The 288358-nt window shown below is 37.6% G+C and overlaps 4 protein-coding genes and 1 long non-coding RNA gene across 7 annotated transcripts; 2 read left to right on the top strand and 3 right to left on the bottom strand.

The window, feature by feature from the left end:
* Positions 1-52439: 52439 nt before the first annotated feature.
* Positions 52440-61041, bottom strand: LOC128782193 (uncharacterized). The gene is made up of 2 exons (XR_008428696.1): positions 60581-61041; positions 52440-53298 (listed from the first exon to the last, which is right to left on the bottom strand). It is a non-coding gene; the product is annotated as an uncharacterized LOC128782193 (long non-coding RNA).
* A 53299-nt stretch (positions 61042-114340) lies between these two features.
* ITGA1 (integrin subunit alpha 1) lies at positions 114341-181036 on the top strand. Of its 2 annotated transcripts, XM_053968830.1 has the most exons (31): positions 114341-115238; positions 116360-116450; positions 136606-136726; positions 138405-138517; positions 139422-139510; positions 139601-139715; positions 140383-140510; positions 146332-146480; positions 148166-148316; positions 149960-150125; positions 153600-153673; positions 154635-154779; positions 155898-156040; positions 157586-157729; positions 159121-159375; positions 159803-159933; positions 161855-162018; positions 162209-162345; positions 163272-163382; positions 163930-164015; positions 164195-164330; positions 165291-165371; positions 167092-167168; positions 167848-167937; positions 169028-169130; positions 170880-170993; positions 172582-172686; positions 173765-173869; positions 174522-174614; positions 176088-176204; positions 176927-181036. In XM_053968830.1, exons 1-31 carry the CDS (start codon positions 114513-114515, stop codon positions 176969-176971), a joined length of 4305 nt encoding a protein of 1434 aa, XP_053824805.1. In that variant the 5' UTR covers positions 114341-114512; the 3' UTR covers positions 176972-181036. The 2 variants fall into 2 exon arrangements, with proteins under 2 accessions (XP_053824805.1, XP_053824806.1); XM_053968831.1 differs by lacking the exon at positions 165291-165371.
* Positions 181037-190251: 9215 nt separating this feature from the next.
* ITGA2 (integrin subunit alpha 2) lies at positions 190252-257558 on the top strand. Its single transcript, XM_053931839.1, has 30 exons — positions 190252-190317; positions 209093-209216; positions 217086-217195; positions 218099-218190; positions 221624-221738; positions 222127-222254; positions 223459-223607; positions 224485-224635; positions 225056-225221; positions 226504-226577; positions 227880-228018; positions 230571-230716; positions 231405-231548; positions 233429-233632; positions 234464-234600; positions 236101-236240; positions 237216-237367; positions 238421-238531; positions 239113-239195; positions 239988-240129; positions 241723-241815; positions 242842-242918; positions 243018-243101; positions 246191-246293; positions 247089-247199; positions 247655-247759; positions 248074-248187; positions 250345-250434; positions 253751-253867; positions 254617-257558. The coding sequence occupies exons 1-30, from the start codon at positions 190272-190274 to the stop codon at positions 254704-254706; spliced, it is 3537 nt and encodes a 1178-aa protein (XP_053787814.1). The 5' UTR covers positions 190252-190271; the 3' UTR covers positions 254707-257558.
* A 5964-nt stretch (positions 257559-263522) lies between these two features.
* On the bottom strand, positions 263523-267365 carry MOCS2 (molybdenum cofactor synthesis 2). Its single transcript, XM_053932083.1, has 4 exons — positions 267245-267365; positions 266257-266410; positions 264741-264864; positions 263523-263631 (listed from the first exon to the last, which is right to left on the bottom strand). Exons 1-4 carry the CDS (start codon positions 267363-267365, stop codon positions 263563-263565), a joined length of 468 nt encoding a protein of 155 aa, XP_053788058.1. The 3' UTR covers positions 263523-263562.
* LOC128782017 (molybdopterin synthase sulfur carrier subunit-like) lies at positions 267244-273437 on the bottom strand. Of its 2 annotated transcripts, none has more exons than XM_053932081.1 (5): positions 273383-273437; positions 272995-273186; positions 271150-271271; positions 268476-268622; positions 267244-267380 (listed from the first exon to the last, which is right to left on the bottom strand). In XM_053932081.1, exons 2-4 carry the CDS (start codon positions 273124-273126, stop codon positions 268496-268498), a joined length of 381 nt encoding a protein of 126 aa, XP_053788056.1. In that variant the 5' UTR covers positions 273127-273186; positions 273383-273437; the 3' UTR covers positions 267244-267380; positions 268476-268495. The 2 variants fall into 2 exon arrangements, with proteins under 2 accessions (XP_053788056.1, XP_053788055.1); XM_053932080.1 differs by lacking the exons at positions 272995-273186; positions 273383-273437 and adding exons at positions 271618-271936; positions 272028-272161.
* Between the last annotated feature and the right edge of the window lie 14921 nt (positions 273438-288358).

Below are 288358 nucleotides of genomic sequence, written 5' to 3'. Positions count from 1 at the left end.
TCCTAATCCCAGTTCAAAGTGGGTTTTTTTCCATGATAAAATGGCAAAGAAGGCATGAATCCTAGCAATTTTCCCTAAGTCTTTGGAAAGGGCAGTTAACAGTGGATTCACACAATCAGACTAATATGGGTTTAATAATGAGGAACAACAACTAAATTGAAAAACATATAAACTCAGCAGACATAAACAGCTGTTGGGTTTTTCTCTTAGTGACAATTTGTAGCTGTATCTGCTACTTCCTTTTCTAGACAAGTCTTTCATTGTCTACTTTCCAAAATAACCTTCTTTGCCTGTATTAGCTGAGCTGTTATTTATAATTACATGTTTTTATTGTCCTCCTGTCTTTTTTGCACATACATTATATTTATAGATGTAGTTATATGTGTATATACATATTCTGCTGAATTTTCTTTACCCAATACCACTATGATCTGTTGATATGTAACATTCTCTGAGACAGATCCCATTCTTGGGACTTAAGTGTGTTAAATTAAAATACAATAAATCAAAAATATATTTATCACTTTTAAAAAATCTTATAAATGAGAACAGTGAAAAATGAATCTTATATTTTGTCCTGTGACTCATTCTTTGACAATAATTCTTTGATGAAAAGAACTAATGTACTGGAGAATCAATAAGCTTTCAGACATACCACATCAGTGTGCTTCTGTTGTTGATCCATATTTTCATTATTAACAGTTAATGTCAAGAGTGACTTCTGTGTAGCTGGGGTGTTTTAGGTTTATTTCATCACTGCGGAATTCTTCACTCTTTGAGGGATCTCAGGTAGGACAACAGAGTCAGAAACCAAAATTAAGACTAATGTAATACAATTAAGATTTCCCAACTAAATCACTTGGGTGCTGAATTTCACTGTTCTTTTTGTTTGCAAAGAATTTTTTGTTTGCTTTTTCTGTGCTAATAAACTTGATTGAATTTCTGATTCCCATTTCATTCTAGTGAATCAACTATTCACAGGTTGTTTATGTTTTGTCAAGTGACTGTCATTGATTTGTCATAGGTTATAAAGCCAGAGGGAGTTTTGTTTGCTAGAGGAACTCCTCAAAATCATTGTTTTTTAATAATTACAACGGAATCACAATTACCATGAAATTATGGGGTTTTGTAATTTAACAATATTGTGCTTACAGAGCAAAGAAGCATGCACTTTGAGCAAAGCTTATACAACAAAGTTTACAGATAATTAGAACCTGATTTAATTGTGTGGATCAACCTTCTCATTTCTATATATCCTGGGAATATATGCACAATATCACATTGTTCATATCATTTTGCATTTTACAAAAGCAAACCACAGCACAAGACCTTTCTGTTTCACACCACTAGTCCCTAGTCTGGCTGTACAATGCACATCTTGCAGCTGAAGAAGGTGTTTTAGAATGACAGAATTCTAGAATAATTTTGAGTTGGAGCAGACCTTTAAATGGCTATCTAGTCCAAATCCCTGCAATGACCAGGGAGCTCTTTGACTAGATGTTCACATGCCACACACAACTACTAAGAGAGGACTGCCTTTTACCCTAACCATGGAATTGCAGCCCCCTCTTGCTGCTGCTGATTGATGTCTTGTCTTCTGCTGCAGTACAGCTGAAATGCACCCTGATGGGCTGGGCCAGGCAGGCTGCACCTGCCTGTTTATTGTCACTTGATGTGTAGGTTTTGCTAAGATGAAATATAGTGGTAACGTCTCATTCAAGGGAACAAATTTTTTCATTCATAAGGAAGAATAGGCAGTGGGTGACTTGCACTTTACTACAAAATGAGGTGTTTTCAACTCAGTAGTATAAAAATAGCTTTTACTGGTCAGTGTCAGGCTCATATCTAGTGCAAGAAATTATCATCATCCTGCATGCTAACTTTTACTCAATACAGTCAATAAGGACTAAACCCTGTGTAGTACTCCTTCACCAAGTCTTTGGTGATGGCCCAACCTCGTCTACAGCCATCAAGTGCATAGAAAGCTCTCTTTCACTGAAGAAGTGAAGCAAAGATGCTCTGAGCTGTTCTCCCAAAAAGGGATAGAGTAACTGTCACAACTGTATAAGAAAGGCTGAATTTTTGTCTAGAAACAATTTAGTTCCTGGTGTGTTGTTGCAGTAGTTCAGATATTTACTGCTCCCAATAAAAATACATTTGCAAGATGATAATCTCTTACTATTCAAGAGATGGATCCTAAAATGCTTCTGGTTGCAGGGTCTGAGATTAAATGTCTATGCCCTGTACAAAAGTTCTGACAGATATTCTTTTTGTACAATTTTTCAATTGTTTTCTCTGCTACATCAGAATTTTGATAATTGGTGCTGTGTATTGCTTGCTTGCTGGGAATTTTATTATTTTTGTGTCTTTGAGCTTATTCTTCCAAATTTCCCAGAAGTCAGAAATCAGTGAAGCTGATTTTTAGTGCATGCATTTATTCATGAAATAATAACCTAAAAGATCAGTGGATTGAAGCAACAGTAGTGTAAGCCTGTGTTTGCGTTTTGCAAAGATTTAGACAGAAAGAAATAAAATCCTTTCTTAACTCAAGGTGAGCTATTTCATTTCTTCTGTTAATTTCAATCAGATACGTGTGTTGTAAACAACTCAATCAGGTCTAGTCTGTCTATACATAAGGCATGGTTCTAACTGCTAGAGTAATAATGTTATTTTCAGAATGCCATAAGCAAGACCCCTGGCCTTTATTTTCCACTCACAGAAATTTAAATTAAGCATAAACAGGCTGGACAGAAAAAGGAAGGATAAAGGTAGATGTGAAGGTGGAAGGAAGTGACAGAAAAATTGGGGAAAGAAAGAGTGGCAAGAAAATAGTAGTTCACATTCCAGTGATATTTTTGAGACAAGGGAATAGATTCTAATATATACACAGTCCTTTGATGTCAGCACTTCTTCCTTAGGGAAAGTCACATTGTGATGCTTAGAAATATATTTAAGATTTTATTTTACAAAGCTTGTAATCTATCATTTCTTCTCCCTGCATCCTTTCTCCTTTCATTAGCCCCTGTTAACGAAACCATCTTTAAATAACTGAATAGCACTCTAATTAGACAGCATAAATTTAAAATCTCCTAAAAGTAAATAAAGTCTGGAGGTGAAGGAGTTTTGAGTGCAGACCTACAATTTCAGCACTTACTCTTTGGAAGGTTTCAGCCTTGCTAGAATGATAAGCCTCTTTGATTAGCAAAATTAAATACCTCAAGTCCCAGTAGGATACTAAGATGAACAATCCTTTGTGCTTTTGCAGGCCCTCATCTGAGAGCTGTGTTCAGAATACAGAGTAGAGTGTAAAAATTCACTTCAGCCATTGCCACAGCAGTGCCTACCATGAGTCAGAGGTTTAAATGCTCACCTCAGGTAGCAGCACGTTCAATTTCTTTTTCTACATGAGAGTTCAAATACTGGCTACAGAAAATACTGTAAGTAAATACAGTAAATACTGACCAGCAGGAAATTTTGATTCAAATATTGATGTGTGTCTCAATAGCATGGTAAAAAATTACAAGGATAGACAAGTAGAACTAACCAGGTGCTCTGGATGGCCTAATTAGAAGGACCATAATCCTTAAAATGAATTTTCTACCACTTTACATGCACTGTTATTTAGGTATATGAACAGCATTTTGAGTAGAAAAATTATTAAGATTATGCAGGAAATAAGATTTAAATAAGATCAAATCAATAACTGGTTTATTAAAAAATGCCAGAAAATAATTCCTTAAATCTGTGTCCCTTCTTCATTAGTTTTCTGATTAAATTTTTAATGTCTTTATTATTATTAAATTTTTAATGTCTTTATCTTTTTTTTTCAAAGCATTTACTACAGACACCTATATCATGTAAATGCAATATACAATTTCATCATACTAGATTAGTAAAATGATTATTTTAAAAACTTTTTTGTAACTCCAACAGGGTTTAACATTTTATGTAAAGAGTGATATACTGCAATACAATTTTTGTAAATTTCCAAACATTCTTCAATAAATCTGTAAAAAGAACAGATTGCAGAGTCATCACTACCAGTCCTAGTGAGCTTAGCTGAAATACATTGACATAATGGAAAAGTTTCTTTCCCATCAAAATTGTCAGTTTTATACTGACTCCAGAATGGTTGAGGAAGAGACTATGTGACACTTGTTTTTCTTGTCTCTGTACAAAAATATTTCCCATTCAAAATATTTTACAGGTCACTCAGCTTCCTGTTAGGTCCTTTTCATCTGCTACACTGATGATACTTGAAGTTTTGCTAAAATAGAAAAAATGAGAAAACACTATACTGAACCTTGCAAAATAAACTGTAATGGCAGGCATGCAAGGATATAACGCAGAAATCTTACAGTTTTCTAAACAAATCTAAATTAATGGAAAGTCAGACACTTAGAAAATACCTCTAAGCAATGATGTCTTCCTAATGCAATGTACTGGAAGACCTTAAAAGCAAGGGGTTTTGTTCAGTCCTAAATTCTCCATACCACTAAAACATCTATAGATTTTAGAAAAATATATATGAAGTAAAGAAATTTTTTTCATCATGTTCTTTATATTTGCACATATCATGAAAGAAATAAAATTTATTTAATTATCTAAGATTTATCAAAATAATATGCTTTCTCCTGATTACCAAAGAAAGAAAAAAACATGGTTTTTAACCTTAGGCATAAACAAGAAGAGTTAGACACATGCATGTGCCTGCAGGGCTGTGATCTTCTTGTCTCAATGGAGGTGTGGTGGGATGGTTCCTGTGGTTGGAGTGCTGGAATGGAAGGATAAAGGTTCTTTAGGAAGGGCAGGCAGGCAGATGAGGAGATGGTGTCACCTTCTATGTCAGTGACCAGCTGGAGAGCACAGCGCTCTGCCTGGGGTGGGTGAGGAGCTGACAGACAGCGGATGTGTCAGGGTTAAAGGGAGGGAAGGGACAGAGGACAGGGGACATTACAGTAGAGGTCTGCTACAGGCCACCTGACCAGGAGGGCTGAGCAGATGAGACTCTCTACAGACAGATATGAGCAGCCTTGCTCATAAACCCTGGTGTTCTTGGTGGTCTTCAACCTCCACAATAGCTGTTGGAGGGACAACAATTCAGCAGGTTTCTGGAATTCATTGATGATTACTTCCTTCTTCAATGAGGGGTTGAGGAGAAAAAGTGCTCTGCTGGATCTTGTTCACATCAAAAAGGAGGGGCTAGTGGAGAATGTGAAGCTCAGGGCAGCCTAGTCTGCAATGACCATGAAATAGTGAAGGAAACCAAATACCTAGAGCAGCAAAGAGAGTACATAGCAAGTTCACTGACCAGCACTTCAGGATAGCAGACTTAGCCTCCTCAGGGATCTGCTTGGTGGAGTACCATGGGATAAAGCCCTGGAAGGAAGGGGAGCCCAAGAAAGCTGGTTGGTATTCAAGGATCGTTTCCTCCAAGCTCAGGAGAAACGCGTCCCTACAAAGAGCAAGTCTGACAAAAAAATCCAGGAGATCTATGTGAATGAAAAATCAAAATCTAAGAGGAAGCCTGTAGAGAATGGAAGCAGAAAAAAAATAGCATGCAAGAAATACAAAGAAATTGTACAAGCAACCAAGAACCAAGTTAGGAAACATGGTTGATAGAATTAAATCCAGGAGAGATGTCAGGGGCAACAAAGAAAGCTTCTCTAGGTAGGTAGGTGATAAAAGGAAGACAAGGGGAAGTGTGGGCATTCTCCAGAAGGAGACAGAAGACCTGCCTTGCCAGTACACGGTACTAGCTTTTTTTGCCTGTTTTCACCAACAAGTGCTTCAGCCACACAATCCAAGTCACAGAAGGAAAAAGCACGGACTGGGAGAATGAAGAATGACCTGCTGAAAGGGATGCCATCCAGAGGGACCTGGACAGGCTTGAGGTGTAAACCTCATGAAGTTCAACAAAACCAAGTGTTGTGAAAGGTCCTGTACCTAAACTGGGGCAATCCGAAGCACAAGTACAGGCTGGGCAGAAAATGGATCAAGAGCATCTCTGATAAGAACCTGGGGACATTGCTGGATGGTAACAACCATCTGAAGCCCAGAAAGCCAGTTTTATCCTGGGCTGCATTCCAAGCAGTGTCACCAACAGACTGAGGGAAGAGATTCTGCTCCTCTAACCCATTCTGGTGAGACCCCACCTAGAACACTGCATCTAGCTCTGGGATACTCAACACAAGCAGGACACAGACCTCTTAGAGTGGATGCAGAGGAAAGCAATAATTATGACCAGAGGATTGGATCATTTCTCCTATGGAACAAGCTGAGAGAGTTAAGGTGCTCAGCCTTAAGAAGTCTCCAGATAGGCCTAGAAGATGCCAACAGAAAATCTGAAGGGCTTTTGGCCGGAGCAGGTAGTGACAGGAAACAGGGTTCAGACAGGAAGAGAGTAGGTTTATGTTAGATATTAGGGAGAAATTCTTTACTGTGAGGGTGGTGAGGCACTGGCACAGGTTGCCCAGAGAAGCTGTGGATGCCCCATCCCTGGCAGTGTTCAAGGCCAAGCTGGGTAGGGCTTTGAGCCACTTGGTCTAGTGGAAGGTTCCCTGCCCATAGCAGGGGGGTTAGAACCAGGTGATTATTAATATGCCTTCCAATCCAAATCATTCTATGATTTTATGGATCTGTGATTCTAATATTGAACACTGATTGCCAAATGAAGAAATTCCTTTGCCCTGGCTTGTAAGATAAGCATATATTCTATTTGCCGTCTGTCGGAGGTGAGGCAGGTATCTTCTGTTAAGTCAGGCAGTTTTTTTATCTCTTCCAAGAACAATGTCTCCCTCCGGGGAGATATCTTCTGTTAATGGGCCATTGAATGGATCACTACATGACTGAGAAAGTTACATCATCCCATTGTGAGATGCTCCAACCAGAGGGAGGAGCCAAGCATCCCTACCTGCATAAAATCAGCATTTCTTGAGACAGCAACTCAGCCTATTCACTGGATTCCCAGAGGAAGACCAGGCCCATCTACTCTATCACCAGACCTTCAGAGAAGACTACACCCTTCTACGGGATCACCGCTTCAGCAGCATTTCTTCTGCCACTCCAGGAGCAGGAGGAGCAGCCACCATTTTAACTGGACTATCACCAACACCCTGACTCCTCAGGGTGTCAGGTTTCTGACTCTATCAGTAGTTTTGTTTGTACTAATTACATTTTTTAATATAGTTTTTTTTTTTTTTCCTAGTAAAGAACTGTTATTCCCATTCCCATATCTTTGCCTGAGAGCCTTTTTATTTTGAAATTGTGGTAATTTGGAGGGAGGCAGTTTAACTTTTCCATTTCACGGGAGGCCCTTGCCTTCTTTCACAGACTCCTGTCTTTTCAAACGAAGACACCTTTTTTGATTTTTTTTCTTTAAATGTAATAAAAGCAGAGAAGACTGCATAGTTGTTTAGGAGTTCCTGTGTGTCCTTCTGTCATGTGAAACAGGCACATGAACTGCATGTATCATCTTGGAGTTACAACATCTGTACACACTGCCTGCGTACATTGAGTGATCACATTTTTCAGAGGTGTATATACCAAACATTTGGAAATCTCAGACATTTGCATGGAACTCAGCAGTATCAAGGGCAGTTGTTGAGTCCTTTAGGCCTTGACTTCACAGTGGAGTTATTAATGTGAGGCAGTGTTCTTGTTTCACATGTAGCCAAATTAAACATGATCATTCAGATAAAAATTCACAGATGAAGTTAGAATCACGGGCTTATGAAATGTTTTGGTTTGAAAGAGATCTTAAAGATTGCCTAGTTCCATTGCCTACCATGAGTGGGGATGGAGTTGGTTATTAATATTCTGTTGATGTGAAAGTTCATGTGACACTGAGGACCTGACATCAAACATGAGTAGTGGAAGCTGGACAGCTGGACATGTCATACAGAGCCATCTGCTACCACTCTCTCATCCAGCGGTTTGAAAGGAAAATGCTCAAAGTGGTTTGCTTATATATATATATATATATATATATATATATATATATATATATAACAATTGGAATAATAATTCATTCTTATTTCTTTGGGCTATGTTAATTTGTTGCATCTGTTTATTTTAAGTCACTCTTTCTCTTGGTTGAATACAGTGTAAAGTACAATACATTGTCTTTGACTGCATCTTGCAACTGGACTGGTATAAGCATAACATATTTAATCAGTATTAGAAAATACATTTCTGCTCAATTCCAATCTACTCACTAGGACTTAACAACCTTAATTGCAAGTTCTAATTTTCACTTAATCAATGATACAGGAGTTGTTTGGGGTTTGTCTTTAAAAAAGAAAAAAAAAAATCCAATTCTAGTGAAAATTTACAGGACTGCAGAGACTAAATATATGACTTTCTGTTTTACAGTGATTTTTAAAATCTGTGCAGTATACTACTACAAATAATTCAGATAGGAACTTCAAGAAGGGATTTGTTTATACATAAAAAAAGTTGTGTGACAGTTGTCTCCTTAAAATTAATACTTGGGAACAGCAACATTTTATTTCAGGTTGCCATTTGCACATTTGGAAAGCAATAATACTATTGTGTGCATTTCATGGGAATAAAATTACTGATGCTTCATCTCTGAAAGTATTATCCAAAACAAAGGAAATTTTTTCATAAAGTGTTTTAACTTCTTGTTTCCTGTAACTGTAAAAAAAAAAAAAAAAAAAAAAAAAAAAAGAGGGAGAAAAAAATATGGCCAGATATATTCATTAAATATAATTTTAAGTATTGATGGGAAAAATAGAAATTCCATGTAGATTTCATTCCAGACTTACAGAAAATAAATTGTGAAGGAGTGTTGGAATATATTTTCCTTTTCATAAAGTCTGGGAAAACCTATATACCTATAAACCTATGTATTCCTCATCTTTTTGTCATCACTTTTCTTTTTATATGCCATAAATAACTCTGCAAATGTGGCCCTATGGGGAGGAGCACACTGAGGTACAGGATGCTGCTGCATTTTTGTGCAAACAGCTGAGGAATTACAGGTAGATCACTATATCTCTGCTCCAGTTCCCTTTCTGTAAAGCACTGACTGCTTCTACATTTCTGTCTTTTCCCCCCCCCAGAGATTGTTTATTCCTAAATGATCACCTACTGCATCTTCATGAAAAAGAAGTGAAACTCTGACTTTAACTGGACAGTTTGGATTCACTGACTAAAGATCAAATAGCTGTCCAGATTTGCCAATTTTAATTCAGTAACTTAGAGTTTTATCAATAATAAAGATTTAAAAAAAAAGAAATAGAAATTAATCTCAGATTATTTGTCAATGATTTTAAAATAAGTAATGTGGATTTCTGAGTGTTAAATCTTAATCTAGTAAATTGCCAACAACTGAATATGAGCCATTTATAACAGTGTTATGAAACAAATAGATTTATGTTTTCTACTACTCAAAGGTTATTAACCTTTCTTTAGTCAGTCCTCATTTATGAAGAGAAACCATCAATACTTTCCACAGTGATAACAATCTTTGAAATGTGTATGCTCTCATTTTTCACCTAGATGACAGAAAAATGAAATTTGGAAGATTCAGAAAAGAAAGGTCAATTTTCTCCCATCTTCTTTGGACAACATTATTTTTGAAAAAATTAAAATGGAATAAAATATCTCAGTTTCAAAAAACAAATAAACAGCCTGTTTGTCATGCACTAATCAGTTGTACAAGACCACTATCAGTGTTAGTTCTGTGAAAGAGGGAAAAAGGCAGACGAAAAGAAGAAAAGATAACTCAGCAAAAACTCCGCACACGTAGGTTGCCAGTTTTCCAGGACTCTTACCTTTCAAGTGCATGCTACACTCTTTCACCATCCTTCTAGCTTTTAAACTCTAGCTCTTTATGATGATAATGAAGGAAGTAGGCAGCAGATGCTTCATCTTAAGCATGAAAGAGAGGGTAAAGTGTGACTCTGGGTAGTCTTCAGAAAATAAAGATCGCGATCAACAGACACTTGGGAGACTAGCTGTGTTCAAAGCACATTCAAAAACATGGAGAAACTCATTAATGTTATATCACATGGCTACCCTCCAGGGTTAAAGAAACAAGACAAAGTTTATCTTAGTGTGGATACAAGTGGATTACTAAATAAATAATTTAATCAGTTCAATATTTCTCTCTCTCTTGTATTGTAAAGAGCCTTTCCTTTTTTCATGATACATGTTTTTTTCTGGTTTTTTTCTATTTTTTTTTTTTCTGTGGAAAAACAAATATCTGAGCTTGCTGACCAGGTTTGTTTGTTGCCAGCAGCTGTTATCTGCAAGCTATGATACAGGCTCTGTGAAGCCAAAGAACATTAAAAGTAGGCAAGCTCTTCAACTCTCATGATAATTAGAAATAAGATAGAAGAAGTGCAAGGGGAAAATAGAGAATGGCAGGATATATTTTGAAAGATGAAAGGAACCTAGAAGAACAGCAGTCTAATTAAACCAGAAGTGGATATGCTACAACCAGAGCGCTCTTCTGTAAATGATGCATCGTTAAAAGACATTAAAGCTTCGTTTCTGAAGAAAATTTGTTGCTACTAAAATAAGAGGAGAAAAACATGAGAGAGATTTTAAATTGATGTTATAAACTCCAACAGTCTAAGAATAAAGATAAAGGGCTGAAAGAAAAATACCATTTAAATAAGCTAATTCTGGAAGACATCAGAGAAAACAAGATACAGACTATTAAAATAAAAAAATAGCTAGTCATAAGAGCTAGAATGTTGATAAAAATTATTTTCATATATTTTATTATCCTATTCATATGATTAAAACATTCTTCATTAACTTGACCAAGGTGTCAGAGCATCCACAGTTTATTACTACTAAGTATAGTGATAATTTATTAATGCATGGGGGCAAGAGAGGTTAACTTTCCAAAAGCAATCATTGTATTTGGTACTGTAACTTTTAGTTATCCAACATTTGACTTATAAGAGGCCTCCTTAACAGAAGAGCTAAGTAGTCCTTATTCCACCTGAATTCTGAAATATTTCCTGGTTCCTGGGCATTTTTTAAGTCCATAACATTACTCTCTGGTCAGAAAAAAAGCAGATGCATCCACCAGCAGCAGCTAGTTCTTCAGCAGGGTCTTTAAGCTATGATTCATTCAAGCCTGTAAGCAAAGGTCTGAATATGTGATTACTGCTGTGGCAGGTGGTGTTTGAAGGAAGTCCAGACCTAAGCTGAGTTTAGACCTCTTTGGAAGGGCAATATTCTTGCTGTGAGCCAAGTGTCCGGAGAGGTGGACATGAAACAGCTATTTCAGAAATCCTGTGTAAAATCATGCGTGTATAGTTAGTCTGTAATCTGAAATAACATTTGTTAGATAGTATGATGACCTACTCCATATTCAGATCTTCTTTGCAGGAAACAAACCCAGTAAGTTTGTCATATTACAGGGTAAAGTGCATAAAAGAAGAGAAGTAGGAACAAGGAGGAAAAAAGGGATCATTATCACATATGTGCCTTTGCTGTGCAGACACTACGGGAAATTTAACTTTTTGTTAACTAATACATAAATTCACTGTTCTGACAGTTTCCAGTTAAACTTACTTTCAAAAGTTATTTCATATTCAGTTTTAGCAATTCTTATAAAAGTACCAAAACTTGGCAAAATTCGAGATTGGTCAGCTGTCAAATATTATTCATTATTTTAGGATTAGTTTCAATATATTTATTTGGTAATTCACCCTGTGTTAAACATTAAAAAACTCTAATACTCTTCCAACTATGAATGGATACAGTTTTTAAGAGTTTGGGTTGTGATGCACTCCTTTGAGAAGCTTCATTTTTTCTTCCTTTTCCTAATAGTTGTTATCTGTATAACTTTCACAAGAGGCTTTATTGTTAAACAATAAATGTTAAACAAGGAATGGGTAAAAAACTGGGTCATGGTTGATACAGATTTGAAAAGCACAGAATCATTCTCCAGCCCTTTTGAATGGCGAAGTGGCAGCAGAACACACACATGATTTTCAGGCCTCTGAAAATTGACTCTACCAGACCTCAGACAAGGAGTACTTGCCCACATACAGGAAGCTCAACATAACAAATGTAGGAGACCAGAAACTGCCAGAGCCTTGGAGAGGAAAGGGTGCAATGGAAAGAGGAAAATTTTAACAAAAACACAGGTAGACAAGAAAGAATAAATTTTAGACAGCACTTCCATCACTAAACAATACAGGGAGAAAGAAAGAAACCTTTCTTCAAGACCAAATGGACTCATGAGAAACTCTGATTAAAAGAATGGAGACAGAAAATCCAATATTAATGAAGAAATGCAGCTGGGGTCAGTTTATATTGTGCAACAAAGGTGAAACAGGCCATGGTACAGACTGAAATTGCAGTCAATTGTGGACAAATCAATTCTTTCAGTGCTGCACTTATTGATATTAGTTCATAAAAGTAAAAGGAATTTGTTATCAGATAATCCATGCCCTTGTTTTGTTAATATAAATACTAAGTTGCAAATGTTACTATTTTATACCTTAAACTGGATGTAGAACCTTTTCTCATAGCCTCTTCCTTGCACTATGGTGTAAGGAATCAAGCAGTTTTCAGTGAAGCAGTTATGTGTACACAGAGGTATAAGTGAAAATACCATTTGACGCACTGAGTGCCTTTTCCTGGGCATTCATAAGAATTTTCAAAAATTATGATTCTTTTTCCCCAGGTCAGTAGTTTTAGTACAGAAGAACACTCTACTTTACTCTTGTGTAAAACAAATGCTTAGTGAGTATTAAAAAGTATTATTAAATGTCAAAAAAGGTTCCAAATATTTCACTTTCAGAAATTATTTCAGAGAACTTGAATTAAAAATAGATGGCATGATTAGCTTTTAAACTATTTTTAAAACTTTTTTTCTCCAAAGGAAAAATATTATCCTGCAAGATTCATTTATAACCTAGTAGAATCTATGAAAAATGAAATAAAATTTAATAAAAAAAAAAAAAAAACACCCAGACAGGAAGTTAAGTCAAATTTATGTGGTTCTGGATCTCCAGCAGCATTTTATTATATAGAAGATTATATTCTAAATTATAATTCTCAAAAATGGTATCAATCAAATTCTATCCCTTTTTCTTGTCCTGGATGCAGTGGGAGGGGTTGATAGGAAAGGTGAGCAGGATTACATTTCATGGAAGTATATCACAGTCTAAAGGACATTACTAACTAGAGGAAATCTAAAGGATGTGCAGCTTTACATGACGCCTAGTAAGTTTTTCAATCTACAGATCTTCATTAAGTTAACATTTCTGGTATTAAAATCTAAAGCTTTTCCTGGTGTCCTGTTTCTCTCCAATATAAAACAGCTGTGGAGTGACAAAGGTAGTTAATGTTGTAAGTGACCCTTTTGCACTGTAGTTGCAGGGCAATCACTACATACTGTAACTTATCTCACAATCATTGATTGGCCTGGTTGGAAAGGATCTTAAAGATCACATAGTTCCACCCCTCTGCCATGGTCAGGGATGCCTTCCACTAGACAAAGCTGACCAGCTCCATCCAAGCTGGCATTGAACACTTCCAGGAATGGGGCATCAACAACTTCCCTGTGCAACCTGTGCCAGTGCATTCTGTCATGCATTGTCATGGCATGTTGTTGTAAACAGCCTCTCTTTCCATCTTTCTTGTAGGCTCCCTTCATGAAGGCTACAATCAGATCACCCTAAAACCTTCTTCTTTTCAGGCTGAACACTCCCACATCTCTCAGCCTTTTCTTATAGAAAAGGTGCTCCATCCCTCTGATCATCTTTGTGGCCTCCTCTGGACTGTCTCCAACAGATCCCTGTCCTCCCTCTGTTGGGAGCCCATCTCTGGATGCAGTTCTCCAGGTGGGTCTCAGCAGAGCAGAGCAGAGGGGCAGAATCCCCTCCCTGCCCTGCTGCCCACACTGCTCTGGATGCAGCCCAGGACATGTTTGGCTCTCTGGGCTGTGAGTGCCATGGCTGGGCCATGTGCAGCCTCTCACCCACAGCACCCCCAAGTCCTTCTGGGCAGGGCTGCTCTGGGTCTGCTCATGCCCAGCCTGTGCTGACACCAAGGATTGCCCCAAGCCAGGTGCAGCACATTATACTTGTGCAGCTTGTGGTCTTGTTAAACCACAAGCGATTTCCATGGGCCCCCTTCCTGAGCTTGTCCAGGTCCCTCTGGATGGCATTCTCTAAGCACTTTATGAAACTGTTCTTTAGAATTGATTTTTATAATCAAGCAAAAAATAAACATAGCCATCAACAAAATCAATTGTTCAAAGTAATTAATGTTACCACAAGGAATGCAATGCTACAGATCTGTGTACATTGATTCTGGTTCCTTTTTTCTTTGTGTATTTGAATTTGGCCACTGCTGGTATAAATTTGGGGGATGCTGACAATTACTATTCACTTTCAGCTGTTGGCTGCTTTTTCAGTCATCACAATTAACTCCTGGTTTAATATAACTTCTAGAGTGGCATAGTCTCACATATATATTATAAAATAGTTAGATGATAGATAGATAGATAGATAGATAGATAGATAGATAGATTGATAGATAGATAGATAGATAGATAGATAGATAGATAAACTTCCCTAATAATGGTATTTCTTATTAACATTGTGTAGGTTATGCTTCTATGCCTTGTCAACAGTCAATTACTATGGGGTGTAATGCTGGAGACTGTGGCACCTGCCTTACTCTTCTTGACATGTTCTGTAAAGGAATAAACATCAATGGACCTTCAATTGTGTTTGCATTCTTTAGGGATGCAGCTTTCAAGGAAGCAACGAAAAGATCACACTCAGCTGGTGAGACTTTCCACTTTGCTGGATGAAAACAGCAGACTTGTCAGTAATCAAACAAAAAAGTAACTAAGGTCATTAAATGGGCCCAGCCAAGTTCTTTCATTAACTATGATCCTAAAAAGGACACAGAGCATGAGCAACTTACTGTTGTCCCAATGGATAGGTGAAAGATTGCAATCTACACTAAGAGAGAAGAAATTAAATTGAGAGGAGAGGTTCTTACAATGCCTTATTACCCTGCATTGTTTCAATAAATTATATTGTTTCTTTGCACAGCTAGTAAATGTTATCATATCTACATTTCTTAATTATGAATCCACTGCTGATGATCATAGCATGTCTCCTGTAAACTTAAGGCTGGACAATTTGTCATAGCATTAAATCTTTTGGACACACATGCCTCAGGGGGCTCAGTCAATCAACAGCAGTAGAAAAGAGATGCATTTCAAATTATTTATAGAACTTGAATAAGCAATGAAAGTGAGCACAAAACACTTTAGAACTAAATGTACTATTATCATCATAACTTGCAATCTGAACATATGACATCAAAGTTGAGAAAATTGCTTATTTTTCAGAAGACTCAACAGAGTTAATCAGCAATCAGAGATCTCTCAGCTGATATGCAAAACAGGAATGAGGAAGAAGGGCAGCAAAATGCCTAGGAAAATGGTGGAGAAGAACAACAGAAAGAGGTTGTTCAATCAGTAATATCAGCAGCAAAAGGTGCATTAATGCACTTATCATCAATTTTCTCATGTATATCAGCAGGGGAATGCCCACAGAGAGCAGGGCTGGGGCATGGTTATGCCTTATCCCAATAGGTATCCAAGGACTGCATATAATGTTCTGTGTTGAAAAAGGCATGACAAAGCACACAGTGCTTTAAATTTCTAACATCCTTGTGTGATACTGGGGTGACCACCAGAAATCTAAAGAACAGCAGTGTGTGGGATAATTGACCTGATAATTCTGAGATTGAGATCTCAGCTTCTACTGACAGATTTAACTATGCCCATCTGAGTTTCATAGCCAGAGTTTTAGAAAGACAGTCAGACCCTTGCTCCTGCAAGACCATTTTAGTCTGTATTTTCAATGCCATGGCTGTGTGTGTATGAAAACAGGGTAAATATTATAAGATGCAAAATTTGGTTTTCTGTACCACTTGACTCCCCTATGCTTGGCAAACATGTAGCCAGAGTAAATATATTACACCGAGCATAACACACTGTGAAAAGGACAGTGAGCAAATGTAAAGACCTTGGCTGCTGTTGACACTTCAGTGCTGCCAAGCGCTTCCATCCCTTTTTCATAGATCAGGTTTTTTTTTGTATGATTGGGACCACGTAAAAATGGGCTGGTTCATTTTTATTCATTCACTGTTCTACTGTACGTGGTTTACACTGTTGAGGTGCTGAAGTCTGGAAGCTGTGGGTTATTATATTCTTGAACAATATACACCAATATAGCTCTAGGAAATCATTATGCAAAGCCTTTTGTACCAGATGGAGAGCAGCAGTACTTATCCTAAACCTGTAACATGTGGATTGTGATTTCTAAATTGACAACAATAACTTTTCTACTCAGGTTTTTTCTTTAAAACTTAGCCCATCTAAGTAAAACTTAAACCATCTTAAATCACATATGTATGTGAGTCCTCACAATTTTAAACACTGACATCTGCCATTTCTGCTATTGATTTTATTCTTCTTTTATACTGCCTCAGTAAATTATTCTTGTGGAAATTATGTTTTATGACATATCTGTAGAGCACATAGGACAGTCTGAGGATACTAGTGTAGTTTCTCCTAATTTGCAGAAATCAGACACACATCAAAGTGATTAAATGCTCAAAGCCCAAAACAAGTTGTTTTTCTCCTCCAATTAGATTGAGGTTAAGGTTTCAGTGTCAGAAATTATGTCTGAATTACATCTGTAAATATTAATTCATATTTAGTAATATGCCTGCAGACCCCTTCAGTATAAAATCTTGAAATCCCACAATTCATCAGATTTTCTGTAAATCAAAATTTCAATCCTTTAAATGAGAAATTCAGTATGAAGTACTACTGACAGCACTGTAATACATATGTTCAAATTAAATAATTTAAGATTAATTAGTTTGGGAGGGAGGGAGGGAAAACCTTTCCTCATTGGTAAATATTTTCTTCCAGTCTTGAAAACAAAAATGAGCTCCACAAAAAACATTCTGATCAAAGCAGTTAATACTAAAAATATTACTCAGCTGCCATAGAGGTACTTGGAATACTCCCACTAATTTCAGTTTTTTAAAGCGTCTTTAGGAAAGATTTAGAAATAAGTTTAGTGGAGTAACAGATACATAAAGTCTCACACTCCTCTGACTTTCTGGAGCTAATAACAAGTCTAAAGTTAATGTTTTAGAGGAGTCATGTAAGTATTAAACAGTCGTAATAAAACAATCAGCCTATTAGTTAAAATAGTTGGATTTAAACAATTAAGGTTAAATACATTGAATTGAAATTCATTAAATTGCCTGTTCTCAGATTGGAATTTAACCAATTGTGAAAAAACTTGTCAAAATATATTAAAAAGTCAGCATCTAATCACAATTTTAATGTGCATTAAATTAATTTTCACAGTTATTTACAGATGCACTACTGCAAGGATATATGGTGGTATTTCAGGTATTAGTAGATAAAAATTATTATCTTTGAGAAGATAGCCTATGTACTACTGCAGGACAATTCTTAGTTTAGAAATAAATTGCATTGAATAATTTAGAAAATAGTCTGGAAAATTACATTTGAGCAGTAGTGAACATGTCTTATATTTTTTTATCTCCATAGAACCTACCAAGGACATATGTCATCTACTGATGTCAGTTATAGTGCATAAACATTCAGCTCAAGTTTTTTTTCCCAAATGTGTATTTTGTTCTTCTTTCAATACTTGTATCAACTGCTATGATAACAATCAACTAAATAAACACTATCACCCTTTTATTTCTGATGGAAAAAATTATTTTCCTTGGATAAAACACTGAAGCAAGGGAAGCCGGGGGCAAAAACACCTTACAGGATTTATTCCTATAGATTATACCAAAACAAACACAGAAGACTATTCCCTGATATCTGCACTCTTCTACAGGCTGACTTCTGTCTATCAATTTGTTTCAGCTTACAAACTACACTCAAATATCTGATAGCAATTGACAGGTGTTTACAGGTGTCTCATATTTTTTTCCTTTTATTATTTCAACTTGCATACAGAAATCAGTAGCTACCATTTTTTTTTGCAGTTTTCAAAAGTTAAAAAGTTTCATAGTTCCTATATGTATATCACATGGAGGAAGTCATGAACACTGAACACCAGGCATATTCTTTAGCCCCAACTCTCCCAGCTACACAAACATGCACAAAGTCCACAACTTGTTGTGTTTGAAAGAGCAGACCTAAATGAATTCCCAACAATTCTGTGTGCCAGTAAGTAATGCTTAATATTTTTTAAAACATCAGTAATACGTTCACTGCAGCACTAAAAATTGTAGACAAAGCCAAAATCTGAAATCCTAAGGCATCAGCAACGTACCCCAATTAATGTAACATACCATAAAATCTCTTGAAATATCATTTCAGTCCCAGACATTGAATGATAAATTGTCTAATGGTCTGACTGTCAGAAAAGGAATCCAAATTTCTTGTCTAGATATTTGAGGTAACACCATAGCATAAAATACAGCCTTCCATTTATTTTTCTCCTTTGCTTGCACTGAACATCTTTGCATTCATATTTAGTAAGGAGGTATTCCCCAGGCGTTTAAACCTCATAGCCTAATTCCAGTTTGAGATTTGATTATCCACCTTAATCCCATTAGACAGTGATCTTTTAAACAGCAGGAAAATTGCTGACAAAATGCCACCAAGAACATTAAAATTCCAATCACAGGGGGAATTTAATATTACAATTAGTTGCATTAGCAACATAAGCATTGTAATTGTTTACATTTATTTAGTTACTGAGTGAGAATTTAAAAATGCTGAACTAAATGAGCAATTGCTCCATAAGTAAAAAAAAAAAAAATTAAGAGGGAAAGCAAGACAACTTCCAATTCTAACGAATTGGACTAACTTCTATTTGCTTCAAACTTTGATAATTTTAGTCTAGTATTAGAAAATGGATATTTTATTTTCTGAATAAATGAAATACAGGTATTTCTGTTAGAGTTATATTTATAAGAAAGAAACATTTCCTTATGGAAATGTGTGGTATAAGGAAATCTGAAGCTTTTTATCATCTGGGGAATCAACCGGAAGCAAAAGCCTAAAAAAAAAAAAAAGTCCATTTAAAAAACCAGCTGTACTGGAGGGGATCTGATTTATGTTTCCATTTACTGGTCTTCTAAGTGACCAGTTTCAGTGTTTCACATTCTTTAGTACTTGATTTGTTTGTACAGCAGACAAATAGCATCCTAGGACTGTATAGCAATCTAGGACTCTCTTGCTGCAATGTAGGCCATGACCTCTTTTTCTGTCCATCACAGTTATGGACAGTACATTTCTCCTTCCTCTGTGCATATCTGAAGGTCATTATGCTCAAATGATGGAATGGGCAGACAATAACCTCATGAGATTAACAAAGGCAAGTGCAGTGTCCTGGCCCTGAGGGAGAGTACCTTCCTATATCTGTGCAGTCTGCTGCCCAGCTGGCTTGGTAGCAACTATACAGAGCAGGACCCAGTGGATACCGTCTTAAAAATGAGTTCATCTGTTGTTTTTCTGGTCAAGTCTTCCCATAGATGTATTTTGTGCTTGAAAAGGAGCTACTGAGAAGACACAGATCACTCTTCTGGTGGGTGCAGAGTGGAATGTAAAAGTTCAACAGATATGAACTTACAGGAAATTCCAGCTGGACGTACCACCAATTCTTCCTCTAAAAGTGGTTAAATACTGGAACAGGTCACTAAGAGAGGCTGTGAAACCTCCATTATTACTGCAAGTCTTGAAACATCAGCTAGACAAGGTCCCAGGGAAGCTGATTTATGTCTAAATTTAGCCCTGCTCTGAGCATTTCTGCAAAGTATACAAAGTCTTAATCATAACCTTCAGCAACTAGTAGCAAGTGAATTAAGAGACAGAAAATCCAAATGCTATTAAAGGAGAGATAAACAATATTAATACACTGGAAAACAGACTAAAAATGGACAGGGTGAGAGCCTTCTCACATACTGAAAAAATGCATAGAATTGAAATAGTACAACACTACAAAAATTTACCAACAAGGTATTTTATTCTTAATGCGCCATGTGTCTTTTGATATCAGCTTATAGTTATGTCTTCTATCCTTGCTAGCCCTTCCTACACACTTTTCTACAAAATGTATTCCAAATCTGTAAAAGCCAGCATATTGTGTCATTATATTTAAGATTCTATTTTTTAAAAAAAAATTCATCACTCTAGAGTTCAAAAAAATTGGAGATATACCAGAGTTATTAAAAATTCCAATTTTAATCTCCTTATTAAAAAGAGAGATATTACTCTTATTTTCTAGGTAGTATGGTATTATTTTCTGTCCTTATCTATTCTACTTTGTTTTAAATTTTAATCTCCTTATTAAAAAGATATTACTTTTATTTTCTTGGTAGTGTATGGTAGTATTTTTTTTTCCTCTTTTATTCTACTTTGTTTAAAGACTAGCTACTTGCTAATAAGCATCCATGCAAACAGTGGAAAATGTAGTTGTTGAAAGGAAATTCACAAAAGCATGCATAGGTGTGTGCAGTTGGGAACATAACAATACACATTCACAGCCATGAGAGTTAGTAAGCCATCTCTATGTGAACAGTTAAATATTCAATAAGTTGTATATATGTCCATTATTTTTCAGATTTTTTTTCTGAGAAAAATCTTTGGACCCAAAGTATTAAATTAGAATAAGAAATTTTTAATTTCCTCCTTGATTTTTTTAGTCATCCTTTCTGAAAATGCACATTGGTTCTACAAGCCCCTTACTGTACAGTAAATCCAATTCCATACTGCAAAGAATTTTTTTGTTTGGTTTCTGCATGCATCTTTGGATTAGGAAAGGCTGCCTATTTATAGTTAAACAATGTTTTCGTATCAGAGGAGAGAAAAAAAGGGGAAATTGCATATCGGTGTAAAAGAAACCATGAGAGTTTTTATTCTGAACTGCACAGATTATTTTGTTGTGTCTGCTCTGAATCGCATTTTACCAGACCTGGAATAAAATAAAGGAAACATCTAATATGCAGTGACTTCCTTCTGTTAACATCTTGAAGGATTGCTCAGATGAGCCAATAGAGCTTTCATTCCTTCCCTGAAAAATCCTTCCTGTTCATAACAGGTGCTTTAAGATGTGAATATAGGAAAGGTCTGCATCAGGCTGCCATCAGTGACCACTGCTGACCAGAACTGGAAAGCACTGGATAGGTAGACATTTGCTGCCCTCTTTTGGAATATGTAAGTGAAGATTCAGAGGATGATTCAATGTGGTTTTGTTTTTATCAGATGTTTCCCAGATTCCTCACAATCAATGGATTAATAGTCAACTTCTTGGCTTACTGAATTATAAATTCATTGGTAAAATGAATAAAATATTTAAAAATCCACTAAAACAAAAAAGGATTTTTGAGATGGATTTTTTAGGTACACATTTGGATATGCAGAACACATTCTTTACTAACTGAGTAATTGAGCATTTATTTTAATGGATAACTCTCATATTTTTTTCTATTTTAATAAAATGATTTTATGCAAATGTGTGAAGTGTGTGAAGTGTCCTTGAAAAAATAATAGAGTTGGTCTTTCTGTTGTAACAGAAAAAATAATTCAGAAAGAGTGGTAATGTCTCTTTATGCATAATAACTCTTTATTCATTATTTATTCTTTATTGATTCTGCCTTCATTTTGACCTGACTGATGTTCCACTAAATATTAGAACTAATAAACTAAGAATCAAATAAGATACTGCATAAAATTTTAATCTGAAATACTACAGAAGTCAAAGTACCTTATCAAAATTGTCACCACCTACAAACACAGCAAGGAAATTATCAGCAGCCTATCAGAGACTTAAAGTGGAGCATTAGGACAATAGAAAGAGGATATAATACCTATCAAGGTCATCACAACTGTACCAGGAAAAAAAAAAAAAAAAAGGCTATTTGAAAAGAAAGCAATGAGGAGTGTTTTGAAGCAGTTATTGTAGTAAATTAAGGAGCTTCTACTAAGCAACGTAGTAGATAACTAAAGATAACATCATTGTATGCACAAAGGGAAGTCCATTTACACTACAATCACTGTACACACAGGTTAATCTGTATCAATATTTTCCCTGGCCTTTTTCTTTTTTTCATCTTTTCTGTATATAATACAAAATAATTTTGCTCTCATTCAAATTTTTGGGTAGGAAAACCATAATCAAATTAAATGAACCTTTCTGTTTCTTAAAAAAATACTATCCGATACATAATTGTTTCATTGTTGTGCTTTAATGAACGTGCTATGTTATAAACACAGAATAGGACAATTCCTTTTGTTACCAAAATCTCTATAAAAGCACTTTATAATAGACTACTCTAAAACATTTAAAGTCTCTATGTTATATGACAGGTCTCAATCTCAGAGCAAGATTCTGAGACTACGATTTCCTGTGTTTAGGTAGTAGCTCTTGGACTTTCACACAACATCTATTTTATGTCTAGACCAGGCTCTATCAAGCTCCAAATTCTAATTCTGCTGGGGTTTTAAATTTTTAAGACATTTGTGAACTGGCTGGTTCTTACTTACTCAGTTACTCAGCTGTGTGACTCTAGACTTAATTTCATTGTGTGGTGTGATTTCTGTCATTGAAACTAGTAAAGTTTAATGTTGACAGTGATTTATCAACATCATCAAATATGAGGAACAGGATGATAGGGAACGGTGAATTTTTTAGAAGTTAACTACGTACTAAAAAAATTGGCACATTCAATGTAATGGCTCTACAGCTCCTATTCAGTGAAATATCAATAAGCAAAGCTCTTACATAGTACCTTTTCAAAACAGGGCATACTTTCTAGAGAGGAAGTTAAAAAGATGCACAGAACTCTAAAGATTTCTTGGATTATATATAGTGCTGAAATCTTTCTTTTCTATTACTTACTAGTTTATTAGGCTTTCAACCTTAGAAACATTTGGCATTAAAATACAATATTACAGTTATACATTATATGTTTTTTTTGCAGTTTAAATATTTTTCTGATTGCTCAGAGGGACCCAGGAGCCAGATCAATTCTTACAATAACCCTGTTATTTTCCTTGTTGATTCTGGACCTAGTAGGAAAAACAGTGTTCCTTTCTGTCCACCTTTAAAATTTTGAATCATTTAATCTCTTCCATAATTTGTTTTTTGCCACAATTTTTTTTGTAGTTCTCAGCTAGCAGGCTAAATTAAACTAGAACAATCAAATCCAGATTGAGGATATTGCTAAAATATTGCTTTGGAAAATATATTTTTATTGCCCACTATATACCCATTAACTGTGTTTATATATTATTTACCTGTTTGCTACTATATTATGCATACCCTCTGTGCATATATACTACAGCAGGAGCAATTCTGACCAAACATTGTAAGTCCATTAACAGTACAGGTCTTTAAAAAATCAGTGTGGATTTTTATATCTTTCACAGAAACTCAGCTAATAATGTTAGTCTAAGCCTGCCAAGTGAAAGAAAGCATTTCATCTACCACAAACACAGTTCACTCTGACTTTGCTCTAATTCTTGAAATCAAGAGAAAATTTCCCTACAGAAAATTATTTTTATTTATTTTTTACTCCATTTCACCTGCAGTCAGGAAGTTGAAAACTTTCTCAGCAATAGTTAGAGCATAATTTCTGTCAGTGACACTTCCAAATATACAATCAGTCATTCTCATCAATAAACTATGATGACTTTAGAAAGTGGTATATGGAGAAAAGAGTACAGAAGCTACAGCACTGACAATCTCAGACAATAGATCATTACAATGTCCTCCAAGGCCATCAGTGGAATGGCTCATCTACTGTCTTTACAATTCCCCATGTAGCTATTCAGCAGAACTGATTGTGATAAAGAATTTATATAGGTGGCATTAAAGTTTCCATAAAAGATCTTAATAGCTTATAGCTTGTAGTAGGTGTTATAACCCTGTTTTGAACATATCTTTCCAAATATACCTACAAAAATCACAGTTACATGGCTGCATTGGTAAAAAGCAGATATTTGTGTTTGCACATAAAATCTGAGTGTATATATATCTACACTTAGAGATTTTGGCTTTTTCCTAGAGTGATGATGAATGTCATAATTAAAGGAACAACATCTATAGCCAGAATAGACTTACTATTTACCTCACATGTTCAGATTTTATCTGCTTTCATTCGCCAACTGTAATATGAAACTTTCTAAACATGTAATAACTATTGTATCATAAAATTATATTTTTATTTATGTGGTCTATAAGCCTTCCCTGTTCCTATCAAGAGCTTTTTTTTTCCCCTACAAAGTAGTTAATTGGCTTCACAGTTCAATTTACTTATACCATAAATTGCACGCTGCCTGAATGCTATAAGATAGCAACAAGATGTCAATATTCATGAAGACATAAGGACACCACATACACTATAAACTTGAACCACCTTAGCTCTTTCAGTAATGTGTTCGTATCTTTAGGGTCATACCTTTTAGTCATCTCAATAACCTGAGAGAAGTAAAAAAGACATATATAGTGCACTTCCAGAAGACACATGATGAGTGCTGTTTCATATGTGCAGTATGAGCTGTGTCTCTCTCCAAAGATCTTCAAGGGTTTAGGATAATAGGAAGGCAAAGAGAGACAGAGAGAGGTGAACCACAGCTGTCAGCTTTTTTATTCCTAGTTCTGGCTTGCTTAAGGGTTATAAAACTGCCACTAAGATCAAAAGCTTAGCACTCAAGACAGCCCTCAGGCAGTCAAAGAACAACACTTTCATGTTTAGTGCCTCCCACCAGAATTCATAATATACAGGCTGCCTATCCTTTCTACAGTTGCAGCATTTCCTAATTGAGTATAATGATACTAGCAAATGTGTATGCCATCAGATTTCCTGCAAATCTTCTGTATCTGCCCATTAAAAATACGTGAAAATATATGCCAGTATACTGAGGAATGCAATATACATGTACTTAACTTCCAAATGTCTAGTTCTGTCCAGCTACCCTCTACAAAGGAAACTTCACAGGACTGCAGGTTCCTCTAATTTGGGAAGAAGTCATGCCTACGGCATTCTTTGCTATTCCTGTCCTTCTCTGTTGGCAACCTGTCTTAAAAATTAGCTGCTGACCATCCTGCTTTGAAGCATAACTATCAATCTCCATACGAAGATGCATCTGGATATGAACCACAGATACCATCCAGACATGTTACTGGATAAAATCTCTGAGATGTCCACTAATTCTATTTGTAAGAACTCTTCCTATCTGTTGTTGATTTTCTATTTTTTTTTATTGAGTGCTACTCACTCTGACATGTTTCGAGACAAAACTCACATTTAAACAGTGGTAAATCATATATGTGTTCTCTTAATGTAACCAAACATAAAATAAGATGCATAAGTAGAGAAGATTCATTATTTCTTATAGGCTTTTCTTGGCCTCTATTTCTGACCCATTATCAGAAAAAAAAAATTGGTTTAGAACAATGTTCCCAGAAAGAAGATATTTTAATTTGCCTCTGAAGTAAACGCTTTCAAAAAGAAAAAATGAGCAAATTACTAATGTCAAGAACTTTATCAGCAAAAAAAGTCTTCAAAAAAGGATTATTTCAATAGCTAAAATTCTTAGACGTGTATAATATTTTAGCACTATCATAATTTTTTTTGGAGACCCTTTCTTGAAAAAAAAAAGAAGAGGAAAATGACAGGCAGCCAGTTTTAATGTGGCATTTGAGTATATGTTGATTATGTTGTAATTCCTAGGAAAGTGTCTTCATCAGAAATCATAGAAAGTGCACCCCATGGAGCAGACAGAGTAGTATTTACTGAGATTTATGATTACTAACCATGGTCTAGCCTTGGCCACTCATCTCCTGGGTCATTCTGAAAAAATTGATCCATTTTTGTCCTTATCTATAAAATAGAGACAATGACATTGCTTTCTTTGGGAAGCTCTCCAGCACCCCCTGATAGAAAAGGTTGTTAGGTTGTAACTTATAGCCTCATCAGAATGAAAATAATTTTTTTAATTGATTGTCATTCAAAGTAACTTTTTCAGGACTTCCAGCTTTCTTCCTAACACTTTCAAACTTCAAGTCATTTATGCTGACTCATATTATGTGTCTTCCTGTATATCTGTATAACACCCACTGCTGAGATATTTGCAACCTGATGGAGTGCAACAGGGATCATAATAACAGTAAAGTGTAAGTTTAGAGAGGTTTTTGAAGTTCGATATTAGGGAGAAAACTTTTTTTCAGATGTTTGACATTCAGAGTAACTGTTTCTCAAGCAGAGCAGGTTTTCCCGTTTCAGAGAGATGCTTCACCTCTTCCTGGACCCACAGTTCAGATCATGACAGCCTTTTGTCAGTGTAAAATTCTAGAGTCATTGTATGAAAACTATTGGTGAAAAGAAACCTATGGTAATTGAGATACATAATCTATTTCAGTGCCATTTCATTTTCAGTTTTGTATGCATTTGCCAGAGCCAAGTGTTGTAGTACCTTGTATCCTTACTGACTTATTTCTGTCATGACATGTTAGTTGCAATGAGGTACAACAAGCTGTGGCACAGTAACCCAGTACAATCCAGTGTAACATGGTACATAGGAAACTCCACTGAAGTGCTCTTCCTTCCTTCTAAACAGATCTGACCATCTGACACCTACAGTCATCTCAATTTGAATGAGTAGGTGACACTGCAAGGCAAATGGAACTATGATGTTATTACAGGACTTGAAATGTTTGAAGTACATTCTTCTAATTCAACACAAAGACAAAGAGATAGCAATAAACTATTCCAGTAATATGTGAAACAGCCAAACTGTAAATATTTAATAGAAGTTATGTAAGAGAATTTTCTTGTCATTTGTTGTGTTAGATTGCTTTTATAAAACCTTCAAACTAACCAAAAGCATGAGAGAAAAGCTCTGAGCCTGTCTTTTCTGTGCTCCATCATACTAAAGCACAAATCATTATTCCTGTAAAAAAAAATCTCTTTAAAAATCAATCAAATTATATAGTTACCTATTAAGAACACCCCAGACATACATAGTTTTAAGATAACTGCGTGAGAAAATGTTTCACATAACTGTCATAACCTTTGAATCAAAATTCTTATAAGAGTTTATCATACTCCTAGTAAATTTAATAAAGTACCAAGAGTCTTATGCATTTTCACTTAATTCAAAATAAATCCATGGCTTGGTAGATCTGGGTATAGTTTCCTGCCCTGCTCTAAATTCCAGATATGTAGGCTCTTAGTGCTTCCATTCTCCATTGCTAAAATGGAAGAAAAAGTCTATATTGTTGCTGTCAGAATAAGTGGGGTCTAAGGGACTATAATTTCTCATCCCTCCTATTCAGTGCAGCCTCAGCTTCTCTGAAGAATGTGCCCTCTCAGTCAGATGACAAGGAACAGACTACAGCACATCAGTGCTCAGCCTCACCCTTGCAGAATCTTTCTACCACACTGCACGACTGAGGGAGTTACATAAAGCCAGAGCATGGCCTAGTTAAGAACCAAAGCCAAGGAGATGCCCTTATTAAGGTCTAGAATTTGCAAGCCAGCTGGCATGTAAGTCTGACAAAACATGCTGTCTCTCACCTCTGAAAACACCATGAAGCTGTTCTCTACCTTTTCCAAGTCCTGAGTGACTGATCCTAGCAAAACTAGTCTCTCTATTGCAACTCCTTTTCCCACTTATGCTAAGTAGTTTTGATATTAATTAATTTGAGTTTGATGTTTACATTTAGTGAGGAGAAAAACATCCCTTTCTTAATGAAGGGTGTCAACTATTTATTCTTCAAATATTCATCATGTCATTTCCTAAATTTTCAGGACATTTGGATCTCACAATTGAGTGCACCCTCAATTATCGGCAATTATTTTATTTGTGCATATACAAAAACAAGTCATATAAAGAAGGAATTTGCTTTTAAACTATTTGAAGTACTCATTAAAAACACCTTTTGTAAAAGTCTGAGAAAGAATTACTTTTTTCAATTCTCAGAGCCTGAAAACATTCTGGACACATGAAGTGAGTGAAGAAGTGCCCATCTTAGCTTTCTAGACAAGAAGTCTATACACATTTTTTTACATGTAAGTTGAAAGCAATGGCAGATGCATTAGACTATAAACTCTAATAAAATTGTGACATTTAAAGCTATTATATCTGGAAAATACCCAGTCTACCTATTGATGCCTTTTATCTATATTCATTAATATTATTGCAGCAGTCTGTGGTCTAAAAGTTCTGCTTGATGGTTCAAATTCTTGTCATGGAAGGCATTGTACATGCAGTGCTGTAAAAGCTTCCAGTGAAGACATGTGAGAGGCTACTGGCAGTGCTAAAGACTACAAAAAAAGACAAGATCAGAGAACTGGAATAGGAGCTCTAAAGAAAGAACACTGTGTCATGTGGCTCAACTGTAAAATAGAAAAATTGCATGCAATTATTTTTCCAAGCTGAGTGTGATGATGTGAAAGGGAAGAACTAATGATGATGCACTCTGCTTGTTAGAGGTATTTCCTTCCTGCAGCTCAAGGTTACAAGTGCTCTTTGCTTGGCTTTTTTTTCTTCCTTCCACTAGAAATGTGATGGTTACAAATAAATTCTGTAAACAGGGAGTTAATAATACTCCAAAGACATTATGAAATAATTGTAGTTCCCAATGCCAGACATTCAGTCTTGGCAATATTTTTTCCCTGACTTCAAGCATCCTGTATTGATTGATTAATTATTCTACCAATGAACTAACAAATATTGACCTTACAGAGTTGAGCAGCATTTAGCCAAAAGTCAGTAATCCACATCGATCACTTAATGGAACATCAAAGCTCAGCATCTCTGATAGTTTTATGTCATTCAGCAAAAATCTGTCTATGCTTTGATGATACCTTTCTTATTAGGCATCCTTGGAAGAAAACTAAGAGCAATAATAAAATTAAACCTGTAGATAATACTTTGCTATCTATTGTGAAACAGTCACTGCAACAGAAATGCTTCCTGCAGATTTACCTACAGGGGCAGCCTGTCTTTTAAAGACTAAAAATACCATTTTCTAGTTCTACTATAAAGCATCATGATATATAAGTGTGATTTTATGATATCAGAGTATTAGGAAAAAAATAAGGGGAAGGTTCTGGTGTATATATTAAAAAAAAAAAAAAAAAAAAAAGAAAAAGAAAACCCACAATTTCAGAATAGGACTGTGAAGCCCTCTTAATAGCTTGGGATCTGTCTATGCAGCTGTCATGGCAGCAATTCAATTCACCCTGCCTGCGCACAAGAGCTATTGCTAGCATCCCTGATCAGGTACACAGAATAGGGTTACTGCTACAAGCCCTGAGCAGATACAGAGAGCACCCTTGGTAAGCTTATTTACTCTGCTTCTGGGGTATGTTTTCAACCTAGGTTTAAACCTAGCTAATGTGCATTTTCACACACAGCAAACATCGCAATCCTGTATGACTGAAAGCATAGATGTACCCTGAGGGGATTAGCAAGAGGCAGTAGCAGCTGATGAGGATGATTTCTGGCGCAGCTTCCCTCTGCAGAGAAACAAAGTGTCCAGAGTGTTTGCATTAGTGGCTAGCACCTCAAGCTGGCTCTCCTCACTTCTTCAAGCTAATGTAAGTCATTAGGATACTAAAATACCCCAATATATAGCTACCCCAATATTTTTTTAGTCAGAAGTAAACTTCAGTTTGCACAAAGTAAATCCCAGATCCCTAGGAGCAGAGGAACAATGACAAAGGAAGCATCAAAGTTAAACTGGGATAGAAGGAGGAGGTAGAGAATTACCACTTCAGTTCCTTAACCGCAATAGATGAAGTAGTTCCTCCTCTTGCAAGAAACAAGTCTAGGAAATCCCCTTCTTCTAGTTTTATAGAAGGCTCATTCTAATCTTCTTGTCTTTATTATTCGGGTGTCACTTGCCTAGAACAACATGCTGTAGAAAGTGTTGGCATTCTACTGGTATTTACTTACTTAAGTAGCTCATGAGGCTCAGGCAAGAGGTGCTTTCCTGGCTCTGAATCCCTTGCTTTATTAGGCTGGTTTACAGACAAAACTAGTCCATGAACCCCTTTCCCTAACTTTCAAAGATATTCCTTTGATCCCAGCTTAAAATTGATAAATATACACGGTTGTGATGTCTCCTACTCAATACTGTTGTATAAAGAAATACATGAGTAGTGTGAATTCTGAGAAATTACAGAGGTCTACTGAAATCCAAAAGAGACAATGCAAAGAATTGCAGAATCACAACACGCTCAGTATAAGAGGGTTCTGATTCAGCCCTCTGAAAATGTTGCTACTGTAAGTCAAGATTGTTACCATAGAAGTGTCTTAATGGTCATTATTTCTTATTCACTGACACAATAATTCATCATTTCAATTCTTCTAGTCATTTCACTTCTAGTCAATTCTGGCTCTCATGAGAAAGTCCCTGGGATTGGTGAAATATTTCTTTCTTGCTAATGTCAAGTTGCATCCGGCTTGTTTTTTTGCTTTGAGTGGCTGATTTTTACTGAAATGAAAATTTTTCAAGCTGTATTGGTAAGCATTTCAAGTATTTTGCCAAGAGAACATTTTAAACTGGTTGCCAACTAAATTGCATGCGTGAGTTACCAAGAGAAAATGGTGCAGTTCAATAGTAAATTAGATTATGCTTGTGGCTCAATAGAACTCTGAGCATTTAACTTTTATATCTGCTAATGATGTAGCCCAATTTTGGGAACCCAAGCAAGAAACCAGATTTTGAAAATTGCCTAGTAACCAGCAAGTTTTAAAAAATTAACCTTAAGGGGACCTGAGATTTTTGAAAATGATGGCATTTAGTGTCTCAGTTCCATCACACATCTACTTCAATTTCCTTAGTGAAAGTCACTGTATATAATATTTCTTTGTAGCCTGTAAGTGTTGCAAGGTAATTAACGGTTTATGAAAAACTACAGTGCTGTAGAAATGCACCTTCTACTAACAGAGTATTAAACAATCTCACAATTTTCTACATTCCACCTTAGGGTGTAATTGTCTCTTATAAAACCTTTTCTAGTGGAAGAAAATCATGGATAAATGTGCTGTAAGTTCATCGCACCTGTCCATCTCCTAACCTTAAAGCACAATCAACTCTAACTTGTATTACTAAGCATAAATTCTAGAGGCTAAACACACTGTTGTTTTTTAAAAAAAATCAGATATATTCTCTGTTCTAGTTGCTCAAAGTCGTAAGTCTATTTCTTATGATATTCAAATTCATTGTGTGTGAAGACGTACAACTTCCCATTTGTTTGTTTCTATTATACTAAGTAACACTCCCTATTTAAGAGTTTCATCTGAAATTATGGCATGGAGCAGGACTCTGGAAACAGAAAATCTGACTTCCTAAATTGTCTATAATCTGGAATGATAACTAAGCATTTTACCACACACAGTATAGATAGAATTATATGCTATTATCAGTATCTAGAATAAAGGACACTATTTGTCTACTATCCTACAACAGATATTCATGTCTGCACATTCACACAGACACACACACATGCACTTCCATCTACAGAACTGAAGAGATATTATTTAAAACCACTTCCAATGATGGAGAGTTTTTTTTCATCACCCTGCCACATTTAATATATGCTTTGTGCACAAAACTGTATCAAGTAGGGAACTCAGCTGAAAATAAATTATTCTGTTGTTCTTTTCTTGAGTGTTAATTTGCTTCTAAATTTTCTATATGTACCCTCTTTAAAATGGTACATTCTGTTACTATTTTAGTGTATTCAGCAATCAGTGTCAATTACTCTGGGTAACCATGGCAACAAGGCAACTAACTGTTCTTAAATCTTCATTTGTCCACTAGTTTTACAAAATACTATACAGTTAAGAATGTTTTCTTAATAAATACATAGGGACAAGCTGAAAGGCAGAAATGCATAATCTCTTTTAACAAGTAATATATTGACAATACATTCTGCAATATAAATGTATTTTCTCTTCCAGATTTAAATATTCTTTAGGAATGAACCTTATAGGCATAGCAATTTCACAGTCTTCAAGATCTTCAATACTATACTCAACAACTTTTCATTTCTCATCTGTGTTTAATACCTTCCTAGAAGTCTTGTGGAATCTTTTCTGATATTACGAGTTTACCTTCTGTAATAGACTGCTTCTGGATGACTACTAATATAAGAAAATAGCTAAAGACCCTAGCACAAGCATAGTCCTCCAACTTCTTTTGGCAGCCTCAAAGGTTTATAAAGTATACAATGGTAAGAATAATTTCAGCTGCTTCTGTGATTCTCATGAGCTCCAGTCCAGACATAAAAAAAGACTGTGATATTTGTGTAAAGAATCAGTCATTTGTGTAAAGAATCAGATATGGGCAGATCAACATGCAGCAAAACTAAAATTATCATGCTATGAAGTAAGAAGACTGGAGAAAATGTTTTGTATTCTGGTGATCATGGAAATCTGTACTGAGCTATCAATAGAGCAAACTATGTAGAAGGAAAAAAGAAATTAATGATTGTGTGCATCTATTCTGTTTGGAGACAAGAGAAAGTTCATTTCTTTTTCAAATAAACAGCACTGAAAAATGGGAGGTATTAAAAGGATTTCATTACCAGTTTTTGTGGGATGAACTCCTTAGGAATAAATTGGTTTTTATCACTAATGATACAATACAGTAAGCAAGTCTTGTTGTGATGTGTGCAAAAATATTTCCTTATCCCAATATTTTATGAAAATACAGTTTATGCATTTATCCTGTTTAATACAGGACACTATGCATTTAATGTTGCAAAGTGTGCAGTTTAGTTTTACTTTTCTCTTCTTCACACAGCAGCTTCTAGAGTGTCTCCTTCTCCTACCTATGTACTTCATACCACTGTGAACGTCTCTAAAAATGTTTGGTTTCTTTTCATATAGTGAGAACTATACACACATACACACACACACACACACACACACACACACACACATCCATCCCACCTGCCTCACTTGAAGCAAAATTTGTACTTTCTGTACATGAATCTAGAAAATATTGTTTTGTGAGATAAAGGACTGACAAAAAACTGCAGGGAATTGAAACTGGTCTTTCAGAATGGAACTTTTTTTTAGCTCTAAGCAGATATTTCTATACTCTGTCCCTAGTAAATCTCACAAGGATTTGAATTTGGTTAGTAGAAAATGTGTTTGTAGCACTCTCTCATGAAAACTTCAAGTACATCTCCATAGACAGCGCTGTAGCTGCCCAGTAGTCCTATCTACAGTCTCATTTTATCCATACAAGAAAAGCAAATGGAGAACCCTGAACGAAAATGGGGCATTCTGGGTATAGATGGTGATAGATATGAAGATTTGGTCCCAATTATTCTCTCTGCTCTTTCAGACTTGTGTAATTTTTTTGTGTGTGTGTGATTATTGAAAGCAGTTGTTAAGCCAATGAATAGTTGCTTTGTACAGCAAATTCCCAACTTACATATTTTTTTACATAAATTTGGGCATGAAATATGTTGTAAGTTTCACAATTGCCTTTGGTAAATATGCAGTCTAAGTACAATCCAACAATGAGCATCCAATTCTTGCAAAACAGACACTGCCTTCCTACTTCTAAATCTGACTAGGTGCGTTGCACTAATTCTTCCAAATCTAGATGTAACCACATCTTTCATTCATTCCTCATCAAAAATTTTCTCTCTGACGTAAGGGTTAAAAAAATGTATTCTGACAATTTAAAATTTCTACTTTAGGAAGATAGGGTTTGTTTCCCTTCCCATGCCCTCCCTTCCCCCTCCTTTTTTCCCAAAGGGAGGCAAATATCTATGATGTTGTCAGGCTGGTTACCAAGATTACTATTCTACATTTGGTGAACTGAAAGCAATATCAGTATTTTCCATCTATCAAGTGTTCCCTTATGTAACGTTTCAAGGAAAATTTTACAACTCCTGGGGTATAGCTGAATCTCTTTCTATCACTGCATATGAGCTGAAGGGATGAAATTTAATGGTAAAATGTACATTGGAACCAAGAAAAAGACCACTATAATACTGTCATTGTCATACTATTACAGGGATTTTATAATGTACAGCTACTGCTTTTCTCAATTGACATCATGTAGGGCTCAGCTAATGAAATGAGACATGGAACATAATGTACCAACTAGATGCTGGACAGGAAACAGTAAATGGATCATGAATCCAACCCCCATAGCTAAAGCAGTCTGAATAGCAAAGAGACTAATGCTTTTAGCCATCTTCCCTTACAGATATAAGCCATAAAAATCCAGCTCTGAAGTGTTTCCATTATCTGGCTGCCCACTCTATTGTGAAAGCCAAAAGACAGCCATGCTCAAAAGTATTTGCTTTTAAATGAATCATGGCAATACAATAGAGATGCAACATGTAGATTAAGTTCAAATCCATTGCAGAAGCTGTGGCTCACATCAGTGTATTCCAAAGTACAAGAATTCGTCACAGTCAGAGAAAGTTCATCCTTTCAAAAGAGAAAAGACAGACATGGGGAACTACAGGTCAGTATCAGCCCAGATCTAAGGAAGATCATGGAGGACATACTCCTGAAAACTATGCTAAGCCATATGGAATATAAGGAGAAGATTGGTGACAGACAGCATGACTTCACTAAAAAGTAAACCTTGCCTAATAAATTTGGTGGCCTTCTGTGATGAGGTTGTGGCATTAATAGTCAAGGGAAAAGACATCATCTAGTTGCAGTTGTGTATTTGACACTGTCTCCCCTCCCATGGCAGTGGGTTTGGAACTAGATGATCTTTAAGAGACCTTCCAGTATAAACCATTCTATGATTCATACGCCACAATAGGTGAACAGACAGCCATACTTGGAGCTAATTGTGGTGGCCTTGTTGCTACTGTTGCTCTTTTGAACAAATTTTGGAATTTGATAAACATACCAGCATTGATAACATTTTCAGTCCTCCCTAGTGGCTGTTTTTAAAGTAGCAAACCTCCTGATACATCTCTAGCTCTTCAGCTAAGTTGCATACTGTAATCATCACTACTCCACTACAGAACTAAACCATGTTTTACAATACTGCTGGTTTTAGGAAAAAAGGATTTTATATAGAAAGATATAGTAATTTCATAGCTCTTAACAGGCTGAAACTTTTGAAGTTTAAGAGAACTTTGAGGTTTATCTAGAGTTTTTCCACAGGAATTGACAGTTTTCCTGGAGTATTGAAAGTACATTATTTTCCTCTCAACATGCATGTATAGTTGAGCACATGAAATAGCAATCTCTCTTTAGGCCTCTCCTTAATACAACTACTGAAGTTGGCAAAAGACAGTGCTGGGAATGAACCAAAGCCAGAGCTCCATAGTCAAGAGTTTCCAGTTATCTTGTTTTTGGTTGACTAAAAACTATCAAGATTTAAATACTCTTCCAGGGGGTCCCAGACACCATAAATACAATCCCAGTTTCCTCAAACTTAAAATCAGACATTTCTCATGCTAAAGACCTGTCATGGTTTAAGCCCAGTTGGAGATGAAACACCACACGGCCCCTCACCATGGTGAAATGAGGAGAACCTGAAAAAAAACTTGGATGTTCAAATAAGAACAGTTTAATAATTGGTACTAAAGTAAAATGCAATAATAATGGTAAATAATAATAATGATAATAAAAAGGAAACAAACAGGTGATGCAGTTGTACAATGCAACTGGTCACCACCCACTGACTGATGCCAGACCCCCCTTCCGAACCCAGATCTCCCGTGCTTCTGGGTAACTCCTTCCAGTTTATATCCTGGGCATGGCTTCTGCGGTGTGGAATGTTCCTTTGGTCAGTTCCAATCATCTGCCTTTGCTATGCTCCTTCACAGTTAGTTTTTGGATTTTGGGAGGGTTTTTGCATATATCCTCACTGGCAGAGCATGAGACAAAGGAAGAAAGTCCTTGACTTAGGCTAAACAAGCCTTATCAAAAACCCAAACATCAGTGTGTTATCAACACCATTCTCATTCTGAATCCAAGCCACAGCATTTTAACACCTACTGAGAAGAAACTGGCTCTACACTAGCTGAAACCAGGACAAGACCTCATTAAACTGCTTGATTTTTGTGGTGGTAAGAATATAAAAACTCTAAAAAAATTATTTGTATAACACCCAATTCTAACCAAAATGTTTTCAAAATTTGAATCTAAACTAGAAAGTGGTAATGATCTATGTAGAAATAGTAATGGCACCACTGGATCATTCTGGCTTACATACACATTGCACTTTCCTGAAGGCTATAAACTTTAATTTGTCCCTAGAGCTAATTAGGGGTGAGAAAATGCAATTCCTCTGTTAATAAATCTCTCTCTGAATAGTGTTTTTTATATTAAGATAAATCAAAGACAAATAACACTATCATACCTCTTCAGAATACATGCTTTATTTTGCAGCAGAAAAATGTGTCTTCCAAAACAAGGGAAGGATTTCTTTCAGAGAACTGCCATATTTTCCTATGCTTTTGAGTTATTTGCTCTGAATTTAAGCATTTATATTAGCTTTTTCCTTTCCAAAATGTGTTAACACAGGCAACTGTTTGTTTTCCATAGTATAGTTAGGACTATTCAATGCTTGTGTTAGTAAATTTTACTTCTGCTGAAAATTAAAATAACTGGATTTTGCAGTTGGCATTTACATTGTCTAAATTATATTTATGACATTATTATGATATATTTGCAGTTGGTGCTTCTCTGCAGTCTAAAAAGAAAAAATATTCCCAGTGTTTGTAGGGTTTTTACATTTACCTATATTTTAAAAATTGTCACAATGTATAATTTCATGCTGCTTTGAAGAATGCAGGATAATCGTATTTCCCTAATAGTGTATTTTTCACTTTCTTTCTACTCCTTTATATATTGTTACTAGGCCAAAATAAAGTGCTATTTTGTAGTTATTGATATAAAGAGTAAACCCAAATTGTGTTTCAAAGCATCGAGTTCCAATACTTCTTTTAAAATTAAATTGTAACATGCATACAAACATCATATAAAACACACTGGAAGAACACTGGCTGTGATAAGGGCAAGTCAAATCAGAATAGTGATTCTCTTTTTCATAGAATAGTGGTTCTCTTTTTCATAGATAGGCTGCTAAAAGGCACCAGTATCTGATCACTGATCTGTGTAACATTAAAACTTGGTATAAAATCTCTCTTTGTCTCCAATGTCAATACATTTGTACATTATCATTGTACAATGATAATGTACATTGTACATTATCATTTCATAGATATAAAGCAAATATGAAATGATAAGATACTCAGAATATTTCATTCTTCAAATTTAGATAATAAGAAATAATGGATGGCTTACAGTGCCTGAACAGTTTATATCATATTGCTTATGATTATGTTCTGTGAGATTTGGAAAACTCTAATCTAAAAATAAAAGTAATTTTTTAAAAAAATGAAGAAAATCTTTATAAAATGTTTATAAAAGGAGGAATGCAAGTAAATTACATGGGACAACAATTCTCTGTTTTCCAAATTATATTTCAGAATATACCAATTTGTTTCATAGTTTTTTCCATGCATAAAAATAAACTTATCAAGGCTGGTAAAAAGGATCAGTTTGCAGAATTCTCTGTTTATGGCATGATTTTTTTTAATCTTCTCACATTAATGAGAGTACCTAATATCTTGATCCTATTAGCTCTCAGAAAACTGTAACCGTTTCATGAAGACTTACTTTATTTTCTCAAAATTTCATGTATTGTGTAGGTGTCCTTTTGGGATTTAATGATCATTATGAAGTCAGGACATATGGCACTTAATTTTTTCTGCGAGTACTGACCTAATTTCCTCTTATTAGGAACTCCTTATCAGATTGAGATGGAGCCTAACACCACAACTGAAAAACACCTGTAAGATGATTTGGAGTCATATTACTAATAAAACAGCAGACAAAGATTTCCTCCCTAGAAAATTAGCATTTCCATCCATCTCTGAATGAAATGACAGGAGGCAACTCCTCTCAATATCAGAGATGTCAAATAGAAAAATCCTGTTGCAGTAAAACTAGGGAGTCACCACTGGGCTAATTGAATCAGGGTTGATATGATCGTAAGAGATAAAAACACATTAAACAAATTAGGATATTTTACAATACAGTATATGATTTAAAATTCACATTTTCCCAACAGAAGGTGATCCATGATGCCTAAATATGGATGCTATGTTACTAACAAAGTTTTATATTTCAAAATGTAATTAAACTAAGAGGAAACTGCTTTTGAACAAGTTATGAAAAAAATAGCTTTGAAACTTTATGCATCTTTCATGTTCCTTTTCTTTCCACTCTTTAAAATTTTTATTATCAAATCAATCTAAAGGATAAAAAAAAAAAAACAAAACAAAACAAAAAAACTTTAGACTACACTTCCAGAAAATTAAATTTTTTCTGATCATTGAAGGCTGAAATTTCCATCCCATTTTCCCTTATTCTTGTACTAACTAGTTTCAAATTTTTTTGTTTTGTTTTTGTTGTTGTTGGCTTTTTTTGTCACATTTGCATCAGAATGCATCTTTATCTCTCTTCTTTTTCTTCCAGGGCTATCATATTGTTTGGCTTTTGGTGTTGTGGTCCAGACTGGCCTTTAATAAACTCATACCATGCAGTTTAAGGTCCCAGCCATCTGCTGCGCTGAATGTTCTGAGTAAACTCAAGATACATTGAAAATGCAAGCACAGAGAAGATGGCTTTTTATGGTAATAGAGAGAGTCATCTGAGAAAATAAAAAAAAAATAAAGATTCCTTTCCCATCAATCAAGAAGCCCAATGGTCCTTTGGATCATCATAGATTTGACCGTTTCATTTCAAAGTGAGAATCATCACTGGAAGACAGACAATGTATCAGCAGCAGCCTAATTATAGGGAATTGTAGGAAATAACTTGAAACATCTACAGTATTCACACAAACTGTCCTCAGTTTCATTGTCTCAGCACAATAGTATTTCCTTTTGGTATTTAGCCCTGCACAGATTATAAGAGTGAGGACAAATGCAGCATTGCGTTGTCTTTCGCCCAGCCCTGGGCAGCTCCGGAGCTCGACAAGGGCTTTGCTTCTCGATGGGACCGGGTTTGCCGCTTGTCCCCGAACGCGGCTTCGTTCCACGCACCAGGAAGGTGGGCTGGTTGAGCTTTGCTGCCATGCGTGAGGGGCGGGGCAAAAAGAGAAGGAACTGTCCACTTCGTCCGTGAAGGAGGCTGAAGAGGTTTTATTGTGGCTGCGGGGCTGTGACAGAGAAGCACGACCCGCTCTCATTGCCCACGTGGACGAAAAATGGCCCTGAACAAAGGAACGCATTGGGTCTTATAGGGGGTGGGCCGAGGGAGGCGGAAGCCCCCCTCGCCCAATGGGGACAGGCGCCGTGGCGGTGACATGGGGACGCAACAGGGGTGGGCCCCGAGCTTCGGGGTGAGTGGGGTTGCGGGATCGGGATAACAGACAGGGAAGTTTCAGGAAGGAATGGGGGGTGGTTACTGGAGTGACGTGGGGAAGCTCCAATGGCAGGCAGCCTGGAGCAAACCATCGCGGGGGTGGGGGGGAACACGGGGGGGTGCATGGGGGTACACAGAACTGGCTAACTAACACAGATCAGAACCCCTAACCTGAACCCAAACCTGGGATGCAACAGACAAAATGGGAGATTATTTGGCTTATAATTGTGTTACTCTGGAAGCATCTGACTAGAGATATCTGGTTCCTTTTTAGAGGTTAAGTTTTAGGTGCTCCTTCTCCTCTGCTTGGGGAGGGTTTGGCTGTGTGTGATAGGATGAGGTTTTTTTTTTTTTTTAAGCAAAGATATTTTCTATTACATATACACTTATTGCTGAAGAATTAGGATGCAAAAACTACTGCAAATTAGACTTATTTATAGTTCCATGTAGTTGATGCATCCTAGTTTTTTATGCTTCCATGGTAAAGCCAGGAAGAGGCCACAGATTCACAAATATCTTCACATTTCATTCTGTGCTTAAGAGTCAGCAAAGACTAAGGCAGAATTCTGACTTCCTCATTTCTTATTTTGTAAGTTGCTTATACATGTTAGCTGGCTGAGGTAGCTACAGAACAAATATAATTTCTATATATTCCTAAAAGTTAAACTCAAGGACAAAAATATATGATAAAATAACAATAAAATGTCATGTTTATTGGACATAAAAAGCATAATAGAATTTATTTTGAGATAAGAACAGCAGTAGAGGAAATAATAAAGGAATACCATCACCAAACTGAATGATTGCCTTCCCTTGTGGTTCTTTCTATCAGGAATAGTAAAATCAGAAAAATCAGGAAAAAATAGGAATAATATTTTGATGATAAAGTACCATAATGTTAGGTGGCAAGAGTAATTGCAGTTAGCATTTGTTTTGTGCTTATCTTTATGTGAATTAAGAACAATGAAAAAATACAAAAATAATAAAAGAACCATTCTGAAATGGGTGATTACATGCTAATGGGCATCAATGGAAAATACTCATCCTTCTGGGTCTTATTCCCAAGTCCTCTTCTCATGGTATGACAGTTTCCAGTTCTGTGCCTGCTGGTGCAATTTTAGGCACAGTTCATATACATTTTATTTGCTCTGTGTTTGTTCAAAAACATAAAGGAGTTGAGCAATGATCCAGGAAAGAAAGTAATCAAGAGAAGGCTCTCCAGTATGGCCTAGATCAGAGCTCAAAACTTCTAAGGAAACAAATTTTTGGAAGTTAATGATCACAAGTTCTCTTGGCAAGCTGCCTGAAGCACTCAGTTTGTAAGCTGAGAAGCCCCGTTTCAAAGACCAGTTCACTTCCTAAAAAACGTAGAGCCTAAAGCTTTGCATCATCTCCAACTTGATGACTCTCAGCTGTCATATCTGCAGACACACACAAACAGTGGAATTTATCCACACTTACAATTTTTATGCTAGAGAAGTTTAGGTGTCAAGACTATGTCAGGACCATGCGTCTAATTTTGCTCATGTTTGAATAAAGTTCAGACTGTCCTGGTGCATGTGACAAATAGGTATGTAACAGCAGAGAAAAAGGAAGATGTTAATTAGAAGAATGAGAACTAATGATGCAGCAGATTAAATTCTACTATTTTCCTTAAGTTAGATGGTGTAGTTTTTCTATTGGCCATCCAAGAAGAAGAAAAATTTTAAAAAAATGTAACGCATATGTATTTCCTTTTTCTCTTTTGCACTCTGTTATGGCATTAGCATCTCAGTTCATGTAGTCAGAACTTACATTCCCTGATGTAAATATCCAAAAACACACTTACAGAGAATACAAGCACTTGAGAAATAGGAAGGAAACTGTAAGTGAAAGGGAAAACAATCAGTTGAGGTTTACTTTCCAGGCAAAACAACACATAGAGGGATAAAACCTGACCAAAAAAAAAACAAAAAAAACAAAAAAAAAAAAAAAAAAAAAAAAAAGAAAACCAGCTAAGATAGATGACAAGCAAAACAGATTTTCCACATCCTCTCCTCACCCAATTCTTTCTAAGGATCTTATGTACACAAGTACAAACAGAAGCAATTACATGCAAATTGGCTGAATATCACTGATCTGATCCACCTGAAGCCAAGAACATGGCCTTTTCACTCTTCATTCATATTCTAGCATTGCAATGAAGACTAAACTGCATTATAACTAAAAATAGACTAACATAGATTTAGAAACATAGAAAAGAAAATAATTTTGGAGCCCACTGCCTCCTCCATCACCAAATAAACCAGCTGTGCCCTAGCTGTCTCGATGGTCCTAAAGGTGATGCAGAAAAAACATTCACAGAAATAGTAATTAGTCATTTCCAATTAGTCTAAGCTATAATATTCCATAATTTTCTTCACCAATTTAAAATAAAATGTTTAAACTTTGGAATATAATGGTATACAAACTTCCAGATAAAAATACAGACCTGTGCTCTTAAAACCTTTACTGACTCTCCTTTCTCATGTACTCAGGTGAAATTATCATTCTTTCCAGTAGAATAAGGAAAGGACTAAAATATTCTTCTGTCTTAGTGACTTCCACTTTCTTTCTGTGCCAAGTAAGGCTTCAGGACTGGTCTACTAATGCACAGGAATGTGTTAGGAGATCAGCACAAGAATTACTGTGTGAAATTATAAGGCTTATGTTATACAAGAGGTCAGACTAAATTATCATAATGGTCCCTTCTGGGTCTTAAAACCTATGAATAATCGGTGTCTCCATCCTAACGTAGACTGCTACTTTATCTAATCTAGTCATCATCATATTTCCTACAGAGGCTAGCCCCTGAGATTTCAGTGAAAATCAAACCCCCTTTCACCCTTTTAATGTAACTAGATAATTACATAAGGGAAGAAAAATTTCTTCCCAACACTTGTAGGCTATCATAGTATAAATGGAAGTAAGGTACTTGTTTCCTTTCTGCTATAAGAATGTTTTATCCCATTAAAAATGTAACATTCTTGAACTTAATATATAGTTAGCACATACAGCTGCATCCAGCAACCATTTAGTTGACACTACGGGGCATTTATGAACCAAAACTTAATTGGGAGTTTTGTGATGAAGGAAAATTTTCAGCAGCAAAGTAGCCAAGAGAAGTTCAGCCACAGTTCACGTAATCTTTTCAAAAATTCATATTAGAATATAGCTGCAAAGAAATGGCAGCCTGAATCTGAAGGAGGGTGGCTTCCCTGGTGCGTCACAGGGTCAAGAAATCTTGTACCAAATAAGAATGCAGAGCTTTTGCTGTAAATATTTGTGGTTTTCTTTTTCATACAATCTTTTTACTCAGTGCTGGAATGCTGCCATATCACACCCTCAAGATGAAGTATATAAAAGCCATGTGTTGAAGTGAATTTTAGCATTTACAAAAATGTGAAGATAGGAGATACTATGAGACCCATGTCCATACAAGAAGCTAGGAAGAGGTATAAGAGGCTAGGAAGAGTTATAAGATGAATTACCAAATTAGTCAATGAAACAGGGAGAGAATTACTCAGCCAAATGAAGCAAAATCCCAGATGCATGCTTCTACATTTTTCTCAAGACAAATTCAGGATGGTGGTGATTAGCTCTGTGAAGTCCTAAATTCATTCTCTCAGGTCTTAATCCTAGGGATTAAAAAATGTAATGAACCTAGCAAGATTGTTCAAAGTGCACAACCCCAAACATCAGAGCTGTAATGCAGCATTATCATTTTCTCCAGGAGCCTTCTTGCAACAGCCTGATCTGCTCAAACTGCTGCTGCTGCGTGACGGAGGGTCCCCCTCTCTATGGCACAGAAATAACACATGCCATATGTTCACTATTAGAAACTCTGTTTTCATTATTCTTTGCTTTCCTACTTCTCATAAGCAAGTACTATTCAAAGCAACAGTATTTTCCTTACATCTAGAATGCAAACTTTTAGTATAAATGAAGTTGCTGCTGGCACTTCCCTACCATTTTCACTGTAGCCACTGAAAAATCTGCGATCTGGAAACCACAGCTAAACACAGCTATCAGGTGTCAGGAAATGTAATTGGACTGACACCTGCACACAAAAGGGACTGGAAGGTAGAGATGAGATAGGAGCAGCCATCTGGACAGGGAGAGCCATTTCAATCTTTGTATGAAAGCCTGTGACAGTAAGTCATAATAACAATTCCTCAATTCATGAAGTCTGGTGACTTCTCCTTCCTAAAACACATGTTTATAATTACCACAAAGAAAGCATTTCAGTTCTATAGAATCTGCAGAACTGTACCAGGAAACAACTCTGAGAATTCACAGGGCGACAGGTTCCGGTAACACATTTCTATTGCTCTCTGAGCACCTCCAAATGCAGAGTAAGCACTTGTTTCTTTTGCAGGAACATGTTGATTATGAAAAAAAAATAAAGAGCCTATCACAGGAAAACATAAATCTAAAACTATTTTCATTAACCTTCAATAATATAAACATTTTTTCCTAACTCACACATGGCCTTATATTGTCCAACTATTTTTTTTTTCAAAAATGCTTCTGAAGTTAAACACTTATATTTGTAAAATATTTTATTTTCTTAAAAAGTCTACTTAGATGTGTGGAATTGCTGCAATGTAAAAGGACAGATTTAACACCTCTCTTTTTTTCCCTTACAATACAAATAAAATTTGGATTACTTATTTTTAAAAAATGTATTTTGTGTGTGTGTGTGTGTGTGTGTGTGTGTGTGTGTATTATTTGTCTGACACATATTCTAATAGTAATTTAAGTTTTTTCTTGGAATTTATACTGCAACCATTGACTGTGAGTTATCTTCATTACATATCTTGAAAGAAATATAAGTTCAAGTGTGTTTTCTCTGTATACAAATACATGGAAATATATAGATTCACACATATATACAGTCACAGAGATGAAATATATATTTCCATAATCTCCTTAACAGAACCCTGAAGGAAGTGAACATATTTAAAGGTATTTAATGGGGATTAATACAGTTTGGATATTGATAAATTAGTGTATTTTAGCATGAAAAGCTGCCTACCAATATGCAAGGAGGCATAAGATAAAAGCACCTATACTTTCCAATGTCAAGACAAGCAATTCTGTATTGCAATACACCCAAACTGAACCAGACCACTTCACTGCAAAACACCTTCAAAATGATCCCATTTAACAAGTGTGTACAATGAGTCATTGACCTGATCATCTTAGGAAACCATATGTGCTAATGGAGGAAAAAACAAGACTGGGATTTTACTGGGGAAGTGAGAGATATGGCCAAGAAAGCACAGCTGTGTGAAATATGTAAGGAGCCTTGGTCCCTTCTAGAAAACACAGAATCAGTGTGGTTTCTTTCTGCCTTCAGCCCAGAGTTCTGGGAGAGCTGCCAAAAGCAAAAAGAACTGTAGGATGCTAGTGAGACTGACTGGAAAGGAGGAAGATATTTTATTAAAATAAAATGTTTAGCTTTTTTACTCTGAGAGGGAAAGCTGCAGAACACAACCTGCTGGTAGGGTCATCAAATGGCGAAGGAAATTTCTCAGGACTAAAGCACCTCTCCTCCCAGGTGGATACTGGGGAAAAGATCCCATTTCCTCCCAAGTAAACAATGGTCAGAACTGCTGATTTTCTGTGCTCTGTCCCGGAACCAGGATTTGGCAAAAAACAACTTCGGAGAGGAAAAGTTTTGGATAAGGGTCTGGAACAAAGACAGTCAGTTAGTGGAAGGAATACTTTCAGAAAATGAACAGGAACAAGCTGAATTTGGGGTGAACAGCTACATCAAAACTGACCATGAGGACTCAGACGTGGGTGTGATGTCTTGAGTGCTGAGTGAGGGGTGCACTGCTCAGAATATACCACCCACGTTGGAGGTAGCAAACATCTGCATGGAAAAAGATTTATGAGCAATGGATTTGATGATTAAAAGCTCAGGGAGGCTGAGGCTCCAAAAATAAGCAGAACAAAATCTGCATAACTAAATTAATCGCCAGAAGACAGGTGATTATTTCAAGTGGAGGAAAGCAAGGCATGGTTTCATTCAGCAAGAGGAAGGGCAGAGTGCTTGAAACAAATAGAGCAAGATGAAGACCATAAGACTACTGCAGCTTCTACTTCACTTGTCTTCTCAAATAGCAAACTATGGGAATAAACCACACTTCCACTCTCAGCAGTGATATTTGTGCACTCCTGGAAAGAGATTTGGCAAAAAGTATGACACTAAAGCAACGGCAGAAAATAAAAGCTATTAAGCAGTCATGCTGTTATGTCTATTAAAGATGTTATTAGATTCCAGAAGATGATTTAGAGAACACAGTAATGTTAATTTACTTTATATCTTTTGTGTATGGGGGGGAGAAGGGTCTCTTTTTTTTATTATTTCATTCCTTACTCCTAAGCCAGTGGCTGAATCACATCTCTTTAAGAAATTGTGCAACACTGTAAGATTGAATCTGCAAACTCTATTCTAGAAGCACTTAGTACATGCATAAATCAATTTTTTCTCTTAAAAATAACCTTCCATGCTTCACCCGCAAGAGTTACATTTAAATATATTCTTCAGAGAGGAATCTGAAGAAGAATTCAGCTGCTAATAAACACAAGAAGTATTTTTAAATAAACAGTAATGAAAAGTATGTTCTATTGACTAATACTGTTTAAACCATAGGTACTCTTAAAAAAAATTTATTTTTAAATAATAATTTTTAAATAAACATACCTAAAATAAGTACCAGAATGCAGATTTTTAAAGTGTAGATGTGTGTAATAGGCAAAAAACTTCACTTAAATGTAAAGAAATAACTCAGATTTGAAATAATAGGAAAGGAAAGCAATAGCTGTACAATTATACTTGATATCAAAAATTCCCATAGGAAGTTTTCTTCATTCATAGTTTCTAGGAGTTGTACCACTTTGAGCAGAAGTGCAGCTAGGTAGAAGAAGGAGGAAGATGGAACTGCGGGTGACCTTGGAGGTGGAGGCTTTTGTCAGCCATGTACTGCCACAATACTTTTTCAATATGAAACACTTCTAAAAGCAGTGTTCTTTTTTGCTATGTGTTTGTCAGAGAAAATTCTGAACATATGTTTTTTAGTAGTTAGATTGGCTACATTAATAATTCTAAACTATTCCTTTAAAAAATTAAAAACTTTCTTAGCTTCAACAATCCAATATTCCACTACTTTCTGCCACTAATCTCAATTATTTATTTCCAATTGTATAACAAGTGGAGGTGCTCTTATCTTTACTTAATTAGCTTCTATTTCTAATGTTAAATTCCAGTTTAAGATTAAAAAGAGCATGGATAGCCACATATTATCTGTAAATAAGATGACTCTGTTGTGAAAAGTTCATATGCAAATGCCTATTGTTGATGACTACAACAACCATGAGTACTCAAGGCTGTAAATCTGTCATTATGACATACAAGAAATGCTTAGCTCCACACTTAGTACAAGGGCAAATATGAAAGTGGAAAACTTGTAGATCAGTATTGTGAAGAAAACAAGCAAATAATTTCAAACACTATTTAGAGAGCTCTCTTTAGTTTAGAGCAGTTAAACCCTGTGTCTAAAATTATCAACAGCAATCCACTGAAGATACACAAAAATTCTGTGATAAATTGTCTGTTGAGAATCACTGTCAAAATTGATACTATTACATAATTATCGCTTCAGAAAAAGCAAGGATTTAAGTTGCACAGATTGTACAGATACTGAAAGTTATTTTGTATCTGAAAATTTTTGCAAATGAAAGGAATGAATTTGATATGATAACATTCCTAAAATCTTTTTATATGTGATATATGGACACCTGGGCTGGGAGAATTTTGCTGTGTGGTCCACTTTTGTGCTTGAGATAACTGCTATCTACTTCTGCCAATCTTACTGGACTCTTACAACTTTTATTAGAGTTTCTGCAATATAGATAAGGCTGAGTAGCAGTAACAGGAAAGGCCAGCTTAGGCCTTGTACATGTCACATAGCCGCATCTATACACTTACATGAAGTCATTTTCAGTGGCTGGATGAACCACACAGTGTATCCTCTGCTAAAGGAAGTAGAGAAAGTTGGGATTTCTGCAGACTGAAAATTTGTTGCTCTCTGCTATATCTTACTACACATCTCAAAAAAAAAAAACAAAAAAGCTTATCATTTTGTTTATCATGATAGCAGTAAAAAAAATCCTAGCAGTAATAGCCACTGAATCAGAGAGTTAAAGCTGAAGTTTTATGACACCAAAAGAATTACCTATAGTAAGATAAGTCACCAAGAAAGGCAAGATTACTGAGCTCTAACAAAATTCTTTAATGTCCACCTACCTCTGGTCACCATGTACTTTGAGGATATTCTTCAGTCTTCCTTTATTTCCAAGCATCTTTCAGTTTCTTTTCAAGTTCACATGCGACTTTTTGCTTCCCATCCAGAGGCAATACAATACAAACACCAACATAATAACAAATGAGCAGAAGTATTTATTTAAAAAATCCATTCTCCTATTTGTTGCTTATGGCCTACACATGTACAAGAAGAAACAACTACAGAGTCAATACTGAAATTTACATGAAGTTTCATACCTCAAATAATTGTACTGATCACAATTGTGACCAAAGGTCACAGTCCCAAACCACTTTTTGCTACTGCTATCTCACAGTCAGTTTTACCAAAAAACTTGGATGATAGAGTGCTTATGTTATTCTTTGTTCCAAATTATTGAATCTCTTCATAATTCTGCAAACAAAATTTATGAAGAATCTATTACTTATTTTGCATTTGCAGTTTTGTTGAGGCAAGGGAGAAGTGACCATCAAGCATTCACAAGCATTCCAGCTTTTGATTTATATGAGAGGAGAAATTGATATATCTGACCTTTCAATTAAAACTACAACCTGATTTGAATACCACAGGTCACTTATACTGATGTCTAAAATTTCAGGATTTGATATTCACATTGAGAAGAGTACACAGAAAGACTTGCCATTGAAATGTAGTGAATAAATTCTTCTGCAGTGACCCAGTTCTGACTGTCTCTGATGATTCAGTACATTCGTGGATATGTAGAGAAAAAGAAATAGGTCAAAGTCAGAGGAGATTTGTTCCCAGGAAAGACTCCTGCATGGACAAGGGAGCATGAATTTCTTCAGACCAGGCAGGCATATGAGATTTCCTGACCACCCAAACTAATCAAAAGATAATTTTTCTGCCTATTTCTAAAAGCAGTGGCATTGTAGGGCTGATCTCCTAGGAAAATCATACCAAATTATCTCAGATCTAACAGTTCAAGAATCACGTCTTTCTGCCTCTGCACATCTGTTTGAGAAAGGTACTTCATTCTCACCAAATGTTATCTCAGCCCATCCTGAGACTCTGAGTGTACTTAACTGATACCAGTGTTTACAGGGTACTTGCATCCCTAAGACAGCTGCAAAAGAGTGATATGACAGATCAAAGCTTTGTGGAAGTTTTCAGGTAATTCGAATCACAGCCTATTATAAGAAACACAATCCTGCCTGACACAGGGAGCAAATGACCTGTAAATGAAGCTGCCTCACAAACTATAAAGACACTTCTCTGTTTTCCACACAACTTTTGCTTCAGAAAATTTAGGTCAAATAGCATTTCTTTTTTTTTTTTTCCTAGCAGATTAAATTGGGTCATGTTCCTAGAAAAGTGGGTCATTTTTCCTTGTAAATAAGCAGTTTCATGCCAGCATATCCTTAATTCAAAGGCTCTATTGTTTGTACTCAAAATTGCACAATTATTTTGCTTAGACAAGAGGCAGTGATTTTTTATTTTAATATTTTTTTCCAAAGGGCAGTCTTTAGCTTAACCCAGTAAGACACATGATTTTTCTCAGTATATGACAGTGAAGAGTCTCTTTTCTGCTTTCCCATCAAAACACTGACTGGGGACAAAATTTTTAGCCAGTATTGATTGATTTGCTCCAGTGACTTCAGCAGAGCTGTTCTGGTTTACGTCATATGGGAATCCATGCTAAAAAAGATCCAGTGCAAAAATAAAGAAAAGTTATTGCCAATTTTCTAACACACCTCAAAAGATTATTGTCACATCTGTTCAGGTGAGAATAAGGACCTTTATGAAAAGAAAATGGTGCAATTCCCTAGCTTGAACCTGTAAAGTTCAAGCCAGATGATCCAGTAGCTTAGTGAATTTACACAAGATGATGGTTCAGTTAAATGTTAAAGCAAGGGGAAAAAATAAGTCAACAATGATATAATCTTCCCTCCCTTCTTTTTTTTTTTTTAATTTAGGCTTATCAATGTTGTTATCATTTATGTCATCATGAATGAAAACGTGCAGAACTGTCATACTGCTTAAATGAATTTTCAAAGGATTACAAACTGATCTAATTTCCATAAATACAGACATATATTTCAAGTTCACATAAGTGAATATGATGTAAGGTCATTCTTATGCCAGCCACTCCCCACTCCTTTGTGTTCTGTTTCACAATTTTTTTCTGATGTTTAATGTCTACAGCAATTTCTTCTTCACTGTTGTTAATCTTTCATTGCATGTCTTACAGAAATTCAACGATTTAAACATTTTTCCTTTTTAAATTCCCAACTCTCTTGTTCTCAAATTGACATTGCATACATATGCCTAACAAACTCTAGAATACCTACTGTCTTTGTAAGTTTAATTCCTCTTCACTATTACTTCTTCACTATCAAAAGAGGAATGGTTATATTGCTGTGTCAAATTTCAGCAAGCATAGGTATAATAAGAATTTTAATAGAGCAAAAATTATTGAACAAGTAAGGGGTTTTTTATTATTGGAGTGATATTTGCTAATGTTTCTGGGAAATCTAGTCCCTTTTTATTGATATTGTTTACTTTTCTATATTCTGTACTATTCTACGTGCTTCAGGAAAGACTATATTTAAGGTGTATTGGCAACAGACATAAAAGTTATTCTTACTCTTTAGTCACAAATTTAGTCGAGTTATAGTATATGATATAATTTCTGTACATGTAACACAGAGCTCCAGTCTGGTTTTCTATGGGTTTTGGAATCAAACATTTCAATAGAGACATACCAACACTTGTTGTTTTGAAAAATCCTCCCAATATGACCTATATTTTCCCAGGCTCGGAAGTACTCCAGAGATAACCCATCACATTTTCAAGAGATTTGAAAGGTACACACAGATTTGACAGTGTTTCTTGACATGCTAAGATTTTGCCATATTAATCTTGATATCAGTGGTTGTATGAATAATAAAGAAACTTCTATTGGCAGCAACATTTTCTAAATTAATTTGGAAAAAAACTTCCAGCAGATGCACTGTGTCTTTTCATCAAATTCAAATGTCTTAAGACATTTATTCAGTTATATAATGAAGACAATAACTAACACCAGTGACCATCGCTTTATTCACATCAGTGAGTGAGCTTCTGAAATGCTTCTGAAAAAACCCTAAAATTATTGCCAAAAGAAGATTGTAGAATAGCAAAATACCAAGTCTAATATTAAAAGAGTAAATGAATAATTTTCATGTTGGTTTTATGATACTGACAATTTTATTCTAGTGATTTTATTTATAGATGAAAAGGTGACGTAATCATAAATAGCTTGTGAAGATAAATTGAAGGGGAATTGCTGTTCAAGAGAAGCACAATATAGCCTGTGCAGATCTGCATCATGCCTCAGATGATCACCTCTATTTGAGGGCAGCAGCACTAGCACTATCAGGTGAGGTTCTTGAAAAGTGTTTTTCATGACACACATTTGTTGACTTTGAAAAACAGTTCCACAGTATAAAACAGATTTTGCAGTTTTTTCTTAATAAGATTGTACTGTCTCATATCATGATTAGATTGTGATGTGTACATCAAATGTGTGAGAATTAAGCAGACAAAAAACAGAGATCTCATTCCAAAAGGATACAAACCAGTATTTTTATCTGAAAAATGTCAACCAGCACCCAAATGAGAAAAATAAAAAAACTAAATTCTGCACATTAAAAAGACAGAGAGGGAAGCTGAACAGCCATAATGGATAGCACTGAATTGTTTTCCAAACTTTGGGGTTTTTTGCATATATTAACTTAAATAACAACTAGTAAATTGAAAACACATTGGTATGCACATACCAGCTCTTTAACTAGATGCAATGAAACAGACTGCATATAAATTAGAGGAGGGAGATGTAAAAGTAAAATCAAAATGAGAATCAAAAAAACATGGTCAAAATTTTATGCTGTGTTTGTTTGTTTTGGGGTGTGGAAATGTTTGTTTCTTTGTTTGTTTACGGGCGGTGGTGATTTTTCATGAAGAGAATTGTAAATTCTGACACTCTCTTCAGAATGCAAAGAGCTATAAATGGAAATAAAGGCATAGTCAGAGAAAAAAAGTTTAAAAATTACTTAATTAGAGATACTGACAAACATTTAAAAATAAGCTCTTGAAATTATTTTTAAATTGTGGATAATATGTAATAAGAAGTACCAGATATGGGATTACAAATGAAAAAAGAAAAATTATGACATTGTTCTCCCTTGTGCTTTCAAAACTGGAGCAAGCAGACCATAATCAAAGTAATTTCAAAATATGAGAAAAGCAAAAGGAAGTAAAAATAGAACTGTATTAAAAAAAAAAAAAAAGAAAAAAAAAACTTATCAACAAAGCAGGAGAAGTTACTGAAAAAGCAGACTGGGATGAAGCCAGGGTCATGGCACAAAAATTTCAAAAGTTTGCTAGTGTAAGAGACAAGAATACTGCTGGAAATATAAGAAAATAAAGGGCTGGTGTAGGAGAGACTGGTAACTATGCAACTAATTTTCCAATTCTGAAAGCACAGTGTCAATATGGTAATATTTGTGAGGTTTATATGTCTATCAACACAATACTGCCCAGTGTTGATCATGACCACTATTAACCAAAATCAAGTTATTTAAATAATACTAGATCTCTATTTAACATCCTGTCATGAAATTTATTTAAATAGTACTTTTAGTCAACAGTCTTGTGCTTTTACCCAACAGTGTGATCAATATAAGCATTATATCTAGCCTACAATTTCACCCACCACTTCAAAAGCTTCATAAATCATCAACTTTTATAACTTCTTGATTACCTCCTAACGTTCATACAAAACAAGGATAAAAACAAAAATCACCCTCTGATGAAAGCATGCTGAGCACTTGAAAAACTTTTATTAAATGATATCCAGTTAGCAACACCCTGTTGGGCCATCACTGTGTAGTGATGATTATGGAGTGCTCTTTCGCATAAACTGAATAAATCTCATAAATTGTTGATGGAGGTGCTTTAAAATATCATCTATTGACCAACTTTACCCCAGCAACAGAATAGAATTGATTTACTTTGCCTCTCTTCTAAGAAATTTTATCCATAGCCTGGGGCTTGGGGATTGTACAGCAAACAGATCAATTCCATGTACTTTCAAGGGCTGGAGAAAGCTGTTCATGTCTGGGTTTCCTGAAAGGTCTGCATCTTGCTAAACAATTAGTGAGGCTTGCTCACAGTATGACAAAAAAGGTGGATGAGGGTAGCCCATCTTTAACATCAAAGAGAGTTCACACAGGCACAATTAGAGGTAACATTGTCAGGCTAATTTTTACAGTGAGGTTAGGTCTACAGGAGGCATGTAATTGAATTTCAGTTTCACTGGAGCCCCAACCCGCCTTGTCCCTTCCTTGTTCTGCCTTGGCTGTTCCAGGGAGTGTGAAAAGACAACACGCCATGCTGCACATGGCCCACATGATCTCTATCCATCAGACAGGCTTCTTGAGCAGTACAGGTACATCAGATTACAACCTGATAACAGGAAAAAAAATACAGATCAGAAATGCCTTATGTTGCTGTTCCACCTCTACAAGGTTTGTATTATTGATTTCTTCCACAACACTTTCAGAACTTGTACAAAGTATGGGAAATATTTTTGTTTGTCCACAGTCTTCAGTGAATTCAAAATGCCTTCAGCACTTTAATGTACTTGCCTTTACACCTTTAGAGAAAATTCTTTTTTCTACATTTTTTGTCACTACTGGTGATGAAAAGCCAAATTACTCTAAAGTTTTTCACAATATTATGCCTCTCTCTTTCATACTTCTATGATGCTACTTTGCTAACATATTCTTGACCATACTGAAAAAAAAACCATGATCAAACACTACACAAAGTTCATTATGGTAAGATAACAAAACAAGATAAACTCAACTACACTAAAGAGTAGTATATCTCATCAAGATTGTCCTTGCAATAGCATGATATCTTGCTTTTGGGTGACATCTCAGGAATACAGAAGATCCTTTTAGACTCAAAATCTACCAAGGACCATTGGTTTCTTTAGGATTGCCAGTGCCTTTGAAATTACTGAATTAGTATAGGAGGTGTAAGATGGAAGTTATTTAATACCTTACTGAATTGTCTCATAAGCTCTGAGGCAGGCATGGAATTGTTTTGCTTATAACAAAATCCACAAAAGACCACTAGAAAATTCTCTATGTGAAACAGTTAGAAACACCTCATTAAATTCCCCCAAAAATGAGGCGCACATTGAAGCCTCTCATGGCTGTTAACTGCCCCAGAACATGGCATTGCCTATCAACTTGCATCTCCTGTCTCACCAAACTGTGACTCTCCTTTGGATCTGATCTTATCACAAAGTGTGGAAACAGACTTGAATTCAGCCTTCCAGGCCTGGGGACATGATTTTCATTATTGCCTTCAATTTTACTGCATGTATAAACCATTGACCCTACTTGAAGTCGCTACAGAGGTAATACAGCCTGGTACTATAAGGGGGTTCCTTTAATCAAATAACATTTTTAAAGAAAGTCGCATCTCCGGTATTATATTTTCTGATTCACTGTTTCTACATGTACATCCAAAGTGTTCCATTTAAGCAAAAGTATTCATATATGTCCTCCTATCAAGCAGTTTAACAGCCAGGAACTTAAAATCTTAATTAAAATGTACTCATAAAGAAAGGAAAACCAGCTCTATTTTTCCAGAGGTATTCCCAAAATGTAACCAAACTAACAATGAGTTTTAAATTTTCTGTACTTCTTGACCTACATCTGCTTCTCACCTGGGAATTAATCCCTGTCCTCCATAAATATGCACCAGATGGCTGAGGAGGGCCTTGGGAAGGCCTGAAAGGGCATCTACAGAAGAGTTGTAGTGTCACACTCAGAAGGCACTTTTGAGTAGTCTTTTGTGAAACCTACTGACAGCCATTTATCATAGTACTACACATCCAGAGAAAAACAGGCAACGAGAGGAGGGCAGAAAGCATACTGTTCCAAGGTCACTTCTTCTGTCAAACAGACATCATGCTATTTGCCATGAAAATGCTGCATGTCCTTTCTTCCTCTCTTAGTAAAATTTATTTTTTAATTCCTTAAATGCCAGTCTAAGTTCTCAGTGTATCCACAGTACAGGAACAAGAAGATTCAAGTTTTCATCTTGTTAAAATGTAGACCAAAGCTGGCTAATTATTTGTAGCTAGGTACAGATGTCAAACCCTGAAAAGATGGCATTTACCAAGGCAAAGTGTAATGGCTAAACCGTTTTTTACTCACATCATCTATTCTATGAAGAAAATTACCAAACCAAATAAACAAAGTGTCTTCTTTCCTACTATTAATAAACTAGTTTTAACCCAGCATAAATTCGAAGAGTTTTTAATAGAAAAAAAAAAAAAACAACAGAAACTTCAGCACGTTACTTAAAAAAAAAAAAAACAAATGAACAAAACACCAAACCCTACAACCAGATTTAAAATTTCACAATAGCTTCTAAAAAAAAATATTTTTCTTTTAATTATTTCAATAGGAGTCAAGTTCTTTAGAAAATATATTAGAATATTGCTTGTTTATAGCATGCATCTAATTAACAAAACCAGAAATTATATTTTGTCTGATTACATTTGTTTTAATACCTGCACATAGCATGTAATACTTAAGTCATTTTCTCTCTTCTTTGTACCAGGTGGATCAACCATAAGGACATTTTTTCAAGGCTATTCAAAGATTTTTGAACACATATAAAAACAGGTAACAAGGTATCCAAGTACCTCCTACACACTCCTTTATAAAATACTTCACTCTTCAACTGAAGGAGAAGGGGAGGACTGGTGTGACAATGAAAAATTGAAAAACCAATAAAAGTTATCTTGGATGATGCTGTGTTTCAGATGTGAGAGGAACATGGGTCATATTATGTGCAGATAAAGTTTTGAATGTTTTAAGCACAGGCCATGAACATTCATATCTGAATGCTTCCCAATGCTCAGAAACTTTTGAATTGGTCCATTTTCTTTTAGTGCCTTCATAGGCACTATATAGGACCACAATAGGACAGATAGGAGGACATCTCTACATGCTCAAACCTTTCAGAAATAAGCTTAGAGGCAGAACAATTAGTCGTCCATTTAGCCATATACTAACATTTAACGGGGATTTTCTTGACCTTAATGTTTTCTTAACATAAGCTCCATTTCCCAAAATTATTCAGTCACTAATTTTATCACATAAGCTGTGTTCTTTCCAACTTGCAGATGGTGACCTGTAAATGCAGCAAGAAGCATTTTGATCTCTTGCTTATTCTTACAGCCTTGTAAGAGTACTAAAGGGAACCCATTATCTGAAAAAGTGGCAGATCAGTGCAGAACTGACAAATAATCACTCTGAAATTTCTATCAGAGAAATATGATGCTTATTTGCAAGAAATTCTTTTAATGTACAAGTGATCTTTGCTTCCTGGATCAATACTGGGAGTCAAGCTGACTAAAATTCTCTAAACATCCCAGAAATTCTCTCCAGTTTAGTTAATTGCAGAGAATTTGCTCAGGAAAAAAACAAAATATATTCTCTAAGTCTGGCACAGCACAAGAGTAAGGAAGAAAAACCAAAGAACAAAATGAGAGCTTTAAGGGTCAACACTCCCATCTTGTGGCAGCTGAAGAAAATGCATATATCTAAGTAAAAATTGAAAAATAGTTTCATGTAGATAGTTTATAAATATTAATTTACTTGAAAAAACATTTTTCTGGTATGTTGTAATCAAATTTGTATCTTAGTTTACCAGCGTTATACTCAGAGAAGGAAGGATGTGGAAATTTTTTTATTCAGCCACAAGAAGTTAGTAACTGTAGCAAATTCCTAATTGCAGGAAGTCAAAAGCATGAAATCCACTTTTGTGACATCTGGATTCAAAATATCCTGAATGAAGGCAGGGATACGATGGAAGTCCATAGGCTAGTGGGCAGTAGTGCTAGAATTTAAGGATGCATGATGGAGGAGAAACAAGCACATAATTCACAACATCTGGATGCAATGCATACAATTCTTCCGTCTGTAACTCTACAAACTTCAGAAGAAGGCACAAGTCTCACTTTTTCTGGGTCTTCCAAAAGACTTTTCTTTTTGATTTATTAGTTAGCTACATAAAGCTGAAATAAAGAGCATGTGGCTGATACACCTCATTAGAGGTCCTATATGGTTCTTGTGTTAGGTACCTGTTTCCTTAGACAAATCACTGCTGAATAAACTTGTTTCCTCTATCATTTCCCTGCATCCAAACAAATTCTAAGATAGTATGCATTCTGATCCTTGATTAGAATCTCAAAGTAAACTTAATTTATGATGTGTGCTAATGCCAAAAACATGAAAGTACTCCTGTGCTGTTTGGAAGACACTGATGCTGAGACATTTGCTTTAATATTTGGCCATAAGCAATTCCTGGAAAACACCAAACATGCAGTTTCAGAAAATAAAGTTCTCAGTGGAAACTCATCCAGAAATGGGGATGTAAAGTTGAAAAAGATGACAGTTACAGAGATTATGAGTCAGATATTATCACCTTAATAATAATTAAATATGCAAAAAAAAGCTTTCCCAAGAAGCTTGAACACCTCTTAAATATTCTGATTCACATTAAAAAAACCCTAAATATATAGACTGAGAAGATTTAAGGAATGTTAAAGCTCAGACTCATAAAAACTGTGGATTTTTCTCACCTTTTAGATCCATGTCACTGAAATGAGACCAAGGCCCAGCCTACTGAACTAGAAATGGGATTTCAAGGAATTACTTTATCCATGCATGTAGCAAGGGAATATGTCTTACAAAAGTAGAAAGGAAAAAACATAGAGAAGCCTCCTGCAGGTCACTAGTGTTTTACACAGGTGAAATTGACCTTGAGAGCAAGCTGATTGATTAACAGACTTAACATTTCAAAGCAGAAGATGCACAAAGTTCATTTCAAAGACAACCAGTCAGAAGGACTCTGTTCACTAGCAAGCCTGCTGGCAAAATGTCTCAACAGAAGTTCTCACCTGAGGTTCTTAACACAGGAATTGCTACTCCTCAGATGAATGCAGTTCTCTGCAAGTTTTCTCATAAACCAGACCTCCAAAGCACGGTTAAATTATGAGGGAGCACAAGACTAAAGTCAGAGCCTGTCAGCCTCAGGTGAATGAATGCCGTGATTATGGTATAGAGACTGAAAATGGAGATAACACACAAGAAGAGCAGCAACATCTTCCACTCTGCACTACCCTGTAAGTACACAGGTCAAAATACCTGGAAGTGATTCACAGCTTAGGTTAGTGCTTCAATTTGGGGTTTTTGCCTTAATTTGAGGGGAAAAAATAAAGTGGATTCTCTCTTTGAGGAAGAAGTTGTTCAGTGCTAAAATGTGCCTCATAACTAAGCTGTGAATGAGGAATGTTCATCATAGTCACAAGTGAGTGAGGAGTGTACCTTTGCACTATGAAAATGAAACATATTTTGGGCTGTGTTAACAGCAGTGTGACCAAAAAACATGCAAATTATTACACTGCAGTACTAGAAATGTGTAATGCCGTATGTGGAATAGTGGGTTTAGTTTTATACAGCTAACCTTTAATGGCTTCAGACTGAAAGGGAGTTGGTTTATATATTAGGAAAAAATATGTTTACTGTGAGGGTGGTGATGCAGTGGAACAGAGAAATTGTGTCTGCCCCATCCCTGGAAGGTTTTAAGGCCAGGTGGGATGGGGCTTTGAGCAACCAAGCCTATGCCCCAGGCACACAACAGGGAGGTTGGAACTAGATGCTCTTTAAGGCCCCTTCCAACGCAAACCATTCTCTGACTATGGTTTTTAAAAAGTGATAGTGATAAACCTGAGAGAATCTAGAAGAGGACAAGCCACTACCTGCTGTTAAGAGTATCTGAGGGAACTCTGCATGCATGCCTGAATAAGAGGGGACCTGATTGCGGATTCCCCTTCTGGAAGGTGCATTCTAGCTTTCTCATCAGAGAGATGCATAAGGGGAAAACATAAGGGTCAGGAGGCTCAACAGAGCAAATTGTAATTAAATATTTTTAAAAATGGTTCCCCCTGGTAGTGCCGAAGGACTGGAAGAGATTGCTTGCAGACAGTGTGGAATTTCCTTTCTTAGGGATTGGAAAACACAGCTGGACATTGAATCATACACTGAGGTTTGATGTGAGTTGTGCCCCAAGAGGCCGCAGTAGAACACTCACAGAGGTCCCTTTCACCCAAATTTTTCTACAACTGCATATTTTAAGAGCTGAGGCACAGTGTGGTGAGAAATGTTGGAAACAGGATAGAACTTAAAGTCATACCAGGGAAATTTGGCTACAATACAGGTACAGCATCCTCAAATGCAATTTGCACAGCGGCCAGCCTGGTCTGGTCATATGTAAGATCAGCAGAAATAATATCAACTGTATCACAACCCAACATGGTAACATTAGTCCAATGTGATAGACGTAAATGATAAACTGTAGCTAATCTTTTACTCACTGACTACAGGTTAAGAATTAAACCTTTACAATTAAAGTGGTTTTATGGTAAACAGAGTCAGTGAAGCTTTGCTTCAGAATAAGTTGTATTTATTTTTTCAATTGTATAATTCAACACACAAGTTTCCTATCCTCACCAGGAAAAGAATCAACAATGTTGTGGCCAGCTGCCAGATGAAATGTGTAGAAATTGAGTTTGTTGTGGGGACAAAATACTTGGGTTCCACTCCCTCACTCAGTTGTTGTATGTGTAAAATCCATAGAAACATTCTTCTTGTTAAGATTTTCTTCAGCTTCTAAATATGGTTGAAATTGGGTAGTAATTTCAAATCCTAAGGTGTATGGCCTATAGAGTAAGAAGTCTGAAATGAATGCACCCTTTGCATCAAACTATAATTACAATCAAAACCTCTCCATGTGTAAAACTTCTGTTCTAAATTGACTTTAGCTTACACTGATTATTAAAAAAAAATCAAAGAGAATTCTTCAATCGAGTCAGTCAAAAAGATCGTGTAATAAATAAGCACAGTTTTCATGGCAGACTACATGAGTAATTAAAATAATGGGACATAAAAAGAAAATAGCTTTCACTTAGCCATGTAAAGATGATTCTATGTATGAAGAAACAGCTGAATGCAATTGCTGTTCATCTGCTTAAAACATGATACATGAGAAAGTCTGGATGAGAGCATTTGCTAGTCTTTCTTTCATGAGGCAAAATTTTAATCTATTATTTTAGATATGTATCCAAAGAAAAGCCACTCAAGTTTGCTCTTTTGGCATACATAACTTTCATATCTAATTCACACACTTAAACTTCATCATATTTTTATCCAGTGCTATCTGCACAAAAGTAGTATTCTGTCTCCCTGCTAAGGAAGTCTTGCTCTAGGTTGGACAAATTTAAAATGCTGTCAAAAAACAGTGAGACTCATAAACATCTGTACTAACATATCAGTCTGAATGGGATTAACATATATACTTAGCACTTTTAAATCAAAGCCACACAGCAGTCATGCTTTAAGAAAAACATTTGTTTTAAAAGTTTGGAAAAAGCAGTTTGGGATTCGTGGATTCGCGGATTTGCTTTGTTATCATTCCAGATTATTTCTGTGTCCTGGTTCAGGGCAAATTTGGGAGAGAACCCCCAAAGGGGTTCCTCTAGGAAGGAGATTCAATCGGCTCTTCCCTTTAACTGGTTTGGGAAAAATACCTCCTTGGAGAAAAATGGGAAAAACCGTTTATTAAACAGGAAAACCTAAACAATATTATACAAGAAAACCTCTTGCCGCTCCAAAAGAGAGACAAACTCCGACAGTCCCCTGCCCGGGCTGCAGCTCGGCTCACTCAGCCTCTCTTCAGTCCCTCCGGCGCTGGAAACGCCGCGGCCCAGGCCCGGCCCGCTGGGCCTCAGCTGCGAGCTGCCGCTGCTCCTCTGGGGTTCAGCCCAGAGCGGGCTTGAGCAGGTCCAAAGAAAAGGAAAAAAACAGCCCAGGGAACTTCTTCGCCTCAGCTGGCTAAAACTGAAAGCAAAGGAGAGCTCTGTCTCGCTGTCTGTCCGTCCGCAGACAACACAGTCCAGGAGCAGGAATGTGGAGGAATGAGTGCAGTTTCTGAAAACAACGTGAGCGCTTCTTCTCCCCCCCCCGCCCCTGCACTCCTGGAACAAGTCTTAAAGGTGCAAAACTTATTATTCAGCACAAACAGAACAGACGACTGGGGATAAAAGCATCATATAGCCAACCCAGGATATTCTGTTACCCTGACATTATGAGTAAAGTCATACTAAATAATGTACATGTCCCTCATTTCTAAGATTCCTTTTCTACATTACAGAGCTATCTTGCCACCAAAAGTATGCAGTGAGATATATTGTGAATGAGGTTCCACAGTAATGTAAAATCTATACTGTGAGTTTCCTACAATAAGATGAAACTATAATTTGTATGCCAGTCAAATATCTCCTATGTATAAAGACATTTTTAAAATGTTTACAAATATATTATTGTACAAATATGATGTTTAGTGTCTCCCCACAATTGTGTGTCTTCTGTTTTACATGGCGGTGTCCTATACTGAAATGCCTTATTTGTAATATGAATGTAACTTTCTTCCTTTTCTATCAGAAGCTTCCACAGATGAAAATGCTTTCTGAAATGACATCTGCTGCATAATGTTTCTTTATTTTCTTGATATATGATACTGATCTATACTTACGTCTGTTAGATGTTCTTTTGCTGATAGAGAATTAGACTTTGCACTTCAGTTTCAAAAGCAAAAGTTTTTTTAAATGTTTAAAGTACAAAATAGTACTAAAATTAGTATTTAGGGCCTCTAATGGAATTTTGAATCAATAACTCAAAAACTGAGGTTTTTTTCTGCTCTTGTGTTAAACAGCTCTCTCTATCCAGCAGAATGCTAGATATCTCTAAATATAATTAAAATCTCTCGCAGGAGAACAATATTGAGAAGTTTTGCTAATAGATTTCTACATAAAATACAAGATGAAGACCGTTCATCTAGCAAATCTGATTCAATGCAATGTAATTTTAAGATCATGATGGAAAGACTGTTCTGCATATATGTAATATCATAAGCAACAATGATTCATTGCAGTAATTTATTATCATCACCAATATTACCACAAATAAATGATTGCTGTAGAATGTGGCTTGAAAGGTGATGCAATTAGGATGCTATTCAGTCACTACTTTACACTATTTTACAAACTAATGAAATTACTAAAACAGTTCCTGCTATGAATCGCTACAAATACCAGGACAGATCTGAAGCTGGTTTCAATGAGAGTAGATGTTTGGAGGTCATCTGAAGATACAGTACCGCATCGAGTTATATAAAGTATTTTTCAAAATACCTAGAGCAGAATGGGACCCTGGATGTTTGAATAGTCTTACTGTTATTATTATGGTTATGAGGCTCATCTCACTCTCTCTACACTATTTAAGTATTAGGTCAGCAATGCTTCAATGTTAGCACAGCTACAATCAGGCACCACAAATGGGGTATTCTGAACACTTAGGAATTTAAATAAAATTTGCATAATCTTCAGAATTAGGTAATTAGAAATGTCTAGAGATTCAAAATCTTGACATAGCAGTTTTTTTAATACGCAATTTAAACTCATTCCCTATTTACTACCAGAAAAATATTTATCTGGGCATAGGATAGGCATCACACTAAAAAGCCCTCAGAAAAAGGGAGAACAGACCAATGGATGAGTTCAGCTTTCCAAAAATCACGTTTTTCTTATGTCTAAAGTAGCACATAAAGAACTTCCCAGAAGTGCCTTGAAGTTCCCTATGGACCAATTATTCACACAGGCTGGAAAAATGCTTTATACTGTGTATTGTCCTCTACTGATAAAGAAATATGACACACATGATAACTGCAAGTGCCTAGTAGATTATTCTTCTGAAATAAAAGCTTTTTTTTTTATTTCAAGAAGAGTAAAAAATATTTAAAAGTAGGATAGGTATAAAGAGTTTTAAAAGGGTATCTAAGGTGGGATCTCTGCAACACTCAGGTACATAAAGTTCTGATCCTGAAATAATAGAGTTCTTTCTTATTTAAATAATACGGTTGTCACAGATCAAAATTCTCCAGGATTATGTATCACATTTTCTGTTGACCTTGGCCTGCTCTCATCAATTTTGAAATATGTGCAGCCAAAAGAACTGCTGCAGTGCAAATTTCCCCTCCATGCTCTGTTTCTATGCTATGTGAGATTGAAGAAGGGTAAGGAAAAGGAAGAATTTACCATGTCTGACACTCAGTCTTTAGCAGAAGATATAGCTCCTGTTCTGGGGAGATGTCTAAAATCAAGTACAGTATTCCAGATGCAGTTTAGCAAATGATATGAGTATCATTATCATGGAGAATTTTATCAATCAAAATACTGAACACATGTTATTTCAAGGTACAGCCACAAGGTAGCAGAATAACTTTAATTTGAGTCACTTTTATGATGCAATGTTTGTCCAAACAGATAAGAAAAGCATATATTAAAAAAAAGAAACCACCACACATAGCTCTGTCCTCCCACTCTTATAAAACAACCCCCAGACATTCCTTGATGACATTTATGGTAGCATTCAGCTGTGCCTTAAAGTTCAATGAAAGGAAAACTGGGGTAATGTGTAACACAATATCATTAAAGATAAAGACTTAAAATTTATTTCACAACCCAGGAACTACAGTTATTCTCACTTTAAACTCTTAGGAGAGAAACAAAGATTTTGGAGTTGAGTATCACTATCAAACAATTTTGTTGCAGAGTTCTAAGGGTTGACAGCTACCCTACTGTCTGTGCTTGTGCAACATATTGCAGAGTGAAAAAATACTTTCATTTCAATTATTTTTTTCTCCATTTTAGTTTATGGGTTACCTTATGTTGCCACTGCACTTCAAGAGTAGGTTTCCTCAAGGGTTTAAGCTCTGAGGCAATTCAGATCTTCAGTATTTAGAGACAGATTTTAGCCCCCATAGAGAATATTTTAAAATCCTTCACCTTCATGGACAGAAGACAGTTCTTCAACATATTAAAATAATGACATTTGATACAGGATTCCAAACACCTAACTTACAAACTTATTAAACATTTTTTCCATATTTTACTAATTTCTTGGCATTTTCCCCAGTTCCCATGACCTGGAGTGAACAGGCCATTAGTTTCGTTGTGTTATCAATCTCCACAGGGTCTCATGAACCTCTCACCCTACAGGAAGGAAAAATTGCTGAGAATTTTTTACTGATTATTTCTCATGTGCAGTCTTTGGTCATAGTCAAATGGGCCAATCCAACCTAATCCTTGTAGTGATGATGTATTGCATGTATTACACATAGGATAAGAATCCTTCCATATTATTTGGGCATGATGGCAAGCAGAGAGCATTGGGAGTAGATGGGCAACAGGATGTAATTAAAGAACTCATGTGAGATTTAACTCTGAGGAAAGTAACAGGGAATAAAATTTAATTATTTATTAATTGTCAAATACTAATTATTCCTGGAATAATTAGCATCTGGAAATAATTTAAAACTATATATTGTTGTTTCTTTGTGTGATTTCCCATGGATATATGTACCAATTTTGATCCACTGCTTACATGGAGGATGATATTAAGCACTTTTGTCTCAGGTAGGGAGGGGGACATTCAGGGCTGGGAATACCGTAAGACAAATTCAAAAATCTTAATACATGGCAATGTCATTAATATGCCAAAAAAAACATGAAAACGCTGCTCTTTTTCAATTATAATTAGAGTAAACTTAAATTAATACCTGAACTTAAATTTAGGTATTTTTTAAATGTTTGCAGCCTACTCTGTGTTGCTGAGTCACGACTGTGCCATGCTTCACAAAACTTACAGAAAGAGTTGGAAAGTTTTGTTTAGTCAATCACTTTACTTATGTTATCACTTCTTTACGGAAAATCATTTTGGTTTTATCAAAGCTGACCACAAAAATAGAGGAGAAAGGTAGAAAACCTCCTTTTAATGACTGGTTGGCAGAGAAGAGAGATAAAGTGGTGAAGGATTATACTAACCAGTCTAGGAAACAGGGAAATAACTGCTGATTAAATGCAGATGCTGAATAAAAAGTCACAGCTAATCATACCCACTGAATACAGCTTTACAAAAGAAAAGAGTAAAGACATGACCTTCACTCACTCATCATTTACTTTACTGCCACATGATTCCTCATGCATAAGTACGACAGCAAAATTACTTCAGTATTCCACAAATGTTTCTACACATAAACAGGGTATTACAAGGACAAAATAAAATTGCCTATTTATAAGAGGAGAATAAATCACAAATAGAGGAATTAAGGTAATGAAACAGCAGAACTCTGATAGATATTAGACATTAATAATTGAAGATATTAGACATTAATAATTGAAAAGAGAATAAAAGAAATCAATTTAAACATGCAGAATGCAGAATAAGCATTAAAATAAAATTTATAGTAAAAGAGATCAACTTAATACTAAAGTACACAGTTAAATATAAAGTTTGAGGTAATGTGGCCTGATTGTAATAGAGTCTATATTTACTTTATGATTATTAAAAGGCTGATCCAAGGTTGATCCAAGACCAATCAAGATCAAATCAAAGTTCTTATTGATTTCAAGATGTTTGGACCAGGTTTCAGAAAATAATTAAAATCAGCATACATTTTCTTGTAAGTTTCAAATATTAAAACTGAATTTTTCAGTGCTTCAGAAAAAAAAAAAACTGGTAAAAGATGCATGAGCTTTTCTAGAATTTGTTCTTGCATATACCAGATGAACCAAATTAATGGGTCCTTTGAAATGCTCATAAATCAATGAGCTCTCACTCCATAATGCATGGCACTGTTTTTCATACCAAGACAGAAAAGTTGCTAAAGCGTTTATGGGTTGCTATCAGAAAGGCATCCAAAATGATATATCACTGGCCACATGTTTTCTGTTTGGAAAACCTTCCGTGTGTTGTTCATGGAGCTGGCAGGGAATATTTGGAATAAATTTAGAGATAGACAGAAAATGGGTAGATTAATAGATAGATAGATAGATAGATAGATAGATAGATAGATAGATATCTTACTGCCAAATATATTTGGAATGCAGTCCCACAATTTAATCTCTATGGATATATCCTTCTGTCTGCACTGATTTTTACTCTAAAGGAACTTACCCATATGTATTTCTGTTTTGGCTGGAAAAAAGTTTTTCTTTAAAATAAGCTTTCATAATGCCACCAAAATTCTCTAGTGCTTCTATTTTAAATGTCCCAGTAAAGATATCTGGTATTCAGAGGAGTCTGATTGCTCACTCTGGACAATTGAAGCCACTGCAAAGCATAGAGATTGCTATATGAAAATCTTCTAAGCACCTTCAGTTTAAACGTTCCTAGTAGTTCAATTATTGTTCATGTGGAGACACACAGTGATACAATGACATAAGTATTTTTAAATGGAATATTAATTTTTAAAAAATGAGACACTATACATATTTGTGTTGTACATTTATTTTTCAGCTATGGAATATATATATATATATATATATTGTGTATATAAAACATACGGTACATGAAAATTATTTATTGTATTAGTAAATATTAAACTTCAATTCTTAAAATATAGGAACATTATCTGCTGTATAACAGCAAAAGTATGTTGAGCCCACAGTCTGGTGTCCAGGCAAATACCTGAGTATAGGTAAGAGCATGAAAAGGATATATATTGTCCCTCCTTAAAACCTGAGAGTCTTTTCAGCTCTTCATGAGATGGAAGTGGTTTCTATACAGTCTGTAATCTTCAATGACTTTCCATTCCATCAATTTTTCCATTTTCCTCTTGAATCCATGTAGATTTTTTATTATTCACAATATCCTTTGGCAGGGAGTTGCTCTCATCAGATATTGCATGAAGAATTCTCTCATTAACTTGTTTGAAACTGAGTCCAATTGGTTTCCATTTATTTTCTCTCTCTCCTTCCACTGGCCACCCTATATTCTGCAGTTTTATCTACATCATCATCATCATCTACAGTCTACAGCATTATTAAAACTGAAATAACAATACATAAGATCTATGCAGCACAACATCTTATTTTACCTCAGCTCTTAAGGACTAGTTGCTCTCATATTTTGAAGGTAGAAATCAAGATAGCTTAACACTATGCCAGTGTACATATCTGAACATTCTAACTACCCCTAAAACTGGCTGCTTCCTAATCTATTTATATATACCATTTTGTATAATATCTGTTAAAATGAAATGGAATATCCCCTTTGTCAGGAAAACTTCTGATTCCTTTACACTTATTTCAACAGAAATACAAATGAAAATACTATATGAGAAATCATTCCGCAAAAGCATAGCAATTCAGTAAATGATGATCTTACTCCTCCACCTTAATAATTTATAGGAACAGCACTGTATGAAACAGAAGCTTGAGAGAAAATAATTTGTGTGATGAAGTGGGGAGATTTCCAAACCCAGAACTACAGTCTGATAGCCACTGAAGAAGTTGGATCCTGCCAACAGTAAGAAACTAAGCCAAATGCTTTATTCTTCAATCTGATACTTCAGCCAAAAATCTATGATCATTTGGTTTGTTTCCCCCAAACTTAATGTTTCTATTTGCATCAAGATTTTTACATCATTTTTGCATAGGAAATAAATGTTCTGAGGACATTTCAGTCCAAAATATGTTTGTTTAGCATATAATTTTCCTAATGTCTTGAAATATTCTCCATTGTTTTTCAGGCCAACAAAACAGGGAGACATTTTCTATTCCAGAAAATAGCATTAACAGTGTAAGTGGGGAAAGGATAGCATTATACACAAGGAGTGAAGGAAGTGGGGACGGGGAAAGCACAGAAGGAAATAGCTTGCCATACTGTGACAGTAAAATGCTCTTCCCTGTTTGACCATATTAAAATTGCTTACCTCTGCAAACAGAAATCTACTTTGACTAGTACCTGGCTAAGAAATACTTTCAATAACACCAAGACTGGATGTGAGGCTAGTTTTATTTTTGGCTTATTTTACTTTGTATGGTTTTGTTTCCATTTTACAAAATCCATAGATTTTGCCTAGGGTATCTAAACCAAGTTGCCTTCTTCTAGCACATCTAGCTAAAAAATGTGTTGGTCTGATAGCATGGTAAGAAACTGAAACTGCTTGATCTGGCAGTGATGGAAAATTAATTTAAAAAGCAGCAAAGATGTATTAGTCTGCTAGAGAGATCAACAGCTACCTTCTCACACATAGCCTCTTCCAGCTTCTATTTGGAGCCAATGGGAAACTCAAATTGCGTCAGCTGCAGAGAGATAAATTTTTCTGTCAAGCAAATCATCAGCTTTTGAATTTGTGCCTAAATATGGACTTCATGATTAGAAGGTCTCTGATGCTGAAATCTGACCAAATTCTCCCCACAGACAAAAGCAGAAAATTCTCAACAGTCTTGAAAATGTCTAAATTCTAAGACAGGATTACTGTCATTGAAAACCTTTTATATTTCTATTAATTGCTTATGCTATTTTTTCATTAGGTCATAGCTGCCTTTACATGGAGATTTTTGTCTTGATCTATCCCAAACCCACTAAAGCCAATGAAACAAAGAGCTGAGTTATCTCTAAAATTTCCATTTCACGTTTTAACATCCTTTATATTACAAAATATTACTCTATTTTTAATTATTCAGATGTATAAATAGTATTCTCTAATGTCTTGGGGAAGATTTTCAGTTTGTTTATTACATTATTGTATTGTGCAATTTTTAAACCTGTTCCTGTAAAAATAATTAATGTGAAGCCACTGAACCAGTGGCATGCATTTTCACAATGCACCTACTTTTTTATAAATAGAAGTAAACCCTCCATTTGTTAGCAGAAATAATGAGTTCTATCCAGAAACCCTGAATTCCAATATGAATTCTAAGTGCTCTCTGTGACACCACTCATCCTTAAATCTACCAAAGCAATTTTTAATAAACCATCTTGCAATTTATATTTACTATTGTATTTGTTTATAGCCAGCATGCTCTTTTTTATGTCATTCTTTTTCTTTCTTATTGACTGTAGTAGTTCCAGTTTGCTCTTCAGAAAACTAATCATAAGCTACCACGTGGCACCTCAGTATTACTTACTAATAGTAAAATCTTTGTCTTTACAATCTGTCCTTAAATACTTCATCCAGTATTTTCTGGTTATGTTCAATCTTTCATCACACTCAGAGTCTCTAGTTTTATTAGCCTGAAATATAAAAACACAATTAGATTATTAACCTTTGCTTTAAGACAAGCTTACTGCTATCCCTCAAAATACAGGTTATTAAAAAAAAAAAAAAAAAAAAAAGAGTCACCTCAGACTAAGGCCTTGGGCAAGGTTATTTCAGAGAAGAATGTTCTGTCTCCACTCTGAAAGCAGAACATGTCCCTTTGCAAACATACAAATTACTCTGAGATTTATGTATATGTGAGGTTTACACATGCAAGCCTCTGGAAGTTCAACAATGTAAAGTGAAAGATCCTGCACCTGGGTCAGGGCAATCCCAAGCACAAATAGAGGCTGGGTGAAGAATGGATTGTGAGCACTCCTGAGAAGAACTTGGGGGTGTTGGTGGACAAGAAGTTCAACATGACCCAGGAATGTGTACTTGCAGCCCAGAAAGACAAACACATCCTGGGCTGCAGTCAAAGCAGCACTGGCTTGCAGGGTGAGGGAGCCAATTCTGCCCCTCTGCTCTGCCCTGGTGAGATCCCACCTAGAGTGCTGCATCCAACTCTGGGACTGCATGCCAGAAAGAAACAGACCTATTAGCACAAATCCAGAGGAGGCGATGAATATGATCACAGGGCTGCAGCAAACTCCCTGTGAAGGGAGGCTGAGAGAATGGGGGCTGTTCAGCCTGGAGGAGGCTCTGGAGAGACTTCATAGTGCTTTCCAGTACTAAAGGGGGCCTACAAGAGAGATGGAGAGTGACATTTTACAAGGGCCTGTAGTGATACAGGCCAAGGGGCAATGGCTTCAAACAAAAAGAGGGAAGGTTTAGGTGATATTTCAATTGACTTTTTATAGTTGCAAAACTAAATGTAAGGGAGAAAAAAAAATTGAAATATCATCCCCAAATTCCTTTTTAGTCAAGAAAGCAAGGATAGGTACTAAATGGTAGACCACAGGGACAGTCCACAAACTATATGTTCCTTGTCATACTCTCAGCATGGTGATTATTAAGATCTGATTAGAGAGAGCTGCCTCTGCCTAAATTAAGGTGTAAAGGGGACCATATGCCAAATTCAATTTTGTTTAACAATAAAATGAGAGGTAGAGAAATAGAAATAGAAAAGGGACAGGTGGAGAGAGAGTGAGACAGACATAAATCCATACGATTGTGAATTTAGTGGTGTCCTGTCAGTCCTTCTTTACTCAGGGCATATCAGTGGTGGGGAACCCGAGACTGTCCAAAACTTTTCACAATATATTTTAGCAAACAAAGGAATTAATAATCATTGGCTATAGAGTTCTCTTATTCTACCAGTCAAATTATTTCCTCTCCCCTAATCCTAATTAGTCCACATACTTAGTCTTTCACTTCTTTGAGTCTGTGGGTTGTGAGTTGGTGGCCCATAAATTCTGTGTTCTTTTTGTCCATTACCAGTGATATTCTTCTCCCCCAGCTTTGCTAGCCTCCCCATAAGTCTGAGATAACACTCAGACAATAGTACCGTCTTTATCTCATCTCAAGTTCCCACTGTGGGGGCTTATCCTACAGTCTAGGTTCCAAACACATAGAGGCTTATTTGGGGAGACTTCAGTGGTCATTGATGGTCACACAAAGCTTCTGTCCTATAATGTGAGGTGATCTTTTTTTGATGGGTGAGATGCATATGAGCAGTTGCTTCTTTACACAATTTGACAACTTTGAGTCAGCTTTTACTGGTCAGAAAAAAATGACTAGTTTAAATTCTCGGAAAAAAAAGCCTATTCCATGATTGGCTGACACATAAAGTGCTTTTTTTAAAAAAAAAAAAAGAAACAAAAAACAAATAATGAGTCATAAAACAAACAAACACACACAAATGAAAACAAAGTTAGAAAATAAATGGAACATAAATGTATCTTAATGAATAAATTAATACTGTAATCATATACGAAAAGTATTACTCAGTGTTTCCTTTAGTTCTAATATTCTTGACATATATGTGTTAGATGGACTATGGGCCTGATGCAGATTATCTCTCTGTTATTATCATCCTCTTACATACTAAGATCCCTCACAGAAATTCTGAAACACCTATTAAAAAATATATCCAAAGCAGTATATGAGAATATCTACATCTTAATATAAAAGTGTGCCTCCAAATCAGGAAAAAACAGTCATCTGTGTAACAAAGTTAATACCTGAGTAGTGGACTTCAGCTCTCACCAATAGTTTACCATCTTTTCATCTTTTACATTTAGATGTGGAACATAGTTTTCTAGATTACAATGATGTAAAACATTATCTATTTGTTTCCTTTATTTTTGCTATCAAACTACACTAATAATGATTTAAATTTTTGGTTATTTTAATTTTTTCTTTGCAGACTCCTATGTTTTATTTATAAAAAACAAACAACCCTTTATTAAGTTGTTTATTCTGCTTTTAATTGACTGCTGAAGTAGTCCATTCTCAATTTATTCAATTTCCCACATTTTCTTCAGAAAGACAGGCATCTTAAATGTTTTCAAATACTTATGGTCTTAACTGCCCCATACCCATTTCTACATTGTGATTATTCTTCTATCAAAACTCTTCTTTTTATTTTTTCTTATTTCCTGTATCTGTTTCACTACTTAATATAATTTTCTGACAGCAATCTGCTTACTTTAGACAATGCTTCCTTCTGGTGTCCTCTCACTATACACATTACCCCCTTGTATCTTCACTTCCTTTCCCATTCATTAATGACTACCTGCACAGATTCCAGCTATCATTTAATTTCCTTCAAATCCCCATGATTTTCATATAGCTATTTCCCTCAAAATAATTCAAGCAACTTCTAAACCACATGTTGGCCATAAATCCCTTCAGTGCAGCACTTCTAGCTTATTCATGTTGGTAATTCAATATAATTCATTCAATAATAATTCATTAAATAAATTACAAAAAAAAAAAAAAAAAAGTGCACCAAAAAATTAGGAAAAATATTTACTATCTTCTCCATTAAAGACAGAGTCATCAACAAAAATATTTCTACTGCATGCATTATTTTGTTGTTGCTTGGTGCTGTTGCTGTTTGCCAGCTCTTAAGAACCCTGCTGGAATCCCAGCTCTATGTTGTTTACAAACACAGAAGAAAATCAAAATCCTGGTTGAAAATGTCTTGCAGACTACAGGAATCAACAGATGGAAAGAGCCAGATAAATCAGTAGAGGCAACAAAGATATTGTCTTAACATCTTGATACTCTGCACATCAGTAACATAACTATTGCAGAAGATTTTGGGAAGCATCACAGGTGAAAAAAATAAATGCATTTAGCTGGAGACAGAAACATTGCAACTTTGGGGATCTCCTTCCAAATGCAAGAAGCAGTATGGAAAAAGATCTAACAGTGTTTGAAAAGCCAGCAATGGGAAAATGGCAGCCAATGGAGCATGTAAAGGTGGGGAGAAATGCCTGAACTCTAGAAGAGGTAAACTGATGATGGGGGTGCAGGTGTACTAGACTGCCATTCTAGCAACTGAAACTCAAATTCCTGATAAAAAACTTATGTCATTCTGCTTTTCTTCTAGAGGTCGTAAATGATAGTTTTATTAGCAAGGTAATAATTAGATATGCTATTGACACTTCACATGCAGTTGTGGCTTATCAGTTCTTGAAGAATTCATTTGTACATAAATTTAGTATATACATCATAAAGGCAGAAACAACACTAACAGTTAACACTAGGTTCATCACATCCCAGTGCTGCATGTGAGGAAGAGACAAGTCTTCACATTGCAGCCAGTGTTTACTTCCAGAATGCATTTGCTCTAATGTGTTTCACACAATAGTTACATGTTTCTCTTGTCCACCCTTTTCCAGTAAGCATTTTTTTTTTTTTTTTGTTTCCTCTTTCTTCATGATTCCTTGTCACACTGTAGCATTTTTTAATTTCAATTTAAACAAAGACATACCATTTCACCCTGCTTAAAACACCCTGTGGTGGGTTGACCTCGCCTGGACACCAGGTGCTCTCTGCAGCCATTGTATCCTTTCACTCCTCAGCAAGATAGACGGGAGACAATATAATAAAGTCCATCAAGATAAGGACAGGGAGAGATTCAACAATTACCAAAAAAGAGAAAACAGATTCCACTTTGGGGGAAATTAATTTAATTTACTACCAATAAACTCAGAGCAGGATAATGAGAAAACTAAATCTTAAAACACCTTCCCTTCCCTCTTCTAGGGTTCAGCTTTGCTCTGATTTTCTCTAACTCTTCCCTTCACAGCAGTGCAGGGCTATAGGGAGTGGGGGCTGCAGTCAGTTGCAGTCAGATATATCATCTCTGCTGCTCCCTCCTCAGAGGGAGCACTCCTCACATTCTGCTCCAGCTTGGGGTTCCTCCCACAGGAGCTCTCAATTAATTTCTCTAATGTGAATCCTTCTCATTGGCTGCAATGCTTCGTGAACTACCCCAGCATGGGTCCCTTCAACAGTCTTTCAGGAACAGGCATGAGTCCCCCATGGGGACTAATGAGCTAAAAAGCCTGCTTCACAAAATTACTCTCTCCAAGGGTCCGCAGGTTATTCCAGGAGCCTGCCCTAGCATGGCCTTTCCACAGGGCCTTCATGGGCTGCAAGTGGATTTCTGCTCCATTATGAACTTCCCTGGGCTGCAGGGGCACAGTTGCCTCACCATGGGCTGCAGGGGAATCTCTGCTCCCACACCTGCAGCACTTCCTCTCCCTCCTTCTGCACTGACCTTGTCTGCAGAGCTGTTTCACTTATTCCCATTCTTCACTTCTGACTGCTGCTGCTGGTATTGGACCAGGGTCCTTCCCTCCTCTTAAGTATCCCAGAGGTGCTACCACCATCACTGATGGCTAGCCTTGACACATGGCCTGGTTTTGGAGCCAGCTGGCTTTGGCTTTATCAGACACAGGGGAAGCTTCTAGGAGCTTCTCACAGAAGCCACACCTGTAGCCTTCCTGCTATCAAAACCTTGCCACGCAAATCCAATATACACACCAAACCATGACTGCCTGGGATTATCATGACTGCTCTTTGTTGCATCCCGGAGTTTGGGTTTAGATTAGAGTTTTTAATTTATGTTAAATCAAGTTCTGTAATCCCACGTTTCCCCCGTGTTGTTCTCCCCCGCGGTTTCTGGCCCCATGTTGCCTGCTGCCGGCTCTTCCCCCTGTGCCGCTCCTGTAAGCACCCTGCCGTCCGGCCCCGGGAAACCCCGTGCTGGCCACCCCGAGCCACACGGTCCCGCTCAGCCCAAGGCTCGGTGCCCGCCCCTGCGGGGTTCTCTGGTTGGTCGCTGTTGCTGGCGTCACCGCCGCGGCAGCCGCCCCTATTGGCCGGCAGGCCGTGGATCCTCTCGCCACGCCCCTCCATAAAACCCTATCCCGCCGGCAGCCAGGCGCCATTTGCTCCCATGCGAGTGCCGGGAGCGGTCGTGTCTTTCCATCGATCCGCGCCATGTGTGACCAATAAACCGTTCCTGCCAAGCACGGAGTAAATGGACAAATTCCTTACCTCTTTGCCGGGTCCCTAGCGCACAGTAACAGAGGCTGGCCAGCCCATGCGCCCGAGACACGGAGCCGTGTCCGGGAACCCACGGCAGAAAACCCCGGCAGCACGTGGAAGCTACGCCACAGCCGGGCTCCCAAGAGCCGTGTGCAGCCGGGGAGAGCGAAAACAGCGCCGCAGCTCTTCATGCTGAGTAAACTGTGAAGTATTCTCCATACAGAGACTTCACATGTACCTGAAACTCAAAGAAGTTTTAGGAATGCATACCTCTCCTGGTCTGTAATTCAGAAAAGAAATTTTCGTTTCATGAATCACATTTTCATGAGATTTAAGTTCATTTGCTGGACTTTCTGCTTGCAATGCTATTGTCACTCTTTCATAGCAATTTTTTTCTTCCCCTCCTCATGACCCCAGCATTAGCAACTAGATGGCAGCTTGTTGTGTGCACAGGTCATTGTCCAATAAATTGTATCATATGGTTTCTCAGAAAAATCTCCTTTGGAGTGTTTGAACTGGCAACACTTTTCTGATATTCTAACAATCAGAAACGATTTCCCTGATGATATGTTTTGTTTTTATTTTGGGAGGGTCTTGATATTGTTTAACCTTAAAAACCTACAAGGAACTTCTTTCATAATAGGAATGTGTGTGATTATTCCTGAGGCTTCTCCCCAGGGATAATTTTTTGTGCAAGTTTGTTAGATATCTCCATGTCTGAATGGTTCGCTATGCAGCTGATTGTCTGGGATCATTTTGACATCAGTCTGTAGCTGATATGCACAGGAATTTGCTGTGTCCCTGTACAGAAAAGTGAATATTGCCTCCACTTCTCCCCATTTGGAATCAGTAAGAAGAAGTCTCTAACAGACTTTGCAGAGATTTCTTTATTCATTATGCTACTCTGCAGGTTTTCCTGTAGGAGGGGTCCTCAGATTCACTTCTTTCTGGTTTTAGTCAAGCCATCTGTAATAGCAGAAAACTGATGAAATAGCTGAGAGTGGGGAATGACTGCTGTTTGTTTAGTTTTCTGGCCTGTTACAGTATTTCCTGCACAACATTAATCTTATGTTTCCAAGATACGTAACACAGAGCAGCATGGTCATGTAAGCACAAAGATTTTTCCCACAAGATGTTCAGCTGGTATTGATGTCTTCAAAAGGTCCAGTCTGCATGCTTTCAACTTTTGCTGTGTTTGGTTGGAGATGAAAGAATTCTGCACCCTTTAATCCTGCTCACTAAAATCAATACTGCAGTAGAAGAGGTCTTGAACAAAAATAATTTTGAACCACACACCCTTGACTGTCAGAACTTGGAAATGGATACAAGGTGGCCATATAGCAGCTGCAAAATAGAACATATTCATCTCACCAGTAACTGTAAAAGAAAGATATTCCACGCGCCATCCTCAAGAGGTTCCAGTTCATTTAACTCCCAGCACTTTTATCTAAAGTTCACCCATACTATCCCAGGCAAATGTAAATGGATCTTTCAAGCCTCTCTTAACTTCTTGTGAACTATGATCTAAAATATAGCCTACCACCATGCCAATACTGGGAATGTGTTTTCCACTATTTTCCACACTTTGCAATCCATCTACCAATTTAGGTGCTTTACATGGCCATAGAACATTGTTTTCTTGTTGCTACCTAAATACTAAGTCTTCAGTATAATTCAAAGAGGAATTATAAATAATACTTATGTCCTTAATATTTGCCCTCATTTTTCCTTGATGTTTTTATATGACTCAAAAAGTAGAACATTTTGGAGTATGAAGTAATTTCATTTTATTTTGAAGCTGATTTAATTTTTATCATGCTTTTTCCCTTCTTCTGTCTATGATACAGCCTTATTAAACTTGATCCCCGCCCTTAAAATAGTGGCTGTTTTCTCCACTGTTATGGAGAAAACTGGTTTTAGGCAGACATACTCTCATGATAAAAATCAATCTTAGTTTTTAAGACACATTCAGTGTCATATTTCTGAAGTTGAAAGAAAATGGCTAGAACAGATCCTGTTAAAGTCTTGGTCATAAAGTCTATAGCACAGGCCATGAGGAACAGTCTTTCTTGTACTTTCATATTCTGAAGTAATCATTTTATAGTGATTATGGAGTTATCTGAAGAACTGACTTAAGGCATCATTTCTTGATGCACTACTGCAATAAAGCATATGTTTAGTTTATGAAGCAATACTATATGTTAGGTTTAGCAGTGTCACACAATTTAAACATAGGGAACTCACCAGGTGCAGTTTGGAGGGAATCTTCTCATGAAAATGGAAGCTGCTTCCTGATTACTAAGAAGCGCCTAAAGCTTCCTTCAGTAACGTGGAGTATGTGCAGCATACTGACATCTCTACTGAGAAAATATCTGAGCCAGTTGGAGGCATGTCCTCACTCACAAAGGTCAGCCAATGTGAAGTATAACAGCTATTATTTTGGGCTTTCAAAGACTGGGAAGTCTGTACTCTGTTTTTTCCCTTCTCTCCCTAGAGCAAGGATAAATACCAAATGGGCCCAGCTGAGATCTGTAAACTTAACAGCTAGAGATGGGGAATAAACCATCTCAGATCAGTAGTCACCACAGATTTTTGCTTTAAGATTAATATAGGGGCACCTCTTCATGTCAGCCTGGTTTTCTTTCTCTTTTTCCCCTCAGGAATATTCAGCTATGGGATTGTATGTGGCCTCTTGCCCTGTATTTAATATCATCTTTCCATATTTTTCTTTTTTTTTTTTTTTTTTAATCAGAAAAGCAACTTGAAATTCCTTTTATATCTCCATTTCAGCCTTGTTTGTAGAAGCTTTGTGGCCACAACACAGAATGAGCACATCTCATACCACAGCCAAGCCCAGAATCTGCCCTCAGTTTGGGTCTGTGGTTGCTGTGAATGCTCTCAAGATTCTATTCACATCAGAACACAAGATGTGTCTTCTTACATTTGTGCTCCATTTAATTCTATAATTTCTTGAGCCTTTGAGTGCTCCTGGCATTAGGCATATCTTGAAGGGTGGGTGAGTTTCATTACCCTCTTACTATTGAAGAAAAATACTGCAGTAGATGATCCTGAGTCATCATTTTGGCATGCCTTGGTGCTGATACTCTCATAAATCTTGCAGTAGCAATTTGTTATGGAGACATTATTTAACCTGTACACTATTTCCATGTAAACTCAGGTATATGCATCTAATAGAAAACCAGGTTTGCAAGCAAGGCAGAGAATTTTTGTGCTTTTCCAAATGATTACAAATCACACACAGAACTTCTATTTCTGTGTCATTATTTAGACACAGCTTCCAACAAAATTAATCAGAAATTAACATTCAGCTGTGTAAACTACACTTCCAAGACAAAGTAAAGTGCCCCAAAGCAAAAATCAAGCTATTATACAAGGTAAGCAATGCATATGCAGTCAGAAAGAATAAACATATCCATTATTTTAGGCTGTATTCACTAATCCCATTTAGCTGTGTCCACAATACTCCAAATTTGAGACTGACTTGCATCACAGCTTTGTTTTATGCTATATCTTTACAAGTATTGAAATAAAGGATCTTCTTACTGTCTGATATTCAAACTCATCCCTTTGCCACTGATGAGATGAAGCTGAAGAAAATTTGTTTCAAGGAAGATAATTACTGAAGAGAAAGAAAATTTACTATTCAGATGCAATGAAAATATTGTTCTTGATTTAGTAGCTTAAAAATGTTTTTCAGTCAATTTTCCAATATTCTGCCTGTATGGCATTATCTACTTGAGACTTTTAACTGTAAAATTCTTGTATGATGTGAAGACTATTGTTGTCTTAGTAAAATTATGACTATACATCATATTATACCTATGTATCAGTGTTGTGTTGAGTAGGGACCTACCTAAGTACCCTAGCACTCGAAGATAAGCTTTCAAACAGAATTCCATAAGCATACAGGTAAGCAACTGCTATTTGTCTGTGACATGGGATTCTACCCTATGTCACCAATCTGGCATTTTATTCCATTTCTTTAGGTTTTGCCTCATAGATCATTCAGTGACTTTGATGTCGAAGCCATAAAAGCATATAAGAAGCATAAAAGACATTTCTTCTGAGATTTTTATCATGTGAAGAAGCTGAGGTTATTGTTGTTAGCAGAGATAGCTTCCAGTGGAGTAGGCAAGAAAGACGGCTATGGATTTCCAAATCTCTCACAAGCATCCCTGAAACTGTGTGACATTAGGAAAAAGGCATGCACTTTTCAAAGGCATAAAGACTCTCATCCTGCAACAGTGAAAAAATTTCTGCTACTTAGTGCACAGGTAGTCATTATGAAGCTAAATACTCATAATAGCTTCATAAAACAATTACACTGTGTTATTGCTACCAAGTGATTTGAAGGTTTTCAAAGAAGAGAATGAAAAAAAAAACATACTCAAAGATGCAAGCTCAATCACTTTTTATAACAAAAAGCACCATGCAATTTATATTCATATGTATTTTTTACCTGTCATTCCTTCAGCTTGATGGCTGTCAGAATACTACATTTTTAGTAGGCTTGCAATTGCTGGAGAACTTAAATACACACTATGATTATATGCTGCAGGGCCGACAGCTGAAATGTCAAATGGTCAGTACAATGTTCCTGGCAACACTTTTCTCCCTTTGTGGCAGAAATTCAGGTGCTTTTCTTTAGCTGCAATTAGCATTTGATGTTTGAAACAGGCTTTGGATTCTTTTTCCCTCCCTCTCCTCTTTTTTTTCCTCTCTTTTCAGGCCTACTGAGACAGTCAGAAGACTGCATAAATTATCTTTTCAGACAGGCCAGAAAGCAGGTTTCCTACTACATTGTATAATGACACTGTTGATCCTTTTTCTATTGAGAGAGAGTATGGCAAACTTTTCAAACTCGCAATCTTATAAAGATATCTAGGAAGTACAGGCAGTATATAAATATGGAAGGCTGACATTAATATTTGATCACTTATCAGTGCACCATTATAATTACCAATAATAACATGATTAAAAATAAAATGTTGCAGAATCTTATTACCCTGGATTAAACATAATTTATAGCTATGAATTAGAGATATAATGAAAATGATAACTGTTTTTCTACTCACAACTTCTGCAAGTTACTGCACAGAATATCTACAGAGAAAAAAAGATTGCTCTTTATAAGTAAAAGGAGGACCAGTAGATGGCAAAATAAACATCTGTGGTATCAGTATCTTTGTATGTAAAGATATACATGAACCCTTATATCTGAAGAAATAAACTGTCTTCATTTGATTTTCCTCTTAATTCCTTGGAGATAGATGAATTGCCTTCTAGTGTAGCAAGAGCTGGCAGGGTGATCAGAAATGTCATTTGTAGTTTTCCTAAGCAATTTTGTACTGCAGTGGTGTACAGAACCAGGCACACCATGCACAGAGGTGTTAGAGCTGTTCCATTCCCAATTTGGACAGGCACTAATAAACTCTAGAAGTCCCACTCACAATCTTGTGCACATTCTTGGAATTTCTGTGTGCCATATCAACTGACTAAAACCTGAATTATATCAATTACATATCTAGTTCTGTAAGAGTCTAATCAGATTAGACTAACATGTCTAATCAGAAACTCAGCAGTGTTTTACTGTTTACTAGTCTGACAGCAGGTCTAGAATATTTTAGTGCTCTGAGAGCACCTGCATGTGGTAACTAATCATTTCTTAAGTCTAGGAAAAATACAATAAGCTTAATATCATTTTGATTTCTTTGCCACATCCATTCTCAGATTATTTTTAATGGAAAAGCTAAAATAAGAAAACAATGCCACATAGAAAGTGAATGTTTAAATTACAGCTGTCAGCTGTAAAGCACAGATTAACATTAACTATGATTTTAAGATGTGATCAGAGACAAGTAGTCGAGAAGATGTGGACATTAAACAAAATCTTCTAAAGTTTTATGTGTCCCAGTTTCCAGCAGCTGGTTTTAATTAGAGATTGGACAGTGACATGGACTCAGTGGAGCACTGGTCTAATTTAGTGTGATGGTTCCCACATTAATTTTTCTGTCTTATTGAAAGACTGAGAATAAAAATTGTATTACTTCCTGGGGATCTGTATAAAAACAAATAAAATTATGCATAACATGAAAAATCAGGGCCCCATCTAACACTTCAAAACTATTGCTTTAGAGTTTAATTGCTTTAGAATTTTTTCTTACAAAATAGGGTTGTTGTACAGAGTAAAAGAGATAAACTATCTTAAAAAAAAAAAAAAAAAACCTAAAAGCAAAACAAAAAGGAAAAAAAATCAATAGAGTAATAGCAATCGTCTAGCAATGATCTGTCGTGGGCACTGGATTGGCAAGAGTCATTTTTTGTCAAAGATCCCTGCTGAAATTGATGTAAGTTTGAATAAGGAGTAGTGCAGAGTCAGTAATAATACTTCCACTATAATAAGTATTTTAGATATACCGTGCACATATACAGTATGGAACCTAGACATATAACATGGTTGCTCAAAGTATTCCTATTCCAGATGTTCTTTTTTCTAGTCCATATTCAAAACTGCAAGTAACTAGTCAATCAAGCAAAGCTGAAAGAGCAATAGGTATTTGTGTCCTATCTGTCATCTCCTGTATTGACACTTTCATGGAATGATTAACAGAATTCCTGAATATACTCTTTCTGTGAACAAAGCACAAATTAAGATCAAATAAAATATTACCAATGGTTGAAAACAGTACCTAAAAATCTTACAACTATTTGACTTCGGGACATTTCCACAGAAAAGTCTGCTGCTGCCCATGGTTTGCATCAGCAGCTTGGTGCATAACAATAGGTTTAGTAGGGAGCCATATTTTCTCCAAAAGCCAAGACTGTCCCCTCACATAAACTGAGGAAATCCTCATCAATATAAAGATATTTGAAGGCAGAAGATGAATCCATCATACTCTTCCTTTGAGTACTTTCATACCTGTATTTTCTTTGCATTCCCCGGACATGAAACTCAAATTCATATCCAAGTACTTTCCTGCATGATGTGGCTGTGCTTGGTGTACTGCAAGGTTTTAAAAATAAGGGCAGAATATTGACTAAAAAACTGACATACTTTCTGAAACACACATAACTGCAGTTTTAGGTAGACACATCAGTGCCTTCACTGTCATTCCAGGGTAATACAATGGTATTGAAGTGCCATTCTGCCTCTTTGGTTTGGGTTGGGTTTTAAGTCTACAACTCAGAAATTGTCTTGCAACAGGTATAGAGGAAGGACAAAATATTGTAACTGCATGTTCTCTGATGTAAAGCATGGAAGAAAGCCACTTTAAAAGTAGACATACTTCTGAACTCTCTTTTCTGATATAATTTGCAGAGGAATTCAAATGAAAAGTAATAATCGGACTTTGCTGTTTAACATATAGGTCTCCATTTTTATGTTACAATTTAACTAATTTCTGAATGAGACAAATTTTTATGTGTCTGCACTGAGAAAAACGCCAAAAAAATGCCACGAATTACCAGTTATTTTAATACAGGTTTAAAAATGGGTACTGAGAACATGAAAGTGTGAACAGACCATTGCGTAAAACAAATGCACACTATACCAGACAAATACTTCATATGTTCTCTTGCTTAGCGTTGTGAGGCCTCAGCACAGTGAAAATAATTGGCCTTATCACATCACAAGACCATTTGAAAATTAGCTGGGTATTAACTTCTGTTCCTCAGACTGATTCTGGCTACAACTCTTTACATAAGGAGTCTCTTCTGATGCGGACAAATATATATATATATATATGTTCTATTGAACAGTAAAACAAATTCCATTTTCTAGTTTTTTGGTATGGCAATAGCTATTGTAACTCCCACTAGAATTCCCTTGTCTTATGCTTTCCAATTAATAAAAGCCAGGAAGCACTTGTAAAAAACTTAGCATTTCCTGCTATCTTCAAACTGTTATTTGATCCAAGTTTATACATTCCAGTATATTGCTCTTTAAACTCTGATACCTGAACAGAACTACTCTCCTTCTCAGCAGCACAATATTTTTGTACAAGTATCTGGGAGGTGTCCAGGAAGTCCTGGAGGTGGGCGTGAGTCTGGGAAGTGTTGGTGAGAGTTTTAGCAGGTTGGAATAGTTCAGTGGAAGTCAGGGTAAAAGGGAGCCTCTGAGGGCTCAAGATGGGGATAAGAGACAGCACAATATCAGAATGTCTCCCTAGGAGGATGGGGAAGAGCAGAAATGATTGCATTAGAATTTCAGAAAGGAGTGGGCTTTGTTAGGGGTGTCAGAGAACACTACACACATCACTCAGTGTTCAGCATCACTCTTCTGTGCCTAAGCCTGTCTCTAGGTATTGAGTTAAAGTAATTAAGTAATACATAAGTATGAGCAATAATGCAGAAAAATAATGTTGGTGTTTAAGACATCTCCAAATTTGCTTTCCTAACATATTTGTTAGGAAGTGAACATCACCTGGCAAATGAGCATAGAAGCTCCTAGATTTTATAACTGAGGCTGAAGGAAAATGAAGCTGTATGCAAAAATGAAGACAATGACGTAATGAAAAATATCTTTGTTTATAAAAGCCAATTCTCTCGCTAGCAACCAAAACAAGAGTTAGTACAACTCAGCAGGCATTTACAGTTACATTATATTTGTCTCTTAAGTTACAAGCTTGATTCCATAGACAGGTTTTGCCAATGGGAAAGGAATGGAACAGATTCCCTAGATGTTAACAATATTGGTTTCAAGCCTACTATATTGTGGTTTTTTTTCTGGGAATTCACTGCCAGCAGAGAAGGAAGAAGAAATAATGAAAAAAAAAAAGTTTTGTCACTCTGTTGATTTAATTAGGGATGTATTCAGGTTTTCATAGCAAAACTGGAAAGAAACAAATCCATGGAATTCATCAATCAATATAGTTCCCACTAATGTCACTGATTATTAAAGTTGTCTAAGAAACTGGCCTGAGACTACCCAGACATGATAAAAAATTTTGATTTACTAAAGACACTGCTTACATTCTAACACTAATGATAATAATAATTTTCCTCAATTTTTTTAGTGGACTGCTGTTCCATAATCGTCAGCTTTGTTGACATCTATATTTTAAATCCCATTATGTGTTATTGTATCTCAAGTACTATACCTATGTTTTGAAACAGCTAAAAATACTTCCATTTAAAAATGTAAAACCAAAAATCAGCTGACCAGCATTCACTACTAAGTTTTGCAATCCAGCCCACATGACCTGTCATTACTTTTATTAGCAAAAATATTCCTGTTCAGGTTAAGAGATGTTGTCCTTCTGACAGATGAAAGCACTCCTGCTGCACAGTCCTCATCCTGGGCATTTTCTGATTGGTTGGTCTTGTTTGGCTGGTTGGCGTTTCTCTGGTTTACAGGGCATCTGGGCTCTGAAGCTTCCCTCAGTCCAGACAGAAAGTATTGGCATTTCTCCCAGCAGACTTGCACGTCTGCCTTCACAGAATGGGGACATAGGGACTTCACTCCGCTCAGTGACTGCTTCCTCATTGGAACATGTCCTTTTGCATACAGTCCACAATATCAGCAGTTTGCACTTAGAATTTAATAAACAGGGCCATAAGATAGCTATATAGCACACTTCATTTAGACTTCTAAAACAAATTTAACTTGCCGTTAATTTATATTTACATTTTTAAAAACCCTCATGGTAACCTATTTCTCTGCTTTCCTTCTCTACCATGCTAAAAAGAAATACTGGTGCTGGGGCGGGGGGCGGGGGGGGAGAGGTATGCAGGGTGGGAGGGAAGCATAAAAGACCCCAGAGGAGTGATTTGTGGTGGCCAGGAGGGCACAATGCCCATGGCATCTCCCCAGAATTCTGTGTCTTTCCTCTCTCCTGACTCTTCACACACCCCACACACCCCCAGTCTGTTATTCTTTAAGTCTCCATCTGTCAGTGGAGGAACTTCTGCACAGTTACATCATATAACATTCCCATCTTTTTCTGATTATATGGCTTTATGATTCATATTTGTAGGCACAAATAACATCCTGTCAGTTCATAGTAGATTTGGACATTGCAGCACTTCATAATATTTCTGTCATAATATCAATTAGAAACTCCTGACAGAGTTCTTGAACTATAACAGGTTACTTAAAGGAAAAGGATGGAGCCACTATTCATCTCTGAGCTGAGGGAGAGACAAAGAGAGGGCACAGCCTTTTTAACACCTATACCCAGAAATGCAGCAAAAGTTTTGTAACACACTCAATTCAAAGGAATGGAACTGGGCACAACTATTATTGGAAGAATGGATCTGGGCACAATCATTATTGGCACAATGGCTGTCCTCACGCCTGTTACCTGCACAATTTCTCATGGGAGTTAAAACACTCTCCCCTTTTTTCAAAACACTCTCCTTTATTCAGAATGGTACTTTCATGACAAAGATACCTGGCAAAGGACAGAGTGCTTTGTGGTTTTATTTTCTGTTAAATCTAGCTAAACTAGAAACAGCCTGGCTGTCCTTTAGTTTCTGATCTGTTTTCTTGGTAGCTAAACCCTAGATTTATGATTTCTTCTCATTAAAATTGCCCTCTGGTTTTTATTAGCAATATATAGAGCTACGTATCAAGGACTGAAAAGTTTTACAATGTTATGAGAAGGGACTTGTGAAAACAGATACTGCTTCCTTATTTCAAGTTACTCCACAAACTACAGAGGCAAATTTAAATAGTACATCATATATTCCTTCATTAATACTTGTATTCTTCACTAAGATGGTGCTGGCTGCCCTTACAGGTAATTTCAAAAACAAATTTAATTACATCTTTCAACTGATGCTGTGTTATCTCTGTCAGTGTCCTGCCAGAAATAAAATTGAGTGTGAAAACAGTAACAGAAAAAAAACCTAGCAAGTATATTACTCTCAGAAAAAACAAAGAGGAATCAGAATCCTGCATTACAAGGTTATTGCATGCAGAGAACTCCAGCAAGCTTACTTTCTCTGTTCTTCTTCCAGCAACCAATTTTTAAATGCAAATGAGAGATTTGTACTACATTTCTCTCAGTTAGCTCATAGTGAATATTGGTTCAGGAAACACTCAGGGAATTCTTGTATCAGTTCTGTCCCTTACTAGATCTCATATCAAAACAAATTTAGTCAGAATTGAACAGAAAGTGAAATCAATCACTTCTGACCCTTGGATGACTTGCCTTCTCTCCTGGTACTCAGACTGCTTCTTATTGGCAGTGCTTACAGCAAGAAGTGAAGCTGGAAGTTCAGGATTGAAGACATCTCAAATGAAAATTCCACTTCCATTATCTTTTTTCTCACTCTCTACCTTCTCAGTGCACCTGAATCAGGAGTATTATTGCCTTGCTTAAGTATTGTATCTGGCAGGGTCTTAGCAGATTTGGAGCAGTTTATCACAGTGGAATACCCAGTCTTTGTCCACAAGCTCCCCCTCTTCTCCTTGTGTCTGACAAAGTGTTCTCCACATGACAGGCTCTGGTATTTCTTGGTTGTTTTAGGTTGTAGGCTGATGGGAGGAGAAATCACACTTTGAGAACACCGGTACATAAAGTCTCTGGAAAGAAAGTAATTAGTCTTGATTGCTGTCAAGATCCTGTATATATTAGTATGCTATATTTCTGCCCATAGCTATCAACTCTAATCTTAAGACCAAAGCTGAGTGAAGCAATGAGAAGAGCAGAGGCTACAAAAATGCTGAGACTACCAGAGTGGGAAAAACTGAGGGAGAGGAGATGTGTGATTTGAAGATTGTCCCTAAACACTCTCTGCTTGGAGTGGCATCAAACCAGCATGTCAATGGGCATTGAAAAGGTGATTTATCACTCAGGATCTAGCAACCCATATTCATCCCACTTCATTACAAGCTCATGTGGGGTCAAATCATTGACAGTGAGCATCACAGTTAAAAAAAAAAAAAAAAAAACTCTGCTATTTGGATAGTTCATCATTCAGGACAACTGTGGCTGATGGTGCTTCCCTGACAGAGAAATTCTGCCTTTTGTCATCCAAAACCACTTCTGGTTCCACTTGCTCCTTTCAGCTTGCTATTCTGTGACCGTGACATTATAGCAGAGGTGACTAGGGGGCTCCAGGAAGCATTATGCAAACAATGACTGACAAAGTTCAGCTTCCAAGATTTTCCAAGGCTAAAAGCACATGCCCAATTAAAAAACAAACCAAAACAAAATAAAAACAAAACAAACAAACAAACAAAAGCATACCATGAAGAAAAACCTACCCATAAAGGAAAAAAAAAGAAAAAAAAAAAAAAAAAAAAGGAAAAAAAAAGAAGCAGCTAAAACACAAAACACAAAATGGAGAGAGAGGAGATATGTTGTTAGTGTCCTAGACATCTGATATCTGTTTTAAGAGTTCACTTCATGCCTCTTCCCTGGATTTCATTCCTTTTGACTCATCTACTAGAGATACTTCTTACTCTACTCTTATTCTTCTGTTTCCCTCAGTACTTCCAACAGAGGAACACTGATCTCAGAGATCATCCAACAATCTCCCTCACACAAGCACTGGTGGACTCCACTCACAGATGTAGCTGCCTGTTATGGTAGATGGGCTCTCTTTTGACTTCTGACTGTTTATTGTAGCCCTCAATTTTCTTCTCAGCATAAGGCCTGAAATGAATCAGATAATTATTAACTCCAAAGGACACTTTTTCACTCAGACCACAAAATATCACATGTTCCTAAAAATAACTTTCCATCCAGATATTTGTGCCCATATTGAAATATATCTATAATCCCCAGTTGTGGTGGGAAAATGCAGCTTACGATTTTGCAGTGTTAGTCCTCAAATCCTTGAGAAATGCAGTTTATGATTTTGCAAGTGTCAGACTTCAGCTCCAAATAAGCAGCAATCATTTTTGCCAGCATCATTGAATCCAACTGTTCCAGTGTGAAAGACTGGAAGAATTGCTGGCTTGAAATATTTCAGGTGTGAAGGCAGAGGCAGGTCAGGCCTTGCTCTGGTAAGGCAATGAACTGCTCCATACACGCCAGCCCAGAAGTGTATCCCAGCCCTGCCAGCCACTAGCACACTTGAAGACAATGCTCCATATCCCACCTCTGAAACCTCTCATCCAGCTCCTAAGTGGCCACCAGACCAGAAATCCCATCTCAGGAAAGGACCCAGGAAAGCCAAAGGGTATCTAATATGAAACACAAGGCAAGCATGTGTCTTGACCCTGCTTTGTCTTGGAATTTCTGTCAGCTGAACACTGCCGAAACAGGAATGGTTGTTATGTTTTTCCTTTTCTATATCTCGTCTGTCTTTCTCTTTGCTCTAAATATTTTGTTAAAGCTCTTTGATTTTCTAAAGTTGCCAGTATATTTTTGTTGTTGTTTTGACCTCTTCAGGATATCTTATTGGTGTTTCTCCCATGTATCTAAGAGTACGTGAAAAACCATGAGCCCTTTTAAGCAAGGTTTTTGGGGCTTTACATGTTAACAACTGTTAGTTAGTGGGACAGAGAACAGTCAGAATCAAATGAATGGAAGGCTATTCCACATGCATGCCCTAGTGAAGATGTAGGAAAAAGTGCTTGGAACAGAAGTTGGACTTTGTGGTAACATCACAAAAAATCATCATGAAGTAAGGAAAATTCATATATACTCAAAACATGAAACAGGACATTAATCTAAGCCATCTATAAAAGTATGACACCCTAAAAAGAGACTTATTAGCATACTTGGGTACAGCTTTGCTCTGTCATCCTTCATAAACTCCAAGATGGAATTTAGAGACAACAAAATTAATTTTGTGCTTATGCCTAGCCACGACATAAATTTAATTTTCATTGACCAAAAGAGAATTTCATAATGTTTAAAGCCACCTAAAAAAAGATATAAGATGTATCCCATCACCTATAATTTTGCCCTCTGCCTTAAACAGGGATATAATCTTGTTGGATTGAAATTAATAGGAAGCAAGTCACATTGTAAATTGTTTTGTTTCTTTTGAATTAAAACAACAACATATAAAATTCTTTGTAGCAAACACAAAAATCAGGGCAGAAATCTGAGAAAATCTGGTTTAAAATCTAGAAATTTTAAAATGTCAGGTTGCTTCAATTAGCATAAAGTAATAATTTAATTATATCATATATAGATCCAAACTAAGGAAAGCATTTGATATTTAGAGTTCAATCATGCAGTATTTGATTAGTAAAATAGTATTTATTTAAGTGAATAAATTCAACCTGTCTGAAAAGACTACTTGCATAAGCAAGAAGTAATTCTTCAAAATATAAATGCTGTGAAAACAAATATTTATTAATTACACAACAGAAAATACAAGGAAGTATATTGCTGTTGCAAGCTTGAAGGTCAAATGGTCTTTTCCACAGTAGCATTGCAAAATTCGGTTCATCTCTAATGACCTTTCTTGTAAAAGGAAACTAGAGGTCATTACTTGACTCAGCAATTCCCATGCTGCAGTCAGCAATCAGCTAAAATTGTCTTGTCACTTTTAAAGTTCACAAGCTATTTCAAATTATAGTGTTTTTTTAAGAACACCAGTATATTCAACTATGTCAAAGACATTATTGAATTGCCACTACAATTCTCTAGAATAAAAATCCATTTAGGGCTGAAACAAAATCTCTTCTTATTAGCATACCCATGTTTCTAGGGATGTGACTTAACAGGAGGAGTGAAGGCTGGTGGTTCCATGGTTTGATGTTTGAAGTTGTAGAAATTGGCAAAAATAACAGGACTAATCTTGATAGGTTTGGGGAGTTGTACGGGTTTAGGGTTTTTTCAGTCAAAAATTTAAAAATGCACATAAAAAATGGAATCGACACAGTAGAAAACCCTTATAATTTCACACTGCAGTTCTCCTAAAAACCACTAGAATTTTCTATCAAGCATCAGAAGAAATTGTCAGGTTTATTTAGGAATTATCAGCCAAGCTGTAACAGATCCAGTTGACTTTTAAAGAAGTCTAAAACTGTAGCAGCCAATGCAAGTTATGGCAATAAAACTTAATGTACAAATTTGCAGCAGTATTACAACAGAAACTGACACAGCCCTATTGGGTGAGAACTCTCACAGATGGGTATTTCATCTCTGAAATGCACAGTTTTTCTGAATATTCACAGAAATTACTAGCGCTTTTTCACAGACTCTAAAAATACATGACCTGGCAACCATCACTGTACTCCAGCCAGACTGATGCAATACACACATGAACAGGAGATTTTTACTATTAAGTTCTCTATGAAACTATTGACAGAGTAAGTAAGAAAGGATTTACCAATTTAAAAATAATATTATACCAAAGTTATTGACAGTTTTCAAGGAACAGAAAGGACATGGGTGTCTTCAATAAGAGTCCAGCAGATCTGAGTACAATTCCTCTAAAGGGACTAAATTAGTCTGGGGACAATAATAACATGTGAAACAGACTTTTGAAGGCAAGAGGAAGATTCTCTCTGTGAAGTTATTAGCACCTAGAAGTTTTGGGTACAAATAATCTTACCATGTGCAGCCATCTCTATGTCAGGTGACTTCTAAAATCCACTGTTTTAGCTCCTTCTGCATTCACTTCCAAGAGACAACTACTTGACAATGTAGGTTCTCCTAACTACTGCTGTAAGGTGGGAAGAATCACTTCCTAAAGAAACTCTCTCTTTTTTAGTAATAAAGGAAGCCTTAAAAACAGCTTTCACCACATTCTCAGATGTCAAAAATTGGATACAGTCAAGCTCATGTTTGGCAAATATACATAGAAGCATAGAATCACAGAATCATTTCAGCTGAAAAACACTTCTAAGGTCATTGCATGTAACCATTAACCTAACACTGTCAAGTGCACCACTTAAACCATGTCCCTGATAGAACATTGACCCAGTTTGAGGACAAACAAACCTGAGGATTGAAGAATGTAGTGTTTTATCATATCAATGTCAGAAAATATTCTTCATATTTATGCAAGCATTGAAACAGAAAAGCCAATATTGCAAATTCTTCATCTTAAATGAAGAAATTCCTGTAATTTTAGTTCAGATTTCCTGCTTAGCTGCTTGAAAACATCTCAAGCTGTCCTACAGCACATCATTCTAGAACAGTCCAGATTCTAACTACCCACAGATTAAATTATAGTTCCAGGTAAAACCTCAGTAGGTAAACTTTTTATCTCATTTCATCTTCCATATATTTGCCCAGCTAGAAACATAGCATCAGGTAAGATCTGGTTTTATTTAATAAATCATTGCAGGTCCCCTACTGGAGGACAAGAAATGAAATGTATTTTTCTATCCCTGACAGATGAAGCACCTGGGGAAAGGTGCAAATTATTTTTATCCTGAGTGTTCAAATATGAAGTTAATCATACAGAGCTTTTTTAATGGTTAACAGAATATGTTGTATAATTTCAAGAATTTACCACATTGTTTATTTTGGATTGGAATTTCACTCACATTGTGTTAAAATCATGTTGGTTTATTCAAGGTCTGATATTGTTTAGCTACTTTCACTTCCAAGTCAATTAACTTGAACAAAAAGAAACACACCCAAACCATTGAAAAATTTCCAATAAAACTTTGGTAAATTTTGATACTAAAAAATGATTTGATGAGGAAAAAAAGGGTGCTCAAAACCTATGGAACTAGAGATGGAGGAAGCAAGCAATAAAGAAAAATGCCCGTCCATATCAAATTATGATTTAGCTGATACTAAATGATATCTTCTTAACAATAGCAATGGTAATACTTCCACATAGTTCATAAACATAGAAAGATAACAGAAGGTAAACTTCACTGCCCCTATTTTTAACTATTTAAATGTTATAGCTTCAGTTGGCAGTAAGGCTTCCTCTACAGTTGGTGGAAAAAAAAGAAGGTACAAGAGAGCTACTGTAGATGATCTAAGAAAAATAAATTGGCTATGGCTATGGGAGAACTTCATTTCACTGACTGTCCAGGGAGCCTTGACAAATGGCTTTGATTAGACAGACACATTTAAATGCAGAAGACATATTTTAGCAAAAAATGTAATTTCATGACTTATTAAGGAATCCTCTCCACTACCAAATTTGGGGGTCTGGACTGTTTAGAAATGTGAGAGAAATGAAGATTAAAAATGCTGTGTCTAATATGCAATGCATAGGCACTAGATTTCATCCAAGGATTAATCTAATTTATTTTTGTCTGCCTTTCAGATTTTATGCTTCTTTACAGCCTTCAAAATAATATATATCTATTTCACTTGGTTGCATATGAGAAACCTGTTGTCAGATAATTTTATGATGCCAGTTAAAAATTAATTTCAATGAGATTTTATAGCAATCAAATAATGCATATTTTAGACATATTGTTTCTTGAAAGGTAAATAACTACCTAAACTATTTAGTAGATCAAGGGCTTTAAAAAGCTTAACATGTTTTGTTGTATTGGGGAAATAAGAAAAAAAATTATCTGTCTCAATAAAAAACAAAGCCAGGGAAATTTCATTGAACTGATTTTGTCTCTTATGGGAGGTATTCTATTAACTTAATTCAGGAAAACCATTTTTATATTCCAAGAAGTTTGAAAACTTGCACAGTTCAGTATATAAGCAGCATAAGATGCAAACATGAGTGCTCAGTGGTCTGTTTGAGAAAGCAAATTCCACCACTCTTCAAGGCATGCTCTGAGCCAACTCCTACACTTTGAGCTGACTTCTACACATTGTTTTAAATCCAACCATCTTTTAAATAATACTCCTCAGTGACTTTTATTTAAACAAAAAAGACTAAACCTTGACCCTCCATTTGTCTAAGATAACTATAATCCTTGTAAGTGTTAGACCTGGGAAAAAGAACTGTGGTTTCAGAGATATCATACAATTCATTGTCAGGAAAAGGCGTGGATAGCTTGCATACAAAATTTCCTGAGAATTATGTTTACAAGGAATTTGCTTTGTTATAAAGCATTTAAAGCCTTTCCACCTCATACTAAACACTGTTCTCTTGAGAATATACATCCCCCAATATTTTTAATTCCTACAGCAAAATATAGTATATGGTTTTCCCTCAAGTATTTCTGTTCTAGATAGAAGTTAAGCTGGTATGAAAATTTCCTTGGCCTTACATAGGTGGGAAAATACAATCTATTAATTACTATAGCATCTGCTATTATGCTGACCTCTGTAACAGGAAATAGAGCACAAATGACTCAATAAAGCTGGTGATAAAAAATATAAATAACATCTTGCCTTCTTGCTATTGTGCTGGCTATTCTGCATTTCTGGAAGTCCTGTATTACAACATAACTCACAACATCATGCTGCAGAAAGACATTGGAGAAAAACTGTGTGGTTTTAGGCAAGTTGCTGGAAAAAGGGAAAGGGAAGGGGCAGGGGCAGGGGCAAGGGCAAGGGCGGGGGCAGGGGCAGGGGCGGGGTGGGAAAGGAAAGGAAAGGAAAGGAAAGGAAAGGAAAGGAAAGGAAAGGAAAGGAAAGGAAAGGAAAGGAAAGGAAAGGAAAGGAAAGGAAAGGAAAGGAAAGGAAAGGAAAGGAAAGGAAAGGAAAGGAAAGGAAAGGAAAGGAAAGGAAAGGAAAGGAAAGGAAAGGAAAGGAAAGGAAAGGAAAGGAAAGGAAAGGAAAGGAAAGGAAAGGAAAGGAAAGGAAAGGAAAGGAAAGGAAAGGAAAGGAAAGGAAAGGAAAGGAAAGGAAAGGGAAAGGGAAAGGGAAAGGGAAAGGGAAAGGGAAAGGGAAAGGGAAAGGGAAAGGGAAAGGGAAAGGGAAAGGGAAAGGGAAAGGGAAAGGGAAAGGGAAAGGGAAAGGGAAAGGGAAAGGGAAAGGGAAAGGGAAAGGGAAAGGAAAAGGAAAAGGAAAAGGAAAAGGAAAAGGAAAAGGAAAAGGAAAAGGAAAAGGAAAAGGAAAAGGAAAAGGAAAAGGAAAAGGAAAAGGAAAAGGAAAAGGAAAAGCTGCTATTTTTCTGAGAGCACAGGCAGCTCCTCACCTACTATGACTTCTTTCTTCCCTTCACCCACATCTCTTACCAAAAACCTTCCCCCATGCCATGACAACAATGCTGTTTCTATGCTGAACTTCTAAGCACGACAGTTATCTCTCTGGTATTATGTATGCTGCTTAATTGAGACTCTAACATCATCCCACATGGGAACTGGTAGAAAATATGAGAATCTAATTTAACACAATTTGACCACACTTCCCCAGACTTCTGAGACCATTCCCAGTCCTCTGTTTCACCTGCAAATGGAATCATCTGAAACTGACTGCTAGGTTCAAAGATTACTTGGGAAAATGGCATATATGTGATAAAACTGATAAGCTGACAGCATAATTGCATAATCTTCAACTCCAGAAGGGTGATTAAAATCAGCAAATTAGAAGCTGAATAGGGAGTATGTTTGTTATCTTTTGAAAATGCCATTTCCTTGACCAAACGTGATCACCCCAGTTACACAAATTTTTTCTCTTGCATTTTATCAGGGCCTTTACAAGGACAAAAGAAGAAAATGGAAAAATATTTCCTTTAAGGAATATAACAAAAGACTAGGCACTGTGACTGTGAATTCTCCATGTGTCATGTGCTCCAGTCTATTGACAAATAATCATGTAAGAGAATTTGAAAGGAAAATCTGTTTAGTGGATATGCAGTACCTTTTCCATACTATGACATCCTTCATTCCTCTTCATTATTCATTCTTTTCCTTCTTCTCTTTCTGTGATAGGAGATCTCACTTAAAAATAATGTTTGAGCAATATCCATGTAATCCAAACAATGAACTCTGATACTATCAGTCATCACAAAGATATGTGAAAACAGTGGGTTTTTTAGTTTGCCTTAGAGAAAGTGGAGGTTTTTCTCCCTTCCTAATTGTGCTGATAAATCTTCCTTTGTCAACAGATGCAGAAGAGATTGGTGACTACTATAGACACAAACTGAGCACACTTATCTCTCTGAAAATGCCCAGTGACATTCTTTGAATAAATCAGGTCAGAAGTGGTTGTCTCTCTTCATGATTCTCTGAAGGGAATCTCCACTTTTTATTTTTCAATGGGCCACAACGCAATATAAAGATGTCCTCCCTACCAATGGATCCATAATTACCAGTTACATCAATCATATGGGTGGAAAATTGGAAAAACAGTCTTTGCAATCCTAGCTACTTCCTATATAATGTGTACATTCCCTTCAGAATATGTGTTGACATTCTGTCCCTAATGAACCTATGAAAAATCATGGGTTTCTCTCAATTAAGGATTTCATTTCCAATATGGATTCAACTCTTACATTTATACGTTTACAGTTTAGACTACTACCTCTCAGCTATCCACCAGAATGCCTTATAGACAACAGAGAAGAAAAGACTATTTCAGATCATGAGTTAGCTAAACTATTTCAGACCTCTTATGATGTTCTTTAAGACACTGGAAGAGCCTGATTCTCTTATCTGGTTATTAGAAAAGCCTAAACTAACCAGCTCAGGTAAAATTATCACCAATTATTTCAATAAATTTTACTACCAGAACTTAGTACAGCTAGAGGTAAAGAGAGCCAGCACTGAGCTCCTTGTGAATTACAAGTAGCCTCTTTCAATGTAAAGTGTATATTTTGGAGCTCGCTTTCCCTTCTTCAGGAAAAATGGTCAGAGTTTTCTGCTTGAAATTTTAACTGTCATTCCCAAGAAAAATTCATCATTCAAACAAACCAATAAACCAAAAAATAAATAGAATTCTAGTTAACAGGTATTGAGCACAATCGTTTCTCTTGGTTGCTATGACTATGTAAAGGCTCAGATTCCAATTTTTAGGAATTCATTTTGTGAGGTCATGACAGGAAAAAATGTCAAAATTATACACTGTCCTATGTATGTCTGCTACGCTATGGTCTCAACTGCTTTAATAGGACTCATTTACATGTGGAATTTTGACAAACATTAACAGAGCTTAAGTTAATGTTTATAAATGTAGTAGGTGGTTTTGGTTTCTTTTTTTTTTTTAATATACTGGAGAGTGGATAGAAAACAGTTTGTTAACAGAAAACTAGATTGAGTTCATAATAAGCAAAATTACAGCTTAATAGATGGACTTATAGCTGAACACTTTACCTTCTGCTATGCGAGGTTATACTCATTTCTCCTTTTATTCACAATATTACTCATCTTTGGATGATATTGTGAAACTTATCCTCTAGGCCCCTCTCACTTTCCCCCTTGAAATTCCCATGATCTACTCAAACACAATCAATTTTCACTTTTAAACCACAACATAGTGTCAGCATTCTATTTGTATGTGTGTATATAAATATAAATATAGATATATAAATAGAAATATACATATAAATACAAATATATATATTTATACATATATAAAATCTGGATTTGCATCACATTTCCTAAACTTAGTCAAAATACATCCATGACTGAACGCAGTTTTTAATAGCATTGAACATGCTGAGCTAATTTAAGGGCTGGTTGTAATATTTTCATGTAAGAATCTGCATTTCATTAATGACATACTTTTTTTTTTATACTTTTAAGCACTTTTTTATATTCTCTCTCATAAAGTGGCTGATGCTTGTCTAATGAAATCGACTAAAAAGTTGAAAAACAGACCTAAGTTAAGCTTAACTACTGCCTGCTTACACAAAACTTATTGCCAGTGTTCAGAGTAAGGAAAATCTTTGATTTACCGTAAAAGGGTACCAGTTCTAACGCCATTCTTTGTTTTTCTTTTTTTTTTTCTAACTTCTCCCTCAACCTTACTGACTTGAAGACCCATCTGGAGATTCTAAACACTGTTAAAAAAAAACAATAATTAATGGTTTAGATAGATTAACAGAATTGAAATTTGTTTCTAAAACTGGCGGAATGGTACATTTTTAATATTATATAAATGTATACTTTTATCTGACCTAAAGAGATTATTTAAATGAGAACTTCGCATGCTACAGTAGGCTGGACTAAACAACCATAATAGCCATAATAATTCCCTTGACCTTAATGTCTGTTCATTCTAAAACAAATTTATGGCCATTGCACAGAAAATTCCTTCACTATGACAGGCCATCTTCTATATTTTGCAGGCCTAAAGGTTTGGAGAAAGTCAGTAAAATATATCTTCAAACACATGCAGGAACTTACCTTTTCTAATATAAAATGTCAGGACCAAGAACAACATTACATGCAAAGTATTTAATCAAAGTGGTTGATTTAAAAGCTTGGGTTATTTTAAAATTATATTTTTTAAATTTTGAATTGATTGGAGAAAATACAAAACTGAGTAATTATCTGAATTTACAAGTTTCTTTGCCCCTCCAAAATAGTCCAAATGATGCTAAAACAATGTAAAACAATTATTCTAATATAATTTATCAAGAAGAGTTCAATAAAATTATAAGAAGCCAGTTCTATAAGATTTTCATCACAATGCTTGTATCATTATATGTTTCACATCAGTATACTAATTACTCTAATTTTATTTCTATAAAATATATGAATTTACTAGTAATCTGATTCACAAAACAATCCCTTGCAAATTTGTCAATCAAGCTCTCTATGCAGCCAAATTTTGGGAAAGACAATAATTAAAAAAAGATTAAGTTCAGAGTATTCTTGACATACATTCATCGATTTCTTTGTTTACAAAATAGCACAAACCATGCACAAAATTTCAAATAGTAAATTGGGCTTCACTGTCTTGAATGCTCATGCTTTGTAGAAAATCTTACTGTCTACCTGCCGGAGCCTTCCCCCAGATTGGGGTGACTCCAGGTGGTGGTAAAGTCTCTCCTCCAACCCGTGCCTTCAAACAAAGACTCAGTAGTCTTCAGTCGTCTGGTCTCAATCAGTTTATTGCATGTTATCTCAAGGCACACACACTCCCTGACATTGTCCCTGACTCCTTCTCCCTCTGCGTCTCTCTCCATCTCCCTCCGTCTTCGTCTCCCTTCGTCTTTTCCACCCGAGGGGCTGGTGCCATCTTTTATATCACACATTACGTATTAAATGTTCATAGTTTTTCCCCAATGCCTATTACCTATGTTGAACAGTGGCTTTCTACTCTAAACCAATCTGTGAGTGCCAACACCACCAAGAACATGGGGAATAGGAAGAAGAAAGAAGGAGGACAGGGCACGTCCAAATCCCTCCATCTTAGAACCTCTGACCCCCATGTACAAAACTCAGACCCCTCTGTACAAGGCCTAAACCCCCCCTGTACAGCACTCAAAAACCCTTCCTTTTACTTTGTGATTACTTCTATTATAATATCTAAACTTTTGTGATTTCTTGTTCTTCCTGCAAGGTTGGTAAATTGTTCCATGGGTCAAACTCAAGACCACAGGGATTTCTGGCTGCCTGCCAGGGTCTCAGAGGCTTCTGCCCTGGGCCCGGAACATCCAAGAGTGTCTGAGGGACACCTTGGGTTCCGACATCTACCTACACTGCTACATAATTTCCTGCATAAATTCTTTTTGCATTGTACACATGACTAAATACAGTAAAAAATTGGATCTCACAGTTTCTTTCTCTGTTAGCCTGAGTGACTGTTTTGAAAAGCAGAAATCCTGTGACTTTTCAAAGCTCACTTCTCCCCAGTCTTGCTATTTCCCATGCGAAATGCTCAATTCTGATTCAGCATTGTAATCACTACTGGAAATCTTGCTGTCATAGCTGCAGGCAAGATGGCTGCTTATCTTAAATTAGATATTATGACTATAAGACACCTATGAGTGTGGTCTAAACCTCCCTATTTCTGTACCCCTTTCTTTATCTTGCTAGTTACAAAGGTCTTCATGCTGCCCTATATACCACCAGCTGGCTACATGACCCAAACACACAATTAGAACTAGTATAAATGTAAGTATAAAACAAGCTATAAAATAATTCCAAATTTTTCTACATGAGTTATTAGAATGCTTATTTATCAAACACATATAATTTATACATGTTCCTTTTCCAGGTTAAGTACAGATGGCCCATCCACCCTGGTTAACACATGACACATCATGATATGAGTCCATTGGTGTCCCCACATACTATCTAGGCCTGGTGTTAGCTGGATTGTGGCTGCCCTGCACTCACAGCATTCACTGGCAATTTTTTTGAATTAAGATGATACAACAGTACATACTTTACTTGCAAACATAATTAAAACATCTACAGAATCAAGGAGCTTTCTGGAGGCCCAAGCTGTCTTCTCTTGCCTCAATCTGCAGAGACTCAAGGTCCTCAAAAGTTCATAATTTCTATGGTAACTCTTTCCCCATGTTTCAAGGGAAAAGCCCATAAATACAATATCTATCACATTTGTTAGTTTCTGAATGAGTTTGTGAAGATGTTGGTATTTTCTCACTTTTTCCATCATGGCCTCTTCTAAAGATGTGTCAGGATACTCATGTCACACAGTCACAGCCACCACGAATGCTTGGCTCTCCTTCACAAAACCTATGTCCAGTTCCTGTAACTCATTGCTGTCATCTCTTGTATTTGGCTCCTGAAGCATTGTCCAATCTTTCTTTTTATCATCCTTTGATAACATTTCACAGATGTAATCATGCCTTTTAATTCCTGCATCCTGTATGATGGGCAGTTCCCAGTGATACAGAAGCATGTTTCATTCTCATGGCAATGCCTGAAGGATTTGATGTACATTTCTTGTCTACTCCTTGCCAGGAACTCCCTTGTGGGGCAAATGTTAACAGTGGAATCTTCTCAGATGGATGTGAAGTATAATTTCTTCCTGTTCCAGTTCACCACCCAGTTCTTATTCTCTCCAAAGCAAGTGGAATACTTCAGGAAGACCAGCTCATATCATCACACTGCTACAGGCCCTGTTTTCCTGATTGTTACAGAGTACCTAGCAACCTCCATGCATCCACATACACCAGCATTCATTTAATCCAAGTAATTATAAACCTGGAAACTGGGATTGAAATCTTTAGCTCCCTGCCAGACCATTAATCCAGGGGCCTAGGAATCACATTTGATAAGGTGCTGTTAATCTACAAAATACTGTTCCTGGAGGTTTGTGATTACTATCCTCAAATCAGCTTGTAGAATGGGCAACAAATGTCAAATGGTCCAGATGGTGAGATACCAACTTCAGACAATTCCTGAACAAAAGTCATCTGACGAATACTTCAAAATCTCAGGAAAAAACATTCCAAAAATATTTTTGAGGAAAATATTTTTTTCAAGCAGCTTTAAAGCAGTGATAATGATTTACCTGAGTACTGGGGAAAGAGATTACTAGAAGATATTACTACATTTTTGATATCTGAGATATGTGTTCCTCCTTGTCTGAGTAAAATAAAATACTCTTAGAAAAGGCCATAAGAAAAGACTTTTCAGAAAATACTCCAAAATCAGAGGAAATAGGTCTGAGAACAAACATGGTCAGTGATATGACCATTCATTTTATTTTAATAAGAGCACTCAAAGAGCACTCTTGAAAGCAAACAAATCCAGTTCTTTAAACAATCAAAACTCAGTTCTTTTCTGATGATACAGGACCTTCCTTCCATTAGAGCCTGGAAAACATCTAAAGAAGTTAAATTTAGGCAGCTAAATGTATGTTAGGTGCACAGATATTTGATAATGATGCCAGACCAACTTAATTGAGACGCTGCAACCTATGGGTTCTGGACAAGGTCAAAAAAGCTAGTTTGGCTGCAGAGTTTGGGAAAAATATTGTCCTGAATTGCTCCACAGGGAGTTATTTGGATTGCTGAGCTAACTTTAAAGCCTCTGCAAAACATGCTGACCTGAACCAAGATATTGCCTCTGAGCCAGGCCCTATTGTAGAAATAAGATTTCCATAGACAGTAAACACAAATTAATCCAGGCATAACACTCACATCCACTACTTCATCAATAAGCTGACTATTAATAATATTAACTCTGCCTCTGGCTTATATGTTGTTTATTTTAATAACCCCAATGTGGTCACTGGATACTTGGACACTGATATACTGTAATAAAACAACTCTGATGAAGGTAACACAATTTCTTTAGAGAGGAAACATAAAAGTTATATAGACTGCAGAAACACATTAAATTGTTCATGCCTATTACACTGACAAATATCTTGAAGAAAAATTGTTTCTTTAGAGGCTATGAAATAAGACATTTATGGGGTTTTTCGGGTTTTTTGGTTTTTTTTTTTGGTTTTTTTTTTGTTGTTGTTGTTGTTTGGTTTTTGTGTCTTTTTTTGTTTTGTTTTGTTTTGTTTTGATTTTGTTTTTTATTTACTTCTATCTCGGTACAAATCCACCCTCAGGTCACTCTGAATCTGCCCAACTATTAATGAATCACTATGATCTGAATAAATCCTGCTCCACAATAGAACCCACAACACTGCACATCCATCTTTGGGATTCCTGATTTATACAGTGTTAACCATGAATTCTGAAAATTTCTCTGTAACAAACAACTTGCCTCTTAAATTTTGAGTAATGCTGATCTCTAAAATTTCAGAATTTCTTATGAGCTGGAGGAAGCATGTACATCTTTATTTTTTCAGATTATACTTTTACAACACATAGAAAAATCTTTAGATATGCAAATATTTAGGCATATTTAGACATGCAAAATGGGATAGCAATGACAGGTTTATAGTATCATTTCTACTGATTTCTAACCCAGTAGCTGAGCAGCTGAAAAGGAGACTAATACAGCATGAGCAATAGTTTTGTTTTTCACAGAGAATGAATTTTCAAACTAACAAAAAGCTACTAATCATAAATGCCTTATATCAAAACAAAACTTCCCCTTTCATTATGACTATACAATTTAAACAATTTCTACGAATTGCTGAAGTTATATTTGTTACACTCAAGGATCATTTTGCAGAAATGGAAAATGGGATTTTCCTTCTTGAGGTTTTTAATCAGCAAATATTACCACCATTTGATTAAAATACTCTAAGAAATCTCTCTTTTTAAATTAAAAAATAAACCCAAGGCTATGATTGCCCCTTGATCTAGATCTACTGATACTGTAAAGCAATTAATAACTTAAATTCCATATTTAAATTCAAAAATTTGATCTAAAAATTCTGCTTTCACCTCTTCTCTGAACTTAGAGTTAATTACTCTGTTTGGATGCTAGTCTATCCATGAGGCTCTCCGGGTAGCATTTTGTTTTTTGCATGGCTAGAACTGTGCTTCCAAAGCACTTTGGTGTCTGGATCAAACCTCCAGATCAGAAGCGCTTCTTTTCAGTTTCACTAAAAAGCCTGATCATGTAGATGCACTCAGAGTGTGCTCAGCACAAATTGATTCACAGTGATTTGCACTGCAAGAGAAATGGTCTTTTGAGTCCTTTGACAAGAAGACTAAGTTGTCATTCTGGTGATGAGTCCTGGTCTCTGGTTCCTTCTTCTAGGATGACATGCATTCTACATGCTGCTCAGGGTGTTTCCATTTAAGTGAATTAACCTAAAATGACTGGGTGTACCCAGTGAAAATTCAGCCACTTTAAAGGATCTCCTGGCTACCTGAAGGCTTATGGTGATGGTTTAGGCAGAGTGGTCCTGGTATGGATTGTCTCAGGAGCCTTGCATTTTGCCACCCCTTTCCATGAGTTCCTGGCTGCACCTCTTTCCTATACAATCATACTCATGCCTATCACATCTAAAAGGCTGGATATGCAAAAGCAAAATATCTTCATATATCTCCATAGTACTCATCTGACAGGGCTTATACATGTGTATTGGACATGTACATGTGGCACACGTGTTAATATATTGGTCACTTGAGGAGAGCACATCTCATGACATCAAGAGCTACACAACTCAGCCTGCATGGGGAAAAAGGGTCATTGCAGCAATTTCCACAGTTTCCACAGTTCAGCAGATTGCTTCTGGCCTGAAGAAACCTTAGCTCTCCATTACAGATTACTAGTTTCAACAGAACACTATAACTAGTTAGGCAAAAGTCTGCTGGTTTTGATATGACTCTGGGAAATGTCTTTCAATGTGAAGAAGAAGAGCAATTTATAATTATGACTTTGAAGATCTTTTTTAATCTTCTAATAAAATCATGCATATTACCTTCACTGTCAGCTGTCCACTATTTCAATATGATCTACATTCAGAAAGATCCAGACTTTCAGACCACAAAACAAATGACTTATATAGACAGGTAGATGGAGCAGTGGGATGTGAATTACGGGTCTCTGCAGGTAAAAATTATTGTAGCACCCCTGAAACAAAGAGTTATTGCAATCTACAGGAATTCAAACCCCAACAGGAGCCTGGTTTGCGACTTCACTACAAAAAGGTAGCAATGTGTTCCTCACACATTCCTTTCCTGTAGAAAGATTGTTGCAAACTTCTAATTTCTCATAAAATTATATCATTAAAAATAAAGAGGTAATCCTTGCAACAAACTGAAGTTTCTGCACTACAGGGATCTTTTTCTTTCTTGTGTGTGTGCTGTTTTGCTGGGTTGAATTGTTTGTTTCGTTTTAGTGTGGGTTTTGTGTGTGCTGGGTTTTCTTATGAGTTTTTTGTGGGTTTGTTTTGCTTGTTGTTTTTTGGGGCATTTTGGTTGGTTGGTTGATTTTTGTTGTTTTATTTTGCTATTTAAATGTAGGCCATAAAACATAGGCTGTTATCATGACAACATTTGTGTTCCTTCAAAAAAAAGCAAGATTTTTTTTCTTCATGATTAAGAAGATTAAAGGAAAGCTTGGGCAGTGATCTATATTTAAATATCGCTTTTGCATTAAAAGCAATACAATAGACATGGAAGAATGTGTGCATCAAGGAAAAAGGAGAGAGACAATGTTTCTATCTATTAGGAAAGAAAAAAAATTAATATAATTAGTTTTCACTGAGTTATTACAATCAAAGTTACCTTTTTTCTGTAACCAAACAGTAATAAGTAATTATATTATGCAGACCAGCTGTGAAGGTAATGAATACAGTGCAATGTAATACCATGTAAGATTCTGCAGAGTATGTAATTAGTTTGAGAAATTAGTGACATCAATTAGCCTCCCTTCACAGCATGCTCTCAGTAAGTTATTCTTGTATACAGCTTCATAATGAAATCTATCTGAACAATAAATAATATTGGTTATACAACATAGCACGAGCAGCATGTTAAAAAACAAAACAAAACACTTAATTGTTAAGAAGCAGTAAGAAAAAGAAATGTGTGTGCAGAACTGCAGAAAGCCCACGGCATTAATGAAAGTAATTAACCCTCTACACCTAAATTCTGTCCTCATTGCAAATCTTCTTTGTATATTGCAGTAGAATTAATGCACTGATGGATCAACACTGTCTGAGTTATTATACCTACCTTTAATCAAAAGTCCTATAACACATTGCAATTTCTATGTCCTTGATTTTGTATAATAAAATATTAATTTCTGTTTCATCCCCCCGCACTTGAAATTACCAGTTCTATTCCCCTCAGACTCAATGCCATAGCTGCAGTGATTTCTGTGCTGCAGAAACAGTGCTCCAACACAAAAAAAAAAAAAAAATTGACAGGCCAGAGAAGTCAGTACCTCATTCATGTGGAATAGCATGTGTTCAGTACTGTATAGTTTGAAGAACTATATATTCATGTTAAAGTTTGGTAATGTACTATAGAGCTCAAAGATAACTTACAAATAGGTACATAGGTAAGTAAATAAGCAAGCAAAAAATCTCCCTCTTGCAGGAAAAAATGGTTAATCAGGACTAAATTTGTAAGAAATTCAAAGGAAATAGAAATAGCATCAGGAATTATGAAAAACATAGGCATATAATCTGCAACGATTTTAAAATCTGTTTTAATTCTTCATGACTATAAATCAACAATCAAAAATTAGAGATTGGTGGAAGATGTATAGTAAATTATGCTGTATAAACTCATCTTTTTCTGGTCTTCCTGTACTTTTGTGGTATGCCTAATTTTGATCTCTGCAAATTTAGAATTAATATTTAAAAACTTGCACCTAGAGAAAATGCATAAAGAAAAGCAGCACAGCTGAGGATGTGAGACACTTGAAAACTGTTAAGGAGGAAAATCAGAAATTTCAGTAAGAACACAGACTGCATATTAATTTGGTTCACAATTACACTATGATATTTGATACATAATCCAAAAAAGAACAAAAATAAATAAAAGATATTGTAGGGAATAGATTTAACACAGAACACAAAGGGCATTTTCCATAACATTTCCTACCAACATTATTTAAACTATCACAATCTGCAAAATAGAAGTTTTATAAAGATCCTATTGTATAGCAAAAAGAATTTTTGGCACATTTGTACCATTGGTTAATACAGATGGAGCTGAAGCATGGGCATTCTCCAAGAATATCAAGTATCAGTTAAAAGCTGAGCTGTAAAACATGAAAAGATTTATGCATAGAGTACTTCTGGAACCATACCAAATCCTGCAAGGTCTTAGTTCTGGTACTTGAAGAAGAAGCCCTCAAGTATTTCAGACATAATAAAAATCATACTGCAGATCCACAAGTTATGCCAAGTGAATTCTAGTATGGTACTAGAATCAGCTAGGAAAAAAAGGAGACTATGAAAATGAACAACAAAGTCATCAAGGTGAAAGACATGTTGGAGAGTGTGAATAAGCAAGTGTAAGAAAAAAACATAAATGTAGATTACCACTAATCCACAGTGCAATGTAAACTATCCAAGATTATAATACAGGATGTCAATGATAAATATTTACTTAGAAGCTATATGAACACATTCCGTAGTATTTTCCATGCAGTGCATAGTGAAGTGTAATAACAACAGTGAACACTGCAGAAGCATGTAACATCTCTCTAACAATATCAATGCTGTCATATTATTCCTTAATAGAAGAAAATTAGACATGCTCCTGGCTATTTGAAGTCAGTCTTGCGTTATGCATTCCTCTCTTGTGTTACAGATTAGAGATCCTTCTCACCCAATAAGTAAAATAAATTAAAATTGCTCATACCCTCTTTAAGAGAGGAAGAAAAAATTCCATGGAAAAGGAGTTCTATGTAAATTACAGTCACACTGTATAAGACTGCCTGCCTTTGAAACTATTTGAAAAGCTTTCGTTCCTCTTTCTTCAGCCCTGACCTTTGGGACAAAAAGGATTTCCACTGGTTGGGGGCTTTTTTCAGGAATAGCACCTCCTAGAGGGAAGAAGAATTATGTCTTTCTGATATTCTTAATTTTTGTTGCCTTTTCAAAGACTAGTATTTCAAAGTCTTTAAATTAATCTTTAATCACAAATACTTCATCAGATTCTATGGAACTACTGGTGTGCTTATTCTATATCACATATTCTAAAACAAGTTGCTGAAACTGAGTTAGGAGGCACAGTTCAGAGTTACAAATTATGTTTAATTTATAGCACTAATAAAAAAAATCCTTCCTCAGCATTCAGTGACATCTAAGAAAGACATAAATTATGCAAGCCAACTATATTCTTTAAACTAAATTGACCTTTTTCTTTTATCCATAACTATGGGTAATGATTTTGTATACTATTACAATCCACCGAAATTAATACTACTTGTTTTTCTCACATTAAAATAAACTAGTATCTTGTCTACTTCTGGGCCTGAGTGAGCTTCATCTAGAGATTCCTGCTTAAAATAGATTTACTTCTTACTACTAACATATGAAACTTTGAACTCCGAGAATTTAACAACATGTAATTAACATCGCTTGAACGACTGCACATGCAGCAACATGAACTGTGAAAAGGAGGGTTTGCGGTGTTTTCTAGTTTGACACCCCAAAACAGGCAGTTGTCTGTAAGTCTGTAGTGTATTTTACTTTCTTGAATGTGTTCAAATAAATTAGAAATGCTAGCTCAGTCCACCAATGCATCTTCTCTAATGTTTTCCTTTTGACATTGCCTATGTAAGACATATAGGACACCACCAAAAAAACCCAAATTAATGAATCATAATATTAAGAATAATTTGGTAAAAATTAGGAATAACATTTCATCAAAAATGTTCATTTTTATTCTCAAGAAGTGTTATTCTCCAACATGATATACAGTCTCTACATATTTACCAAATGCTTCATAAATTTCAGGGAGGCTTGAATTTATTTTACTTCATGAGAAGCTCCTTAGTTTCCATGCTTCTTCCTTTGACATAATATATATAATCAGAATGAATTAATGAATAAATAAATAAATAAATAATCATTCACTATAATTTGAAGGCAAGCTCAACTCCTTCATGTGCCTTTCACTGGAGTATAGTGACACAGGGAATACAAAGATTTGGTTGTTTGGTCTGGTTGTTTGGTTTTGATTTTTTTAAGAAAATACAGCAGTCCATGTGTATTAGGTAGATGGAATACATTACTAAAAAGGGTATTAAAAAAACCCAGCTTTATAACCCAGAGGGTGCTGACTTTTGTGGATTACCACCCAGCACCCAGACTTGTAACTCTGTAATAAACTACAACATCAACTCTGCATGCGGTTGGCTCTAGCACAGCAAACTCTGGGTTACGAACTCTGTTTTGGAATAACAGTAGTAGTAATACAACTGACTAGCAAAAATGAAATGACAGTTTTTCCATAAACTCAGTCTTCTTTTAGTCTGGATGCCATTTCTATTTCCTTTCATTTTATGCATAAAACCTTTGACTGGAAAAAATGTGTCTTGTCTTTTAAACTGGCACCAACCAAGCTAAAATTCTCATTCAGTAGAAGTTACACATGTACTTAATTTCATCAGCTTTGAGTAGTCCCACTGAGGATCTTTGCTTTTAAAATCAGCTTTTAAAATTGTGCAGTTTTTTAAAATTTCCATAGATCTACAAGGTGCACCCTAAGTGTTCTCATAGGATTAAGACAGAAGTTGGAAGATGCAATAAGCTATTATAGTGCTTATTAAAAGCTGCAGTTTATTAGTCTCAAAGGAACTTGCCAAAATTCCACTAACATCCACTTACTCACCAAATCCTTTGCTCCAAGTCAAGGAAATTATAGAGGATTTTTCTAGAAGAACCAACATTTCCAAATCCTTATATTTTGGTTTTTCTTTTTCTTTCTTGAGGGACTATGGATTCCCTTGATTTATAAACAATAAAATTATTTTTCACCAGGTCCAGTGTGGGAATTCATACACTGCTGAAGGGGTGCCACTCCACTTGAGCATCTGTCTGGTAAACTCAAAAAGTCTTGAAAAACTACTCCTTTCCTGAGTGTGCAACAAACCCTGAAAATCTCCACTCAACGGCCTGAATCTGGCTGATTATTACCTTTGCTATTTATTCAGTTATTTACTAGTGAAGTCGTTTTGGGGGCAGGGAGAGTGGGAAGGCATGCCATGCAAACGTTCGATCGATGAGAGCAATGGCAGCTCTCCGGTATTTACACAGAAAAGCACAGGAAGACTCAAAGACTCGAGAGAATCTCCCACGGTCTGAAGAGTTACTGTGTCTCCAGAGCCGTCGAGAATGGGGAGAGGGTGGCTGGCTTCCTCTTGCGGGCAAATGACCGGCCGTAAGAGTGCGTTTTTAAGGGGTGATGTCAGAGAAATTAAACTCGAGCAGTCAAACACACCCCCCTACCTCAACGACATGTTTCTCCTTTTCTTAAGGCGAGAGAGGTGGCTGTGTAGCACACCCAGCTCACTCCTGCCCTACTGGGACAGGGGCTGGCCGGCAGGAGACACTTATTAATTATGAAGGGAGAGATGTCCCTTTAAGGTCTGCTGCGCTCTCCGGGAGTGTTTAGTGGGGGAGATTTGGCTTTATTTGTACATCCTAACGCCGGGCTAATTCAACGGGGAGGTTTCCAAAACTCAGAGACCTTTAGGGGAGTGGGTGGTGGGGGGAAACTGTGTGTGGTGGCAGGAAGCTAAACTCTTCTTAAACGCGGAGAAGAAACGTAAAGACTGGATAACAAACAGGAAATGCCTAACTCGGCTGCGAGGCGGACGGGCGGTGCAGAGCGCTGAGAGCCACCGGCCGCGCAGCTCAGTCGGGCGCGCCGGCGGCAGGACCTCTCCCGCCACCGCTGCCCTCCTCCGAGGCTCTTGGGCCCCGGCTCGCAGGAGCCCAGGCATGGCTGCCTCCTACTGGATGCTGACAGGTGAGTAAAGCCTTGTCTCTGCCTCGCTCTGCAGCCCTGCTCCCGGCGGGAAGAGGGTGAAGCAGGTAGGGTCTGGCACCCAAGGCACGGCGCCCTCCCGCCCAGATCCCTGCCCCGGGAGTGCCCTTCCCGGAGCTGCCCTCCAGCCGCAGGCGGGTAGGAACTTCCTCGGTTTGCTTCTCCCTGGGAACTTTAATCCCTAAGAGAATTTTAGAATCTGAGGGCAAGAGGTGGTTGCTAGATAAGGATGGATAGCTGAGAAGGCATACTGTAATTGAATGTGGCTTGGAACAAATTAATTTGATTTTGTTGGTTTGGTTTTTGGTTGGCTTTGGAGGGTTTTTTTTTTAATTAGGGTAGATTTTTTGCTTTCCTCTGTTTGGCTTTCAGACTTCTGACTGGTAAAAGGGAAGCGAGGAAGCACTCACTCACGACAGAAAGATGAGTTCATCTGGAGATGGAATATGTAATATTTCCTTTTAGGGGTTCATTGATTGTTAGTGACTTACTTGCTTTCCTAGAAAAAGGAATGCAGCAAGTAATAATGTCCCTAGCTAGTCAGTCTGTAGTCACATTTTGGATCTGAAATTTGGCGAGCCCTAGAAGTGGGAAAGAAGCTAAGGCAATGCTGGGATTCATGTGCTTGGAAACTTGGACATTGAACTCCCCAGCAGCTCTTGCGCAGGCAAGTAGCACACAGCGAACCTGAAGCAGTTCTCCCCTGAAACAGGGGAAGAAATCAATTTCATAAGAATTGTCCAAATGCAGGCAGCAGCAAGTGGGGAAAAGGCAAAACTAGAGTTTTCCGCTCTTCCCTCTGTACTTATTGTGCAAGACAGAACAGATACTGGAAAATGTGAAAATCTGAATATAGTATTTTGGCATGCCATATTTAGTTGTTGTTCTTAACTGTCTTCATTATTATTACAGTGTCATACTCCAAAACATGGTTTTGTTTGTGTTCCTTCAAAGAAGGACACTTTCTGAAACACCAACAATTTAGTGTGCCACAATTTCCCTTCAGAGTTGCAGAATTACCACTGGTAATGCTGACATAATGAATTCATCAGTAATGAAAAAAAAAAGGTTTACTGTCAGATAGGAAAACATTTCAAGTCTCATCTGGATTTGCTAGGTAATTACTTTTTTGGTAGTGGTGTCATGGGTTTTTTTTTTAAAGATTGGTGGGAAAGAGAATAGGTTTAGAAATAAGAGGAGGCATTACAGATACCAGGTAAAGGATTCAAATTGTCTCTGATAAATAAGGGAAGTAGTCCTACATAAACAAGTCAAAATATCATAAAAATATGGAAAATGAGTTTTCTTCACAAAGAGAAATATAGTGACATTAAAAAATAATTTAAAAATAAATAATACTCTGTTCTTCCTTTATAGAAAAAAGCAGCAAATAATCTGACATGTCCTAGCAGACAAAAAAAAAAAATCTAGAGTAAAGGAGGCATATAGAGATGTTGTGTATTTATATAGATTTTTGTTCTTTTTTAATTCGGCTTGTTTTGTTGAGACCTCTGGGAATCTTGACCACAGAAAGTCTGAGATGCAAACAGACTGAAGTGCACAGAGAATTGAGAAGCCTGATAAGAGCTGCGTAAAATTATCTGTGACAAGAGACTGAATTGGTTAGGCTTGTCTATCTAGTTGGAAAAAACTAAGGGCAAAATGTTGAACATTTCAGATACATCTTTTTATCCAAATACTATTGCTGAGAATATTATTCCAGATGTTTCTTTGTTTAGTGAGAGCACTCAGTCATGACTTTCCATGTTGCATATGTTGGTTTCCAAAGATATTGATGAATACTTGGTTCTCCAAATCCAGCAAAGGCCAAAAGAAAATCAATGTAACTGACTATGCATAAATCTTAGGGAATATTCAGAAGAATTTTCTTACTCTTAAGGTAAAGAATTGCTAGGCTACCAAAAAAGCCCATCCCTGCATAATCTCTTTCACCAGGACTTGTGATGAATTGGGTGAACAGCATAAGGGATGGCTGAGTTTACTTCAGCTAGCCTCTATGTAAGTGGTTTGACTAGGGATCTGCTGAAGTTTTCTCCAACTCTACATTTCAACAGCTAAGGAATGAAGATGTCATTTAAAGAGCTTCTTCACTTAACAGTGTTATGAAAAGCCTGTACCCTTCTGGACTTCTGTCTTTATTGATGATGGTCTTGCTGTACTCATCTTTATAACAGAAAGGATAAATGTAAATAGAAAAAGACAGAACTGTATGCAGAAAATGAAGTGGTCTTTGTTCAGTCTGTACAGGCAGGACAGCCACAGGACAAAGGCAAATAATGAAAAGAGATGTTTTCCCAAGTTTCCCTCTCCATCTTCCTCTGCTCTTGCAATAATAGTGCCCAACATTTCTTAGCAGACTTCCCCCTCCATCAGAGATTCTTTCCCATTAGTTTTTCTTATCCAGAATGTAAGCATGTTTGCATGAATTCTAGCTAAAGTGGCTATAATATGGAGGTGATGAGATTTCCTATGAAAATAACCTCTCCTTGTCTAAAATCTGTACATAACCCATCTTCATAAAGTAGTTGACCAAGAATTGAAGATATAGGGAAGTGTGTCTCAAACATTTTCAGTATAATAGCCTTAGATAACCAGCATGACTCTAAAATCCCTAAGAATATATGATATCACCATTTTCATTTTGTCTTGTATTGTACTTAAGAAGGTCCAAAAATGGGTGTCAAATTGCTGCAATTATTAATACTATAAAATTGTATTTACAAAGTGATTTATTGCAAGAACTCTTAGGTCCTATACATAGTCTCAATCTTTTACCAAGACAGGAACAGCCTATGCAATTTTGAACTTTCATGTTAAAACTGTATGAAGAGTTAAAAGTACCCACTTGTTTTGGCTCTACCATGGTCAAATTCATCTCTCTCCCTGTCATTAGCAAAATTAGAATGAACTTAGAAACTTCTATGGTTCTTAATTTTTTGAGATATTTTTCTTGTACTGCTCATACTTTGACATATGATCAAACAAATAATAATATCCTATATTTACTTTTTTGCCAGAGTAGGCAAAGCATCATCTCTAGTAAATATTTTCCTTTCTAAGCTGACAATGGTCCTGCTGATAGTGGGTAAATCCTTTGAAGCTTACATTTGCCACTAAATATTTGTGGATCACTGTTCACAGCTCTATAAATCTTACAACTTGCTGTTTGAGAAAAGGCCCATATCAAAATGTCTCTTTCTACAACGGTCAATTGAATATTTTGAGTGGCAACTTTGTTTCAAAGTTGGTCTTTCTTCTTTGGTTGTGGTTTTGTTTGTTTGTTCTGAGTTTTTGCTTTTGGGGTGTGTGAGGTGGGCTGTGTGTATGCACACATGTGTGTTATTGTGGGATTTTTTAATGCAGCAAGTCACTTATTTTCCTGAATTGAATGTTTATTTTCTACTGGATGATACTGGATGCCAACTTGCAACCTTTATCTAGAATATATTGCATCTCCAGGGATGTGAAGCTGCTTGTAAAAGTTTGACTGGAATGAATAAGCACAGAAAAGTTTGTAAATACACAGCTGTAAAAGAATAAAAAGTAAAATTTTAATGTGGAAGCTAAATATGCACCACAACTATTTTTTCTTGAAAGAATAGCATGAGGTCAACATTTGGAATTTTATAGTTGCAAAGAATGTGAAGAAGAAAATTTGCCATAAATTCACCATTCAGCATTTATATAGGTAAGTGAAAGGAACTCTGAAAGTAAAGTTGAATGCACACTAGTGCAAAATTATTAGTATGTACAAGTTAAACAAACAGTTACTTACACATGTGCTTATGTTATATTCCCTTGGGTGGTCCTGCTTGATTCTGTGAAACAATTCATGCTAACAGAGTTAAGCATGTGTATTCACAGGAAGAGAGTCTGAGGTCTGATAAATAAATCCTATTATGCAATATCTGATAAAGTTGTTTTTACACCAGTATCAAGCTTAGGGAAAAGGAACGCACATTACCGGGCCAGATCTGAGTTCACTGTCCTGTCACAACTGACTAGAGCTAGATACTTCAGAGAAATTTATAGGTACACCATAATGGGAGATATGGGATTATTTTTGCTCACAGTAGCCTTGTATCTCATCAAATTCTTGACTCCAAAGTTAGCAAATTCCATAATCACAGTGAGTTGTTTTTTTATTAAAAAAATAGCTAATAGAAACCAGAAACTTCCTTGTGACCACCTTCTCATCTGTAAGAAGATGCCATCATGCTTTTCTGTTACTAGACCGAGTGTATAATCATTCCAAACTTATCTGCTGCAACTGCCCTGATATATTTAGCATGGCATATTAGTGTGCCGACCTTTTCAACCTATTTTTATTTAATAATTTCTCATGCAAGCATTTTTTTTCTATTCTTCATTCTTGTTCTAAATTTGCAACATTCCTTCTTTAATGGAGTTTTTGGTGTTGTACACTGTTTCAAAAATTAGCTACAGAAATCAGAATCATAGAATTGTAGATTTTTAAGGGGTTGGAATGGACATTAAAGATCTTCTAGTCCCAACCCACCCTAGACAATTCCCAGCCTTCTCAAAGCCTGGTCCAATGAGTACCAGAGTTCGGGAAATCACAGCCTGCCTGGGCAACCAGGTGCTAGGCACTATTCTAGTGTGTAACTACCCTCAAAAGAAAAATTTCTTCCTGTTATGTAACTTAAATTCCCCCTCTTTCAGTTTGTTCCCATTACTTATTGTCCTGCCCCTATACTTTCTGATGACGAATCTCTCTCCAACTTCCCTCTTCCCTGTGAGATACTGGAAGGTTGCTATTAGGTGTCAACCTTCTCTTCTTCTCCAATATTCCTCCCTTCTTGTATAGTGATAGAATTCTTCATTATTTCTGGCTTGCTAAATCCCTTTAGGCTGCAAATTCAGCTGTGTAGTGATGGTTCAGGTCCATTTTCCTTGCAATAACATTGAACTGATATGTGTTTTAGCAAGCATCTTATTTCTCTGTGTGAACATCCAGCTTCGTTTGAAACGTGCTCATCTGCCTCCCTATCATGTCAGAACTGGAAGGAAACCGGTCAAGGTTCAGTACTGGCTGAAGAGTAACTTGCAAATTTAACCAAAACCTTTTAAACCGGAATTCAGTTTAAGAGCAGCGGCCAACTAACAGGTCACGTTCTGATGTTGCCTGCGGCTGGTTTTCATTTCCATGGGTGACGGCCGCCTCGCTCCCCCTCAGTCAGGCGGCGGCGGCCGCTGGGGGTGGCTCTGCGGTCCCCTGGCTCCTTGGCGCTCGCTGAACCACGGGACTGTACCTCTCGCCTCTTTTGCCATCTGTGCCTCTAAGTTTCCACAACTGCTTGGCTTTGGCCGTTTGGTTTTGGTTTGGTTTTCTCCTTTCGTGTTTTGAAACATGTGGCACGGTGTTAGGAGACTTCAGGAGTTTGGACCGCCGCTGTGAAGCGCTGGAGGGGAATGATGAACGCGGGGGCGACCCCCTCACGGCGAGGCAGTAGCCAACTTACAGTGCTCGCAGCACCCGGCAGCGGCGCGGCTGCTTCCCAGTCCCCCGCCCTCACACCGCCCCAGCACTTTTCCTTCCGCAGGATGGAGCCTCGGAACACCCGCGCACGGCTCCTCGCGCATGCGCCGTGCCTACGGTGACCGAACGGGGTGGGGCGGGGCGCGCCCCGGCGGCGCCTCAGGAGGGAGCGGAGTGTGTGCGCGTGCGCCGTGGGCCGGCCGGGGATGCTGCGCGTGCGCGTTTGGGCCGGCGGCGAGCGCGCGCAGGAGCGCGGGGTTGGGGTGTCCGGCAGGGCCGCTGGTGTGTCCGTCAGTCCGTCCGGGAGTGTGCGGTCCCACTGAAGGCTCCAGCCCTCAGCCTTCCCTCCCGGGGTAGACCTGCCGCCCGCTGCCGCCGCGGCAGAGGGGGAGCGACGCGAGGAGCCGCCAGGATGAAGCTGGTGAGGAAGGACCTGGAGAAGGATAATGCGGGGCAGGTGACGCTGATCCCCGAGGAGCCTGAGGACATGTGGCACACCTACAACCTGCTCCAGGTGGGTGACAGCCTGCGCGCCTCCACCATCCGCAAGGTTCAGACCGAGTCGTCCACGGGCAGCGTGGGCAGCAACCGCATCCGCACCACCCTCACCCTCTGCGTGGAGACCATCGACTTCGACTCACAGGCCTGCCAGCTGCGGGTTAAGGGCACGAACATCCAAGAGAACGAGTATGTGAAGATGGGCGCCTACCACACCATCGAGCTGGAGCCCAACCGTCAGTTCACCCTGGCGAAGAAGCAGTGGGACAGCGTGGTGCTGGAACGCATCGAGCAGGCCTGCGACCCGGCCTGGAGCGCCGATGTGGCGGCCGTGGTCATGCAGGAGGGGTTGGCTCACATCTGCCTGGTCACCCCGAGCATGACGCTTACTCGTGCCAAGGTGGAGGTGAATATCCCCCGCAAGCGGAAAGGGAACTGCAGTCAGCACGACCGGGCGCTGGAGAGGTTTTACGAGCAGGTGGTGCAAGCCATCCAGAGGCATATCAACTTTGAGGTGGTGAAGTGTGTACTGGTGGCTAGCCCAGGCTTCGTGCGGGAGCAGTTTTGTGACTACATGTTCCAGCAGGCAGTCAAGACTGACAACAAACTTCTGCTGGAGAACAGGTCCAAGTTCCTACAGGTAAGGATCTAAGCAGTTTCCAGCGTAGGTAAAAAGAGGCTTGAGAGTTGTGTATGACTGTAAAAGGTAGTTACATGGGAAATAAATCACTAAAGAAAAGAAATTTTCTGACTGAGCATCATGAGGAAATTATTCTTATGCCTCCCAAACTATAAACGAGTTGTGCATAGTACAAGGATGGTTCCTACCTAGCATACCTTTATGTGGAGTAGAGAAAGTGTTAGGTATTTCAAACTCCCTGTAAAGGTATTTTTACTCTTCAATTAAGTGTGAAGTACAAGTTGGAAAGTACTTTGCACTGTTACTTTGTCACACTGTATAGCATGCATGTTTAATAACAACTTACTAAAGATGTTTTTTTTAAAGTACCTGGATGTGGTATAGGTTAATTAATTTTGTGTTATCAAAATTAAGTAGAATTTTGTTGTTAGTTTTGTACCACATAGTTAAAGGCTGTGATTATTTCCTTGTTTCTTAGTCATCTCATTGATTGAGTGGATGGGGGTTTAGCCTTATACTGAAATAGTCATATTCAAAGTCTAACATACGTTTTCATAAGGATACTTGTATTATTTTTAGGTTGGAGTAGGCCTGGGGTGATCTGGGGGCAGGGATAGTGAAGTGAGTCCCAGTACTTAGGAGACCCAGTGCACCGAGAACCCTCCTTTTCCATGTGTAACAGAGTGATAACAGAGAGAAGTAGCTTTGCAACCATAATAATTGCACAGTTGATGCTTTTACACTGTATGCCTGCAGTGTTGAGGGTCCTTTCTTTTCTTGAATGCTTTAGAGAAGAGACTTAGGCTTAGATTTTAGTTTCTTGGTAGTTTCAAGTAGCCTTACCTTGGGAACTGTTGAGCTCGCATATTTAATCCAGCCTTTGAATAAGAGAGGCAGTTTTCTTGTTCTGCTTGAAAGGCAGTTTAAGGGATTTGGTATAGGCTTAGTGTTGCAGGAGAGATTAAGAAAAGAATCTTGTGTGTTTCAAGAAGGACATAAGTTCCCCAAATAATTATCAAGATTAATACTACATATCATGGAGGGTGTTTGTGATTGGTTAATAAAGAAAATGGTCCTTTTTCTTCAAAAACACCAAACCTTTGACTTTGTTTTCATTCTAGGTCCACTCTTCCTCAGGACATAAATACGCACTGAAGGAAGCACTCTGTGACCCAGCTGTAACTAGCCGTCTTTCTGACACTAAGGCAGCTGGTGAGGTCAAAGCGTTAGATGACTTCTATAAAATGCTGCAGCATGAGCCTGACCGGGCTTTTTATGGCCTGAAACACGTGGAAAAGGCCAATGAAGCCATGGCTATTGATACTCTACTGATCAGTGATGAGCTTTTTCGGCACCAGGATGTGGCTACACGTGCCCGATATGTTAAATTGGTAGATAGCGTACGGGAGAACATGGGCACAGTACGCATTTTCTCCAGCCTCCATGTGTCTGGAGAGCAGCTGGGCCAGCTGACAGGGGTGGCAGCTATCCTGCGCTTTCCTGTTGCTGAGCTCTCTGACCAGGAAGATGAATCTAGCTCTGAAGAGGATTGATAACAATGACTTCATTCCACAGTTTCTTTTCTATGTCATGTTGAAATGACGTTAAAGGTCCTCCTGACCTGAATACTGTGTGCAGATGTACCATGACATGTAATCAAAAAGTTTTAATAGTAAACATATACCTACATATATATAGCTTTGCTTAGCACACTATTTGATATCTGATGTATGGTAATAATTATTGGTATGCTGTGCTGAGTTGACTGTTTTTGCAGTTCCGGACCCCCAGCAGTACAAGAAACTAATTTGGCTCCCCAGTGCTGCTTGGTCTGCATGTTAAGGCAGACTGCCAACTTAGTGAAATATGTAGAAAAAGTAGTAAACTAACAGGGAAAAATTCACATTAGACTATTTCTGTTCAAATGCTTGAAAAGAGTATTGCAAAACAAATGTAAATTTCTTGGAAGACTTGTCAAAACTGTGCTTGATCTTCATAGGAACTCCCTGTTCTTTGTAAGGTGTGTCAAAGGAATAGGGTCAATATCAATTCTTAGGACTTTGTGTGGTAAGTCTAACCATTTAAATATTTCTGTGAAACACAGAACCTTTCAGCAACGAGACCCTTTAACTTAACCATTACTTAACCGTTTCTTTGCTAACACAGTAGTAGATGCAGGACAAATGGTGACTCTCAGTGCACCCATTTAGTTATCTTTTTGAATAATGTTACCTTGGGAGACTGTCCTGAAGACTAACAAGACTAACATTGACTATATTCTGCTAAATTGGCATTCTTTAGCATCCAGTTTTGAGAAAGTATAGGAAAGAACTTAGAAAATCTTTTGGTAGCAAATAGTTTAGGTAACTTCATAATCTGGTATTCTATTTGCATATCTCTTTAAAAACATACATAAACGGTGATACAGAAATAAAGACGACAAAATTATAAATCAAACTTGAGCTTAAGATAGTGGCAACTGTAAAAGTTTTTTATTTTTTTAATTATCAAATAATTTTCAATTATTTGATCAGCTCAAAGTACTGAGAGCCAGAAAGAGTTTTCTTTCTTCACTGGGCCATAAATCTTATGTTGAGGAGGCAAAAACTGCTTTCAGATTCAGACATAACCTGTGGTTGTATTGTTTCAAACCAATGTTTGGTGATGTGGCTTGTGTGTGTAAATAGACTTTCCTTTTATAAAGGTGATGGAAGGTGAGAACAGGAACCACAGAAGAATTCTGTATTATGGAAAGTGTTGTAAGAGTGGAACATTAAAAAATAAAACCACCAAAACTCCTAGTCTGGGTAGAATAGTTTTAGAAAAATTATTTTTAAGGATAGTCCCCTATGTTCATGGGTGCCAATGCTCTGATTTTAATACTGTCTATTGGTAGCTGAAACATCAATCTAAACGTCTTGATAGAGAAGTACTTTTGAATTAAAGCCATCTCCCCTCTTCCACATCATCCACACAGTCTAAGAAATTATTGAAAAGAACTTGTATTAGAGCTGTAACACCTTGATTCTTCTTTTGTTGAAGACAAGCAAGCCCATTGAGATACTTGTTTACAGTCAGCTTGCACACATAAATTATGTTCTTTGAGCTTTACATTTTGTCTTGAATGGTGTTGGATGTCACAAGTCATAGAATGCTCAGGTAGGCTTTGTTTAGCAGTTAAGACTGCTTAAATTAATTTTTTTTTCTAATTTGCCTAAGTTTATTATACACTTTTTAGCTAGAAAGCACCTTGATTCCTGTTATATCTAGTTTAATGTTAAAAACAGGAAGCAGAAGAAATTGACCTGGAAATATTAATTATAAGCAGCAAATTAGGGCCTTAAATAAACTCATATCTAAACAAGTCATTAATTTCTCCAAGCTTTTGTAACATAGGATAGTATAGCAGTATATTCCCCTTTTCTAAGTAGTGCCAATTTTTTGCAGCAAAACTACACAAATGACATATTTTAATTTGTAGTGCACCACAAATTCTTAGTTTTTCTCAGCAAACTCTCTGAGAGATAAATCAAACTGTTCTTTGGTTGTGGGATGGATTGCTATTTTATCAAACCATATTGATTCCAATTATTCCATTGTAAACCAGAAATTATGATGAGTTTTTGCTGAGTGCTACATGATTACAATTATGGGTTTGTGTTTTGTGCCTGTAGTTGCCATCAAGGGAAAGAAGTGGCCATTTTGTTGCCTTTTTGGTTTTTTTTTTTATCTTCTAAGAAAATTTGATGATAGTGATTCTTTGAATTATTTACACTTAGAATTAAAATTTTGCCTTGACTTTATATTTTGTTTATTTTCTTTTTTTTAGCTATTGCTATCATGTTGTTACATCTCTGAAAGAAATACACATGGAATTGCCCAAAGTATGGAAGGGTGGGATATTTTTTTTTTTTTTTTGGTAAGCATTATACAATCACTATGTATACAACTGCATCCTGTTTCAGGAAACAGCTTAAGGGCTTGGTATTGAAAATGGGCTGTGTTCAGTGCATGACCTGGCCAAGTTCCAGGGTTGCTAGTATCTTCCACATTTCAAGGAATTTTGAATAGTTGAAATGTCCATATTGACAAAGTTGCTTGCTCAATGCAGACTTTCGTTTGTGTGTATAGATAACACTTGCACAGAAGAGGCATGCTATCAGCATATCAAAGGAGTGAGTGCTAGAGCCATGAGAAAATATTTTTTGTGTTTATTGTTTGGAACTAAACTAAAAATTTTTGAAGTGTCTCCATTTAGTTTAGGATTAAATTCTGGCATAATTCTGTGAATTAATAGTGTGGTTTAGCTTTCAGTTTTTCTGTGTTCAAAATGAATGAAGACGCATTGTAGGACTTCCTAAATCTTGTTACATTTGGTAGGAAGAAAGCTTTAAAAAGCATGAAATTAGATTGATCATGGGCCCTGCTGTGCTAGACAGTGATTCAAATAAATTTATTTGTTTATTCATTTGCCTCTCTTGCAAATTCGTATTTTGGAACAGGCCCCAGTCTGTTAGTTTTGTCACCTTTGGCATTTAAATCCACTTATCATATATGTTTTTTGTGGTTGTTAATCAGCTTAAGCTTAGTGCAAAATGCAAGGTCACCACCAGCTAGAGATGAAAGTAATCCTGCTAATTACAAGGCAAAATAAAAGATAATCCTTCAGTAAAATTGTAAAGCATTTGACCAGGGAATTCCTCATCTCCCTCCTCTTGTCTTTACCCTTGTATAAGTAAAATGCTAGTAATAAATCATCTTTCGACCATCATTGTAATAAGAGTCCATAGCTCTTCAGTTTAATTTGTGCTGGGACTAGACATGATGTTTTTAAAGCTGTGTAAATGTCTAAATTTTCATTTGCTACTGTTCTCTTGCAGGTTAAGTAGCCCTGAATTTTAAAACTAACTTACCCTCTGAAAATTTCTTACAACTTCTGAGCTGCTGACCTTGGTTTGCCTTGTTCAGTGAAGGTATATTATAGCTCAGTTCTCATTAAAGACTGATATATCACTTGAGCCTCTCAAATTTCTTTCTAGAAGCAGGATTATAAATCTAGAAAAATGTACTCATATGCATGTGTGTTTTAGATCACCCAGTCCATTCACTTTTCTCTGAGACTTTCATAGCTCTCCTTTGAAAGAAAAGAAGCCTGTTTCAAGAAGGAATAGACACTGAGTTTTGGAGGAAACCCCCCCCCATACTATCAGAATGTGTTACTTGAAGCCATATTTCTACAGTGTGTAGGCTATTGATTCTACGAAAGACCTAAGAAAGCAATTGTTAAAATGTGAAGCAGCAACTGGAAGGTCTGCCATTAAGAATCATTGTTTATAACCTAAAATCAGAATCCCTACAGGAGACATAATAACAAAAAAAAAAAAAAAAAAGAAGGAATTACTTCAGAAAAGTACTTATTTATCTACTTTTTAGACAAGCAAAAGTTAGGACAATGTTTTTTGTTGCACTGATTGCTTTAATCTGGAGATTTCTCAGTTCTGATTTGATTTAGCAGATAGTGGGGAAAGAGTGGTGACAGGACATAGCAGTAGATAATTTTCTGGTTTCTGTCTTTCTCTTGTAATGCCCACAAATTGCTTTTAGGGACTGTTTAATTCAGATTTTGTGTGGGAAAGAAGTATTTTGATGTTTCATTATTCCACAAGTTTAGGGTTAAGAAAATGCTTAACCATTTGGTCTTGTGATAATTATGATTCTTAATTCAGGCTCCGACAGGAGTTGAGCCTGGGCTTTTTCAGCAGTGGAAAGAGTAAACACAGGCTATGAAGCCTCTCGTGTGACAGTTGCCCAAAGGCTTGCTGAGTAAGTGTAATGTTTAGTCCTGCCACATATTTTATGCTTGACTCAAATACGGCATTGACTTGGATTTGAGGGTAACTGCTTGCATGATACAGAATCTAAAGGAAAGACATGTCATCAGTCTAACAACCAAACTGCATATCCCCTGCCAACTTGTGAACTTTACTGTTTTAAAGATGCTCTGTAGCTTTCCTGTGAAAAAAAATTGACTCCTAAGGTGTCTTAGCCTAAAATAAAGTGTGAGGAGAAGGTTTCTGAAATCACAGTTGTTTTTTCTGTTGTCTGAAAATAATTCTTCCTTTTGTCCCAACTTGTGAACTTTACTGTTTTAAAGATGCTCTGTAGCTTTCCTGTGAAAAAAAATTGACTCCTAAGGTGTCTTAGCCTAAAATAAAGTGTGAGGAGAAGGTTTCTGAAATCATAGTTGTTTTTTCTGTTGTCTGAAAATAATTCTTCCTTTTGTCCCACTTGAGAGCTGTATAAGAAACAGAGAGGGGAGTGGTATCAGAGCAGCCCTTCCTTCCAAGTCAGTGTCTTCTGGGAAATGCAACATGAAGCAGCAACTTTCAAGCCCTGCCAGGTTTTGTCAGTTTTTTGCTATATCAGTCTTTGATTTATTGCCCTCTTTTTGGGAAATGCTGCATTCACAGCTAATGTAATTGCTGTCATGCTGCTCTAATGATTACTTAGAAGTCAAATTAGAGCTGATCATGAATCCTCTGGCAAAGCAACTATTCCATTAGAGAATGTTAATTAGTTGAAACCAGTCCTCCTTTTTAGGAATGTACATACCAGACATGATGGGAAGTGTTTTCTCTGGTCCAAAATGGAATTTCTAGTCAAAGCCAAGCCTGGAATAGCAAAGAAAGAGTGTAGGGGTTTAAGAAGTCAAATGGAACAGAAGATACAAAGCTTAAGGCCATTTTCTCTTTCATAGTAAACACTAGGCTAAAGGTGCTCCCTTTTCTGTCAGTGTCATTGGTAAGTACAACTTCCACAGAGAGCAAATATATATTCTTGTGTCTTGTCTGAGATATCTACAACTGGCTCAGGCATGATGTCTGAAGGGATGAGGGAGGCAATTTTCAAATTTCTGGTCTGAAAGTGAAAGGAAAATAATTGAAAACTAGGACTGTTCCTACCAAACACATTTCTATCAGTAGTCTTCAGAAAGAAAGCCCTGAATAGTGCTCCATGTTTCAAAAAGATTTTGGACCTGACAGCTACCAGCAAATCTGCTTTTGAAGATGGTCAGATTCTTTCCCATGCAGTACTTTTTGTTTGATTAGAACAAATACTTTTAGCACACTTTTTGCTGAAAGGATTTGTATGTGAAGATGTGTGTGTGTGTGTTTAGTAAGAGAAAAAGCTAACTTGAGTCTCAGCTTGAAGTTGCTTTGGTAGCTGCAGAATTGGCAGGGTTGATAATTATCTTCGAGATTCAAAGACTTGTTTACTGTAGGAGAAATTGGTAGCACGTGATAAATTCAGGAAGTCTGACAGTTTTTAAATGCTCATGGACATTAATGGTTTCTGAAGCTCTAAAAGCTACAGCAGGTTTTGCTGAAGAAAATTGCCTTTGCTTTGACCTGCAGTGTTCAAGTGTTTTAGATAAATAGTTTCGTTTAGGTGTGAGAGAAGTTAATTAATTGCATTTGTTTATCTTGCCCAAACAGGTACCATAAGACCACTTCCATTTGGTAAAGAGACCTGGTGTATCCCATATAATTTATTCCTCTCCTGAGTGGCAATTTCTGTTCTGAGATAGGGTTGTATAAAGGAAGCTGAAATGGACTTTGCAGAAACAGTGCTGGGTGAATTGGCAGTCTTCCAGGACAGTCAGGTCTCCTGGGGCACTGGCTGCCCTCAATGCAAGGCTGTATGTAGGAGCTACTGGGACAGCAGTGGTGAGAGGCAGAAAAAGAGCAGCTGTCTCCTGAGGGAACTGTTCCAAGTTCCAGAGCTGTGAGGAAAGATGAAAAGCTGTGGTTTAATGGAAAACATGAGATGCTGTCTTGGGTATGTGACTTCTTCCCCAGTGAATGTTTGAAATATCTGAACTCAGTTCTAACAGCTTATGCTTGGCTGAGGGTAAGATGCCAGCTGATTAAGTTCTGTGTGTCTGTCGGGTAGAGGAGCTTTGAGCCTGAGACGGACTCTAGAGATACTGAGACCTTGCTAATCCTCTCACTATGGAGTCATTTCTGGCCACCCTGCTATTGCTGTATCTGAGGCTTGTGAAAGACTCTCTTTATTTTTCTTTCATACCTGTCTGAAAACCACCTTCTTTTTCAAAAATACTGCTTTATGAAACAAACACCTCACAGTGTTGTGTTGGCAGTCTGTGTGATAAGCAAAGGAAAAATTTCTAGTCAGACATTAAATAAAACTCAAACTAACAGAAGCTGTTTGAAATAAACTTTACAGGCTTTTTGAGAGGGTATCTGGTGAGAAGAATAAGAGAAAGACAGATGAACCCATATGTAACAAGGTTTGTTAGTGGCTTTTAAGAGTTTTCAGGTAATTTCAACTGAGATAAAAAGGCTATTAAGTCAAATCAGTCAAATGACAGGCTTTTAAACCTTTTCTCAAGAAAGCCCCAGAAATCAGTTGTTAAAACTCTAGTAGTACACACTCAAACATTGTGGTCTTGATAAATTATGACTGCCTAAACTGTTTCAAGCTGTCTGCATTTGTTTTATCCAAGTGTAGTTTTGCATGGTCCTGTTTATTGTTCTTATGAGACAGAGTATTGTGTTATGAACAAAGGTAAGTGTTCAGAAAAAACAAAATTAATGTTGACAATTAATGTTGACACTGTGAGTCCAGCCTTTCATAATTTTGAAGACTTGCCTTTCTTGTCTAAATAGGTAATACAAATTTATAAATGATGTGGGTTTTTTTGGAAAGAGTGTGGAAATAGTCACTGAAAAAATGCTTAGGGCTTTAGGCAGTAGTAATTTGAATTTGAGCTTTTTTCTTATTTCTAGAACATATTTAAAATTACCTTGTTCCCCACCTTAAGCACTTTTATTTTGACATAAGGACTGGCAAGAAATAAATGTTTGTTAGAGAGCAGAACATTCCGACTACTGAAAAAATGAGAAATTGGAACAGCCTTCCAGTCAGAAAAAATCAGAGCAAAAGGTCACATTTATATGGAATTTGTTTACTGTGAGAAATGTGATGTAGTTACCAGAAGCAGATAGGAATCAATTCAGCAATCCTGTACCCATGCTTGGAACAGAAGCAGAGCACTTGCTGGTTTTATTTCATCAGAGCATTGTGTTGCCCTGTTTATTCAATTCTCAGCACATACGTTCACACTGCATCTCGGCAATCACACCAGATTTCACCACAACACTGACCTCCTGTGCAACAGGCATTAGCTCTCTGAGCTAATGATACAAAAATGCATAGATTAGGTAGCTGATAAGGGTTTCATGAGTACTTTCCTTTCAATCTCTGTCAGTTAGATGTCCTCTAGGAGCTGTGAACGTTATTTAAAAATATTTTTGTGTTTTATTTGTAAACAGGCATTCAACTGAAGTCATTGATCAATGTGTTTCCTTTAGAAAGCATGTTTTCTCCAGTAATTCTTGAGTGAGAAGCTATGAGTTGGTCCTCTGTATCTATCAGCATAGCTTGGAAATGTCTGTTTCTTACAAAGGCAACTGTGATATCCCATAAAAGAGCAACTGTGGTATCCAAAGAGCTGTAGACCAAAAAAGAATAAAAATACCTCAGCATCAGCACTGCTGTGCTGCCTCATAGCTGGGTGGGAAGGAAAAGCTGGAAGTGATCTACTGCTGAAACTATACTTGACGTGCTACTTGCATAAGACTGATATTAAATCTGTGATAAGGTAGCACATATATACAACAGGAGTGTTGTGGGATTTAAGTTGATAGCACAGGGTTCATTTGCACCTTTTTAGGAGGTCCTTTTTTTAAAAACTGCTGGTTCACTTTAGAAATCTGAGTCGCTCTTAAATGACCCCAGAACTGATCTTAGTTTTGCAAACTTCAATTCGGTTTGAACAATTTCCTCACTATTAAACTTCCATGGTAGTTCTGTGAGGGTGATGCAGATGTTTCAAAGAAAGAGTAACAGGTTCTTTATGGAACTCCTGGTATCATGAGGATACATTCAGAATAGGCCTGGTCCAGATAGATATCTTTAAAATCATGGGTGTACTTCAGTGCTGTGGGTGGGAAATGAAAGTTATTAGTGCCAGTAATTGATGTAGAAAACTCTATCTTAAACTGCATCTAAAAAACAGGATGTTTTTCTACCTCTACAATCCAGCTCTAATTTTTTGGGGGGAAACAAACCTTCCTTTTATAATCTCTTCATGGATGGTTTCAAATTTCCCTGCATTGTTTATTGATGAATAAAAATGAACATTTGCAGTAAAAAGACCTAAGATTAATTTTGCAGTGCTTCCAATGTTTTATCCCTACAGCAATGGTACAACAAAAGAGATGTTCATACTCTTACTGATACTTGAGTGCCAGAGTCTTTAAAAATTAGTAGATATTGTTGGTGATGCATATTATGCTAAAGTTTTCAGTACGTTGCCAGTCAGTATTGATAATATACGATGAAGTGGCCTTTGGAGAATTTATTAGCTTTTCACTTAAAGGAAAAGTATCTTGACCATAAAAATATACCACATAAAAGAAGAATATTAAAAGCTCGTAAAATTTTACTGCAGTTTTTAAAATTGCTTTGTTTTCCAACTGCACTGTGAAATGACAATGAAACAGTCACCAATCTTGACCATTTTCTGTTCCAAACATATCCCTCATAATTATTTCAGGGAATAAGTTTCTTGTTAGAGGTGCATCTTCTGTTCTTATTTCAAGAGTGATATTGATGGAAAGTTGGCATTTTGATTTTGTCTTTTTTTTTCTCATGGTCACAGATGAACACTGTATGCCAATTCTGGCTTACTGCTATGGGAATCCATTTACAAAAAGTTCAGTTTTATCTGTTGCCTGTAAATTATGCTCACCTCACAGGTAGACTGAGGGTGAACTACTATCATATGACACGTCAAGATATGAAAGTCCTTGTGATTATCTTGGACCATAAAATGAGCTAAGCTGCAAAATACCTTTTGCAGCAGCTTTATGAATTGATTAGTGCAATACCAGGTGTTCTTTTGGTCTTCTTTGACCAAATGAGGAAACTTTTTTTCTTAGGGTGCAGTGTTTTTCATGATATGTGTGTGGTTTTTTGTAACCTTTACTAGATTAGGCAGCTATTTTTATGGTTAAGTCCAATGAAAATTTGATTTAATGATCACTATGGTAATGTGGTAATTTTCAGTTCCACGTTTTTATTTGCTTGGATTTCTTGATTCTAAGTGTAAACTTTATGTTATCACAGAGTCATGTTCTTTAAATTGTCCAGTACAATAAAAGATTTCTCATCACATTTAATTCATAGGTAGAGATGACTAAGGAAACAAGCTGACTGATTATCTTCTCTTTTAGCAGTGAAAAGTCATAGATTTCAAACAAGGAGAGCTCTGTATGTCCTAGTAGAAAGTCACTACTGTGATCACCCGTGCTGGCACATGGTTGGAACAGGCTCAGGATTTTGCTATGACCAGTCAGACCTGATCTGTGCAAACATGCAGTGCCTGCTCCCTCATGCTTATGCAGGACAGACTGGCTTTCCCTGTGGGCATTTCAGTTCTGTGAGTTGGGAATGAAGAGGCATTTCCATCTGACCTTGTGTGAGAGCACTAGCATCTGGGGACCATTCATGGAGAAATTCCAGCATTTCAACAAATACATGACTTATTTTCCGTTATTGCCTGTAGCAATCTCTTATCAACTATATTCTCACTGTAGCAATTTTTTGGTTACCAATTGGAGAAAAAGTTAAAAAAAAAAACTAGAACAATATTATTGACAGCACATTTGATGCATCACAAAGAATTAACATAGGCAATAGGAAAAAGGAATTATTCAGCTGATGGTTCATATTTTCAGTCCAAGCTCCATGTCAAGCATTTTTAAACTTTAAAATTTGCCTTTAGCAGCAGTAGGTTTTATCCCTTACTCTCCAGTTCTTCTCTCAGAAAGCTGCACATACCATTATTATTTTTTTTAATTGTTTCAACATTACTAGGATTCTTAACATAAGTAAAGGTGTTTTCTGTGCTAGACTGTTTCACTGTGTCTTTTAAATGGAATTCAGTTTAGTGAATATTATTTTGATTTATGTTTTTTTCTGGAACCTGTTAGCTTTATATAACAAGTTTGTTTGAAGAATAAACTAAGTCTTAGTTTAAACTTTAAAGTTGAAGTGTTTTCAGGTCTCTGCTGTATTATGGGAATGCATACAAACAGGGAAACAGAACTCTATGTAGCCATGACATAAGAAGCTACAGAAACATCGTGCTTTCCTCTTACTGTACTAGAACGTGGTTCAACTAAAAATGAACTGTTGTGTTACAATGAAAATTATGATAGCTGTTTTATTATGGGAAATAATATGTGAGTTGGCTCTATACATCTTGACTATACTTTGCAAGTTGATTTTTTCTTTTAACATACATGTCTGAGATTTAATTCTGAAGTGTGTCTCTGCCCTACTTGTCTCTGTCATTTTTGTTTAGTTAAGATTTCTTCTTGCATTTCGGTTTTTTCCCCCCAAATCACTGCATGGCAAAATTGTTTAAGACCAAAGGAAAAACTAGGTATTTATAAGCTTCAATCCTTTCCCTTCCATTGTACTCCAAAAGAAATTAGATCACTGCCAAATTGATATTGATGCATTTTATAGAGACAATCTGTGCTTTTGTTGTACTATGTAAAAACTGGCTTAGATTTGATGCTTTAGCTAGCTGGATGTGAAAGGGTCATATCAGGGTATTTGCACTTCCTTTTGGAGGATTTCTTCTGCTCCTGAAGCTTTGAGTGATTTGGTTGAGAGCAAGCCAATGATTATGCTCAGCGCAAGCCGACGAAAGACAGGAGTTAGTAGTCATTGTGAAGTAAAGGAATGGAAAAAGTTGTACTAGCTTAAGACTTTGAAAAAAATTACCTGAAAATCTCTGAGAACAGCTGGGGGAGGAAATGAATTGGTAAAGGAATCAAGTCAGCTAAGGAAAAAAATTATTTTCCTTCATTCATGTCGCAAATGGAGTGATGTACTTCACTCATAAGAGTGAAATACCAATATATGTTATTGATATAGAACAGTGAGTTGACAAAATTCAGTGTTAAATGTGATGGTGATTTAACAAGATTTGATGGCAAAGTACACTTGACTATTAACAGCATAGAGGGCAGAGACAGATAAATCTGTCGGGGAGACTTTGCTATTGTGTCATGAGGTTCACAAAGGACTCCCTTGCTTTCTAAATTCCTCTCACAGAGAAATCAATCTAGGTCCAGCTAGATCGTCTCCTGGTTCTAGACTTGGTCAATGCTTATGACCAAAGGATTGTACGTGCACAATCAATCCTCTGTAGCACTTAGCTAAGATGTCAGAGTTTAGCATGCTGTTAATCACTTACTGAGAATGTGCTGCTCCAAGGAGTCTTTCAATTCCTCAAGGAGTAATCTTGAGAGGTCCCTTCTCAGGGAGAGAAAGGAGCAGTCCTGGCAGGGAGATAGTTGCATGACTTTTCAGTTAGGCATTATTTTTTTGCATCAGTTCTCAGATTATCACATTTCCCACAAAGTTTAAAAGGAATTTCTGTCCTGGGGCATTTTATAGGTAGTTGGTTTTAAATTTGATGGAGTAGACTGGTGAAGCATAGGCTTATCAGTTAGAGTGACTTGTTTGGGAGCCCTTTCTGTTGCAATGTCTACTTAGATTTTTTAATACATAAATAGCAGCACAGTGGCAATATATCTGCCTTCAGAAGTGCATTGATTTGCCTGCATTGTTTAGTATTTTTTTCTCCATTTTGACAGATTTTTTTTCAAAGATAGCTTGCAAGTTGCTAAGGAAAAAAACAAGTACAAAACATGGATTCAAAAGAAACTTAAAAATATGTAGACAATGTCATTTTCAATTCACATTTGAACACTGACAAGTAGTGATTTCCCCAAATCAAAGGATTCACCAGTGTCGTGAGTATTCAGGACTTTCTTTTTCTTAGTCCCTATATTAGCATACTAAAATTGTGAAAGATGTAGGCCATGTTGCATGATGATGAAAGTCACCAGTCTCCATCTTCTCAAAAAAACCCCCTCAGCTGAATCACAAATTGCTTGTTCTGTTGAACACATATTACACTTTCTGCCTTGAAATTTCTTGAAATAATTCTACAGCCTTGCATGTATTTTTTTCATGAGCTTCAACTCTGAAGTAAATTCTCTTTTGAAAACTCTGTATTATAAAATGCACCTCTGATTCAAAGATACATTTACAATAACCAATTGCTAACCATAATAAAGTGGCACTATGTAAGGATGGTCATATCATTTTTTTAACCAGACAGTGATAAGTTGATCTTCTCAATCATTTGTGCTACCTATTGCACAAGCCAGGTATATCTTTGGATTGAATCATAGACAGAAAGTTAGAGGAACTTTTGTTCAAAGTGGCATGATATATATGATTTGATAAGATAAAAAAGGTATGGCAGCTATTTGCTTAAGAATGAAAAAAAAGATTCGCATTGCTTCCTCCCATTAAGCAAGTGTCACAGAATTTAATTTTGTAGGAAACATGAAATGAAAACTTAGAAATATTCATTACTTATTTCACATGATATGAAAAATAACACTCTTGATACTCAATTACCGTCATACTGTTTAAAAGAAACAGTCAGGTTCATATCGGATCAACTTAGGTGGGTTTTTTTTAGGCTAAGAGCAACAAAATTGACCTGTAATACATAAAGTATGCTTGTGTGGAAAAACAGCCTAACTAGCAGTGTGAAGTCAAATGAAAAATCACTGTGGAAGAAGTGGCTTTGGGGCCTGGTATCTTGTGTTTCCTGCAGCACAAGGTGTACTTGACCTGCCATGCTAGTTTCAAGAAGGCTACATAATCGAAAGTTTACAGAACATTGGCCAGAAAATATGGGATTCATCATAATTGAACAAGTGGTTGTAGAAAGCCAAATTAAATGTCCTATTTGACTCTTACTGATGGGTTTTATTTCAGAAAACAACGTACGTGTTTATTTTAGTATGGTTTCTGCCTGGAATATGGGGCTTACACATAAAGCTATATGGTAGGAGCTGAAAGTTCCAGTGTGGTGTTCATGAGGAAGGGTCTTCAATAGCAAAGGAGGGTGGACATTGAGGGAATATAAAAATTGTAGGGACTTGTGTGGAGCTAAGTGTTTATGGAAGAACTACATCCAAAAGATGGACTAGAAATTATTTGAAACAAGATAAAACATTTTGTAGAACTGTTTGACTTCCATCAAGCTGCTAAATTTGCTAAGACTTTGTACATCTGCACAAGTTGAGAAGCAGACCTCGTAAAGTTCTTTATATGTGACTGCATATTTCTAAGGCTTTTTTCTTTCTTATGTGACTGCATATTTCTAAGGCTTTTTTCTTTCTTTTGTGAGAAACTGCAAAGTGCTAAGGATTGTGATGATGAGAGGGCCACTTTCCAAATTTTGCACAAAATAGTTTTATTGTGATTACTGCTAATTGAGTAGGGGACATATTCTTGGTTTCTGCCATTATATTTCCAAAAGTTTTGCCTGTTGCATTGTGTTATTTATTTGGTACTACATTACAAAGCATTGATTCAGTATATTTTCAGACTTGATACTGCATTTTAAAGCTATTTTCCAGCACAAAATACTTAGGACAAAGCCAGCAAAGAGAGCTTTATTTAATGGGTTGTACAAAGCATTTAATTAGTTTTAAAAAGCGTTTGGCTACTGCCTCTGGAATTACTTTCAAATATATATTTCTTAATCTTCTGTGGCATTTATCTAGTTTTAATAAGAAGTGGTTTATTAATTATTTAGTCTCTTTCCAGAAAGTCTTTTGCTCTTCAAAGGTTAAAGAAAAAATGCCAGAGGCAAAATCATACAAAAGTTCTTTTGTAGCCCTGAAAAATGAAAGGCTCAATTTAAGCACTACTGAAAAAGTTTCTGAAGTTGATTTTTTTTTTTTATATATATATACAGCTTTATTTGAAATATGTTGATATTTAGCCAGGCAGAACTGAATGCAACAAGAACTCCTGCCTCAGCCTCCTTGGCCTTCCACAGTAAGACCAGAGCACTGTGGCCCCTGAGATCACAGACGGCAATTGTACAATGCTGTCATATTTTCTTCCACTTGGCATGCCAGTAGCTAAATCTCTTTTTCACAGGAAAAGGCTGTGTAATTCTGCAGTGACATTATCGCAAGTGAAGTAAAAAATAGTGTGAAGGTTTGCTGGTCCAGCAGATAATCCACTTTTACATGTTTGAGCCATTATTTTAAAAACAGCATTTCTGTGGGTATGATTTTGCAAGTAGAAGCACATTTAATCTTCCTTGCTACCAGCCAGATGCAGCCCAGCCCTGGCCCAAGTGCACAGTGTTGTGTTGGTGCAGCTAAAGGATCCAGCTGTGAGGAGCTTTCATTTCCCAAGGCGCAGTGCTGCGCATACTGGAGGACGCAATTTGTTCTCTGCAAGTGATTGCAGATAGCTGAGAGCTGCAGCTCAGGCTTGCAGGTGCCAACATACAGTGCTGTCAATTTCCTGATAGTGAAAGAGTGAAAGAGTTTTCGAATTGCAGGTTGAAATTTGGTTTCTAAGGTTTTCTAAGATGATGAGACATGTAGTCTTTGCAACATCAATGTAAAATACTTTTAGAGGCAGTCAGTGACTGTCTTACAATTAGGACATCTTTTCTAATAACACTTTCAGCTTTCAGTACATTGTAATCACATGCACAGTTCCCTGTTGCTGTATTGCACACCTGTTCTGTTTGCAGGTTTTTAAAATATCTTTGCATCACTATTGATTGTAGTACATTCTGTACAAACATTAAGGCAATTTTTCTTTTAATTTATTTTTCAACATACGTAAAGATATGAGAACTCCATAAAGCATTTTAATCTTATTTTAGTCTTCATCTTAAATTTCTGCATTCTCTCTTATATTCCAAGATGGGGACAGTCTTAGTTTTTTAACTTCTTTTTTTGTTTAAATTTCCCTGTGTTTTCCAATTGTGTGTACTTATGAAAAACATTACTTGTTTTGGTGTGCTCCTTGGTGCACCTAGAGCTTCTTTGTTTCAGTCTCCTGCAAAATGCAGATGAATTGACTAAAACATCTGAAGTGCTATAGCAGCAAGTGTGAAATTAAACAAAAAATAACTTTTTAACCACATGCTGGCAGGGAGAAGTAGTGTTAGCCAGTGTGTTAGCCTTGTCCAATGCTAAGTGTAAATTCATCCTTTCCTGTTTTTGAAAGAAAACATTTCTTGGGATCATCTCTATTTATAGAGGATGCAGTTGTTATTTGCTACAGACCGTACACAGTTAAAATATTGTAACTCAGTTTATTCTCTTCTCTTGTCTAAGTTGGTCTTCATGATGCCATTTATTGTGGGTGATTTGTGGTGATCTGTTTTTCATCAGTAAAGAACCAAGTGTTAGGCTTTGTTCTACAGTTTGGCTTATGTTTATATAAATCTTTTTAGGAAAATAAGCGTGCCAGTTCTGTGTTTGTAAGGTTAGAGTGGCCAGCCAGGCAATATGCTTGTGAACAAGTCCCAGAAAAGTCTAGTTTTGCGTGGTCTGGAGGCAGAGTAACTATCGAGACAGCACAAAAGCTTAGTTAAAAGAACTCATTAAATAAAACAGAGAAGAATTTATTAGTGGCTACTGGGCAAGTATGAGCTACTACTCCAGGTTTGTAATAGAAATAATATTTGTGTTGTCGTCTTGGTGACTGAGTGTTAACTTTTCACATATAGGTACAAGCTGTGCTAAGTCAAGAATGGTACATGTATCAGGTCATGTTCTGCTCAGTGTAAATCAGTAGTGAGAGGGACATTGTACCAGGTTTTCTGCAGTGCCTTGTTTCTTGTAGAACATGAAGATGAAACTGGAACTTCAGTTTTAACCTTTGAGAAACTTTTATACTCTGCATTTCTGAACTGTGTCCGTCAATTTTGATCTGTTTGCAGTCATTCTGTTAACACAACATGAAATAGTTCAAAATCCTCTTTTACCTATGTTATTTATGATTAAGTCAAATACTATGTACCTAATGAAAAAAATGTTTTTTTTCTCCTTAATTCCCATAATTCTGAGGAGAATCCTCTCCAACTTCCTTGTAGTTCTCCTTTCTCCTTTTTCCAGTGCTTCTGCCAATACTCCTCTTAATTCACAAATTAGCTAGTAGAGCTAAGAGTAGAGAATATGTGCCATCTTAGACAGAAGCTGGAAATTTGAAAGAGCTCAAGATAGGTATTACTAATAACACAATTTTCACAGTCACAATCAGTAGTATTTTTTAATGTTCTGAATCATTAGCACTGTACAGTGTTTACTAAAAAATGAAATAAAGGATGAAAGCCAAGTTGCTGTAAACAATAATCAGGAGATTATTGTTAGTTAGATGTGTAATGTAGTAATGTAATAAACTACATTTTTCCATTTACCATCTGCATATTTGAACATCTCTTTGGCTTGTAAGATTTCCTTTTACAAGATCTGTGGGCAATGTAGCAAGCTACCTTTAAATACAGTAATTATTTGTAAGTTAATTTTACATCGCTTATCATGACCCTTACTTTAACACAAAAAAAATATGTTCATTGTATTTCAAAGCACAAACAACACAGAGAAGGCCATGCAGTACATTTGCATATTAAAATATGCCAAACCGTTTGTGTATGAAGTCAAACTTCAAAGCGTCTGACTTCTGGCTAAGACAGAAGGGGAAGATGAAAGAGTAAGAGAACAGCTATACTGGATCCAGTCAAGATCATGTATTGTCCAGTATCATGTGTGTAGGCAATCATATGCAACACTCCTCTTCCAATTTCCAAGTATCTCCAACTGAAGGGATTTCCTGAACCAGATGTCCATCCTGTGTGGGTTGTAAACTGCAGTGGTTTTGTCTTCCATTGAGTTATTCAGATCCCTATTAAGCTCATTACATTTAGCTTCCAAAACATTCTTTGCCAGCAAGGTCTCTAGGTTTGTTCCGCTGTGTGGAGTCACCATGTCAGTTTCATTTCTGACTAGTCCGGTCCATCTAGCTTCTTTTGGTTCATCTAGCTTTATTTTTTTAGAAGAAAGCATTATTGTTGTTGATTATAATTTGAGTTTATTCTGAAGCATGAGGATTTGGGTGGTTGGTAGTAAATAGCTGGCATTTTTTATTCGTCTGCTTACCAGCTTACCAGCTGTTGTAACTATGAAAATTATAAACACATGCATTAAAATTAAGAGATTTGTGAAAGTTACATAACTAATTCAGGAACTTTCAAGACCATTTCCTGTAATGACTACAGAATAAAAATCCATGGTTGTCAATACTACATCACTGTGATGAAACTTCTCATCTATCAGCGGGTGATAAAATGATGGTGGAGGGTATCATGGTGAAGTGAACAGAGTACAGGTGGCACGTGTAACCTTTGGCTGCTTTAGGAGAAAGCAAATGGGCTGGAATTCGTGGCCTTTGGTATTTCATATCATGATACATGTTGAACATCATCATAAGATGGAGACTAAAGTGAACAGACGTCTGGAGATCATTAAGAGAGAAGCTGACATGTGTATATTTTGCTTCTACATTTCTTCTTGAACTAAATAATGAACTTCGTTACTTTAGCAGATGACTCATTAGTACTGTCTCATTGTCTAGGAGGTAGATTTTGAGTGTAAGTGACACAGTTGCAATCCCTTATATGGTTTGAAAAGTAATAATAGCAAATGTTTTTACTCTTTTAGTAGTAAATTTCTGTTTTTACTGAGATTTAACAAAAGAAGACTTGAACTACTGATAGCTTGACTGAATTCCTAAAAATTGGGTTTGTTCATTTTAATTATACTTGAATGACTGAGAATAGGGGAGGAAAATGCCTACTGCATATGAACAGGCATAGCAGAATTTCTTTAAGCATAAATGTTTAAGGGAGACAAAATTATTTTCTGACTAATTATTTCCCATCAGGCTGTCAATTATTAATTTTTTCTTATCACTTTCAGTGAATATTTTCTGATCAACCAATCTCTGTTTTGGTTTTTTTCACTTCTTTATATTTTCTGATTCTGACTGGAGGAAGAAAAACTAAAATAAAACAAATTAAACTTTTTCTTTTTTTTGCTGTCCATTGAAACTGGAAATACTTACTAAATGACAAATGGTCTTCTGTGATAATTTAACTGCATTAAGCAGGAAATAAGATGCTGAGAAAGATAGATTAGCATTGACCACTTGGGAGCTTAATTATAGTAACAAGCCTTCCATGAGAATTTTGTCAGCTCAGTGGTGAATAACACAGATGTGTTTTAGTAACTGGACATTATTTAGATGTTTTGACATGCAGCAAGTATTGGGTATTTGGGTATTTTTATGTAACTGTTAAATGTCAGCAAATGATCATGAAATGCTTCTTTGAAATTAAATGAAATTTGTGTATATTTGTGCTTTTAAGCAGTCTTAATATTCTACAAATTTCCCTAATTTTTTACTTTTGTGAATTAAATATACAGCTCTGCAGCAGCAGAGTCGGTGGTTACTTTTGAAACTTATTTACAGGACAAAGGTGGAATAGAACACTATAAGAAATAGTAAATAAACAAAAGATAAATAGCCTTATTTTTCAATATAAACAGTGTTTTATACTATTTATATATAAAAATAATCTATAATAATATAATAATTTTTATATATTTTTATATATAAATAGTGTTTTATGCTTCTTAATGAACCTTGCAGTTATAGGTATCATTTCAAGCTGGATTTTTACCCTATATCTCAAGTTTTTCTGAAACTTGATATACAGTCAAATTTCTGCAGTATTTTCCTTGGTGATGATCGCTGAACTTTAGGGTATGGGAAATCAGTCAGAAGAAGCATTTGCTCTTTTCATTGATCTCTTCATAGTCCAAGATCACCATTGTATAGCAACTTTTCCTAAATGCACAATTATCAGAGTTCTGCAATTTAAGTAACCATTAGAACTAATTACTTGAATGAGGGAACATCTATATTAAATTATTGCTTTAGTAGTGAATGGAGCTAAAAGAATAACTAAATTAAACTAAATAAATAACTAAAAAGTTATTTATTCTTAAAAGTTTTACTTAATGTCATTGGAATTGATTTTCAAATGAGTGATGTGAGTTTGAAAAATATGTTTGGAGTATAGAAGTCCAGTTGCTAACAACTCTGAATTTAGTTATGTATCTATGTGTGAGGAAGTATGTTTTAAATCTCTTACAAGCTGTGATTTGTGTGCCCCAAATGCCACTTTCAACATGTCTTGTAACTTTCATTAAGTCATAACTGAATGTTGGTTTCTTAGATGTATTTGGGTTTATTTTACTCTACATACTAATTTTTTTTAAAATACTAATTTTTTTTAAAGCTCTCTTTCACATTGTTTGCACTTCCAATGTTGATGTGAAAAATGCACTGACCTTCAGTGGGCCTCTGGAAGACATGTTCGGGTACACAGTCCAGCAGTATGAAAATGAGGAGGGGAAATGGTAAGCTCTTTTTCTTTTTTTTTTTTTTTTTTAACTGAACACTCCAAATTATCAGGTATTCAGTGACTCAGGTGCTGTACTTCTATTTTCAAGTTAGGGTCAGATTCTGTCAGGCATATTTCTTAAACTTATGCACAGCCCTTAGGAAATCTAGAAAGATTGGGAGAGAAAAATATCCATATGCATACCTCCAATTATGTCCTCAAAGACATAAATGACTTCACAAAATGGTTAAATTCCCTCATTGATGGAGCTGAGAAAGTACTGTGTTTTGAGCTCTGTTTTTTCCATTTACCAAATGAAATCTTTACCTTTTCCTTCTGTTAATGTATTTACAATGAAATTACTTCTGCATTAAGTTTTTTTTTCTAAAGTTTTCTGTCAGGGGTTGTCTAAACTGAATTTTTTAATTCTGTTGGTTGGAAGATTTACCTGTCAAAATATTAATTAGTACAGTACTCCCTCTGCCTTCCCTTTTGGAGGGCTAAGTATGTCTTGCAACTGGTAATACATTTGTACAGGGGACCTGGAGCCTTTATCTTAACCTCTCTTTTCCTTCCTGTTGTTCTAAGTAGAGGCTGTATTTTGGCATGCTCACCCATATCATTGCTTCTTGGTCATTTGATAAACACCTGCCTATGCTTTTCCCTTGTTAAATCCCAGAGGCTGATGACTGGGCTGGAGGACTGAAATAACAATTGTATGGTAAAAGGTTTGGGACAGAGATCTTTATCATTGTTTGCAGCTGGCTCTGGTTTTCCCAGAGCCTTTTTGACGATTCTTGGTAAACTCAGGGACTCCTGCAGCATGCAGGAACAACAGGCAGCAGGAGTCTGTGTGACAGACGGGCCAGACTGTTCTGTGGTCAGCAATCACCACTGCGAGTGCTGGGTCTGCCAGGCTCTGAGTCTGACCACCACTGCAACACAGTGCTCAGAGAAATGAAACCACAGAGACTGCTTTTGAATGTGCTAGTTCTTGACTGCTGCAATTGTAGGATGTTTAAATATACATTTGTATGAGGGTTGTGAGAGAATAAGAATAATGACCTTCTTTGAGCTAATTTAGATGTTCAGGAAATGGAATCCATTCTAGGAGCTGGGATTTTGCAAAGCAAGCTGTATTGTTATAAGCAGTCCTGAGGCCTTTCAAAAGCAAGCAATAATATGAGCTGGAAATGGTGGATCTACCAGTAGCCAAACAGTGATATAAACTAGTGTGCTAGATCTGGACATCTTTGAAATTGAACTTCAGCCCTCCTGTAAGTTGTCAAGCTTTCACTATGTCAGTATTTAAAGCAGAAAATATGTACGTTATAGTTAAAAATATACAAAACAGCCTCGAGAGGATTTTTCTGCTATTATAATGCTACCTGTAGGGCACCAAAAGAGCTTTCCAGCATCAAATGGTCTCTGAACCCACCTATATTGCTTTTATTTTCCTTTGGGTTTTTTTAAGTGTTATTCTATTCTGTAATTTGTTATATAGGCACATTTCCTTTTCATGTCCTTATTATTTCTCTTGCATCTGGACTGGTATAACAGATACTTTTCTTTTTCTCCATCCTATACTGCTAGTGTGGAGCTTGCTGCAGCTGTCCTCTCTCTTTAAGTTTTATTTGCTCACTTTTGTCCCTTGATAGAAAGAAGACATTTCAAGTAATTTATTTAATTTGCAGGGTACTTATTGGTTCACCACTAGTTGGCCAACCTGAGAAAAGAACAGGCGATGTCTACAAATGCCCTGTAGGAAGGGACAGCCCGTCACCCTGCATAAAACTGAACTTACCAGGTAAGAAAGTAAATAAAGCTGTATCACAGCTTTTCTAATGAAAATTTGCTTGGGGCTTCAGAGCTAGGTGTGAAGGAAGTTGTGTTTGTAGCATTAGAAATAATTCTAAGGCCTCTCACTATCCTGTAGAAAACATGCTAATACTTTTAGAATGGGTATGTGGTTGTGTTATCAAAACTTTATTATGACTGACGTTAATTGACTGTGGTTGGCAGTCCTGGCCATTGAGCCAGGAAGGTCTTGGATTGTACTTTCATGGATTGTCCTTTCCAAAGCTCTCTGAAGCCAAGAGCCTCCATAATGCCATCAGTAAGTTTTTGATGAAAATGTAACTAGGCTGGTGCATCTTAATCTGCCAAAGGTAAATATTAATAATTTTTTTGGTCAAGTCAAGAGATACTTGATGTAGACTGGAAGGAAATTCCTGTTGAATATGAACTTCACTAAATATACCTGCTGTGATATTTTTTAACTCCTTTTATTCCTTGAAAACTTAAATGTCAGTAATGCAACATAATAGTAAGAAATAGAAAAGCTATTAAGTCAGTCATAGCAAGACAAGGTAAAAAATGAACTTTTTTTTCCTAATTAACAAAACTCTGTGTGTAGTAGAATCTTGTTTTCATTGTGCTGTTATTTTTACTTTTTTTTTTTCTTTTCTTGCGGTTCAAGAAAACTATTTGAGACAGCAACCCAGACAAATTTTCTGGGATAAAAGCCAGTCTCAGAATTTTTTCTTGATTGTTGCAGTTGAAGAATGAGGGGGAAGGGTGCTAAAATATTTGATGAAACCACTGTCAGTCTGGGTTTTATTTTAGAAGCTGGAAGCTCCATACTAGGGGATATATAATTTAACATTTTGTTTTCATGTTCCCAAATACTTAACATTTTAATCTATTTATAGCTTCTACTTCAGTTCCTAATGTCATGGAAGTAAAAGAAAACATGACTCTTGGAACAACCTTAGTGACTAACCCAAAAGGAGGATTTCTGGTAAGAAATGACTTTTTGCTATTTTTAAAAGTCTGGTTTTTTTCTCGGATATCATAACAAAAACATTTCACCCTTTTTTATTTTTTAAAGGCATGTGGACCACTTTATGCTTATAAATGTGGACGTTTGCATTACACAACTGGAGTTTGTTCTAATGTCAGCTCCACTTTTGAAACCATTGGGGCCATTGCTCCGTCTGTGCAAGGTATGCATGCTGCAGGAATTTTCCCGTGTGTCCAAAAATAAAGAGTGCCCAACAAGACAAATGTATACACATAGGCATACTGAAAAAAAAAATGAACTGCTTAACTTAGCTACCAGCATTACCAAGTTAAGTAAATGTTTTCATTTTCTGTATATAACCTAAATTCTTCCTGCTTTTGGAATTTATCTCAGTATAAACAATCATTATAGTGCTATGTAACATCCAAACACAATTGCTAAAAATAGTTGCTTATGTTTTTAACTTATGGCCAAAAGACTCCTTTTAAATAATGACGGCATACTGAGACCTAATACAAACCTTGTTTGGTAATATGCATACACATTTTAAAGACCTGGTCCTTTGAAAAACTTGTAGAAGAATAGATTGAAATTGGCAAAAGTAGGTGGTCACTGGTAAATACTCCAGTTATGTGTTCTTCTTCCATTCTTAAATTTCTGCTTACAAGAAAACTCCTTCCTGATAAAGCGAACACAAGCCATTCGAAATACAATGCAAAAGTTGAAGAATGATAGTTGGCATCAAGCATGTCAGTTCAGCCACGCTGCAGAACGATATACATTTGTTACTAATGACAGAAGTAGCTGGAGCTGTGAGAGAAGTCTGATCCCTGTTACTGTCAATTCTTATGTGGCAATTTGTGTTGCAGAGTGTAAAACCCAGTTGGACATTGTCATAGTCCTCGATGGGTCCAACAGCATTTATCCATGGGAGAGTGTCACAGACTTTCTGAACAGCCTCCTGAAAAACATGGATATAGGTCCTCAGCAAACACAGGTAACATGGTAGATATTTTATGTTTTTTTTAATTTCAGAAGAAAAAACGATTTACAGGAAATGGTATAATAGTGTCATCTATGGACCTCTTCAATTCCAAGAACTTGGAGTAGCAGGATACTAAAGCAAAATAGCTGAAACCACAACTAAGTCAGTACTCAGTCATCAAGCTGCAATGTCAGGAAGACTACCCCTCCCCCCACTGCTCAGGCAGTCTGGAGAAACCAACTTTTTAACCTAGAGACAAAAGTTAAGTGCATTAAGTGAGGCTGCTTGAACACTGTCCTTTCCCACTTCCTTCCTCTCCACAGCCCCTTCTTGTCTTCCTTTGTACTTCATTACATAAAGGTCATTTCTGCTCTTCTGAAGCACACATGCGTGATTTCGACAGCCTTTGATTATAAGCTTTTTGGAGCAGTGTTCTCAGTACTGGGGAACATTGGACATGCAGCTTTTAAATGCTGAGATCCTAATTAACAAGTGGCTGTTTAGCTGCATGTTATTAATGGCAGAAGCTGCATTTATATAATAAGTGGAGAGGGCCAAATTCCCAGCTGCTATAAATCAATGCGGTTCCATCAGAATTAATGGAGCTATGACCAATTACCCCCTGAGGATCTGGCATATATCCCACACACTGTTTAACACATTATGTAAATATCAGTTCTAAAAGAACTCTGTGAAGGGGAAAACAGTTGAGTCTGGGATACATATTAACACAAAAAGCTTTATTAACAGCAACAGAAGAAACTGTTTCTTTCTTTCCTTTCTGTATTTTCCACCTCCCAAAATCAAGGGTTTTCCAGGGCCTCCTGTAATAAATAATATGCTACAGGCAGTTTTGCAATTTTGGATTAGCTCCTAACATTCAGCTCCTGCCTTCACAAAGGAGACTGTGAGAAGATGTAAAGGATATCTCTGTCTGCAGAGAGTTTTTTCTGCATAATTTTCCATGTTAATTGGGGTTTTCAAGTTACCACCCAGGTCTTCTGTTGTCCATACTGAACACTGGCTGACAAAATAATTTACAAACTGTCAACATCGCAATCCTATCCTGTTATTTTAAACACACTCTTCTTCAGATATTGTGAGGAAGAAGGAAAAACACTTTTTCAAATTCAGCAGAAAGGAAAAAATTCTTTCTGTTCCCTTAAACAGATGATTACTCAAACATGTATCATTTTGAAATACTTAAATCTGAACTTCCCAAATTGGGGCATTGGCTGCGTGGAAATCATCACTGTCTTCTGCCCAAAGGTCTTCATGGGAGTGGTACGCAGGGCCATCAACTCCACTGCACCCTCACTCCTCTTCCTCACCCAGCAACTCCTAAATTTTTACAGTGCCACACCTCTGTTATGTTCAATTTTGGAATACTGCCTCATCTGTGTGGCTTAGCTGGTGCACAATAGGTCCCTTTCTGGCCTGCACTCCAGCAGCCTCCCATCTCCACCTACAAAATCCCTTGTGCCCACAGTTTGGCATCCCTCTTCTCACACATACACATACTCACTTGAGGACGTCAGCTTTGGCATCTGGTTGCTACAGAGCAGAAACATTTGAGAGGGAGATAAGAATGGGATAAGGAGGAGAGAGGCTGAAAACCTGGAAATGGACAACAAAAGCTCAGTGGAATTTTCTCAGTCCCTTCCCCATCTCATCTTTCTCCTCTCCTTTGAGCCCCTGCTTAGGAACCCTGCTGCATCTGAAGTTAGTAATGAATTTATACTCTGTCCCCCACCCACTCTGTCTGCTTTCTCAGAAAAAATGATTAAGTGACTATACAATAGGAAACAGGAGAAAAAGCAGAGCAGGCTTTTTTATCCCCTCTCCTCTAGGGAGCCAAGAAGAGAAGCATAGGAAAAATAATATACTTTTTGTCTGTTTAAATTGGTTTTTCCAATTTAATTTTTTATTACTGGGTATGTAGAAATCAATGGACTTTCACTGACTTAAGATTGTTTTGCACAGGAAAGGAATGAGGTGATTACAGAATAACTCCTTAGCAGATTGGGTGTGACTTGTTCAAAACTGTGTTTTGATTAGAGGCTTTTGAGATTTTTTTTACCACTTACCTCCTTAATGAACAATGGTCATTAGACTTGTAGCAAGTTGAGAGAAATTGCTCCGTGTCCCATGTTTGACGGATTTAAAAATGAAGCCTGAAGTTTCAGATGCAGAAAGTCAAAGTTTATGGTATTTTTTTTCCTTCCCTTCCTCTTTCTCTTCTCCAGATAATCTACAACACACACTGATAATTGAGCTGCATATCTTGAGTTTTGGGATAAAAAAAGTAAATGGAAAGTGATGATAGAAAAGTGGAAAAAGAAGGAAGAATTATGTAGAAATAGTAGAAGTAGGAACAAAATCAAAATATTTCTCTTGGCCTTTTTTTGCCTCATTTTTAACTGTTTTGGAGATAATTATCTTTTTACTATGAAGGGGTCGGTTTTTTAATCATTTACGTATGAGTAACTTTCTGTGGATTTCTCGCAAAAAAGAAAGCAGAATACTTGAATAAGTTCAATTCTAGCTTTAAAGCTATGCTGGAAAGGCCTTCAGAAATCTTTAGACGGTTGCTATTTTTACATTATTATATGACATAGGCAGTTATAGATGTTTGGCCTGTGCCTTACTGTGTCTCCAAAGGGACTGTATCAGTACACAAATAAGTCATGCCATGTCTTACCTTATGGTTAGTTTTGTCTTCAGAAGAACAGAAGTGTATTTAAGAGATATTACAAAGATTAAGGCTAAACAAAGGTCTTTGCAAGAGTTTACAAGTAACTTGTGTCTTGAAGTAAACAAAATGTGGGAGAATTTTTTTTTGTTGTTCAGATGCCTTTAAAAAGATCTCCTAATGAAAAAAATATATTGTCCATTAATGCTTCCCAAGGCATCACTGCTTTTCTTTTACATTAAATATCAGTATATCCAAAAATATTCCTGATTTCTCTCCACATCCCAAAGCTGAAAACTCTAACATATGACTTCATATACCAAATGGTTTTCCTTTAATTTTATTACTTTAGTTGTTGGTTTTTGCCAAATTGATTAGCTTAATAATTTATTGGGAAAGCCAGAATGCGCTTTCCAAATAAGGGTCTGTATTTGTTTAAAGGACAACAATAAATCGTAGTCCTGAGAACTGCTTTGTTCCAAAGTAGAACAGTCCATCACTTGCCTGTTGTCTTGTACAACACTTTTCACAGGAACTGGGGACAATTAAAGAATTATTCCCTTGTGTAATTCAAAAGCCATGGAATGCTAGGGAAGGGAACATAAACTTAAGAATTACAGGAATGTTCATAGATTATGGTCAAATGCTGGGAAAAATAGTAAGTTCTCTAGAGTAGAGCTAGATGTCCTTTATGTGTAGGACATATAAGCTTATGTCCTTTTGTGTAGCACTATTGCGTTTTCCAGATATAAATTAAACAAGCAAATCAAAACATATGATGCCTGTAAGCATCATTCTTAGGAGCCTTCTGAAGTCCCATAAAGGCACATTTGCATCATGTAGATGTGTCACTTTTAATTTTTCATAAGATGAAAAGGCTACAAAAGTTCAAACCTTCATTGTTGTCTAATAGAATATAACTCTAATTTTGCAAGGTGATCATCCTGTGATCCTGTAGGAGACTGGAACATGAAGCCTAGTAGCATTTTCTCAGAGACTTTTTGTTACCTTTTTTTGAGGAATGGTTCGTCTTTGATACCATGGAATTTGTAGGACATGATGACCAGTATTTTCAAAGCTAACGCTTAGGAAGGGTCGCACATGACAATTGTATCCCATAAGATAACCACATGCCCCCCTTCCTTCCTGATTTACAAGCTATGCTGCACAGTGCAGTTTTCAAACTCAGATGTTCTTCCCATTCACTTCCTGAAAAGGAAATGCTCAAAATGTGTACTTGCTGTGATCATGGACATTTCCTTTGAAACAGGAAATTATACAACTCAATGTCAGCCTGTAATCTTTTTTTAGGAAAATGACAACACCAACATGGGTCTCTAGAATCATGAAAGACTGGCAGATGCTTTTCACACTGGCAGCAGTCAGTAGATGATTTCATTATTGGTACCTCAAAAGCTACACAGAAGGAGCCATGAATCCACACCAAATAGCATTCCCTTAGCACAGGAATTTTTAAGCCATTACTCCTCCTTCAGAAAATCAATCATTGTAAATTTCTTGTTCATCACCAGTTCACAGCAGTCTTTTTAAAAGACTAACAGCATCCTATTCAGGTAATGTGGTATGTCACTTTAGATGCATGCCACAAAATAGTTGCCTTGGAGGGAACAGGTTAAAAATTTCATCTTCAGGTTGTAATTTATTCAGTGCCACATGAGTGCTCTGAGTGATGAGATGGAGTGTGCCCTGGTTGGTTCTGTAAACACTGAACAGGGTTAATAGCCTGCTACTCACAGGAACATTGCAGCCTCTGCATTCTCTCTGCTGCAGATAGAAGAGGGCATACCTCCAAGAGACAAATATCTGACATGCAGCAACTTGTTATAAGTTTGAGCCTACAGTTCTTACAGATTTGACTGTATTTTCAAAAAGATACAGAAATTCAGTGGGATAAATTTTGCTATCACATGCCAATATAATTATAGTCCCATAATAATCTATAACTACCATTTCATAATGATCATGTTATTGATGTTTACTGTGAAATATTTATACAATTCTAACCCTTCTGCTACAAGCAAATAAATGCTTAGCAGAATCTGAGAGGCTATGAAAATACCTTAAAAAAAAACCCTGTAAAGCAATTGTAAAGTACATACTAAGCCACTTCTAAAGTAATATGATGGCAAAAACATCCCAGAGGTCTTATTGATCTTCAATAACTTAATGCTAGAGTGCTTTTAATAATAGATGAGTGAGATATAAATGCCACGCAATACTGCATTATCCTAAATAACACCTATAAATTGCCATGTGTAACGTAAAATTGAAATATGCTAATGGAACATTGTGTGGCTTCTTCTCAGTAAAAGCTGTCAGGAACCTGCCAAAATATTAAAACTGACAGAGATGAATGGGAGAAATAAATTAATATTTAAGAATATTGCTCGTCTTTTTATTCCACTCTTGGTTTTGCAGCAAGTTTCTTCAAGCATTTTGTGCTTATTGCACAATCCCATGTATTGATCTTCCAGACAAAGACTTGTTCTGCTGAGGTCATCTACGGGCTTTACATTACCCTCTCCCATCCCAAAGCTACAATTTCCTTCATGTTTTACGCTCTGGTACTTGTCAGGTGATACTTCAACTTACCTCCTGCTGGGAGAACATGCTTGTAACGGATGTCCCTGCTGTCTTCATCAAGATAAGAATAACTGGGTCTTCTTGTTTCTAGGCTCAATTTAGGGTAAATAAAGTATGGGGTGTAGGAATATTATATCTGAGTAGAATGAAGAGAGTTTTGAATGAGCCATGACTTTGTGTGCCATAAGGAAAACATTTTTGAGGAGTTGTGACTGATGGCTGGGGCATTGGTCAGTTTGGCCTAGAGGAGAGCAGAGCTCGCATCCAGATTACCTCAAGTCAGGAAGACCAAGGACTTGAGACAACTTTTGACTTTATTCCAGTTTCTAATAAAAGCAATTTAGAAACTTCAAAATGTTTCATGAGACTGTCATCTAGCTAGTCTTGCTCAAACTTCATATAGGTGTTTCATCCTGAGGGAAGTGCAAAGAGTTCAATTCTTCCCCTGGCTACAAGTACAAACATTTACCCTACTGTAAGAGGCAGGGACATTTTCTTTAAGGGCAGTTGATTTCAAACATGAACTCTGTGTTTCAGGTTGGAATTGTTCAGTATGGACAAACTGTAGTCCATGAATTTTACTTGAATACATATTCAACAACAGAAGATGTGATGGCTGCAGCCTCAAGAATACGCCAGCGGGGCGGCACGCAAACCATGACAGCCTTGGGAATAGACACGGCCAGGTACGCACACAAGATGATGTTCTGCATGTGGGAGAAACAAACAGGGCAGGGTGGTGATTCTGATTTTATGTGTTAAAAACACGGCATGGCTAACATCTGACTTCATTTTAGCTAAGCAAGCATCATTTATCAGGTGGATAAACAGACTCTATCCAGCACCTAAAGCAATTGAGTATGAAAGGCAGCTGTCACCTGAGTGGAGGAATTAGGAAAATATAATAGATATGGAGCAAGATTGTAGGCCTAAGCAAGGGGCTTACAATATCTGATGTCCACATAGAGTAGGTAGGAACTGTATATAGAGAGGGATAAAGAAAATCAAGTTTTTCAGGGGAAAAACAAAAAATTAGAATTTTAATGTTAATTTGTTTTCATTCTGAAGTCTAATATTACAATGTTTGGGCCCACACTTTTCAGAAGGCCTAAAAATTTTATATCCTAAGTCTTTGAAGTTTCTCAGTCATTGGGAGATTAAAGACCTGTTGTAGCAATAGCAATATTTAGAAATGCTTCTTCTATACGAAAAATGAAATCTGACTTTCATAGAACAGACAGTAAATGTAAAATCTCTCAGAAAATTTCAAACTGTACAGCATTGTCGAGGTATCTCTTTTCTTTTCTGGGTTTGTTTCTTCCATTATAAAAGTGTGCTTTTATTCTGCAAAAGATTGCATTCACTCATTGCAAACAACCATTTAATGAAATATGCAGCGTCCTTCTGATCATCAATTTGATTATCTGACCAAAGTTTTGTTGATGTGGTGTACAATTTAATTCTTATATATTAAGGTTTTCCTGAGATACAAGTAGAAGCTTGAGGACTCCAAACAAATTCATGAAAGCAGAGCCAGTTAAGAGTTGCCAAATATTCAGAAACCACATCTACAAACTACCACAAACTACAGCAGGCTTGTATATACAGAAACTGCCATCAAAAGCTTCCTCTGTTCTCACAGTCATCCCCCTTTGGCCATTTTCAGCGGTAAATTTCAGCTTTCACTCATGTGGCCACTCCTAGAATTCTGTGGTATTTTTCTGAAAAGAGGAAGCCCTGCTTCCTTCCTTCTCCTTCAGAGCCGTAATCCAGCCTTCCCTTTATTAGGTCCAGAGTCTGGGCGAACAGCTGCCCAAAACCTCAGAGCTTGTTTGTCCATCTGCAACTGTAGAATTCAAGTAGGTGCCCCAGTCTCCCTCCATTTACCTGCAACCTATTTCTGCCATGTCCCCAACACCCAGTGTTAATTAACATAGGTGTGCTGGTAGCTGAGTAAATAGTTTGACCACTTGAAGTGCTACTGTAGGGTGGAAGTAAGTGAAGTTTTTCTACATACGTTTTTGTAAAGATAGGGTGTTGGCTGTGTCTTTTTTTTAACATGCCAAAAGCTGTTTTCAAGTGCCAGAAGTTTATTTGTAGAGGGGAAGAATTTTTCACTATCCATATTTGTATTTTCTGCTATTGCTCTCAAGTGAGTGAATGATGAATGAATGCTTGTGAAACTTTGGCCGTGAACTGCCACGTAAATTCCAATTGCAGTTGTTTGTATTTGTTCATGGTTAACATCAATCTCCATTTCCTGCTTCCTAGTTAATATAAAATCTTGTAGTTTATGGTTGGCTATGCAAATATGATGCATGTGTTAAATGCTGACATTGCCTTTCTCCAAAACGCTTTATGGTCCCTTTAGGGAAGAAGCTTTTACTGAGGCTCACGGTGCACGAAGAGGAGTGCAAAAAGTAATGGTTATTGTGACTGATGGGGAATCACATGACAACTATAGATTACAAGAAGTGATTGATGATTGTGAAGATGAAAACATTCAGAGATTTGCTATTGCTGTAAGTGAAATTTAATGGGAAAATTCAGAATGTTAAAAGCATGTTTCAATCTTCTAAATGTAATTTCAGTTTTAGAAGTTCATTTCACAGAATCTTTATGGAAATATAATTACTTCAGAGTGGAAAAAGCTGAAAAAACATTAAAAATTTGCTTTCTGATTTTATAGCATATAAGAAAAGCAATTTGTCTGTCTTCTGTGTGATGATAAGTGTATGTCTGTGTGAGGAAAAAGGAGGGACAGTTTTAAATCAAATAATTTTTGTTAAAAGCAACGCTGAGCAAAGGGACTAATACAATTCTAAGCAACTTCTATGGAAACACTACCTATTTTTAAAAAAAGCAAATGTAAGCCATCAAAAATACTTGTTCATTATGTCTGTGTTGTATGCTTGCACTCTAAAGCTGTCATTTTCATGCTAAGCAAACAGTAGCTGAATGAGAATAGAGGTATTATCCATATATATAGAGATATTAATCCATATCAAGAAATATGAAAACACTAGTTATGGATTTGGTGTTAATACTCCACTATATTTGTATATTTATACACAAGTCTTCTATTTTCTGATGTTAATTTCGAAGGGACATTGGTTGTTGCTTCTCCATTGCTGTTTTTCTTTGATTTGCTGTCTTTTTTTTTTTGGTAAAATAATGTGGTAAAATATGAAACCATAAAACTTAAAGAAGTTATACTTAATTTAAAGAAAGATATAAAACAAAAGTTGAGTCCAGCAGCACACAGATTTTTGGTGGTTTTCTTCATAAAATTAGAGATAACTAAAGAAAAAGTTCTCCCTGACACTGCAACAATTTTAGCAATAAAATCCCTGTTTAGAACCACATATGAATTGCTCCAATGGGCTGAGATGCTACAGCAAAGGAATTTGGTTTTTGTCTCCCTCTCAAATCAAGTTTAGTCTATAGAGCCCTTTTTCATATGAAAAATGTCTGTCTGTCTGGGAATTAAGAGAAGTGAGGTGTTTTTTTTCTGAGGTATCCTGAATACAGCAGTGTTGTTAAAACTACAAACCAAATCTAAAGTCTTGTATTGTGTTGAAGTTGTTAACACTGAATGAAGTGTTGTTCTTATATGTATTTGTAGGGCAAATCTTCACAGAATAAAGAACTATTCTATGCCTAATCCACTTGTTATTAATTGCATGTATAGCATGTTATGATAAGAACTGGTGGTTATGCAGAAGCCACTGTAATTGGACTCTGGGTTGGGAAGTGTTTTGTTAGTTTCTCCCCAAAATTATGGCCTACTTCAACAAATCAGAGAATGAATTATTACAATTTTGTGAATTATTACAATTTTGTAATACAATTACAATATTACCCTTTGTGAAGAAGGGGTGAAAAGTACAGTTGAGGATAGCAATACTGCTGCGTTGTTTCCTGTCAAATGGTATTTTCAAAAAAACAACTGAGCCATCACACAGTTATGTTCTCCTTGAGAAAGAATAGCTTCAAATCAATTCAAGTGAGGTTTTAACAAAACAAATTAAGGTCAGATACGATTTTCCACCATTCTTTGACAACTTACCTCAATTATATCTTTTTAAACAGGTTATAAGATGTATGCTTGACTTTTTTTTTTTTTGTTTCTTTGTTTTTTTTTTTTTTTTTTAATTCTCTTTAGATTCTTGGCAGCTACAGCAGAGGAAATTTAAGTACTGAGAAATTTGTAGAGGAAATAAAATCAATTGCCAGTAAGCCTACTGAAAAGCATTTTTTCAATGTCTCAGATGAATTAGCTCTTTTAACCATTGTTGAAGCACTTGGAGAGAGAATATTTGCCCTGGAAGGTATGACATTATTTAAAATTTTCCTTTATGCCTGCATTACAACTGAAACAAATAGAAGAACACCTGTTTTTACCTTCCTTTGAAAATGCATTGTGCTGTGTGAAATTTATTATGCAATTATTTCTTCCATGCTGGTTATAAAAATATTTTATAATAGACATCAAAATAGTAGATACAGATGTGACATAGGAGTTAGAGCCTGTGGAGACAATAGCCTAAAAGGGTAAGTAACCAGAACTAGTTTAATGTGGTAAATAGGAAGTTGCCCTCTTTTAGGTAAAAAATATTGCCAGATCATACCCCAGTTACCCCGTGATCATCTGGTTTTCTGCCTAAATGTTTAGGGTCTCTTTTTGGTTAATTATTAATTACAGCATATTACTTTGCTATACAAGTTACCATGGACTTGCTGTATAGAGTTAACAAGATATGATTTTCCTTTGGGAAGCTTCTTGGTATTCAGATTGTAGCACAGAAAAATCATTCTCTCATAATGTCTGCTTACATTCTCCATCCAAACGAGACAACACTGCCCAAACCACTGTTTGTTTGAAGTACTACTGGTAACAGGAGACAGAGTTTATTAGTTATAAATTATGCTGGCCAACTCTGAAGGGATTCATGTAGTACAAAGAAAACATCCATCTATTTGGACTATTTTTTTCAACACTTCAACTTTCCAAGTAGCTAGAATAGTGTAGTTTATAGCTGGAACAAAAGAAAATATTGACTTGAATGTACAAAATTGAGAAAGTATTTTCAGTTTTTTTACATTGGAGTTGTATTTCCAAGACATACTTAGATATTTTTTTTTAGTGTATTATTTATTTTGGTCAAATGTTAATGTTTTCAGCTATTACTAAATATTTTCAGCAATAAAAACTTTATTAAAATATAACTTATATGTTCATTTTTACCTTCTGAACAAGTTGGTTTCCTCAGCTTTGCAACAAATGAATTTGAGGAGAATCTAATATCTCTAAAGCTCAAAGTTTAGCCTTTTTAGGGCCATTGACTGCTTCAAAGTTAATTGAATAGGATGGTCTTTTCTTAAGTCACTGTATACTAGGAAGAATACACTTTCAGTGGGAATATAGTTGTTCAAACAGAAATTGAAAACTTGGTCTTCAATTTGTCCTTTATACTTTTAAAAAAGGGAGACAAATATTTGTGTTTCATTGTCAGAATAAAATGATAGTTGCATCTATTAGCTATAATGAATATAAAATAAGAAGTTGATTAGTGTTACAATAGGTGAAGGATGTAAGACCTAACATGAATGAGTTTTTGAAAATCTAATTAATTTCATTACTGCCTAAAGGCATCTTGGTTTGCAGGTTTTCTGTAGGAATTCAGAGATGCACTAAGATTTCTACATAAGACTCCTGCAATATGAGATGTGAAATATCTCCTCCTCGACCTAAGTCCCAGAAATCATGTAATCTGTCTGCAAGAGAATCAGAATAGAAATGAAAAATAGGATTTTAGCTTTTTCTCAAAGCATAGCAAGGTCAAGCTGCTCCAGTGGGTTGGAGCTAGATAAAACTGACTAAATCAATTTATGCTGATTCTTGGGGCATAGTTTCCTGTCCTATCCCAAAACCTTTCACTTGTATTCTGGATTCACAACTGTGTCCATGCATGCATTTTTCTGGTAGTGGAAGTAAGCAGATTAATTCTGTACCCTGCAGCTTTTGACAATATAGTTTATTGGATGTGTTTAATTGGAGATTAATCAGATCTGTACATAGTAGCTTCTGTGCATCACAAGAACCTTGGCTGTTGAAATTTGATATCTGAATCTGTTTGAATTCTCAATCTAAATTGCTTCTTGCTAGTGTAGTAGTACATTTGATTATTTTTCTTGGATTTCTTAATTTTATTTGGTTCTTTAAAATTTCAAAGAAAAATTGGGAGAGATTTGAAAAATCAAATCCAACAAAAACTCCTGCTTGACAGCCAGTGAATTTTTACACATAATTTTTTCATATGCCTCTGTGTCTCATGGCATGGACATTGCTTTTAACAGCAGTTTTATGTTTTATCCAGCCCGTAGGCAGGCACAAATGTTTTTTCACAAAATATCCTTTGTAAGACGCTTGGCAGTTTAAAACTGAATGGAAAGTTAGGCTAAGGGCCATTATCTAAGTAGTATTTTGAGCTGCACACACCAACAGTACCAGCTTTGTCCTCTGCCTCAAGCTTTGAGAATTCTGTCTTTCTCAGCTCATTAAGGAGCATCCTTTACTGCATGAAAATACTGTTCACCAGCAGATGTGCAGCTTAGGAGTTTTATGCCTAAAAATGACTTGTTCAGACGTAGCAAAGCAGCTACATCTTGTGAAACATGATAGGCTTTGTTTGTATGACAAACACTTTGTATTTGAGATCATGTCTCATTCCTACAACTGGTTGTAAATTGCAACAATTAGGAAAGCCATCATGTCCCCAGGAGCAACTGCTGGGGTTTAGTTGCTGAGTATGAAAAGTTCAGTATTATTTAATAGTCCAGATGCCTGAAATTTATGCAACCATGGCTTGCTATGGCTCAGTTTCATTCACACAGTTGAAGGTTTGCTGCAACTGGTAGCAAACTGTGAACTCTTCCTGGGCCAGTATCAGAGTAGATTTCATAGCTTGCCTCTACTGCCTGCTGGAATATCTTGCTCTCAAGGAAGAATCAACATGCAGAATATAGTTCCCTTAGTTGGCCACTCAGAGTGGCAAAATAGTCCTTGACTATTAAGGACTGCTTATCTTTAAGTAGAGGAAAAGGCAGAACTTTTTCTTCCCCGATGATATTTCACATTTACCTGGAAGAAAAACAGCCCATCGAAGTTTAATAACTAGCATATGACTACTTGACAAGATACTGAAGCTAGTACAAAATCACCTAATAACCTTTTCTTACAAAGTCACTTAAGAGAATCAGATATTCATGTAATTGTCAGGGCAGGATTATCATTCCCAAGCACTTCGCTGAGGCTTATGAATCTTGAACAGCAGAGATTTTTCCTATGTTGTTTTTGCAAAGGTTCATACAAACATCAAGTGTTTTTCATTTAAAGTTCCTCCAGCTGCTACAAAACTTTAGTTGCTTGAATACAAGGCCAGGGTTACATGGCTGGTGTTCACTTGGTTCAAGTGGAAAATGGCTTAACCATATTAATCAAACATTCCAAACATACTTACCATCAGCCTGAGTTCAAATCTGGTCAGTTTTAGCCCAGAAACTTTGTTGGACAAGTTCTGAGACATGATCTTAAAATGGAAATTCCCGTACTTAATAGTAGCATTCAAGACGGGTCTTTATTTCTGTGTTTATTATAAAACTCTGGTAAACTAGAGTCACTGAATAGATTAGTTAATTATGCTATCCTTTACAATCATATGGTCATTTTCATAACACTCTTCCGTTACTTTTTCAGATTGGAACAAATTTATTTTTGAAACTTATTTTTTTCTGTTTAATAGCAACAACAGACCAGCAGGCCTCCTCTTTTGAAATGGAAATGTCTCAAGCTGGTTTCAGTGCTCATTATTCTCAGGTAAACAAACTGTTTGAAAGTAGACATTATTTTACAAAGTAGATTTTTGTGGGTGGTTCTGTGAATTTGGAATAACTGTTTCAGATTTCTTTGCATAGTCCTGTTTGCTGTTGGAAGTTTTGGAGTGTCCTGTAATCCAGTTACCTTTCTTGTAAAATGTATGTAAAGAACATTTATGCTCAACAAAAGCTTGAGAGAGTACCTATATACTTCACATGAACTCTAAACTTAGTGTTCCCGTAGCACTTTCTATCAGGAAAATAGCCTAAAAATATGTTAAGAAAGATTGAGTAAAAACTTTTTACTAGAGCACTTAGCGACAGAACAAGGGGCAATGTTTTAAATTGAAAGACAGTTCCAGAGCAGGGCCACAAAGATGACCAGAGGGCTGATGCACCTATCCTGTGAAGACAGGCTGAGAGAGATAGGGTTATTTAGCTTGAAGAAGAGAAGGCTCCAGGGACACCTTAGAGCAGCTTTCTAGTATTTAGAAGGGGCTTATAAAAAAGAGGGATAATGACTTTTTACATGGGTAGCTAGCAACAGGACAAGGGAGAACAGTTTTAAACCAAAGGAGCAGAGGTTTAGATTAGATGTTAGGAAGAAATTCTTTACATTGTGCAAAGTAAGGCACTGGAACAGATTGTGCAGAGAAGCTATGGATGCCCCACCCCTGGAGGTGTTCAAAGACAGGTTGAGTGGGGCTCTGAACAAACTGGTCTAGTTAGTGGCATCCCTGCCATGGCAGTGGGGGTTGGAACTGGACATTTCTATCCAAGCCTGTCTATGACCGTATGATTTTAGGATCCGTACCATAACAGGAAAAGCAAGGCTAACTGCATAAATACGCAGGAAACATTACCCAAATTTGAGCATCCTGAACCATGAATGTCTAAAGATGATTCACATAGAGAAAAGATGATTCACATAGAGAACAGGCTTTTTGTTTACTCTCCTTAAGGATTGGATTATGCTTGGAGCAGTTGGAGCATATGACTGGAATGGCACAGTACTCATGGTGAAAGACACTGGTATTTCAATGCCAACTAATGACACCTTTCGTGACAGGCATTCAGAAAGAAATGAGCCTCTTGCAGCCTACCTAGGTAAGAGAAATAGCCCACTTGCAACACCTTTCAACAAATGCTACAAGACATCTCTCAAAGCTCATTCAAAAGGAGTATGTTACAGAACATTTTATATGCCAGAAGCCTGGGAGCAAGTCTACTCCCTGATTTTCATGTTCTTTTAAAAAATAAATAACAACTCCTACAACTAGAAAACAAGTCCAAACATAGACCTAAGTATATCTAAACTTTCCCAACAGAGATGTTTAATCCATTCAAAGATTTCACAGATTGCTCTAGTATTGTTATCAAGTTTTCCTATGCCTTGACAGTTAAAAAGTCTTATACAATTAAGTACAAATATTTGCTTAAAATTAGGCCTTTTTCTGTCACTCGATGGACAAAACCAGCAAGACCAACATTTTTTTTTATAATAATATTTTCCATATTGGCAGGTTATTTTTCTACCAAAAAGCTTCAGTGGCATTACTCTCTCTTCTAGGTCTTGCTTTCTATACCTCATGCTTCTGTTTGCTCTGTTATCTCATTTAAGTCATACTTCCATTGATGAAGAATCAATGCTAGAATATTTTAATGTTTTTTCCCTAAGTACACTTTCTTAATTGCCAAATGCCTTTAGCTGTTGCCTTTTATTACAACTCCAATATGGTAATGTCATTTTCAAATTAAGATTGTAAACTCCCATAATACTTGCAACTGTTTCACAGTTTTAATTTCACTACAAATTTTTCAAGTCTTCCTTCACCAAAGTTGTTAAACTGTTGTTAGTATTAAACAGAACAGAGGTAGGTTCAAAATGCCCCCAGAATCACTTTTTGAAGACTCTGTGAGTTTGACAGCTGGCCAGTGGCAGCTGTTCTTTGAAAGCAGCTTTTCAACAAGCTATTCATGAGTTATTTCTTAGACTGTGTGAGAATGGCATAGTGAACATGGCTCACCAGCCTGGGAACAGGTTTAATAACACAGGGGTGCTCCTCACTCTGAGGCTGTAAAGGTCTTTTAATTAACTGTTATTGCTCTCTACCATGAATAGGGCTAAATAGTTGTGGAATAAACCCTACAAAGGCTCTGAATCACAGCAAGTATGTCTGATGCATTCTGTGTGTATTGCATCTTGATTTCTTTCTGCTCCCTAGGATATACTGTGAATTCAGCAGTGACACCTGGAGGTGTGCTGTACATAGCAGGACAGCCACGATACAATCACACTGGCCAAGTTATCATTTATAAGATGGAAGGAAAAGTGGTGCAAGTGATTCAGAGATTAAATGGAGAACAAGTAAGTATGCATTCACAGTTAACATACAAAATTAATATAGCAGAAGAAATAATAAGTATTTCAAATAAAAACACATTAGAAGAGCACATGAAACTGGGAGTTGTAAGCAAGATCAGAAGGAAAAGTTAGGCAGATCCTCTGGTATAATTAGCAATGCAAATTGGACTGTACAGTAGGTACTTGGGAGTTTTGTCTTTGAGGGTTAAATCTTCACCAGTGTCCAAGTGCTTGTTGCCATCTCTGTACGCACAATTTTTTCTGTCTGCTGAATGGAAGAGCATGTCACTGGCAGGAAAGAGTTTTGACATGCAGGGTTCTGTGCAAGGGTATCTTTGGGATAGACTGAAATATTGAATAGTTGCCTGTTACGCTGAATAGCAGCTCACTGAGAGCTATTGCTGTAGGAGGAAAAATCCCCATGTAATTGCATAATTAAGGATGGCATTATTAAGATAATATTATGCTTATGAGAATTGAAAGACCTGCCTATTCTCATCTCCCCAGGTTGCAGTATCAGCTTATCTCAGGAGCAATCAGGTTATCTAATTTTCATCTATAGCTGTTGTCTGCAACTTAGCTAATCAATCAGTCAATCAATCACTCAAACAAACTTTTTAGAGTCAATGAACTAAAGTAGGTATTAGGGGGCTGGGCCTACTAATAGCCTTGAGAAGAGACAACTGAGAGGGTACCTCATCCCTGTCTGTCATTGTCTGCAGGGAGGGGTCAGAGGAGGGACGAGGCTCAGTGGTGCCAAGCAATAGGACAAGAGGCAATGGGCAGGAACTGATGCACAGGAAGTTCCACCTGAACGCAAGGAAGAAATGCTTTACTTCATGGGTGACCACTGGAATGGATTGTCCAGAGAGATTTTGAGTCTCCCTCACTGGAGATATCCAAGAACCATCTGGACACAGTCCTGTGCCATGTGCTCTGAGATGACCCTACTTAAGCAGGGAGGTTGGACCAGATAACCCACTGTGGTCTTTTCCAGCCTGACCCATTCTGAGATTCTGTGATTTTTAAGGTTTGGAACATCTGGACTACTTTAAGCATCTCTTTGAGAGGAGATGTATTTTGGTAGAAGAGGCTGCTTCTCCTGTTAAGTGTAAAGGAAGTGCAGGGTATTTTGCTTATCTGTGAAGTGAATATAATCAGATGAATCCTACAGCTTGTACCTGAGCTATGAATGTATCTATCTCTTCATGTAGATTTTGTTCCTCTAAAAACAATTACTTGAAAATTTTGGTGAATGTCTGCACTGAGCTGCCTCAAAGCTTTTGTCCAAGCACCCTTTTATGCTTTTAAACTCAGAGGAGTTAAAAGTTGAATGGCCCACTTGTTAATAAAAAAAATCAGACAAATGCTAAAACTGAAAACAAGCTTCAAAAACAAGCAGACCAAAAAAATCTAGCTAGTAAAGAAAATTTATGCCTAGTGGTTAATATTTGTTATTGTTGCAAGCAAGAAGTAGGTCTCTGAAAAGGAAATGCAGCATTATGTTGCTGACTCTGTCTCTGGTGTATACTTTGTGTTTTCCTACAGATTGGATCATACTTTGGGGGTGTTATTACCACAGTTGACATTGATAGGGACTCATTTACAGACCTTCTTCTTGTTGGAGCTCCTATGTATATGGGAACTGAGAAGGAGGAGCAAGGGAAAGTATATGTTTACAGTCTGAACAAGGTAAGGCGATGATTTTTATTGAACAAGAATAGAGCATGATCTTTATTGCCTTATCCTTATTTTAAAGAAATACAATAATTTGAACTGGGGAAGATGACCTGTTGAAAATAGGGGAAAATGGTTTTGGCAAATGAGATTATAATGCAACTTAATTTTAAACTTCATTCTCAAATTCTTGTTTGAGAATGGAGTATATTAGTAGATAAGTACTATATCCTATAAGCTGAAGTTAGGCACAGATACAAACTTACAGGATTACTTTTCTGTCACTTTTTTTTTTGCTTTCATGGATTAGGAAATGACAAGGTTCATCCATCCGAAAAGTGTGATCTCCAGTATTCTTATGATTTGCTTAGCAACCGAGAGCTAAACCCCATACATCCAACAGCTTTTAAATGTCTGACTAGATTGAGGATTATAGTACACACACTTAACTTTATTAATTTGCTAAATCTCTTCTTCTAGTGTCTTTGCATTCTCCTCTCCCTCTCCCTCTCCCTCTCCTTCTCCTCTCATCCTCTACCATCATGTACTGTTATAACAATTGTCAAAATATATCTTAGCAATGATGATTCCCTAAAATCCTATTTCAAGAAAAGGACCTGGAGAGACTGGATATTTTTGACAAGGAATTCTTACAGTCTCTACATGCATATTGCCAACAACAAATTGCTGGTGAATAGGATTGACGAGAAAACAAGAATTCTATGTCCTCCAGTAGTGTGGGGTTTGAAATTTGTTTTTCCTGTGCTTATTTATTGTAATCCAGCTCCAAATAAAGGAGATGCAGTAACTGCTTGCTACTGCTTATTTCTGACATGGAATTCATGGGAAAGATTGGTTACGTGCCCTAGTGTCTGTGTGTTTTTGGTCCACGACACACACTGGATCAGAATATATATGTTAGGCCACAGTGTATGTATCTACTGGGAGCAAAATTCAGTCTGTGTAAAAAAATGCTATCTTTTGTTCTGGAATAACAGTATTGCCATCTGTGTTTCATTAGAAACTTGGCTAACTTCTCAGATTAAGAGAATGCCTTTAGAAAAACTCTTTGCACTCCCTAAAGAATGAAGTGGTTTACTTACAAGAGCATTCAAATATTGTTATGATACTGTGCTTTCATGTGAACCTCTAGTTTTGAGAAAAATGCAGAAGCATCTAGAGGCAGAAAGAGATGGAGCAAGAATGTTATTGCCACATGCTGCTCAGAAAGAACACTTGAATTATACTTGTAGAATCACAGTTTCTACAGTGCACGTAATCACTAGGAATAGTTTCTATTTGTTCTGTTTAATTCATCCATTTGTCTTCTGGACAGGAGCTCTTAAAAGTCTGCATTGCTGAAATGTTGGCGGAAATTCACAAACTCTAAATCTGTTCTTCCACAGACAAAGTTTGAATATCAGATGAGTCTTGAACCTGTAAAGCAAACGTGCTGCTCACCATTAAAACAGGATACCTGCAAAGTTCTTAAGAATGAGCCTTGCGGTGCACGCTTTGGGACTGCCATTGCTGCAGTGAAGGACCTCAACCTGGACGGATACAACGACATTGTGATAGGCTCTCCATTGGAAGATGACCATCGGGGAGCTGTTTATATTTATCATGGCCGTGGCAAAGCAATCAGTAAAAAATATTCACAGGTATGAAGTAAAACTCCACAGGTTGTTACTGTGTTATTGTTCTAATGTATATGATGTTTATAATTCTGTCTTCCCAACACAGAATGAGGCTGTGACTTGACCAGTTGTAACAGCTTCTTTTTTATATTGCTCTATACTTTTAAAATCATGCAGATTTAACTGAATCTGAGTCTTAATTGTTAAAGAATATACTCACACACTTTTATTAGAAACCTTCTGACATGCTCTAAACAGCCAGAAAAGCAGATATTTTGCAATCTGAAAACTTATGATGTGTTCATCACCATGGTAACTATTTTAGGGGTATTGTAATGAAAATTTAACATAGTTAAAGAGCCTAAACCCCATCTCACTGCTGTCAAATGCATCTTGACTGTTACAAAACCCTTCAAAGTGCACTGTATTAACCTCTTTATGCATTTCACAGCGTATTGCATCAGGTGGAGATGGGGAAAAAGTGAAATTTTTTGGCCAGTCTGTGCATGGAGAAATGGATTTAAACGATGACGGGCTGATTGATGTTACCATCGGAGGCCTTGGTGGAGCTGCCCTCTTCTGGTACGGAGAATCACAGCAACTGTCAGGACAGAAAAAAACTTTTGCTTGGATACAAGTGTAACTTGCATGCATGATTGTTTGGACTTTGTAAGGTTACTGGTTTCATCTCATGTTTTGACACTGACTTCAAATTTTCATCTTTGCATCTCTCTCTAGAGGAATGAGCATTAAACTTAATGTACACCATTATAAATACAGGGATATTATAGAAATCTTGCTAGCCTAGAAGGAAGAACTTGTCCTCCTAGACCGCCTTCAAAATAGAAACTGATTCCACTAGTGGCACTAAGTAAAGTAGGAAAAAAACTGAATTTGTCTCTTTTTCGCAGTATATTGCATGTTACTTTATTAGTAATATAAAGAACAGGTTCAAATGTAAAGGGGTCAGTAAAAAAACCAATTTTATTTCTTAGTAGGAAAACTGCAATTTGAGTCCCTACAGGAAATCTGTAAAATTAATTAATTAATTAATTAATTAACTAATTCTGCTTAACAATCAATTCCCTCCGCTTAACAGTCAATTCATTTTCTTTATATGAGTATGATTTCGATCTAGTAGTGAGCAATATAATTTTTAAGGGAAAAGACAAATAAACAATATGATATTAAATCCCTCATTTCTAAACCACAACTAAAACTATTTCTGTTTCTGGTAAGGAAAGCTCCTTGCTTTCTCTGTCCTGCTGTTTCACCTAACTCACCTAATAAGTAAGTGATCAAATTTGTCAAGGCTTCCTATCATCCTCAAGTTCCCAGGTTCTTCTGAACTTCACCTAGTAGTTTCTTTCTAACTGTCCCATATGTAAACACAGTGTGATGTCCTTCACTGCATTGTTGAAACCACAATTCTGAAGAAAGTTACTTGGCCAGCTAAATTTTTTTATGGTTCAGTACACTGACATGCTGCATCTCATGGCCAAAAGGGAACTGAATCGGACCTAGGGATGAGACAGGAATGCATTGCAGGAACAGAGAACGTTTAAAGTGAAACAAACTGGGGACAAATATTAGCCTATCTATCTACCCACAACCTAAGAGATGGTTTGCTATCCTCCAACTTATGTATAATATTATGTTCATCTGTGATACTCTCAAGGATAGGTCTAGGCCTTCAGTCTGTCTTAAAAGGATCTGGCTCTGTAGAGTTGCTTAAATGCTTTTGGAAATATTTAACCTGGTATCTTTTCTGAAACAAGTACAGCACTGTAGAGAAATCCTGTGACTGTTTTCTCCATAATTCCTCTTTTACTGGTACTAGGTAGAGGATATATAGTTAATTACTCTTCTAGACCATCATGTTGTTCTTGTCTCCAATTCTTCAGGGGCTTTCCCTCCTGAGTGATAGTTGAGCTTTAAAAATATGCTCTAGTGCTTTATATGTTTTGGCTGCTGAGGACATTTCTTTGCCTCTTCTTTTTGTTGCTCACTTTTTGGTTTTCTGTATGATGAGTTCTCTCTGTGATGGCAGTTCACAGGCATGCAGTAATCTGCCTAAATGGAGAAAGGCAAATGCAGACTGAAAATGGGCCAGAGGAGTGCTGTGCAACTGACAGTTGTTTTTATAGCATCATACAGCCAAGACAGAAAACATGAAATAATAGATGGCCTCTTAATTGGCACAACATGGCCAACCCTATCAGCTACTGTACTGCAGCATGGTGCCATCAACATATGTCACAGCAATTGTGGATTTTATGCTTCTGTTATTTTCCAAAGAACATTAAGGAATTTTTTCTTTTTAGCTATAAACTTTTTGACAGTTGGACTCAAATGATCTTAAAGTCTTTTGCAACCTAAATGATTACTGTGTGATTCTATGTCTGTATCTGAATGTTGAATGCTGCATATTTTGTGTGTTAATTCTTAAGTTTAAAGAAGTCGCTGCTTTTATTTCTAAGCACTTTCTTTGTGTTTTTTTAAGGTCTCGTGATGTGGCTGAAGTAAATGTTTCCATGCAATTTATACCTAAAAGCATCAATATTCAACAACAAAATTGTCAGATAAATACAAGAAAAACGATATGCATAGACGCCACAATTTGTTTTAAGACCAGACTAAAGTCAAAAGAAGATATATTTGAATCCAGTAAGTAGATAAGCACTAAGCTATGGAAGCTTTAAGCTATAAAACTCCTATGCTTACATGCATTTATTAATTAAAAAATGGAATTCAAGTCTTCTAAATTCAGTGTTCAAAGTACATCTAAGATATTTTGGGAAAAAATAATGTGTAGAGGAAAAGTGCTTCATAATATTGGTCTCAACCTCCTTTGCAGGTCTGCAGTATTGGATTACCCTTGATGCACAAAGACAGATATCTCGAAGCTTGTTCACAGAAAGCCATGAGAGGAAAATGCAAAAAAATATAACTATCAAAGGGTCAGAATGTACGAAACATAACTTCTACATGTTGGCAAGTAAATCAGTTAAAGTATTTTTCTCATGTTGACACTAGTGTAACCCAAGTATGTATTCCATTAATTGCAAATTGGACAACAAAATCTCTGTTCAGAATTAATCTTAAGAAGCGTACATAAAATTTGTTTAAAACTTAGAGTTATTTATTTATACATGTATTAACAATTTACTTTTATATGCAGTCTTTTTTGCTATGTTTTTGTGTCTGTTTTAAGAAAGAGGATACCTCACTTGGTGGACCCAAGCAGCTGTCATGGTTAGCAGTTCAGGTCCACTCAAAACTCAGCAGGAACATGTGACAGAATTTCAGTTTGCATTTTGGTGCAATTCCTCCTAATAAAATAGAGTAAATAAACTTCTCGGTTTGGAATAGTAAGTATTTATTTGCTGCAAAACAGAAGCATAATTAGCAACTGTGAGTATGAATTTGCCCAGATTGTAGCTAATGTGTGGAGTGAATGGAGTTGCATACTGTAAGGACATTTAAAATGTTTAGTGACTTCACAGTTGTGTCTTAATGCAAAACTAATGGTAAATAGTACCCAGAATTTTCTTCACCAAACAGCAGGCCTAAGTTTGACTTCACAAAAGGTGATGCTGCTGATACATATCTTCCTGATCCTTTGAGCACAACTAGAAGAGAAAAGGCTGTGAGACAACAGTTGAGATATTCTTTAATGAAAGTCTGTAGGATATGCTCAGGCTATTTGAAATTTTGTGATAAGCTACACTAAAACCTTAGTAAATATTTATAACGAATGCCTGGCACATTGAATGTTTCATCATTCAGATACTTCTCTAGAAGAATGGCAGCAGTGTGACAGGAAAATTTTTTACCTCAGCACTTTTTGGGTCTTTTTAACCTCCTTAGATACTAAAGTGTATTTTCATAATAGCAGTTTTGTTTTCCTTATGTTCTAGGATAAGCCTGATTTTCAGGACTCAGTAAAGGTTTTGCTGGAATTCAATTTTTCTGATCCAGAGAGTGGACCTGTCCTTGATAGCAACTTGCCAAATTCAATAGCAGAATATGTAAGTCAGAAAGATTCTGTATCAATAACCAATGTATTTAAGGTAAAAGATCATAGCCCACACAAGAGCTGAAACTATTGCCCACAAATTCACTAGAGATGGGGGGTCATTGAGCCTGTCCAGGAGATGTTTCCTCCAAATGAGTATTCAGGAATGAAAAGTTTGATTCAATGAGCTTGTGAACCATTCTCGGGTTTCAAAGCTGTCCATAGGTGACTGAAGATAGAAGAGAGTTACCAACAATTTTATTGTCAGGTTTTAGGTAGGTGGAACATAGTGTTATCCGTTTACTTTGGTGGTGTTTGCCATCATTCTTACTTTAATTAATGCCTCTTTTCAGAATCCAGGGGTATCATTTAGAAGGGAGCAGTGAGAAAGCTTATATTTCACCCATGTACTTCACAAGATTTTGGCATGTTTAACTGGTTAATATTAGGGAAGAGTTCTTTGATCATTAAACAGAAGGTCTTACATAAAATTAGATAATGCATTAAAATGCAAGTATTTAATACTAAATGTAATAAAATTAAGCATATTATTTTTGCAGATTCCTTTCACAAAAGATTGTGGAGCCAAAAATAGATGCATTTCAGATCTTGTTCTGATTGTAAAAGCAAGCATAGCTGGAGACAGGTAACTGCACTGGGTTTAATGTATTGCTTGATACCTGTACGAAGTTTCTATGTGAATTATACATTCTGCCAGGGTTTCCTTTCTAATTCAGAAACAAGATAGTCTGGAGACAGAAACAAGTTTATGTTAAAAACAGGTTCAATAGTTAAAATGTCCAACATTCTTACTTTATTTTACAGTTCTTCTCCATTCATTGTAAAGTCACGCAATGATAAGTTCACCATCCAGCTCTCTGTGAAGAACAAAAAAGATAGTGCCTATAATACCAGAGTTTTGATTCAGTATTCTCCAAATATTATTTTCGCTGGCATTGAGGTAGGATTTTTTTCTACATTATCACAATTATCATAACATATAATGCTAGAGAGATATGAGGAAGCCTTTTTATTAAACTTTAATTTGTCTGCGTCGGCATCATTTCAGTTGTTTAAGAGATTTCCCAGGGCTGCTCTTCTTGCTTATGCCTCCAAAGGAGTGTATTTATTTTGACATGAGTGGACTCTTGCCTAGCCCTGTTCATAAAATACAGATGTAAATTTCATAATGGCACTTAGAAAAAGTGCCTGCCTCTTAGACAACATCAGATGTACATCTGTAGAGCCAGAAATGCCTTGTTCTTTATCAGTAGAATTCCTGAGCCTCTAAAATTCTCCTTTTGCACATGCGTAGAAAAAGCACTGTCATGGTAGGACAGGAAATATCAGTAGCTGTGTCTACCCTACCTCAGACAGCATTTCCAAAAGTGGCCATTTTCCTTCCTGCCTCAGCAGATATGGTACAAATACACCTCAGTTCAGATGGGAAGCATTTAGGGCAGTTTCTTTTCTGTCAGCAGTCCTGATGCTATGCATTAGAAGTCAGGGATCCATAGCACTGTTGGTGATCCTATGGCAATAATTGATGGAGTATGAATGTGACTTTTATTGCTACATTAACACATTTACAAAATTTGAAAACTGTGTAATTACAGATATATTGGTTGCTAGACCCCATGACTAATCTGCATGATGTCCAGTAAGCATATAATTCTGACTGTTCCAAACACTGTCTTTGGAAAGGCATATTGGCAATTGGTAAAATGTCCATAGGTGAAAATTGTCTTGCAGAATTTGTGGCTTCATATTTTTGTTCTAGTTCAACTAAGGCTTTGACTCTCACAATATATTGACCGTGAAAAGTGGAAGTGGTATAGATGTTCAACAAGTCTGTGATGCTCAGTCAGAATTTTAGAGGAGTTTGCACAAAGCCATGCTTTCACTGTTTTTTTCCCTTCAGGATATACAGAAAGATAGCTGTGAATCTAATCACAACATCACCTGTAAAGTGGGATATCCATTTCTAAAACCTGCAGAAGAGGTAAAAAGTCCCCTGCATGCAAATTCTCCTTGCCCCATGTTATTTTAAAGGCAGGACAGTCCATATCAGCTCTGAAGTTCTTTTCTCTTGTGTTCATCCCAAAAACTCTCCATGCATGCTTCCTAAGCTATCCTTGATGTCAACTGCACACAGCCAGATGGGAAACCATCAGATTTTCAGTACCTGGGCAGTCAGATGTGGTGTGTGAGGATGTAATACATGCATATTGCCATCCTTGACACTGTCAGAACGCAAGTGACACGCAAGTGGCTCACCTGGCCACGAGTGTATGTCTGGAGGTTTTCCACAGCCTGGAACCTGTAAGTTTAGTTACTTCGTATATAAAATGTAGTTCCTCGATTGAAGACAGAATAAGATGTTATGTAGAAGTGTTAACCCAGATCTGCCAAAATCAGACATCAAGACTTCATCTCTGCTCAGTGGGGAATGAGATGCCTTTCTAGCAAGTAGTCCACTTAAAATCAAACTCCATCCTGGGCAGTTCCAGTGGTATCTGTATCTTGTTGGAATGAAGAGGGAGCTTTAGTTAAACTAAGGCTTCGAAAAGCCATACTTAGATCTTGCTCTTTAATTGGGAAATATCAAGTTGCATGCACATAAGACAATCTTTCCTGGAAGTTTCTTGTTTGCCCTTCTGTCATGCACCAGGAGGATCATGAGAGATGTCTTCTTACACTGCCTCCCACGCAAATGTTCCAGCTTGTGTCTTGGACTTGTAGGGATAAAGTCAGCTGTTAACTTCTTGAAGCCAAATAAGTGTATTGTCCAATGCCTTTGCCCATGGTGTTCCATTCCCAGCTTTACTAAATTTTTCACTTTCATGCTTTGCTTGTTAGTTTGTCTGTAGCTGTAAAGCCCTAAATTTAGGAATTTCACTCTTTTCTTTGCTTTCAGAAATCAATTAATCTCTGGTTCACAGATAAATATGCCTAATATATTCCTTCCTAAAGCTGCTTTTTGTTTTAAGTATGAATATCTAGGACAACTTTCTGTGGATGACATTGTGATAAAGATTTGTACACATAAAAGTAAAGATAAAAATCTGAGTTGAAAATTCTATACAGTAACAAATAAGAAAACTTTTGCTTTGTATAAAATTACCCTTAAGTGTCAGGATATGAGGAAAAGCATTTGGGACAGTCTTCTTCATTTTTTTGTAATTCCAAATTATGATAGATTTGCCCGGATTATAATAACAATGAGATTTTTTGATACCTAATGGTCTCTCCTTTATTTACATTGTAAACATTTCTTTTGGTATTCTAGGGGTTCTACTATATATTAAATGATAATCCAGCAGCCTTCTACAGGCAGCTCATCTCCACTGCAATAGCCAGGCTTTGAAGATTTTTTTTCCTTCTCATTAGAAGGAAAAAAGAGATTTTGATAAATTGCTTGTAAAACCAATTGCTTTTGATTAAGAAGTATTTAGCCATGTGTTTCTAATACACTACATATATTTTTTTTCTTGAGGTTTGTGAAAATTAGAGGCTTCTGTTTAATAAGTGATAACTATTGGATTTCCTTCTTAGTTGAGGCAAATTCCGTATAGTAGATTCATTCAGATTCATAGAAAACTGGTAAAATATGAATAAGGATTTCCTAGATAAAAGCAAAAGTTTGTACATTTTTCATTATATCAATCCCCGTTAGGGTGGGCTTTTTTTTTTCAAAATGTGTAATGTATCTTTCTACACAGATTTCCTTCAAAATATCATTCCAATTCAACGCATCCTATCTCCTGGAAAATGCTACTATTCATGTATATGCAACAAGGTTAGTTGCAGTCTCTGCCTTCTGATTTTATTTTTTTTTGAAAGCTCCACAGTTTTGTATTTCATAGTAAAACACAAGTGGCTTCTGAACTCACAAACAGTTAAATTTTCTGTAGAGCTGGCACCCTTACAGATGTATTCAGTCCAGCAGTGGATTAAGTGGACTAAATAAATAGTTGATACTCTCTACAGCCTTAGAGTTACAAGTGAATCATAATTTCTGGTTATTTCACCTTCAGCAAAGGTTTATTGTCTAGAGAATTACTGCGTACTTTAGCATGAATCACAGTTAACAAAAAGCTTGGCCTTCAAAGAGTAAGAGCATTGCAGAAGTTATCCCTGATAGGGTAAAGGAATGCACTTGCCCTCAGTGTTTGTTGTTCCTGCAAAATCCAGGAATGGTGTGGCTTTTAATTGGTCTGTTTTCATTCAGTCACCTGCCATCTGTAATTTTAACAAAGATGCATCTATGAGCTGGGGCTGGTGCAGGACTTAAATCATTAGTTCTTGGAAAAGGTATTTTTAATTTATTTTTAGAAGACAGTACTTGATTGGAAATGAGTAGTATACTTTCATACCCAGAGCTGTAGATATTTCATTTTCTAAGATCTCTTTCCAATCAGTGGTTGTGTTGTGTCTGCAGCAGTCTGATCTGAGTGACGTATGTTGTTTTGTTTCAGTGACAGTGAAGAACCACCTGAGACTCTGAGTGACAACAGAGGACATGTTACAATTCCAGTAAAATATGAAGTAGGATTAATATTTGTAAGGTATTGACACTTCCCTGTACTTTACTTGCTTGCACAGTAAATTACAGGTGTTCAAAGAATATAGTGTGGTTTTGGTTTTGAAATGTGCTCAGGATCTACAGGCAACTGCTTCAAAGCTCATAAAGCAGAACCACAGGCTTCAGTGAAAAGACACATCATGAAATAATGGAGCAGTTACTGTCCCTAAGTTGGTGAAATTCCATTTTCTCTATTTAAACTTGGTCTGAAGTTTGCAAGTACAACAGCATCTTTTGCTTGGTTCCTGTACTTTGCTATATTCGTTCAAAGGCATTTCAGGAATGAAGGAAGCATAAGAAAGCGTAACATAAGAAAGCAGATACTTCCAGCTTCCTGATGGCCATGGATTTGTATTGCTATAATATTGCATGGTGTGGTGTTTAATTTCCATCTTCAAAAATTAGCTTTAATTTTAGGTTCTTGGGTGTTTGTTTTTATAAGTTCAGACTTATACTTTAATGCAGGTCTTGTAGTACATTTTATTTTCAGAAACAGCCAGAATTCAGTTAAATTCCATCCCTGAAAAGCATTCTGTATATTACTGGTAAACAACATTTTGTGGTGTGCAGGTGTAAATAATTAAGCCAAATTTATTTTGCACGTATTTCATGGTTCACATCCAGACATTGCTTGTCCTATAGGGAATAAGGCTGAATTTAGAATATGCTGGCTTTGTTCTGGTTTTGCTTGAATCTGTCTTTTACAGGATCCTACCTGTTTCACATGTCAATGCCCAGGATAAGGGACTGCACACCTAGAGTAAGGACAGCAAAATGAGACCTTAATGTATTAATTTTGGGAATAGTGTTTATTTTCTTTTTTAGTAGTTATATCTGAACAAACCATTAAGCGAAGTTTAAAATTCTCAGCATCCAAGATTACAATACATTCTAAATGTACATGGAAAAAGTGGGGCCAATTCAGGGAGCAGAGCAGTTGAACTTCAGTGGATGCAGCAATAGATTTTAATTGCAAGACCAGTCCTGAAGTTCATGAAATAATAAAAATACCTATATTATTAACTCCTAGGAGTTTGTGTGCTTACTTTTTTGTGTGTTTTTTTAACCCACAGTGTTTTCAAAGAGCACCATGTTATAATTGCAGCAAATGAAACTGTCCCTACTATGATCAACACAACAGAGCAAATCGGGGATGAAGTTACTCTACATTATAGGGTAAGAAGTAATAAAAAATGTTTTTTTTAATAGGTACTGTCTTTTTTTTTTTTCTGTTTGGTTTGAATTACTTAAATAGCAGGTATACAATACCTTAAACCCTCTACATGCATATTTTGTGCTTAAAAGCTTTTTTTTCCTTTCTTCCTCTGGAATACAGTGAGTTAGAAGGTCTCAGATGGTCTGTCTCCTGCAGAGTAGTTCTGGTGGGTTTTAGACCTATCTTCAACTGGGAAAAGCGAGCATGTCCGGGTAAATGAGAACTTGGACTACCCATGCTTCAGGTTAGAGCAGCCATTTACAAAATCCTGTCAGGTTTGTAGTAGGTAAATGCCATGCTTCAAGAATGTGGTCATCTTGGTTGAATGGATACTGCAAAGTAAAATCACATGGGAAATATATTTAATGGACTTTGCTCTTTTGAGATCCCTGCTGGACTACTACATCCAGCTCTAGAACTCCCAAAATAAGGACATGGACTTTCTGAAGTGGGTCCAGAGAAGGGCCTTAAAGATGATCACAGGGCTGGAACACCACTCCTGTGAGTGTGTCCTGTGAGGACAGTCTGGAACAGTCAGGGCTATTCAACTTGTAGAAGAGAAGGCTCTGTGGAGACCTCACTGGGGCCTTCCAGTACCTAATGCAAGGCTTCAAGAGAGCAGGAGAAGCAGGAGAAGGAGTTTTGACAAGGGCATGTAATTACAGGGCAAGGGTGAATGGCTTTTAACTGAAAGGGAGGTAGGTTTAGAGTGGATATTAGATGGTGAGGCACTGGAGAAGTTGTGGATGCCCTGTCCCTAGAAATGCTCAAGGCCAGATTTGAGCAACATCTTCAAGTGGAAGGAAGGTGTCCCTCCCCATGGCAGGGGCTTGGAATTTTAGATCATCTTTAAGGTCTCTTCCAACCTAAACCAGTCCACAATGCTATGATTCTGTGACAAAAAGCCCAACCTAAAGTTGCAGCAAAACTGAATTTTATTATCTTGAAAGCATCCTATTTCCCAGTGTCAAATCCAAAACTGATCAAGGGTCCCATATAAACGCATAAAAGTCTCTAAATCAACTTTCATCTGTAAAAAATGGGATATGCTAAAATTCCCGCTCTTACTGGATAGCAATGACAAAGTGGTTTTTTCCTATTCTTTTAGGCCACTACAGTGTTTTTCTCAGCTACCTTTTCTTTTTGTCTACTATGGATGTCTAAGGCATTATTCGTCTAATTTGCCAATCTATGTTTTCTGAGTCAAAACTTGCTGGATTGCAGAGCATACCATTTATGACCTTGTAAAATAAAACTCATCTTTTCAAGCAGCTAATCACAAATATGTAGCCAGGAGGAAAAAATTTAAAAGGTTCTTGAGCATTTATTAAGTTTGTCCACTTCAGAGATGATATCACCAATTCCCCTGCGAGCAATTCCACCTGGGTGGTTACCCAGTCCTTAACCACAGCAGGTCTTTCCAGAAAGAGCTGCTGCTTACAGATATGTCCTGTTGTCTTCTCAGAGAAATCAGGAGAGAGGAACAGGTGAGCACAAGAGCAATTACCTAAGCACACCTGAGGAGGAACCAGCAGGAGCCACTACTGATACAGTGGCTACTCTCCGCTATAAAACACGTTTTGCATAACTAACTGTGGAAATGTAAAAATGAACAGAAGAAAATAAAAACACAGGAAAGGAAAAAACTCACAATCAAATTCCAACAAAATGAGGAAAGTACTAGTCAAAACATTTCTCTTTTTTTATAGATTGAAAAAGGTGAACACTTTCCAATGCCAAACCTCATACTGCAGATCTTATTTCCCAATGTAACAGCTGCCAAAAACACTCTTCTCTACCTTACTGCATTGTCACATTCCCAGGTAAGATAGGAATTTCTATATTTATGATCAACTTAAATTTTAAATTTATGTTTAAGGAACTGCAAATTGCAAAAATTTGGGATTATGCATTGGTTTTATTCTAAATAACAAGATACTGTTGTTTTAAAAATATGTACAGAGGTACATAAGAAGACAGAGGGACAAATTTTCATAAAAGGAAACAAGCAGATTTAAAATGGTGTTGAACAATAACTGCACTATAACAAGGCTACTTTGTTATATTGCAAGTGCTGAGATGTCCAGACTCAGATATGAACCTCAGATATTCTCTTCATTGTCTGAATTATTGCAAATGCTTGAATCCTGCCGTGTACATCTAGAGCCCAACCTCCTGTTACCTCTCTTCTTTCGGGTACTGAAATTAACTTTCATGCATGTCTGCTCTCCAGCACTAGCAGTCCTCTGGCTTCTTCCTTCTCTGGGGCACTGAGACATCTTGAAGGGGATGGTAGGTTGTATGTTTCAAATGCACTTCACTGCAGCCCTCATTTGAGTTTTTCCATTTCACTCTCCCAGTGCAACTGGCAGAGATCACAATTCCAACAAATTCCACTATCCTAGAGCTGTAGATATTACAGCTAGAGCTATATCAATAACTACATGGCTGAAAAACCCATGTTTCACAAAGTAGTGACCTAAAGCTCCTTTTCTTTTCTTTCCCTCAGAGACATATATACATGCACCTCCCTGCTAATAATTTCACTTAGTTTTAGAGTGTTGCCCAACTGAAAAATAAACCAAAATATATGAGTGAGGTTTACTTTAAAGCGAAACAAATATCAAATGAGAAAAAAAACCCATATTTAGAATACAAAAAAAGTTCAGTCTGTTCTTGATTTCCTTTTCCCATTATTGTTATTCCTAGTCAATCACCCCATTTGACACGTTTGCACATAAACTCAGTAAATCTTGTTTTTTCTAAGACAAATTTCATGTCCTGCTAGCTACACCTAGTGATAGTAGTGTGACAAAGTGCATTACAGAGGATTTCTAATCATTTTCATGTTAGCAGTGTGAAAGTCAACAACCTGACTGAAAAAAATCAATTCCCCCATTCTGAAGACACCAAAGGATTTCCTAGCTACCTGTGGAGCAGTCACAGAGGATCCATCAGTGTTCCAGCATCCACTCCCCCTCCCTGGATATTGCCAGTGAGGATTCTGCATCCTGCACTTAACCTGCCTGTCTGCTTGCTAGGGCAGAACCTCTGTGGTTTCCATTCAAAAGCTGTTTAGCTCATTTAACAGCCAACTCTTGCTGGTTCACATAATGGTCATCTTGCAGGAAGCTCTTGTTTGCTTGTACAGATGTTTAAGTAGCTGCATAGAGTTTAGGTTAAATTATCTCATTAATATTTCATGTGCTGTTTGAATTATAATACTTCAATACATAGACATCTGAATTCCCTATTCTGCACTCTTGCAATATGCTATTTTATTTTAGTGCCAAGTAAACATTATAACTGTTATTAAATATTAAATATTATCAATGTTGACTTGTTTCCAGATAATTTTTTAATAGATTGCATATCCAACCAATAAGAATATTATTTGTATTTCTGCTTCAGAATGCTATCTGCCAAAGTAGTTACCCTGTAGATCCCTTAAAGATTGGCACTGGGAAACCATTTGTACTGTCAAAAATAAAAGAACCTACAAAGGATACAATTATGGTAAGCCTATTCATAGTATATATATTCACCCCGGACATTAATCCAGATCTTGGAGCCAAGTACTTCTGAAAAAGATGTGTAAAAGCTGCTCTGAAACTCAGTCATTTGGAAACTCACTTTATTTTAATAACTTAGAAAACCTTTTCTATGTCGACTAGAGCTTGGTTTTTATTTGGCTGCAAAACTCGATGTGGAACTGAATTTAGATAGTTTGGGGTTTAATTAAAAAATATGTAAATAGGAGTAGCAGATTTGACAGCTGAATAATCATTACTATTTTTCCATTGTAATTAATAAATAATAATATTTTAAATGCTTCTTATGTCCCTTTCAGCTTCTTTAGACATCCAGTAGACGTGGCAGGTTTTCCATGCAACTGTAATTGATGATCCCATTTGGAAAGGACTAGCCCTTCACATTTAGATGAAAGAGTTACAAAGGGATTTTGATGCTGTAGTTATATTAGCATGTCAGGAGGAAGGTGTCCTCAGCACAGAGGTGCAAGTGGTGTTTCTGGTGCAAATGAAACCATGTCATGGGAAAACTATCTTGCCATGCTTATCGTTGTCCTTCACAGAGGTGAAAAAGGTCTAGGTTAAGTGACTGTTTCAAACTTTTTACAGCATAATCCTGCTATACTCCCAGCTAGCAAATAATACTAGGAAGTAAAGCTGTTTGAATTTTCACTTACGCATATTTCCCTGCTTGAGAGATTCAGGTGTCCCAAGATTTGCAAAACACTTCAGAAGAGCCATAGCTGTGTTGGTAGAAAAACACTTGCTTTTACAAGCTGTGCCTCCCTTAGGGGTTCTGTGATGACTTTTGCTCCATAGCTGCAGCAACAGAGACTCCTCAGGGCTTGCCAGCCTGCAAAAACTGAGTCTATTCTAGCAGAGCACAAATATCTCAACCTGTTTTATATACTGCAGTGTCATTTTTACATAAAAAGCTACAGTAATTAATACTGTAGTTTATTATTGGTGTCATAGCAAGTGATCTGTATAGTAGTTTACGTGTTTTTATTTTAATGTTGAGAAAAGTCTCTTCCTATTACCTCATGCTGGTCCCTTTTAAACAGGACTGTGATACATACAGCTGTGCCTCTATTAATTGTGTCCTCGTCCCATCTGACGTATATCAAGTGAATGTTTCATTGAGAGTCTGGAAACCTACCATCATAAAAGTGAGTAAATCCTGTTTGTATTCAGAATGCTTTTGGGTTTGAGAAACTTAAGCCAGTGTTTCCAATGTCTATTAAAATGGTGTCTTTCATTTTCTTAAGTGTCCCCTCTAGTATCTGAAGTAGTTTCTTCTGCTATTTTAAAATTTCTTTAAAAGTATGTCACATGCACTTTCTTATCCTTAAAGTAAGTACTTAAAATTTAGCAGGAGTTTTAAACCATGGAAAGAAGACATCCCTTATTTATTCTGTATTGATGGTTCTTTTTTAATAGCTATTTATGCATCCACAAAGTCTAATACAGCAGATATAAGAAGGAGTGCATATTTTTTAAGTGTTAATCTGTGAAGATTTCTCAACTCTAGAAAGAATTTTTTGATTAAAAAAGAAAAACAAACAGAAGAGAGACATTAGTATTCCAGGATTAATTAATATTTTTTTGAAATCTCTGCTGTCTACCCTTTCAAAGCAGTATTGCTGTCTTGCAGGCAATAATGTGTGTGCTGGAGGTGATATACATGAGCAGTTTCACTGACTTTCATGTTTTTCAGCATCCCCCAAAGCATTAAGTTTTTCCTTCACCCTTCTCATTGCTGCAAAGCTTTCTACTAAAAATACCTAAGTGTAAACCATAGTAACTACTCTCTTCTTTTAGGCCAGCATTCACAGCTTAACTCTTGTTGTGAAAGCATTACTTAGGAGTGAGAACTCGTCACTGATTTTGAGAAATGACCATCAAAAACTGGAGGTAAGAATGTGATAATTGATGTATTTGTTCTTCATAGAATTTGTTACGCTGTGGAATCATTCTTTTTCACCCATTACTAATGAACTGATTGTTACCTTTAGTAATGCATTATCCCACTATAAACAGAAGTGATTTTGTATTACAGTAGAAATGTCAGAATTAGTCAGAAAATAACACCAAAAGCCCAGTACCCACCGATGTAGTTAGGTAAGGGTAAGTACTATATGAATTTTTCCAGCTTGCTGTAATATAAATACTTCCTGCAGCTATGTAAATTAAAAATATAATATAAATTATTTTAAGGAATCAATAGTATTTGAAAATTGTTCTGTATCAATTCAAATTGATCATACTTTGTATTTTCTTTACTATTTCCTTATTTATTCTTTCCTTCTGCTTTGTTACTCAGGATATATATTTGAAACAAGATCTTTTATTTTTCAGAAGTTCATTATTATTTTCTTATATAAGGAAATATATAACATGATAGGGGTGGCATCAGACCACCACTAGAAAGTGGTGAACACCACCAAAGAGAAATGTCTTCAATTTTGTTAGAAGTATTATTCATCCTTTTACTACTCTCAATTCCAAGCATTTATAGTGTTTAAACATTGGTCTTTTGTGATAACTTGTACATGGAGGAACTTATTTACTACAATGTCCATTTTTTTAAGCAGAAGTCTTATTATGTGTTCTTATTGTTAATGCTCCAAAATTTGGAAAAGTAATATTCAATGTGAACTACATCTTGCACAAAATATTTTTGAAAATGCAAAACTCAGTGGACCATTGTTAGCTGGTTTTGTATCTAGAAATTTCTTTTAAGTGATAGATTAACATTCAGTCCAGGAGCAAAAACACAGCTGAGAGGCTTGAAGAGACAAGGAATTTCAGATTTACCTTTTTTAGGGACATAATTTCATGCTTAGTGTTCAGTTCTTCAGTGCTCTTTTTAACTATAAAGTTGGTCTCTAATAAATTCTTCAGTTAATCCAAACTCCTACATAGTCACATTTATTAAAAAGTGAGTATTACTTGTTTCTGTTGGGTTTACACCAGATATACCATGTTTAAAATCAAGTTGGTGTCTACACAGGCTTTTACACTTAATGCTTAGCTCCATCTTTCAGGAAGGCTGGCACTGAGTGAGGAAGAGTGTACTGAAGAAACTCCTTAGCTTATTCCTTCCGCTGCTCATGATTTTGGTCCTGTGTCCTTTAAATCAATGTTTACTGACTTGTAGCAGGGCCATTCTCATAAATGAATGCACTTACAAAAGTGCAAAGTATTGTGTAAATAATCTCCAGCCTTTCATGCTGGAGATTATTTTCTTAATTCCCTCCTACTAATTCCTGTAGGTAAAATAAAGTGGTACCCTAGGAAATCACTGCATACTGATTAATCACTGCTGCTATTTTGATGTTTTGGAAGGACATATTATTTATTGCTTATGTTCTGAACACTTTTCAGACCATGATCAAGATTTCCAAAGAACACCCACCGGGTACAGTCCCCTTGTGGGTTATCCTCCTGAGTATCTTTGCTGGACTCTTGATTCTCGCACTGCTTATATTTGCTCTGTGGAAGGTAAGCTGCATGACCTAGTTTTCGGGAGCCTAAACAAATATGCTCAAATTATCCATCATTTCTTTCTCATAACTAGAACCTCACAGACAATAATTTTATCTAATAAGTACTGTGAAATATTGAAGAAATTACAAAATAACTAATTACGCTGCATTTTTCTGATGTGGAGCGAGCGGTACTACCTGATCGAAACCTATATTGCCATTATGTTAGGGAAAGAAAAATAAGAAGATATTTTAGTGAATTTATTAATTAATTTTTCTATCAGCTTTGGCTGTGACCTTTGTTAACTAGTTTTTTCTGTTGTGCAAGAAATGCTAAGCCCTGTAGTGTAAGTCTTGCCACAAGTGGGCACTCTTCTCCAGGCTAAATATTTTGTTCATAATTAGTTAGAAGGTTACAGCTTATAAATTTCAACATGCATAATCTCTTGAAAATCTTTACATTATAAAATAAAATATTATTTATTCAACTGAGTAGCAATTACTATTAAGCACTTTAACACTTCCAATATGTGAGCAAAACAATGATTCAGCAATCACTCTACTATATATTAACTGTACTTAGTTTCTCCATTCCTGGAAAAACAGTGTAATGATAAAATACTCATTAACTTTGTACAGAAGTGCAAGTATTGAAATAGTAAGAACCAGCACATGAATGTAACCAGTATGATTTATGTGCTTTGACCAGTTGTTAGTGACGTTTTTTCTTTTCTGCAGGCTGGATTTTTCAAAAGGCCATTAAAGAAGAAAATGGAGAAATGAAAAAAAAAAAAAAAAAAAAAAAAACAAACACAAAAAAAAAAAAAAAAAAAAAAAAAAAAAAAAAAAAAAAAAAAAAAAAAACCCAGACATTTTTGCTCAGGTCTGCCTCCAAAATGTTACTGTAAAATTATGAACTTATATGCAGTGGTTACAATGCTTTCCAAATGCTGGTGCATGAAAAAAAACCCAAGAAATAGAAAACAAGAAAAAAATCAAGCACACATGCAAAGAAATGATGCAAAAAAAAAAATTAACAACCTTGCAGCATTTTGTGATCCTCAAGAATATACCTGTAAGCGTTGCTCATTTTTGGAGAGTAACGGAGTTCAAAGATTCTAACATTTTTGAATACAGAAAGTTTGTAATCATATTTTTATATACCTATGTATGTGGAATCATTTTTCATTCCAAATTACACAACAGGTCAGATTGTATGTAGCAATCCCAGTTGTTTTTATCACCCTATGATTTTCAAAAGGAAAATGCACAATTTTCAAAATTCCCTTCTTATGTCAGTTCTGTGGAAGCAGATTCTCAATTCACAAGGCAGAACACATAAACTTTGAGAATGCACCAAATGCTGTGTGATAGCTGATGCAATGGCAACTCAGAAGACAGAAGTACCTCCAGAATATTGGGTGAAAAGTACTGAAATACCGTGGATTTCTCTTTCTGCTCATTTTAGCATGTCCAGCTGAATTAAGGATACTCCAAGAAAGAGATTTTTATGGTCAAGAACCATAAAGGATTGATGCATTAAATCGCATAACTGAACTTGAAATATATTTTTGGCAGGCCTAAAAATGTGCAAATTATTCAAGTCCATCTGATTGCACACTGTATTCAAATAAGCAGGGGCATAATTCTATCTGCAAATTGAAATGTCCATATTTATGCAGAAAATGTTTGGAGGCACCCTGAAAGTTTGACTCTTGCTGTATATCTTGGAGTAGCCAGCAGGGTGCTTCATAAACTGTCACTGTAAATTTCTTGTGTAGCTATTTAATCCAATGAATTTAAAGTGTACAAAATGGAAATTATCAAAAGAGCACAGATAGGAAATTCAGCACTGGCAAGCTTCTTCTAGTATTATAAGTCACAGCTCATCTTTATTACTTAGGAATTTAAGAAGTGATGAAGAATTTGCATACTAAATAAGCACTTAAGAAATTATGTTTATTTTGTGTCAAAGATTTAAAGTTTATATGAGAATACACTGAAATGTAGATAGCAAAAGGTTTCTTTAAGAAATTTTTTTCTTTCTATTTAGATCATTCAGTTTCTTCCTTTCTGTCATGCACTTGTCTTCCTCCCATGAGGATCTCTCCCTGAGGCTCATTGCTGTGCCATGACCTTGAGAGCTTCCTGTGTTTCTTGGAGACACATGAAATTAACAGGAGAAAAAGGATGCATGCTGGCAAAGTGTAATGCTGCCTCAGCATGACTCAGTATTGATTGCCAGTAGCTCAGAAAATTCTGAGGTGTTCTAAGTTCTGTAAGACATATTTGTTGGCAGAAAAGCTTTGCCATGCTAAGGAAGCCAGGAAATTTGTTCCTCCTCTTGGGACAAATATCACTGAAGAAAAAAAAAAAGAAAAAAAAAAAAGGCAGTTTTCCAAAATGTTTTTGCTTATCACTGTCTTTATAGTAATAGCTTCAAAAAGAGTAGTAAATTTTATAAACACTTATTTTTCAAGAAGAGAATATAGATTAGGTTGAACATGCTGGCAAGTAAAACTCAAAGTGTGCCAGAAGGTGTTTCATTGCTTGAAAGGTGCTGTCACTCTTCAGTACCTTTTATTTAGTTTCTAAGTTAGAGAAAGTAGCTATTGGGAAAGGCTGACTTATGTGAATGCAACAAGTAGAATTGAGTTAGAAAGTGTTGGCAATTTCTCCTCATGTCTGTGGGAAAGGTGGTTATTTCATAGCAGCAGTCTGCTGAAGGTAGCAGTATGACTCAGAGGAGAGGGCAGAGCCCTCCGTGGGAACACTGTGGGTGGCTGTGCTTTGCAGAGCCTGGGAGATCTGCTGAGGCAGTGGGATGTGGTTGCTGTGCTCATCTGGACAGCTGGAAGGGCCCCCTGCCTGAAGGGGGTCTGAGCACAAAACACATGAATGGAAGGAATAAAGTGACATAGAGGAACTGTGGATAGAAACCCTGCTTCATTCATTGTGAAAGAAACGAAAAATCTGTTTGTTGAACTGTGAAGATAAATTAATACAGCAGTGATTTCAGTTCCAAGTAAGACACAGGTTTTACTTTAGGAAAATGTGTTATTTTGCCCATTTGTTTGAAGGAATTAAATCGCCCTTGGCACCATAGCATTCAAACACATCGGAATTGTAATTTTTTTTTCTCACAGTATCTCTGAAAAGACGCAGAAGTGTTGTTAACCTCTTATGAGTTTGTAAAGGAACAGAATTTTGAAGGAATTGTGACTCACCTGTGCACACGTAGGGAGTCTATGGTAGAAGAGGAAATAGTTGTATTTATTATTACTCATTCAGTTTGTTAACAATGAGGTCATTTTTCCCAGCTTCATAAAATTACTCACAAGTTGTGTAAGACACACGTAATTCTTATGCAGCATACTTTTAAGTCTTTGACTATTTAGCTATGATAAGCTGTTAACCAGAGGTTTTCATTTTTCCCTGTGATATTTCATATCTTATTTTAAAGCATCAGCCTAACTAAAAATATATAAGTCAAAAGAACAGTCTATTTCCCTAGATGAAGACTATGCAAAACTAAATCAATAGTATTTATCAATGTAGAGTATGTTTAAGATCAGTGTTTCGTGTTAGACTTTCTTTGCACTGTAAAAACAGTAATAAGCTTTGTATAACCACACTGCTTTCCTCTTTCATTATGCTTTCTCTCTTTTCACATTTGTCCTATTATCATGTTTTCGATTATAATATCTATTTAAAAGATAAGTATACATACATACATACAAGTATGTCAAGGGGATAGCACTATAGCACATTATTCTTACACGATTCTTAGCGATTAGTAAACTTGTTATTTTTATCCATACTAGCCTTTCCACACAGCACTGGAAGAGCAGTATTTTACTGCTTTTCATGATATACAACAGATAAAGCTACTGAAAGCATATTGCAAACATCAGGAACATCTCACTTAAATTTGGCAGGCACTAAAGAATCTAATTTTACAGCATGTAACCAGTTTTATTCCTAAAAATAGACTCATTAGTGTTATAATGTGATTCTAATAACTATGAAGATAAATATTTTTTTATTTGGCAAAGCAAATAAAGTAAATTTGTGTAAAAATTAATAATAAATTGGGGGTGTAACCAGAGATTACGTAACTAAAGGATTCTGGCCCACCCAGCTCAGTTCCTAACTTCAGCTCTGAAGTAGGTAACTTAGTGGGAATGGACAAGCTACTTTTCTATAGGGTTGAACATACAGGACAGGGATTCTCTGTATACTCCAGCCTCAATATCAGGTTGTTTTGGAGATTTCTGATCCCATACATTATTTTAGAAGTCTTAGGAAACAGTATCTCCATTAGAGCAATCTTGAGCAGCTGCTTGTATTCTCTGGGCAGTTCCTTTGCTTGTCTGGTTTCACTCTTAAGTCATTACTATGAGCCTCCAGACACAACTACAGACACAACCCACACACCCTGACCCCTTACCTGAGCCCTTTAGTACATATCCTGTGCTGAATCATTTTGAGCATAATGTTCCTCATCTTCAGAGCTTGAGTCAGGGGAATCTACCCTAAACTGAAGCCAAGGATTTTCATCTCACCTGGCACCAATAGGCTGGAGTTAGGGTCATATTCATCCAATGAATTCTACATAACCCATTTGGTTAATTTCTTTAATTGCCTATTGTGTAGATGATGACCCTTGCAAAAATAAAAGCAGATAAGATAATCAGACTGTACTGCTCTTAACTATACCACTTAACAGGAACAAACGGGGATTTACATACTTTTTAAGAAAACCACAACATTCTGCACAGTATTTTCTTTTTCCTGTAAAAGTATTCCATGTGCTTTATTGATTAAAAAAGAAATTAAGTCTAACAAGTCTCTGTGTAGTTTGTTTGCTTGTTATTTATATGAGAATAATATTAAGTCATCTCAGTACCTAAAAACAGATTCATCTACCTGTCAATAGAAGGGCATTGTTGAAACAAGCATTCTTGCACAGCATCACATCCAGGAAAGCTTGATGTGGTCAAGCTGTTAGAAATATGTTGTCAATAGATTCATGGACTTTGTGCTTATATCCATATTTGAAAGCTTTTTAGAAGATCATATGACTTCCTGGCACAGAGTTGTTTCCATGACGCTAAATAAAAGTTGAAAGACACATTCATTCATTCATCTAACCATTCTTCCTGTCCAGCAATTCCTCTGTACAACTTATTCCTGTAACCCAAATAGTTTATGGTCTTGCATAATTATAAATTATTCTCATTAACGTCCTTAGACCTAGTAAATGTTTGTATCAAAACTTCCTAGAAGACAAAGATTATATCTTTTATATCACCGTTAACTTTTAGAAAACATTACAAAATATGTAATAACTGTTCTCTCATCAGAGACTATTTTGATGCTGAATGATTAGTTCTCTAACAGCAACATCCTGTCTAGTCATGGGGGTGTGCTTACCAAATTAACTAGTCTATATGCATCTGATCATTAAGACTTTCCTGAACATTTCCCATAGACATTTACCATGGGAGCATTTCAATGAAAATCAGGGGAAAAATCCATTTCTAGTTTTGCTTGATTGGTTTAAATTACTTTTCAGTGGAATTAATGAATAACCAGAGTCACTTTCTCACAGCAAGAACTGTGATGTGATGTGTGATTTTTACAGAACTGGATTATAATTCATTGTGTTTATCAGAAATAGGCCTTAGCACTTCACAGTTCAAAGATAATATCATTTCATGCAGTGGGTGTAGTTTGAGCCCTGTAACAATAAAGAGTCATAAAGATTAAAGTGCTGATGAAGTTTTTGTAACAACTGGCTGATACCACAGTTTAGACAGCACAAATGATTCTGCTTTAAAAAGTGGCTGATAAAATGATCTATCATTAATGAAATCACTTTTTAGTTAAAAAGACTGAGGGCTGACACCTCAGAGAGATATTGGATTTTGTTCATTCAATTAAAAAAAAAATAAAAAAGACCTCAGAAAGGCAGATTTTGATTCTGACTCTAGCACAGTGGGGGATAGAGCTACTTTACTGCTTTTCCCTGCTCATGCTCTTACCCTTCTGCCCTTCTTTTCTCAGTTCCTGAGGGTTCTCAGAAAGGACAGACATTCCTCAAGGGCTCACTGAATGTTGCATCTCCTGGGGACTTTCAAAGAAATGGGATAAGGAGCAGAACTATTCAAAGTAGATTGAACTTACAGATGTTGTGAGCCAGTTGTCTTGGCACACTTTGTCCATCCCCTTCACCCACTCTCACTTTCAGTGGTGGTGAAATCACACTTCTTGGTTATGGTTCAGCTTGATCTGATATTGGAAGTTAATATTTATTGCAAAGCTTCACATATCTGGTTCAGTATTACCTATGGTGCTTAAGTTTTATACGTGTTCAGGGTATTGTTATTCTTCCTGGGGTAAATTATTTTCTATTATTTTGGAGAACACACAGAGAAATCTTTCTCAGTTTTCTTTTCTCATGGTCCAAACTAATAGCCATTAATAACTCACTTTCTTGGATGCCAGCTCATAAAACCTCAGTGACAAAAGCCTATTACTCTGGTCTCAGGCATTTTACACTCTGCCAGAATAGATGCTGTTGCATCCCAAAACCTTTAGGGTTCAGCTAAAATTTCCAATGACCCTGTTAGACTGGAAAAAAAAAATTAGTTCTGGTGATGAAGGTTTTGAAATTCTCAGGAATCTCACAAACTACTGAATTGCTTTTTGCTTATTGAAAAAAAAAAAAAAAAAAAAAAAAATTTTTGCTTATTTGCTGTTTATTTGGAGAAACTACCAAAATTAACTCAGTTCCTGGCTCCTATATGTCATGAATTCCCAGTATTTGGAAAATTACCTATACCACCCAGCCAACAAATATTAAAATATTAGAGAGTAATATATGCTTCATAATGTGATGAAACATCATAGTTCATAGAATTATTAAGTTTGGAAAAGACCGCTACAATCATCAAGTTCACCCTTTGACAACACCAAAGCAAACCACAGCACAAAGTGCCATGTCCAGTCATTTCTTGAACACCTCCAGGGATAGTGATTCTACCATCTCCCTCAGTAGCCCATTCCAATGCTTAACCATCCATTCTGTGAAAAATTCTCCCTGATTTCCAATCTAAAGCTCCCTTGGAGAAGCTTGGACTTACGTCCTCTCATCCTGTCACTGGTTCCTGGGAGAAGAAGCCAACCCCCACCTGGCCACAGCCTCCTTTCAGACAGTTGTAAAGAGTGGTAAGGTCACCCCCAAGCCTCCTTTTCTCCAGGATAAACACCCCCAGCTCCCTCAGCTGCTCCTCACAGGACTTGTGCTCCAGACCCTTCCCCAGCTCCACTGCCCTTCTCTGGACTCACTCCAGCTCCTCAGTGTCTTTCTTGGAGTGAGGGGCCCAGAGCTGGACACAGCACTGGAGGTGTGGCCTCACCAGTGCCCAGCACAGAGGGACAATCCCTGCCCTGCTCCTGCTGGCCACACCATTGCTGATCCAGGCCAGGCTGCCATTGGCCTTCTTGGCCACCTGGGCACACCCTGGCTCACGTTCAGCTGCTGTCACCAGCACCCCCAGGTCCTTTCCAGCCACTCTGTCCCAGCCTGTGGCACTGCCTGGGGCTGTTGTGACCCAAGGGCAGGACCCAGCACTGGCCTTGTTGAACCTCACACTGTTGGCCTCAGCCCATCGATGCAGCCTGTCCAGATCCCTCTGCAGAGCCTTCCTGCCCTCCAGCAGATCAACAGTCCCACCCAAACTCTGACACACTGCTGACTGCAAACAGACTGAGTGCACCCAACCACTTGTCAAGGTCATTGATGGAGATATCAAGCAGAACTGGAGCCAGTACTGAGACCTGGGGAAACAGAACTAGTGACTAAATAAAATCTACAGAAGGTGCAATATGCACACCTTTGCACATGGCCTAATGGCAAAGCTTCAGTCACATGTCACCAACCCCCAGAGGGGGCATGTGCTGTCTTATCACATGGCCCCTCTTCCATGACCATCCCACCAGCCCCTCATGCACAGAACTTTCAGATTTTATTCCAGTTTTTGAGGGCTGGCCTGTTGGTCCCCCCACCAGCACAAATTTTCTTAGAAAGTGGGTAAGATTTTTGCAACCTGGTAAGGAATTATTATAAAAACCTTAATAACAAAAGGAAGATGAAGGAAAAACTGCATTCTTTATTGAACTCTATGGAGGAAATACAATTCCAAAGATGAAGAAAACACTGATATCTTTAATGCCTTCTTTGCCTCAGTCTTCAACTGTAAGACCAGTGATCATCAGGGCAACCAGCCCCCTGAGCTTGACAGGGATGGGGAACAGACCCCTGCAATCCAGGAGGAAGTAGTCAGTGACCTGCTCTGCCACTCAGACACCCACAAGCCAATGGGACCAGATGGGATTCACCCAAAGGTACTGAGGGAACTGGCAGAAGAGTATGCTAAGAATTTCATCATTTATTGTTAGTCTTGGCTAACTGGGGAGGTCCACAGGTGACTGGAGGTTGGTCATTGTGATTCCCATGCACAGGAAGGGCTGGAAGGAACATACATGAAACTACAGGTTTGTCAGCCTGACTTTGGTCCCAGGGAAGGTTATGGAACTGATCATCTTGAATGTGATCACATGGCACTTACAGGACAGCCTGTAGGGACCAGAGGGATAACACCCAGCCACCACAGGTTTAGGAAAGGCAGACCCTGTCTGATCTCCTTTGATGACCTGGTGACACACCTGACGGATGAGGGAAAGGCTGTTGATGTTGTCTAGCTGGAGTTCAGAAGAGCTTTTGACACAGTCTCCCACAGCACACTCCTGGAAAAGCTGGCAGGCCAGGGCTTGGACAGGAGCACTCTTTGCTGGGTTAAGAAGTGGTTGGATGGCTGGGCCCAGAGAGTGGTGGTGAACGGTGCTGCATCCAGCTGGGGCCAGTCACTCTTAGGCTTCCACAACGTTCACTGTTAGGCACAGTTCTGTTCAATATATTTATTATCCTGATCAATATCTTAAAGATTTGGATGAGGAGATTGAGTATACCCTTACTAAATCCACAGTCCAGACCAAGCTGGGCAAAAATGTTGATCTGCTAGAGGGCAGGAAGGCTCTGCAGAGGGATCTGGACAGGCTGCATCGATGGGCTGAGGCCAATGGTATGAGGTTCAACAAGGCCAAGTGCCAGGTCCTGCCCTTGGGTCACAACAGCCCCAGGCAGTGCCACAGGCTGGGACAGAGTGGCTGGAAAGGACCTGGGGGTGCTGGTGACAGCAGCTGAACATGAGCCAGGGTGTGTCCAGGTGGCCAAGAAGGCCAATGGCAGCCTGGCCTGGATCAGCAATGGTGTGGCCAGCAGGAGCAGGGCAGGGATTGTCCCCCTGTGCTGGGCACTGGTGAGGCCACACCTCCAGTGCTGTGTCCAGCTCTGGGCCCCTCACTCCAAGAAAGACACTGAGGAGCTGGAGTGAGTCCAGAGAAGGGCAATGGAGCTGGGGAAGGGTCTGGAGCACAAGTCCTGTGAGGAGCAGCTGAGGGAGCTGGGGGTGTTTAGCCTGGAGAAAAGGAGGCTCGGGGGAGACCTTTTCACTCCCTGCAAGGAGGCTGTGGTCAGATGGGGGTCAATCTCTTCTGCCATTCAAGCAGTGACAGGATGAGAGGACATAAGTTCAGCCTGCACCCGGAGAGGTTAAAATTGGACATCAGGAGATATTTCTTTACAGAAAGAGTGATTAGAAATTGGAATGGGCTTGATGATCTCAGAAGTCTTTTTCAATCTAATTGATTATGTGATAATGTGAACACTTTTTTACAGTCTACTAGACAACATGTGATCACATTACCACATTTTGTCCACCACCTCTCTGATGTTCCATCTTTTACTCAAGATTTATAGCTAATCCTACAAAATGTAGCAAATAACCAGGAGAGTATAGGTCCAGTTCAGCACTTACAAATATACTAAAAGATTTCTTTTATATTCAATACTACTTTTCATTAGTTTCACACACCTAAACTGCAAACAATCTAAGAAGGGAAAAAAAAGGAAAAACAAATCTGTCACAAAGTAATGCAGTAAGACTAAAATATTTCCCCCATAAATAGTTAAAAATTCAGTGGCATTCAGTGGAAATTGTTAAGGGAGTCATGTTTGCTAAAAAATGTCATCCAAATTCTAGAGCAACTTTTGATGGCAGGCAAATAAAAAGGAATAATTTATAGATCTTAATTCCAAAAAAAATCAAAACAATTACGAATTTTTCAAAATAGAAATGGTCAAAAATGTAAACAAGGGCATATTCTAAAGAAATAGAGGCTCCTGTCTTTTAATCGGGTACTTTTAAATCCTGTCTGATAAATATTTTAAATATAAACACTATTTTTAAGAGTTCATGTGGTTATTGGATCTGTATCAACGTTATATACTTTGGTAATTGGAGAAGCACATCAGCTGCTCCAGAGACCCTGAAATTATATAGGTTGCGTTAGCGGGCTCCGCTGTAGGACCTCACTTTTGAGATCACAGGTGAATGGAACACTTCTTCACTGGCTTCACTACATCCCATTTATATGATTTCCCCATGGCAGATTTAAGCTTTACTTACCTGAATAAAGAATTGGTAAAAATATGTGTATATATTTTGTGCTGGGTAGAACACAGTTCAGTCAAAACATCAAGAAACAGGTAAATGCTGGTACATCCAGAGTAGGAAGTGGTGCTGTGCATCAAGACCAAGACTGGAGAGTTCCTGTATAGCACTTTGACATGATTGAACCAAAGTTGCAAAAAGCATTAAAAATGTGTGGTTTGCACAGTAGCGTAGCAAAGTGCTGGTTTGTCCTCTGCTCATTCCCTATGTGAAACCTAAAATGCCATTAGTGTATTTTTGACCTTTTCCAGTTTTATTTCAAAACTGAATTATTAGTAATGTCTAAACTACATCCTCACAGCTAATTTTAACATTTCCTTTATAGATTTGAGCTTTTTTTAGTAGCTTGTTCTTTTTCCTTCAGTGGACCCCTTAATGTAATATTTTTGTTATAGACACTATGTTTCTGCTAAAAATAATAACTAATATTTGTATCCCTTTCCTCTAGTATCTCCAGACAAATCAAAGAGTGGAGCCATTCATCTTGGCCTTCTTTGTGTAAATTAATCACTTTTCCAAGATTTCCTCCCAGAAGCACATTAACAGATAACTAATTTTTGCATACCACATAAGCTCTGATTCGCTGGTCAGCCCTTGCAAGTGACAAAATATGGAGATACCTGCATATTTCTCTGAGAAGGCTGGCATTAATTTGAATGTTTTTCATCACATTAAAAAGCTAGAATTACATGCATAAATTGTAAAATTGATCATTAAGTATCTGTTCACCAGAATAACTTTTAAAAGCAAGCTTTCTTAATTATCCTCACTCTGTTACTCCTATTTTTTCTTGAAAATGCAAAAACTATAGTGATCTTTTCATAGTGATCAAGTAAACTGCTTCACACAGTCCTTACTGTGAAAAATAAAGTTTGTTTGGCCCTTGATAACAAAATAGTTTATTCTAATGTGCACACTGTATTTGCATAGAACCATGCAGGAAACTTTGCAAATAAGCTCAGGCAGATATGGTGGTTTTGGCCAGTGTCCCTATGATCAATGACAAACAGACATGACAAGGTGCTATAAAACATCATTAAACAACAAACGTGTACAGCAAAGGGTGTGTATCAAACCCCATTTTATAGTGCAGAGGTAAAGAGCACCAACCAAACTGTTCTCTGAGTAATTTGTTTATCAGTGTAGGTGAACAATAATAAATAATAATTTCCCTGGATATCTTCAATATATGTATAAAACTTCTGAAATGAATCAAAAAAGGTTAAATATTGCACAATATAAAAACTCTTGTTTCTATAATATGCAAAGTACAGTTCAGAATTTTATGAGAAGGTTGTTATCAAATGGCTTATAATAATTTAAAACAAAAGCTTTCATCTAAGGAGTATTGTTGAAGAATACAGTAATTGTCATAGTATTTATTCTCCTACAACCTATTCTTTGTAAAGATTGGAGAATGTTGTCTCAGAAGCAGGACCCTGGGAGACAGTCTTTTTGCATGAGAAAGTACTCTTCAACATTGTATCTGGATGATAAAGAAAGTTTCATATCCTAAGGATATATTTATAATTAGAATTAGGTAACTGTATCAAAGACATTGTTTCTTAGGAAATTACCACATTAGTCTGCAGAGGTTATTTTAGGGTGGGGCAGAGGGCAATTCTAGGTTTATTCCATTATTAAGAAACAATTTTTCTCTATGCTGTGGATTTTTGTTGTTTTTTATTGTTCTTTCATTAATTTTTATTAATTATGTCCTTCTTATTCCTTGTGGAAGTATAGATTTTCCTTCTTGTCCTGGAGTGGCACATACATGTATACACACTCAGTGCAGATGGAAAGAAAAGCTCCCATTGCTGCTTTTCCCATCACAATTTTCCCACTGGTCACTGAACCAGTCTGGGTGCTGAAGCTGGTGTTACTGCTTCAATATCTGCACTTCAGTACTGATTGAGATGTCTGCAGGTCTCCTGTGACACTGTGCAAGGGAAACGAGTGCTCCCAGAGACTTGCAAGTCGTCCCTGGTGATGACTGACCAAGGGCCTTGGAAAGGGCTTTGGAGTTCAGCAGTGGCAGTGTCTAGGGCAGTGCTCACAGTGAGTCCATGTACAAGCTCTTGCATTAGGTTGGGTAACACTCCTGTGTGTTCCATAAAGCAAATGCATGAAAGAATCCAATGTAAGTTATACAAAGATAGGTCCCTGCTGCACTTCCATCAAGTGGATTTTAACATCCTGGTGGAGATTTCTTTAAATGCATGATGTCCATATAAAACCCTTGTCCAAAAAAACCTGTTGAAAACCACCTGCTGACAAATGCTGACAAACTTCTTCATTTTAATTTATAGCTCAGTTTCCAAAGCTTAAAAACAAATAAGAAGCTGAGAGAATATATGTGCTCCTTAAATAATAGCTACAGTGTGTCACACCTAAATGGCCATGACCTAGATGGCAAGGAGGGTGAAGGAAGGAAGCTTTTTTATTTCAATTTTCCAGGCCAACTGTCTTTTTCATTACACAATGTTAATGCCAAGAAGTTAAAATTATTCAGCACAATTCACTGCACAAAATGAAATACATTCCATATGAAAAGGTAGTGCCATAAATTTTGATATTTACTGAACTGTGGAATAGAGAAAATGCATGTTTCTCAAATACTCTGCACATACAGTATTCAGACAGTGGTGACAAGGCTAGGTAGACTGAAAGCTACACAGCATCTTGCGTAAGAACTCTTTCTGATTTCTTCGGAAGTCAACTGCCTCACCTTCCTAATTTTTCTGGCTTCAATTCTCTTTGTCTACCTGGATATTGGCCTGGCATCTAAGGCAACGCAGGCAGTTACTTTGCCTGGGCAATACATCCTCACCATCATTTCCATGTTTGAGACAGTTGTGTGGCAAGGCTTCTGGATCCTGTTTCACTCCTGCATAGCTGAGGGTATGTTCTGCAAAAATTTCATTTAAAGAAGAAGAAGAAGATATGGAGTCAGTGTGATCAAATGTGCAATTTAATAAGAGGCATTCCCAGCCCTCCAAACCGCTGTTGGCCAGGGTACCCAGGGCGGGGGTGGTGGGTGTCTCGATCCCGGAGCCCTCCTTCCAGCGCAACCATGAGGAACAACAGCCTTGGGCAGCGCCATGCGGACCGAGCGCGGGGGAGGGTCTCCTCCAGAGAGTAAAACCAGGGGGGAACAGAATGGGGACAGTACCGCCGGCTGCGCCGCGGGTGCGGAGCGAGAGGCGGGAGACGGGAAGAGCGGCCTCCGACCCCCCACGACCGAGGACCGCAGGGGGCGTGGAGGAGGAGGAGGAGGAGGAGGAGGAGGAGAAGGAGGAGGAGGAGGAGGAGGAGGAGGAGGAGAAGGAGGAGGAGGAGGAGGAAGAGTATTTGGGGGCGGCTCGGGGCAGGTGCCGCTCAGTGTCGCCCTGGGAAGCGGCCAGCTCGGAGCGGCACCGGCCCGACCTACCAGCGCGTCGGACATGGGCTCCGCGGGCGCGGCGCTGCCGCCTTTGCTCCTCGCGCTGGGTACGTCTGTCCGTCCTGCCGCTCCGGGAAGCAGGAAAGGAAGGAGAGAAGGGAGGGAGGGAAGGTCCCCCAGCGGGCGCGAGGTGCGGAGCGGGGGGCGGCCTCGGGCCGGGCAGAGACGCGCGCGGCTGAGAGGTGGTGAGCTGCGGCTGCGGCCGAGTGAGATGCATCGGCGGTGATTTTAAAGCAGGTTAAACTCCTGGAGTGGCATAGATTTCACTTTCCCATAAATAGACTGTGTGTGTGTGCGCGCTGGAGGGGAGGGAACGGGGACAATCTGATGTGTGAATTTAGAATTATATGATGACTATACCTTTCTAGGCGCGAAGATGAATGCTTTTTGTGAATGCTGCTCCTATTTGCAAGAGTCTTCTAAGTCTGTTACTACACTGTTGGGCAGATGTTGCTCCTTGGACAAGGATAGGGAAACTTGAACTATATCCTCCTTCTCTTGGCTAACTTAATTACCATTACATCTATTTTCCTGGGAACTATAAGCAATCATATTCACTTGCCATGAGCAAATTCACAGGCAGTTTCAGAGTTTTAATATTACTGTATACTCTCAAAAACCCTTAATTAGCAAGTCACCGAGGAGGCAGCATGAAAACGAGTTTTCACTGATGAGCTGTTCTAACTTGTTCCTTCAGTAACTATAGCGAACATTGCAGTGGAATGTGTGGCTGCAGGGTATGAAATAAAATACAAAAATATTAACCTGTGATGTGATATATAGAACAAAAACAACCTGGCATTTTTTTAAAAAAATAAAAATTTTGAAAAGTACCAATAGGCAAAACATTCCACCCTGTACTTTTGCTTAATCTATCTATTATTCTCCTGGTTACAGCTACTGAAAACCAGGATCATTAGCATTCACTGTAATTCATGGGCTCTTAAGACTTGCAAAGGTTGTAAAGCAGTGCTGAAAGCAGAAGATAAGGCTGATTGTGAGAGGAGAATTCCCTTGGCATTTTGAATGACAGAAGTGGGATAGGTCTATTTCTTTCAGGCACTACCCATGATTCATCTCAATTTATACATCTGAAAGCTGTCATAATTTTGATTTCAGGTATGTCATGACATTTGATGTTAGTGGATGCAATTAGTGGGTTAATACTTTTTAAGGCCTTTGATCTTGTTGGAATAGCAACAAAATGAAAGTTTCAGGACAGGAGAATTTTCCCTAAGTTTTTATAGTTCTGCTATGGTAGTACTCTTGTAGCTCACCCACAATAATTTTGAAGTTGTTCGAATTCTAATGAACTGGTTTACTTTCAAAGGTAATATTCTTAAATTTAATTAGGATAGCTTGGCTGAATTAGTCTTCACTTCTGGAAAGTTATTCCAGACTTGATTTAATGTCAGTATATTAACTATTTAATTATCAGTTATATTAAATGGGTTACATGGGGTGCTCTACTGTGAAATTCAACTAAAAATAGTGCAACAATGAAGTAATGGGTTAGTTACTCTTTGCTGATGTGTACTTTTGTGTCTGGAAAGTCATTAAGACTTTTTAGATGCTATAAGAAGAAGAGATCTCAAACAGAACTATTAATTTGATAGCATGACTTTGCTACCAACCTTGTTAATTGTTGACTAAAAAGTGTATAGCATGGAGAAGTAGATTACGTTAAGAGGAATAAATGATGTATTAACAGGGCAACCTATACAACAAAGCTGGAAGCTTTTATGTTGCTACATGCTGCTGATAGATTTGCCACATCCAGTTCTTTGAATTTACATTTTAAGTATGCATTTTTTTTCGTAATCCTGTTCTTAAAAGTCAGAGCCAAAACAGCCCAGCTCTCTCTGAGAGTGAAGCCAATGGAAAATACAGTAGCTTTCCTGGGCTCAATTGTGGTAACATTTTCTTTGGAAAGCTCTAGTGCCCTCATGCTTCAGAGGAGATATTTGAATTTGGCAGGAAGGCACTATTTGCATTGTCTACCTAAATTTGGCCAGGTAACAAGTCTGTGCAAAACTGCATTCCTCTGGAAAGAAATGTATTTTTATCAGCTAGATTCTAAGTTAATTTATGTCCACCTTGTTGTGCACCTTAGTCAGATGTTTCTGTGTGAGGTCTTAGATCTACACTTGCAAATACAAAATATTTCTCTCTTGACTTCTCAAGTTATTTGTTATTTTTAAAGCAATATCTATCGTTTAAGTCACTCTGCTTTCCAGTTTGCTTCTGGATAGCGGTCTGCTGACTGTCTGTACTGCATGCTCTTGACTGTTTCCCGGGCTTCAGATGAACCAGCTTGTTCTCCTTTTTATAAGAATAATTAGCTTCAGAGTGAATTATCAAGTGATAGTGTTGGAGGACCTTACCTAGGGAAGAAAGTAAAATTTGGGGTGACCTCGCCTATACTGTCTCAGCAAGCCTTCCTATTGAAGCCTAACATGCACCTCCCTCCTTCAACCCAGGATGTGAATGATGCAACTCTTAGCACATTCATAAAATCTCCACTCTGTGAAGTAAGCATCCCTTGAAGTCTTTAATTCTGAAATGAAAACTTCTGCGACATGAGGGTTATGCCTTTTGGCCTACAGGTCTACCACATGAGTGCCATGGATTCTCAAGTCTCTCTGTGGGACCCAGGCAGACTGAAGGAGAAAACAGGTCTACCTGAAATTGGGGTGTCAGTGTAGAATAGAGAGTTTCCAATGATGGAAATTCTTGTAAGTAACAGGCTGTAAGGCCCTATAGAAGAATAGGAGACCCTACTTACAAACTTTTTTTCTTCAGTATGCTTTTGTTTAAACTGGGATGGAAGCTGTGATAATGGCATTTAACATGCAAAAAATGGAAAGTGCCCAGAACAAGTTAGCCACCTGGATTTGTCTCTTTTGCACATCAGTACATGTCACTGCCTATGAACAGAGAAAGATGGTGTGATCAGATAATGAGCTGGAACTCCTGCCTTGCGTAGTTTTGAAATTAGGAAGTGGTCTAATGAATGAGGATGAAATGTAGGATTAAGAGAAATAAATTTCTCTGTTTTCCTTACAAAAGTGGATTCTTTCTCACTCTCTCTCTGTCTTTTTTTTCCCCACAAAAGCTGAATACAATTTCAGACAAGTCATTTAAATCAAATCTTTGACATGTGGTTGGAGCTTTTGTGTTCTTCTCTTTCTCTTTGCTCAGCCAGGGGTTCTCAAAACTAAAGCTGCATTTTCACGATCTGGTTAAGCTGACCTGAATGTGGAGCTGACGCTGCAAAGACATTTCATCCACTCCTGTATGCATGTTTCCACCAGTTTCTCTGTGCTATCACTATGGCTTAGTCTCTGGAACAGGCCAGGGACTCCTTTGCTTGAATAATTTTTTCCCCCTTTTGACCAGGTTAGTTTTGGAGATGAGTTAAACTGATCCTGCTCACAAGCAATTTATTTATTAGTGCTGGCATAGGGTACAGTCAGAACTCGTGCCCAGAGGGAGGAAAGCTGGAAAAGTCTCTTTCACTGGTAGCTGTCACTTCCACTGGCTTGAGCTGGCTGTGCAAGTGAATCTTGATGTGCAAAACTGCTCTGTATTCACAGCTGTGACTGAAGTAAATGGAAATTGTATTTTAAATGTGAAAAAATAAGGGTTTAGCTGTATCACTAGATATCCAAAAGTGGTAAGTACTTTTTTCTTTTTATGGAGGTAAGGATGATCTCTCATTTCATTTGAGTGTTGAAAAATAAATCCTCTGTCACATGCAAATACTTAAATATTTATGTAGACAATAATCAACAAGGAAGCTGCTAAGATTAGAATTATTTACATAAAAGGACATGGCAATATACAAAGCAGAATGGACTAAACTGATAACTGAATAGCAAATGGAAATTGAACATTTGGTGCAATAAATGAAGCTAAAAGTTGGGATGTAAATGCTTTTAACGTGCAATCATGCACACCAAGTACAGCCTATTTTGATTTCTGCCTTTCTCCATCTTTGTGATCATCTTTCGATACCTTGATGTTTTATTATCATATTTGTGAGTAATGTTAATGTTAAAAATTATTCTATAATCTAGAGATGGCTTGAAAGGAGGACCTAAACATGAACTCTTTTTAAAGTAAATCTGTCTCTAGTTTTTCCTTCTTTCTAAGGTAGCAAGAAGTAGCAGCACTACTATGTATTATTTTTGGAGTTTTGCCTCTCACAGCATTGCAGATTGAAGTAGGGCTTCATTCATACTGCATTAGAGGACTTGTATTTTGTATTATGTTTATTTTAGAAAGCATACAGGCTATTACCATCAGATACCTAAACAGTTAATATTTATTTGTGCATAATTTGGTCAAAGTCAACATGAGATCCTACCAACAAGTTTTAACTGCAGACTCTCTCTGGAACAACATGTGAATTGTTCTTTGCTTTTTTGATTCAGTATCACAGAAGTTAAATTTAAGAAGTTAAAGAAGTAAAATACAGCTACTCCTTTTTTTTCATTGTGCTTCCTAGCCACTATATAAATATTACTCATTGTGGTCTTTCTTCACTATTGTAATTTTGAATGAATAAAAGTGGGGTTTGTATGTACTTCATGTGATGTATTTTCATAAGGACTAATAACTGGAACTACCAGTGTAATGGCTTAATGTCAAAACAGCTAAGTGTGAATAAAGTATTATTAAAGGATTAATGCAGGTAAAAGGGGGTTTCTGCATCTCCAGATGAGTAAAGCAAGTCATTTTCCCCAGCACAAATCTTGTGCAGCCTCTGTCCAGTGTTGTTATTTTCATTTAAAGGTTTCCTTTGTTAAGCTCTGTGCAGGCTGGTTCCCATTTCCATGGCGACCGCGCTGAAATGCAGACAGGACACAGACTGGATTCTCATCGGCACAGCCATGCACTTGCATACCAACACATGTTATCTGCTTGGCTTAGGACATTTCCATTAGCAGTTTTAATGTTTAGAGCTTCTTTTCTCTAGAGCTTTTAGATCACATAGTGATCTCTGGCCCTGTGATACTACACAGTGTTGGGATTTCAGACCCTGTGCAGCAAGACAGAACAAGTTGATAAGCTTATTTTTTTGTGTAAATAATTTGGCTCTACTGTTCCAATTTAAATTATTCAAGGACATCAGAGAACTGTCTGAGCCTTAGTTTTTCTTTTCTTTTAAAAGTGATAACACAGAAGGATTTTTATTTATAAACCCTTAGGTGGAAGACTGACATATATCTGTGCTAAATAGTTATGGGAACATACCCCTTATTAAGGCATTGATAAAAGGATAATAAAAATAAGTGAGTGTTAATTACACAGGATAAACGATACCTTCTGTCTGTATTGGTCGAGTGTGAGTATGTATCTTTGTGAAGCAGTATGCAATAATTTTCTTCCTGCTCATACTGCAGTGGTTTTCTGGAGATAGTGAATACTAAAGGCATTTAGTGGTGTCAACATAAGCATTTCCATCACTTCCAAATAAGGCTGTGATTTCTGAATTGCCAAATAAACTCAATATTCTGAGTGTTGGTAATCATTATTTTGAATTTTTCCCTGAGTAGCATTTCAGGATCTTCAGAGGAGAAAATTTAATTTTCTCCTGGAGATGTACATGCTGTAAAAAAAAACTATAAGAAGACTTGCATATTATTCAAGACTTAAAAGAATAGGCAAAGAAGAAGGATCAACACAGACTATTTGAATGGAGGATGAGCAAAGACATTTGGTGTGCAACTGAATGGCATCTGCATGGTTGAATGTCACACATGATGAATGTCACGGATTCTTTTGTCCCTTTCAAATTGCTGTTAGACAGGGTGAAGGGCTTGGAAGTTATGCACAGCCCTGATGGAACTCTTGCCTTATTCCTGATTTATTTTGCCCTTTGCAACCTGCTTCCAAGTTTATCATTCTTCCTTTATATCATACACTTGCATACCTTATTTTTTTTCCTTAATCACACAAATCTCCTTGCATAACATGGTTATTTCTAAAAGACAGACAACAAAGAAATCTTGGGGGAAATTACTGACAACAGGAGGCTTCAGGGAGGAAGCTTACTGCACAGTAGAAATACCTAAGGAAATAGTGGAGTTTGAGGATGGAGAGATGAGTGGGGGGCGGATGGGTGTGAAGGATTGAACTAACTTTTTACCTTTTATCTATCTGAAAGCTAATCTATCCGCCTGTCTAGCTATCTGTCTCAAACATAAGAGACCTTAAGCAAGAAAAGCTGGCAGCAGTTGATGCTGTGTTAAGACTGCAATACAAAGCTTTGTGTGATGATAAGACTGCAGATGACCAGGCTGCTTCACCCACTGGATTACCCTGTAAATTAGTATCACAGCCAGCTGCAAGATCACTGTTCTTAGCTGACTGAGGAGTAGCTGCCTTGTGGCAGTGCTTAGTGCTTGTGCTGTGTGCTTAGTGCAGCTAAAGATGCTGTTACTAGAAGTTGTCAGCCCAGCACTTTCTGGGGAATATGCCTGTGCTATGCCCTGTGCTACCTGAAGTAAGGCATCTGCACACAGGTAAACCAGTGGAATTAGCTATCAGTGTGTCTAAATTTCCACATCCACAGAAGTCACTTCTCATAATTTGTCAGTTTCTGTGACTGCTGTGTTCAAGTTTCCCTTCTGTTATGAAAACACACTGTGTAAAAAAAATTACTTCATTATATATTCAGCTAAAGGAACAAAACAGTAAATTACTGCAATTCAGACCTAAATTTATTCTTGGCTGGTCCCATTCTCTTAGCTGAGTAGACGTCTATATAGGTATCAAATCAGGGCAAGAGTGTCAAATCTGTGTCAAGAGTTTGTGTCCTGGTTTCTTAATAGCAGCAAGCTACAATAAGGAGAGTAAAACACAAAAGAATCTCCTTGAGGCACCTGTCCAAAGCAGCAGCAAGTGGAGTATTATGTCCTGAGGCAACTAGTACATCCTAGATAGTTACCAAATATCACTGCAGAGGAGGGTGTGTGACTCAAATGTCTCTGTGCCTGTACTCTTATTTGAATTTTCTGTTTGAAGATGGTAGTAATTGCTATCTAAAGAATAGCAAAACATTTTATTAAAATTTTTTTCAGTTATTCAATTTTCTTAACAGTAATTTCTAATAAGAAAATGACAGCAGTCTATAATAATGAATTTTAAAACTATTTTATCCGGTATTCCTACTGTCTAGTATAAAATTCAGTTGTCTTTATATGCAGTACTTTAGATGTACGTAGAATGGATTGAATTTAAATTATTAAACTCAGATTTAGCTGAAATTCCTCAAATTATAATTTAGCTAACCTTTTCTGCATAGAAAAAATTAAGTGACATAACACTTTCTTTAATTGTGCTCACCAAATAAAGTTCCCATTTAAACATGCCTGAAATACATATAGGTCAAATATAAAATAGCAGATGGAACTTGTAGTAAGATGGGCAAAACAATGAACTGAGAAAAAATCAGCAGTGCTACTCACATAGTCCTTCTGCTAATAATAGTTATCCATTTAACTCTAGCCAAATATCCTTTCTTTTTTTTTTTTTTCTTTTTTTTTTTTTTGGGGGGTGGGGGGGGGAGTGGGAGTTGGTTAGCTTTTTTTTTTTAATTTTCTGTTTTCCCTTCCAAGCTGCCAAAAGCCAGTTCATCATATTGAACAGTAAAAAAGTACTCGAGTCTCTGGAGTTATCCTTCTGAGAAGCTGAGAGCTACAATAGACTTTGGTTCTGTGAAGACAAAAAAGCAACTGTTCTGCTTTTGTAGAAGCAAGTATTATCTCTACAAAACTCTTCTTAAATGTACATGGGCCCTTCTCTCTGGCCCCAAAATGTACAATGGCTTCATTTTACCAAAAAAAAAAAAAAAAAAAAAAAAAAAAAAAAAAAAAAAAAAAAGATGATAACTTCCTTCTGAACTCTAACTACAGTATCCTGTCACCAACCTGAGCACTGGCATCTGGGTAGGCCCTGTGTGGTGTGTGGGCTGAGGGGTTAGGAGAGTGCCTGCTGCAGTCCCACTTCACCTAAAATATAGTCCCCTTGCCCCAGAGCGCAGGTGCCTTGGACTCAGTACTTAAAATGCACAAAAAGCCGGCTTCTTCCAAAGCAGGAAGACTCCTGCAGCTAAGAGGTGGACCAAGGGTGTTTGAACTCCATCCTTCTCAGGCACCAGCATGAGATGCCTCCTTCTACTGAGGTCAAGGATGGGGAAGAATTTTAGGAGACATGTGTCAGTTCAGCTTTTTTTCAAGAGGTAGCTGCTTCAGAAGTAATGATAGTCACCTGGGAAATATGAGTCTAGTTCTCCCTGGAGGCTCATGGTGATGTAGATTCACCTCTCAGGTGATGCATCTTTGCATCACCTGGCAACAAAGCAGTCAGACAAACAGTCTCTACCCCATAAATTGAAACAAGGTCTCATCTCATCCCAGGATGTATATTTATATTTCCAGACAGGCAAAGATAACATCCTGCCTGTGGCCTAATGTCTGGGCACTTAGCTGGAAGGAGTTCTGAGTTGGGTTTTTGAGACCAACTACCCATACAATTCACATTTGGTAATTTGGTTGTACATAAAAAGAAGCTACTTAGTTACTTAGTTAAATAATTTAATTATTACAAGTCAAAATAAATAAGTTGAAAATCCTTCATTGCCTCTTACTGTGACATCAGAGTGGGTTAACAGTAGGGTAGAATACTTGTTCTTAGACAGGGTGCTTCTACACCTAATTCATATTCTAAACTTTTGTGCAACTTTGTGTAATGACGCCTAAGTGACAGGTAATTTTACGTTCATTGTGGGTTAGCCAGCTGCTGAAGTCTGGGCTTCCTGGATTGTTTTCCTGATTTTAATGTGCCTAAATTCTGCCTAGACACTGTCTGGTGCCAGAATTGATCATTTCAAGGTGCATTAAGGTGCAATTTCAGGTGAGTGATTAGGACCACCTGCCTTCCATTCAGGATGCCCAGCCATGAGCTCCCATTAAAATCAAAGGAGAGAAATAGTCATTACTTCTGGCATAGGAGAACAAATGTTCTGATAATTATAGCTCTTCCAAGTATTGTATTATATATCCTGTGGTGCTTTGGAGTTTTTCTTCTTGCAGGAAGCTGATGTAGCAAACTTTTTACAGCTGAAGCAGCTCTTATTTCTGTGGCTGTCTGTGTACAGAGCTAAGTTTCCAGTTAGCTTCAGAAGCTGTGAGGGAGGAACAGCGTCTTAAACATGCTATCCTAAAAATGGTATCATGGAATGGTCACTGGACCCACTGTAGTCCTCATGCTTTAAGCTGTGACACTGGAGTGGCAGAGGGGTGGATGGTGACAGCAAGTCCCTCAGCTTTTTTCTAGTCTAGCCTTTCAGGTCACATTTAACAGTGATATAACACACAATATAATATGTTATAATACACTGTAATTTTCATATAGGCTATTGTGTGATATGGGTAGGGAAGTACAGATAGCTGTGGTTGCTTTCCCTTCTTGATATTTGTGTGAAAACCTGCTTTGTACAATTGTGTTTTCAAAGCAGCTGAGATGAGCAAATGTGTTATATAGGGTGTACAGATAGCAGTCACATTGCTTTCAGTGTGGTGACATGCATTTCCTCTCTTACAGTTGTAGTGTGGCTCATGCTTCTCTGACTATATTTGGAAGTATTCCTACTTTAAAAAAGAGAAAACGGAACCACTGATAATGTGGATACAAGGGAAGAGAAACTGCTGGGGTGAAATGCCACTTGGAAAGTCAGTTTTTATCATAGGGAAGCATGCAAGGTTTTTTGTGTTTATCATCATTACTTGTGAAGGCCAGTGACAATTGCATAAATAACATATGTATGTGTACAGCTTGTTACCCTCACATACTTTTAATCTTTTTGTGGTGTTGAAAAAAAAATTTGGTATTCTAAGGACAAAGTTGAAAACCAAGTTAAAAACTGTTAGTACCAAGATAAAAGAAAAAAACTGCATGTCACTACAAAAAAAAAAAAAAGATAGAATTTAAGTGAATTTTCTGTAAAATTAAGCTTTTCCCCACTGAAAACATGGATGGAAACATGCCAAGGTAAAATTTGAATGGGCTTGAATACTTGCTGTCTTTATTAAAAACTCATAGGAAGTCATCAGTCCTGCAGGAGCTGCTCCTGAGCATTTATTTGAAACCAGTCCTTTTGTGTATAGTAGGTTGTCTGGATTTCATAACTACAGATGAAGAGTGGTTTATTTGTCTGCTCTGGCAGCCAAGGAGGGCAATATCTGGGCCACAAGTAGGGAGTTACCAGGAGAAAGACAAGTCTTGTAGTCTTAACTAATGAAGTTGTGGATAGATTCTCTTATTCTGCAGCAGTGTCAGAACAACAAAATAGATAGCTCCCAGTTGTGTTATCACAGTCTCTCCAACTTTTCAGTCACAATTCAGGCCCTATCGGGTTTGGGCTGCTTTTATAGGAGGTTATTGATAACTCCTCAGTGCAGCTTTTGCATTCTGAACCGTTGCAAGGGAAAGGCAGTGTCTCAGGCTTTCAGCACACACAGAGGCTCTCAGGCTGGAAGCTGACCTGTTTCCAGGAAGAAGCAGTCAGCCAACTAAGCCAAGAAAACTTGCTGGAAAGAAGGGGAGGAAGAAGGGTGGGAGGATTGTTACTAAATGAGGCATTGTTTCTCTTTTGTTCCGAGTGGTAGATCTGGGGGAGGCTTTTTTGTGTAAAATTTATTTCTACTCTAAATGTTATGATTTCTGTTAATTATTAAGAAGCCTGAGATATTGTGGCTGTTGTGAAGAAAAAGTTGATCTCAAGACAACAGAAAGTAAAATAGTTAGATGAAGTAGTAAAATGAAGACTTGCCTTTTTCGAGCTTCTGTAAACATATGAAATAATGACAAAGAAAATGAAATGAGGATTATACAATGTTTCAACTGCCAGTATAAAAAGCAGTGTCTTGCCAATCACTTTCTTTATTCTTTTTGATTCCTGTAGATGTTTACATTGTCTCTATTTAGGAGATTGTTCTCTATAAGAAATCTGTCCAGTTTTAAGTAAAACCAGATTAAATGTGACTATAAAACTTCTATTTTAGTATATGAGCTGAAGGTATCTACATGCCATTGTATTTACTGCTGTGGGTGTGCTTATTGAAGAAAAAATTATTACAGAAAGTAGAAAAGTCATTATAAAAGTGGAAACGAATGAGATTTTTTTTCAGTTATGTTGGCCATACTGGGTAAAGGCTAATACACCTTTCCAGATTGAATTATAAGTACTCCCTATTTTCCTTGCATGTTGGGTTAGATTCCCTGTAGCCATTTATGAGTACTCTAAAGACAGATTAAAAAGTTATTTAATATTTATGTTAATTTGTAGGAAAGTCCCAAACAACGAAACCAATATAGTTGGACTAGTACATTACAAAAGGAAAAAAGAGTTTCTTTTTTTATGAAGATTTTGCTCATTGCGGTGAGAATTGCTCAGTGGCTTCTGAAAGCCACAATGAAGAACATCCACATTGCAATTCAATAGACTAAAGTAACTGCATGCTGGTAGTTTTTCCTTTTTGTTTCCACAGTCTTGTCAATAAAGCAATCAAAGCACAACATATTATGAAAGCTGGGTAGTTATTTCTGTAAGAATACTTGAGTAATTCCAGTTGGATTATTGCTCTGATAATATATGTTCTGAATAATAAGGAAGTAACATTACTCTTAAACCAAAATGTTATTCAAACAGTAAAGTAAGACTAAATATATTTAATATAAAGCAAATACTACTTGACTGCCATCTTTCATAACTTTATCGCTTCGCCTTCTTGCCTTCATTCCACCTTCTGGCTAATATTGCAAGGACAGTAGGTGATTATAATGTGAAGGGGGTCTGTAGGTGCCTATACTCCCTCTGTTACCCTGGAATCTGTGAGCCAACTTCAGCAAACTTTTGCAGAGGGATGAAAAAAATAACCAGCTGGGTATCAGACAGAGACAAAAAGTGCTTTTTCAAGTTCCCTGACAACTAAGGAGATCCAGTGTGACTTTGCAAAATATAAAATAGCTGAAAATCTACCCCAAAGAGAGCCCTTAAGAAATATTTCAGTCATGGATAAAGCTTGAACCACAGCGTGCATCCACTGTGAGATGAAAACAACAGCTACAAGTTCTCTCATCCCTCCCACCCCTTTCTTTTCTCTGTCCTCAGCAGGGTCTGACAGGCTTCAGGGCTCTGCTGATGTGTGTTACTTGGAGGTAGAAATCTTTGAGATCAACAGAAAAATTTTCTTCTTGGAATTTGTAGTGGCTCTCTTGGAGCAGTATAACATAAAGGGCAAAGCAAAGCCCTCTTCTGTAATGAATGGATATTTTTTAAAAGGCCAGACTGAGCAATTAAGGCAATGCCAGCAGCACACATCTTAGTGGCTGTCAATCTAAGAAACTAATTCAGGGAACAACCAATAATCTATTGGGTTATTCTTGATTCATTATTCCACCCAGAACAACTTAAAGATGAAAAACCATAGTGCGTGGTTTTAGCATAATGACAGGTCATGGCCTTGCTTTGCTTTGGTAACTAAATGCTTACCCCTTCCACCCCCAAATCCCTCAGCATGCTGCTGACCTTGAGTTTGGGTTTCTCAGGTTCAGCTGCCCTGCTGGAGATGGTACAAGGGGCAGTGGTTATAGCTGTGGCTGTGCTACCCAGCAGAGGGGAGCTGCCAAGGATGCTCTTCTGGCATTGTGACTGACACAAATGCTCACTCACAAAGACAAAAGGTTACTTAGCTGGGTTATATAACAAACTTTTTCTGATTTATAGCTAGTAGTTGTTCAAATAATTGAACATCATAACATTAAGGAAAAAAGGAAAACTTTCCAACTGGCAAGGTTAATATTAGACAAATTTAAAACTTAATGGGTGGTAGATCCTCACAGACTCAGTGGTCAAAGTCCATTGTCTCTTTTTTTTCTTGATACTGTCTTTGCTAGACCTGTTTGATGGAGAGCTACAAATAACTGCAGAGAATGCCTCTGTTTGACTGGATATTTTAATAAGAGGTGAGACTTGGCATAACTGAGTCTAATTACGGTATTTTGTAACTTACTGCCATCTTAGATAGGCACATCGCCTTTGCAATGTAGGATAATGGGATTGAAAATTAAATTTTTACTATTTGTAGAGTGAAAACAAAATGACACATTTATTATGATACCCATGATACAAAATACAGGCTAATAATATGTTCAGTACATTCTATTAGAGTTTTATTAAGTTGTTTCACCAAATGAAATAATCAAACACATAAAAATCAGATTTCATTTTTTTATCCTGTTGATGTTTTTATGCTTGATGTTAATCTGAATAAGAAGTTTCAATAAAACAGCTATTATCTTAACATCAAACAATTGATTATCAAACAGACATTTTTTGCTTGATCACTTTGAGCTGTGAACTTTGCTTACAAAATCAAAACAATTATGAATTGGGTGTACCTAATATGAGCTTTTACTTCATTAAAACTTGCTTCAGCTTGTAGTGCAAACAGAATGACGCAAGCAGAAGGCATTGGAGCTATCATTAGATATGTCCTTTATAGTTACAAAGGAATTCCCACATATTGAGGCTTAAAGGTGCCCAGTCATAACATGCATTATTTTTCATCCTGCTAGGAGAAAAAAAAAAAAAAATCCTGGTGTTAAATTATAAAACCAGCTATATAACTACATTGCAGCTCCCATGGCTCACACTGCAATAATGCAGTTGCTTAAATACAGGAATTCCCAGGGGAAAAAAAAATACAATGCAGAGAGGCACTGTAGTTTATTATAAAGCTTACAGCTTCTTTTATCCCTTTAGGATTTCTTTTCTTGCACTTCCTTTCTGAAGCTTGGTGTTAGGACTACTCTATTTAGTGAAGGTGTTCCCTTTAAACTGAACTGTCCAAGCAACTTTCCCAGTGGAGAGGAACTGCTCCTTTTGAAGACTGCAGAGGGGCTTTCAGAAGCTTTAGGCTTGTATCTAGCTTCCTTTGTTCCACGGAGTCTTTTTAATTGACTGTAAATAAAGTGCCATTTACAGACAGAAGTTAGGAAGTGAATTTTTACTTGCCCAACAAATCTCTCATCATGATCATTATGTCACAAAGCAGAAGTCTGTCACCAAAAGCTATTAAAATCCAGATAGTGAATTAATTTTCTTTATTTCAAGATTCTTAAATGATCAAAGTTCATTGCCTGAAGGCAACAGACCCTGAATCGTTCCAGCCTAGAATATACAGTACTTTGAATCTAGATACTTCAATGATTGGCACCCTTTTAGCACATAAGAGACCCGCTTATTTTGCATGGGCTTAAAATAGGTCTAAAGGAAACTTAGAATTTTCTCTTTTTTTGGCTGCAAATACTTGAGTTTCTTTTTATGGATACTATATTAAGATAGATGTACAAAATGGATAAAAGATGTCTTTATAGGGTAAGCACTATATAAGATGGAGGAAAATGGCAGGAAAAATGCCTACTATATTATTGCCAGTATATGCTTGCTAGGCCCAAGCCAACTAAAATTTGTGTGGAATAGATCTAAAAAGTCTGCTGCCAATTATAAAAATGTGGAATTTAAAATGTGACTGAAATACGCTGAAACTAGGTTTTTTTTTTTTTTGGGTTTGTTTGTTTTTTTTTTTTTTTTTGGTTTTTTTTTTTTTTTTTTTTTTTTTTTTTTTTTTTTTTTTTTTTTTTTTTTTTTTTGATAATGGTTGTGCTGAGTCAGATTGTGTTTTCCAGCATTTCTACTTTGATTTTTGCAAAGCAGTTGTGGGTGAGAGGCAAAGCTGATCTGTAAGAACACTGCAGACAACAGTGTGTCCTCAGAGGCTGGGTTTTATGATTGCTTTTTTTGTTCTTCTCTTTTCACTGTCCTTGACTGGCTGACTGTCCAGCAAGTGAACACGACAGAGGCAGATTTGAAGAGACCTGTGATCTGGCAGACACCTCTCCATTATTTCAGCTGTACATTTTTGCTCTCGAAGAGCAATGCTCCAGTGCTGCACTTGTGCAAATGATTAAAAAGAATAAAATCAAGGCCAGTGGTAAATGGGAAGGATGGGTGAAATGGTTCAGTGAGAAGAAGGCCTGTGTCATGCTGTGGGAAGAGAAAAAGGACATTGTTTCAGTAAGCTGTGGTGAAGCCCAGGGGAGCTACAAGTAGTTGAAGCTTCCCAGTGCAGGTATAGGCAATGTCCTTGCTCCTTGGAATAAGCCCCCATCTTGGAGAAAATAGGATCAGAGAGAGTCCTGTGAGGTTCAGGGATGGATGTTACACACTGGTGGGTGGTCAAGGGAGGAGATGAGCAGGCAGCACATAACCTACCACACATTTTGCTGACCCCATCTGACTTTTCACAGCACCCCAGAGGAATTCAAACCATGGGGACTTTTCTTCAGGCTGTTCGCTGTCATACTTGCTCCCCATACTTTCACCCAGTTCTGGAGTAAATTTTTGCCCTGCCTGTAGCATTTAACACAACTCTCACCTTGGACACAACTTAGAAACTTGTTCCCTGTATTTGCACCAAAGTTTTCCAATGCACTCAGCAGTGTTTCCATTTGGTTTGCAGTGTGAATTGCCATTAAGTGTGTAACAGCCCAGCGAGTCAAGAGTTTTTCTCTAAATGTCACTGGATTTTGGGTCAGACTGGAACTGTTTATTTTTCTACATTGCTTCCATCTTTCAAGTTCAAAAGCCAGGGTTTATTTTCATGTGCAATATATAATGTAGAGGGTTCTTCTTCAGTATTTACATGCAGGGTGGTGCTGTGGTATAGTCTTATTTAGTCTCTTGAGAATGGGAAACTGCTAAATCATGCTTGCTTTCTGACTGAGGATTATACAAGTTAACAACAGACACACACACACAAAAAAAAAAAAAACCAAACCAGGGAATGACATGAAAATATGTTTTTATAAAATAATTAATTCTATTATTAGATCACAAAGGAATTACTTGTAATTGTTGATTACTATCTCAATACACTGTTTCCTTATCCTCAAAACCCAGACATAAACTCTGATTTATATGAGGTTGTGTTTAGTGTCAAAAGGCTTGCAAAACAGGGTAATGAGTCTGTACACATTCTCTTCTCCAGTCTGAAATAGCTTGACTCAAGAAATATATTTATCTCTAAGGATGTTTCTCCAAGAACTATACTTCTAGCAGTGGGTGACTTCTTGCTTTTCAGAGGCTGACTGTAGATGTGGTTGTTTGAGATAACTAATATATAATTTCCTGTTTGAATTTGTGGTAAAAAAGTAGTAACTCTTTAGAGTTGTATTTAGTCTTCCACTAAAGATACTCCTGTTTTGAATACTGTGGGCAGGGGTACAAAATACATTTACACTTTTTACAGGTCATGAACTTTGCCTGCAAACCTGTGGTTGTGATTTTAATATTTTCACTATGATTTTATTACCATTATTACTATTACAATTCAGCTATTGTGATGGGCTGTTTCATGCTGATATAAACCCTGTTAACCTCTCTTCCACAGCTGCTCATGGGACCTGGGAGAAAGGGATACCAACAGTAAGCTCTCTGCCCATCAAAACTAGAGAAATGGTTAGAATTTGAGATTATATTTTTAAGATGTCATCTCTCCTTAAAGTATCCTTGTTGTAAGGATTATTGAAAAGGCTGCTTCTTTACTACACAATGATTCATACTAAATAATTGTGGTGTGGCATATTTGTGTGTAAAGCAGATAAAACTCATTCTGCCTGAGCACACAGGAAGGGAGGGGAAACATGAGGGACATTATTTAACCCATGAGCAGCTCTGTGAACCTGCCTCATCTAGGAACTTCAGGGCGTAGCTGTACAGTGCAACCGCAAGTCATGATTTCTTCCATCACTGCCATTTTTGGAGGCTTTTCGGGAGCTCTGAGGTGTTCTGCAGCTGGGCTGTAGCTTGTTCCTGGAATCCCACTGTTATCTCAGTTCTTCCACCTCCACACTGGGGAAGGAGTTACTCACAGCAGAGTCCCTCAGGGGAGTCTGGCCTTTTTCCTGCAGCCTTCCCACCTACAGTCCTTGATCAGAAAAAAATCAGGCCCTTTATGAATAAGGAGTGGACCCCCATGTCCTACAAAATCAATTTTGTCCCCAGTCCACATTGCCGGTTCCTTCCATAATGGCATGGAATGGCACACCATTATTCCCTGGCACTTAAGTGACCAAGGAAAAGCAATTAAGAGCAAAACCACAGCTAAGTAGAACTGCAGTGTTAAATGTCACAATTTTATTACTGCTGCTCTACCTTGCATATTTGTAGTTCTAAGTTGTCCTGTTTGGACAACTGTTCAGACTGTTTGGACTGAAAACAAAGGCTTCTGGAATGATAATGAAATTACTCAAAAACTTCGGTTTTATGATGCAGGAAATAATTTCACTGTTACTCCAGTGCCGCAAACTCAAACATAAACAGTATGAACAAGTACAGTCAGGGCATTTTGTTTGAGCACAAAAAGTTGACATGAATGGAGTTGCACCCAGCTGGTGGATGGCCAGAAGTGGTCAAGGCTCAGTTTTGCTTTGATATCTCCATTGCCTGGATGAGGGGATTGAGTGCATGGTCAGATTTCAGGTGACACCAAGTTGAGTGGTGGGACTGTTGATCTGCTGCAGACCCTCTGTAGAGGGGTCTGGACAGGCTGCATCAATATCCAAGGCCAATGGTGTGAGGTTCAACAAGGCCAAGTGCCAGGTCCTGCCCTTGGGTCACAACAGCCCCAGGCAGTGCCACAGGCTGGGACAGAGTGGCTGGAAAGGACCTGGGGGTGCTGGTGACAGCAGCTGAACATGAGCCAGGGTGTGCCCAGGTGGCCAAGAAGGCCAATGGCAGCCTGGCCTGGATCAGCAATGGTGTGGCCAGCAGGAGCAGGGCAGGGATTGTCCCTCTGTGCTGGGCACTGGTGAGGCCACACCTCCAGTGCTGTGTCCAGCTCTGGGCCCCTCACTGCAAGAAAGACACTGAGGAGCTGAAGTGAGTCCAGGGAAGGGCAGTGGAGCTGGGGAAGAGCACAAGTCCTGTGAGGAGCAGCTGAGGGAGCTGGGGGTGTTTAGCCTGGAGAAAAAGAGGCTCAGGGGAGACCTTATCACTCTTTACAACTGTCTGAAGGGACGCTGTGGCCAGGTGGGGGTCAGTGTCTTTTCTCAGGTAACAACCAATAGCACAAGCAGAAATGAGCTCAAGTTGCACCAGGGAAGGTTTAAACTGAACATTAGGAAAAATTTCTTCCTGGAAAAGGTTGTCAAGTATTGAAACACTCTTCCCAGGGAAGTGGTGGAGTCACCATCCCTGAAAGCTTTTCAAATATGTGTAGCTGTAGCACTTGGGGACATGATTTATTGGTGGATTTGGCAGTGGTTCAGCAAGGTTTTTTCAGCCTAAAAGATTCTGTGATTCTAGTGTACCTCAGTAGGCTGTTGATGTGTTTGCTGTGCCATAAGCTTAACTCATGCCTGAAGGTAAAGGAGGATAACAGACCTCTGAATCATACATTTTGCCTCTATTCAGCTAAAACATTCCCATTAGTAATGCTGCAACTTTTGTTAAGGCAAACAGTAAATAAGTCACTGATCTCTGCCCACAGTAATACAATACACGTAAAGAGCGCTACAGAGGCATTTCACATGGCCAGGGTACTGTAGCATTATCACTGTTTTTTCAAGCATGTGTCAAAGGCTGTATTTATTTTCTTCTGTTGGGGGAGCTGTCACAGATAAAGAGCCTTTTTCATTGGGATCAAAATTCTTCTGTAATTGCTTCTGTTATAATCTTTCTGTTAACAGGCATTCTTCATAACTGCTGTGAAGCCTACAATGTTGGGCTCCTGGAAGCAAAAATATTTTCTGGTCCACCAAGAGAGCAGTTTGGATATGCAGTTCAACAGTTTATAAATGAACAAGGCAAATGGTAAGCACTTTGAATGGCTTGGTTTATATCCAGCTAAAAGGTTAAGTAAAAAATGTTGCAACTCCTAATATTTCTTTTATAATTCCACATCTCATTTATAGGAATTCTGGTGAATTGGTTTTTATATTAGAGCTATCTTTTTATAAATAAATACTTAATGTTACTAAACCAAAAGTTGAGATATTCTAAAAGCATATGCATGTGATGGTTCACGCCTTTTTTCCTTAACACCATGTGACCTGAGGTCTTTCTTATGGTAATCTTTTATTTCATCTCCAATACTCTAATTTCCTTAGGCTTACAGTTTCTTTAGAATTCTAACTTGCATTTCATTCCTTTGTGTAACCAGAAGATCTTTGTTACACTTTACATATATGTGGGATCTTTTTCCATTTTGACATTGTTAAGGTCAAAACAAATTATCAGGTCTAGTGAGTTTTAATTATTAATATTAAAATAAAATAAAATAAAATTAATATAATTTTGTGTCTGATACACTATTAACTGTTTGCTTCTCAAGGGATGGTGTATTTGGATGCATATGATAACACAATCATAGCGAAGTCTTGTGTTTGCTACATCTCTTCAGCCACAAAATTTGACCTGAAATCCACTGTTGCCACATCATTGGGCTTAATGAGCAATTAATAAAATATATTTCCTAATAATGTTGGTTTCAAGAAGAACTTTAACATATTATTCTGAGTAAGCGCATTTAGTGGAAGACACTGTTTCCTCTTCTGCAGCCTCAGCAGGCACAAATCTTAAGGTGTCTTTATGTGTAAGGACTGTAAGCAGTCTTTGAAAGCAGTTGAGAACAACTGAACTCCTCAGCGGCTGTGTATACGTGGGTTTATGTCGAGAGCAGAAAGCCACACCAGACTGTATATATTATGGTATGCTGAGACACTTCAGACTGGTCATCCTCAATGGACAGGAGCTGTGTCAGAACCCAAATAGCCACAAACTGGCAGTTCTGCTTTTGTGATAGCAGCCTCAGTAACTGCACTTTTTTCAGTAAAGAAAAAGTAAGATGCCACATGTGAAAATGTATTTTGCAGTTCAAGTTTGGAAAAGCCAGCACAGAGTTACTGAGGCAGCTGAGAGGTTTTGCACTGCTGCCGCTGGCTGCACACGCAAACGTGCAACCCTGACTTCTCAGCAGTGTTTGCTTCCAGGAACCAGGAGACACAGCGAGAGGAGACTGGAGCTGTAGCCTCTGAATTAAAACCTTGGCATTTTCTCTCCCTCAGCTGAGTAGGCTTCCAACCTACCCCTTCTCTTCATCTGATGCTGTGGTGGTTTCTCACCGCATTTCTGCCTGCTTTAATTATGTGTTTAGTCACCCATAGATCAGAGATCTCTTAAAAACAAACAAACAAACAACAACAACAACAACCAAAAAAAAAAAAACCAAAAACCAAAAAAAAACACCCCAACTTCTATGTAAGGCCATTGAAGGAGAACAAGAATGTGTGCCTGTACTAAATTGAACATTTTTGCCTTATACATGGAGAAATTGTTGTGGTTTATACTTCTAGTGAGTTTTTCTGAAAGCTTGCAGAAGAAGCAATAGCTGCCTGATCCATTCAAGCTATTTATGCTTTATATTTCCCCCTTTTAGGTTTGCTTCTAATATAAAAACTCCTCCACTACCACTTTCTTTGATAATGTGTGCTGGATAGAAGTAAAAAAAAAGTAACTTTGGTTTAACTTTTCCTACCTCACAGAATCATTTACATTGGAAAAGACCTTTATGACCATGGAGTTCACCCAATCTTCTCCTAAGTATATGAATATTTTGAATCTGGTAGACTTTTCTGTATGTAGGCACTCCACCATTAGTTCTTTCACTGCATGGTGTCTGACCTATCTCCAAAAATCAGGGAAATTTCATCAGCTTGTGTTCAAGTAACTAGGACTTGTTAGAGACTCTTCAGTGAAGAAAAGCCCTTTTCAGTCTCCCATTCAAAAAATCATTAGACAAGCTTAAAGAAAAAAAAGTGAGTCATGTTCTACTGTCTTGTTCTCTTAATTTCTAGGCTATTTTCTTTCTCTTGGGACAATAGAGCTTTTTCTTGTATGCATTATTAAAAAACAAACATATTCAAACCCAAAACAAAAAACCCAACCAAATAGACAAAAATAAACCCCAACCCAAACAGAACATTCAATGTCTTTCAAGTTGCTCAGTAGAGTTGTTTTCTCCTATGAGCAATGCAGTGGCTGCAGCCCATGTGCCGAGTTCTTGTTGACATGGCTGAATTGGGAACAAGATAAACAGTCTGAGATAAGATCAGGGTGGTTTTTCTGTCTGAGGTGAGCACTTATCATCATATGCTTTTGTGAAAATGTCATCACTGTGGAGCAAAAATTTGATGTATCAGAAAACTCTGTCCAGGCACAGAGAATGGGGCTGCTCACCACACCATGTGCTGCTGGGGTGCCATCTCTCCCAGAAGAGGTTATCCAGAATTTGAGATCCACCGGAAATTTTATCACTTCCTAGATTTTGCTTGATAAGTTCACAGGGTGCTATATAAAATACAGCTTTACAAAACCTCCTGTACTCTCTCAAAGAGTAGAAAGGAGAGATACAGAGATGCAGCAGATGCCAGTTACATTATTCAGCAGTTTTTCTGGGAGGTGCATCTCCTGAGGCTGTAAGAACTAAAGAAATGATAAAGAGAAAATTTTTGCAAAATTGTTACTGGTTTTTACTTTTGCTTGGAGATAAGTCCAGAGAGAAGAGGGAAGACAGTCCAAAATGGAATGCAGGACTATTGAAGAGTCTGGTACATGTTGGGATGCTGTGGCACAAACCACCAAGGAAGACTTTTTGTGTTAGAGACAGATGATCCAGGATAATTGGGCACTGATCTGCTGTGCATTGATGAGCCTTGATGGTGTGTGATGCTCATAAATAAGGACAAACTTGCAAGTAAAGCACAGCTCAAGCTTTTCACAGTTTCTGGTAGGAATTTTAAAACAGGAGCTCTTTAATGAACTTGAGGAAAATTGTGAATACCAATGAAAACTCATCAATTAGAAAAGCAGTTCATCACACAAGTAATTAGCCACCATAGAAACATAATTCAGTTTATGCTGTGGTTCTCCCTGTCAAGAGGTCATCTGCATTTGAATCTTAAATTGAGACTAAAATTTCTGTTATTTTATAAATATAATTTTTTAGAAAGCCAGATTGTACCCTATCAAGTTCATCTTGAATGTGCATTCCCTGAACACTAGATGACAGTATATTCTTCAGAGATAACCATATTTACTCCATGCTGATAGTTGATTTTATAACTTCCTCAGGGCAGGAAGATTGAAATAGTTGTAGATAGCTGTGAAATGCTTTTTCCTACACACATATGTCTTCAGACACATGCTCAGCTGTGTCTGTGTGCTTAGAATTTGCAATTTTAAAAATTATTTTGGTTTTGAATTTATATTGTGGTATTTTTGTCTTAAAATATTTTGTTTCATCTCAAATGTCAGTAATGACACAATATACATTGCACTTACTGATGTATCTCATAATTATTGCACTACCAAAAGCAGTTTGAGAAATCATTGTCTACTGCTCACTGGTCACCAAATATAGTGGCCTTTCTCCTGATGTTCTGTGCGGCCTCTTCAGACCAATAAGATACTTTGCCAAAAATACACATTTCTGTATGAACTTCTGTTGAAATCAGCACATTTTCAAAGCTTTCTGATTTTAATGAGGAAGGCCATTTCTTTTGAGGAGGGTAATTTTTAAATTTTTTTCCCCTCCTAACAGAAGCTGCCATTGTTGCAGCTGTCTTTTCAGTGCCAGAACCACTGCTAACCACTGCTGAGTTCTTTACCCAGTTTTGTTTTCCCTGACTGCAGGCACCACAATTTGCCCTTTTCCTGCTTGGAGAAGCTCTGGTTGCTTTTTTCTAGGACTTCTGAGTTTATCACTCAAAGTCTCTTGCCATAGCTCACTGTAGTTTATGAACTTCTGATTCTTGTTGAAAGAATCAAAAGGCTTAGATAGTGAGAAGTGTTTCAGTGTGTGCAGAGAAGCATCTATGAGCATGAAGAGTTTTCTGGTCTTCATATCTACTCATCACTACCTGTAATTGTAGGAAAAAGGCCAGATGATCTAAGAGTTTCTTTCTACTCTTATTTTCCTATTAGCCACCTTTGTGTTTAGAAAACAAAACACAATACAACACAATAAAAAGCAAATACATGAGAAGAGAGAGAAAAAAAATAAAGAAACTAGAAAATACAAAACATGCTCTGACAACAGCTGGGAATTCAGCCCTTTACTATGAATTCTGATTTTGCTTTCTGCTACATCACGGTTTGCTGATTACTAGCTTTGTCATGGTGTAATTTCCCAGAAATAATTCCTGTTGCACTTTGATATGCCACTCCTGCAGCTTGTGTGGTAAGGCATTGCTGCTGAACTTCATTTGACTTCCTAGTGCCATTGCTTTGTATACAGTGTTGGAGAGTGATTAGGGAGATGAATAATAACATCAGCAGCAATATTACATTATATTCACTATAGTATTTTGTAAAGACGGTCTGCAAGGACACATAAAGAGGTTTTGTAAAAATAAATATTTAACTCATGACTGAAAAAGAGCCTTAATACATTATACATGATACAGTTTATTTGGAAACAAACATTTTCAAGTATTTCAGTACTGGCTTCTTGCATTTTTTCCTGATATATTCTGTTTCGCTTTGTCTTATGTATCCTGTCTAATTACAGTAAAAAAAAAATTGTAGCCAGATACTCCCTTGCTGTCTTCACTTCTGATGTTTCAGAAAGATACACATGCATTTTCCCAGAGCATTGTTGTGTAACTCCCTACTGTAATGGTTTATGTTAATTTTGAAAGGCAAGTAGAACTTTCTGATTTCTTATGTAGATTAAGGCTGGTATTAAACATTAAGTAAGGTAAAGGATGGAAAAGAAATAGAAATTATGTTATTTCCTAGAGCCTTTAAGGCTGGCAGTTAAAATTGGAGGGCTAAGCTTGGCATAAGTCAGTTAATAATTTTTTCTCAGGCATGTGTTGGTGACAAGTTAGACTAGTTAAGTAAAATAATGCAATGGGTTTAATAGCTCTGTTCATTTCTGAAAATCACCATCAGTAACAGTCAGTTCTAAATGTGAATTCTGTGCATGGAGTGGCATTTTTTTGGCCTGCAATATAGGTATGACATTGAGAATCACAAACTCTGCAAATCTACAAGGAATGCAGAAAAATAAATTAACAAAATAAGTCCCAGTAAACTGTAAGGAGTGCAAGGCAAATGAAAGACAAAATTAAATTTCTTTATTTGGCATAGATTTAAATGAGAAAAGTTCATCTCATTTTGTCCTCCACTTTCCTGTTTGTATCATGTAGCAACCCCATGGTTAGTTTCAGGGGTAGCAAAAGTAAAATTATCTTTTGAATATCAAGTCTGAAGTGATAGTTCCTTGGTATAAGCAGATGTCTGAATTGCAGTAAATGTTGAGGACGGGGAAAATGGGAGGCAAATAATGCCCATAGAATGAGCAAAAGTATGCATGCTGAAAAGGAGAGAACAGCTTTTAGCAAATGCTAAAGGGGGATGATGTTTGTCTCTATGCCAATAGCAGTGGTGGAGCTTGGAGTTAGCTTGGAGATAGGCTTGGATTTGGGGTCAGCTAGTGCTCAAGCATGCTTCTGTTCCTCTTCTTCTCTCTCACTCTTCTTGCAAGTGAAACTGTGTGCTCTGGGCTCAGGAAAACCTGTGGCTGCAGAGCAGTGCCAGCACAACACAGAGATTCACAGTGTGTTTCATGACCAGATGGGAGTGGTTGCTGGGGGTATTTCCAAGATACAAGGCCATTCTCTGAATAGTAGCTGTTATCCTGCAAGAACTCCAAAATATGTTTGTCTTCTAGGAAACTTACAAAAAAATTGCCAGTGTTTATAAATGTACACAGTGCAATGTTCAGCTTGACAGTTAATGCTGGAAAGCTGTTCCAGTTTCAGATATTGCACACGCAGTGTTACCATGCATTTTAAAGCTCTTTCCTCTTTCCACAAAGAGTCCTAACCCTTCTCTCCCATCTAACTCAGTAGTACCTAGCAAGGTGAGAGAGTGTAACACCATGTCTTCCTCCTGTTCTTCCTCCTTCTTCCTCCTACTATTGACCAACTCCAGCCCTCTGTGTCACTGCAAGTATTTGTAGATAATGTTATTTCTTGGCACATGACCAGTGCAGTAGCTGCTTATGAGCTCTATTTATTTGGTTCTGAGCTGTGGTGGTTCTGGTTTACACTATGCTGAAAAGACTCAGAAACACTCATAAAACAACAAGAAAATCAGAGGCCTCCTCACAGCTATTGTCAATTGTTTTGATAGAGAGAGGTGTTTAAATGAAGCTAAGTTCCATATTTAGAGATGCTAGAAGTACACAAAGTCCTGTTCCTGCTGCCTGCGTGATCACCTTTTTTTCAACAAGGAAATTGAGAAGGAATTAGGCATTCTTAAAATATCCAGACACACAAGAAAAGGAATCTGAAACCAACCCCCCAGCTGAATTGATAAAATAAAGTTATTTGTGTTTAATTAAGGTGAAATAAACTTAAAAAAGAAAATGCAGTTTAGCAGTATTTTCTCTGGGCAAACTCGAAAGGTCTAAAACACTGTCATGTGCATCTAAAATTCTTTTTTGTCATAACTATTTTATTCAAACTAACATCATAGTAAAATCAGATCATTCCTAGGAAGTTAATATGATATATATAGAAATTGCTTTAAAATATAATAATTTCACAATTTTTTTAAATATCACAAGGTATATTTGTGTTAGCCATCTATAAAATTTTAGAGAATAGCAATTTTGCTTTAAACAACCTATTGATGGACTAAAAAAAGATGATTTCTAATTGAGTTCAGTATTCTGTATTGGGGCCCCATTGCTTGTCTTCCTACAGTCTCCAAAATGCATTTCTTACTACCATGGATTGTTCTGTTTGAAAATAAAGTCATATTGCTGCTGGAGCAAATACCCACAGTCGCTGCTTTTCAATAATCTGCTTTATTTTTAATAACCCTTGAGATCATCATTTAGAGACTTTTGATGAAAGATAGGTGTTCTTAAGCAATATTCCAAGAAGGTGAACTAAACAGTTTTGTGAAGGCTTTCAGATAAAAATTAAGAGCCTTGATGAGCAGATGTTGGGGGGAAACCTTATGGCAGATGAACAAATGAGTCAGAGAACATGAATCACTTTTTGTTGCAGGCAAAATTATTATAAGTATTAACCTTCTTGTTCAGGATTACAGACTTTATGCAGCAGATTGTTACCACCTGCAGTATTTTCTTTCTGACTCAGTGTTATCAAGGTGTGGTAGTGCTCAAGCTCAGACATAAGTGTTTTATTGTTGCTGAGCAGATCCTGTAGAAAATGCTTCTTACCAGTTAAAAGAATAACTTAAAAGGAATCAGTTAACAGTTAACTGATAGAACAATAAGTAATATGTATCTTGATCCCCAACATATATATTTTTACATTTTTATGTGTCTATGTATATTAGTACCTCCACTGTATTTCATCTGACCTATGACATAATGTCACATTAAAAATGGTACACGTGTTGGAGGCAGATGAGTCCCCAAAGACTCTCTCATTCTTCTTCTCCACCAAAGCTGCCCCTGGTGAATCCAGTGTATTGACATGCAAGTAAAGCTTCTGAACGGTTCTGGAGAAGATTCCTACACCTGAATGCCTTGGGTGCTCATGAAAGCCTCTCTACCTGTTACCTATAGTGTGTCATGCAGTGCTGCTGCTGAACTTTTTCAGTATCGTTAAGGACCTAATGAAGTTCCTTTTCCTTTAGGTTGTTGGTTGGTTCGCCCTGGAGTGGCTATCCTTTGAACAGAACTGGAGATATATATGCATGTCCTGTTGGTGTGTCCAAAAGCACATGTAAAAAATTTAATTTACAAGGTACGTTCTAACTAACAGTGCTGCACTTGTTCAGTTTTCCCTTGTGTTTGTACGTGGCCAATCTACCTTACTAAAACTTTTCTTAACTAGCTGTCTGCATAATCTCAGATTCTGTGGAGCTGTGTGTGTGCTGTAAGGCCTCAGTGCTGATGAGACCTGTGTCTGTCTGAGCAAAAATTGGTGTCTGCCACTGGACTCAGGCCAGGTGATGCCAGCTGCTGGAGTCACTGGGGTCTCAGTGTCACCCACTGGAGCACCTGGGGTCTTTACCCTCCAGCCAGGGGCAGGAGCACTGTGGGTCCCATAGACAGTGGCTGGTGGGCGCAGGGCTCCCTGCTGGCATCCAGGGGCGGGTGCCTGTCCCTATCCTCCCTAAACCAGGTAGGTGTGTGTGTCTGTGTTTGCAAACTAGCTATAAAATGGAATTCAAGTTTGGATACAGTGAAAGTATGAGGCACCAGGGTGTGCTGAGATGCCACCTTTGTGTTTATTTGTGGTGCAGATAATTTCTGCCCTCCACAGTCCTTTCCAGTTTTTTGTCTAAAACCTGACATTGGATTAGAGGAGTCTGGTGTCCTGAGGAATGTAACAGTAACTACTCAGCTGCAGCTACTCAGCCAGCCAAAAACATGCAATAGGTAGTTTGTTTCTTCCTCTCTTTTGCCTTCAGCGCTCTTGAGGGTAGATACTCTAAATGGCCATACTTAATTGATCTCTGGTGGTTAGCAATTTTTTCCCCCAAAAATTGGCTTTTGTTTCTTTGGTCTCAGAATTGTATGCAGCCATTTGGAAAAGGCACCTTAGATTATGAAAAATCAAGTTTTTGAAACAAATTCTGTCTTAGTAAATTGCTTCTACGTCATATTTAATATTCTGCAATTACTTAATCTAATTTTATTTCAGCTTTAATAAATATTCCAAATGTGACTGAAATTAAAGAGGACATGAACCTTGGCTTGACTCTGATACAGAACTCAAAAACTGGAGGATTTTTGGTATGTATCAAGATCATATGTAGTACACACAGAAACTTCTGAAGAGAATCAAGAAACCAGAATTCTCCACACTTTTTCATAAGTCCAGGCTAAATGTATTATGGAGCATGGATTAGTATATTCCACTGCAATTACCTAGGGTCCAAAATCAATTGTGAAATGTATCATTAATGCAGGAAAATTGTGAGTGAGGTCTCTCCTTTGCTGTTTATCTAAACATCTTATCCCAGTTAATGTCTCAGTAATTTAAGTCAGACAATATAGACAAGAATATTTCCACCATTAAATTATTTAAGGAAGTCCTGTATAGTTCAGATTGTACTTTCAATGGACTTCATATAATCTCTCCTCTATCATTCACACTTGCACAGGCACTGTTCTCCTGAGATACCAGTATTTCTAGTCCCTTGAATTTGTGATGTGTTTTATTTGGTTAGTGAGCTTGGAAGAGGATGCATTTTCTCAGAGTGTATTTCACAAACCACTGTCCTTGGAGCCTGCAAAATAGAATTCTTACTTGAAAGGAAGTGAATACCTGTTTAATATGCTATTTTATGATTCTAATCATAAGCATGAAAACTCTTGGTGTGTAGGTGTATATCAGTTTGATGTAGCCATGTCCAGTATGTAAGTAAAACAACAAAATACAGAGAGAAGAGCTCTAGGCTGTCCTTAAGCTTTGTATTTTTCATTTTCTCTCCTGAATAATACTTTCAGTTACTGTTAATGTCCTATGCACACTCACTTTTAGTCAGTATGAGTAACTTCAGTGTTTTAAAATATCTCATGCAGGGAAATTTGTATTTTCTAACAATATTTGAACTTCTCTCAGTTAAAAAGTATTTCCTGATCCACCTGTTATTGATTGATTCTCCTTAAATTGCCTGGATTTAAAAAAAAAAAAAAAAACAAAAAAAAAAAAAAAAAACAAAAAACCAAAAAAAAAACACAAAACCACAAAAAGCCAGGTTGAATTCTAAGACATAAACAGTTACATCTTCATCAACAGTTCTTTTTTGACATAAGGAGAATGAGGTACTGGAGACAGGTGCTTATCTGTGACTCAGCTTCAACAAATACCAAAAGACCCATGGCTTAGTTGTGGCAGGTATTGAACGCCATGCGTGGACTGCCTGCTCATATTTGCAAGCTGCTTCCAGCTGGGACTTTGCTCCAAGACTTTCTCTGTGGCAGCTGGCCTCTGTGATGGGCTCTGGGGGTTATTTCAGGGCTTCCTCCTCCCAGCTCACCGTTCTCCTTCCTCCTGTGGCCTCTCTCAGCCTCCATCTGCCTGTCCCAGTCTGTGCTGCGTGCTCAGTCCCTGGGCTCTTTGGCTTGGGAGTGTGACCCAGGCTGGCATGTCTGTGCTGCAGCTCCCGAGTCCTGCTGGTTCGGCAGTTGGATGCCAGGAGATTGCTTCCCACAGGTATTCTAAGTGCAAGGCAGTCATTTCCCACACAGTCATTACATTTTTCTGAGGCATGCTTAGTCCTGTTGGAGAGGTGCTGAAGAATTTCACTGACAGTTAACAAAGTTTTCCTGGATTTCCCATCTATATCTTTATCAGTTTGTTTACTGGGCAATGCTGTCTGTGCCTTTAGTTGAAAGAAGCATCTCTCATCTCCCTGCATGTAAAATCTCCCTTTTGTATTTGACAGCCCACAACCACCTTTCTCCTTTGCCTTGCTAAACAAATACAGAGTTTTTTGTCTGAAATGTTCTTTTTAAAATACATCTCTCTCAAACATCAGTGACCAGGTTGCTGCTGTATTCCATGTGAGCCTTTCCCAGGCACTATACAGTGTATTTGGTATTTCTCCTACTCAACAGCTTCTTGTCACACATCTTTAAGCCATATTTGCTTTGTATGCTGGCTGCATGCTTGTAGACATCCTGCAGTCATCCAGTGCTCAATCCATGTGCTTCTCTCCCTTCCATTCATTGACCTTCCAGTTTATGCCCAATTTCTTAATGTTAGTCCTGAAGAGCAAGTCTCCACCCCTTTCTAACTTTCTGCCTTTCAAGTTCATCTGTCCTTGATATGTCATCTCCCCTTCAGTAATGATGCACCTTAAATTTCTGACTTAAGCAATGCTAGAACATTAATTTCCCCCCGTTTTTGTTCCTGTGAAGATCAACAAAGATTATTAGAACATTTTGATTTTTGCTCCAAGATTAACATCACAGTTTTGAACTACCACTAATACAGAAAAAAAAAAAAGTTAGAAAATGGGCAAATAAGACTTACCTAAAAAGAACTTTAAATTAATTTTAAAGGCCAGTAATCCTCCTCCAGCTTCATAGAGATGATTTATTTTGTACCATTCACTTCTCTAAAAATCTGTCTTTTTCAGTATGAACTATGTAGCAGCTAAAAAAAGCACTTATCTCAAGATCAGATAATGTGGATATACTTCCTTTCTCATCTAGAAAATATGCCATCTGGTCAAATATCTTAGGATAGTTTGATGTTGTCTCTCACTGGGAAATCAGTGGGTGATTTAGCTCATTTTCTACTTACTTTTGAGTTTAATTACTTTTTTCTGCCATCTTGTATTCTTGAGAAAAGTCCCTCTTTTCCTAAATAAAGGTGGGTGCAACCAGAGTGTATATATAAGGAAACTATAATTTCTCACAGAACGGTTGGACAGAGATTATGTAGCGGTTATATTTATTTCCTCGAGTTTATAATGTTTTCTTTGAAGGAGGAAATACATCCACCGACTCGCCACCCCAACCCACACACACACACAGCTCCCCCTATATTCTCACGGCAAGATACTGCCTCAATATGTGGTTGGTATCAGTACATATAAAGATGTATAAAGACGTAAATGACAGCAGGTTGATCCAGCTGAAAATACTTCTATTTCAGAAAACTGTTTCCAGCAGCGAAGCAGGGTCATTTTCCCCCAAAGCCAGCGAAACACGTAGCCGGGGGTGACGTGTGGCCAGGGGCAGACCTCTTCCGCTGGTGTAGCCGAATAGGACAGTGGGTCCCGGTTTCCCGCTCCGGTCCCGGTTCCCCGCCCGGGTCGCGGCCCCCTCGCTCGGGGCCGCCGCGCATGCCCCGGGCCCGCCTGCGCAGGGCGCTGCCGCCACCTGGCGGCTGCCTTAGGCGCTGCAGCGCGGGGTCCGCGGGATGGGCGCGGGACAGCGCCAGCAGGAATTCCGCTCCCTGAGGAACTGTGTGAGAGGGGTGATGCTGACTGGCCCCATAACCCGAGAGAGCTTCGCTAATCCTATATGCCTGTCGTCCTGCTTGTGGTGGTTTTATGTATAGATATGGTGAGACAAGTATTTGTTATTTTTACCTTTTTTTTGTGTTTTTTTGGTTTGGTTTGGTTTGGTTTTTTTTTTTGTTGTTGTGTTTTTTTGTTTGGTTTTTTTTTTGTTTGTTTGTTTTTTGTTTTTTTTTTTGTTTTTTTTTAAGACTTGTGGTCCCTTGTGGGCACAGCAGTGTGGAAGACAATACTACGCAACGGGAGTTTGTTCTGAAATCAGTCCAAGTTTTGAGATCCTACGAAGCTTTTCTCCAGCTGTTCAAAGTAAGGCAACATGTGCAAAACAGATTCAATTAAAAACAAACAAACAAACAAACATATCAAACAAAATCAAGAGATATTGCATTGGGGACTGTTAATTTTGATTTCTTAAAGAAAAAAAGCTATGTGCCAAAAGCAAAGTCCTGGGATTGGTATGTAAAGACTGACAAATTGCAATCCAGTGCTGATGTAAATATGGTCTTGAATTCAGAGGCATTGCACCAGTGCAGGCTTAAAACCTGTGTATGCTCCTGTTGAGTCCTCATTCTGGCAAAGCCTCCTGATCTGAAGTGTCACCTGTGTGAGACCTAAATAGGCACCTCTGGATTTAGCTGAGGAGTATATTGAGACTGCAGATGCATTTAATGTCCACTTCTTATTTTTATTTTAGAGTGTTCCTCTGTAATAGATGTTGTGGTGGTTTGTGATGAGTCAAACAGCATTTATCCCTGGGATGCAGTGCGGGCATTTTTGAAAAAATTTGTACAAGGCTTAGACATAGGCCTTAACAAGACCCAGGTAAGTCAAAGACTTTTTTTATTTGAGAAAGACCAAATCTTTATATTTGAGAAAGACCAAAAAAAAAAACCCAAACAAAACCTAAACCAACCAATTTTAAAGAAAACCAAGCGTGATTTTGTACAGTACCTCAATCAAAGCCACAGATTATCCTACTTAGTTATCCTACTCAGTGCTGGGAATTTTATCCCATGACTATCCTATTCCAAAAGGGATTAGTAATTTGATCCAAAATATAAATTAACTGAAATAGAAATCTATGTTGTATCTAGGGGAGTCAGATCTCTTTCACCCATTAGTTGTAAAAGTAGTTGAAAATAGTCTTTGGGGATGTGATAAAAGTAGAACAGACTTTTAATTGACTTTTCATACAACTCTTATTTTCCAACTGTTGCATCTTTAAAACAGGAACTTTTCCTGCTGCTTTACTCACTGATCTTTGAGTGGGTTTTTTTTTGTTTTGGTTTGGTTTTGTTTTTGTTTTTTTGTTTTTTTTTTTTTTATTTGATGATGGTGAGGAAAATTTTATTGCCTTTTGTGTTTTAAACATCTTCTGTCTTTACAGTTGTCCATTTTCCCTAAACAGTTCTGAGAACAAAGACTGGGGCACTGGAAATCTCTCTCCCAAAGGCTGCCTTCTTCCTTGGGCTACTTTGGAAGTGAGGTGCTTAAAAGCTAGGCTTCCTGCTCAGTTCCTTCTGAACTTCACCTTCAGCATCTTCTCTTTTTTCCCTTTAAATGCATTAAATGCACATCTTATCTTACATCTTTAGCTTCCCCTATATTAAAAACAAGTAGGGTTTGCAGTGCTGTAAACTAACCTTTATGACTTCCATAGAAGAGATCAGACTGAGGTGCTGCCAGCTTGTAGAACTATTGCTATTTTTTCTTTTTTCCTACAGCTCCTTGTACTATTGCTATCCATCAGCCCTTCCAGAAGTAATCAAGCAAACATTTAATGTCTACTATTTCAGATCTTTTGCAGTAACATACTGTAGCCCATAACAAATGATACAAAGTGCAAGAGCATTTTAGCTTTCTTTGCTTTTCAAATGTGTTAATATTATTTGGTTTTATAGGTGTAGAAAGGGAACTGTGCATTTGCAGACCTTTTACACCAACCTGATGCATAAGTAAGCACCACTGAAATTGAAAAGCTAATTGAAAAGCATCATAATCTAACACCATTTTTTTTATTGCATAGGTGGGTTTAATTCAGTATGCTAATGATCCTCGAGTAGTTTTCAACTTGAATACATACCAAACCAAGGATGAGGTTGTTAAAGCAATGGAGAAAACGTTTCAGAAGGGAGGAGATCTCACTAATACTTTCAAAGCCATTGACAATGCAAGGTGAGATGCATTGATGATTTACTGTGCAACTGTTGTAACTTACCTTACATGGCAATGAGAACATCTTGAATTTCATTCCTACTGGAAGACCATGTGCCCAGGGCCTCTGGAGTAGGTTCCCAGCTCTAGGCAGAATCCATCAGGTACATTTACAGTGTCCAATGCAGACTGGTACAGGAATATGTAAACTAGAATTGCTGAAAAGCATATTGTTAACCATTGGGTTGAACTCTGCTCGAAAGGAATTCTAGCACCCAACAGAATTGCTTGTTATGTCACAGATCTCTAAACATGACAGTGCATCAGAGTAGACAAGGTTTTAGGAAAGATACAAAACCACTGAAAAAAGTAAAGTTTATCCAGGTATTCAGTGGGCCCAGTAACATTTGTGTTTGCAGATCAGGCTTTGGTTGATTGCAGAGAAAATAAAACCTCTTGTCTGTTGTCAGTTTGTCATTGCAGCACCATTAGTGTGAAAAAATAGAGAAAGTTTAAACCAGTGTTTTATGAGTCTGAACTCATATACAAACCAGGTCCATTTCTCAACAAGAAGATGCTGTTTTGAAGTTTAATCAAGTACAGAACTCTAGGCCAAAATACATGCTGAATCAAATTAACTTGAGAATTTGGTTTAGGAACAGACTCAGCTTTCAATGGAATCAATATTTGCAGTAGTATTGAGAATCCTATTACTAATTCTGTTCCATTTTTGTCTGAGCTTGGTGATGCCAATTCCTGTTGGCATTCCAAATTGCTTCTTATGCACTACAGAAAAAACTTTTTCTAATTCTGAGTGATGGACATATCCATTACAGTATATGTGCTGGATTCCGTCCATTATGGATTGATGTGTGACTAACGCAATGTTTTATAACAGACAGTACGCCTTCTCAGCTGAGTCGGGAGGACGCCCGACAGCCACAAAAGTCATGGTTGTTGTGACAGACGGTGAATCACATGATGGCTCCAACTTGAAAACAGTGATAGGTAAATGCAATGAAGACAATATAACAAGATTTGGCATTGCTGTAAGTAATACTGAAATTATACATTACTGCATGTTTGAAAGGTTGTTTTGTCATGTATGTATAGAAGCACATGTTCTATACAAAAGTGGTATGTAACACACACATTGTTACACTGTTGAGGCTGAAGCAAAGTCACATTAATCCTCTGAAATGTTGGAAATTCTGGTCTTTTCACTGGCTTAAAAAGCAAGACTAGAATTGCCTGAGCAACTTCAGTGATTTGCTCCCTTGCCAGGCCTTATGTACTTTTCCTGTATGAATGGTTCCTTGCATAGGAATGAACTCTAATTAGAAATTCAGAAATATGAAAAAAGGTAACTTTTTTAAAACTATGTAGAATATTTGCAAAAATAATACAGAAGGAAATTAAGTAGCACCATGATCTCTCTCCTTATTTTGCTCTTTGTTTCTCTACACAAGGTTTTGGGATACTTAATAAGGCATGAACTTGATACTAAAAACCTAATTAAAGAAATCAAGGGAATTGCTAGTCACCCAACAGAAAAGTATTTCTTCAATGTGTCATCTGAAGCTGCACTACTGGAAGAAGCAGGAACACTTGGAGAACGCATTTTTAGTATAGAAGGTAAAATACTCAACATCTTTGAAAAATTAGATGAGATTCTCCCAGCTGGCAAGCATAGGATTTTATTTAACTTCGGTTTGGTGCAGTATTGTGAAAATGAGGGGTAGCTGGAACTGCAGGCTGCTCCCTGCTCACCAGGAGGGCTCTGGTTTTCACAGGTGTTCCCCCAGCTACTCTACCCCTAATTAGCCTGAGCTTTAAGTTAATTTATGCAGTTTAGGGAAAACATTCCGCAGCTAATGAAAATTTCTATCATGTCATGGGCTTCAGGCATGGGGCTTTTCCATATGCAACCAAATGTATTTTTTACCATCAGAAGAATAAAGGTATCTTTACGCTTGTGAGCTTCACCTGTGTGAATCCTAAGCCATTTTTAAATCAAAAAAATAAAACCAAAAAAACCCAAAACAAACGAAAACAACAACAAAACTAAAAAACCAAGCCAACAAAAACCCACAACCCAAACAAAACAAACCAGAAGACTGGGTTACTCATTACAGAACTGAAAATGCAATTTGTGTGGTGGCCTCCTCCAGGCCCCCTCCCTAGTACCACCCACACTCCTGTGTACTGCTCAGAGGAAGGTGTTGCAGAGGTGAGATACTTTGGCTGTCCCAAAAGCCAGCTTTTAAATTTAAGTTCAAGTCACACCTTGCCTTGGAGATGTGTAATCTGCTCTCAACTCTCTAAGAAGCTTATGTCTGCCACTTTCCTGTGCTCAGGAAGAAATCTTTCCTTCTCTTTCACCTTCACTTATTCTTTGCTAGGCCCATGCTGCTACTCAAAGCAAGAGAATAGGTCTTTTTACTGAGTACTCCCAATGAAATCCTATCCATCTAGCTTAGGAAATGGATGTCACAGTACAATTACAACAGGTTTCTTTAAGTCCTATATGAAAATAAAAATTCCTATTCTGTTTGGAAGCTGTGAATATACAGTCATTAAAGCTGTTAATTTCAGGGTGTTAATGCTTCCTAGGAAACAAAAAATGAGACCAGCCACAATGGCAAGAGTGTGCAAACTGATTCAAACCATCCTGACCATCACCTTCTGCCCTTTTTTTGGAAGAGACTTATAGCATGGTTCTTAGCTCCATCTTATCAATTTGCCATTAAATCCTCCAAATTTTCTACTGTTTACCAGCTCTGATTTCCATTGCTTCTAAATGCTGTAGCCAAATTGGTGGATATACACAGCCCCTATATAGCTAAACTCAGACGCAGCAAGACTGAATTTTGTGTGGTTACATAGAGATAACCATATATGCATACTGTTTTACCAGGTACTGACCAAGGTGATACCTTCCAAATGGAAATGTCACAGGTGGGCTTCAGTGCATATTACTCACAAAAAAAGGTATGTGAGTTTAATTATTTAATGGTACAAATAGATGTACATATGTACAGATGAGCGTAAGAAAAGAGAAATAAAAACACAATGTCCAATTTTAAGAACTTTATACAAGCAGGAGAATATCAAATTATTGTTTCTTTTTTTTTTACTTGGATATATGTTAATAAGTATAGTCGTATTATAGTTTGTTTCATGTACTAATTTTGAGATGTGTTAGTACAATAATTTCAGTGATTTCTGAGTTTACGTAGCAGGAAAAATTTCATTCCTCCTTGTTTGTGACTAGATATATTGTAAAGCTGGTAGTCAGCCACCAAAATATAAATAAATCAAATCTTGTCTCTTTTTAGAGAAAATAATTTCTCTATAAATTATAAAATTAATTATATTTGTTTAAAGTTTTTTCACCTAAAAATTAGAACCAAAAAATCAGATATATTTTAGTGCTAATCAATTTTAAGGTTATCAAATAAGTCCTTTGTATTTGCACAAATTGAAGTCTTAAATTATTAAGCTATTGATGCTAAGAAATGGCAAAAAAATGAGAAACGTATGGGCAATTTTCAGGAAAATTACACATTATAAAAAAATTCAATTTTATTGCAGTTTTCTGTAACAGTGTGTCAGTTTACTGAAGAATTTTAATAACTCGAATAAACTAAACTATGTTTGTTTTCTGTGTACAAGTATAAGATTAAGTGTTTCTGTATGAACTATTCTGTATAATGAGCCATGCTAATTTGGATTTTAGATTTAACTCTTCTCTCAAGAACGTCTCCTTATTTAAAGAATTAAACTATTATCTATTCACATCAGCTTTTCTGTGCTGTCTTTGGCACTTTTGTTGTCGAGAAAAGGGGCTTTAGCTTTTTTGTACAGCTGCATTTATGCACCCATAATCCTCCGTCTTCTGAGGATTATGGGTGCATAAAAGCATGGACTTAGCAAGCCCAACCCCAGTGTGGACAGACATAGGAAATTATCACAGTGTTTAAATAAACCCATTTTATCAAGAGTTGCAGTGCCACGGGAACCAAAGCAGTCACTTATCCTCTTGCAGTAGAAAGGTGATAATCTTAATGGGACAGTAATCTTAATATAAATCTTAATATAAAGATAATCTTAATGGGACATAGCTGTACCTAAGGAGCAGCTGTGCGTAGCTCCAGTCAGCTGCCTGCAGGCTTTAGTCTGCATCACTGACTTAAACACAGTATGTAGGAAACTATGCATAGTACCTTCAGCTATGCTCACACTTTTTCTATATCAGGTAGTTCTAAAATGTAGACTTTTATTTTTTTAAAGGATGTTCTATTGCTGGGTGCAGTTGGGGCCTATGATTGGAGTGGAACAGTAGTTCAGGAGTCTTCAGACAGAGCCACCACCTTTCCAAGCCATGTATTTGAGAAGATTCTACAAGACAGAAATCATAGCTCATATCTAGGTAAGGGGCTGAAATACAAACCTGGAAATGTATGAAACCTTGATTAAGATATTAAAGAAGTTGGAAAGTTCTCCCCTAGCCAGATTTGTATTAAGAAATACTTTGAGAATGTGAAAAAAAATTTTGGTCAAAAAAGATTATTTTTTACTTGTCAACAGTTCATTGAATAAAAACTTGAATTTTTAAAATTCAAATCCTACTAAAAAAACTAAAATCACTCTTTGTCACTGCTGTGATTTAACCCCAGCTAGCAGCTAAGCAGCCACTCAAGTCAATCCTCTTAAGAGGAATGAGAATGGGGGAGTCAGAAGGGTTAAAGTGAGTGAACTTCTGGGTTGAGATTCAGACAGAGAAAGTGAAAGTCAAGCATGCAAGCAAAGCAAATCAAGGGATTTATTCACCACTTTCCATGGGCACACAGGTGTGTTCAGCCATCCCCAGGACAGCAGGACTCCAACACACACAACTGTGACTTGGAAAGACAAATGCCATCACTCTGAACATGCCCTCCTTCCTCCTCCAGCTTTATATGCTGAGCATTCCACCCTATGGAATGGGACACCCCTGTGCTCATTCGTGGGCAGCTGCCCTGGCTGTGTCCCCTCCCAACTCCTTGTGACCCCTCCCAGCCTCCTCGCAGGTGGGACACAGAGCAGAAAAGGCCTTGACGCTGTGTGAGCACTGCTCAGTAGTAACTAAAACATCCCTGTGTTATCAACACTGTTTCCAGCATAAATCCAAATCACATCTTCACACTAGTTGCTGTGAAGAAAATTAACTGTATTCCATCCAAAACCAACACAGTCACAGAAAAATAATAAATCATGTGATTTGAAAAGACTGCTTAGTGAATCATACTGATCATTATGAGTTGCTTCTGTTACAATATTTGAGTGTTCTTACCCAGTTTGATGTGGATGAGAAGCTGATTGACTTTCTATTGTTTCATATGTGCTTGCTGTTCTCTTAGCCTTTTCCAGTTCAGTTTATAGATTTTGAATATTGCTACCACTTAATAGAGATTTTACTTATAATCTCCATATGTATTTTTGACATGCTTTTGTGACCCAGTAAAGCCAGTCTATATTCTCAGTTCATTGAACTGTTTTCTGTAAACCTTCAACATGCCTGCTCTGCTGTTCCATCCCTGAATAATGCGACTATATTAAGCATCTATAACTTTTTCATTCTTAAAGGTATTTAATAATGTGTTCTCCTTGCAACTAACATACTCTTTTTTCCCCCCTAAGGCTCAGCATTACTTGCATCCAACAAAAGGAATAAATCTAAATCCAAGCAAATGAGCAGTAGCTCTTTTGTGTGTATGACCTCTTCAGACTTTCTCTTACTTCATTTTCTTAATAATTTTTAAAAACTCAGGTAATTTCCTTTCTCTTCAAGGCAGTTTCAGTGTATTTACTTTAATCTTTCTGGAGCAGCCAATGTTGTTGCCTTGTCTGTCCCTTTATTTCCCTTCCACTTTCTGTCCTCCAGTAGGAGATCTCCACACCAGCTCTCTCTCACCAGTATGGGAGAGAGTAAGTTAAAGGGCTGATAGAATACAGCCTACTCAATTGGCCCCCATTCTGCACGGCACCCACTCACTTCAAGTAATCGTATTCTGCATTGATTAGGAAGGTGTGTACTTGTAGAATAAAATCTCGTTTTGTTGCTCACTGAACTTCCAGTCACAGAAGTTGTTTGCACCCTGTGTCTGAGCAAAAAATCTGAATTAGACTGGTGTGATGTAAACATCAAGGCATAATCCTTTTAGATTGTGCTCCTCATATTGTTCTGCAGCTTGCTAAAGATCTGCATATTCTGTCCTATCACTGGCATTTTGTTATTAACGATAGACTTTATAAAGGATGACTTTGTTTTCTTTACTTAAAATAAATTTGCTAGAACTAAACCACAGAAATCTAAAGTATGTACTAATGCTAGATTTATACTGCTAATACATGGTTTTTTTACATTTTTACAGGTATTAGGTGACATTTTTTGAAAACAAATAAATGCTAGAATAATGGTAATGAGGATTAAAATGTTCAAAGAAGTTCAATCAGCCCTTCAGCTGACAAGCTGTTAATGTATCCTCTTCTATTCAGACAAACCACTGGTCTGTGGTTTAGTGAGCTGTGGGAAAATGCACTGCAAACTTTGCAGAAGCTAGGTGTTCCTCCCTAGTTTGAAGACTGGTTCAAATATTCATCTCATATTTCTCTTTATTTCTTCTTTCCAAGGATACTCTTTGCACGTTTTTTTCTGTCTCCTTCATAAGCGTGATATTTTTCTGGTATACATTGTACTAAACAGGTTAAGCTATTGTGTTATTCTGTAAAACTGCTTCAACTTGATCTGTGTGTCATTGTTCTCTCCAGAAGAATATTGCAAATCTTACGCATATGTGACACCATAACTTCCCATCTGGAATCATCACTGTTCAATTAACATATCAGATTGACTCATCCTCTGTGCCTTTATGGGTAACCAACTGATAAATTGTAATTAAAGATCTCTCACATACGTTAAATGTTGACTTCTATACCCAGGTTATTCTGTTGCTGTTCTCTCAACTATGAGCTCTGTCTATTTTGTTGCTGGCGCACCAAGATCCAACTACACTGGCAGAGTGGTGGTTTATAATGTTGACAGTGATGGTAATGTTGCAATTGTGCAATCACAGAGAGGCGAGCAGGCAAGTATATTTTGTTCATGAATACAGACTTTCAAGAATCATTTTTTATTGACCCAGCAGTAAATTGCAATTTGTTTTGAAAATTCCTCTTTGTCTCAAAGCATTTAGAATCCACTTGAACTTTTCTCTGCCTCTAGACTATTTCAATGATGTTAGCTGTAACTCTTAAACAGTACTTTAGGAAGTCATCCAATTAGTGGCAAAAGATAATATACAAATCTAAGTAATGAATCCTTCTGTCAACTATACAAATCAGGAGGCATTCAGTAAACTCTGCTCTGCCTGAGAAGTTATGAAGTAGATGACATCAGAAGACAGATATGGAAGCTCAATCTCTTTTTCTCTGCTGAGAAAAGAGGAATGAATTTAGTTGGTTTTGGTATCATCTGTAAGACAAATCTGAGAGTGGATCAGAGGCTGAGTAGTTTCATGCGCAGTTACAAAAAATATATACCTCCCATATCTTAATTTCTGTTGGCATTTGTATTGCTGAGTGGTAAAGCCATAGCAACTACAGGACAGAAATAGTGTAAGGATATGATTCTTCCAACAATGGAGCATGCTACAAAGTAATTTAATTCATCAACATTCAGTAGCATTGGAATATTACTTGATGTAAGTTTTCTGAATCAGGTGCTAAAACGTGATTTACAAAAACCATGTACAACCTATTTACTTCTGATTTCAGCTTGGCTCCTACTTTGGCAGTGTGGTGTGTTCAGTGGATGTTGACAGGGATTCTGTGACAGATGTGCTGCTTGTGGGTGCACCAATGTTCATGAATGACCTGAAGAAGGAAGAAGGGAGAGTATACATGTTTTCCATCACAAAGGTAAAAATGGCTCAAGCCCTAAATGCTGCTTAGGGCTAATTTCTTTCAAATCAGATTGGCCACATGCATACTAAATTGGCTTCTCCAGATCCTCAAAGTCACTATTTAGTGAATCTTTTCAAAATGTTAGAAATATTTCAAGTGCCTTTTTTTTTTTTTTTTTTTTTTTATAAGAAACAGAGCACATGCTTATCCTGGGATGTGGCATAAGGGCAGGGATGAATGGTGCCAAGCCTTCCTGGTTAGAGGGATGTGTGTGGAGGCCTTTCCAATGTTGCCTCACGTGTTCTGCTTTTCAGTAGCAGCTGCAAACTTGCCCCAGAACTGCTTGTGCATGTAATCTAGGAATTTGGCAGATGGAACAGACCAAAATGGAGCCAATGAGCAAGGCAGTAGCTAAGCAGTGTTAGTGGTCAGGGACCTGGTGCTCTCAGTGTCTCCCTGGTCCTGGTGTCAGGCAATGTGCTTCATGCTAATATAGCATGGGTTGGCCGTATCTCTGAAAAACTTAGCTCAAGGCTTTTGTTAAGTAATTTACCATTTGTTGGTGGTGAATGTATTCAATGCCTGACAGTATTCCCAAAGCAGTTCTAAGAAATGCTCTTCTACCAGCTTTCTGCATTATTTCATAGACTCTAACACTGGATGGTTACCATAACTCTTGTCCCCTCTATTCAGTAAACCTTAGTTATTGTCTGATACTTGACTGACAGTGCTTTTTATTCAGACCTGTAGTAGGTGTTTTCAGAATATATGTATTAACTATACTGAGCCCTCTGGCATTTTTGAACAGTCTTTCATTCACTGGATGTCTGCAAAGTAAATTAATATCTGACATCCATCAGAGAAAACAGAAAATGGTCTCTTTACTAGGTAAATTGCAATTAAATAAATAGAGAGGAAGGACCATGCTCCTTAGCAGGACCTCAAGCAGAGTATCCTGATGCAACAGGAAACTACCCTAAAACAATTTCAACGTCGATGGAGGAGCTGAAAGTTGGCAGCTGACATTGGTCTTTTTGCCTGTGGTATCAGACATGAAATACGAAAGAAAAGAAAAATGAAAGGATTTTTTAAAATTTGCTTTTGAAAACCAAATAAATTGGAAGACTATCTTACAATTTTTAGTTGTTGTCAAATGTTGGGTTTAAATTTTAAATAAGAAAGAATAATGAAAGGTACTTTTAATGTTTTTTAAAAATAATCTGGATTTGTGCAAGTTGTCCCTATTGCGCAAGTAATACTTTCCTAGTCATTTTTAATAAATAACTTGGCTGTTATTTCTAAAATTTTAAGCACAGTATGGTAACTGAGTTAAAGGTGAGATTGCTATTTGCCAGAGATGCATTTAATCTAGTGTAAATGGGATTATTTAACTATGAAGATCTCCGATCTTTCTTTCTTCATTGGCATTGGAGAGGTCAGGAGTTTACCATTTGGACACATGTTTTTTGCATTAGTTTAGTAAGGAAATTCCATTTCTGTTTCAAAGACTTATGTCCAGTTACATAATTTCCATTCCCTCTGCATAAAAACCAGTAATCCAAAACTGGAAACTGTATTTTTCAATGTATTGTGAAACTTCAGAACAGTCAGATGAGGACAGAGAGAGCATTTAAGCTTCATACATATGGTTATATTTGCTGTTAGTAGTTTGCATAGCATGCTTTGATTTTGCTGTGTAATTCTTGCCAAGACTTTGAGACATAATGCAAACTGAATGGGCAACACAATGGGGAAGGAATTCAATGTTGAGCTATCTGAGGGGAATGTACTGGAAAACAGAAACAAAAAACAATGCACATAGATACTTCTCCTAGGTCTAATCTGGTGCAATGATAGCTGTGTTTCTGCTTTTTCTTATTTTTCAATTTTTAAAGAGAATCTTGGATCAACAAGAACTCTTGGAAGGTCCACAGGGGTCAGAAAATGCACGCTTTGGATCAGCAATTGCAGCACTTGCAGACATTGATTTGGATGGTTCTAATGATGTTGTAATAGGTGCACCACTGGAAAACCAAAACTCTGGAGCAATTTATATTTATAATGGATTTCAAAAGACTATACGTACCAAATATTCTCAGGTAAATAACTGTTGCTCTAGGTTTACAGCAACAGTTGCTGTTGCTGTTTACTCAGGTAAATAAATGCTGTACTCGATGCCTTTAAATTTGCTAGAGGAAAACAGAAGGTTTTCTATGCTTTAATTGGCTATTGTTTCAACCTCTTAAAGGAATACTGTCATTCTCATGGTTTATTTCACACTTTGTGCCTCTCCTCCTTTCAGCTGTCAACATATCCAGGCTGATGTTGTGGTGTTTATAAATGAACCATATAGAGGTTCATTTGCATGAGCATGCAAGAGGCTCATTCTTAGCCATTTCTGATGCCTGAGTGTGAAGTCAACTACTATCCTAGAACTGACACCCATTATTTTCAGGTTTTTAGTGTTGATGTACAGCAATGAAGATCAGATAAATCCCAACTCTGCAAATTACAAATACATAGTATTAAAGGGGAAGTTTTTCACTGGTCTTCATATATATGATAATGGTAATCTTATTATCACTTTCTATGCAGATTTTCTGGTTGCAACAAGTATTTGTTAGAACTCTTATTAAGCTTCATATTCTTTGAGCTGCTCAATGTGAGATGGAAAAAGTTTCCAGCTGTATCTGGCATACAGCAGTCAGTTAGTTGATCTGCTCCCAAGACGGAAAAATCTAGTCCTTTGTCTGCTCCAACAAAAGAGAAAGAAGTGTTATAAAAGCATCTGAAAAAATACCCACAAATGCATTTTGTTTAAACAATACATTGCATATACAGGGAGTATCAGTGAAAATCTATTAATCAGGCTACTATCTACAGACTTAAGCATGCTTTGGCAAACTCAGTAACCAAACTCTCTTTCCCAGAAAATCTTAGGATCAGATTCTGCTTTTGGACAAAAGCTCCAATACTTTGGAAGATCAGTAGATGGCCATAGAGACTTAGATGACGATGGCATTACTGACGTATCAGTTGGTGCTGATGGAAATGTGGTTGTGCTGTGGTAAGTATACTCTTTCTTAGAAAGGAAGCAGTTCCTGCTTCAGGTGCAGCAGTTGAACATGCAGTTAATTAAACAGGAAAAATAAGCAAATTAAAAAGCTCTTTTGTTCAACATGTTCACTGCTACTGAATGTTGATGAATTAAATTACTCTGTAGCACACTTACTGCCTCATCACTGCTATCAAAACTAGCTAAAAAAAAGAGCATTAGACTAAATCTCTTTTAGGCATTTATCATTAAACCACTGAAGCCAAGGCAGCACACAGGGCAGAGCCAGGACATGTGGGAGGAAACCAGGTGGCAGAGCCTGGGAGGGATCTGACCAGGAATGAGAGGGCCAGGAGACATCTGCCTGCTACTGCTGTGCAGACACATGGTCCAGAGGGAAGGGACAGCAGCAGGGAATGGGGCTTGATGTAGGGTGTTTGTAACAGCAGGTTGTGCACCTCAGTAGCCACAGTATAATTTTGATAGCTGAGCCTGAGACAGTTGAAACTACATCTCGCACAACCTGCGTGACCTTTACTGGCTGATAGCTGGAATGGGGGGAGTGTTGTCCTGCAGGGTAAGGACAGAGAGCAGTAATAGAGAGTTGACAACTAGTTCTGGCAAGAAACACATTTTTAATGGCACATTGCCTTTCCACAGAAGTTGGAGTACTTTCACAAAATATAAAAAGGTTTCACAGAACCCAAATCATCTGCCTGCCTAAGTAGGCTGTGATTTCCACTCTTTGCTTGAGGAACTAGATTCAAATGCTGTTTCCTTTCCTATCTGTTGCCTGTCTTCATGCCTGAGGCTCCCCATTGTAAGAAAAACATCAGTGAATTGCTACTTCTTTCATAATGAAACAAGATAATTAAAAATGAATGGTCAGTTTGGACTTTTGACTGCTGCTGCTGCTGCTGGGAATTTCATTAAAGAAAATTATGCTCCTTGAAGTACCAGCATTTATTTAGATTTGATTAATGAAGATGCTCATTCTTCTTTCACTCTGACATTTGGGCTGATTAATGCATTTCATTTTGATTAAAGTGTTTGTTTTTACATGTAGGGTTCCTTTGAAACTCTTCTTCAAAATCTTGATTAATTACATCAAAGTTCTTTTTCAGAAAAATTACATTATTAAATAAAATGAAGAATTAGCCATTCTCACCTTCCCAGAAGACCTCTAAAAGAGCAGAAGGTTACTTATTTGGAAAATAGGCCAAGAGCTTCATTCTCTGATACCTTGAGGGATTGATTAGAGCATAGAATGAAGCCATCAATCAAGCCATTAATGTGACATGAAAATATGTATCATTATTACTGTAAGCAATGATATCAACAAATTCATGTATACCTAAGGAAAAATAATTTTACCAGTGCCATTAAAAGAAGTTTACATTGGGAACCAAAAAAAAAATCAATACTAACATTTACAGAGAGTGTTAGACAACAGCTTCTGTGTTACCTAGTGTTCTTCAAAAACCCATGTAACTTTTAAAATATATTTGTCAGGTCAAGAGGCATTGCAAATGTGTCCATAACTGCTTCATTTAAACCTGAGAAAATCAGTTTGCTGAACAAGAATACGGATATAACTGTCAAAATATGTTTTCAGGCTTCATTTAGACCTGCTCAGAAAAATAATCAAGTGGGTAAGAGTATTTCAATGATTTGTCTTATATTATTTTCATCAAAAGTCCATTATTTAAATGAGCAATGGAAAGTCTAATTGTGTATTAGATTGAATGTCAAGAATCACAAAATCAGTTTAAAACTTAAGTCCTTGAGAAAGTGTTTTTAAGACCTAATTCATCACTGGCTCCATACTCTTTGAAAAGTGGGGAATTAACAGTATAGAGAACAGCTGTGTCCTTGTTGTTCAACAATCCCCAAAAATGTAATTCATGAGAAGCTAGGTTCATCCAACCTTTTGTTTCCAACAGCAGACTGCATACTTTTCAGAAAAAGAAATTTAAATATTCTCCAGAGGGTCAGAGCAGTGTTCAGTGGGAGAAAGCTCTTCTTTTCAGAGCACAGTGAATATTTCCATGACCAGCAGTGGGCTCCCATGAAGTTTTTAAGTTCAGTCTCAGAGACAACACCACTTGGACTGCTTCAGCGCTACATAAAGTGCTTTTAGGAACTCATGATTTTAAGCTATAAAATAACAATGAACTTTCACAACATAATAGTCATAAAACAAAGAGGAGGTGGCAGAAATTATTATGTGATTGAAGAGAAGATGCAGATTCTTTAAAGTCACCTCTGATATTGTTCAGTGATATTGTTGCAAGGCCTCTTTATCTAGAGCAACCCTGGCCCTGCTGACTGGCTTCTTGCTTGAGCTGCAGGCTCAGACATCTGCAGTGGAGGCTGGAGTGATTGCCATTTAATTGCCATTTAGTGACTGCCCCTTGCAGATCAGGACCTAAACCTGTTTGACTGCTTTGGAAAACACAAGAGAAAGTATTTTCATTTTGAAACTGCCCTGTGTTTAGCTATGAAAAACATGAAATACTTAGTGTGGTTTGGAAAGCCTGGTCCCTGTAATATTGAGCATAGTAATGAGATCACGGGCAACCATGCTCAGTCAAAAGTGTACTAATGTACTGTTATTCTTCTTGTAGCTATAAAGTACAATGCAACATTGGATGCAGATCTCCAGTCCTCCAGAGTGACTTCTAGAGGATTTTTCAAAGAAAATAATGAAAGGTACATGCAGAGGGATCTTGTGGTGCATCATGAAGAGAATTGTATTCATGATGTCTTCAGTGTACAAGTAAGTGCAATTGCAAGTACTCTTGCATAACAAAAGATCAGAGGAAGGCATGGATTAATTTTTTGTCTGTAATGTGAATTTCATGCATAGTGTACTGAATTATTTATATTTCACAAATACCCCCATCTGAAAAATATGTAATAAGATTATGATTTCATAGAAACTAATAACTGTCATGTTCAGTACAGATTCTTAGGATAGGAAAGAGGGTTCTTAATTGTGTTATTCAGCTTTGGTGTAATATAGAGCACATGGTCTATAGTTTAAATAGATTTTAATTTCCCTCTGAGTAGACTCTTCTGTAAGAATTAAAACATACATGCCAATGTTTTCTTCAAACTAACATTCAGGCAGATTTTGGATACATTCTAACCCCCAGTACACACCAAGGAATTGAATAAAAATAAGCAGGTATCCATGTTTCTCCAGAACCAAAGCCTGAACACTGCCCTGAGACTTGCCTTAAGCTCTGTTGCATGATGCTAGGTCAGGTAGAGGACTTCGCTCCCTGCTCTGGTTTGCAGTGACCTATTGATCACATTTAGTGCCATGAGGAGCAGTGAGCGACAGGGCTAGAACGTGATTCATCCAGGACTGAGAAAAAGAGGAAACATGGCATTTATTTTATTTTAGTGTCACTCAGGCCCAGATGCTCTTTGTGATGATAAGGCAGAGTGGAATAGGAATTTGACTTCTGCAGCTAGATGAGAATGAAAGCTACCTGGTGATGGCTTTGAGAACCAGCTCCTACAGCTGCAGACAATCTGCATGTTCCTTAGCCCTAGTAGTTACTTTGATGTGCACAGTTTCCAGGAATCCTAGAAAAATCAGTTTTATCATGGAAATCACACTGAAAACTGTTAATCTAGAGGAACCCACTTTCGTCAATCTCACAAAATTATTTTCTTTAAGAAATGAAGCTTTGAACTGTTGCTTCTCCTTGTTTAGAGCAAGTATTATTTTACTGCACATTCTCAATTCACAGTAGAAATTATCAGTTTTACTCTGATTTCTGTGCTGGCAGCCATCATCCGAACCATGTGTGTTTTACAGGAGCCTTCGGATGCAGTGAATTCACTTAGTTTGCGCATTGACATTGGCCTTGCAAATCCTGGCTCCAGCCCTGTCCTGGACATATCTTCTCCAGCATCTGTGGCCTACAGTGTAAGTATGCAGATTTACTATTCATGGCCATACACATCCATAATGTGTGGCCCCCACAAACACCAAAAAGGTATATGCCAGTGAAAACCGGTGCTCTGTGTAGGTCACATGGAGGGGTGTCCCCTGGTTCCTTTCATATCTTTGCCTGTATTACGTGAGCTTGCTCACACACACACACACACAAACACACACACACAAAATCAGCCACCATAGCACATAACAAGCATGTCAGTTCAGCCATGTCACCATTGATGTGAACTTCTAGTTGATGGCAAAGATGAATTCTTTCAGTTTACTCTACAGTAAAAAAGTACATAAAAGAGAGATGGAACTCATTTGACTACTTCACTTTTGCTGTCACTGAAGAATAACCTGTCTGTACTGTTCCTGGATCAGTTGACATGTAGCAACACATTATTCAGTTCACTTGTTCACTTGTCAATATTTTTCATGTCCTAGGAAGATTTTCTTATCTGCAAGCCAAGAATGTGCTTCAGCTTGAAGGTGTTTGCACTCTAGTGTCTTCAGATAATGTTAAAGGTTGAGCCCTGACATTTAGGAAATGTTTTTGTTTTTACTAGATTCCTTTTATTAAAGACTGCGGTGAAGATGAACTTTGTATCTGTGATCTTGTTCTGAATGTTCAGCAGAAGGCAGATGACAGGTAAGAGCTGAATCAGTGGAACTGTTAAGGTCCAGTGTTTACAACAGTTGGTTTGTCTGCAGGCTTTGGATTAATTTCTAGAGAATGCCTTTCCACTTTAACATCTACTCAGAAACAGCACAGATTAAAAAAAGCAATGGCATTTTAACCTAAAATTAATCAAGGAAAAAGAGGTAGGATAGGAACACAAACACAGAAGTAGGACTCTTGTCAGCTTAGACCAACCCAAGTTTTGGTACCTTAGAGATGAGAACACAATGATTATTTAACAAATTGTGTCCGACTGGCTGCTGTTGGGAAAGGGAGCACAATGGGAGAGCAGCAGCAGCTGCAGCAGCTGTCTTCATCCCCTCTACAGGGAGCAGTGAGGATCCTGCAGTAGCTGTGCCAGTGGGGAGTTGTGGTCAGCTATTTGGACAGCACATATTCTAAGTCCACATCAGATGTATATGCACATATGTACATCACAGAGATAAGGCTGCCCATGTGTGCTGCCTGCTCTGTCCATCTTCCCACCAGGAGAGAGCCCTTGAAAATTCAGCAAAGTCACTTTGACAACACATAATCAAAGTCCTGAGCTTTTGGAATACAATAATTCTATCTGGTTTTAGGAAAGACCATCACAGAATTTCTTGTGCCAAGGGGTTTAGAAAGCAGAGCGTTTAAGTTTGTACAATGTAGGAAATTTCTTGCTGTGCTTGTTATTTGTTGTTGGCTTCGGGCAACACATTTTCCTGATCCACAGCTGTTCTAGTACCACTATTTACAACAATGGACTTTATTTTCCAACAGCAAACAACAGTTTATTGTCAGCAGCAAAAACAGAAGACTAACATTCAATGTGAAATTGAGAAATAAAAAGGAAAATGCATATAATACCAGAATCCAGGCTACATTTTCAGACAACTTGTTTTTTGCTTCATCTTCTTTACCGGTACGTGATACCCAACTTCACTGTTTCTGTTATTGCTCCTGATTTTTGAGGTTCTCAGAGAAATTTTCTTTTTTCCTTTCTAGCAGTGCCTATTTCAGAAAAGAATGTGTGTACAGAACTGTCTCTCATAATTTGTTTTCTTGGATACCAGAATTATTCCCCCAGCAGATCAGTTTACTTAGGTCAAGGAGAGGTATTTCCAACTCAGCATAAAAGCTGGCAACTTTTTTGAGTTTGACCTCACCTCAGGCATCTTTTTCTCACTTTAGGCCTTGGCACCCACATCTACTTCTTAACTCCCAGCAGCATGCCTGAACCAGTTGATGTGCCACAGGGAATTTGTATTTGATAAATCAGACATGCAGCATTGATGATGAGTCCTTATAGCACAGCCTTTGGATCTAGAAATAGTGTTACTGCCAAGGCCATGTGTTCCAGCTAGACCGTTAATCAGATTGACATGATGGCTAATACCAAAAGCTCTTCTTCCAACAAATTTTACCTTAGAGAAAGCAAAAGAGAGGAATTATGCATACTGTTTTGGGGAATGCAGCATACCTATAATTTAAATTTTTGCTCCCAATTCAAGACAGATGAAATGCAGATTTCAGTGCTTGACTTATATGGCCAGGCTCCTACTGTAGAGGTGCGTGATAATCCTGGGGGTGAAATCCAGAGCAATCCCTGTACTGAAGGGAGAGGAAGGATAGCATTCATTCCTGCCCAAGAGCAGCATTATTCTGAACAATGAATTGGCAAAAGTACTGCACACAGCGCTGAGGGTGCCCCTTTACCTCCCCATCCTGTTGTGCAGCAAGATTGTTCATTTCACTCCTGCCAAAAGACCACACTGGAGCTAGAATTTTCTTTTGCTTTTGAAGCCCTTAGAAGCACTTCAGCCTTCAAGTGAAGTTTGGACCAAAAATGTGCCTTCTTCAAGGCGGGAAGAAAAACATAAACTGAGTATCTATGGGTCTTTTTGGAGGCTTTGTTTTGAGGGATTTTTTTGTAGCACAATTAGTGAATGTTAAATGTGTACTAGGAATCTTTTTTACAAAAGACAGTACTTTTTAATAAATTCTTCTCCAAGGGTTAATAACTGGCTCTGGTCTGTGAATTTGTCTTTGAATAAAGGATGATGACAAGCCAATATTTTGGAAAGTAGTAAACAAAGTATTATGTATGGCAGATTTTCCTGCCGAAAGTTTGATTTGTTCCAGCTCTAAGATTGTGTAAATATGTCCGCAAAAGTTCTGTAAAAATTTTGTAAAAAAGGATTTATAGAAGTTAGTGGTGGAGCTGACCTGTACTCTCTGGCCTGTATTCCTTCTTCCAAGCTCAGCACAAAGTTCTAGAAAGATGATTGCAGCCCACAAGAAAATGAGTGGGAATGGTCCTTGTCCCACATTCCTTGTGACTTCCACCTGGCCCTGCCTATGCCCCACCCACCCATCTGCTGCATCTCTACGATTTACTGCCATAGCACCTATTTTCACTCCTCCTTAGTATAATACATATGCTGTTGAAGGTACACACCTCTCTGCCTTATCAAAACCTGAAATAAGATGGTGTTCTTGTCTGTTTTCTCTGCAGAGTGATGGGACTGAAGTCTCGTGTCAAACAGGAACAGCACAAAGTACAGTCATTTGCCAAATAAGCTATCCTGTTTTCAGAACAGGACAACAGGTACAGCTGGCATGTTTAAATAACCTTGAATGACACCCAAAACCTTCTCTGCTGCTGTTTTTCCCTAGCTCTTCCATTTATTGCTGATAAGAGTTTCTTAGATTTTACAACAGAGGCATTAAAATAAGCAAACTAGGGCTTAAAATTCGTGACTCCCTGTCAGATTGAAGGACAAAGGGCTCTCAAAAGCTTATTTGACACAACCCACAGCTTCCAAATGCTGCTGCACTTATGTACCTTTTGGAGAGTGAAAGTTGGGGGCAGAGAAACATAGAGCATCATGTGCGGGCTCCTAAGAACTGTGCACAATTCCCATTAAATCCCTTCTGCAGTGTGAGCCTGGAGTAACTCCCTCACCTGCTCCATGAATCTCATCTCCAAGAAAGCAGTATTGTTTTGGGAGGAGATGGGAGGCCCACACAGCCCTAAGATGAATAGTATATATTTTTTTTCCATATTTACCATAAACCTCATGATTTCATGGAATCACAGTTTCATGGAATCTCTTATTCCTCGAGGGCAGAGCAGAAACAGGTTCTAGTCTCTAATATAATCAGCTAGACCAACAAGAAACTTGCTTGAAAGAACAGAAACATGATTGCCTGCAGTGTGACATGTAGAATAATAATATAAAAATTCATACATAGAAAGTTAAGCTTGTTCTGAATGTTAATGGAATTGATCAAAGTGGACCTGTTGGAACAAATGGAAGAAAAGAGTGAATACAAAGCTTGTGTTAATGCTACAGTTTAAAATGAAGGAATTGTGAACACCTTTTGTTGCAGCTTACAGCTAGTTGTACACAATTTTAAAATGCAAATAACTCATGTTTATGTAAGAATGCCAAATTGTAGGAGAATGTAAGAACAAATCAATTCTGAATATTAAGAAATTATCAAAATATTACACTGAAATCTGTAGAGAATTCAGATACAGAGGGCAGTTCTAGATTGTTACATACATTAATAATGTCTTTCAGGATGTTGTACCAACTCATTTACTATGTGTTCCTTGTCTCTTCCTTAGGTATCCTTTGATATTAGCTTTGATTTTAACCTTAAAAATCTTCAGAATGTGGCAGTTCTAAGTTTTCATACATGGAGGTAAAGTATCATAATGATATGAAAGCAAGTTAGGTATTAAAAGCTTATTTGTATAAAACAACATTATTACACCTGACTCAAATGTGTTTTGATGAACAGTGAAAGTAAGGAACAGCAAGACTCAGACAACCAGGTCGCCTTATCAATTCCTTTGCGATATGATGCAGAAATTCACTTCACAAGGTATGCTGATTTATGTAAACAGACAGTCATTTTGCCAAGGTACTTGAAGTAAAAAAGTCTTGAAAGGTCACGAAAATATAGTGAAGCTTTCCTTTTGTTTTGGAAGTCATAAGAAATTCCCTCTTCAGCAGCAGTAGCAGATTTTTTGTCTGTCCTTCCAACCAAACTTATATGTAAAAAATAAGGAAAGTTGTGGACTCAAGATTACATCCCAACACTTGTTACAGATGCTCCTGTGAACAGAAATGATATAAAGGCAAAACAGTGCATGTGGTTTTGATAACATAAATAGTATATACTGTATAATAACATTGGGCTTCTTGGCTCAAATCTAATGACATGGGATCAAATCTGGAGTTACAGAGATTAAAACTAAACAAAAGAATATCAAAAGGAAAAATATGACCCCCTCAGTAAAGGAGGAAAAGAAAAAAAGAAAAAAATTATAGACATATCTGCTAAACCTGGAAAAAGAATATAAACTTTTTAGTAGTTTGAGATAATGATTTGAACTAAAACCTGAGGTATCCCAACAGATTCTCCCTTGCTGCAGCTGCACTGGCAATGGAAGCAGACACTGTGCTTTCCCATGCACCCATCCAGATTCTGACTCAAACCTACCCTCTCTGCCTGGTGCCAGCCCTTTCTTCTCCATGTAGAAGGCAAGTCAGGGCTATTGCAAGAGATCCTTCACCCTGGGAAGGGTGGTTTGTAAGGAGAGGCAGCTGAGCAGGCTGGAGAGACCATAAAAAGCCTTTTAAGAATTTTTATCTTCATATAGTGCTCTTGAAAGTTTGTATCTTGAGCTTGGGAAATGCTTGGTGATTTGGGATGCACTCAAACAGTAATTAGTCTGTTACTGTTCCAAACAAGAATTATTTCAATTACAGTTTAACTTAGACTGCAACTGAAACAAAAATATTTTGGTGTCACTCTCGGATCAAGGTAGGATGTTTGAATTTTCATCAAAGAAAATATTTATTTATCTCTCCCAAATACTGAATTTCTAGGATCAACATGTAATTACAGTTAAGGCATTTAGTCACCAATTCTTGGTGAAAAAAATGCTTTTGCATCCCAAAGTGTTCAAAAATTAGTAAATATAAATGGATATTAAAAAAACCCAGTAGATATTCAGAGAATAACAATTTTAAAAAGAGGGAGCTGCTTCAAAATGCACAACAACAATGGATCCAGGAAATTAATATTCAGAGATCACCATAGCTACAAGAACTGTTGGCTACTGTGTAGGATGAGCTGGAATAGGGACCACAGTACAGAAGATAAGCGTTATAACTAATTTTTACAGAAAGTAGTTTCAGATTATTGAAGGCCCTGCATCATCAATAGGTGCACCAGTCCTAGAGTCATGCAGAATTTCTGAGATCATTTTAAGTACAGCAAAACATTTGAGTCAATGGTGCAAGTTCCTTCAGCTCCTTGAGAAAGTTGCATGAGACCTTGCCGGCAGCAGCAGAGACTGCATGAGCATCTGTGCAGAGGGCTAGCTTCTTAGGAAATTCAGATGGTGCAAATTTGAATCAGCAGGTTTAATTAGCTGAGAAAGATGAACTGAAATGAAATGCTTCAGAAGAAGCAAGGAGTAGAGTCTATAAAAGTTATTCAAGGGAAAACAGGGGTTTGAATTCAGCCACATCTCCTGACTATGAAAAAATGCAATTTCATATGCACATCAAGGAATGAAGGAATACCTACTGCCAGAAAATGGTTAGTTTATTCTTGGAGATAATAAATTTAAAAGAATTAAATGAAATGCATATTAAGCCATGGCACAACTTGGTTTAGGAAGTATTTACCTGAAATTTGTTCCTTCCTGAGGCAGGTAATGCAGCCAAGAAGTAATCTCTTAATATACAAGAGTTGAGAAAAAAGTATTGTTATGCTGAAGTGAAGTCTTTCTAGGATTAATTTCCTGAGTTTTTAGGAGAAGATGTAGCAATATGTCTTTCCAAAGACTTCTGAAAGGACAAGGAAGCTGATACTCTGGATCTTGGAAGGACAGACTGGAATCTTCAGCAGTAAGGAAGCAGAAAATATGTCTTGTGTGTTTTCCTTGGAGTCCTTGTGAGCAAGCCCTTCAAGGAAAGGGCCCATGGGAGAATGTATAGAGGATCAGAAAGGGTCCACAGTGCAGTATGGAGGACCACCACTGATCAGGAAGCACATCTCTGTGACTGCACACACGTTATATTGGGATTGTACTCACAAATGTTACCCAGATTAAACAGGGAGAGCAGTAAAGATGATAGATTCCTTGTGGAACAGGAAGAATTAGGAGTTGTAATAGCCTCTATTTCTTGTTAACTCACTCACCAGCTTACTTTTTGACTGCTCAAATTAGCCTTCTAATGAACTCTAATGATGAAGAGCAGACACAGTTCTGGCATGGTTTAGCAGAGGAGCTTCTCACAGGTAGCAGGTAGTAGGTGTGATGCACAGGGATGTTTTCCTTGCCTTTGAGTGTGGTTCCAGCTAACTGAGCTCCTCAAGCACCCCCAGGTCCTTGCACCATGTCCTTCCATCACACACCTGCCATTCCATGCTGCAGTGGGCTGAAACCACCCTTGTGTTACTTTGGAAATTCTGGATTTTAAACCCCATAATTACTAAAGAATGTGACCCAAGAGGACTGTGAGGGCTATGTGATATGTACCATCTACATAAGCAGGGTGATGCCTGTGTTTCCACACCCAACCAGTTACAGATGTACCAAGGGAGACAGCCCTTTACTCAGGCCCTTCCTGGGAAAAATTATGACTGCAAGGGTGAATGTTGCAGTTTGTGCACAGAGGAGTTTGCAGTATGGCCCTGAAACAATGCAGGGTCTAGAAGCCTGAGAGAGTCTGTATCCTGTACAATTCTCTTGTCCTAATTTCACATGTTTGTTCCAGCTCTGGGCTTCAGTACACCATTTTCTTAACCACCTTTGTAAAATTCAAACAACAATCTAAGTGACTGACTACTTCTCTCTCTGTACTTCTGACCCGTTTCACAAAGGCATATCCAGTAACATACGTTTTCAAAGCAGCTGCCAAATTGAAATGTATTGTTTTATGGTTGTTAACCAGGCTTGCCAGTATCAACTTCTATGAAGTATACTCTGGTCGTAACATTCCTTCCACTGTGAATAATTTTGAAGATATTGGCCCCATGTTCAACTTCTCAGTTAAGGTTAGTAAGTCTGTTTTGTTCTGGTTCAAGAAGTTGCCTTAGCTCCCTCTGTAGCCTGCTCCCAAAACCTTGTTTAAAAAAACAGTCCTGCTTTCATTGTCTGATTTTGAGTCTTTTGAATAGGTCAAGTAAGAGAAAAAATTTGCAAATAGCATAAGTTCTTGGAGTCTTCATAAGGTTAAGGATGACATTTGTACAAGTAGAATGAGGGAGGGATTGGTCCTGCACTGTGTACATATTTAGAAGATGGTTAATGCTTAACTTTAGGCCAACTTAGACTGTTTTTTCACAGAGTCTCTTGACAACTTGATAAATAAAAACAAGTGTTTGCAGGCTTGGACTTTGAAACTTGAAGTTTGGCAAGGGTTAAGAGCTCAAACCTGTTGCAAGAACTAGCCAAATCACAGTGCTTATTACATAACACAGAAAAAAAAATTAGATCAAAATATGCAACGTGGAAGAAAGTTAAATTATGTTCCATTTCCATTCCTGTAACTGCTACTCCAAAGGACTAAACAGGCCTATTGGCCATGACAGTATATTTGCTTTTCAAAACATATTTCATGCAGTTAATATGAGCTTTGCTAAGAAAACAGACAGGAACCTGGAGCTATACAGTATATTTCTGCTTTACTATTCACAAAATTACTACCCCAGTGTCTTAGTAAAAAAAAAAAAAAATTATGTAAAAGGAGTCCAGTTCTTCCATACGCATCCATTATTTCTAATTTTCTTGCTGTATCAAATAATTTATGCATAGCTACCTGAATTAAGTCTTGAGATTTTACTTTGCAGGTAACAACAGGAAGTATTCCAGTAAAGATGTCATCTGTAACAATCAATCTTCCCGAACTGACCACCAAAGGCAACCCATTGATGTACCTAACTGCAGTCACCACAGATGAGGTATAGATCTGAACTGTGTTTTGGGGGTTTATCAGTAATATAAACATCACTTATCTCCCGAATATTATGGCTTAAGAGAATCCATGCTCTTTCTCCTTGTCCCTTCCTCATAAAAGAGGGACCACAATGCCAGTAGTACACTAGCCTATTACTTGGCAGATGTGGAGTATCTGGATCTCTTCAATTAGGTCCTTCTCCAAGTTCCTGAGAAAGTTACTGTAAAAATTTTTAGATGAGGAGAAACCCTTCAGGTCAATCTAGGGACAAGGGAAAAAAACAGTGTCATAAGAATTATTTACTTCTGACCAAAACCACATACTTTTAGTTTCCTAAAGAATTCAGTGTTCACACTTCAGCCTTTAACCACCACCATCTAAGCCCAGAAATATATATTACGATGAGTATAAATTCCTGAGTAGCATGTTGTCCAGTCTCATTTCTGCCATCTTTCCTAGGCCAGAGGTGTTACTTGTGATGCTCAGATAAATCCACTGCAAATAGGGAAAAGACCTTATTCTCCATCTTTTATGAAAGAGAACTTCAGAGCTTCCAAAGAGCTGGTGAGTAAAACCCAGGGCTGCAGTAAGCAGGACTTTCTGAGCTCAGGGAAGCAGAGCTGACCTTCTGAGCCCATTGCTGTACTTGTGAGGAAAACTGTGATGGGGTGGCATTCCTTATTTACAGAGCAGGAGCTCTGCCTACAGATGTTCTCACAGACACTGCATCTGCTTTAGCACAGTCTCCAAGCACTTAATTTGTATGCACAGAACAGCAAAGCAAAGGCAAGGGCAAAAAGTCTGCATGTTGCAAGAATATTTTTTAAAGTGCATTTTTAATGCATGCTGTTGCCTCTTCTTGCTGTTTCCCCTGGAAGAACTGTAAGAACGTGAAGTGCAGTACCATCACATGCAAACTGGAAGACATTGCACTGAAAGGAGAGTACTTTGTGAACGTATCCACCCAAATCTGGAATGGAACCTTTGCTGCCGTGAGTATCAGCTGCATCTTTATGGAGGATCCAATACTCAAGTATTTTCAAACTCCTGATATTTTTCAAAGTTCAGTACAGAGATCTTACAGTCTAGAAAGACTTTCCTTTACTTTATATTGGTTTGTGTTTTTCCAGATTGAAAACTTGAACTTAAAGTAGTGAGGCTGCATAACACAGGTGATAAAACTTGAGTCCACCACAGAATCTAAGAAAATGCTGTGGTAATGCAACCTTCACAGCTGAAAAAATGTTTCCTACATCTGTTAGATTCATTCTGGGGGAACTACAGTTTCCACAAAACTCATCATAGGACAGCAGAGCACAATATCATCATAGCCTGTAAAATAATCATGCTCTTTAGCTTTTGAACATCGCAGCCTACATTGTGATCATTTTAAATCACATCAAAATACTAAAACCCTGTTAGTGCTGCCAGTTTTATTTGATAAAGTGTGGAAAATGTCTTTAATTGATTTTTTGTGTTTATTAGAGTAGGTGTCAAAGAAACAGTCTTGCTTAGAGACCTATAGGATATTTCTTAAAAGAAACATCAATATCTCAGCCTATTTTCAATCACCATGTGTCCTCCAGGATATAACTCATCATGAGTTACTAGACTTTTGAAGTTAGACCGTGTTTGCTTCTTAGCTAGGCAACCAAACAAACACTGTCTTGGAGTCCTGGGTTTGCTTAACGCGTCAGGAACATGATGCAGTCTCCTTAGTGTGTCTGGCAATTCTTGTGGCAGGTATTGACATTTAACAGCAGGGCTGTTGTCAGCTGCAGCATTCAACTCTTAAAAGGAAAAGATCAGGCTGATAGTGTTAAATGTGTTATGGAAGTATGTGACAAAAATTATCTGTCTTTAGCATTTGTATTTTTCTAATCAGCTGGGTCAAGACCATTTGTTAGTGCTGTTAGGTACGCAGAAGGTAGAGACCTGAACAAAAGGTTACTACCCTCACAAAAAAGTGAGTGGGAATGGTTTGTTTACTATCACTGGCTGATGGGAAGGAAAGCTCATATGTCACAGTTCTCTTCACATCTCCCATTTTGTAATTTTCTATTTGGTTGTCAAATTCAGCACGCATAATCTTACAAGCACTCAATCATGCATATCATCAGCCTTTTTATTTAGTGGCAATCAGCCATTGTCCAAGAAGGGCATAGCAGGCTTGCCAGTACCTGCTAAGCAAAGAAAAGATGTGCTTAGGAATTGAGGTGCTTTGAATAGTGATCAGGTGTGCTTCTAAACTTTTAGGTGTCCAGGACACAACACTTGGGCCACAGTGCAGGGAGTGCAATAACTCACACTGCAGAGCCAGTCAGTTTGGTGTGTTGACCACTGCAGACCCACAGCTGCCCACGGTACCTGGCCCTGCCAGGGCTGAGGAGGAAAAAGGGCAGAGCAGGCATTGCCTTTGGGTCAGCTGGAGAGAGTGGTCCTGTGCTCCCATGAACCTGAGGCCATTCCTTGTGGTGCTGTGGAAGAACAACAGTGAACTGTTAGTGTCTACACAGCCATGCACCTCTCCTCCCAGTACATCCACAGAGGGAAGTGGGGTCTGGCACAAGATCTCTTTTCAAACAGGAATTGGCTTAAGATTTTTGTCATCTTCTCTGTTTAAGCTGAGAGAGCTACATCAGAATTTGAGACATGGAGAGGAACACATAGTGAAAGGAAAAAATAAATGGGGAAAAACAGAAGCATTGGCTAGAAGTGAAGGCGGGGGGAAGTAAAAGAACATCCAGTTTCCATTTCTTTCAAAGGCCAGAGATATATTCCCATCTGTGTCTCCTTCTCTCACTGCTATTTCTTCCCATCTCTTCCCTCAAAGCAGTGACAGCTTTGAAATAACTATAAAAAAGGGTTACATAAATATTTCCTTCTGTTTTGCTTGAACTGTACATTAAAGAAAAAGAAAAACCAGTTCCTCAATGTCATTGCTAAGTGGATTACTGATATATTATTACTTTGATTGACATGTTGGCTGGGGAAAATATTAAAATAATTTTAATTTTCTTAATACTATGATTTTCTTTTCTGGCTGTGAAGTCTTCATTTCAAGGCAATAGAATTATTTTAGAATATCTACATTTTATTTGAGTTGCCCTATAACAGAGCTTTACAGTTGTTTTAATACTCTCTTTCAGTTAATTTTCCAGACAATACAACTCTCTGCAGAAGCAAAAATTGATACAAATAACCCTGAGTTATTTATTATTGGAGAGAATACCCTAACTGTAAGTGATAGTTAAGTATATTTTTTCAACTTCTCTATCTTTGACTGTATTTAAGTAATAGTATTAAATTTTCAGTGTCCTTTAGGAGTACATAGGAACTTGATTATGTTGAACTGATGTATCATTTGACTATATACAAGTCCCTTAAGTTATTAAAATGTTTTTATTTCAGCCCACTGCTATATAAACCAGACATAGTTAAAATCTGTAGGTTTCAAATAAATTGTAGACCTCTGAGAAAAAGTCAGCTAGAAACTTATGAAATTCAGATAGCTTTCTGTTCATGAAAAGATCAAGATTCGGCTTTCTTGCTGCAATGGAATTAATTGTTATAGATAAATGAGCTCTGGGAAACATGTTCACAAATCTGACTTACAGTCTTACTTACTTCTATAAGAGTATGGTTTGAGGTTTCTGCACAAATGTTTGGCAAAGGTCCCCAGAAAGTAATCTGTTCTTGTGGAATGTGGAATATTTTTAGCATTTGGAATAGCTGTCATATGGACAATGTGGACACAGCTAATCTCAAGAGAAGTCTCCATACCACTGCTTTCTATTTGCTATACACAAACATAAAAACTCTGGAAGAATACTGTAGCACTGTGGTACTGTTGTAGTAAAAGAGGACACCTTATTCTCTTACTCTGTCTTGAGAGGAACACCTTTCCATTTGCAGTACTAACTTCAGATTTATTTTTACAGGACTTAATAGCATGTTTAATCCGTAAAATAACCAATGCCATTAAAAAGCAAAATGCAAATTAGTAAATGAGTCAAGTATCTGTAAGAATGTGCAGCATAGCCCATTCACAGGCAATACAGAATTCAACTAAATGTATACAAAAGCACTTACAGATTGATCTGTCTCACTGTGTGATACGATCACCATCCAATATAATTTTTAATCATTGGTTTCTCATGGATCACTCTATTTCTTGAGAAGAACCTCTAAATAAGCTGTTTTGCAATCAGTAAAAACTCCAGTGCCTGAAGAACAAAGAAAGTATGTTTTCACAGAAAAATTACATGCCACTATTTGAAGTGTTCTGAGAGCTTCAGTTTGGCGTGGTATTATTTCTATTAGGAGATATTATTTCTATTAGGAGACGAAACTCATTACTATACAATGCAAATATTCCAGGTAATTGCACAGGCTTTTTAGGTAACTCATAAACCATGTATTAATAAGCATTTTTCAACATTTGAAGCGTGGTATTGCCCTATCTACATTACCAGAACTTCTGTTGGCAATTTCAGGAGAACTAGAATTTAATTATTCAAATGATAGTTGACAAATGAAAGTCAATTCCTCTCCCAGCCATCAACACATGCGCAGCTGGGACTTCTACACCTTTGAGGAAGTAGCTGAACAGACCCTGAAAGTTATCCACAGGGTTCCTCAGAAACAAAGTGGCTTTTGGTGACTTCCAGCCTGAACTTTACTCAACGACCTATTGCCCTATGAGAAGTCTTGGTAAATGTGCCAGGTTGTGGAGGTACCTTCTCCCTAGAGCAGACAGTTTGACACTTGGAGTCAGTACCCAGCACTGTACTTACTTCTTGTCAGACCAATAGGGATACCCAGTCCGCCCTTCACACTTCCTTGGGAACAGGACAGTACAGAAGAACTAGAGCTTATTTCCCTACTTACCCTGTTAATTTAGATGGATGTGGTAGGATTCACAATTTAATATCTGCATTAGTCATCCATATTCTATATACCCTAGTCCCTGGGTATATACAGGTAAAGAATATGTATTTCTGAAATGCAGTTCATCTCATCCTAAATTTGATCCTGAAAATAAATAGGGTGAATTAGGCTTTTTAAAAAGCCTATCCCTCCTTTGGGAGTCAAGGAACCATGTTGTAGAAAAACACCAGATCAATCGAATTCCAGTCTCATGGGTTTCTTATTGACCACAGTTTAACTTCAGGAAAGATAATTTGTTCTTAGGCATCAATTTTTCTTTCCAGTAGTGCCACTTCACTGTTAATCTAATGCAGAAAGCATTACTAGGCAAACTGCATATATGAAATTAGCTTTTTACATTGGATGAACTGATTTTTGTTTAGCCAAATAAATGAATATTGCCTTGTGATGCTATATGGGGAAGCTGCTCAGGTATTTTTACGTAAAAGCTTTCACATTTTTTCCAAGTTGGAGAGGACTGCCAGCTGGAGGCCAGAATGTTAACCTGCTAGAATCATCACTATGGTCATTCAGTTAGAAAATACACAAAGCCATCCTGCCTTGGTGAAATGAATACACATAACCACACCTAGCACAACACTGGAGCCTTCCAACAGAAATTACTTAAATCACTGAAATGTCAGTCCAGTGCAAGTTTCCCAGAAAGCTTAAGATTAAATTACTCCAGACAAATGCAGTGAACAACCACCCTGAGAAAATAAACCAGTGTGACTTGTTTTATCATGTTTCGGGAAGGAAAAAAACTTTCAGCTAACTGCATGTCATTCCAAGATTAAATCCAAAAATTTGACAGTTCATAAATATTACAGCAATGTCTTCCCAAGAAACTGTTATATGTAATTATATATTTGGTTATACCTAATCCAGCTAGATAGGGTATCACCTGAAAACTAACTTCCAGACAGCCTGTGCTCTTCTGGGAGCTCTCTGGTATTGCTTGTGGTTCAGAAAATGTAGATGTGCTAGAGGTGCTCCTGTTTGACCTATAAATCTTGCAGCAAATTCATACAGTTGACCCAGGAGAACACAGATCACCATGAGATCTGTCAAATCATTAGTGGTTTCATAGAAGGTAGGAACAGCAGGCAAAGGAGACTGAGGTACCTGCCCAGCAGGAGGATTTCAACAGATGTGATGGTGTCTGACCTCAGTGATTAGTACTGCCTCCTACAGCTGCTGAGCACAGATAATGGGCTCTGACAATGCTTGGTGAAAAGTAGTGCTTCTCCAGCAGTCTGCTTTTGGGGCTGTACTCCAGGCTATTACCCGCCTTCACGTAAACATGGCTGTTTTACACAGTGATGGTGTGTGGAGCTTCCGAAAGGCCTGCTGTTAATGGAGGGGCAGCTGGCAGGAGAGATTAGTTCTCTGCCTGTTATGCATGGCCAAGAGTGATGGGGGCCTCTAGTCCTTAGCTGGCATTGCCGTGTGCCACAGTGTAACTAGGCACCCATGGACACCACTGAAAGGGCTGTAATTGCTTGGTGTATTCCAGTCATTCATCCTGGAATATGTGCAGTCCAGGCATTCTTGTTCTTTGGTTTACAAATCCTACCTTATTTGCAGTTAACATTTGCCCCTAAAACACAATCTCTCTGCTTTCAGATCCCAGTTACAATAATGAAGCCGGATGAGAAAGCTGAGGTACCAGTAGGTGTTGTGATAGGCAGCATATTGGCTGGACTCCTCTTGCTGTTGGTACTGGTTGCTGTTTTGTGGAAAGTAAGTAGGTATTTGTATCTTAAAACCAGACAGGGATAAATAAATTTGGGCTATTTTCTTTGGAATCTCTCTTCTCTAGTGTGAAACAATACCACATCTGCAGTTTGGTGGTATGAATAATACTGCATTGACATTACACCCTTGACATATTTTAGAAGGGTTTATGAAATGAGTCCTTATAGAAACCAGCAACATGAAGATGATAAATGAGCTGCCAATCATTCAAAACAGGGGCTGTGGCATTTACTTTTTCCTTTCAAAACTGTCTGCCTCCTTCCATAATATCCTTTCTGGGCTCTGAACACCCGTGATACTCCCCAGTGGACGAGGGTGGGGATTACAAATAAGGTGAGAGAAAATATATATTGAATGGACAAAAGAACAGACAAAAGAAAGGGCAGGGGCAAAAAGTAAATTACAAAGGTTACACAGAAAAAGGGGCAAGTTTTTCTGTGTGCCAGGGATTTGGTGTTTGAAGTGCTTCTTGGCACACGAAGGCATCATGGAAATGTCTGTATCTCGGCAGGGAGAAAACTGGCTAATCAGCACTGCTGCTCTATCATTTAGTTGCACCATGTAGGAGTTTAAGGCCCACCTCCTTTCATTTTAGAGGCAGGAATTGTCTACAAATCACTGTGTAGTGTATGCATGCACACGTGCATTTTTACCATCACAGTATTTCGTTTTGCTGAGTAATGAATTATCAATGACTGATTGCAATGTGGTGTTTATTTTAATGCTTCTCACAGCTTGGCTTCTTCAAGAGACAGTATGAGAAAATGACACAGGATATAGAAGATGTCGATGAAATTGCAGAACTCACGAAGGATAAAGACTGAAGATGAGTTACATGGACGAAGAGGAGATCTGAGCCACCAATAGTAGTTGTGATCAGTCAGTTCTTCAACTGGAGTGCCTTAAAGCTTAGTAACATTTTTAATGAAAGTGTCTTTATAGATGAAATATTTTACAGATTCTACTCTATTGTAAGAGTAACTGCAGGACAGTTTGGTTTTTTCAAAAATTATTTATAATGCCTTTTCTTGTAAATTTTTGCCTTTCAAACAAACTTAACCCTTAGAACTGGCAGGTCTGGAGTAAACAGTAACATACTCCAGCAGCCCTTCTCTTGATCCACTGCAGAGTGAAACAAGAATTTATTTCAGATTATTGTGGAACAGCATCAGTTGGTAATTCAGTTGACAAGTACCACATGTGTTAAAGGACATTTTCTATTAAGTTGATGATGAATGTGTGGTGAACACTGCTTCCAGACTGGGAGAAGAAAAGTAATTTTTTCATTGACTAGCTCCATCCTTATTGTTTTAGAAAAATAATTTCCACCAGCAAACCTTTGCTTTAACTAATTTATAAACTGGGAACTGTGTATGAACATGTCTGTCTGGGTGCTACAGGACAACTGGTTGGGCAAAGTCTTCCAAAAGTTCACCATATTTCTTGCCCTAAGGTCACAACTAAATTACTGAAGGATATTGTTTTGGGGAAGTATTGCCAAATGGTATGTATAACTGTTCTCTGCAATGTTAACACTCATTTTCATCTTGAGAAGAACTACCACCACTACTGTTACGCTGGCCTTTATACTGTCGGTCCCTCTGATACCAGTTTGGCTTTTGACATTAATAGAAAAGACAGTCAAGATCTTGCCTTTAATTCTGTACTGAAAGGGGATAGCTGACTGAGGAATTATGCATGTTACAAAAGGGGATAGTGAAGATCTAAGCTCTGTAAAATGTTTACTGCACTTCTTTAGCATCTCAGTGCCCTCCAGGAGGCCAAAGTTCAGTACAACCTCCTTGCCTGTCACATTTTTTTGGTCCTACTTGTTAATGTCTTGATGAAGTTAACTTATGTTTTATACAGTGAAGTACTGTAGTGCTCTGTAATGAGCTCTAAGCACAACACTTGGGTGACTTTGTGTTGGTTACAAACCTCAAGTTTATCACATGCTGTTACACTGCCTGGTTATAATGAAAGCTCGGTCTTATAAAGGCCTATGCTGTAAGACTGGTAACAGTCAAGGAAATTGGCCTTTTGGCTGCCTTTCTCTCTCATGCCTGGCAGTTACACTTACAATTGATTGTGAGAGAAGATGTGTGTGTTTTTCATATGTATGCTGCCATGCCAGTGAGATTGTTTCCAACTTGAGGTGATTTACTTGAAGAGTAAAACATTCAAATGTGCCTGATTGAGAACATGAAGTCGTGGTTTCTTCCCCCCAAAACTGGATTGTAATTATGCTTAGGCACTTTTCCATTATTTTCTGAGGGACTAGCCTTAAGCACATTTGAAAGTTTTACTCAGTCTTTTTTAATAGCTAATCAGTCAAAAGCCAACCATCTCTTTGGCAAATAACAGCTTCATTTGCAGCAACAGCTGGATTATGTTCAGTGTAGTTTTATATGTGTTTTGAATTTATTTTGTATCTATGAAATGTTATGTTTTGGGACATTTTGTTGCGGTTTTTCTAACATTCTGAAAAACAATTCAGATTCTTATATCAATTATCAAACAAGATTCTTGCCATCAGCTGAGTCTGTGACCAAAACAAATATTCTAAAAGTGGGAGAAAAGTAGCAATTGCATAAATCTAAAGAATAAGCTCCTGACTTGTAATTACAAACTTTGAGGGCAAATGCTTTTAAGAGTAAAAAGAAAAAATTTGTCTGCCTCAATTCTTATATAAACTTGTGCAGAAAAAAATACCCTTACAGCCATGTATGTGGGAAGCTCCTACATAATCAGGATCCTGCACTCCAGAGAAGAGGGGGAATTTTTCAATACACCAGACTGTAAAATTTTCAATTTCTGGTGCTGCCTACCAGGGCAATTCAGGCATTGACCCATATTTCCTTCTTCCGCCTTCAGTGGGAGGTACAGGTCAATATCCAATATGCAACTTCTTTGGGGATTTAACAGTTTATCAATCAGGTAGCAAAGATTCAATTCACTAGCATTTTGACATGGACAACATAATTCCCCTTCCCAGCCTGGACACAATACTGCTTTTCCAAAATAAAGGGGAGACATAGCAATGGTAAGGCTTTTGTATCCTAACCACTCCAAGTTACTAGTTTATTTTTCTTTTATAATTAATTAATACTTAAATGGATAATTCAGTTTTTGTAATGGGTAAGTCTATTGCACTTTTAAGTTGGCACAGCTGCAAATAATACTGGAAATATTATGTATATTTTGTATTGTGTGCAAGGGTTTGGTTTTTTTTTTCTTTTTAATTTACTTTTTTAAAGCAGCGTGTTTTAAATACCCTGAAATTTTGAGCTTCCACATGTACTTCTGTTTGTGCTTGCAGAAAGAAGTCAGCAATACCTTCAGCAAACTCAAGTTATATCTGATTCTGGTCTTGAAATGTAGCTGCTGATTTCCTGAAGTACTGGAATCAAGTCCAAAATCTGAGTTGGTTTCATATGAGCCTATGTATAAATTTGGAATATACAAGAGAGTTTATAATAAAGTTGACTTTTAAAAGCTAGTATGTAAGCTCTATGGGAGCAGGGACTGTATCACCGTGGTGGCCTATCTGAGGGCCTAGCAGCACTACTGCAATAAAATCCAAGACTACTGCTGAATTTATTTTTTATTTATTTTTAGACAGCAACCTAAAGAGAAGCAATGCTACTGAAAAAGCACTGCATAAAATGGGGCCAAATATGGCTTTGTCCCAGTAGAACACAGTGAGAACCTAAGGAGGGGATGATTCTGCTAAGTTGACAAAGACACTGCACCTGAAGTCTTGCAGATCACAGTCCAGAGTGTGACACTACCAGTAAACTGTACTGTACTCTAACCTAGCTCACATTAGTGCAAAATACTTGGAAAGTTCTAGCTGAGTAGATGGTGTTAAAACATTACCATGGCCAGGCCTTCCTATAAACTTGGGCTTATCATCACTGCTATCTAAAATTACATCCCATTCTGCCAGTCTCTGCACTTTATCTGTTTACAGAACTGTAGTAGGTCAGCAGTAGTATGTCATGACTCTGGCTCTGGCTACACCCCACCATATGTTGGAAAAACTGAATTCAGCTTTTCAGCAGGAACAATGTGGCATAAGAACAGAGGGGGGAACTTGGCTATGAATAGAAAGATGACAGGAAGACAATATTGTCAGAAACTACCACCTGAAAACTACACACTTTCACAGAGCTTCTTATTTCCACTTCCAACTCTTCCATACTTTTAACAGTGGTACATAACCATTCAGGTAGGCTACCAATTCTAGCATTTCCATCATACAGTATCAGATGAACTTAAGGCACAAAGTTTTGTCTTTCAGCAAGTCTCAATGTTTTGCAGAATTGCAAGCTAGATTCCTTATATACTGACTTATGTATGTGCTGGTTTTGACTGGGGCAGAGGTACATTTCTTGACTAGCTATATGGGGCTGTGTTTTGGATTTGTGCTGGAAACTGTTGATAACACAGGGATGTTTTATCTATCACTAAGCAGTGCTCATAGGTTCAAGGCCTTTGCTGCTCTTCACCCCATCTCACCAGCAAGGAGGCTGGGGGTGCATAGGAGAGGGGGGAAGGAACAGAGATGTGACAACTGCCCACAACTGACCACAGGCACTCAGAGTATTTGGTGTTTGTCTTCCCAAGCCACTTTCACATGCAATGGAGCTCTGCTTTCCTGGGGTTCACTCAACCTGCCTGCCAGTGGGAAGTGGTGAATGTATTCCTTGTTTTGCTTTGCTTGCATGAGCAGTTTTTACTTTCCCTATTAAACTGTCTTCCATCTCAACCCACAAGACTTCTCACTTTTACTCTTCCTATTCTCTCCCCCATTCCACGAGTGGCAGAGTGAGTGAATGGCTGGGTGGGGCTGAGTTGCTGACTGGGGTTAAAGCACATCCAAAACTGAACTACAACAAAAGCTTGCAAATTAAAGACTAAAAAAATGAAGGTATGAAAATGCATCTCAAAATCTATAGCTAATTGCCTCAATTTTTTATTGCCTGTGAAAGTAAATGAAGTACACAATTTCACAGCTTTAGAAAAGTTGAGTCCTAAATTTTAAGTGAACCTTTCTGTTCTCAGTTAATTGGTCAATTATTTGTATGCAATCACAGGCTTAAGTATGCTAGCAGTTTTTAAAATGTACTTGCCTCTTAAAATAGTCAAAATTGAAACTTTATAAAAAGAACTGCTATAAAGATACATCAGGATGCTAATTTCTGGTAAATTGATAAGATCAAACTTTATAGTGTGTTTGTTTTTCAAAAATCTGGCCTAAGGTACTCAAAGAAACTGGTAATTTATACTCATCCATCTATTCTGAACTCTTTTCAATCACCTCCACAGGACATTTAATTGTACTTAATGGCACTTAATGCTCAAGACTATTTTTCACAGCATTTTAAAGAGAAAGGGCAGCACTGGCTGCTTTAACATACAATTTGTTAATAATTAGATTTAGCAGTTCTTTTTTTTTAATACTTCTGAAGCAACAAATGAATGTGCTACTTTATAAAACTACAACTTACTTGGAACCGCTGTGCATAAAGTGAGCAGAGAGAACGGCCAAAAATCTAGTTCAAAGCTGAGCGATCTAAAAGCTTCATTCCTGAGTGCAGCAGTGGCACTTTCATGGGCAACAGCCAAAGTGAGGGCCTGTATTTCCCAGCACGGCCAGCACCTGAGTGGGCCAGGAGCTGCTTCTCCTGCCTAGCCATCTCTCGGCTGCCATCTCCTGGGTAGGCCCCTTATAAAACAACCCCCTTCCTCCCCCACCCCGTTATTCCATGACAATCCATCAGTTGCTGTTTTCATCATATGCATCAGGCTGAGCTTCTCTTGAGAGCAGAGCACAATACTCAAAATCAGAAAAGGAAACTCTTCAAATCAATCAGTGCTGGTATATGGATGTTCGGCCAGACAAAGGGGTGAATCAGTGTATTCAAATTTTGCCAGCCAAGACTAAGGCATCTTTTCAGAAGGACAAATTATCACTCTGAAGACACGCACTTCCACAGACAGCCCTCATCTGGCAGATCTCTACAGGAATCACATGGTGACCCTCTGTGTCTGCAGCATTTGCAGCATTTGTAGCATTTGTGTCTGGGAACATCTCTCTATGTACCAGAGCCAACACAGCTGGTATCATAGAGAGGTGAGATTACCTTCCCTACAGACAAGGAAGAGAAACAGCTGGACTCATTCCAGAAAGCTGGGTCTTCCTTGAGATACGCAGATCTGCAGCTGTCTATCATCCCATCAATAGACCTCACCATAACACAGAGTAGCCCTCATCCAGCCCTGTAGTTCTGCATGTGTGGACAGCAGGACAAACACAGCCACATCTTTTCCTAACACACAGTGAGACACCGCTGGGATTCATCCCCTGGCCTGGCAGTTTGGAAACACTTCTGGGTCACTTCAGACACAGCTTAAGCTATGAACAGAGTAATCTGCCCTCTTATGATAATACTGCCCTAGCAGAGAGGGTAGCCCTACAGAGGGAGACAGAATACTGAGTTCAGAGCACGGATTTAAATTTCAGTGAGATACATTTTACCTCTAATTAGCACACCATCCCTCCCACAAACATTTCCATTTCGCTTTTACATGCCAGCTGAAGAACCAAAAGTTACACAAGACTGATATATCATTGTTCCAGAACAAAGCAGTATTTGCCTCATGCACAGCTAGGGACAAAAAATGACATTTCATTGTCTTTACCATGGCAGCATACACACATTGTAACACTCAGCTGTGACTCAGTACAACATCTCTTCCATTCATTGTTCCTGGTCACTGTGGGGAAGTACACAATTATTCTCTCTTCTTTTCTGCACCCTCCTTCCCAGCTGCATTGCTGATGGGGAAGGTGCACTTAAGGTCACCCTGGAAAAATCTTCCAGGAGACTGTAGTGCTAGAAAGGCACTAAAGAGACACTACTGCAACTCAGGAATTGCCTCTGATCATGGCGTACCAAGTAGAATTTAACAATGGTAACTAAGATATTCCATTGATTATGGAACCACTGCAAAAGTTTTACTTAATTCATAAAATATCCACTGAAAAACGAGCTAAACATTTATTTTTGTGAAATTAATACACTAATTAGTTGCATGGTAACACCAAACATAAACATAGAAAAATGAACACCAAATATGAAAAAGTTCATGTATTTCTTTCTCTTCTAAAGTAAAAAATAATTGTTTTACAGAACAAGTGATTGTGCTCAGTATTCTGTACAATTCCCAGGAAAAACTACATTCAAACAGCAGACGGCTTGTCTCCAACGTCCAAAATAAAGGAAAACTCAGTCTTGTACTTGACCAGCTCTGCCTAGATAATAGGGCCCACATGGTTTGTAGAGTGTGTATCTGTAAACACGCAAGGAGCAGCTGCTGTCCCACAGATGAAGGACTGAGTTACACTGAGGAAAGTACATCAGTAAGTTAATAAGCAGAGTTAAATGATGTTTCTGCCTGAAGCTGTATGTTTCCTTACAATTTACTTAATTCAGATACAGTAACTAAGTATTAAAAGTGATTAAAATCCCTGGGGAAAAAAAAAGATCATCACCTACTTTCCTCATTTTACTTTGTGCTGTTAGAAGTTGTTAGTAGATTTTAGCTGCAGACAGAATAAAATGGAATATACAGCTGAGGCTTCACTAGTGTGTGATGCAATGATTACAGAATCAAAGACTGGTTTGGTTTGGAAGGGACGTTATAGATCATCTAGCTGCAGCCGTCCTGATAGAGGCTGGGACACCTTCCACTAGACCAGGTTACTCATAGCCCATGCAGCCTGACCTTGAACATTTCCAGGGATGGGGCATCCACAGCTTATTTGGGCAACTTGTGCCAGTGCCTCACCACCCTCACAGTAAAGAATTTCTTCCTAATATCTGATCTAAACTTACCCTCAGTTCAGCTTAAAGCCATTCCCCCTTGTCCTATCACTACATGTTGTTGTGATAATTCCCCTTCTATAAGCCCTATTTAGGTCCTGCAAGGTGATGTAAGGTTTCCCTGGAGCCTTCTGCAAGCTGAAAAACCCCAGCCCTCAGCCTGTCTTCATAGGAGAGGTGTTTTAGTCCTCTTAGATGAACTTGGTGACCCTCCTCTGGACTCATTCCAACAAAACTTCTTGTGCTGGGGGCTCCAGAACCAGATGCAGTGCTCCAGTGGGGCTTCTTGGGGGCACAGCAGAGGAGCAGATAAAACCCTTTGACCTGCTGGCCCCACTGCTTTTGATGCAGCCCAGGACAGAGCCAGATTTCTGGGCTGCAAGTGCACATTGCCAGCTCATGCTGAGCTTTTTGTTCACAAATATCCTCAAGTGTTTCTCCCCAGTGCTAGTCTTGATCCATTCTCCCTCCAGCTTGTACTTATGATTGGGATTGCTCTGACTCAGGAGGATGACCTTGCTCCTGGATTATGAATAACTATATATGATGTAGAAACATATATATGAGCAACTGAGAAAAGAATTTTGCATTACCTTATTTTCCTTCACTTTTATCTACCTTGTCTACACTGATAACGATGACTAGATAACACTGCCTCTCAGCATTAGGAGAAATGCCATACACAATGGGACTTTGAACTCTTAGCATCTAAATACTACCATGGCACAGAAGAATAACAAATAAAATTACCTTGCTTGGACAGGTAACCTGATATTTCCAGTGAAACCCAGGGATATTATGTCAGTTCATTTAACTAGTTTTCAAAACAGTAACAAGAGAAAAACTGTAATAGGATTAAATCTTAAATGTGAATGTAAATGCATATATGAACTGCAGCAAGTTCAATAAACTCCCTTTTCTTAGAAAAACTATTCCATTTGATGACTTTTAGTCCCCACACATATGAAGTCAAATTACTGAACCTAATTACACCACAGTTGTGTATTTGTAATAATAGCTGGTTTGGGTTTTTTCTTCCTGCAGCACTACACAACCAAAAAGTCACCTTCAAAATTTTGTCTAGACATCATTAAGTAGTTACAGATTGGCATGTTATTGCTAAGGCAATTCTTTTTGCTGGTAGAGTACTAGCTTTAACTTTGAATCAATCTCTATCCATATTTTTTTAATGCAATGGACTTGTAATATCAGCTGCACAGTAAAAATCTTTCCATGAGACAGAGCTACTGGAACATAAGCACTACTAAACAGTTAGTAACTCTGGGAAATAGTTTATATTTTCTTCTCTGTCTGCACTAAAATAGTTCATCTACTTCAAGTAGCTTTCACATTACAAGAATGTCAAAACAGAATAAAGCTTGCAAACTAAGTCTGCAGTCATATAAAATTAAACCTCTCCGAACTTTAAGATTAAAAAAATGCAATTGTCCTGTGGTGACCTCCCATGCAGACAGAGAACACAGACCAAAGTAGAAGCATTAGAATAGTATTTATCACAGAGTAGCTTAAACCTTGTAACAAAGAATTTTAGGGAAGATTCTTTTAAAAACTGACTCCATGTTAAAATGCACAAAAAGGCAATTCCAAAGGTGAGTCAAGACACCTAAAACCCCCAATTAATCCTCATTCACTGCACTCAGTCCAAACTAAATTATTGAGACTGAAACATCTGTTAGAATTGTTTAGAAACATAAAGATTCTCTGTAAAAACTCAAAGGTAAACATGCTCATTAGGAAGAGTAACACTTTATTTTCAAAAAAGTACAATTATTTTTCTGAATTTGCCCAAAAGCATTCCTTGTTTTCTTTCCAAGAATACTCATCCTCATAAATCTCCTGTAATATAAACAAAGAATGGGAAATGTTGTGAGTCTGCTACAAACAGCTACAAACCAGACCAAGCTACTTAATAGCCATCCCACTATTATTTACTGATCACATCAGGACTGCACAGCACTTGGCTGGCAAGCAGAAGAGGGCAGCACCGTTAGAACATACAGACTTGGCTGACCCTCAGGCTGATCCCCACTGAGTTTGAAAGGGCCTACCTATGCTGAAGTCAACAAAGAGATCTTGAAGAAATTCTGTAATAGCTGTAGAGTACACAGCATTCATGCTGCTAGATTAACCTACTGTACCATTGTTTTGAGATGAGAATATAGATGTAACAAAATGTCAGTATTAAAATAAAAATTACATGAAGACAATAAATAAACTACTAATAGATCTTAAGGACAGACTGGATTACCCAGCTGCAGTCCAGTCCTAAGCAGCAAATTCTGAGTCCCTGATTATTTATTCTGAGAGAACTTCCATCTCCTCAAGGAGGTATCAGAAATGTGAAGTAATATGGGGAATATCACTGTTAACCACATGCCAAGTTCTGGCAGGGAGAGGAGGCAGAGATAATGCTCATTATTTGCATGCAACACTGAGGTCATACAATGAGGCTCTTTCTAGACTTGGGGTAGTTTCACCACACAGTATTGTGTGCCTATACTAGCTTTGGGACTTCTGCTCATCCCTTCATTGTGTGCTGTTGCTTAGTGCTTTCTCATGGCCACAGTGATAAGGGGCAAAGAGAATGGCAAGAAACACTCCTTCTATTTCCAAACTGCAATGCTGTCCAAAGCAAAGCTAACTCAAATTCTTCCACAAGCCTGTGCAGAACTGAGTTTTGCTACTCAAAAGGGGACAGCTCAAGCCTCCTTCACTTTCACCCTAGGATGGCTTCAAAATAAAGAGGAGCTACATGGTACAAGTACAGGAGAACCTTCCAGATGCCCTACCTGCCATATATGGGCCTGGCTGCAGTAGAGGAAACTCACTGGTGCTTGACACTGACAACCCATCAGGAGCAGCTGCTACTGCCTGGAATGTTGCTAAGACAGCCCAGATATCTAAGACTAGCATAGCCCTAAATTTGATTTTGTCCCCAAACATACCTTTTTCCATATTGGGACAGATGCTTTTAAGGTATCGATGCAGTACATTACAGCTTCAAGGGATTCTGCTCTGTGTGGAGAGGAAACTGCAATAATTACACTTGCTTCAGTTATTGGAACCACACTAGGGAGAGAAGAGGAACAACAGCAGCTTTAGCTAATACTTAACATCAAGAGCACCCAAAAGTCGCACCCATGTCACGTCAGTATTCTGGCCACATGCTCTCCTGACTCATTCATACTGAGCAAGTGTCAAACCACATCCAAAAGATTATACACATTTTAAAAGAAAGAAAACCACAAGGAAAATCAGTACCAGATGTTAGAATTCCACACTTTAGAATAAATAAACCCACCAGACATGGGCTTTTTTCTTCCATTCTTTCTTTTTTTAAAATTAAGCCTATGGAATTAAGAGGGGGAAATTGTTAACTTGTAACAATGTATAGGAAACTCACTGGAAGCTGGCTTAATAATGAACAATAACAAGTTAGAACAGACAGTTCGTATCTAAAAACCTAAGAAATCATCTCAGTTTGCACAAGAGTTTGTGAAAGAAGAAATTAAGTGCCCCACACTATGCAGATTTTGCAATGAAACCACATTTTTATGAATTCTGATTTTAGATTCACAAGTTTCTTACTTGATGTGCTGTGCTAAACTTAACAGAAGCACAAGCTTCTGTGCTTCTCCTTGCAGTTGTAGCATTCCCAAAATCTGCCTCCCAATCTTCCCTCTATAGTAAGACACCTTCAGCACAGTCCATAGGAAGAAATCTCAGCCTAAATGCTTTGAGCTGCCCTCATGACAGCCACCCTCTCCACGGACTAGAAAGGAAGTCTAGGGAAACTGCCCCTCAGGACTTTTATCTTACTTACCCTTTGCAATAATATCCCAAGTTCCTTCAGGATTTCTGAAAATCCTGCTAGTTTCAGCGAGAAATCTTCCCTGAACTGGGAAGGCCCAACAGTATGTCAGACACTAGTATTCCACGTTTTGAATCAAAAGGAAAATGCTTATCCAAGATTCAAGGAACAGGAGGTTCTCCCACAAGCATGGCTGGCAATTACTATGCCCACAGCCTAAGCTTCCAGACTTTTTGTGGCATAAATAGATTAAAATCTGACAATAAGAACATTCTGCAGCCCCTCAACAGGAGAGAGAAGAAAAAATAAAGTGCTGCCAACTTCACACCTTTAAAAAATAAATAACAAAATAAACCAAACAGCCTCCCCTTCCCTGGAGTGAAATATCTCCCCGCTTTCAAAACATCACATCAGCATCAAACATCCTGCCAGGCTAAGTGTGGACTTCAGCAAACCCTACCAATAAACGTATTTTTGAAAACAAAATTTTTGAAACTTAGCTCCAGAGCAAGAGCTTGATCCTGCAGCCAGCTTTGCTGCACTATGGTTTCTAAACACTCCTGCGGGTTCTGTAACTACGTAAGCACAGCCATGCAGCAAACAAGGATTGATACTCCAGTTACAGAAGAATGAGGTCTGGACATACATACCCAAGTCTATGGTGCACTGCAATATGTTTGACTGAAGGCCATTTCTGTCTAACATCTCTGCAGATTTTCTTCATTTCAGTCTCTGCCATTGAAGTATACGCTTCATATTCTAAGTTAATCACTTTTTTCCCTTCAAAATTATTTCTTGTAGTACCTAAACAAAAATGATTTAACAACTAAAAGTACTGAGAATACATATTGTATCTTTACAATACAGATTATATATTATATTAATATAGAGTAAAAACCGAGGATCTCTTGCTATGGTCAAGGTCAGCACTGTATAAATATAAACAACCTCCCCTAATCATGGCTGCATAATGAGATTATTTGAACAAGATAAATCTTTACTATAAAAGGAAGAATTTAGTTTACACATTACACAGGTCTGTAGCCCACAATGCCCAAGGCTGGGACATCTTCTGTGGTAACTGCTAAGGTGCTATAATGGCATTTGCTCATGTAATTTTTAAATGCCCAGTATTTAGGAGCCTAATAGCACTAAGGTTTAAACACAAGCAGTTTCATATGTGTGCCATGTACATTAAGCACAGCACAGAGCTACCAGCCTGAACTTCACCAGCCCATTGGTAGAACAGGACTTCACTTTCAACTAAGACCTGAGTTACAGGACCTCACATACAAGTGTGGACATATAGTTGGCATAGCCACAGTATTTTATTTCCCACCCTGAACAAGTTGTATCCCAGGGGACAGGGGAACAACTTCCAGGCAGTTCTCTACTCCAAAGCTACTGTTCTGTTCAGTCATACAATAGCCATACCAGTCACACCACTTTAGCCCATGGCAGCTATTTAAGAGCTACCACGGTCTTGCTCTAGTAATTCAGAACCTGTTTTCTAAACATAATGCGCTCAGATCAGGAACTGATTTATTTGAGAACTACAACTCTGGGATGTGGACTACTTAAGTTACATTTATTAGACTAGTAACATCCAGTGACTTAGCTCACAGATATTAAACTCACCAATGAACAGAGACACTGCCCCACAGTATGGTGAAACAACCAGCTCTGACACTTCATCGACAGAGAGCTTTTCAGACTTGAGCTTGATAAAATCTTTTGGCACATCTTCGCTTTCTTCCATATCACAATAGAAAAACTGAAACCAGACAGACAGACTCTGTTGTTGTTCCCAGAGATAGTAGCATCAGCCAACTGCTTTTTATCCAGTGCTCATGCCTGAATTTATGCACAACACAGGCACTATTTATTTGCCCAAAAGACCAGTCTACATGTGAAATTCACTTCTCAGGAGCCTCGCTTAGAGAATATTAACTGCAAATAACAAGCAATTACTTGGTTTTATTGCAAACATACTTCTTTCTGATAGGAAAGTCTGGTACAGTGGGAGGAAGTTATAATTAGCCCGAGGCCCTGGTTTAACAGTACATTCAACTAGCACAGACCACAGTGTAGTGCTGGTAAATCTGTGGTGATATTGTCAGTCCCTCCTACTTATCTCATCAAATCAATTTAAAACAGAGATTTCTGATAAACATGGATTAGAGTTCTAACCCTAAAGTTGAGTATGCTTTCCAGGACATTCAGGACCTCATACTATCAGTCTGTTACAGACACATAGGAGACACTTCTAACTTTTCTGAGTAGAAGCCAGTCATCAGATCACCTAAGAATGAGAAGTAATTTGATCAGCAGCAACGGAACAAGCTGCAGTGAACAGATGGACTGGCACTTGAAAGCAGGCAAAGAAATGAAGCTATTCTAAGGACACCTTTTTAACAGCAACAAACTAACAAAATTCCTAAGCAGCAGTCAATTATTTTTACTTTATTATCCTTTCTGTTAAAAAGTCGAAGGAAATTTTTCATTATTATCTTGTTTAAGCAAGCCAAGTTTCCATGGGTAGGAAGAAACAACCAGGAAAGAGTAACAAGACCTAAAACCCAGATTCAAAGCAATGCCTGACCTCTCTGGCAAATGTCTTCCATTTACTGCATACATGTTACTCATTTACTGGTGCACTGGCTTATAGTTTCTGCTCAGCACAACTGCACTCACCAGACGGAAACACAAGTTGGGTTATCTCAAAAGATTACTGGGGTGGAGGGAGAGAATTGCAATCACATCTTCAGATCTAAACAAGAAATGGTTCTTGTAAAATCACACAGAATTCATGAGGCATTTTAGCACACAATTGCACTCCACAGGAAATTAGGCAGTAAGTGATACCTACCTAACAGAACCGGGGCAGATTCAGCCTCCACTAATTGGTGGGATGATGGCAACCTCGTCTCCAGGCTGCAGGACCAGGAGCTGATCTCCAAGAAGCACGTACTCCTGCCGAACAGCAAATACCACTTGATCCCGGATGATAGCAAGCCTGAGGGGGATTGGCAAGAGCACAAATAGGTTTTCAAACAATGTTTGCATTTAACCATGAGATTTCATTAAACAGCAAACTGGTGCACAGTATAGGCCAGCTGAAGTAAAAACTACTGAGACTTACACCACTTCCTAGAAACTGTTAAAAATACAAAAAACACCCACCTCCTAACCTTGGATTTTCTTGTAATGGCTAAGAAAAAATGAGATCAGTATAATTTTCAGAAATTGGGAATTGGATTTGTCATAGGCCTATGTCAGAACAAATCAATTCATATCAGACCCACTTCAGAAGCTTACAATAAAAAAGCTGGTAACTCAAGAGGCAGCAACCATCCAATTTGGGATTAGAAGGAAATACTGTCTTGATGCAGTCTGGCAGGACTGGAACAATTTTCTTACACACCAAGAAGCATTGTGGTATGCTATTCATGAGATCTCATGAAGATTCAGTGGTCAGAGAGTTGCTCTTGTGAGTGCTTAGACTTTGTGAGGCTCTCAGTCTTTTGTACTTACTGGTCTGAAATCTGCTATTGATAAGGAGTGGCCACAGAACTAAGAGAGCAAATGTGATGTGCCTTCTGGCACACCTTCTACATAGTTTTTATATTGCTGCAAGAGTCCATAGCTCTGGATATGAGGCGGGGAATCATTTCTATGACTAAGTGCAACTACATAGCAAGCATGAAGGCCATAGCAGTAAGACAGGAGAAAAAAGAATTGCATTTTACTTCAGATGGCACAGGTGTGGTAACAGTTCTTGTTTGAGACTACAAAATCTGGCACAGGCAGCTCAGCTGTATTTCCTAGAAACAAGTAAGCAGACCAAAAGAGTACAAGTAAAAATCATCTTGTTTTCTACAAGCCAGATAGAAAAAAGTAGTCAAGGCTCAGGCTGAGCAAAACACAGTAGCACAGATTCAGAGAACAGACTGAAGGGAGGGATTGTATGAAAGCAAAGCAAGCTACTAAAGAACTGTGCACTTCCATGAAACTGAAGTGCCCATTAGAAGGATGGGCTCTAATTAAAGTTCATTGCAAGCTAATTAGTTGGGTAAAATGTGTGGAACAGAAAAGCACTGTCAAGTACGCTCAAGCTGCAATTCGAATATCCATTAGCAATGTGAACAGAAGTCTGTGGTCAATGCCCTACAATTATATTGAGTTTTTCCACAAAATTCTACTACCCCAAGTCATCATTCATAAAATGACAAAGTTGACAAATTACAGCAAAATGACCAATGGTACTGCTGCTGCTTCTAACATAGACAAAAAGGCTGCAAAGTAAAATATACACGTTCCCTACTGCCTCTAGCACCCAAACAAAAATTTCAATTCTCTGTGAGGAAAAGGTCCCTGGTCCAGTGTTTTCTGAAGAGTTTTTCACGTGGAAACAGATACCAATATTAAATAGTTCATTTTTTTTTTCACAGTGTTTGAGAGCATTTTACTAAAGAAAGGTTGTGCCTAAAGGAAGACTTGGACACCTAAGTCCAAAATTATAGAAATTCCAGAGCACTGAGCATTAAATTCTGAGGACCACAACCTCTTTTATACCTTACTTTTTTTTTACCCCCTTCTAGCCCTACAAAATGGTGTTCACCCTTGTCAATCAGACTTGACAGGACTGAGCACCTTCCCTCAGCTTTAAACCGAGGGGGCATTTTTGTTGACACCCCCAAGAGCACCAATGCTGCTAAGACCCTTACAGCATACACAGTACTTTCTCAGGACCAGACTTCTCATGAAATGCATGCAGCAGTGGTGTGGGTATTTTTTAGAGCATTGAAGTGGCTGAACATATTTGCTGTGTCAGGGCTGAGTGGCTGGAAACCTGTGGGGGCTTCATTTCCCTTCCTGACCTGCCTTGCAGAGTGTGACACAGGCTCAGACCAATGGCTTACAGTACCGTTAATCACAGAATCAATTAAGTTTGAAAAGCACTCTAAGATCATCAAGTTCAACTTATGACTGGACATGGAGATCAGACCATGGCACAAAGTCCACTCTTTCCTTAAAAACCTTCAAGGACAGTGACTCCACCACCTCCCTGGGCAGCCCATTCCAATGTCTTTGCATCCTTTCAATGAAGAACTTCCTAATGTATAACCTAAGCAATTGGAAACACCGGCCTATTATAATTTATTTCTCATTTATTGTCCTGGCTGTGCTTGATCCCTCCTTGCAACATCTCACTTTTTCCACAGACTAATAACATGGCAGTTTTCAGGTTACCACACCACAGCCCTCCAGGACAATGGGCCACGTGTACTCTCAGGCCCAGTTTTGAGTACATCTCCTGCACCTGGGCTTTCCTTGTGTATACATAAAGCTAAAACACTTCCAGCTGTGCAAAACACAAAACATTTGGTGCGGGTTACCAAAAGAAGGTAACACCACTGGTTTTGTGCTCTTGAAGTACTGCTATGTGTTCCAGCCCAATGCTAAACACCGAATTTGTATTACAATTTTTTTTAAAAAAATCCACGTTGCTTTGTGCACCTCAAGGGTAACTGGCTGCATACCTGGGGTGGACCTTCACGATCTCTTCCCAGAGCTGCAGAGAGGTGATCTCCCGTGGCACCGAGAGGGTCTCGCAGCGCAGCCCCGCCAGCTCCGCGCTCCTGGCGAAATACAGCACCGAGACCTGCCGGGGAACAAACAGCGCTCAGGGCCGTGGGGCCTGCCCAAAAAACCGCTCCCAAAATACCAGCACATAACCGGAACCAGAGCGCCAGGAAAAGCTTTCCCAGGCTTGTCTCGATGCCGATCGGCTCAGTTACGTCTCTCCTGCCCCGGCTGTCAAGACAGCGGGGGAAAGGCGGAGAGGGCGGGGGACGGTGAGTGACCGCGGATCCGCGCCCCGCACCCGCCGCCCAGGCCGCTCCCGCTGTCCGTCGGAGCCAGGGACAGCGTGAGCCCCGCCGCTCTGCCCGGCACCGGCCAAGCCTCTGGCCGGACCGGCCCCAGCGTTGCCGGCTGGTGGCACCTACCTGGCAGCGCATGGAGCCGCCGTCCCGGGGCGAGCTGCCCTCCGCCGCGGGCCCACGGCGGCGCCTGCGCCCGGGCGAGAGGCGCCGGGCCCGGACCGCCCCCTGCGGCCTGGCCGGGAGCACCGCGGGCCCGCTCTCGGGCCGGACGCCGCCAGTTGCTTCCCCACGCGGGTGGTGGCGAAGGTGGAGATGGCGCAGCTTTGCCCCAGAACTCAGGGTCCAGTGCTGGGGACGGCATTTTACAAGCCGGATTTTCAGGGGGACTCGCAGATGTTCGCAAACGTTACGCGTCCACTGCCTTGTAGGTGTTAAACATATACTAAATGCACAGGACAGATAAAGTTGTCGTGTAAAAGCCACGGATCCGTTTCAATGCTGACACAGGATTTCAGGATTAGGGCCTGTTTCACCTCTGTCTGCAGTAACTGAACCTGGAAGGACAGCAGGGTGGGAGAGCGGTGGCTCTCACCAGGGAGGGGAGAGTGATACGGGGTGTGTAGAAAGTGCTGCCGAGAGACCCACAGCAGTTGTTCCACATGGCATAACTGTGTACCAAAGCTACTCCTTGTGGGTGGCCAGGGTTAGTTATTTCTGTAGTGTTTGTCTGTGACAATCATGACCTCACAACAGTAACGGAGGAGCTCCTCCAGGCAGGCAAACCAGGGGCAAGTCCACAGCCATTAACAGTGTGCAGAAAATCATGCTGCCACAGCCCAGGCTACACAAACGAGACAGAGGAGTCCTGCAAAAATCGACTTTACTGAAAACTAGAGAGATCCCACTGGGGCATACCCATCTAGGGTGTCTCCAGTTTTTAGTAGACACAGCCTCCATTTATTCTAAACACCCTCCTACTTTTCCCATTGGGTGAGGTACTAGGAAGATTTCAAACTTTCAGAGATCCGCATACTACATATCTTCACTCCAACATGTATATCTTCACTCCAACATGTAGCCCCACACCCATTCTTCCAGAACCTGATTGGTTCTTTCAGGTTATCTAGTCGTTTGTAAAAGCATGCACACCCTTTTCTCCTATCATCAGTGTCGTAGAGTTTATGGTCAGTAATTGTGATTTGGGCTGGTGGTCATTGAATTGTTAAGGTTGGAAAAGACCTCTAAGATCACTGAGTCTAGTTGTTACCCCAGCACCACTGTGTTGACCACTAGACCATATCCCTGGGTGCCATATCCACAGGTTTTTTTGAAACCTTCCAAGGCCAGTGATTCCACCACTTTCCTAAGCAGCCTGTTCCAATGCCTGATCACCCTTTCAGTGAAGTAATTGTTCCTCATACACAAATTAAACCTCCCCTGGTGCAGCTTGAGGCCATCTGCTCTTGTTCTGTTGCTTGTTACCTGGGAGAAGACACTGACCTGCACCTGGCCACAGCCTCCTCTCAGGCAGTTGTAGAGAGTGATAAGGTCTCCCCTGAGCCTCCTTTTCTCCAGGATAAACACCTCCAGCTCCCACACCTGCTCCTTACAGGACTTGTGCTCCAGAACCATCACCAGTTCTGTTGCCCTTCTCTGTACAAGAACATCAATCCTTGCTGGATGCAACACTGTCTGTTAAAACAAAAACAAACAAACAAACAAAAACCCCAAACAAACAAACAAAAAAAAACAAACAAAAACACAAAAAAACCCACAACCAAAATCTAAAAACCTCAAAGAACTAAAAAGATGGCTGAGAAAGGAAGCAGACCTTTCCTCATAATTCCTGCCTCTTAGTTACAAACACAATGAAAGTTAAAGTGATTACATTTTCCAAAAAGTGTGTGATAGAAATACAATCATTTCTGCAGTGCAACTGTACTGTTCCAGTTATTCAGTACATTGTGTCTTAATCCTCTGCTGCGAGGAACAAATAACTTTTTAAACTGTGTTCTTTTGTGAATGATTAACTAGTGTTACAAACTGAACTCTCCTAAACACAGCATGTGTCAAGTGAATAAAATATTTGTTTTTTTTTTTTTTTCTCAGGGCTGAGTAATTTTGGATCTATACATCTTAGATGGAATAGATCACTTTGACATGATGTGTATGACCCATCCAGTAGCTAGCAAGTGGCTGGCACATTTTTCCCGTGCAAAAGGTGCACCATAAGTGGTGTTCTTAGAGTGAAGTGGAGGACTACTGGCCTCAGCTGGAGAAAATTAGCATCTGAGCCCAGAAAACAGTGAGCTTTGGAGGATTTATCTGAACATTTAGGGTTAAGACAACTATGGAATAGGGAGAGATGGGTTACTGACACTGAATGTCTGGATTTTCTTTCTTTGATCTTCAAGAAATAACTCACCTAAATTAATTCTTGAGTTTTCAAAGGATCAGTCTTCAGCTCTGCATTGTATGATTTAGTTAAAGACAGATTATGTGCCTAGAAAGCAGAGGAATAGAGTATGATTTGTGACTCTTATGATCCATTATCTATGTTCTTGAACAGCTAGGAAGTAGTTAAAAGTTCTTAATCAAAACCAGGAATTAAGATGAGGTGTAGTATTACTGGCAAAAACAAAATTCTCCCTAAATACCTCTTTATTCTGGAAGTCTTGTCTTCCAGGAACATCAGCCTCAGCAAGAGGTGGGACAGCTACACTGCTTGGTTTGCAATTATGAGTTTCTTCCTGATTGATTTTGATTGATTGGTTCTTTGGCTTGTTTGGTGTTTTTGGGGGGAGAGTATAGATACCTACCTAAGACTAAATAAGAGATAGTTTTATAGCTAGCTCTGAAGGAGACACGTTAGCTTTGTAGAGACCAGGATTTAAAATTATCCATTATTATATAGACTAGCTCTATATGATGTTCCCTTAAAATATTTCCTGTTCTGTATCATTCTTTCAGGCACCATTTTCTTCTTGGAGATTTTGGGTTGGAATATGGGTATCTGCAATTTATAATATCTAGTTCTGTTACTTATTGAGTCTATTATTTTCAATTAAATCTTGTCCTAAGCAATGGGGCCTTTGCTGTAGCAGAAAGGTGTGTATGTATTCTCCCATGCCAATATGTACATTAGCCAGAATGTAGTATATGTATATTTTCAGAATTTATTACTTTCAGATGTCTTCAATTTCAAAAAAGTTATGTTATGAAATACTCCAAAACAGGTGTTTCCTATTCCACTTTACAACTTTTCTTTGTTTTAGTAATGTTTAATACTGAAAAAGTGCAAATTTTCCTGTATATATGGGATTTCCTTACACGACCCAAATAGCAGCTTAAAGAAGTTCATTTCTAAGGAATTATAGATGGGGATGTTTTACCTACTAATTTCTTCCTTACTTACCATCAAGAAACTTTGAACTTTTAGATGTAGCTAGAATATGCCCAGACACTATGCTTACAGTCTAAAGCACTGATTCTGCATCTTATATTGAATAGAGAGAGCCACAAAAAAGTCACCAATACTTAAATGGGTACACTAGCCTGTCTGCTACTCCTAAGCTAATTTTGTAACAACTTATTACAATAATTGGTATAAAATGTGACTGGATGCCTGGGAAAAGCAAAGAGATATGTTGTTAATCTTTAATTCTTTTTACCAATGATTTACCTAATGTCAATGCAGAGAAAAAAATCTCTCTAGGACTGTACAAGATTGTGATTGTCTAATTTCTAGCAGATTTTCTGTTTCCTTTTGTTTTCATTTTAAACATTTTCTCAGGACTGTTTGGTATAAATCATGAGTTGCTGCTCTGAAGTTCAGATTTATACTTGGGAAATATTGAGAGAATGTTTTTTACTCCAGTTTTGTTGTGAAGAATTTAGGCCATGTTGATGTGAGACTTGAGTGCTTTTTGAGGAGACATGAAACTTCATTTAGAAGAAAAAAGAAAATTCCTTTACATCAATCTTCCTGAAATAACTAGGGAAAATAAAAATTATCACTTATGACATGGAATAACCCTTCATTACCTAATGCACCCTTCATATTCCTTGGGCAACCAGCCAAATCTGAAGTCATTGTAGCATTACATTTTTGCTACTGAGTTCATTTGAAAAAGAAAACAAAGGAAAAGAAGGGAAAAACAAACACCCCAACCCCTCAAGAAAAAAAACAAAACAAAACAAAACAAAACAAAACAAAACAAAAACAAAAAAAAAAAAAACACCAAAAAAAACCCCAACAAACAACCCCAAAAACCATTTGGAATAATCTACAAGGATCCAGAAGCCAGGCAGGTATAGAAGATATGTCACTGTGAATTCCAGTAATTCCACTGAATTCAGGTCTGAATTTGGCATCATACATGTCAATACTGGTAATAATCTGGAAAACATCTTCCTATTTTGGATGGAAGGAGAGCTGTTCCTTGAGTTTCCATAGTGGAACAATTGAGAGAAAAATTTGAAAATATGAATCTATCTGAGACACTGTGACCTCTAGGATTCCTGTGTGTGAGGTGTTTGTGGCCATTTGACCAATATATTTAACATTTCCCTTGGCACTCTTTGAAATTGTCTATTACAAAACAGATGGTGCAGTAGTTACTTTTTGAAGGGCTAGAAGAGCATGACTACATCTGGAATTAATCTTTAGCTCCCTAAACTAATAGATCACCCAGTTTTAAGAGGGCTTTCTAATATAATTGCATTGCACAAGTACAGAGAAAGAATACACGGCTTTAAGGCAGAATATAAGCAGTCCGGAACTATAATTCATAGGCAAACAAGTCTTTCTGTTCAACTGTCTCATTTATGGGCAAGTCTTTTCTACAAGAACTTATTTTTATTGAGCAACAGCAGTAAGTAAAATGTGCAACTTCTTCAATGAGATTTTAAAAATCCACAAATTTTCAGGGTTTGTATAAAGTATTTTTCTTTTCTGTTGGGAACTACAGTATTCTTAGAGAGATGACTTCTTTCATTTTTATACTATCCTTTGCCCAAAAAGGTTGTATTAAACTAGAATGCACACCATCATCATTCAAGTAAAGCCAGTTATGGAGTTTCTGATGATTATTAAGTCATACAACACATGATCTGAAGAATGATGGGAAAGGGTATTAGGGCATTCATGGTTGATGCGAGGGTAAAAATTGTTTCTGCAACTTCAATGCCAAAGGAAAGTGCAAGTTTTAACCCATAGAACCTCGTATTTGAAACTGCCTTTTACTGAACTGCCTGGCTAATATTTGATCCGGATTATCTAAATATTTAAAATATTAAATGTGTTATTTGTCTTGGAAAAAAAAAATGTGTTGTCAAAAATGTACTGCTTCCTGCAAAGGTCTTGAATTTCTGTAACAAGTATTGTACAAGGTTTGCCTTCAATCTTTTCCTTACATTTAAGATGTAAATATTATATAGCTGGTTCTGTAGAATGCTGCACAGCTTGATTAATTCTACAGTTGGAGTTTAATATTTTCAAGTAATAGAATTAAAAATGCATACACTTTTATAAGCACTCCAAAGGAACAGTTGTACAGTAAACATTGGAAGTTTACCTGCTCTGGCTCTAGCAGGAGGTGGACCACAGCTTGCAGCCTGCCTGCTGTCATACCTGCCTACTTGCCATCCACAGGATCACTGCTGACAGTCTGCGGAGGTTCATCACCACACAGTCCATGTATGAAACTGAATTAGTATTCTTAATGAAAGGGATCTATGATTTTCACTCACCTACTTTGCACACTTCCAGGAAATCACACCTATATCTTGACTGATAATGTCTTCCAATGAAGCTGATCTGAAAGGCATTATTTCCACCAGCCCATATGCCCTGGTCATGTACAACTCCTCTCTGTGATGGCTGACAACTAGAATTCTTCCTTTGTAAATAGGAAAGGTCTTTCTTTAAAAAGATTATATTCTGTTGAAATTTTTCCAAACCCTGGAAAAGGTTGTGTGATTAGTTCTGAAAGCCAATCACTTGACACTTTTACATTTTAGTATGAATCCATAAGGGTTTTTTGAGGGAGAGAGATTGTGGTTCTGCAGATAAGAATGAGTTCAGTTTCGTACTTAAAATTTACATTAAGAACTATACTGTATACTGGCATCCAGGCAGCAAATTCTGCTTACAACTAAGTAAATGGCATTGCCTGTACTGCAGGTGGGTAATGAAAGACCCTTAAACCATCTATCCAAATTCTGTGTGCAAATCTGAGATGTTAAAGTTTCTATGGCTTTGTTTTGACTAAAAGTTTCATTTTCTATTATATATAATGGCACACTTATCCACATGAGGGCAGCAGCTGCCATCTTATTCTCAGACTGGTGTGAAAACTGTTTCTGAAATGAACATGTTTATCAATGGCTGTTCCATCTTTACAGAGCTGAAGTAAAGATTAAGCTGTTAAATGTTACAGTTATCCAATTTTGGGATTTTTTTCAATTCTTTGGGCAGCAATAGTTTCAATTTCTCTAAACTCTACATGCAGCAGAAATCTTGAAATATACTTCAATCACATAGAGATGTGGGGATGTTAAGTTTTTAAAAGAAATAAAATCAAAATTATTTTTTAATTTGGTTATATAATAGAATCTGAGGGAACATTCATTAAAATTGATAAACTTCATTATTTCTTAGCTTTGGAAACAGAACAAATACACCAAGGTTTTAGCTTCATTCTTATTAAACACAAAACAATATGCAGTCAACACCCATTCCATTTGTAGAGAAGCATACAATTAGGATATTTTTACTGTTTTATATATAATAAAAGTTATACAACCTTTAAAAATGCAAAGAATAATTGTACTCTGTACATGTACAGAGTACCAATGACTGTACTCTGGGTTCGGCTGAGGATCCAAGACCAAGTTTGTCCACTTCCTTTCCCTGCTGAATATTAAGAACATTGACAAATGTACACTACAGGAACAATCTCATTTCCTCTCCCATCTCCTAAAGTTTCAGGCAAGCAAAACTGCAAAGGCTTGAGGCTTTCCTCATTGACCAGCAGACTGCATGTGGTAAGGAGGAGGTATCAGTCTGTTAGCTACTCAGGGAAGGGTACCCAAGCAGACTTGCAGGGTTATTTGACAGAGACGAGTGCACACAACATGAAGAGATGTAAAGGTTATGTTTCTTTAAAAACAATTTGACAGCTTTTTGAAGAAAAATTTCCTTTTACTTTTGAAATCAGGAACTTCAAAAATGCTTCAGAGTACATTTACAAAAAGTGAAGCTAACCTTTCTAGATTCTAAGCAGTGGAAACCCAAAGGCTTTTCCAAATAATGATTTTGAAGAAATTACCTTCTCTTGGTTTCTTCTGGCCAAGCCAATGTTTCTCTGTTGACCGTTAGTGTGAACTGGAGAAATTGGGGTTTTGGAGCTGATCTTGGTCTTGGGGAATATACTCCCCTGGTACGTATACTCCCCAGAGAAACAAAATGCCATTTTTTAGATATTAAAGTTATCATGGTAGAACAGAGTTCTCTGAGTGGAGTGGAGAAAGCCTAGGAAAATTTCTTCTCAGCAGAAAGTCCATAGGGCTGGAAAAATCAGAAAAGGTGTTAAATTACCCTCAGTCTTTATTGAAGCACAGATACAGACACAAGTATGTTTTATAGCATGAGAAGTAACCTGAGCATGGTAACAGGAACTAAAAAATTGAGAAAATGTGAATCTACTGAAAATCCTGATGCAAAATGTTGACTTAATACCCTATTTTTTTCTAAAAAACAAAAAGGAAAAAAATAGCCACTAAGTGTTTCAAGTGTTATAATAAAAGAGGTTCTGCTTGATCCATAAAATATTTGATCAGCTATCTAGAAGTCTGGATTAGCTGAATATATATTCATTATCTGAAAAGCCTGATGCCTTGAAAACACTAGAAGATTTCTAAGATTCTAGATCACTTTTAGCACAAGTCTGACCTCAATTTATCTCAATGTAGCTGATAAAAAAGGAGAAAAATTCTATGTCCTTAGAGAAGAAGAAAAATCTAATGATGCATAAGAGAGGACCTGAGATTTCAGCATGCACACTGAGACAGCAGGAATAAGGCAGAAAATGTAGTTTTGTTGCTGAATAAAACACTGTGAGGGTCACTAAAACTATGGAAGCGTTAATATCTGAGGGGAATTGTAAAGCTGATAACACTCTGTGTGCCAGGACATGTGAGTCACAGCCTCTTACATCTAAGTAGTACAAACATCTTACAGAAACTTTCAAAGTCATTGCAGGAACAAGAACTAAGAAAAAGATGAAAACCAGAAGACTGTAAACTGAAGCTATAGCACAGAGCAGTAGCAACTCTGGCTAGAGTAGCAGTGATTTCTGTAGGAAGCTTCTGAGCGAGGATCTGTCAGAAAGGATAGGAGTAGTGTGAACTACTTTTAGCTGTCCAGTATAATGAACCTTAATTTGTTGCCTAAGTTTTTCTTATAGTTGAGGAAGAGATAGAGACATATTTAGATAGTGGTTCAGTTTTTTTATACCAATCTAACTCTAACACTTATCCTGAGTAAGATATCTGCTGTCTAGAGACGACTGTACAGTTTCACTGACTGTAGAAGGATCACCTGGGACTAGATTAGACACAAAACTTTTAGACAGCCAAAGTTAAGTGAAATAGTCCCATTGATTATAAGTAGTGGTGTGCATTTATAACTACCTTCTGAGTAATGGTGTCTTCTGCATAGAACCATAGAATCATTAAGACTGGAAGATACCTCTCAAACCATTGACTCCTACTATTAATCTAATAGTGACATTTTCACCACTGAACCATGTCCCCAGATGCCATATCTAGACATTGGATGGTTAACCTGATCTCCTTGTCTAACAAGGTGACCCACTTGTTAATGAGGGAAGGGCTGTAGAGGTCAATCAAGCAGGACCCACCTACTACATGGCTTGTAATTCTACATAAGAAACTTAAAATAGTTGATCTGTCTCATATTTGGTATGTGAAGACCCAGGTGCTAAAAATAACACACAAATAATGACACCAGTGTGGCACAGGAGAAAGTGGTGATACAGACAGAAGTCCAGATGCATGCAGGCTTTGAAGACACAGGCATCCTTGTACTGGGAAGTGGCAGCTCTGGAAAAAATTTAGAAGTAATGACAGGAATTGTGTGGTGTTTTCCTTGACTCTTCTCTTTTGCTAATAAGTATTCAATGAGAACATGGATCTTTCTGTATACTTAAGAGCTCCTCTTCCCTGGCATGTCAATACCCAAATAATAGTAAGTTGGTTCAAATGGACCATTTCCCAAACTAAATCCAACTGTACTAACAACATGAAGATTCTGTGATACAGGACCTAAAGTTTCCTAAAAGGCTCCCGATTTTCCAGTGACATATTTGAAATAATTATTAATATTAAAATTAATAGAAAAACTCCCAAACTCAACAATATGTTTATTAAAAGAGTAATCTTTCCAAGAGCAAAATCACTAACATGTTTTCCATGGGTTAACTCTGATGATTTATGATATCTCTACCATGGAGATCAGGTACTGGTATGATTGGTAAAGGTACTGCAGTGAACTGCAGTTATGGCAACTTTTATCAAGCTGCTTGCTAAAGCAAACCTTTGCTAGAATAAATTATATTTAAGTATTCAAGTAGAATTATGATGCTCTGTTACTTTTTTTTTTTTTTTTTTTTTTTTTCCCCAGTTAGGGGAATGTCCCACATTTTTTCCCCAGCACAGCCTCAAGGCAGACTTTTGACCTCTGCTTCCTCAGTCTGGACTTCTCCTGGACTCCATAATTTTTTTACTTTTTTTTTAATATTTAAGCAGTTGTATTTAATAAATATATACAGCAACAGGGACCTGCAACCTCTTTTTCCAAGCAGCAGCAGGACCTGAACATACTTGCTTCTGGCTGGTGTTTGCTTTGAAGGACAGATGACAGTAGCCCTTTTAACCCCACCTTTGCAGTGAATGTAGATATGCCACAGAACATTTCAAGAGAAAATGGTACCTGTAGAAGCTTGAGAGAAGCTTACTCTGTACTCAGGTACAGCAGCTTTATAGGGCTCTGGGAACTGAAAAACCTGCTCTTTGATTGAGATCTGGTGACCCTCAGTCAAATTCTGCAGGACTAGTAGCAATGGCAAGTAAATATTGATTAAATTAAAATAATGTCTCTCTGCCTTTCCAAGGGTAAAACTACTACTGAATTTCTTTCTTTTTTTTTTTTTTTTTTTTTTTTTCCTGGGTGGCCAGAATTTACAGCTAATCTTAAGAATAATTTTGTCACTTCTTCTTAAGCCTATGCATCTAAACAGCAAGAATATACATACAGCTTATTGTATGCAGCATGGTATCTGTGGGCTTGAGTTTCACACACCTTTGTGTGCTTTCTGCAATGAGAACATATAATTTCTCTTTTGAAGAATTCACACTTATAAGTCTTTTCAAAATTCAGAATAACCTAAAAGTATTGTAGATAATCCACTAGTGATTACCCCTTTTTTTGATAATGTGCTGTTACACTTTGTTCAACCTGATGCTAATGATTATTGGCCTTGTATTAAAAGACTAACAAAAGCATTTGTTGCCTGAGTAGATACTCTCTAACACAGGGTGGATACATATGTAGCATTTTTATTTCTGGGAGTACTTCTGGTTAGTGGCCAGCACCATGATCAACTGTGGTAACTGATGAAAGATGTCTAGGCTGAGCCAAAAGAAACTTTGCAGAGAAAGTGTATCAGTTCACCATGCAGCTACATGAACATTGATGCCAGCTCTGGAGAGAAGGTATGGGTAGGAGCTAGCAGTTGGAATGTGGAATCATTTCTTTCATCAGCATATGCCAAAATAAACTGCTGATGGGTCTGCTAACTAAGGGTTGCCAATATAACAATTATATGTAAGTAAAAACTCACTACTGATAAAGTCTTTTCTTAGTCATCCATAAATTTAAGAATAGAAAACTGAACCTAGATTTAAAAAGAACTCCAGATGTCTGATACCAGAATATAACCATTCTCTCAAAATAAAATTCAAAGAAGAAACAGGTCAGAAACTTGTGCATGAAGATAGGCATGCTGTTGTCAAAGAAACAAAGCTTTAAATTAATGAAGTTGAGTGCCTTTCATTTCACTGTCCATGCACATCATCACCTGCCCTATGCAGCTGGAATCAAGAATGCTGGTAGCTCCAAGACACAGGCCATTGTTTTCTGCAGACCTAGGAGTGGTTCCTGAAAAGTAAAATGGCCCTATATTTTGAGACTAAATCTAAACTCTGTGATTGGTTGGTCAAATTAAAGACTAACAAGTGGTTAGCTAAACTAAAAAAAAATATATTTGAAGTTACAATGAGAAATCGCTAGAGTATTAAGTAAGCTCCTAGCATTACACCAGGGCCTATAGATTATTCGACTAATCTGAAATAAAGCTTTCTCTGTAAAATTAAACTCTCCAAAGTAGAAAATTATATGGAATTTCCTTTGTACTCAGTACTCAGGTCTCAGACCTGGGAAATAAATGTGATCTGTATCAAACCTAATAGGCGCTCAAATACTACACAGCCTCATCTAGTGACTCCAAGGTAATTATTCTTTTCCTCAGTGCTTCTGTTGCTAGACCTTGAGAATGCTTCTCAGGACTGAGGGGAAAATGTCTCTTTTTAGACAGCACTTTCTAAGCTCCCATCTTATTTGCACACAGTACTGGCATTAGACCAATTTAAAACTGGTCATGTGCAGTTGTATGTAGCCTCTTTATTACTAAGACTGAATAATGCATACAGTTATCCACACATAAATTCAAATGGTGGAAGCCTTCAAAACAGTGGAGCCATGTTTTTTACTTTAGATCTTTCTTTTGGATTCAAATAGATGTAGAATGGAGATGTTTGGTTTTTCTTTTCAAAAAGTTGTTACTCAGTTTAGTGATAGTTTTTCTTTGTAGCAAAATGAGCAGGGGTTGTTAGTTAAAAGACTTGAGTTTATAATCCAGCATACAAGTGGAAAGTCATATAGTGTACATGAGCAGCAGTGGTTTTTGAATCACTTCTATTGTGTTGTCTATTTTTCACTCTGTTGATATGTGACAATCCTGGCTTGTAAATTCTCTTGCCATGTCAGAGACTTGTATTTATACCTTCTGTATCTCTTTCAGCCTGTAAAAATTCCCTTTAAAAGGAATAACAGCAGAGATAAAGAAAATGCAATACTTTATGCAGAGCACAGCATCACTTCAGATACACATGAAAACTGTGAAAAATTTTCACCCTGGTGTTACATTTGTATGTTTCTGATTGAGATTTGTCTTCTGCCTCTTCCAACAAATGATCTATTTTCTTTTTTTCCTTTTTTCATTTTTTCCTTTTTTCCCCTTTTTTCCTTTATTTCCTTTATTTCTTTTTTCTTTTTTTTTCCCTTCTTTTTCTTTTCTTTCTTTTTTCTTTTTTTCTTTTTCAGTCCTTTCATGTGGATAAGGCAAATTATAACACATTGGTTTTGGCAGCTATGAAGGAAAATTAATGTCCCTACATTCAAAGGCCAATATTTGAAATGACTGTATATAGATGAGCATATATTTCCATCACATGAATGAGATGGAGCAACACTGTCAGGAAGTGCTGGAAAGGAAAAGTAGAATACCTTTCTTTCAAAGACTTTACATTACCACTGTTTCTACATTTTCATCTTGGAGCTTCTTCAGTTCTAGCTTGACCACTGTCAAAGACATTCTATTGGTAAAGTCAGACTGCTGGTGCTTCAGAGATTTTGCTACAGTTTAGTAAATACAGAGGAAAATGTCACAGCTTTAGTTATAAGCATATATAGGGAGAAAATAGTGTACATTATGAAGCACACATATGTCATTCTTAGGAGCTAAAGTACAGTAACAACCTCAAAAACTATGATATTTCCCAGGCTACAAGGGTTTGCACAGTGGTGCTACCCCAAGAGGAAAATTTAAATATAATCCAGTAAAATTATACAACTCAGTATCCCCTTTAAGACCAGTTTATTTAATTTCACTGTCATGCAGACTAAAGCAGCCTAGACCACCATAATCTTAAACACATGTCAAGATGGAAAGAGAGCACAACAGCACAAAGATCCTAACAGAACCTGTTAACATTCATGGAGGGTGTGATACTAAGGGATACTACATATATAAATACACACACACACACACATACACACACACACACACACACACACACACACACATATATATATATATTTACAGGAGAAACATAACACCTCTCTCTCTCTAGATGAGAAATATGGATGGATAGTCACTGACGTATGCTTGTCATAGATGTCTCCCAGAACTGGTGCATCTTGGTTACTGCCTCTGATCAGAGGTTATGCCACACCCCCAAAACTCTTCTCCTTCCTTCTTAGCTGGTGGGAACTAAGAAGCAAACCTGGCCTCAGCAGATGAGCCTGGCCTCCTGGGCTCTGGCCTCCTCCAGGCCAAACCCAGCCAGAGCTAATTTTCAGGACAGCTGCAGGGTTTGGCTTTCTTGTGGATACATTCTTCTCCCTCTGTTTTGTTTACTTGTCCTTCAACCTGAGGTAATTAAACAATAGTGTCACTATTGTATCTCAAGTTCTGTTGGGCAGCTTAAATCACAGTCCAAAGCTCCAGTCAGGTCAAGGATGGGTGGGCCTTGGTGGTCACAGCTTCTTTATACAGTTTTGCCATAATGGGAAAATGCTTGCTTCCTAGCAATGCTTCAGCCATTATCCATAACATTTTGGTCTCTGACATCACTCATATGCCCAGAGCCCTTGTGAGGCTTTGGACACAGTGCAATATGACACCTCAAGCCCCACAGAGCAAAGGTCTGGTTTTGGAGGGTGGACTATACAGGGCATGAAAAGTTGGGTAGATGGATGCAGCCAGGGGATTTTGGTCAGTGGCTCCATGTCAAGGTGGAGACCAGGAATGAGATGTGTCCCTCAGGGCTCTGCCTTGGCACAAGAGTTCTTTAATAGTTTTGCCAATGACACAGACATTGTATGGATAATCAGCACAGGGTTTGCAGGGGACAGGCAGCTGAGTGAGGCAGAGACTGAGGAGAAATACTTAGGGGTGCAGATGGAGGAGAAGCTCAGCATGAGCTGGCAATCTGTGCTGCCACCCCAGAAAGCCAGCTCGTGCTGGGCTGCATGGAAAGGAGCAAAGAGCAGCAGGTCAAGGGACGTGACTGTGGTGCTCTAGTCCATTTTTGTGAGACTCTACCTGGAACACTGTATCTGTGTCTGGGGGCCCGAGCATAAGAAGGATGTAGAATAGAACAGAACAGAACAGAATAGAATAGAATAGAATAGAATAGAATAGAATAGAATAGAATAGAATAGAATTCAGTGGAGAGTGATGAAGATCCTCAGAGAGCTGGAGCACCTCTGCTATAATGACAGGCAGAGCAGAGAATATGTTCCAATCCAATTAGGGGGAGATGGCTCTGCTCAAACCAAGGCACACAAATGGGACCATATGATGACAAAAACATGCAGATTTTATTTAACATGGATTTTATTTAACAAGAAATGTGAAGTAGAGGGATAGAAAGAAATAGGAAAGAGGTCTCAGAGAGAGAAAGAGAACAGGAGATAATCAGATGGAGTTAGAGGATCTTTAAGGCCCTTCCCAATCCCAAATCCAATTCTAGAGTATGTGTGTATGGGTATTTAAACTTGATATTATTATTATTATCCATATAGTATAATTATTGTCAATAATAATAATTATTGTTATTATTTACTACTATTATTTCTTCATCTTATTATTTTTCTTCTTTTACTTATTATTAGTTTTTACTACTATTACTATTTCTTCTTCTACACCATCTTCTTCTTTTTCTTTTTCTTCTTCTTCTTCTTCTTCTTCTTCTTCTTCTTCTTCTTGTTATTAGTACTACCGATTCTTCATCTTCTTAATTTTATTTTATTATTATTCCTATTCTTATTCTTTCTCAGTGTTTTTCTTTTCTTTTTTTTTGGGGGGGGGGGGGTTTGGTGTGGGTATTCTTTTTTTTACTACTATTATTTCTTAAACCCACTTTTCATCATTTGTTTTGAATGAGCTGTGTGTGTTGCAATCCTGCACTGTGCAGTGAGACCCTGAGACAGAGCAAGACAGAGCAATACCTCCTGTCTGTGCCCATTCCTCATGGATAAAATCCTAAAGTATCAGCAGGTAATCCTTTCAAGATGAGACGAAATGGTGTTTCCTCCAGGGAAGGTTCCCCCAGGGAAGGTTCAGATTAAATATCAGAAACAATTTTTCCCTGACAGAGTTGTCAGGCATTGGAAGAAGTTGCTCAGGGAGGTGGTAGAGTCACTATCTCTGGAAGCATTCAAGAGTTGTCCAGATGTGGCACTTGAGGACATGGTTTCAGGGTGATGATGGTGGTGCCAGGGTGACGGTGGGACTGGATGACTTTCAAGGTCTCTTCCCACCTTGATGATTCTCTGTGATTCACCGCTGAGCCACCTGCCACCAAATGTCCTCCAGGAGTGCTGGTTTGAGGCTGGCCACATAAGTAATATTTGGTCTTTGGAACACCCACTTGGGATGCTCCAAAGCAGGCAGGCACTGCTGAGGCTGCAGGGCCATGTCCAGGCAAAGGCAGTCCATGTGGCTCTCTCAGGACTCGGGGCAGGCTGCACGCCAGCTGCCACCTGCGGGGCCCGGGCTGGAGCCAGCAGCAGGCCCTAATCCTCAGTCTGTGGCACCAGGCAGGGGCAGCAGGACTGGCTGCACAGCGCCCACAGCACCTGTCTGAGACGGGAGGGATGTTTCTTGTGGGGAGCTGGCTGCCACCTACAGCAGTGCGGCAGGAGCTGTCTAAATTACTGCCTTCCTGAGAGCATCCTCTTTGAGAAGTGTTATCCCTGCACACCAGACGCTCGCACCACACTTTGTTACACAAAGGTCGACAGAGAGAAAAGCAGACGGGAGGGGTTCTTTGTATGGTATTCCAGTGGCCTTTATTAGCAGCACACTGAAGAGAACCAGGGACAAAGAACCAAGAACAAAGGAGGGTCCAGGGTCATATAGGGGACAAGGGAGATGGAGCATAAGGCCTGAAGGCCAATGGATTGAGGGAATAGGGGTGGTACAGAGGCAGGGTTAGAGGGTAACAACCAACCAGGATTCAGTGGAGGAGCTGTAAGGAACGAGGACCAAGAGGGAAAGCAGAAGCAAAGAACATTCTAGAACTGGGAAGGGGAAAAGGGATGATGTAACTTAGTTTATTAGCATAAAGGCACAAGGAATGGTGGGAGAACATTTCTTTGTGTCGCCCTAACTTTAAGGGGTGTCTCTTCCCAGGACATCCCTCCCTTCTATGTCTTGGGATGCAGCAGCAGCCTGTGTGGCTCCCTCAGGACGCAGGGCAGGCTGCATGCCAGCCGCCATCTGTAGGGCCCAGGTGGCATCATCAGCGGGCCCTAATCCTCGGGCTGCGGTGCCAGGCAGGTGCAACAGAACTGTCTGCACAGTGCCCATAGCACTGGTCTGTGATGTTTCTTGTGGGGAGCTGGCTGCCACCTGAAGGCTTGGGCTCCCAGTCAGGGACCTGAGCAGCTGGGGTAGCTGTACGGAGTAGGGCCTGCCTCTGGCACCTGCTTCTTGAAGGCAGGGGAAACTGCTGGTCCTCTGGGGGCTTGGGCTTTCACGTGGGGAGGCAAGGCACAGAGCGGCACTTGGGGGCATGGCTCAACCCAAGCCTCCAGAGAGACAGGTGCTGGGAGCCCATCCTCTGCAAAGCATCCCAATCTTTTGTCTCTGTTTTCTTCAGACAACTCAAGGATGCTCAGATCATCCCATTCGTCCTTCTGCAGCAAGAGCTT

The sequence above is a fragment of the Vidua chalybeata genome, chromosome Z (assembly GCF_026979565.1).
Source record: "Vidua chalybeata isolate OUT-0048 chromosome Z, bVidCha1 merged haplotype, whole genome shotgun sequence".
Lineage (NCBI taxonomy): Eukaryota > Metazoa > Chordata > Aves > Passeriformes > Viduidae > Vidua > Vidua chalybeata.
This window is presented reverse-complemented; position numbering and strand designations above follow the sequence as displayed.

Excerpts from the sequence above, each read along its gene's own strand:
- ITGA1 (XM_053968830.1), top strand. The coding sequence starts at position 114,513 with ATGAAGCTGGTGAGGAAGGACCTGGAGAAGGATAATGCGGGGCAGGTG. Across the intron at positions 150,126-153,599 it reads GAGAATATTTGCCCTGGAAG|CAACAACAGACCAGCAGGCC; the intron begins GTATGACATTAT and ends TCTGTTTAATAG. Across the intron at positions 163,383-163,929 it reads CAAATTCAATAGCAGAATAT|ATTCCTTTCACAAAAGATTG; the intron begins GTAAGTCAGAAA and ends TTATTTTTGCAG.
- LOC128782017 (XM_053932080.1), bottom strand. The coding sequence starts at position 272,155 with ATGTGGAACAACTGCTGTGGGTCTCTCGGCAGCACTTTCTACACACCC. Across the intron at positions 271,937-272,027 it reads TTCAGTTACTGCAGACAGAG|TATATGTTTAACACCTACAA; the intron begins GTGAAACAGGCC and ends CTGTGCATTTAG. Across the intron at positions 268,623-271,149 it reads ATCGTGAAGGTCCACCCCAG|GCTTGCTATCATCCGGGATC; the intron begins GTATGCAGCCAG and ends AATCCCCCTCAG.
- ITGA2 (XM_053931839.1), top strand. The coding sequence starts at position 190,272 with ATGGGCTCCGCGGGCGCGGCGCTGCCGCCTTTGCTCCTCGCGCTGG. Across the intron at positions 226,578-227,879 it reads CATATTACTCACAAAAAAAG|GATGTTCTATTGCTGGGTGC; the intron begins GTATGTGAGTTT and ends ATTTTTTTAAAG. Across the intron at positions 247,760-248,073 it reads TCAGAGCTTCCAAAGAGCTG|AACTGTAAGAACGTGAAGTG; the intron begins GTGAGTAAAACC and ends TTCCCCTGGAAG.
- MOCS2 (XM_053932083.1), bottom strand. The coding sequence starts at position 267,365 with ATGGAAGAAAGCGAAGATGTGCCAAAAGATTTTATCAAGCTCAAGTCT. Across the intron at positions 266,411-267,244 it reads GGCAGTGTCTCTGTTCATTG|GTACTACAAGAAATAATTTT; the intron begins GTGAGTTTAATA and ends ATTTTTGTTTAG. Across the intron at positions 264,865-266,256 it reads GCAGTGCACCATAGACTTGG|TGTGGTTCCAATAACTGAAG; the intron begins GTATGTATGTCC and ends TTCTCTCCCTAG.